The 288,358-nt window shown below is 43.8% G+C and overlaps 3 protein-coding genes and 1 long non-coding RNA gene across 8 annotated transcripts; 2 read left to right on the forward strand and 2 right to left on the reverse strand.

Moving 5' to 3' along the window:
- Window positions 1-25,813: 25,813 nt before the first annotated feature.
- Mppe1 (metallophosphoesterase 1) lies at window positions 25,814-45,720 on the forward strand. Of its 3 annotated transcripts, none has more exons than XM_021659164.2 (11): window positions 25,814-26,421; window positions 27,788-27,871; window positions 33,115-33,491; window positions 36,629-36,737; window positions 40,048-40,151; window positions 40,858-40,932; window positions 42,701-42,809; window positions 42,961-43,029; window positions 43,110-43,232; window positions 43,903-43,989; window positions 44,858-45,720. In XM_021659164.2, exons 3-11 carry the CDS (start codon window positions 33,220-33,222, stop codon window positions 45,038-45,040), a joined length of 1,131 nt encoding a protein of 376 aa, XP_021514839.1. In that variant the 5' UTR covers window positions 25,814-26,421; window positions 27,788-27,871; window positions 33,115-33,219; the 3' UTR covers window positions 45,041-45,720. The 3 variants fall into 3 exon arrangements, with proteins under 3 accessions (XP_021514839.1, XP_021514837.1, XP_021514838.1); XM_021659162.2 differs by having other exon boundaries at window positions 25,834-26,421; window positions 43,903-44,043; XM_021659163.2 differs by having other exon boundaries at window positions 25,840-26,421; window positions 42,964-43,029; window positions 43,903-44,043.
- A 12-nt stretch (window positions 45,721-45,732) lies between these two features.
- On the reverse strand, window positions 45,733-173,988 carry Gnal (G protein subunit alpha L). 2 transcript variants are annotated; one of them, XM_060377141.1, is made up of 12 exons: window positions 173,418-173,988; window positions 132,926-132,998; window positions 131,979-132,033; window positions 131,720-131,839; window positions 82,996-83,093; window positions 61,306-61,360; window positions 60,049-60,122; window positions 59,225-59,283; window positions 58,754-58,874; window positions 56,182-56,312; window positions 51,200-51,267; window positions 45,733-48,755 (listed from the first exon to the last, which is right to left on the reverse strand). In XM_060377141.1, the coding sequence occupies exons 1-12, from the start codon at window positions 173,770-173,772 to the stop codon at window positions 48,609-48,611; spliced, it is 1,356 nt and encodes a 451-aa protein (XP_060233124.1). In that variant the 5' UTR covers window positions 173,773-173,988; the 3' UTR covers window positions 45,733-48,608. The 2 variants fall into 2 exon arrangements, with proteins under 2 accessions (XP_060233124.1, XP_060233125.1); XM_060377142.1 differs by lacking the exon at window positions 173,418-173,988 and adding an exon at window positions 133,236-134,113.
- Chmp1b (charged multivesicular body protein 1B) lies at window positions 64,257-66,899 on the reverse strand. Its single transcript, XM_060377143.1, has one exon. The coding sequence runs from the start codon at window positions 66,729-66,731 to the stop codon at window positions 66,132-66,134; it is 600 nt and encodes a 199-aa protein (XP_060233126.1). The 5' UTR covers window positions 66,732-66,899; the 3' UTR covers window positions 64,257-66,131.
- LOC132652282 (uncharacterized) lies at window positions 66,967-82,507 on the forward strand. 2 transcript variants are annotated; one of them, XR_009589762.1, is made up of 3 exons: window positions 66,967-67,514; window positions 77,361-77,608; window positions 81,853-82,507. It is a non-coding gene; the product is annotated as an uncharacterized LOC132652282 (long non-coding RNA). The 2 variants fall into 2 exon arrangements; XR_009589763.1 differs by lacking the exon at window positions 66,967-67,514 and adding an exon at window positions 73,695-74,945.
- Window positions 173,989-288,358: the final 114,370 nt, after the last annotated feature.

Consider the following 288,358-nt stretch of genomic DNA (forward strand, 5'->3'; position numbering starts at 1 on the left):
GAAACATATATATGTTATATGTATCGAAAAGAACTTTAAGCTGGGCACAGTGGTACACATCTATAATCCCAGCACTCAGGGAGGCAGAGGCAAGCAGACCTCTGTGAGTTCAAGGCTAGCTTGGTGTACAAAGGCAGTCTAGGACAGCCAAGGCTCTTCAGAGAAACCCTGTCTCAAAAGCCAAACCAAACCAAACCAAAGCAAAAACCAAAATCCAAACCAAAACAAACAACCCCCCAAACAACCCCACAAAAGACACCCCAAATAAATAACTTTAAGTTTGTATTGATATACAATAATCTAAACCAATGTAAACCTTTTTAAGATTATACAATTAAAATTTTTAAGATTATACAAAAATCTCTACTAATGTAAGCAAAAATAACATTTTTTGTATCAATATTCAAAATCTATACCAATATTAGATTATTGACTTATAAATTTTCTTTGGTTTAAGAGTAGATTCAATAATCTACCCTTTTAACCCATTATTCTTATATGATATTCCTATATTTTCCCCTTTTCTTTTTAACCCCTTTCCTCTTCCTAAGAAAGGTCAAAAAAAAAAAAATGAGAAAAATCCCTGAGTCCAAATTCCTATAACTAGTTTCCTCCCTGATCAAGACCAATTAATAACTTGTAACCAACCCTTTTTTAACAAAGCATCTATCATCCAATAGAATGACCAAAAACTATCCACCTCTGTTGTGGAAGTTTTGGTTCATGATATGTAAACATGTTTTTTTGTTTTGTTTTGTTTTTTGTTTTTTTGTTTTTTTTTAACTGAACCTTAGAAAGTTTTTATTGTACTGGTAGCCGGGAAGGGATAGGGATGACATGGAACATGTTTTTGCTTTAATCCCAGGTGTGGGATGTGGGACTGATTCAGATTGCCCACAGCAGCAGACTATTTGCCTCATGCGGGCTCTGAGAAGGGCTGTTTGCCAGCTGCAGATGGTTTAATTCTGGGGACTCTGAGAGGGAATAAATGTTAGACTCTAGAGAGAGAAAGAGAGCTCCAAGGAAGAAGGCTGCTGGTCCCACCTCTCCCCCAACCTCCCCACTGCTCCTGGTTGCTCCCCCCCCAACCTTCCCCCCAACCTCTCCACTGCTCCTGGTTGCTCCCCCCCCAACCTCCCCACTGCTCCTGGTTGCTGTTGATGCCATTTGACAAGAAGAATTTGGAGATATCCTGAAATGAGGATCAGACTTGCCCCAAGAAACCCTAACCAGGAGAAAGTAGCTAAGGAAAGCTATATGCTCCCTCTCCCCACTAACCTTTCTCTCCTACCTGGTATTGGGGTTTATGGAGTGGATTGCGGTGGCAAAGGGGAAAAGAGGCATAAGAAATGTAAATAAAATAATTTTAAAAAGTATGCCTTTACACCTTACCTTAAGGGAATTCTCTTAGAATTGCTTCCTCCTAGCCAGGCCCAGTGGGACAAACCTGTAATCCCAGCATGAGGAGAAGCGGAGACAGGCAAGTAGATCTCTGTGAGTTCAAGGCCAGCCTCAAGTCCAGAAGAGCCAGGGCTACACAAAGAAATTCTGTCTTGAAAAACAAAATGGAACAAGACAAAACAAAAGAATTGCTTCCTTCTGTTTTGGAGCACTCCCCTTTTGGGGGGAGGGCTTAAGAAAATTGGGAAAATGGTTAAGAAAACTAGATGTAATATTTGTTGTCCAGTCTCTAAGCATTGTGTAAATGCAGGCTTAAATGAAGTCTTGTTTGGAACGGTCTGAAAGGCTGGACCAGTTGGGATCAGCAGCTTTCTTTGAAGCTATCCTGGAAGCAAGCTTTGATGAAACAGCAACTGAAGCAGCCTGAATCTGGATCAAGAACGGTTCGGGAATAAACATGTTTCAGCGTCTCAGCATCCTGAAGGATGAGTCTTGTCAAGGCCGTCTCCATTCTGTTGGCGTTTGGTCCTCTTGTTTTGTAAACATATAAATCCTGACAAGTAATATGCAGTTCTGTAATAACATACTATTTTAAGTGTAATGTGCAGAGATCAATGAAAGATGATTCTCTGTTTTTTATTTGAGCAGGTAAAAGATGTGTCTTTCTTAATAAGCCAATTTGGACCAAAGTGCAATATGAGTCTCCATCCACACCATATGAAAGGATGGCATGTACTAAAAGTCATGAGGACTCAGTAGCCAACAAAATCTCTTGGCTAGGCAAAGGACATTTATGTCTCAGCCAGTCTCAGAGCTGTTCCCATGTAGAGGGATCAGCATATACCTACCTGGCTTGGTCTTTTCGATTTCCTTCTCCCTGTCGGCAGCCAAGATCTTCCGGGGGTGGGGTGGGGGGAGACCTCCTCTCTCAAATCTGATTTCTAACAGTTTGGATGGAAGACAAAGCTTTTCTTTTCCTCTTGGAACAGATGCAAAATCTCCTCTCCAATGCAATATACCTCATCTCTTCCATTCGGAGGTTATCGCAGGTATATGTAGATCTAATTGGTCAGTCCTTTCTAAATTCCAGTGCTTTTTAACAGCTCTGCTACTTGTCTCATTATCTTCCCCCACAGGGTTTCTCTGCGTAGCTTTGGCTGTCTCAGGCTAGCTTTGTAGACCAGGCTGGTCTTGAATTCACAGCGATCCACCCACCTCTTCCTCCCTGAGTGCTGTGATTAAAAGTGGTCATTGACTTTAAAAAAAATTCAAAGTCAACAAAGCACCATTTAATCTATCCCCAGGATATTCCTTATCCCCCCTTTGTTCTATTAGTACCTCTTTAAATTCTCGTTAGATCTCTCCACAATTGCTTGACCTGTAGGATTGTAAGTTATGTCTGTAATATTTTCTCTATGCCATAATGTTCGAGAAACTATTGTACTCCAGTGAATAAATCTGTTGAAGCACCATCAGGCCCAATCTGCAAAGGCATCTCCAAGACAGTTACCATCTCTAACAAATGTAGAATTTCAAAATTATCTTTTTCAGAATTCAAGGTAGAGGCCCCTTGGAATTCAGAACAAACATCAATAATATGTCGATATGTGTGCATATCTTAATTTCCCAAGCTCTACAGAATGAAAAAGATAATCTATTGTATAACATTGTTCTATTGTAGCATCAAATATGATCTGTACTCTCAATAGAATACAAACCTTCACCTAGTAATTGATCCTTGACTGCATAGATATAATATCCAATCTGACTATTTTGGGCTATAATGGAAGCCTTTTTATCTAACATCTCTATGGGCTACCATTTTAATTTTTTGAGCCTTTGTAGATTTCTCTCATCTGGAACTATCTCTTTTGGTGTTATTGTAAGTCCCACATTGGATTCCTCTGAAGGTTTCCTATTTTGATTCAAATAATCTTCTAACCTCTGTTCCGTAGTCTCCAATCTAGCATCTAATTTCTGTTTCTACTTTCTTCAAGTCTGTCTCATTCTGATCTCTCTCAAAGAGGATATACAAAACTACAATCATCACTGAAAAAAAATTATTTCTATGCTAAGAAAAACAAGCTCAAATGGAATCCAGATGCCTCGTGTCATTGTGTCCTCTTACATTTTATAACACAGAAATTATTATTTTTTTCCCCAACTTTCTCCTTTAGGACTTTATTTTTCTATTTTCAACCCAATTTTTTTCTCTGATTTTTTTTATACCCAGTTTTCCTTCTCTTTTTTTTGTTTTCTGAACTCCATACCTTACCAGTTAAGATACTTGGGGCTTCTCATTTTGTGTCTAGTGCTGTTGTTAGACCCAGCCCAGCCATTCAGCCAGCTCAGGGCTCCTGGCTCCACCTTCTGCTGGCCCTGGCTAAGTCTTTCCAACTTTTAGGCCTTTACTTGCTTGGACCTGAACTGGGCTTCTGTTTTCCTAGCACAGTTTTATTTATTTATTTTTAATAAGCAGTCCCCCCCCCCAAAAAAAAAAAAAAAAAAAAAGCCATGCACCATTCTGCCTGTGGTTTCCTGCTCCTTTTTGGCTCTTTAGCTAGAAAAATGTCCTTTCTAGCCTCTTTGTCTGGACTCATTTTGCTCTGCTGTTCTGGAAAGCTTTTTGCCTTCAGGCAGTGCCTGATGCTCTGTTCTGCTTTTGCTTTCTTTTGAAGAAACCAGGCCTGATTTCTCCATAGCAAATTGTGTCAGGCTCCAGTTCCCAGTTCCACTGCTTACCAGTCTCTGTTCAAGTGTTTGGCCTGCCACCATGGTTCTTAAAGGGGCCTTGCCTGGCTTTTTGGTACAGCTCCTGTGTCTGAAACTCTTGGCTTAATTCCTGAATCTTGGGTCTTAATCCTGAATGCTTAGTGGCACTGTTTGAAAGGATTAGAAGGTGTGGCCTTGCTGGAGGAAGTGTGCCACTGGGGGAAGGCTTTGAAGTCTCCAGTGCTCAAGCCAGGTCCAGTGAATCTCTCTCTCCTCCTGCTGCTTGCTGATCCTGATGTAGATCTCTTAGCAACCTCTCCAGCGGATGTATTGAAGACCCAGTTATAATACCCACAAATACGTGATTTTTGACAAAGAAGTCAAAAATACACACTGAAGAAAAGACAGTGTCTTTGACAAATGGTGCTGGTCAAAATATGGTGCAAGAGCACAATGTCCTGCAGACAACTCACCTTCTCACGGATGAATAGCCTGAAGCCAAGACCAGATACTCTGGATCTTAGAGAAGAGAAAGTTTGAACTCACCGGTACAGGAAAGGACTTTCAGAGAAAATAACAATAGTACAGCTATCAAGACCAATAATTAATAAATAGGACCTTGTGAAATTGAATGTTATTCAGCTGTACTGAAAATGAAATTATAATGTTTGCACATAAGTGGGTGGAGCTAGAAACAATCATCTTGATTGAGATAACCCTAACTGCCAAAGACAAATATTGTTATGTTTTCTCTTACTCGTGGATGTTAGCTCTTAAGCTTCCAATAAATGCATTTCGATCAGATAACCATAGCGGTTAAGTAGCTGGTAAGGTAAGGGTCTGGGGTGGAAGAGGGAATCTTTCAAGGAAGGGGAAATAGACTATAGTGTTAAAAAAGATAATGGAGAATGCCTTTAATTTCAGCACTCAGGGAGGCAGATGGATCTCTGAGTTTGAGGCCAGCCTGGTCTACAGAGTGAGTTCCAGGAGAGCCGAGGCTACACAGAGAAACTCTGTCAAACAAGCAAGCAAACAAACAAAAAAAATGGAGAATCTAGAATAGGTTGATTAAATGGGAGAAGGGCAAAGGAAGGACTATAAGGAGGGACCACTAATTCTAAAGGGTCATTTGGAAATCAACTACTGGAAGCCTACTACTGGAGAAGCTCCCTAAAACACCTTTATGAAAGGGATCTAAGTAGAGTCGCCAATAACAGGGAAGACAATGCCACCAAGTAAAACCTCCAGTGCCTAGGATAGGTTTACATCTTGTTGGATCATTATCCGAAGGGGCCTCATGAAACGCCCAAACATCACAGGCCATTGCCAAGGATATTGGTCACCCTCAATAACCTAACAGCAAGGCCCTATTGCCTTTTTTGGGAAAAACAAACAAACAAACAAACAACTTATTTAATGCCATCCAACACAGAGAAATTGAGCTTGTGATTAACTAGAAGCTTCGCCCCCTACTGACTAGCGTTCATGCTGCTGGAGGTATCTGAACACTAATCAGCAATATCACCCAGCTACGAACCCTGTGATGCGCCACACTGACCTACCTGCAGGAGATACTGGTACAGTAGTGACATCACTATCATGAGAGTAACCGCCCACTTTTTGAATGGACTTAAGGCCTACTTCATGAGAGAGAGACTATAGCTGCTAAAGTCGTCACTAACCTGAGACTAGGTAGGTCACAGGTCTGGAGGGTGGGCCAGAAACCTACTATTATTATTCTGCTAAAGGAGCATAGCAATACAATTACTCCTGACAACATACCTCTATACCCACAGAGCAATACCTCGTTCAACCCACATCACAAAACCTTCTTCTTTCATCAGGCAGGAACTAATCCTGAGACCCATAGCTGGACAATGTAGAGAGTGAGGGACTTTGGATCACTCATGCCTAAATGGGATGTTTTAATCTCAGGGAGCTACGCAGAAGAGGAGGCTGAATGTTTGTAAGAGCCAGAGTGATGGGACTCTCCAAAGAAAACAGTGTTTTCCAGATACAACAAGACCACACGGTACACACGTCTGAACTCACAGGTATTTGTGGAAGGTCCTGCACAGGTTCAAGTCAACTGCACAACACTGAGAGGGTTAAGCACAGGATTCCATTTCTAACCAAAAGGCCAGCTGCAGCTGATACTTCCTGGCAAAGGGAAAATTGGTTTTCTTTAATGCATCATTGAGGAAATCAGCCACAGTTGAAGGCAGGCTCCAAGCCAGGTGTAATTGGATAACACAAAACAAACTCAATAGTATTTTGTGGACTTTGTTTTATTTTGCTTTGTTTTGGCCTTTTTTGTTTGTTTTGTCCTTATTGGTCTCTTGCTTTTTTTTTTAATTTTCATTTTTTTGGAAGGGTGTTTTGAGTGAGAAAAAGAACATAAAATTTGGTGAGTAGGATCTCAGAAGAATTGAGGGAGAGTAAAACATGATCAAGAAATATTGCATAATTTTTTTCCCCAAAAACCCCCCTAAAAATATAAACGAATTCTCCGCGTCTTCTGACAGCAGAAGCAGTTTGCGCGCCACCTAGTGGAGACCTTACTCGTCTCCTGCATTTTCCTTCATTGAGCAGACAGCTGTGGGAACCTCTACCCTTGCCTGAAAAGCACCCTGTCCAGCTTCCTGGATTGGGATTCCTTCGATCCTACGTTTTGATGGACACCCATCCGTGTGCTGCTGGGTTAGGGCTTCTTGTGAGTTGAGTTCCTTGTCCCTAACTGCCTCTGCCTGATCGTGACTGGAGCCAGCCTGCAGTTAGACCCTTGCTTTCCCTTGGAGGTCACAGTAGTCTGTATTATGACAACAGTGAATTTCTCTGGCAGAGATTTGCACAAATTGCTTCATTTAATATGAACCGGAAAGCCCAGGACCTAATTCCAGAAGCCGGCGAATCTACAGAAAGATTTCTAATGATCTGTTGGAAATAAGGAGGGTGAATCCAGGCAGGGGAAGGACACCTGTGCTGTGTGCTTGCAGAGCAGTCTGGAAGCTCTATTCCAGCTTCCTCCCGTTACCAAGCATGGGGGTGGGGTAGGGTGAGCCTGGTGCCCTAGGCCTGCCAAGTGCTAGAGCTCATTCCGATCTGGACATCACGGTATAAAAAGTAGTCTTTGTCTTATCATTCTTTGCTGAAGTTATGACAACCTGAAATGGTTTCACTGGAGGTAATCGTCTGCAGGAGAAATTGCTCTATGTTCTCAAAGGCTCTGGCTTCGTTCTTCACCCTGCTGTGCTGCGAGCCAAGTGCTGCGATATCCAGTTCTGCTTGTACATGTGAGGACATGTGTGAATGCATGTGTGGATGTGCCTGCTAGTGTGTGTGCATTTCCTTATCCGAGATGCAGAGTCCAAGACCACAGACCACTCTACATTTTATAATGACCGTAGCAAAGTAAATAACGGGACTGGGGAGGGAGCAGTCACTCTGTTAGAGTCTGTGCTTAGTGGAGGAAAGGCTGAGCACAACCCAAGGCAAACCTTAGGAACCTTGGGAGCCAGTGATGGGCGTGGTAAAGGAACCGATAGGCCTGAAGAAGGAAACGGTGGTGTGGTGAAGGAAGTGAAGACACCTAGAAGCTTACAGGTTTAGGATTTCAGAGGTTGACATTTTACATCATATACATTGTAGCAAGGCTTGAATAAATTGCATTTTAGTGAAACATAAGGAGTCCCAGCTGTCACTGTGTGACCTTGGGAAAGCTACATGCCCTTCTCAACTTTAGTTCCATTTTGTTGTAAAATACTGAAGGTAGTGACTTCCTTTCATTAGTTGTTTGTTTTCCTTATTAAAATATATAATTGTCCTCCCTTCCTTCTTCCTTCTTTTTCCTTCCTTCCTTCCTTTCTTTTTCTTTTCTTTCTTTCTTTCTTTCTTTCTTTCTTTCTTTCTTTCTTCCTACCTTCCTTTCTCTCTCTCTCTCTCTCTCTCTCTCTCTCTCTCTCTCTTTCTTTCTTTCTTTCTTTCTTTCGACTGGAGTTCATACTGTAGCCCTGGTTGGCCTGGAGCTCAACTATGTAGTCCAGACTAGCCTAGAACTTACCATATTCCTCCCGTCTCAGCCTCCTAAGTGTCGGGAATATGGTTGTGAGCCACCGTGCTTGGCTTTTACTTAATTACCTTAAATGAGTTGTTGCTATGGAGTAAGGGACATAGCATGGCGGTTAATTTTATTTGATTAAGGACTGTCTAGCGCATCAGTTAGGCCCAGCTTTTGCTGTGACTAAGAGGATGTTTCTACAGAGAATTAATTGAGGAGAATACCTGTCCTGGATGTAGGTGGCATCACTCCATGGACTGGGACTCCAGACTGAGAGGGGGAAAAGGGGAAAGAAGGTTAGCTCCATTCTCTGCTTTCTGCCTCCTGGTCCTCACGTCCTGACAACCTCTCTGAACCCCCAAACTGTGAGATAGAATAAACCTGTCCTTTCTTTAAAATTTTTTTTATTAATTACACTTTATTTACTTTGTATCCCCTCTCCAGTTCCCTCCCTCCTCCCCTCCAAAACCTGTCCTTTCTTAAGTTGTTTATTTTTTTTTCAGTCTTAAAAAAAAGATTTATTTATTTATATTTTATGTGCATTGGTGTTTTGTTTGCATGTATGTCTGTATGAGGGTGTCAGATTCCCTGGAATTGGAATTGTGAACTTCTAGGTAGGTGCCAGGAATTGAACTTGAATCTTCTGGAAGAACAGCCAGTGTTTCTAACCATTGAGCCTTCTTTCCAGCTGCCTCGAGCTACTTCTTATCAGGTATTTAGTCAGAGAAATGAGAAAAGTAACTAATACAAAAGGTATATTGTAAGTGCTCAAGAGATGTCACCTAAAATTAGAAGAAAATTAGTTTTACTTCTGTGATGTGTTCTGTGGAAACAAGCCTCTCTATACCCATAGCCAAGTCCCTAGCCTCCTACACAACTGTCTTTGGGATCAGTATGATGTACGGAGTCATGAAATGTCATTTCTGAGATTAGGTTGTAAGAGGCTGTGACTTCTGGCTTCTTAGTTTTCTCACACTGGGGGGAGATATTCAGGATGCCAATGAGAAGGTAATCTTTGCAAGCCATCAGTTCTGGCTAACAGCCAGAACAAGCCTGGTTGATGGCTTTGATGCAACCTTCTAAGACATCCAGGTCACGTCTTTCAGATAAGCACACTGAAATTTCTCAGCTGAGAAGCTGTGAGAAGATGGGGCATTGCAAAGTGTCAACCTTTTGCTGTGAAGTTCTGTATTGTTTGTTGTGAACCAAACCATTAACCAGCAACTTGGGTGTTAACACCTTGCCCCCCCTATACCCTAGGAAAATAGTACTTCTGTTTTCAACGGCAGGTAGTAAGAAATTATTCCAACCATCCTAAGACCTACACTGAAGTGCATCTTATATAATAGCATGTGCCACAGTTTCCCTCATCTTCCCTCCCTCCCTCCCTCCCTCCCTCCCTCCCCCCTTTCCTCTTCTAGGGATCAAACTCAGGGCTGTAGTCAAGAGCTACAGGCCACCCCTTTTTTCTTCATTATGTACCTAAAATAGTTCTGTATCTTACACAGTCTCAGATATGAGGGAATATTGTTTTCCTAAATGACCACACAGTTACATGATCAATATTTTCTCCATGGTGAAGATTTTAATTTTGGAGCAAGTGACTGAAGAGCCAAAGCAAAGCTGCAAAGATCTGTTTGCTATTAGGAACGATCCCAGCATTTATTGGCCTCCTGTGAAAGAAAAGGATCTTCACATGACTTTCAAGTCCGAGGAGTGAGCGCTAAAGATACGAAAGGTGTTGAGAGTGGCACTGGCTGCTCTTCCGGAGGACTCGGGTTTAATTCCCAGCATCCACATGGCAGCTTGCTACCATCTGTCACTGCCCACGCTCAGGGTGCACAGCCATCCAGGCAGGCAAAACACCCATACACATAAAACAATAAAATAAAAAATGATACTGAGAGTAGCTCAGAGGGGCTGACAACTCAGAAGACTATAATTTTGACTATATTATATAAATGATATATATTACATATAACAGATATGGAATCTATAACACATTATATATCATATTCTATGTTACATATTATGAATACATTATATGTATTTGAGTAAATTGATGATGTTAGAGACCTGAAAACTGGCTGGTGAGATGGCTTAGCTGGTGAGGTGATCATCACCAAGCCTTAAGACTCGAGTTTGAATCCACATGCTGAAAGGAGAAGACCGACTCTTGCAAGTTGTCCCCTGACTTCTGCATTTGTGCTATGGGACACATCCCACCTCAAACAATGAATAAATACATATCATTTTCAAAAAGACATGTAAATAGCCAGGACTATGAATGGTCAACATCAGTAATCATCCATTAGAAAACTAATATATTATGTACAATATGTGTATATGTATGTATGTATGTGTGATGGTACATACTTACAGTCATAACACTGGGAGGCAAGAGGATTAGAAGTTCAAGGTCAATCTCAGCCACAAAGTATGTTCATGATCAGCCTTGGCTTCAGGAAACACCCACAACCTCACCCCAGTGTTATAGTTAGTTTTTCCAGACAAAAGCTGTTTCTTAAAAGTCACCTGGGGGATGGGGACTTTACTCTGACAGCATCTGCATCCCCTGGTGGGGATTTAACAAGCAATTAAAATCACAGGATCAGGTGGGGCTTGTGAGAACGTCTGTCTCTGTACCCATCCCCCACCTCCCACGCACCTGTCAGCCAGTGTCAGAGTCCTATAAGGCGAGAGAGGGGAGGAGGAAAGGAATAGGGATGAGGTGCTCCTGATCTCTCCATGGCAACGGAACGAAACTTCTGCAGGCAGGCGGGGAAACCGAGTTCTCTAGGTTAGACTGTATGTTTCTGGGAGACTGACAGAGGTCATGCATATTCTTGTGATGTTTCTCCAGGAATCCTGGAGAATTAGGGTATAACCTGTAGGATATGGGCCAGCGCAGTGGTCCTCAGCCTTCCTAATGCTGCAACCGTTCAATACAATTCCTCATGCTGTGGTGACCCACGAGCATAAAATTATCGTCATTGCTACTTCGCATCTGTAATTTTGCTACTGTTAGGAACTGTAAGGTAAATATATGTGTTTTCCTCTGTGAAAGAGTCATTTGACCTGCCCAAAGGGGTCGTGACCCACAGGTTGAGAAACACTGGTCTAGCAGCCAAGCACACGCTCGATGCTTTTTCTCATAGCTGTTATTTCCTCTTCCCTCTTTCCCTTCCTCTTTTCTTCTGCCCCACTTCCCTCATTTTCTACTGTGTGAGACAGCAGTGACAGGCCAATGCTAGAAAATAATCCACTGTGGTAGAAAAAGGCAAGCACAATTTATTAGATCCACGATGGATGAGAAGCAGTGGGGAGGGCAGCAGAGAGAAACTATCTGCACAGAAGCTTTTGTGGCTGGGGAATCCCTACATGAGCAGCCAGGCCGTGTTTCAATGTCACGCTAGCCTGGGACACTTAAAGCTGTGGCTTGCTTTGATTAACTAACTCTCCAACAGTGGCCTCACTTTGAGCCCAGTATATATATGGAGATGACCTGGATGTCAGGATAGAATGTAAGCTGAGTTCTGGGCAGACTCTTCTTGCTTAAGGGGGGAGGGAAGCTCCTCCAGCTACTGGAAGGAACCCAGACCTAGGGTGATTTTTATTTTTAGCCCAGCGAGACCATGCAGGGCTTTTGACTTTTGACAAAATTGGAAGGCATATTTGTGTTTTTCAGAATACCATCTGCACAATAATTGGCTACAGCAGCAATAGAAACCCACAGAGGTCCTGCTTTAATCTCCTTCTTACCCGCTGGTCTATTTTTGATGTTGGGGATCTATTTCATGTACCCTGTACATGTCAAGCAATTATTCTACCATTGGGCTGCATCCACACCTACTGGTCTTATTTTTGTCGGATGATGCCCACCCAGCTCCTCAGCCCCCTCACCTTATCCAAAGCCCTATCTAATTACCTTAACATTACATTGGTCTGTGCGTTTTGCTCTTTCCTTTCTAGTTAAAATGAACATGTCTTATACATATGTAAGTACAGTGAATTTCATTATTTGTGGATTTGGTGTTGGTGAATTTGCTTGCTCACTAAGGCTCATCTGTAGCCGCAAAAGCCACCCATGTAATGCCTTTGAGATAATTCACAGACACCTGCAAACATCGATAGGTTGGGTTTACCAGTATTCACATTCCTAGCTGAGGAGACTGTGACTTAACTTCAGCTCCTCTGGTCAACATGTGACCTTTGCACAGGCTATTTGAATAGTGCTGTGCCCCTTCAAATTCTGGTACTTTTGGGGTTATAGCTCCATTATCTTGAAAGGTGCAGGAGAGCTGCAGTGTGCCTGATAAAGAGAACGGGTACGCCAGACAGGTTTCCCTGAAGCGAGGCTTTCAGTGCTGGGAGATGTTCAATGATAAGAAATCACCTATGCACTGTAAGAAGAAGCATCTCTGATCAGGTCTGAGCAATGCACTGATCTGCGGGTATAGAAATATTTTATTTATTTATTTATTTATTATTATTATATTTTATTTTATTAATTACACTTTATTCACTCTGTATCCCACCTGTAGCTCCCTCTCTCTTCCCCTCCCAATCCCACCCTCACTCACCTCTTCTCCACCCATGCCCCTCCCCCAGTCCACTTGATAGGGGAGGTCCTCCTCCCCTTCCATCTGATCCTAGTCCATCAGGTCTCATCAGGAGCGGCTGCATTGTCTTCCTCTGTGGCCTGCTAAGGCTGCACCCCCCTGAGGGGGAGGTGATCAAAGAGCAGGCCAATCAGTTTGTCAGAGACAGACCCTGTTCCCATTACTAGGGAACCCACATTTGCTCAACCATGTTTGTAGCAGCTTTATTTGTAATAGCCAGAAGCTGGAAACAACCCAGATGCCCCTCAGTTGAGGAATGAATACAGAAAATGTGGTACATTTACACAGTGGAATATTACTCAGCGATAATAAAACAAGGAAATCATGAAATTTGCAGGCAAATGGTGGAACCTAGAAAATATCATCCTGAGTGAGGTATCCCAGAAGCAGAAAGACACACAGGATATATACTCACTCATAAGTGGATATTGGATATATAATATAGGATAAACATACTAAAATCTGTACACCTAAAGAAGCGAATCAAGAAGGAGGACACTGGGTAAGATGATCAATCCTCATTCTGAAAGGCAAAGAGGATGGACAACAGAAGAGGGAGAAAATGAGGAACAGAACAGGAGCCTATCACAGAGCCTCTGAAAGACTCTACCCTGCAGAGTAGTATCAAAGCAGATGCTGAGACTCATAGCCAAACTTTGGGCAGAGTGCAGGGAATCTTATGAAAGAAGGGGGAGATAGAAAGAGCTGGAGGGGACAAGGAGAGCAACAGAACCAAAAAAATAAGGACACAGGGTTGTTTCCTGAGACTGATACTCCAACCATGGACCATTCATGGAGATAACCTAGAACCCCTGCTCAGATGTAGCCCATGGCAACTCAGTGTCCAAGTAGAAATATTTTATAAGGAATCATTTTGCTGCCATGTTCCTTTAGCAGAATAATAACAGGTTTTCAACTAGGACCCATGACCTGTTTAGTCTTAGGTTATAGCCACTTTAGCAGTGTTAGACAGGAGTTCCATGGAGTGGGCCTTAAGTCCAATCAAACAGTAGTTGGTTACTCTGGTAACATCTGTGCCACTATTGCACCATGTAGGTCTTGCAGGAAGGTAGCTAGATGACATTGATGTTACTGTTCTCCTCTAGTAGTATACAAAGTGCTTTCTACAGCATGAACTCTAGTCAGAAAAAAAAAGAGGGAAACAGAGATACAGAACTTGTGGTGAAGTTAGGCAGCCGGTGTCCTGTGGTTTACATGGTCTGGAATGACTTTTTTTTCAATTTTAATTTTATTTTATTTTAATTACACTTTCTTTACTGGAATGACTTTTATTGGCATCATGTAAATAACCTTTCAGCTCTGGTTCTTCTGACACTGAGTGGAATGCTTCCAGATGTGTGCTGTTTCCCTGGTAACCATGTAGTTCCTGCCAACTGTGTAGGAATAAAATTAGACTCTGTGTTTAAAAAAAAGGGGGGGGGTGCTCAACTTCCTTAATTTGGATGGAAAGAGGCTTTCTCCCTCATCAAGCTCAGAAGTCTTGACAAAAATTATTAGCCAGGAACTGGTGGTGCATGCCATTAATCCCAGAACTCAGGAAGCAGAGGCAGGTGGATCTCTGAGTTTGAAACCAGCTTCGTCTACAAAGTGAGCTCCAGGACAGCCAGGACTACACAGAGGAAACCTTGTTCTAGAAAACAAACAAAATTATTAAAAAATTTTATATAATATATTCTAATCATATTCTTTTTCCTTTCCCTACTCCTCCCATATTCTTTTCACTTCCCTACCTACCTAACTTCATGTTTTTTTCCTTTCTCTCTCTCTCTCAAAAAAAAACACGCACACAAAACAAAACAAGAAAAACAACAAAACTCCCATAAAATGAAAATCAAATTAGACAAGCAAACAAATGAACCTAAAAAGAAGGAAGAAAGGAAAGAAATCAACTAAAGGAAAATACCAAAACAGAATAAAAAGCACCCGCAAACAAACACAGAGTTTGCTTAGTGTTGGCTGACTACTCCTGGGTATGGAGCCTGCTGGGGAGTGTGGTTGATCTACTCAGTGACATTGGAGAAAACCAATATTCCCTTTCCCAGCAAGCATCAAATGCAACTAGCATCTTGCCTAGGGGTAGTGATTTGTGGTCACTTCCCCTTCTCAGTGCTGAGATTTTTCTGTTTTGAGCCTGTGTAGATCTTGCATGTGGTGTTACAGTCTCTGTGGGTTCATGTGTGCATCGGTCCTGCTGTGTCTAGAAGACAGTGTTTTCTTGGAGTCATCCATCACCTCTGGCTCCTAGAATCTTTCTGCCTCCTCTTGCACATGGATCCCCAAGCCTTGAGAGAAGGACTTTGATGAAGACATCTCATTTAGGATGGAGTGCTCCAAAGTCTCTCACTCTCTGCACATTGTCGGGTCATGGAGCTCTGTGCTAATTTCCATCTACTCCAAGGAGATCTGATAGAGGTTGCCACCTCAGTGATCTTAAAATGTTCACTTAGTCAACTTTAAAGGGATGCTGCAAAACCATGTATCTGAGGTGGAACTGAGTCCCAGGGCAAGAATGTATGCTTAGCATATGGAAGGGCTTTGGTTTGACTCCTGAGCCTATAAACACAACAACAAAACTATGTAGCACCTCACTCACTTTAAGTTGCCTCTGAACTGTTCTTCATGAGTTTACATGGTTATAGTGGGTGTAATGGTGAGCGCATTATAACTGTTAGCACATTGAAATTAAACAATAAGGCCAGTTGTGATGGTGCATATGTGTAATTCCAGTACCTGGAAGCTAGAGGCTGGAGAATCAAGAATTTAAGGTCAAGGACCATGCATGGAGAGGACCTAGACCCCCTGTTCAGATGTAGCTGATTGGCAGCTCAGTCTCCATGTGGGTGCCTGAGTAAGGGGAGCAGGGGCTGCCTCTGTCATGAAGTCGGTTGCCTGCTCTGTGATTACTTGCCCCTGGTGAGTCGGCCTTGCCAGGCCGTGAAGGAAGAGGATCCAAGCAGTCCTGATGAGACTTGATAAGCTATGGGCAGATGGCAGAGGAGGAGAACTCCCCCTCTCAGTGGACTAGGGGAAGGGGATAGGGCAAAGAGGAAGGGTGGGACTGGGAGCAATTGAAGGAGGGGGCTTCAATAGGGATATATAATAAATAAATTGTGAAAATAAAATAATAAAAAAAGAGTTTAAGGCCAGCTTTGGCTACGTAGTGAGTTCTAGGCCAGTCAAAAAAATTTCATTTATAACTAAGCAGTCACATCTACATTCTTAAAAAGTTCAAGGGAAATACAAATCCTCACCTTCACACATCAAAGAATAACACATGAGGCCTGGAAAGATGGCTCAGTGGTTAAGAGTACCTGCTGCCCTTTGCAGCTTGGGTTCCTTTCTCAGCACCTACATGAGGGAACCATCTGTATCTCCAGTTCTAGGGGATCCAACACCCTCATCTGACCTCTGCGGGTACTAGGCATGCATCTGATGTATATATCTTTCCAAGTCTTCCTTCCTTCCCTTTCTTTTTGCATTCTGAGGAATTGAACTTAGACCCTCACACATGCTAGGAAAGTGTCTTAACACTGGGCTGTATCATCCTATCATCCAGGCGGTGGTGCTGCACATCTTTGACCCCAGCATGCAGAAGGCAGAGGCAGGCAGGTCTCTGAATTTGAGGCCAGCCTGGTTTACAGAGCAAGTTCCAGGACAGCCATGGCTGCACAGAAAAAAACAACAACACAACACCCTGTTTTGATAGAAACCAGCCAACCAACCAACTAAACAAACAAACAAAAAAACCCCAAACCAAAACTAAAACAAAACAAAACAAAAAAGCCAAAGCTGGGCTATATCCTTAACCCAAACAAGCTTAATAATAAAAATATCTGTTGGATGTGATTGTGTACTCCTTTAATCCCCAAGTACAAAGGAAGAGGCAGGTGACGTCTGAATTCAAGGCCAGCCTGTTCTAGCTAAGTCAAGGCTACATAGTGAGACCCTGTCTCAATAACCAAATAAATAAGTAAATAATAAATAAATAAATGAAATCAAGTTTGGGAGTGGTTAGAGGGCTTGTGTAGCAAGTGTGAGGCCTTGGATTCAACCTCATCACTGAAAAATATAGTAGAAAACTTACGCTTTTTCTTTTAGTCTTGAATCATAATTCCATTACATATGTTCATGCTAAAAAGTATTTTGTTCATTTCTACAGTGAAGATGTGCATACAAATAAGAATCAAGAATTCAGAAAGACAAAGCTGTAGTAGGTGTTTAAGAGTTTCCTTTTCAATAGCCCAGAGCAAGGCTGGGGAGAGGATGGATGGCTTCTCTCCTTAAGGAGAACATTCCTTCTTCAGCAAACTCTGGAGGGCTGTCTACGGAAGTGAACCCACAAGTTTTTAAATGAGAGCAGCTGTAGGAGCTGCATCTCTGCTCTTGTAGACACTGATGGGGAAAAAAAAAACACCCTCAAGTTCCCATCAAAATTAACTTTTTTTCATACAACATCTAAGTCCATTTACCTGTCAATCAGTTATGTTCTATTTAAGGGACTGGGCTGTGCATTTCAGATGTGGTAGTGAATAAAGAATTTAACAATGCTAGGCATGGTGATGCATTTCTGTGATCCCAGCGCCTGGGCGAGGCGGGCTCAAGCGTCCAGAATTCAAGGCCTGTCTCGGCTACATGATTCAGTTCAGTTTCTCTCTCTCTCTCCTTTTTCTTTCTCTCTGTCCCTCTCTCTCTCACACACATATACAAACAGTAACTAACCAACCAATGAACCAAAAAGTCCTCCAATAAACAGAAATTCCACCGTGTTCTTTTTCTCCTGGACTCCTTAGACAGAGTCTCACTCTGCTTCTGAAGTGCTGGGATTGTATGTGGTTGCCACCATGATGGGCTTGACAGGCATACTTTTTTGTTAAATTAAAAAATGTAGGTTTCAGTTATGGACCAAAAAAAACAAAAACAAGCAACAAAGTTAAAACCAAGTGGAGTTTAAGAAATCTGTTTTTAACGTTTTTGTAAGTATATACTATTGTATACTGATGACACCACCTCACGACCTCTGCTCCCCTTTTCTTCCTCCCCCTCCCACTTGTTCCCTAAATGGTTTTACTTTCACTTTCAGGTCACATATATGTATGTGATTTTGTGTATCTATATAAAAATCTAGGAACCACAAAGGAGGGAAGACATATGATATTTGTTTGAGACTGGCTTAATTCAACTCCATTTAATCACCTCTTGCTGCATTCAGTTTCCAGCTTTGCTCTTATTAATAGCTGAGAAATCCATTCTTATGTGAACACATCTTCCTTACCTGTTTCTCTCCTGTTGGATACCGAGGTTGAGTCCATAAATGATCTATTGTGGACAGTGCTCAGAGAAGCAGTTTTGAATGAGTGGCACCAAGTGGCCGAATGAGTTTTATTAGCCTCATCCATTTGTTCTTCAGGTCAGTCAACACCACTGTACGCAAACACTCGGTACAGCGCCAGCAGATACTTCTGAGAAGCCCAAAGAGGCCATTTGTTATCTTTGTTCAGCTGGGATCTCTCTCTCCCTCTCCTGTGTGTTGCTGCAGACAGGGACTAAGCCTAACAACTGGAGCTTTTCACTCACAGTCCCTTCCTTCTGGGTGTTTCTAAGAAATGTCCATAGAGGCGGGTGCGGTTCCCAGCACTCAGGGAGGCAGAGGCAGGGGATTCTTTGTGAGTTTGTGGACAGCCTGGTCTACAGCCAAGGCTACCCAGAGAAACACTGTCTTGAAACAACAACAACAAATAAAATAAAATAAAAAAACAACCAAAGAAATGTGTACAGTTTTTTGGACTTTGAACTAGCCATATGTCTAAAAATTTTTGTTTTATCCTTAAAATTGTGTGTGTGTGTGTGTGTGTGTCTGTGTGTGTCTGTTTTTGTGTATAGGGGCTGGAGGAATCCAGAAAGCATCAGGTTCCCCTGGAGCTGGAGCTGCGGGAGGCTGTGAGCCAGCAGACATGGGTGCGAGAAACCAAGCCTGGATCTGTGCATATGTTTAACTGCAGAGCCATCTCTAGTTTATGGTGTGTGTGTGCGTGCATGTGTGGGTGTGTACACACATGTGAATGTAGGTAACTGTGGCAGCTTGAGGTGGCAGATCCCTCTGGATCTGGAGTTATGGTGGTTGCTGATGTAAATGCTGGGAATCTGACTCAGGTCCTCTGCAAAAACGGTGAGAATTTCTTTCTTAATTGAAAATACTTTTTAGCCAGGCGTGATGGCCATATCTTTAATCCCAGCACTTGGGAGGCAGAGGCAGGTGGATCTCTGTGATTTTGAGGCCAGCCTCATCTACAGACTGAGTTCCAGAACACTCAGAGCTACACACAGGGAAACATTGTCTCAAAAAAAAAAAAAAAAAAAAAAAAAAAAAACAAAAGAAAGAAAAAGAAAATTATTTTTTTCATATGTATTCTGATTCCAGTTTTTCTTCCCTCATCTTCTTCCAGATCCTCCCCAATCCATCCAATTTCATGCCTCCTTTTTTCAAAACAAAAACAACAGAACAAAACTAAGCAAATAAACTAAAAAAACAAAAACAAAAAAACCTAAACAAAGTCCAAAGAAAAAAAGCATGAAAACACATATATACCCAGAGACACATACAAATTTGCACACACACACAAACCCCATAAAAACACAAAGTAAGGAACCAGAATAAGATAAGCAAAAAACAAGTAAGGTGAAAGAAAGAAAGAAAGAAAGAAAGAAAGAAAGAAAGAAAGAAAGAAAAGTAAAGCAAAATCTCAAACAAAGCATTATGAGACAAAACATCCCCCAAACGTTAGCTGCTGGGTATGGGGCCTTCCCTAAGTTGGTTTGTATACTTGGTGAGGTACTGTTGAAGAAAACTAATTTTTCCTTTGCCAGCAGTTGACCATTTGAGATAGCTTCTGGGTTAGGGATGGGGTTGGTATCTGGTTCCCCTCTCAGTGCTGAGACCCCCTCTGGCTTGCAGCAGCACGTGCTGTCAGACCCTGAGTTCAGGAGTGCATTGGTCCTGTTGTGTCTGCATGGCACTGCTTCCCTGTTGTCTTCCACCATCTATGGCTCTTACAATCTTTCCATCTCCTCGTCTGCAGAGTTCCCTGGGCCCTGCTTCCCGACCCGGTGTGGTCACAGGCTGAATTCCTAACTGCTCAGCCATCTCTCCAGCTCCAAGGCCACCTCCACTCTTTACAAACATTTAAGGACCATCTGTTTTTTCCTAGCGATGGGGGTTGAGATAGAAATGTGCTCAGAAAGAGATTATAAATAGAGGAGCAGGAAATTCTGTCTTTAGAAACTAAAGGGTGACAGAGTAGAACATTGAATGTCCTCTTCTGTCCTTCGCGTGCCACAGCTGCCCCACACATCTATACCATATTCAAATATATCTAAACATAAAATAAAAAAGAAGATGGCAGTACTGAAATGAGGAATGATTTTTCTGTTGAATCACTTACTGGGTTGATGTGGATGATAGTTTAGGACTGTGGTCATGGTTGAGTCTACTGCTTCAGGGCCAGTCTGTTGATGACCATGATAAGCCCTGATTGAAATACTTTGAAGGCACTGTGGCATTAAAACAGCCTGTCCGTGCTTTTTGAAACACCTCCCAAAGTGCAGCCCTGAAGAATGCTCTGCAAACAGTTTCTCTGTCCTGCCTGTTGTGGCTGAACGTTTAATAAACCTTCTATCTCTGCCTTTTTCTGATAGGTGGTTTCTTTCAACACCCTTATCGCTGGACTCTTACTGCCTTCCTAGATGGTAGTTGAAATACATTCTTTTCTTCTCTGAAACTCTGATGGCGTATACACATGGAGAATATCCAGACCTTGACATGGCCTATGTCATTTGGACTACTCCAGATTGCCAGATATTATTTTGACTTTTTGAGACAGGGTCTTGGGTAGCCACACAGGCCTTGAACTTGGTGATGTTCTTGACTCACTCTCCTGATTGTTGGGATTCTAGGTTTGTGCCACCAAACCCAGGGTTTCCCTTTTGAGAATCACCAGTCGTGGTTTCTCTGGCCTCTGCTGTCTACTTGACCTCTGCGCCTCTGTGTCAATGCCACAGCCTTCATCATGGCAGCTGCGTTTAGTCTTAATGCCTGACATTAATATCCCTTCAAGTTAGCCATGTTGACAATTGTAATTCATCTGTGTTTCTGGGCTTGTTTGGAGTCTCTTGTCTACAGAAACCACATCTTAAGTCGGGGAGATAGCTCAGTCAGTAAAGAACCTTCTACAAAAAAATGAGGGCCTGAGTTTGGCTCTCTGGTACCCACGTAAAAGATAGGCATGGTCAATCATTTCTGTAACCACAGCCCTGGTGATAGGGAGGTGAACGAACTTGGATCCCCGGCGCTGGTTGCCAATCAGAGAGCTCTGGGTTCGTTGAGAGAGCCCATCTCTTAAAACTGAGGTGGAGAGTGAGAGAGGAAGACTCCAGGTGTCAGCATCTCAGTCACCCCCACATATACACCATACACACACCCAGAGAAAAAGGAACTGAGACGTGAATGTGAAACTCTAGAGGCTAAGTTGTGTTTTTTGGTATCTGCAAACCAGAGACAATTAAGAACAAACTATTGGGAAAGTGCTATTAAAGTTAGAAAGGGTGTTAATGGACACGAGGGCCATTTCTCTGATTTCCTTTATTTTCCCCTCTCCAGGTCCAGAAAGCTTTTCTGGGCTCTGTGCTAATGGAGGAAACCCTTTCTCCTGAGCAGGGCCTCCTACTCTCTGCCTGACCTCATCTGGAGAGTGTCTCTGGGTGCAGATGCCTCTAACCATATCTGGAGTATAACCTTTGACACAGTTCCCCACTGCTGCCCACAGGATAATTAGGTACTGGGTTCCCATTCATATGATAGGACTGTGCTGCCAAATGCCAATAAATCCTCCCTGGCACTTCAAGCCCCAGCCAATAGTGCACATCTACCCTGGAAACCCTCCACCCACTCCCCAAAAACTATATAGCCTTTGCTCACCTCAAATAAAGTTCACCATCTGGCATCATTGGTTTCCTTGGCTTTCTGTACGTTAAACCTGGTCTTTCTAACCATACAGTGTTTATTTTATACCGGGAATGTTTATTGTGGGTACGATGCCTTGTGGAGGTCAGAGAGCAACTTGTAAACTTGATCTCAGTGTGGGCCCTGGGGAACAACTCTGGTCTTCAGAGGTTTGGTGGCAAGTGCTGTTTCCTGCTGAATGAACCATCGTCTTAACACTTTTCTTCCCAGGGTGTCAGCAAGCGAGAAGCCTGTCTTAAAGCAGTTTCTAAAGGAAAGTCTGAAGAAATTGCAGGAAATCTTCCAGTGGAGAACTTTAAAGTTGTCATGACTCTGTGTCTTTAATTCATGGACAAATAAAAGAAAAAAGAACTGACAATACAACTAGATGAAGCATCTTTCTATAAAGCCTTAAAGACACAACAGAAAACTATTTTACCTTTACATATTTTGAGAGACTTTACATTTTTTTTAAATTATTTTTTTATCTTTATAGGGATGCATGTGCCCCGGGCTGGCCTTGAGCTTGCTATGTAGCTGAGGATTGCTATGTGGCTCTGGTAGTTCCAGGATGGCCTGGAACTTCTGATCCTTCTCCTTCCACCTTCTGAGTGCTGGGATTACAGACTTGTAGCAAACACACATGGCTTTATGTGGTACCAGGGGTTGAACCCAGGGTAGATACTAGACAGAATTCGACCAAGTGAGCTCTAGCTGAAGCATGGAGTTAATTTTCTTTTAAATTTTCTATAAATTTGTTTAATTGTCTAATCTACTTCTTCAAATATATATATGCGCTAACAGGAAGAGAATTTTTGTAAATGTTGGCAGTCATTGAAAACTTTATTATATCATTATAAATTAATTAATTAGTTAATTAATCAATTTGAGTCAGTTGTTTCTTTCTACTAATGTGACGTTGGGGATCAAACCATCTGACCAGTCCATGCTGGTGAGATTTTAAATTTTTATTACTTTATATATATGGGTATCTTGCTTGCATGTGTGTGATATAGATATCATAACACAAACCAGAAATCAGAAGAGGGCACCGGGTTCTCCGGAACTGGAGTCACAATTGGTTGTGAGCTGCCATGTGGGTGCTGGGATTTGAACCTGGGTCCTCTGCAAGAATAAGTGCTCTAAACCACTGAGCTATATCTTCAGCCCTGGATTAGCATTCTTGAAGGTGTAGTAGGAAGATTTTTGACAGAAACCAGCCTAGATAAGACATCTTTAAAGTACAGTACACTATGTTTTTAAATGTTTGCAGTTTTGAAAACAAATGTTACTTTATTACTTATACTTTCTTTTACAAAAGTATCATGGCATAAAATTCCCTTTCAAGTTAGATGTATCATATCCCATGCTAGGTGAACCTACCCTTCTGGGGAAAAAAAAAAAAAAGAAACATTTTGGAAAATGTATTTCTTAGGTTGTTACAAAACAACAACAACAATAACAACAAACAAACAAACCCCTTACATATATATGAAGGTAAAAATACAACGTCTTCCTTTTCTGCTTTAGGTAAGAAGGACTGCAGTGGTTTGAAGGAGAAATGTCCCTCATAGGCCTCAGGTATTTGAAGATTTGTTCCCAGTTGGCGGCACAGTGTGTGGGGTTCTGGAAGTGAGCCCTTGCTGGAAGAAGTGTGTCACTGGGGGTGGGCTGTGAGTGTATATACCCTCCCCGTGCTTTCAGTTCTCTCTCTCCTTACTCTTTCTCTCAGTTGAGAAGGATGTGAACTCCTAGCTTCCTCCTCCTTTGCCATTCCTGTCTACCATATCAAACTCTTATCCACCCTGGAACCGTAGCCAAAACAAACATTTTCTTCCATAGAGTTAGTCATCTTGTTTTTAAATTTTTATTTATTTTTATCACAGAACGGAACAGAAAGGGAGCTAGGACAATGACCAATGCAATGACTCTAAACCATACAGCTGTGTACAATGAATGAATTGTTCTGTGTATATTGATTGACACAGGAAGTGATTACAGCAGCAGTTTTCCTCAACCATCTAGTGCCTCAGTGACTGGCACAGAGAGACTGTGATTCATTATTAAGCTGTAGGCGCTACGCTGGGCGGACTGTGAGCCCCTCCAATCCCACCACCCTTAAAACCCACACAAAAGCCAGTTACTTGCCAATCTGATGGCTGCCAGGCAGCTTCTGCTCCATCAGTCCGTCCTTACGGTGCACTTCCTTGATCTTGTGCTCCTAGACCATTCCACACACTTGCAGAACTACGTCCTTCCCCTCTGCCCTTACTTCCTCCTCCTCTTGGTTTCTCGGAGACTCCAAGCCTGGGAAGCGAAGCCTCACCTACCTCTCTTCTGCCCAGTCACACGCTTCAGCATCTTCATTAACCAATCAGGGATAACTGGGGAACCTTCTTTACATCACGTGGATTCGGGAGATCCTTCAACGTTCATAACAATGCCTGTGGCAGAGAAGTTACCAGATCTCTGGGTACTGAAACCAACATCTGAAACCACAGTGCACAATACTCTTTTCCTGAGAGGACTCAATTCTAAAGAACCAGACAGTCCCAATCAAGGTCACATAGCAGCAGGAGGAATTCCCCTTTCTGGCTTTAAAAGGAGCCTTCAAGCTCCCCTGGAGGTCGGCGGCTGTTTTGTGAAGGTGATAACCGGCCCCCACCCCCCATGCTGGAATTCTCCGTAGAATAAACGCTCATTGTTTTTGCATGCCATCTGAGTCTGGGGTCTTTCTTCAGTGATTCACGGGACCCTAACATTCCAACACAGCTTTTCTTTCTTCCTCCCCTCCTCCTCAAAATTAGAGAGCAATTAAACCCAGGGTTCTGCCCATCGCCTTAAATGTCCTACTCTAAATAACACAAATCAGCCATCTTACAGTTGGTTAGATACAGTTCTGTAGGGTAGGAGTCCACTACGGGTACCACAGAGCTAAAACTGGATGTAGATCATGTAGGGGTTCTGAGATTCTTTATTTCCTTGCGTTTTCCAGCTTTGAGGGGCTTTGCCTGTGCACTCCCGACCCTGTAGCTTGTATTAGTTACTGTTCTGTTGCTGTGATAGAAAACTGACAATAAGAAACTTAGGGGAGAAAAGGGCTTTTGTGGGGGTGGGGGGTGGGGGGAGTCAGAGCTTATGGTTCCAGAGGGGATACAGGCCATCACTCGGAGGGGAAGGCGTGGCCAGCCTGGTACTCTGAAAGCAGAGAGGTCACACAATTTATCAGCATACAGGAAGCGGGGAGAATCCACCGGAAGCGGGGATAGGCACTAAAACCTCAAACCCTCTTCCAGTGATAGACTTCCCCATCAAGGCTCCATCTCCTAAAAGCTCTGCAACCTTCTCAAATAGCAGCTCTTACTGGGGACCCAGTATTCAAACTATGGTTCCTATCCTACCCTAATCTTGACTGGCTGGCTGCGTTCAAGCCTCACCCTAATCTTGTTACCTATGAGCACAGGATGTTGGAAGGCTTTAAGTCTCTCCTCTGGTGGTTGACTGAGACCAGTTGGGCCAGTTGCCAGAGTGATTAGATCCTAAAGCATGTCTTGAAATACCAAAAAGAAAAATATTTAAAAAAAAAAAAAAAGAAGATCGAGACAGGAATGCTATATAATGAAGGCGATGGTCGATGGGGATCTGGAGTGTTCCACCATGCCCAGCGGCCTGACTTTTACTTTTGAATAAAGATGGTTTCCAGTCCGCAGGAGCTCTGCTTCCTGGTTCTGGCTGGTGGCTCCCGGGGGTGTTATCCAGCGTGCTCGCTGGGCTCCGCTATTTCCTCCCCCACCTGATCTTCGAGCATTACATCACCGTGGATACGCCTTACTCTGGTGTTGTTAAAAGTTGCTCGCCCGGACGGAGTTTAAAAGACCACAGTCTTTTTTTTTTTTCCCCCAGTAGCTAGCGACCATTTACGGCTTAAGGCATTCCGGGCGTTGTGTTCTGACTTTCCACCCCGCGGTTTGCTCTACAAACCGTACTGGGATCTGCAGAGCTGGACCGGCTGTGCAGTTTCTCAAGCCCACGCTTCATGCACTTCTTCAAGCACGGGTTAATGACCTCGATGCTTTCCTTTTCTTTTCTGTCCCCCTTCCGGGCTTATTCTAAGAATTATCTAAAACACCGGATGAGCGGGTGCCCAAAGTTGAACATGCTACGCTTTAAATCACTGAAAAGAAAACGAAACCCCGCAACGAGCCTCTGTCAGGCTCATCCACACAGGAGTATTTTTTTCCAAAAGCTACTTGGCCAGGCTCGGGAGGCGACAAAAGAAGACACAATCGCCCCTGGCGGCAGGCCGGAAGGACTCCCGCAGCTTCCTGAGTCGATTCCCGAGAAGGTGTCACCGCGGGCAGGGACTTTGGCCGCAGGTCGTGCGGCGGCCGGCGCCACAGCAGCCACTGTGCGGCACGCAGGCCTCGAGGTCCCCGGGGCGCGCGCGGCTCGGTGCCCAACCGGCCCGTCCTCCATCGCGCATCCCCACCCGCTCCCGGCGGCTCCTCCCTGCCGCCGCCCCGCTCAGCGACTCCGCCGCCGCCCCGTCCCAGGCTGGAGGAGGCGCAGGCGCTCCCCGGAGCGTGGCACCCGAGGCCGGCGCAGCCCTGCGCGTAGGTTTCCATCTTTATTTCCATCTGCTTTCCCCGAAGCCCAGCCCCGGCCCCGGAGCCTCCCGCTGCTGGCGTTCCACTACGCGGGCGCCGGCTTTGGAGGACCCCGGCTTTCCGGGGTGACTGACACCAGCCCCGCGCTGGGGCCGCAGCCCCGGCCGGGGTCCTTGTCCCACCGCCGTGGCCGAGGTCCCAGGGCGGGTGATGGCATCCCGGGGCTTCCTGGGGCTTTGCGTGCGTGGCTTCGCTCCCTGCCTAGCGCAGGGATCAAGCAAGGCGAAAAAGTGGGTTCTGTGGCCCTGCCACCTTTACGCTTCAAGGTCAACTGCTGTTTCTTATTCAGTGTTTGGAACTTCATGGCCCCTGTGCCACACCCGTGAAAGCTCTGAAAAAAATAGCTTTCTGGAAAGATTATTTACTCGTCGAGAGAGGTGTTGACTTGTAGGGCTATCTCAGTTACTTCTCAGATTGAAAAAAAAAATCATCATTTATGGGAAATTGCACATGCAAATGGCGATTTTTGAGATCGTGTTAATAATATATTTAAGATTATAAACAACCAGGAGGGGTGCATTTAAGTATTATTTTTTATGTTCTTTTTGAAGGAGGATTTATATATTTGATGATAGCTTTGAAATTAAGAATCAGTCAGCAAAGAAAAAATATTTTGCTTTCAGTTGTAGGTTGTGGCAATCTGTTATGTGTTGGGCAGCATAGAACAATGCTCTATATGTCTTAGATTATTCGAAAGACTTGAGTGCTGGTTGTTTTCTGTCAACTTGGCACAAACGTAGACATTTGGAGGGAGGAAATCCCTACTGAAGAATTGCCCCGGTCAGATTAGTCTGTAGGCAAGTCTGTGGGCATTTTCTTGATTAATGACTGATGTGGTAGGGCCCTGACCCCTGAGGCAACTTTGGGCAGATAGGGTGGTCCTGCAGTATATAAAAAAGCAAAGCGAACAAGCCAAGGGCGAAAGTCAGTGTTCCTCCGTGGTCCCTGCTTCACTTCCTGTCTCAAGATTGCCTCGAGTCCCTGCCTTGTTTTCCCTCAGGGGACTTTATTTAACCTATGGTATGTAACCAAATAAGTCCTTTCCTACCAAGCTGCTTATGGCTACGGTGTTTACATGAAATCAAACTAAGACAACTTGATTGCGATGTGGGGACTCAAAAGTCTTCTCCATCGTTGATGCACATTCCCAGCCTTAGAAAGAATAGTCTTCGACAACATAATGCCAGTTATTAAAACAAAAACAAAAGAAACCATTTTTTGTTTTTTTTACTTTTATGGTCAGGTTGCTTGTTGATACTTCACTAAGTGAAATCTAATTGAGCATCAGAACATATTTTCTGCTTTATTTCAGGTGACTATAGTCTGATTTTGGAAAGTAGATGCCAGCCTGGAGCCTTGGCACCCAACTCAGCCCGGAAGTAGTGTTCTTTAAAAGGTGAGGTGACTCTCTGGGCAAGCTGGGCTCACAAAGTTCTCTATCTCAGTTGCTTTAAAAAAAAGCATAAAGTATTGTAGTACTGTGTTATGGGTGTGGTAGAGTGTTTGGCTAGCATTTTGAGGTCCTGAATTTCATCTACACACACACACACACACACACACACACACACACACACACACACACTAGAACCAATTCCTCAGACATTTTTAGTTTGAATGATGACTTCCCCCATGCTTGGATCAACCGAGTGGATGGGTGAACCAAGACATTACTTCAGTCTTCTGTTTATTTCTCCCTGAAAGCTTTTTCCGAAGAGGCTTAAGGGAGGCTTGTCATTACTTCCTCATAATGGTGAGTGAGCCTGAGATTTCCTCTGAAGAGTGACTTACTGGATGAAAAAATTGTTCTGTGTTCTTACTTACCAGTCTTTAAACCTTTTTGTCAAAGCCAAACAAGAGGAACTTCTGTCTTTCTACTTGTTGCTATAATTGTACTTCCATTTTTTAAAGTCCTTAGTGTCAGGTAATTTTGTAAGGTGGGGGAGGGAGGGTATATCACATACACACACACACACACACACACACACACACACACACACCCTAGATTTAAGATTGGGTCCCTACCTGGTAGATACTAGGCACATACCCTACTACTGAAGTAAACCCCAAGGCCTTTACACATTTTGAGTCAGAGTTTGACCAAATTGCTAGGACTGACCTTGAACTTGTGGTTCCCTCAGCTTCCTGAGTAGGGCTGGGATTATGGACATTTCTATTTCCAGCTCTTGTACTGTTCTGAATGGCATGGTGGCTTTGGTGATGCCCTCCCATTATCTCCACATGACTGAGAAGCAGGGACATATTTTGCCTGTAACACTGTAGACAACATTGGAAATAGGAGCTCAGGAGGTTTTGAATAGAGGAAGAAAAGAAATTTAGTTCAGGAATCTAGTGTCTGAAGCTTTCCAAGTATATGTTCTTCTGTATCCTAGCTGGCTTCACTGTGTAGTGCAGGCTGGCCTTGGAGCAATCCAGAGTACTAGAATTATAGACACCAAGCACAGCCCCCCCCCACCCCAATGATCATGTTATATTGGAGAGCTGATTTACATGGCACTAAAGTTTTCCTCATGAGAACATGAAGTAGCCCTAGCCTGCTGGCTTGCCCTCTGGTCCTTTTATGTTTCCTATTTTTCTGTCCCTCTTTTCTTTCCTTGCTTTTAAGCCTCCTCACCAGATGTTTTTTTTTTTTTTTTTTTTTTTGCTATGTGGAAAGAAGGTAGGCATCTGAAGAGAGGGATGGAATTTTTTCTTCTGTGTTGTGCGTCCCTCCACAGCTGAGGGCTCACGGGTTAGGTTGCGGCAGTGCATTAACTGGACAGCTGTGTCTGGGCCTTCGCTCTGCTTCTGACATAGCTCCTTAGACACAACTGCCCAAACAGGGTTCGCAGGTGAAAAGGAAGTGGGTGTAGGAGACTAATTATCAAGCCACCATTGTGGGATTTCATCATCTTGGGAAACCTGGAAGCTTTTTGATGACTGTCAGCCAGATGAGACTCCACAGGAGGGCCACACAGGTGATGCTATATTGGTACCCTTGGTCTTAAGTGTGATGCAGGCCAGAGGGATGGCGACAGATGGAGCCTTCTGCTTTCTCATTGTGGACATCCACTCAGCACTAGCACTGCTGGGGGAGGGGATGGGGAGGGAGGTAGGTGCAGTGTGGTTGCTCATCCTGTTGCCTAGGCCAGCCTTGGTTTACTGAAGTTCCCAGGAGGGAGAACAACAACAACAAGGCCACCCCTACATTAAACATTCTACAGGTCTGATCAGTAATTGTGGAGAACAGGAATATGGCGGACCTAGGGCAAGTGGACCTATCTCATTGCAGATCTACTTAGTCCCCTAAGTAGACATTTGGCTGACTCTATATTTGACCTCATGTTAAATATAGAGTCAGTCAGGCAGGTCCACTAGCCTAGCAACCTCTTATGTCATCACCTGCTACCACCACCAGGTGTGTGCACAATAAAAGGACCCCATCTCTCTCAGTCTCTTTCTCTCAGCCTTTTTATCTCTCTGTTCTTCCTCTGTCCCCTCGCTCTTTTTCTTTCTTTCTCCCTCTGACATGGGCTTCCTCCTCTCTCTCTTTCCCTGTCCTCTTTCCCCCTCCACCTTTCCCACAATAAACTTCCTTATACTGGATATGCTACGTGGCTTTAATCATTGTCATAACATTGGTGCTGTGACTTGGATAAAAGAGGAATTGCTTTCCATTTCATCCATTACTCTTAGTGTTCCTGAATAATATTAAAAACTTCATTAGAAAGGCAAAAAAAAAAATTAAAGCCCTTCAGGTTGGGTTTTAGGTATAGAAGCTGGAGGCTTCCCAAAGGGGAATGAGAAAATCTGAAGACATCCCAGTTCTGTGGATGAGAAAGGAGAAGGAGGAATGACACAAGCCAGTCAGTCCTCATGCACTCAACAGGGTCAGAGCTAAGCCTGGCTAAGCCCGGAGAGACTCAGTGCCTGGTACTTAGTAACAGGACTTTTGTAGAAGCCAGAAGGCAAGGGGGAAAAAATGAGTTTTCTCATTAGAGGATGTCATCTATGGGAAAAGATTGAGGAACAGAGTCGGGAAAGCCATGAGGGCCTAGGGGAGCTGTGGATTTACAGGCAGCTTCTGGGTGGAGGTGATGGAGGAGCAGGAAGGAGAGCAGGCACACAGTAGCACAGTAGGGCCTAGAATAAAATGCAGGGTTGCAGGGACAGGTGACACTTACCTGACTATCAGTGGTGGATGGAGTGGTGAGCGATTGGTGGGCCGGAAGGCAGATTTGTTGCAGGTGGTGGCAAGTTGGATACACGGTCTCAGGGTGTAGCTTAGGCCCACAAGAAGCACCAGGAGAGAAAGCAAATCTGTTTTAGGTGGGTGTAGAAGGGATCCTGGTGTGCCAAGACAATGGGAGAGCCCATTGAGTTTCACAGCACCAATGTTATAATAATGGTTAAGACCACACAACATATCTGGTATAAGGAATTTTGTTGTGGGAAAGGGGCACCAATGTTATAATAATGATTAAGCCACGGTAACCTATCTGGTGCAAGGAGGCTTATTGTTGGAAAGGGGAATGGGGGAGAGAGAAGGCAGGGAAGGGAAGAGAAATTAGGGCCTCCAGGAGGAGGGATAGAGGTGGGTGATTGGGCATATAGATAGAGCCATGAAGGGACAGAGCCTTGAAGGCAGAGGATGGAGAGTCCAAGACAGAGAGAGAGAGAGAGAAGGAGAGGGAGTAGGAGAAGGAGAGGGCGAGAGAGAGCACTCTGGTGGCAGCCTTTTGTCCCGCACACACCTCGCAGTGGTGGCAGGCGATGACATAGGTTGCTAGGACCCTGAAAGGCAGGCTAGGGGGACCACCTGCACACTAACACCTAACACCCTTGTCACTCTTACCTAAGTAAATCCCTCTGTAGTGTACGGTAGTTTGAATGAGAATGGTACCCATAGCTCATATATTTGAATTCTTGGTCCCCATTTAGTGGAACTATTTGGGAAGGATTAAGAAGGGTGGCCTTGTTGGGGTAAATTGTGACCTTGTTGGAGGAGGTGTGTCTCTGGGGGTGGGATTTGAGGCTTCAAAAGGCTTCAGTTTTCTCCCTCCTCAGCAGGTTTTTTGGAAGTAGCTGATGAGGCCACAGGTGCCTTGGCATCAGCAGTGGGAGGCTATGTGCAGGCTCTGGCCAGTGTGGGTGTGGTGGCTGTACTGGCCATGGGCACTCCTTCACCACAGGGCTTCACTGTAGCTTTGGCTTGAGACCACTGCTCCATCCACCAGCAGCTGCAGGGGCTAGTGGACCCAGCTGGGGAGGTGAGCAAGCTGCAGGTGGCCAAGTCTGTCTTTTATAAGCATTGCCACCTGGGCATGATGGCACACTCCTTTAATCCCATCACTCAGGAGGCAGAGGCAGGTGCATCTCTGTGAGTTCGAGGCCAGCCTGGTCTACAAAGGGAGTCTAGGACAGCCAGAGCTACACAGAGAAACCGTGTCTCAAAGAAACAAAACAGAAAAAGTTGTCTTGGTCATGGTGTCTTTTCACAGCAATAGAACACTAACTAAAACAGAGTATAAGAACAGACATCCTGGCTCCTACTAAGAATGTATTGAGAGGCTTTTGGAGTCCTGCTTGGGGTTTAATAATAAAGATGAGGAGACAGCTGTATAGCGTAAGGATGTTGGCCTTTTTGCTGGAGCAGTCTCTCAGCTACCTTCTAATTTAACCAGACTTCTCCCACCATTGCGTCTATGTGGTTCTCATTGCCTACTTCTGTCTGGTTTCCCTTCTGTCTTCCCCCTGCAGCTATCTGCTCTCTCTCTTCTCATTCTGCTGGATCTTTCTGCTCCAGCCCCATTGGCCAGCTATTTATTTAACAAAAGCCCTATTGCATTCACACACACAAAAAGCGAATAGCATAGTGGGAGAAGTTCCACAGCTTACTCATTCTGAGCCCAGTTCACGTTTTTTGTGTTGCCTTTTGGTCAAATCTCATTTTCCTCTTTTTGGGCAGGTGAGGATGTGACAAACTTTTACATACAGAAAGCGGGTATTGCTGTGAAAATGACAATATCCTGACAGCACCTGTGCTGCAAGTAATGCCTGAAAACCCAGGGGCATACCTCCGTAGCCATTTGATACAATATGTGTGGGTATAGGTCATCCCAGCAAGAATGTCATCGGATGACATCGGAGACCGAGAGCAGGGGTTTCCTGGCTTTTCTGTAACCCACCTACTTGATGTTTCCACCAGTGTATTTTTAAAGTGTCTTTGTTCCTTTCCTTTCTCTGTTGGCTTCACTGGGACCTGTGGTCACTGTTGCCCCTGGCCTCTCCTCCTCTCGTGGCTTCTCTGATGCCCAGACTCTCTGTGGCCTGTGGGCCATTGCCCTTCTCACATTCTCACCTTCACATGCTGGGGAATTCTGTCGTAGCCAGAACAAAGCTCGTAGCATATCTCAGGGCATCTTTTGACCAACTGTGCTATGCAGATGTCTCAGAAACCTGCTTCCTTCATAGGAAAAGTCAGCCAAGACTCAGGATGAGCACGGAAACGTTCTAAGCCTCCTTCAGAAAAGCCCCAGCCCATCAGGGTCATGGGAAAGAAATAATTCGCAGGGCAAACCCAACTCTGTGGAAACATATGCAATCAAGTTTCAGGGATTTTTCTTTCCTGTTTTCCTGTAGGTACAGCCCGGGGCAGGACCCCATCTCCACCACCCCTCTTAGGCTTCCAGAGTGGGTTCTTGATGAACTTGGTTCTCTTCTGCTGGTGACTCCTCGGCAGGAGACATGGCTCTGGTCCGCTGGGGACTGAAAAGACAGAACTTCCACCCATTGAAGAGGAGGAGAGCGCTGCTGCTGAAACTCACAGTCGTTGTCATCTCCGTGCTTCTGTTTTGTGAATATTTCATCTATTACCTGGTCATCTTTCGGTGCCGTTGGCCTGAGGTGAAGACCCTAGCCCATGGCAGTAGACAGGAGCCTGTGTTGAAAACCATGTTTCTGGCTGACACTCATTTACTTGGGGAGATAAGAGGCCACTGGCTGGACAAATTAAGAAGGTAAGGGGGGGAAACTGGGAATCCTTCTGGAATTTCTCCCCACAGGTCGGCTGAGAAGCTTCAGGTTACAGCCACATTCCCTTCTCAGGACATTCAGGGTTTTGAATTTTTTCCTACTAATTATTAAGCAGTTCTTATATGCACAGCCCTGTAATTAGGGCATGGTCTGGGCTGCTGAGTAGTTCTGGGAGTTTGGCGAAGTCTGTGAATCCTGCCTCCTGTCAGTCATTGGGCTAGTATAGGAAACATCACAGCTGTGAATGTTTGGGATGTGGGAGTGGTCCCTGGGCAGAGGAATTCAGATCTGCATTGCTGGTTCTTTTTCATCTTGGTGGTGTGTGGATTTGAGCACATTGGGTTTTTTGGCTCCTCTGGACAGCCAGAGGCATGAGGCAGGTACATGCCTGTCCTCCCTGAGGATGGGCGGAGTCTTTTCAACTCAGACCTGCCCCAGCTTAGTCTGTTTTCTCACCAGCAAGCTTTTCTTGTTCTCTATTTTGGACCGATGTAAGATGCGTCACACATACTGCCATCTGTTTTTACACAGACTCACGGTGGCATTTGTACTTTCAAATCGCTGTGCGGTGGTCACCACCATCCTCCTCTAGATGTTTTCCTTTTGAACTGCAACTGTATGCACGAAGCACCAGTTTCTCACTTTCCTCTCTCCCCTTGTCCCCGGAAGCCACCATCATGTCTTGTCTCTGTGAACCTGGCTGCTGCAGACATCACCTATAAGAGGAACCACAGAGCGTTTCTTTCCATGACTGGTTTATGTCACTTAGCATATTGTCCTTCAGGGCTCACCCGTGTTGAAGGATATGGCAGGATTTCATTCCTTAGAAAAACTGAACCGCAATGCCTTGTATGAACCTCATATTTTTGTTTGTGTTTTGAGACAGAGATTTACTGTGTAGTCCAGGCTGGCCATAAACTCTCTGTGAAGCTCAGGCTGGCCTTGCTTTTGTGGCAATGCTATCAGCCATTCGAAGGCTGAGGTTACAGGTCCAGTTCAAACCATGTTTTGAAAATGTTTTCAACTGGGCAGACACTGGGTTCCAAGACAGAGGTATTGGCAGGGCTCTTAACCAGCATCTGGTAATGATGCAACTGCTCCTTGTCTTAGTTTTTCATCACTGAGACAAAACACCTGGTGCAAGTTAAGAGAAGAAAAGTTTATTATGGCTAAGAGTTGCAGGGGCTCAGATTGCAGAGCTTTGCTTTCTTGTTTCTGGCCTCCAAGTGAGGCAGAGTGCTACGGTGGAGGAGTTTGCAGAGCAGAGCCGCTCAGTTCATTGTGGACAGGAAGCAGAAAGAGGGACAGGAAGAAGCCAAGAACAAGATCCCTATTGACTTGTTCCTTCCAGCTAGGTCACACTTCCCAATAATTTTGTCATACTATGAGTCCGCTCTGGACTTGGCTGTATTGGTGATGTTCAGACCCTTAGGAACTAACCATTTCCAAAATTCATCCAACAGTGGGCAAACGAACCTGTCATGTATGAGCCTTCAGGGGGCCTTGCACATCCAACTGTAATTCTCCTCCCCATGGCATAGTTGTTTTCTGAAGTGTGAGCATTCTTTCAAGAGGAGGATGCTGCAGGTGACCTGAGGTTGGCAGGGTGGGCAGGATGTGTGAAAGAGTCAAGAGGAAAGAAGGAGGGTGAGGGGCTGCCAGGTCCTATGAGGAGGTCTGGCCACTGGAGACATGTGCTAGAGAAGTCCAGAGTCAGGCTACAGACACTGACTGGGGCTTGCAAGTTCAGCCCCTCTGGCCATGTTCCCATTCCTTTTGCCACTGCTTTTGTGCTTATGTTCTCCAGATCTGGCTCTGGAATGACAAACCTTTGGGGTCTTAAAAAAAAAAAAAAAGCTTCTCTGGTTAAAAAAAAAAAATGGAAAAAAAAGCAACTCTCTGTTATTTCTTTATGGTAGGGTGAAACATTCCTCTTTGGAGAAGAAGCATCTGGAGCAGCTGTAAAGATGAGGGAGGGGATCCCTTCAAAAGTGACTTTAGCTGGAGTTGGTGAGGGAAAAGGAAGGCCTGTGCTGTGTTGTCACTGTGAAAGTACCTTCTAATTTAGTCTTACCACTATCCTTCGAAAGTGGGTGCTTTCCATCTGTTATAAAGAAATTATCATTATTATTTTTTTTTGGGGGGAAACAATCTTTCTATGCAGTTCATCTTAGCCTTGAACTCATGCTCTTCCTGCCTTTTCTTCCCAGTAGAACTGGGGTGACAGGAGTGGACCACTATGCTGACAACAATGTTGTTTCTTTTTTTTTCTCTCTCTCTTTTTAAAGGAAGAAACTGGGAATTAGAGTAGGAATATTCTCCAGGTTCTGCTTAACAACAGATGGAGCTGGGCTTTTAAAGCCACTGTCAGAGTAAACACCCTCAATGCTTTTCCACGTACTTGTGAACTCACCTTCGGGTGATCACTTATATCTGCATTGACTGGATTTACTGTTGGCTATTTCTTTCCTTGTTTCCCTGTAACTCTGAAGTGGAGGTTCTTTTAAGAAGGGGAGTTTGAGCTGGGAAGGGAAGGCTTGTAGCTTCATAGAGCCTGCATGCCTAACATCACAAAACAACAACGACAACAACAACAACAAAGCAGAGAAAGACTCTCAGGCTGTAGAGCCATCTTCTCGGTGTGATGGAAACCTGCTGGACCTCTCTGGAAGCTGTGTTAGGTTCTTTCGAACCCATGGGTTCTCTGGTTGGACTGAGGGCTTCAGGGCATTTGAGGGTAAGGCAGGATAGCCTAAAAATTCCTAAATTAGGTCAGATGCAAATCTATTGGTTGTTCCAAAGCAGAAGGTTGAAAATCAAAATTAGAGCCAAGGGAGGCAGAGAATGGAACCATTTCACTTTCTTTTTATTCGACTTTAATATTTAACTAGTTAATCAACGTACTTATTTGTAGCAGGCTCTCACTATGTAGTCATGGCTGTCCTGGATCTTACTATGTAGACTAGGCTGACTCTAAACTTACAGAGATCTGCTTGCCTCTTCCTTCCAAGCACTGGGATTAAAGTTATACATGCTACCACACAAGGCTAATTCACCTTCTAATTGGCCAAAGTAGCTTTCTTCACCCAAGAAACAAACTGATGCTTTAATTTTTCTCAAGGGAGTGGCAAATGGAAAGAGCCTTTCAGACAGCTGTGTGGCTGCTGCAACCGGAAGTCGTCTTCATTTTGGGAGACATCTTTGATGAAGGGAAGTGGAGCACCGCCCAGGTAGGACCTGGGTTCTTATTCTGCCTCCAGGCTTTTACTTTGGCAGCCCAGACAGCCTGTGAAATCCTGGTGGCTTGAGCTATGAGCTTTTCTTAGTTCTTACAATGGGAATGCATAGTCCTATGGCCAGGAATGTCGCTCACCAGTGGAGTGGGTACTAAGGCTCTTAGTTCCGTCCTACTTCTAAGTGTGTGAGGTTCTCAGTTCAGTCCTTACACCTTAAATATGGTCTATCCTGAAGGTCCTTAGGGTTCCTGGTCAATGCTAGTCTTGCGTCTGGTCGGCTAATCTTTTATTTATCTATGAAGGAAATAATGTGGCTAGACTGACATTATTTATGTAATTAGAATACAGTCCTACAATCAGCCTCCTGGGGAAAGGGACAAATAGGCAAGACGGTGCTATTTCACCTGTAACCAGAATTGCAGAGTACATGTTGAGATGGACATTTAGCTTCATACACTTCTCTTCTTCCTTTGTAAGTGTATTGAAGGACCCTAGGTGCTTATTCCTTAGGTTATACTGTATTTAAAAATTTAAGAATAAAGTTTATTATTATCTAATGACTATTTTTTGCCTACCTAATGTTATTTGTTCAGCTGACACTTTAGGTGTATCATAGTGAGAACTGTGCTTACGTAACTCTAGATCTTTTAATAGTGAACACAGATGTCAGCATAGTCTTGACATATTTATTGTGATAGATGTTGTCTTAGTTAGGATTTCTATCACTGTAAAGAGACACCATGATCATAACAACTCTTATAAAGGAAAACATTTAATTGGGGCTGGCTTACAGTTCAGAGGCTTAGTCCATTATCAACATGGCAAAAAGCATGGTGGTATACAGACAGACATGGTGCTGAAGAAAGAGCCAACTGTTCTACAGGCAGCACACACACACACACACACAGAGAGAGAGAGAGAGAGAGAGAGAGAGAGAGAGAGAGAGAGAAAGAGAGAGAGAGAGAGCCTGGCTTGAGCACCTGACACCTCAAAGCTTCCCAGTGACACACTTTCTCCAATAAGGTCACACCTTCTCCAACAAGGCCACACCTCCTAATAATGCCATTCCCTAGAGGCCTTTGGGAGCCATTTTCCTTAGTCTTCATGGGTCTTGAAATAAAATACTTGGGGGATTACAGGCAAAATGCTTTAAGTATCACATGAAAAGTATTGAAGGAAAGAAGAATAGAAAGAGAGAGGAAATTGATCCCTGAAACCCATGGTAGAAGAAAGTTGTCTCCTGACCGCCACATGTGTGCCATGGCATGTGTGTACTTTGCACGACACACTTACACACATACATACACACCACACCACATCACACAAAATAAATATGAAAAAAGAAAGGCAGGAGAATTAAGAAGAACTGCCAAGGGAATGAAACCCCACTGTAGTATCTATTAGATTCTTCTTTTCCTTCCTTCTTCCTTCCCTCCTTCCTTCCTTCCTTCCTTCCTTCCTTCCTTCCTTCCTTCCTTCCTTCCTCCTAGATTTTATGTGTGTGTGTCTTTGCCTGCACCATGTGTATGCAGTGCCCTTGGAGGCTAGGGGTGGTGTTAGATCCCCCAGAGCTGTATATCCAGACAATTAGAAGCTGCTATGGGGGTTCTGGGAATCAAACCCAGGTCTTCTGCAAGAGCAGCAGAGTCATTTCCCCAGTAACCTCTTGTGGACTGAGAGTCAAAAATATAAATGCTGACAAGATCAGGGAAGATTGTCAAAGAGATAAGACTTGTTTTCCTTGGAGCTTTCAAGTGAGAGTGTTAAACCAGCAAAGATCATCCTTGCTTAGGGTCAGAATGTTTTTGACATTTGCTAGTAACCCCCTAGTGCTGGTTAGGTTTTGCTGCCTTGATACAAACTAAAGAGAGATGTGGGAAGGGGCAGTCTCAATTAAGAAATTATCTCCATTAGATTGGTCCTTGGAACATTTTTTCTTGATTGCTAATTGATGGAGGGGAGCCTAGTTCACTGAGGGGAGAGCCATCCCCTCGGCAGGTGATCCCAGGTTGTGTATGAGCTTGTGCTTGGAGGCAAGCCAGTGTAATCATTGTTCTTCTGTGGTCATCCCTTCAGTTTCTGCCTTCGGGTTGCTGGTTTAAGTTCCTGTCTTAGTTTCCCTTGATGAATGACTATAACCTGTAAATTAAAATAAGCCCTTCTCTTTCCCAAGTTGCTTTTGGTTTGTTTTTCATCAGAGAAGAAACAAATGAGGACACCTAACAACACTTTCCTCTAGTCACTAGACTTGAACAGAAGTCTTCATAATCTCCCTCATAATTTCATTCACACACACAAAAAATTGTTTTTATTTTTGTTTTTGAGATAGGGTCTAGCCCTGGTTGCTCTGAAACTCACTGTATAGACCAGGTTGGCTTAAAACTTTAACAGGTGATCCTCTTGAGTCTGCCTCTGAGATGTTGAAATTACAGTAGTGTTGCAGGATATTTGATCCTATTGTGAACCCCAAGATTGTGAACTGTAAAAATCTGTTTCTAGCTGTGGAGTGGCTCAGCCCTAGCACACACCTTTAATTCAAGATCTTTCTGTACACAGGAATAAATAAAGTTAACCTTAGGTCAAGAGATGGAGCAAGTAACCAGATGACAGGATTAAACAGAAAGGAGGGGCACTGAGAGAGGAGCATTTAAGACAGTGTGGAGAAAAAGAGGGAGTTTTGGGCTTTTAGCTTTTTGGCTTTTTCCATCTGGGATGTGAGCTGAGCTGAACAGGACGGTCAGCTGGGTGCTTTCTCTGCCTCTCTGAACTAGCAAGTTTTTACCCCAGCATTTGGCTCCTGATTCTTCATTGGTACAACTGAACAATTTGGGATTTTCTATTTTTATAACACAAAAGGTCCATGCCTGACATTGGAAGTTCTTCAATATGAGGAATACAGAAACTAGCTCATGTTTATTTTACCCAATTTTAAAACTCAATCTTTGGACCTGTTGCAAATTACATCCTTTGAACAATGTGACGTCAAAAGCCACTTGCTCATCATGAATATTTTTCATGTTCACGGTAACTCCTCTCTTACATCTGTGATGTGGACACTTAATAAACCTAACTGCTTCCTATGGCTCTTCCCAAAATTATTTTCTGTGTCCTAAGCCATGATCCTGGCTCTCCTGAGTGTGATGCCCCCAAGTGGAAAATTCCTCATCTTACTGTGGCAAATTCTACTGCATTTACCACATCTGCTAACGGGTGTCTTAGAAAAAGAATTAAAACTTTGTCTTGGAGGTAGGGAGAGGTTTGCCTTCTCCAATCTGGCTCTCAGCTGTGGCTCTGGTTCCCTCAGGCCTGGGCAGACGATGTGCAGAGGTTTCAGAAGATGTTCAGGCACGGCAGCCACATGCAGCTGAAGGTGGTCATTGGCAATCATGACATTGGCTTCCACTACCAGTAAGTAGTATGTGGAAGAAGCATGCCTCGAGAATGTTCTTAAAGTTGGGGAAAACCTTTTTGTGCTTTACAGAAGAAACCTGCTTTCCTTCAAAGGTGTGGGTTCTGAAATGGGGGCTCCTTAGGGAATTAAGAGAATCTTGGCCTATTTACACTCTTAACAAATATCTGGCATGAATGAGTTGTATGTGTCATGAGAAGTCTCTAACTTAAAATGTAATCATTTTTGAGACAGGGTCTTACTGGGTAGCTCAGGCTATGTAGAGCAGGCTGACCCCAAACTCTGCCTGCCCCTGTGGCACCACACCTGGCTACTTTTGTTTTTGTCATTTGAGTCTCAGTTTCACTATGTAGCCCTCAAACTTGCAATCCTCCTGCCTTCAACTTCTTCGATATTAAAGTGTGCATTTAATGTCGAGCTGCTTTAGAAGTCAGACAAGTCCACATATCCTTTGCTTGCTCACACTGTGTCTGCTAGGATGCCATGTGCCAGTCATTGTAAGTCCTTTCCGTGCGTTAACTCCTATCTTTTACATGTCTTTCTACTGAAGTCCCAGGAAGCTAAGTAACTTGCCTCCCCTTCATGATAAACAGCAGACCTGACCTCCTGCGGCCAGTTAATAATGCCAGATTATGGGAGTTATTTTTCATGTTCACGGTAACTCCACAGTGCTAAGATAGTGTTTCTTTTTGTAATTGGATACAGGATGAGTAAACACAGAATAAAGCGATTTGAGAAAGTGTTCAGCTCCGAAAGGCTGTTCTCTCTAAAAGGAGTGAAGTGAGTATTATCTGAATTCTTATGAAACTTTTTTTTTTAAATGAGGTGCTGGGGGTGGAGCCCAGAGCCTAGGATCCTCCCACTGAACTGTGCCCTCAGTTTAAATCCATCATTATTCAAAAGTGGTTACAGGGGCAGGGTGGAGATGAGGGAGGAAGGGTGGGATTAGGAGGGAATGAGGGAGCGGGATACAGCTGGGATATAGAGTTAATAACATGTAACTGATAAGAAAAAAATAAAATTAAAAAAAAGTGGTTACCATACGGTCAGACCTTTGTTCTCTGTCCCCTCGTACCTTGCTTGCTAATGGTCACTGTGGGAATTGACAGATGGGAAACTTAGAACCGCCCACAACGAACCACTCAGCCTGTGACTCCACCCACTCTGTGTGGGCGCGGCATTCTAACTGCACGGTCCCGGGTCCCGGGTCCCGGGTGTTGTACATTCAGGGGTCAACTCTATAAAGGTGCCTTTGTGAGGGGCTCTTTTTGTTTTGTTTTGCAGACAGGGTCTTACTGTGTTGTCCTTGCTGTGGCAAACTCCTGAGCTGGGACTGTAGGCACATTCTGCTGGGTACATCCTGAGGCCCCTTTTCATTTGATCCAAATGTATTTGTACCATTTTACAAAGGCCTGTCTGCTAGGTACGCTATCCTGGCATTTGGTGCCAAGTGTATCCAGGTGTTTCAGTAACTCTCTCTGCCTTTCTAGTTCATCGGCCTTGACCTTAGTCTGGTCCTCGGATGGCCCCACCTCGAAAGGCCATAAGCAGGGCCACCCTGGACCTTTTCTGCCTTGTGTCGGCAGAACAGCCTCTGAGACCGTGTGCCCTGCCCTGCGCTGGTCCATACCTGATTGTGCTGTAGGGAGACCGTCACTGTCAAGAGCTGGTAGTGGAAGTCTCGTGGGTGTTTCCTTTTTCATAACCCTGCTGGGAGCAGAGGGCAGTCTCTCCAGCAGTATCGTCCTTTCCCATACAGCCATGGGGACTGATGTCACTGAATCACTCCTGCCTAACTGCCAAGCTTGAGAATCCACACATGCTCACCAGATTTCAGGGCACGTCGGCTCTTTATACCCAAAACTGTTTACGTCGTAAGAGGTCTGCTGACAGGTGCCTAAGAGGTCTGCTGACAGGTGTCTTTCTTGTGCCTAGGTGGTGCGTGCACAGGAAATGAAAGCATGCTTTCCTGGGCGTCCATAAAAATGTAACAATGGTAGAGGTTAGGGATTATGCAAGCCCACTTCTGGCACCCATCCACACTTAGTCCTGAGCCTTCCTTGCTGAGTGTGTGTGTCCCTGGGTTAGCTTTAGTGTTTGCTGTTCTGAGCACCTGTTATATTTTCATTAACCCTTCAGCACCAGTGGATGCCGTAGGCTTCCTGGTCGTCCTCATACCTGCACAGGTGAGACACAGGCTCAGGAGCTGGCCCCAGGACACACTTCTAACTGGATGCTGGATTGAGGGCTAGTCAGACCCCATCCCTGCTGTCCTGTAGGATTCTCTACAAGTTACAAGTTGATCCCGATCTCATCTTTCATTTGGAGTAACAGAAACAAGCACACCTCATCCGACCTTGGATGTAACGCTGTTTTTGTTTCTCCAATATTAACTCATAATTAATTAGTTTAAGCTGGGATTAAGCTGCTCCAGGGCTTCTTTCCTCACACTATGGATGCATAATGTTGTTTCCACGGAGACAACGGGAAAAGAGGCTCCCGTGTGTCCAGTGGCCTGACCTTCTCTGCCTGCTCCTGTCTGCCTCAGTTTTGTGATGGTCAACAGCGTCGCAATGGAAGGGGATGGTTGTAGCATATGCTCTGAAGCGGAAGCCGAACTCAGAGAGATCTCTCGTAAACTGAATTGCTCCCGAGAGGTAGGAGACCACCGGCACAGCTTAGGCCTCTGTGCTCGTGTCCTCCAAAGGTTCCAGGGTCGGTGCACTGGCTGTTAGTCACCCAGCTACCCTTCCCTCTCCCAGCAGTAAGCCCTGGGCTTGCGGGGTTAACAGGGTGACTTCCGACCAGCAGGTGCGGGGATCAAGCCAGTGTGAGGACGAGCAGCGGCTGCCCTCGTCCGCCCCCGTGTTGCTGCAGGTGAGATGGGGAGGGCGGGTAGCTAAAGCCGCCAGCCACGCATCTGACAGTATCACTGACGCCGCCTCCACTCCCCACAGCACTACCCGCTCTATCGGGCCAGCGATGCTAACTGTTCTGGGGAAGACGCGGCTCCTCCAGAGGAAAGGAACATCCCCTTCAAGGAGAAATACGATGTCCTTTCTCAGGAGGCCTCAAGAAAGGTGTGTGGTCATATGACCTCATGCCAGTGGCACGTGGGGACAGTGAGCAAACACACGGGGCCTTTGTGGTTTCCAGCTGCAGGAAGGGGAGGGCTTTGACATCATCTCCGATTTCTGCTCCACCTTCGTTCCTTCTCCCTTCTTCGGTAGATCCACTATTTCTTAACCTCAGTGAAAATTACATTCTTGGCTAATCTTTACAGTAAAAAAATTTAAAACCAACTTAAATGGATTGGGTGTAATTGAAACTTTAGAGTCTAATTTCGGGGGATTTAATTAGAAAGGTACTTTCTCAAATATGTGTATTTAAAAAATATACACATATTATATAACATTTATGGATTATAATATAATATAGAAGTATGTTAAATTCAAATATATAAATATTAAATGTAAATTTATATTTTATATATAAATATTTTTTGTGGAAAATATTTAGGACACAATTTTATAACAATAAAATAATATGTAGAAACCTGTGATGCAAAGCGTGGCTTCTAAGGTCTCCTGGAGCAGGAAATCTGAGGGAAACAAGCCCACTCTACTTATTAGGGATGAGTGTTTATTTGCATGGAATGAGAGGCACAGCCAGTTGGCCTGGCAGATCATGGGGTGGGGATCACTGCCAGTCTGAGCACTAACTGAATGCCTGCATCTCCTCATCTGCCAGCTGCTGTGGTGGTTCCGGCCTCGCCTGGTTCTGAGCGGCCACACGCACAGTGCCTGCGAGGTGCTCCATCCGGGAGGAGCTCCTGAGGTGAGCGTCCCGTCCTTCAGTTGGAGGAACAGAAACAACCCCAGCTTCATCATGGTAACGTCAACCTTTATTTTTCATCTGAAAGCTTTCTTGAGTATCGAAATCAACACAGTAATCAACTATTGAATGGCTGCAATCTATTCAAAAACACATACAAAAACCAGAAATAAATCGCCCTCTTTGCGTTCTTAGTTAGATACATTGCCTGTCCGTCTCTAGTCACCTGTCTGGGGACAAATAGGCAGACTGTGGTTTCAGGGCAGGGACTTTGAGGAGCAGCTGCCAGAATTTCATCTCGCAAGCAGAGGTGGAGTCCAGCAAGTGCCAGTCTGTTTCCAAGGAAACAGTTGTCTGATCCTTAGCAGACTTAGCCATCTCTCATTTTCTACGTTTTGCCAAGCACTTGGTACTACAGAATTTCCATGTTGGGGCAACATCTTCTTGTTAACCGTGGGTTCTTATACTGGTCTTATGCTTCTGTTCTACAGTCCTATCTATAAAAAAAGTGGGGGCCCTTTGTGTTTTCAAGTTCAAGTAGGTAAAAACATTTGCTACCTTGATCTCATGCTGCAAACTGCCTACTATGAAAAGCCTATGGAGAGGCAGGGGCAATTCTGGGTGACAGGGCGACTACTCTGCTATCAAACAACAGGGACACTCTTGTTCTCTTGTTCCTCTGTGACCGATGTCTCTTGGCATCCCTCTGGGGCTGCCCTACTGTGTGAGAGACACGTTTTAATGGAGGGGTCAGCATACCAGAGACCTTCTTCCCTCCCCGGGCCACCTGAGGGAACCTAGAAGATAGCTTCTAAGCCAGATTTGTGCCTGGGACTCTCCCTGCAGCATAAATGTTCTCTTTCTTCCCCAGGGCAGCCTGACATCTAGAGAATATGCTCTGTCCAAGTGCTACCTCCCGTTTGAGGACACGGTGCTGACCATGTACGGTGCAGCAGCCGGCTTCCTCGTGGTCCTCACCTTAGCTCACTTTGAGCATTTGCACTCATCTTTTCTGTTTGGTTGGAAACTGTGCAGGATGCACAAGAGAAGATGAAGAGCCAGTGATTGTTGCACGTGGTAATATAAAACCAAAGCCAAAGACATGGGACTTCCAGCGGGGCTCCAGTGAGTCACGGAGGAGAGCAACCATTGGTTGTCCTTATGTACAAGATGGGAATTCCGAATCATCAGCGCCAATGACTGCAGAATAAACAGTTGACTGTTCTGTTCTCATGCTATAAAAAAATGGAACGTGTACTCTACAACAAATTCACCTTCTCGTTTTATCAAAGATATGTATGATTAGAGGTTACATCTGTACAGCATGTAAATGTTATAGACACTGTCACTTGCATGCACGACACAGCCCTTGCTTCCCCAGGAAGGACCCAGCAGCTTTGGTGTACACTTGAGGCTACGTGTACACCTAAAAAGCTGAGTTTTCTCTGCCCTTCTGTGAAGTGGCTCTCAGTTCCTTATAGATCATGAAGTTGTATGATCACAAGTACAGATCCCATGTGCAGAATTAAAGGCTTTTGTGTTTCTGTGCTAATGGAATCAGATTTTTAGGTAAGTATAATTTTCCCTCCAGGAGACCATGTTGTCACATCTGAACTCAATGCCTGTTGGTGATTAAAACTTGAAGACATGAAGGAGGACATGGATGTTTGAATTTAAAAATAAATGGTGTAATAATTTTGTAAAAAAAAAAAAAAGCATATTTTTTTTCCTAAAGGAGTCTGGATCTTTCTTTTTTCTTTTTTTTTTTCCTTTCTTCCTTTCTCTCTCCTTTTCTTTCTTTCTTTTTTTTCTTTTTCTTTTTTTTTAATATTTACGTATTTACTATGTATACAGATCTCATTCTAGATGGTTGTGAGCCACTATGTGGTTGCTGGGAACTAAACTCATGACCTCTGGAAGAACAGCCAGTGCTCTTAACCTCTGAGCCATCTCTCCAGCTCCCACTTTTTGGTGTTTTGGAGACATGGTTTCCCTGTGTAGCCTTGGTTGTCCTCAACTCACTTTGTAGACAGGGCTGGCCTTGAACTCGCAGTCAGATCTGCCTGCTTTTACCTCTCAGATTACTGGAATTACAAGTGAGCACCACTGCGCCCAGCTGTCAGATCTTTCTTAATGATCCAATTTTATTTATATTTCTTTTATTTTGATTGAGTTCAGGTCTTATGCATGCTAAGCATGTAATCTATCAGAGTTATGCATTCAGCCCCAACACAACTTTACAATAAACCTTTAGTTAGCAGGGAACTCTTATGTAATAATACACACAGTAGTATAAAACTTCACTTTTTGTGTGTGTGCAAATTTTTCTTCTTGCTTTGCTTTGGGGTGGAACTGAAAATCACTTTCGTTTCATGTGTGGATTCATATGGAAGTTTTGTTTGTTTTTTGAGGCAGGGTTTCTCTGTGTAGCCCTAGCTGTCCTAGAACTCACTATGTGGTCCAGGTTGGCCTCAACCTCAGAGATCTGCCTGCCTCTGCCTCTCGAGTGCTAGGATTAAAGGTGTGCGCCACCATCGCCCAGCTTCAGATGGAAGTTTTGTGCAGTGGTGGAAAACAGCACAAGATGGCAGTGAGGATGGCCCAAGGAATGCACTGTACCTTTCATGGAAGAGCGTCTCAAACAGGATAGGTTTGTAAAGCTTCATACAGTGCCGACTTTAAACAACAGTAAGGAGATGAATAAGTAATGCAGGCTGTCGCACCTTTGTATCCATATCATTGAAAACTTAAGTTTGGGCTTTTTTACAGATAACTTTCAGCCTAAGAGAACCATCCCCGAAGCCTCAGCCATACACAGGGTAAGCAGTGCATGGCTGCAGCAACTGTTACTTTCTAGGTGTCCTACTTTAACCCTTGCATTTGCAGGTCTTGCACATATGAGCAACAGCCATTTCTTTTATCTTTATATTTTAAATAAAAGGTTTTTGTGGGGCTGGAGTTAGGGCTGGGGACACTTATTAGCAGTAGGGTGCTTGCCTAGCATGCACCAGGTGCTAAGCTCATCCCTAGCAGTGCAGATAGAGAGATAGATAATAAGTAGGTAGCTTTGTGGTATCTCAGAAGATGCCGCCCTTATTGTTCTCAGTCATGTACTGCATCGGCACTCCTAGGCTTTTTCTCTGACCAGTGGTTTCTTGTTTCATGGGACTGTGTGCAGAAGTTTTTTTAAAAGATTTATTTATTTATTTATTATGTATACGATGTGTGTTTGCATGTACACCTGAGCGCCAGAAAGGGCACTAGATTTCATTTTAGATGGTTGTGAGCCACCATGTGGTCACTGGCCATTGAACTCATGACCTCTGGAAGCCAGTGCCCTAACCTCTGAGCCATCTCTCCAGCCCCTGTGTGCAGAACTTAACTAAGGGACGGTTAGCCTGCTCTTGCCCAAGGAACCTGAAAAAGTCATCAGAAACATTTTATCTTGGGAGGGGGAAAAAAACCTTGGTACCCTGAAAAAGAATAGGTTATCATTTATGTCTCAGAATTGGGTTATCCCAGTGTTTGCAGCAGCTGAGGTTCAGAGCAGTAGAAGCAGGGAGTTGCAACAGTTTCAGAGTCGGGATGCTGCTGCTGGTAATGTGGGTGATTCTAAGATCAATGAGTCTTCCAAAAGTACCGACCTGCTAAGAACATCCTAAGATGAACAGATACTCCTGATTCCCTACTGTGAAGCAGCGGGCCGTGTGGTCTGCTAGCAGCTTGGCACAGCTGGGACTTACGTAACCCCTTACAGGTGTGGCCGCCACCAAGGCACGGAGCTCTCCAAGGAGGTTTCTTTAGTAGTCATACAAAAGAGTAGTACATCTTGTGGTCTGCACAGTCTAGTAAAGCAACAACAGAAAGATGGGAAAGACCATGCCCAGCTATCATGAAGGTGTAGAGGACACCTTGTTTGTAGACAGGACAGGATTTGCTGTAGTGAACGTGGCAGGTTTTCTTCCTAAATGTAAAAGGCTCCAAGAAGCGCTTTAACCCGAATGCTGGAGGCTTATAGCCATTAAAACTGTGGCTGAAAAAAGTTCCTCTTGCTCTTTTGCTGGCGTGGGTCTACTCTAAGCCTTGGGCTAATGCAGATCAGAAAGGGCAGACACCTGCTAGGCTGATGTTTTATAAATGGAAAACCAGAAAGAGCCACAGGGCGTGGCCCTGTTCGGACAGTTTTGTGATCATGCTTGTTATCTTGAAAATAACGTATTTCCCCTATTTACCAAGCCGGCTCTGATGGTTCAGTCCATCAACCAATCAATCTAATGAATAGATAGATTCCCACCCTGAGAAACTTCACTGCAGTAGAACCCACGTGAGAGTTGATGGCTTCGCAGTGATTCTAATTGGTGGTGGGAGGCTTTTTAGTCCAGTGAAAACAAAAGCTACGGAACCAAACCTGGGTGGGGGACAGAGGTAGCCAGAGGCTTGGTGGTCACGTGTGGGCATACCTAGGACAGGACAGATGGCAGCCCAGCAACACTAGACACTCACTACGTCCTACCATGGCTCGGGGTGGACAGACACGCAGGCTAGGGAGATACACTGCCTCGTGGGGTGGCCGAGAGGGAGGAGAGGCGGCGGTGAGGAGGAGGGGGAGGGGCAGGCGGCCCTCACAAGAGTTCGTACTGCTTGAGGTGCATCCTCTGGATGATGTCACGGCAGTCGTTGAACACTCTGCGGATGTTCTCTGTGTCCACGGCGCAGGTGAAGTGAGGGTAGCAGTAATGTTTGCCATCGCCCGTGGCCGTGCTGATCCTCTGTGAAAAAGAATGCTGAGCTCAGGTGACGGGGGTCCAAGGCAATCACATGGAGGGACAGCTTAGGGGACACTTTATATAGAGTCGAGAGAGGACATAAGGCTGACTGGCGGCTGCCTTGACAAACTATTTAGATACCAAGCACATGCCAGGGCAGACAAGCTTATCTCTGCCACAGGCCTTGGGTCTGAACTGAAACAGTACAGGTTTTGGAGAGGGCAAGGCAGGCTAAGATGTCCAGAGCTGTCTACATTGCTCTGGTGGACAGAACTTTGCTAGTGGTAATATATTCTGCCCGTATATGTTACCTGCTGCAACTAACGCCTGCCATTGGGGTATGGGGGGAAGGAGCTGATCTCTAACTTAGTTTTAATTCATTTATATTTCTTTTGAGGTACGATCTTGCTATATTGCCCACATCAACCTTGACCTCCAGTGTGGATGGTAACTTCCCCTGTGTTGCTGCGGATGGAACCCGGAGCCTCAAACATTGCAAGGCAGGCAAAGTATTCTGCCACTGAGCTACAACCCTGGCCCAGTTTTTCATTTTTAAGCTCAAGGACATAGAAATGAATGTCTTTCTAGGGTGAATGTCTTTCCAGTAGGGTTTTTGGCCATTATGTGTGGAGCAAGTATGTATAGGTTCACCTTCTTCCCCCTTCCGAAGAAAGTCCATTCCCTCCACACACACCTGTTTCCATGTCTTTCCTTTAGCCTCCTTGAGGCTTGAATCACCAAGGTCATCATTTCACACCTGACCAGTTTCCGCACACATGGAGCAGGCACTGACCCCCCAGCCTTGGTGTCTGAAGCTGCGAGTTCTGACTCTGAACTTCTTAGGGCTCTGGCAGCCATAGACCAAGTCAAGATGGGCCTTATCACTTCTGAACCCTTATGGCTCCTGGCTGGCAAACTGAATCCAAGCTAGGTTTTGTTCTCTGTCAGGGAAGAAAAGGGTTGTCCAACGCTTGAATGTGCATTGGTGGGGGCAAAGCTCTTTTTAAATCAGTCAGTTTTAAATGCCCAACATATGCATGGTTAGTTAACTTTTAATTCATGTTATAATAGCGTTTTATGATTTTTTTAAAATGTGTTTTTATTTTATGACCTTACAAGTTTTTTTTTTTTTTTAAAGAACCTGTTGATGTACTATAAAATATATTCTCTCACTGAAATAATTTCCAACCTGCATAGGGCTGTTCTTTTAGCTGCTTGGCAGGCTAAATGAGGAGGACCAAAGGTTCAAGATGAGATGGGGCAATTTAGTGTGACCCTGTCTCAAAATTAAAAATCGGGATGTATCTCAATGGTACAGTGTTTGCCTAGCATGCACGAGGCTGTAAACAGGCTTTAGCACAACAAAGGCTCTGAGAATCCAATCACGGAGGAATGGCTCACTATTTAACTTTGCAGGCCTCCAACTCAGTAGAAGCTCTCCCATACTGTCCTTTACATCTTGGGAGACTGTTGTTCCTCTCCAGGGATGTGATTGGAGCACAGGCCTCTGTGTATGCTGTGTTGAGTGCTGTGTTGCCGAGCTACACCCTAGACATGGAACCTGGTCTCTCTATGTAGTTATTTTCCAACTCACCATGGAGTTTTGGAGAGGGAACTCATCTTAGGGCCATGGTGGTAAGGGGACAAAGGGAGGCATATGGGATGGGTTGTGGACCATCTCTGCACCAACTGAGCCAAGATTCTGACTTACCCAGAAGTGGACAGCTGTCAGCATCTGGACTGCGCATAGGGTCTTAATAGGAACAGACCCTTGGGAATGCCTTGGCACTTCCCAGTTTTAAACTAGTAAAATGTTCAAAGCCAGGTATACAGTTAGGTTTCAAAACAACAACTACAACAAATGTACACGGCATGCTGACATGTACCTGTAATCCCAGAGGTAGGGGTAAGAGGAATGTAAGTTAGAGGCCAGCCTTTGCTGTACAGTGATGTTAAGGCCAGCCTGAGCTACGTATACTCTGTCTCAAAAAATCAAGGACTGGGATGCAGCTCAATGGCATAATGCTTGCCTAGCACATATGCTGAAAAAAAAAACAAACCAATAAATCAAAACAAACAAACAAACAAACAAACAAAAAAAGCATACAGTAAATGTGGCAAGTTGAGAAAGGGAGGGAGCCAGAATTTGGGCAAGTTCCTTCTCATGTCATCCTGCTGGTGCTTTTGGATGGAGGAAGCAAGGTTTGAATGTGTGCACTCTCTTCGGTTTGGAAGATGCATGTGAAGAGTGTAGCCCTGTTTCCTGCTGGTCCCTTGGCACTGGATGGGAGAACTAACGTCTTTGAAGGCAGTGTGCTTTGGCAGGGGAGGATAACTGCTTCTCTCTTGGCTCACGGTTTCAGGAAACGGTAAGAGCACGAACAGATGATTGAAAAGAACGAGATAGCCATGCCTCCAGACAACAAAAGGGCAACAAAATCGCTTACCAAAAACAGATCCCGGATAAAGAACTTCGCTCTCGTAACTTTGGGGTCTTCTCCTGCATCTGGTGTTGCTGTCAAAATTAAAAAATGAAATTTTATTTAATCGATAGGAACCAAAGATACAGAAGTCCATGTCCATGAAGAGAGAGACTCCAAATCTGCTGCTCCCTAGCTGCTGGATTTCTCAGCCTCCAGAAAACTTGTGTTGTTTATAAATCACCCTGCCCAAGGAACTTTGTTATAGCAACCCAGACAGGTTAGGGCAAGTAACCTGTTAGAACAAGTACAGGCTCAAGAAAGCATCTGACTGAATTCTGACAAGCTGAGCTCCTCTTTCTTCCACTTCCTCTTCCAAGCTAGGGTAGAGAGGAAGGTTGTGCTGTCTGGGATGCATGCAACTTAAAAAAAAAAATCAGTCTTGCTCTTAGGAAGAGTCTCTTCCAGCTACTGCATAGGTTCATGTTGGGCCCCTGGGACGTCCACAGCAGCAGACCCTCTGGCTATAGATCCAAGCATGTCCTGGAATCTCAGGGTCGGGTGATGTCTCCTCTCTGGCCATTCATCCGCTGGGAACCAAGCACTGGTTACACGGAAAGATGCCTTACAGATCCTAAACTTACATATTTCCAATGTTCACATTGATACCTTCTGACAAGTATCACGGCTTTTCAAATTATTGAGAGACCAAAAGATTAAAAATCGGTGGCTATTACTAATGGTTAAGGCCTGAACCAGCTGGGTGGAGAGGTCCAGTCATGCCCTGAGGGGAAGAACTCGCCTTACTGCATTCTTTCCCCACTCACTAGAGATACAGTTGCTGGGAAACTGGCCCATCCCCCCCTAGGGAGGGACACCAGATCATTAATGGTTTGGGGACCTTCCTATAGCCAATCGACTCAAAATACAATATCCCTTTTGCCTTCCAACCCTATAGATGCTGGCCAGGCAGGAATCGCCCTTGCCTTGGGCATGCTAGGAGGGACCAGAATCTTTAAATCACCCAACTAACCTGAGCACAGGGCTCTCGGCTCTCACCACTTCGGCGGTGGGGATGTGTGAGCCCAAGCTGCAGCTTGTAATGATTTATAATAAAAAGATCCTCACATTTTTTGCAACGGACTCGGCTCCTGGTGGTGGTCTTTTGGGGTATGCGATTCAGCCACAACATTATCACTATGATCAACGTGAGTGACCAAAATAACCATATGTCCAGCACCCTCAGAAGCTCACCCACCTTCCTCTGCAGCCCTTTCTTCTCATTCCCAATCAAGCAAGTATGATTCTGGCACTACAGACTCTACATTTTCTAGTTACTTTTTTTTTTTTGGTCTTTTTGTTATTTTGTCTTTTTTTTTTTTTTTTCTCCAGAGCTGAGGACCGAACCCAGGGCCTTGCGCTTGCTAGGCAAGTGCTCTACCACTGAGCTAAATCCCCAACCCCAACTCTACATTTTCTACACTTTACAGAGCTCGAAGTCCTCCTGGCTCAAGTTTGTTCATTCTGTGTAATTACTGTGCATTTCAGCCATGCTGCAGGACCCTCACTTTCTTGCTTTTTTTTTTTTTTTTTTTTTTTTTTGTCAGGTTAGAGTTGAGAATCACCAATCTGGATGATGAGTCCAGACTACCAGCAGTCACTACCTATGCCAGGATAGGAGTTTGTGCCTTAGAAATATGGCTGTGAGAGAGAGATAGTGCGTGCCAGAAATCCAAGGATGCTCTGGTAAGACAAGTAAACACACATGCAGGCACACGTGCAAGTTTTAGGCCCATGTTAATTAAAGCCTCTTAGTGCTTCTCCAGAGAACCGAGGAATGTAAAAGTTCCTGACATTAGCCATCTGTGAGGGCAGAGATAAGGAAGAGAACAAGCAGAGATCTATACTAAATGAAGAAAAAAATCACCGGCTGGCGCCGGTGAGATGGCTTTGTTTGGAAACTAGGCCAAATGGCCCCAATCCTTCTCCTGACCTTTGATCCAAAGCCTGTAACCCCCATTCCTCAGAACAGACATGGGATGAGTTAATCACCCCCCCACATTTAACTGTGGATGGCAGGAAATTCCAAACTGACTTGACGATCAGATATTTACGACAGGGCTGACTAGACCTAAGGGTGACCAGAACTAACCAATTATTTTAAAAGTTAGACACTTCATCCAATCCTAACTTGCCAAGAAGTCAACCCCAGGAGATTCCCACCTTGTGTCTTTTAAAAACCTAAGCTCTTTGTCTCCCGGGGCCACTCCTAGCTGATCAGCAGGGGTGACCCCATTGCAATAGTTAAGAAGAGTAAGTCTCTTGTGTTTTTGCATCCATGGATGATTAGTTTCCTGAGTTCTCTTCATACCTTCTTATATTTAGGCTCTTGCTGGGCCTAACAAGGTCAGGACCACGTCTGGAGACGTGATGTCAGTAAGAGCCTCCTCAGAACTCAGCTTTTGTCTGCACTAGGATTCAGTGAGAGACAGGTGGTTATCTGGTGAGAGGGCAAGATGATGCCCTGGGAGGATGGAGAAGCCAGCCACAGCAATTGCAGCCCATGCCTGGGCAGCTTTTCCCGGAGCCCTGGATCAGCCTGGGGCAGCACGTGGCCAGAATGAGGTGAGATCTGAGTAAACTAACTCCAAAAAAGCCTATAGCTGGGTGTAGTGATGCACTCCTTTAATGCCTGGGGAGGCAGCAGTGGCAAGAGTGTGTATGTGTGTGTTTATGAGTTCAAAGCCAGACTGGTTTGCATAATGAATTCCAGACCAGCCAGAGTTACAAGGTAAGGCATTGTCTCCAAAAACAAAACAAGAACTGCGGAGAGCCGCTCCTTAAGCTGCATTGCTATATTTTCATCTTGGCCTTTACCTCGACAAAGAAAGGAGGAAGTTCCGCCAAATTCCTTAAAGGCATGTTCTAAATTCCTTAAACGCTTGTCTGTGTGACCTTGGACCATAACTGCTTTAGGAAAGTAGTTTTAGCCGCTATAGGAAGATAGTTTTTGAAATCTAAGTTGGGCATTTCCAATGAACCTTTTCTTTTTGAATTGATGTGACTTGTCTTTGTTTTATGTATAAAAAATGAACCCTGGAATAAACCCATGCTGCTGTTGCTGTGTCAGTCATACTGACAGACAGCCCTCTCAAGCCGTCCTATGTATAGTGGGTTTTCTTTTAATTATTTTAAATCCTCACTCCCCCCTCAGGTACTGTTTGACTCCGCCAGTGGGCTCCTGCAAAGAACAAACCTCCAGACAAACCAAGGAACCACACAAAACAGAAGCAAAGTGGCTGCAGTCAGGGCTGGTGCTAAAGGGTAGATGCTCTTGCCCACCCAAGCTGCTGGCAGTTTGCTACAAAGGAGAGGCTGTACCCTGTCAGATAGAACTCTACCCCAGGCCCTTCCTGCAGCACCTGCTGATTCCCACAGGGAACTAACCCACAGCCAGGGCTGTTGTAAATGGTCCTATGTCACTCAGGATTTTTTCTAGGAATGCAGGAGAGCTGGGGCTCTGGTAAGGACAAGTGGAAGGGATGAAAAAGAACCTAAGGAGCAAAGAAGCTTCATGCTAGCCTGAGGTCTCTCCACCCTCGCTAGTTCTTAAGGACATGGGGTCCCAACTCCAGCTCTAGAAACACCCCGTCTGTTTGGCTTCATCTAGCTCACAGGCTCACGTTTAGAAATGGTCAGACTTTCCCTTTAGCAAATCACTCTCAGAAACTCCTAGGGGCTCAACAGGCACTAAACGAAAGCACAGGCAGGACATGGGAGACAAGCTCTTTGGTTTACATTCTTGGTCTTTTTTTCCTCTTTTTGGTTTTTTGAGACAGGGTTTCTCTGTGTAGCCCTGGCTGTCCTGGAACTCACTCTGTAGACCAGGCTGGCCTCGAAATCAGAGATCTGCCTGCCTCTACCTCCTGAGTTCTGGGATTTAAAGGGTGTGCCCAGCTACATTCCTTGCCTTTGCCCTGGACCCTCCATCTCAGGAGGCTGATGTAGTTGGTCACCCAGTGCGACCACCAGTAATGTCACCAAGGGCCATGGGAGTCACAGCACAGGCTCGGGACACCAGGTGATGGAGGCCCGTCTTACCTTCACAACTTTATCTATGTGGCCTAGACAAGGCTCCATTACCTCTCTTGTTCTAAGGCAGTTGTTTTCAACCTTCCTAGCGCTGTGACCTATTAATAGCGCCCCTCATGTTGCCGTGGCCTCCAATTATAAAATTATTTTCATTGCTACTTCATAACTGTAATTTTGATACTGTTGTGAATCCTAATGTAGATATCTGATATGAGACCCCCAAAGCGGTCATGATCCACAGGTTGAGAACCACTGCTCTATGGGAATAATAACAGAAATTAATACTTAGGGTTACTAGTTGGGTTTTGAATGATGTTCCTGGTCTCAAAAGATCTAGCTGGTGCTATGAGAAAACTTAGGTGGTCTGACACAGTCAGACTAGCCCTTCCTGTAGGGCACGGCTTTAATGGGCAAGCTCTAAGCCATTTACAAGTAAAATCCCAAGTAGGACATTTGAATACTGACCAATCATCCCTATACTGAACACATAAAATCTCAAATATTCCACATCTGGTAACTTTTCATGTGCTGACGTCATACTATAAATAGAAACTCCCACACCTGGCTCCATGCCACGGTCCAGTCAAAACCCTCACACTGTGTATATGAGGTGCACACAAACACGTTTCAACATTCAATAAATTTTGGGCTTAATTAAATATGAGTCGCATCTCCCAGATAAAACACTGCAACATTCAAAAAATCCTAAACTCCCTGACACTTCCCATCCCAGGCATTTTGGATAAGGCTGCTCTCACCCTGTATCTGGCGCTTTAGGAGGGGGCAGCAGAGCGGGTGGTTTAATCTGAGGCAAGCTCTGAGATTCGTCAGACATCTCTGATTCACAGTTGCAGGACTCTGAGGAAGGAACAGTTAGGTCCCTCAGCTGTACGTGAGACTGTGCTTTGAAACCTTACCATCTTCCGGGACGGTGTAGTTGGCATACTCTGGGAAATAGTCTTCAATTTTTGACTTCCCCGCCAAGACTTTCTCTGCCAGCATATCTTGTTTGTTCAAGAACAAGATGATGGAGATGGTCCGTAACCACCTAGGAAGAACAGAAATCCACACCAGTTTCACCGTACTAGCTTGTGGAAGTGCTGGTCACTCGATGTCGTCACAGTAATAGGGACTTTCAGGTGATGTGATTTAGGGGCAGGAGCTTGCCCAGTCTAAGGCCCCGAGTTCAACCCCAGCCCCAGCTCTGTGAGACAGGCAAACAAAGAGGTGGTGGGGAAGCGGGCATTTGATATACTATTATTCACACTCTGCACTAGCAATCACCAAGCCCCGCTCGCCCCCCCCCTGACTTAGCACTTAGCAGCTCCTTTCTCGATGAGCCTGTTAATTGGTAACAATGAATACACTTGGGCTTCTGTGATGTAATTTTGGGGTTTGATGGGCTAGAAGACTCCAATGGGAGAAGTTAAAATGTTACTAGAGTACCAAATGACCCATTAGGCAGTCACAAGGATCTTAATTAGTAGTCAGTATGGGTCTTCCTTTGTCTCATCTCCTCTTAGCATATGGGAGGAGGGGCGGTATCTGAGAAGCTAAAGGGATGAGGCCCAGGAACAGAGGTGGTAAGCTAGCCAATGGGAACTTAAGTTGTCAAATAAACAAAGCCCTCTGAAATCCCAGGAGGCTAAGAGATCAGTCCATAGGAACCTGACAACAAATGTAAATGCAACTCACTTCCCCCTCAGATTCACTAGTTTTGTTTTTTCTTCCACTTATGTAATTTTTGTAGATGCTATACAAAGAAGCTTAAGTTAAAGAAAAATATACATATGATCAAATACATTATATCAAATGATAATTACCATTAAAATTTTATAACTTTATACCTAGATTTTTTATTCTCATGCATACTTTAAGACAAGATTATATATAATATATAATATATAATATATAATATATAATATATAATATATAATATGTAATGTATAATATATAATATATAATATAATGTATAATATATAATATAATGTATAATGTATAATATATAATATATAATATATATAATCTCTCTCTCTATATATATAATCTCTGTCTGTCTTTGAGGAAGTTTTGTAGCAAGGCAGTTCTGCCTTCCTGAGTGCTGGGCTTAGAACAGGCAATCTTCTTTCCATACTGCAACAATGTCGGTATTTTGCTGTGTGTATTCATGGAAACTGCTCCAGAGCATGTTTCCACATACCTGGTGCTTCCTGATGCTATTTCTTTCCCCTTTACTTGGATACCATAAAGGAGGAGAGTAGCGGAGCAATTGACAGACACTACAAACCCTAAATTTTTAGAAGAATGTTTAATGTTTATGAAAGTCTTGTCTGCATGTATATGAGTGTACCGTGTGCATGCCTTTGTGCCAGCAGAGGCCAGCAGAGGCTGTCAGATCTCCAGGGACTAGAGTTACAATTTTCAGAATTACCATTGCTAGTTATCATGTGGGTCCAGAGAATCTTCCTGAGTCTTCCGGAAGAGCAGCTAGTGCTCTCTTACCTATGTAGCCAGCACTCCAGGCTCATACAGGTCAATTTTTATTTTTCTTGATCATGTATGAGAGCCTGGTTTTGAAGGGCATGAGTCTGCAGTAGAGTGTATGTTGGACACTTGTTTCTGACATCATCACTTCTGCTGCCCTTATGGGAGTCTGGGAATATCAAAGGTATGGCTTTGAGCTGTAGGGATCCTAGAGACCATCTAGTCCTCACTGAGCATTCTAAATTGGGTTCTTAAAACAAACAAATAAACAAACAAACCAGGCATGGTGGCACATACCTGCAACCCCAGTAACTCTGGAGGCTGAGGCTAGAGAACTGAGAGTTTAAATGTGGAAGATGCCAGGACAAAGCAAGGAAATGGAACTAATTTTGAACTCCAGATATAACAGACAGAAACAGTCCTAAGCGAAGGGCCTATAAGAGCTCCATCAAAGAATATTCCCTATGTTAAGTATGTCTGCCTGATGGGACTTACATGTATATGTGCACATGTGTTTGCAGGAAACAGTGGAAGCCAGAGACCGATATCCAGATTTTCCAAAATCATTCTCTATTTAGCTTTGAGACAAGGTCTTTTCCTTGACTTGGAGTTTGCAATTTTGGCGAGGCTGGTTGGCCAGGGAGCCCCAGGGATCTGCCTGTCTCTGCTTCCCTGTTTTTGGGTTCCAGGTGCTCATGGGGATGTTCAGTATTTAAATTTTTTTTGAGGGTGCTGGGGATTCAAGTCTTCATGCTTACATGGCATGCGGGTTACCCACTGAGCCATATGCTCAGCTTCATGTTTTTGTTCACAGGGTCTAGCTACGTAGCCCAGGCTGGCTTTGAACTCTGATCCTCTTGATTTAGCCTTCCTAATATTACAGGTATGTGCTGACATACTTGGCTAAACCCAGCAGTTTTGATAACAACAATGACAACATCTGTAGTCTTCTGAATGTATTTTTAAGGCCTGCGATGCAGTGTTGAGCCTGAATTTATTTGTCACCTGTTGTTCCAGATGCTTTCAAACAAGTCCAGTGATTCCCTCAGTCTGTTGGTGTTGTTGTCTTCCCGGATCACCATGTTGTAGCTGCTGCAGGCTGCCACATAAATGATGGCAGTCACATCTAAGTTGGGGCAAAGAGAGAAAGGGAAGCACTTTAGAGGGACAATGTCAGCTTTTCTGGGATTATGGCTGCTCAGGTCCCAGACACTGTCAGTTGGGGACTGTCTCTACCATGACTTGAATGTAGGCTGTCTGCTGCACTTGACCAGGGGTCTATCCAAGAAGGTAACTGGAAATGTGAGATGTTTAAATATAAAGAACATGGTTATGTATAACAATTATATTTGTTTATAATTATATATATAATTATAACTATAATTATTTGCACATAGATTAGAGTTTCTCTGATCAAAACACAGCTAGACAGTGGTAGGAACCAGCGTCTAGCCCTCTACGGAGCATGCAAATCACCATTAAAGCACTGGATCCATTTTCTTCTCTCATCCCTCTGGCCACCGACATCAAACATGCTACGGAAGAGAAACAGAGAGACACCAGTTATCCGTGGAAACTGGGGTAGAGGGCATGTTTTCACCCTTCTCCTCTATTGTAGAATGACCAGCTGCTCACGAGGCACTTCATGTGTCTTAGCCCTGGATCTTGAGCTACAAGTCATGCAGCCTAGCCCAGCTTCATTCAGTTCCTCCTCTTTTGTTCTATGTTGTGGTTGTAGGAGCCAAGAGCATGGCAGAGAAACAGCTGTCGCAGTGTCTAGAGACATATAATAGGTGTCTAATAGATATGGCACTTCCTGGTTTATGTTACATCTCATACTAAGTACATGTGAAGTCTACGCTCGGGCAGATAGTTCTGCTAACTTGTGTCAGCTTCAGAAGACAGTCTTGCCCTGGGGAAGTGGGAGGGGCTTCTGACCCAGCTACACCCATAGCCCTCTTATCACCAGGCGCTTCTGTCCAGTGACTGGCAGGAGGGCTCTGTCACCAGCATTCTGGCAGATGAGGTTCTCCATCTGTTTGGCTCAAGTACCCATGCACAGTTTCCTTGCTGTCCCTGCAGCTCATCAGGTGGGCCCTGGCCTTTCTTCTCATGTCCTCCTGCTCCTGGAGCTATGTCTTCCTGTGGATGAGCTTCTCAGTGCCCTTGCTGGAGCCTGCCCTGCATCCCAGTCCCAAGCCCTTCAGCCTTGTGGGTCCCATTCTTCCCAGAGGCTGGCAGCAGGCTGGGCCTTATACCCCCATCCCAGCCACGGACTACACCCTTAGCAATGCACTCACTGAAAGTTCACTTTGTCCACTTGGAATCTCGTCTCAAAAATTCCTGATGTCAGCACTCTGCATCTGAGGAGGTCCTGGGGCAAGAAGAGAAAAGTAAAGTGTGTACAGGTGTAAGTTTGGTAACTGAGAAATGACAATGTCTATCATAAAAAAAGGGAGTAATTAAAACACAGACAAACGCTCCGTTTTAGAAACTTCCCACAGTTAATCAGTTTGGCCCTTTACACAGTAACTGTGCTTTCCTGCCTCGAAGGATGTTTTGGCAGTGACTCACGCCAACCTCAGGGCAGAGGGTTCAGGACAAAGTCTTGGCCTGTGACGCCATGGCTGCACCTGGGAGTCTACTGGGAAGGGTCGGGTGGAAGCTGAACTCTCATTCATAAGTCAGGGATCTCAGGGCTAGAAGCTACTTCACTTTAGTGGGTTTCTTGTAACTTCCTTACATAGTTCTGCTCTCTGTAAGATCAAAGATGGTGTGGTCTTGAGGGCATGGAAAAGCTAGGCAGCTTCACAAAGCTGACATCTCCATGTCCCAGGAAGGTGTCATTGTGCTATTTATGTCTCTACCTTCCCTAGGAACCACTGACTTCCCAGGAATCCTTGAGAACCTCACCCTAAAGGGTCATTCTAAGCTCTTTGAGTCAGCCATAGGGACAGAGACCCCAGAGAAGAAAGAGAAAAACTTTGATCTCCAGGGGACACAGAGGAGAGAGGGCCTTCAGGAGATTCAAGGCCTAGGCCTCCAGAGCTTGCAAATGCTTGATGTTAGGAAGGCGAGTTTAAAAGAACACCCTCTTATGTTGTGGTTCACTAGCTCATTTTTCTCCTTTTGCTTTCTTTTCTTTCCCTTCCCTTCTTCTGTCTGGCTTGACCCAAGGGACACACTTGTGGCATATCTGGATATGTGCTATGGTGCTTGGGGCTCAAGTATGGGGTTCAAAGCTGAATAAACCAAGTGTACAAAACAGGGAAGTAAAGACTTGGCTTTCTCAATGATGGTCCTAGGAAGCCCGGGAATCACAGATGTCTAGTCCACGTGGGATCTTCATTCCATACCAGCAAGGGCTTGACTAGGCTTCATAGTACAAGATGGGGAGTGAAGGCTCAGGCCTTGGTGGCAGGACCAACACGGGGTGCACCATGGCAAGGAGCAAGCAGCAGTGATTATGAATATATTTTTCTTCCATCTTCTAAATTATAATGGAACGCTCTTGGCAGTCTATCTCAGAAGCTTCTGATGGCTCTACTTTCACATACCTGATCTGTGGGAGTGTAGTCAACCAGACTGACACTGTCAATCCTTTCCAGGAAGCTGCAAGGGAAGCCAGTGCAAGGTTAGACCTGTTCTCTGGTCACTTTATCCCAGGGCTTGGGGCTACATTAATAGGACATTTGCAAAGTCAACACATGGACAGGCCTAGGTGCTGATACATATCTGTCCCCAGGGGAGGCTAAACCCTGCATTCTGTTTGACTTTGCTATTCTGTCCTTTCACCTCTGCTTTCCTTCCTCCTTCCCTCTTCCCCAGTCCTGGAAAGTTGTTAGTGATGGCTGCTTTGAAACGGAGAGGGAGGATGAATCCCTCTTTTCAAGGCCAACCTAGTAGGAAAAGGAGTTACAATGTTACTACAAAACAGAAAGCAATGCTTCTAGTGAGGACAAAAAACAATGTGGGTGTGAAAGTTTGAGTGTGCATGAAGTTGACAGTATGCTGTAATTACAGTTTGCATTTGTTTGTGAGAATACGAGTGTGTGAATGTGAGGGCACGGAAGGATGAGCATGAGTGTGTGAGGTGAGAAAGTGTCTGCAGATTTCTTCAGTACACTCAGCAGCAACTCTCAATGTAAGTCAGTTCAAGGGCAGGGCATGTAGGGTGTGGCAGATGAATCAATATGCTGCCATCTTTCAAGCCCTTCCTGTTCCTAGTAGCAGGCCACTTCCTCCTCCTGCTCTTGCAGGCAAAAGCCAGTTTCACATGGGAGCCGTTGTCTCCAAGAGGCCTGGCTTCCCAGGTCCTGGGAGGGACCTAGAGCTCAGGACTTTGTCTTGGGGACTCCGAGGTCCCCAACACTTAGTGAAGTGCCCAGTTGTCAGGAAATAGCCACGGAAGGAACAGACATTCACTCTTCCTTCAACTGAGAGGAGGAACAATGAGCAAGGGCCTTGACAAGAAGGGCTGGAAGGAGCTAAAGATTAACTATGAATCCGGTGGCTAGAGTCAGAGTTAGCTTAGGAAGCAACCAATTTAAAACAGGGTGCACCCAAGGTGGAGGCAGGTGGGTGAAGATAATATATTTGGGTGATAATTATTACAAGGAGAAAGGGTGAAAAACGGTTGACAAAGAGTACATCTGAGGTTCTTGAGGTAATTAAACACTGCCTTCCAGAGGAAGTGGTGGGAGGGGAGTGGTGGGAACCTTCCTGAAGCCTGGTAAAGTTTCGAGACTGAGATGCCAAAATGAAAAGGCAAAGAGGCCTCAGTCTTCCCCTCTCTTCTTTCCAAGCTTCTGTCCAGCTGACCCTTGGCCTAGGTCCAAGCAGCCCGCAGAAGTGCTTCTTCAAGTTGAGGCTTGTACCTAACTGGACAGAGATTTTAGAAAGTTCAAGAGTTGTAAGTCTCCTTTATTGGGATGTTACATGTGAAGCAGAGAACACTGGGCCATCTAGGGATGTCTCCTGCAAACGTCTCTTTGGGGTTCAGAACCCTACACAGAGCTGCAAAACCGAAGAAAACTTCAACCATAAACTAACTAACTAGTTTATGGATGGGAAGTAGGAATAAGCCCGGTGCTGTAGGTTTGTAATCTGAGGCTATGGCAGAGGAATTCAAGGTTTTCAAGGAATTCAAGGAGTTCAAGGTTTGCCTGAGCTACAAAGTTGATTAAGACCAACTTGGAACCTTAATGAGATTCTGTCTCAAGATAAAAAGCAGGGGGAAGAAGACTGGGAATACAGCTCAGTGGCAAATGCTCATGTGGTATGAATGAGGATCTGGGTTAAACACCCAGCACATCAAACAATGCCTCCTCCCCCCACCTTTTAATTTTTTATTATTTTTATTAATTTTTTATATATTTTATTATTTATAATTTTAAATTATTTGTTTAAAAAAAAGCGCAAGCTGTAACTGTTTGGAGACCCTAAGGAATTTTCCTCTGAATCATGATACTTACCTGCAAGATATAAAAGCACTGATAAATAAAAATATCTACATAGTGAGAAAGGACCACGGCTCTGGCCTGTGCTCACTGTACTGGCCTTACCTGTCTGCCTGTGGTCAGCAGGGAACTCTGGGCACTGCCACAAGCACTACGCAAGGCTTGACTCTCTGAGACATTGCCAGGAGCCTACTGTATGACTGGATTCTGTCTGAGTCTGCTCCCTATGGGACTGACAATGTAATTGTAGAAAATGAACTTGGGGAAAGCCAGCAGATAGCTTACTAGACTCAGTAGTGGAAGGAAGGAAAGAATAGGCCCTTTCATCAGTTTGCTTACTGTTCCCTGCTTTGTTGGTTTTGTTGGTAGTTTTGAGCTACGTTTTGACAGCAAATGGCCCCAGAAGGATATCGTTATGTATTGCAGTGAAATCATTCACTAGTGATTACATATAGACTGGGTTAATAGGTTCATCAGAGTTGACTGGTACTCCCCTTCTCCCCTCGCCTCCTCCAATCAAAGGCAGTAAGTAGGAGGAACAGTTCTGGTAAGAATGTTCTATGTTAATAACACACCTCTGGGGCCCTGCACTAAAATAAACTAATATAGGAAAGTTGAGTTTGCACATCAATCTGTCTGTTTTCCCCTCCTGTTAATTCTAAAACCCAGCTTAGAAAAAAAAATTATGTTCATGAAGAAACATTCAGAGTAAGAATATCAAGGTTCCCCAAAATACAGAAGAAAATCCAGATGAGAATTCAGGATTGAAGGCAAGTTTGGAAAAACAGCATGCTTAGAACCAAATATACTTCTGAGTTCTCCTTAAGTTTTTCTCCCCTCCACCCCTTTTTGTGTGTGTGTGTGTGTGTGTGTGTGGTGCTGGAAATCTAGCTCAGGTTCTCATGGATGCTAAGCATTCATTCTATGCTGAGATCCATACTCATCTGTAATAATACACCATTAAAAAATACATTTATCCAGTTTTCATGTTTTAAAATTCAAAACTGCATCCATTCCAAAAGCAAGGAAATAACTCATGGGGCCTGTAGTACTTTTGAAAATAATGTTTATGATTCATAAAAATGTACATTTATATGGTAAGTATGAAATGAACATATTTTTTAAAATTTTATTTTATAGGCTTTAAAGCACTAGAGCTGGGCAGATACCAACCCTGTAAGCTATTGTGCTACTTCCCAGCTATATACCCCATGTTAATTGGAAATGAACATATTTTAAGATTTTATGCATATATAGTATTCTTCAATCTCACAAAATACATTTTGATGGAAATACTTGCAATATAAAAGGGTCTTCAATTTAACAAGGAGTCAATACTAAGCTATTTTTAAAAGTTGTAACTGACCAAGATTTTCCAATATAAAGGATTAAGACACATGCTGTATTCACACACACCTGACTCAGCACAACTGTTTATATAAGATGACACATTGTCTGCAAAAGGAACTTTGAGAGAGGATGCTGGGTAGTTAAGAGTTGTTCCATAAAGCAGACTTGTGAAAAAAAAATGCGTATATATGAACACATACACCTTAACTAAGTGCCAGTACTCATCTGTGTATACTTTTTTCATTAAACACTCATTTACATGAAAAACCACACTACAATACATTTTTTTAAAGAGATTTTCAGGGGCTCTATCTTGTCTGAAACATTGGATTTCTGTTAACGGAAAAAAAGAAAACCTCAGGAAAATGTGAAATTAAATAAAGCAAACTCTGTATGTACTTAACTTAGGTTAATACACGTGACAAGCAAATACAAATTGTTCTCTGAGTTGTGAGGACAGAAGAAAGTGGGGGTTGCTTTGCTTTCCACGGAAGGCTATAAAGGAAGGCAGCTGGTAGTGGAGGCTTCTAGCCTCTATTTCCATCTAATCCCAATTCCTTTGTCCTAGACTTCTACCTAGTTAAAAGTACATTTACGTTTTGTATATCTATAGCATTAACTTGGGCTTTTTGCGGTTTTAAAAGAGTTGCTGCTTTAAGATAAAATAATACAAATAGAACTTTAAAATGCTGTTCTAATTTTATTTATATTTCTGGTTATTAAATAAAACCAAAACCTATAATTACACAGTTCCAGGGTTTACCTGGACCAAATCAGCAGTTCTTTGGCAATTTTAGGCATGTAATAGGACTGCCATATTGATAAACATTATTTTGATCAAGAGTCTATAAAGGGTGGACTTTCATTAGAAAACAACTAGAAATTATCAAATGTTAAGCCTCCTGAGTCTTAAGAACTATTGGTAAATAAAATATAAATGAACAAATTTAATTTTTAATGAGGCATTTTCCCCCAGTTACACAAACTCCATTATTACATGAATTAACAGAATGTAGAAAGTATTTTGCAAAAATCTTCTAAGGTAATTTCAGTATAAGTTACGAGAATATATTCATAGTCAATTACAGTCTTTCTTTGATGGCAAAAACAAAGAAAACCAAATGATAAACACAAAGAATATTTTCCAAGAGTAAGTTGAACAAAGTGTTTACATATGTTACTAAACTATGTACCCATTCCTCCTTCTTTTTAATGCACCGTTTGTCAGTCTATGTACCATCAACCACACTAAAAATAAAACTTCAATCTGATAATTCTAAGTGAAAACGGAATACACGAGGACTAGAGTTCTGCCGATTTTTTTTCTAGATTTATATACAGCAAAATAACCAGTTCTGTTAAAAGGCAGCTATAAAAATACACATCACCATAAGCCATGAAGAGCTTTAAAATCCAGTTAGGAGTGGAGAAAAACTGGAATTTCTTAACGTATCTGGAGAGCGCTGTAAACCCAAAGGTTCTTAGCAGAGTGTTCGGGAGTCTGGCACAATTCTAGAGCCTCTCTCTAAAGCAGACAGAGCGCGTCAAAAGGAAACCTCAGACTGGTTCGGCCGTCACACTTGATCCCGAAGGCGGGCCAGCCTCTGGGACAGTTCATCCTGCTCGGCCGAAGCCACGCTCGTCCCCACGGAACCGGTCTGGCCCTGCGGCAGCTCCATGTTGAGGTCGAGGCCCGCCTCGTCTGCCATTTCCTGGAGCAGCATATCCACTTGGTTCTGGGGAGTGGTCAGCGTCGTCGTGCTGCTCATCGTGTCCTCCATTTGCTGCGTCTGGACGTCCAGGGTCTCAAACTGGTGCTCGAATTTGTCCATTAGGGCAGAGATCTTCTCCAGATTCATGGTCTTCAGTGTCGCATCCATCGACTTCACCACACCGGCCATGGACTTGGTCACTTTGCCCATCGTCACCGCGGTCTGGACTCTGGCAGCCACCGCATCCACCCGGGCGCTCATTCTCAAGAAATTCACCGCCTGATTCTTCTGGCGGATGGCGTTTTCGGCGTGTATCCTCGCAACTTCCATGTTGCCCTTCTGAATGGCCTTTTTAATTTTGGCCTTCTCGGCCTTTTCCTCCTTGTCGCATTTTTTGGCACTCCTGTTCAGTTCTTTGGCCGCGAACTTCAGGTTGAACAGGTGTTTCTCCATGTTGGACATGGTGGTGAGGCTTCTGTGGGGTGGGCCGGGGCGAAGCAGCAGGAACACCGGCGAAACAAGGTCCGCGCCCGGCCGGAGATCCTTTGTTTTGGTCCCACTTCCTGTATCTATGGTGCGCGGCGCAGATAGTGACGTCAAACTAGGCGCCGGGGCGGGGCCCGCTGGAGACCGACCAGACCCTTGGGAGGGCGGCGCGGGAGTGAGGTGCCGGAGTGACGGACAGCGCTGGCTCCTCCCACCTAGGCGCCTGCCCCTCCCACCTAGGCGCCTGCCCCTTCCCTGCGGGAGTTAACCTGGCGCTGGGTCCCACGCTGTTCCGCCTGGTTTGCAAGGCAGCTGAACTGGGAGCGAGTTCGCAAAACCAGCGCCCACAGGCACTTCTGTTTGGGATTGTAAGCTACGGAAAAAGATGGGGGATGTGTCCAGACCTGCACCTAAAAAAATATCCAGGCCCCGAACTTGACCAGCTAGGGCTTGGAGTTTGGGCGCTGCGCTAAAATGCTGCAAGATAGCAAGCCTTTCCCCCTCCACCCCCACTCCGCCCGACTAAAGCTCTCTTTATGCGCGAGGGTAACCTCCGCCTTCTCAGGGCACCCAAATCCAATCCTGGAAGACAGAAGCTGCCCAGGGCCTGCGTCTTGCAATCTCTGCAGGAGCTCAGATGTCTCCTTCCTGGCCTACCTCCACGCCCTGGCTGGTAGCTCAGTTTACAGGAGAGCTGGCTGGCCGTTGCCATCCCAGACCTCCCTGCTTCTGAGCAACAAAAGGACCCACCTTTTGCTGGTAGGAATTTTATCTTTCTAGTGTCTTATAAATATCCAAGGAGCTTTGTTCGCCTTGGATTCTGACAGGTTATCTGCCATTTTAGATTCTGCAGGAGCGAATGGTGAGTTGCAGAGACCCACACATTGGCATACATCAAGCCTGTCACTGCCTGTTAGATACTTTAAAAATAAATGCAGGCTTTCCATGGCAGCAATGTGTGCTGTCACTTCCTTTACAAACATCCCGCCCCCACAGCAGTAACAAGATGGCCCACTGCCCTCAGGAGTTAGCAGAAGATACTGAATATGTGAGCAAATTCTGTTTAGAGATTATTTTAATCCTGGGTCCTACATCACTCATGTGATAGCTTGTCAATCATTAGAGTGAGCTGGTGCCACAGGCTCTGACTTACATCGTTGTTCTCCGCGGCAAGGCACACAGGCTACCCTCCAGAGTTCCTGTTCCTGTGCCAGTCCAACCGGACTGAAGAATGGAAATTGTTTAGGATTTGTGTCACCTGACCAAAGTACAGATGGAGGAGAAGGGACCCCTTCCTCCATTGCCTGCACCAACTGCCGTCCCCTTCTCCCATGGAGCCTTCCCAGGCCCCCTACTGTGGTGCAGCTGAATTCTGTAAGGACACATGCCTGGCTCACATCTGGTATGACATTAACTACCAGACAGGAGGGAGCACTATTCTGCTGTACCACTGGGCAAATGGGTGCTGGCAGGGGTGTGGCTGAGGGGCTGGGACATTATCCTAAGCAGTAAGCTTAGTGCTCACCTCCCAGCAAAGCTCTTCCTCCAAGGGAAGCCTTTCTAGAAATGTCGTGTATAAAAGGTGAGAATAGACGGTATTTTGAGCTTTCCTGCTCACCCTCAGCCTCCCCTTCTCCCCCCCTTTTGCCAGACCTCTGGCCTTTCTTGCAGTTCACAAACAAGTCCCTTGTCAATGATCCCTACCTCCCTCATCCGCCCTTTTACTTTTTCTTCCCTTCCTCCTTGCTTTTTCATGGTCCTGGGGATGAAATGTAGGGCTTCGTGCATACTAGACAAACTCTATACTGAGCTGCATCCTACCCCTGTAGCTTTCTTCATAACAGATTCTAACTTGGTGGGATGGTCTGGGATACAATCATGACAAACTCTGACAGGTGGAGCTAATAATGACTACCACTGCTTACTAAATGCTAAACTGCTAGGCATTGTTCAGCACATCCCATAAATGAGCTCATTTTACCCTCACATGGGGGTAGGTAGACACTATTAATAGCTCCAGTTTTCAGGCAAGGAACCTTAGCATGTGGAGCTAAGTGACTTGGCAGAGACTACACCTCTTGGTTAAGTGTTGACATCAGATTTCACGGACACCCCCAGAAGCAGTAAGAAATCAATCCAGTGCAGAACAAAGAAATCTCAGGGACGAGGACATCGATCAGTTGTGACCATGATTGCCCATCATCCACAAGGCCCTAGGTTCCATCCCCAGCATCACACACCTGTCCTGCCAGCACCTGGGAAGGCGGAGGCAGGAAGGTGCAAAGTTCCAGGCTAGCCTGGGCTCCTCAGTGAGACTTGGTCTCAAAGACCCAAATACAACAGCAACAAAACAAGCGATAATCACTTATCCTAGAAAAATAAATCGACCACGCTGCTGTCCCCTCGAGAAGACTGGGTAGGTACCAGTTGCAAGGTTGATTAGGTGTGGAACAGGCATTTGATGAAGCTATACTTGGAACCACAGCCGGGCTACACATAGGGACCTTGTCCCTGGCAGCTGTTCTCTGAGTAATGAAAGTGGTACCCCAGGTGCTGCTGCTTTTCTTCCACAAACGCCCCATAACCTAACATGATCCACAGCTAATAACTCCTAGGCACACTCTTTGGCAGCAAGTCTTTACTCTGTTCCTGAGACTCCTGGCTCCTTGGATAATTTGTGAGGTAAGACCACTAGGCAAATCTTTAGAGAGGCTGACCTCTGTCCTCATCCCTAGTTACATGCACCTCTGTCCACCTAGATGCTTTGGTCAAGAGTCTCAGGAGTTATCTCTGAGGTTGCTTCTATCTACATCTGTATTCAGCACATCCATTCTTTACAATCTGCACTTACATCTGGTCTTCAGGCTGACATGTGTTCTTTCCTATATATCTAGCTGTGTGTGTGTGTGTGTGTGTGTGTGTATGGGCAGTTAAAAAATATAATGTGTGCCTTCTTATGCTGATCAGCAGAGTTGTGCTGGAATCTTCTAGTCCATGCCTATATTCCACAAGTATTTACTGAGCTCCGGGGACAAGGACAGTTGACAAACCCTGAGCAATTTATAGTATCTTATTAGGTAGAGTATTTTATTTTCCTTGGAGTTTCTTTTCATGGAAGGGCTCAGGGATGCTGGCCAAGCATTCTCAAGGAACTTGGTGAGGGAGGCAGATTGGTCATTTCTCTCTGGAAACCGCCAGGAAGAGCTCAGGGAAGTGTTCTGAGTAAATAAATAAATCCCAGGTCCCAGCTGGTAAGGGGGGTGGAGCTCAGTGTAGGGTTGCCTAGCATAAACAAAGCCCAGAAAAAAAAAAAGCAAGCAAGACCACCCCACTCCAGCCCACACCAATGTTAGTGGAAAGCAACATTCACTAGTTCTGTTCCATACTTTTTGTTAGCAGCCCAGGACTGTATCTATTACAGTTTCATTTCCTAAAAGCTCCAGTCTGCTGGAAGAGTTCCCAGGATTCTGAGAAGTGTGTACTTCCGGAAGGAGATGGAGATGGTCATCTTTATCTGCAAGTTCTCCACGTGTGCTCTAGCCAACTGTGCAGTGACAGAAAAAGAAACGGAGTCTGTGCTGCACATGCGCAGGCTTCTCCCTTGTCCTCATTGCCCAACGGCCCAGTGTAACCTGCACTCACACTACGTGGACCTCACAAGTCACCTGGGGGTGATTTAGTGCACAGGAGGAAGTGCAAACACGTCTCTCATTTTGTGAATACACAAGGAACTTCAGTAGCCACAGAGTTTGACATCTGAGGGACCCAGAACCAGCTGCCTGAGCGCATAAGGGATAGCCACATTGGTTCAGGTCACAGCACATCTTAGAAAGGGCCAGAGTGGGAAGCTGACCTTGTAGTCGATGTTAACATCACACTAATTTCTTAAGAGATCTGAAGCATCATTAAATATATTCAGTTGAAAACAATACAGAATTACCTTTTTTGGCAAAATGATCTCTCAGATCTTTTCTATCTTAGAAGATATATTTAGTCATTGCTCACATCTTACTAGAAAGTCTCAGCAAAGCAGTTAGCAGTTACTGCCTGTGAGACGCAGCCAGATTAGGGATCTTACATTTATTAGTCCCAGAAATAATGCTTAGCCCTAAATTTTTATTAATATCAAATAGAATGTGAAATAAGGGCATTTCCTATGAACAGTGCAGTCCATAAGCAATTGGAAACTGTGTTTAGATTTCATTATATCATTTTGTTATCATAATAGAACAATACTTGTTTCTTAAATGTTAACCATGGATATGAGGGACCCTAGTTATTATGTGATCCATGGAATTTTCCATAATAAAGTTATTTCATTCTAATAACTGGCGCATGTTCCAGCCTAGGGAACTGCTTTGTTCAATGTGAAATTTTCAAAGAGTGGCTTCCTTACATGCTAAAAGCCTTTCTAAAAGCTCTAATTGCATTACTGGAAGGAGGGAAAGTACTTACATAAGGCATCATTACAGCTTTCTATTGTCCCTGAGGCCGTAAGTACTTCTATTGGAAAGAAGGCTATGTAGAATAATCTTAGTCTTTATTTTGTGGTCCTGAGGATTAGACCCGAGCCTCATCCGTGCTAAGTTCACTCTCTACACCTAGCTACACTAGCCACCTCTCCTCCAAGGCCATACAACTCAGATGACCTCATTCTTTTTATTCCTGAATAAATATTTCATTCTATGAACATATATTTTGTTTAATCATTCCCCAGTTGATGAATGCCGGGGGTTTTATTTAGTTTTTGAAGAGCTATGAATGATTCTGTAAGCAGACATTGTGGCTTTAACTAGGTTAGCTTTATAGAAACACCACTTTTTGTATACATGAACATGGGAGATTAAGATAGTGGGGAAAGCAGAGAAAGCCTACCTATGATACATTCAGTTAACATTTTATAGAGTGCCCAGGACATGCTAGGTTATGTTCTAGCTGTGGTGAAACAGCAGGGCAACCCTAATTAGACTCAATTTGTGTTAAAAAAAATTAAAGTGGAGAACCAAAATTTGGGAGGGAGATGGCTGAGTGGTTTAGGAGAGTCTGAAGGGGAGGGGAATAGATGGGATCACCATACATTGTATATATGTATGAGATTTTCAAAGAATGACTAAAAACATTGTCCCTCCCCCCCAGTAATTCCAAATGAGCAGTTAACACGTGTAGGCGGTACTCCATCTGTGAGGTAAAGAGCCTATAAAACTTAGGTAGGCTTACTCATTCATCTATTCATTACGCCAAAGGGAGGGAGGAGCTGCATGCCACAGGCAGCTAACAAGAGGCGAGGCCATTGTGTAACAGCGTGGAGAACAGTTGCAAATCCTAGGGAAGGAAGTTATGAGTGATTACTTACCAGCATCTTTTAGAGATCTTAAGTCATGTTTTCATGTGAGACTTACATTTTGAATTTGCATTTTTACTCTGGTATGACTATGGTGTGATTAATGCCACTAACCAGGAGCAGGGAGTGGGAGGGGTTTATTTCATCTATAGCTCACAGCCCCTCATGAAGGGAAGTCAGGGCAGGAGGTCAGGGAGGAACATGGAGGCGGTACTCAAGCAGAGACCTTGGTGGACCGCTGATTACTGGCTTGTCCCTCATGGCTTACAGGATATCTCTTTGCAGGGGTGACACCATCCACAGTAAGATGAGCCCCCATCCCTCCATCTATCTATCTATCTATCTATCTATCTATCTATCTATCTATCTATCTATCTATCTAGAAAATGCCCCACAGATCTGCCTACAGGCCAATCTGATGGAGGCAATTCCCTAACTGATGTTCTCTCTTGGCAAATGATTCTAGCTTGTGTCAAGCTGACAGAAAGCTGACAATAATAAATAGATAAAAGAATGACAAAATAAACACAGACAAACATGACATGTTGTGGGTCTCACAAAGATGGAACCGTTCAGAGAGTGAGGGTTACTCTAGTGTCCACTCAGTGGTCTGCTGCTGCCTTCAAATGGAGTCTCTTGTTTTCTTGATATTAACTAGGAAGGTCCCCCAAACAGGCAGACTCAAATGATCAGAAGTCTTTAATCTTCAAGTTAAAGATTTAATAAACCAGTCCAACAGTACATGCTAATTTGTTATTCTTTTCTTGGAGACAGGATTTTACTATGTGGCTCTGGCTGGCTTGGAACTCTATGTAGACCAGGCTGGCCTGGAACTCTTACATGGCCCTGGCTTGCCTGAAATTCTGTGTAAACCAGGCTGGTCTTGAGTTCACAGATATCTATCTGCCGGCCTCTGGTGGGAATAAAGGCACACCACAGCACACACTCCCTAATTTTCTTTTGAAACTTGGTCTTGTTAAACTGTCCAGTTTGCAATTGTTGGGCTAAAGTGACTCTCTGTGCCTCAGCCTCTTGCTTAGTTGAGCCTTCAGGTGCCTGTCATCTCACTGGCTGGGAGTCTCACTTCAAAGTGCATTTAAAACCCATTATTAATGGATTTGTGTGTGTGTGTGTGTGTGTGTGTGTGTGTGTGTATCCAGGGTTTGCATAACTATCTTCACAATCTCTCAGAACATTTTTTACCATTAAAAATAGAGAACCATATACCCCCTAAAGCTACTTAACTCCAAGCTCACCTCGGCCCTATGTATGCTTAATCTATTTTGTCTCAATAGACGCAGCTGTCCTGGATATTTCATGTACGAGAAATTATACAGTATGTGGCCTTTTATGTCTGGCTTCACTGATGTAAAATAATGTGTTCAGGGTTCATCTGTGTTGCAGTATGCAAAGAGACATCATTCTTTTATATAGCTATAATTAGCTTTGCATTGTGTGGCCATAAAACATTTTGTTTATAGCTCCATCAGGGCGTTTGGGTTGTTTCTGCATTTTGGTTGTTATGGGCATTCCTGCTGGAAAATTTCGTGTGAATGTACACTTTCAATTCCTCTGGCTACATACACAGCAATGGGGCTACTGGGTCTTATAATGACTACGATTAATTTTCTGTGGAACTTTTGTCAGAGAGAAAGCCTCAATTTAGAAAATGCCTCTATAAGACTGGGCTGTCCGCAAGCTCCTGGGGCATTTTCTTAATTAGGGATTAGTGGTGGAGGCCCAGTCCACTGTGGGTGGTGGCATTCCCAGTCCACTGTGGGTGGTGCTGAGCTCTATAAGAAGCAGGCTGAGCAAGCCAGTAAGCAGCACCCCTCCATGACCCCTGCCTCCAGGTTTCTGCCCTGTGTGAGTTCCTGTTCTGGCTTCCTTCAATAGTAATATTAATAGTGATATGGAAGTGTTGCTACAGACTACTTGGAATTAAAGTTGGAGGAAAGTTGGACTGTTTTCCTTCTTATATTTCAGCGTACTTCTACATTTAATCACATATTTCACGTGATTAAAAGGCAAGTGTAAACATATATTTGCTACCATTTGTAGCCAGTTGTGTACATGTGCCAGACTTTCTGCACAGCCCCTCCCCTAGTAGGAACCAATACCGAACCCAGGGGTGGTGCTGGGGAGTCACAGAGACCTCCTGGCTTACTTGCAGCGATTAAAGCCTGCAAATGTAAACATCCACAGTAGATGCAGCTCTAATAAAATCCTATTTTACTTTGTACCATTTGTTTTCATAAGTCACCACCTTGCTTTGGCACTTGGTGTCAGCCGGGTTCCTTCTCTCTCACGCATCTTGAAGACCAGTACTGCTTTTGAATCGTGAACTGCAGCCAACAGAGGGACACCAGGCAGCCCAGGCGGGCGGAGGGTGGAGCCCCATCACCTGGGTCTGCGCCTGGGTCTGTGTGACAAAGGCTCCATTTCTAAGGAATACTAAACAACACAGCTCTAAGCTATGAAAAAGACAATCTTTTGTTTTATTTTATTGTGTGTAATTTGAAGGTTCTAATATTTGACACCCTCACCATGAAAATCCAGCAGTGCAAAGCAAATGGCAAAGAGCATTAGGACCTTGTTGATATGCTGGGAAGAGACTGAGTGACCACACTGTCCTGCCATCCTGCCTTTTATACAAAGAAGGAATATCAAATGGTGTGACAAGCGATGGTCCACTGGAGTTCTTCATGCAAGGGAATCATTATTTTGAGACTTCTCAAAACACTTTCTATGCGGGGTGGTGGTGTTGCACGCCTTTAATCCCAGCACTCAGGAGGATCTCAAGGTGGAGTTCAAGGCCAGGCTGATCTCTACAATGAGTTCCAGGACAGGTAAGGCTACACATTGAACCTCTGTCTCAAAAACAAAACAAACAAAACAAACAAAACAAACAAAAATCTGATGGGGAAAGGATAGGAGCTCCACAAGGACCAAATATATCTGGGCACAGGGTCTTTTCTGAGACTGACATTCAACCAAGGACCATGTATGGATATAACCTAGAACCTCTGCTCAGATGTAGCCTGTGGTAGCTCAGTAACCAATTGGTTACCCAAAGTGAGGGGAACAGGGACTATTTCTAACAGGAACTCAATGACTGGCTCTTTGGTCTCCCCACCCCCGAAGGGAGGAGCAGTCCTGTTAGGCCACAGAGGAGGGCTTTGCAGCCAGTCCTGAAGATACCTGATAAAACAGGATCAGATGAATGGGGAGGAGGTCCCCCCTATCAGTGGACTTGGAAAGGGGCATGGTGGAGATGAGGGAGGGAGGGAGGGACTGGGAGGGAATGAGGGATCGGGACACAGAGTTAATAAAATGTAACTGATAAAAAAAAAAGAAAAAAAAAGAAAAAAAAAACAAACAAAAAACAAAAGCAAACAAAACCACTTTCTACCCAAAGTCCTGTGGGTAACCCACAGCAAGAATTTCTGTGGCCTGGGGTAATAGCTCAGAGGGCAAGGCCTTGTCATGCAATCGTGAGGCTGGAGTTTTGGTCTTTGGAACTGACAGAAAGCCGGCACGGTAGTGGGGTAGTGGGCGTACCTGTGTGTAATTCTGGTGACTGCACTTGGAGATGGGAGAAGGGATGGAAGCTCCTGGAATTGCCAGCTTGGCATACACAGTGGGGAAAGCAAAAGAGGCCTCGTCTCAAGTAAGGTGGAGAGTAAGAATGGACACCCAAGACTGCCTTCTGACCACACACGTCATGGCACAGGCGTGCCCACACTTACACGTATGATGGATGTGAGCACACTTGGACATGCTGCGTATATGCTCAAGTAAAGCTAAAAAATCAATCAATTAAAAATTCTTTTGTACACCATAAGGCAGATATTTCCAAACAATGATGGAAGAGATGAAGGACTGAGGGAGGGGAAGCTGAGAGACTTTTGCTCAGGTTTCTATTCATTTGTATTATGTCCACCACTCTATCATCTTCCACAGAAAGAAGAGGAAAGAAAGAAAGAAAGAAAGAAAGAAAGAAAGAAAGAAAGAAAGGAAAAGAACTGGTCACAAGTGGGGATAATTCTAGTTTTTCAGATCTAGAAAATAAATCTGAAAATACATCCAACAATAAAGGTGAAAGGGATAGTTAAGAATAATCTATTTATATATCTTGGTGACAGTTATATTTTTGATGAATTCAAACATATGTCTTAAATTCTATTTTCTTTTGTTATAAAATTACCTGCAAAAGACCAATTTTGAAATGCAAAGTCCACAAGTGCCAATAATTTCTAAGTTATTCTAAAAGTTTGGAATTCCCATACAGTTGATGTCAGTGTTAGAGAGGTGGATGAGGTTGGGAAAACTGCCGGCAGTTGAGGAGAGACAGATCTGGGACTGGAGGACAAGAATTGCCTGGCCTTTCCCTCTGAGCATTCTTTCCTCTTTTTCTTTGATGTTCTAAGAGTCTCCCCAAGACAGCTGTTGAAATGGATGTCCTCCTAAATGAGCTCATGTGTTGGTACAGAGCAGGGGAGCCCACGCTGGGTGGTGAAAGTTACATTAAGTGAAGTCTGATTTTTATAGAGATCTTCTAAAGACCCAATTTTCTCTCTCCTAAAATAGCCGTTTCCATGGTTACCTAATCACTTATTATGAGGCCTTAGAGGAAATGCTTTTAAGGGGGGAGATAATTCAGTAGACTGTATTTAAATTTTCATAGCAGGAAACTAGGCAACTTGGGATAAAAGATAATCTCTGAAAACTTGCAGCTTGCTTGGTGCTAAAAAGACATTTGTAGCCAAGTGGGGAGTTTCAGTTTCAGTGGTAACTGGTGATTCCCACGCTACCCCCCTTCTCCACGTACGCATGTCTTGTTACTGGAAGCAGTAGTTATGGCTCAGCACCACAGAAGCGGCTATGGGTTCCAGTAACTGCCTAGAGAGGGCACATATATGGTAGCCTGGGCTGCACATTGCCTATCTCTCCACTCCATCTGGAATCTTCTCTGCAAAGAAGATGGAAGGGATGAAAATAGGAAGAAAGCTACTTAAGAGCAGCCAGCATACCCGGTATCCCAGAGAAACCACCCACCCAGGGCCTTCCCCAACGTGCTGCGGATTCAAAACTAGCTCAAAGGCAGTTTTGGAGAAATTCTACTTTTTCCTAGAAGTATCCTGAGGAAGTTTCTACCCCTTGTGTGTCAAACTGCAGAGAGCAGATCTTGGCAGTCTCCAAATATCTGCTTTACCGGTGTGCTATATTTCAGAGGTCCCTCCTGTACCTGTATTCCTTTTCAGGCTGCTTCCGGGGCACAATGATGTCGGTTGGCTGACTATGAGGATGCAGGCCTTGCAAACGCATGTGCAGTCTCTACCACGTCATTATTGACTGCTGACTCGTCAAGGACCGAAGGAGCAGGCTGCAGTTCTGTCGTCACCAGGCCCGCGTGATGACTGCCCACACACAGCCAGCCCCGTGACATTGCGTTTATTTTCTGCTCTGCACTCTTCCGTCCTCGCGTCATCTTTCTTTTCCAGCTGAACATGTATGTATATGTATGTGATGTGTATGTATAGAGCATAAATGTCACAGCTTTGAAGTAGAGGATTCCATGGTTTTAGTATATCCATAAGGTTGTATGACTAGCACACTAGCCCGTTCTGGAACATTAACCCATCATCCTGATGGTTAATCCTCATTGTCAACTTGACTGTATTCAGAATCACTTAGGAGATTCGTGAAGAATCTAACACTTCTGGGTGTTTCTAGAGAGAATAAACCAAGGGGGTGAAGATCCACCCTAAAAGCAGGTAGCACCTAACTCACAGGCTGAGGTCTGTGCAGAATAGAAGAGAGATCCAATAGAATACTGGTATTTCTCTCTGCTCCTGGCCTGACATGATGTGAATGAGCTGCTTCAGTGTGCCCTGCTGGCCATGGTGACTGAACTCCCTGAAACCATGAGCCAAAACAAATTATTTTTTCTTTAAGTTGCTTCTGTCAGGGATTTTTATCATAAAAACATGGACATAACCAACATATACATCATCCCTGAAAGAATCCTGGTTACTGAACTCCCTGAAACCATGAGCCAAAACAAATTATTTTTTCTTTAAGTTGCTTCTGTCAGGGATTTTTATCATAAAAACATGGACGTAACCAACATATACATCATCCCTGAAAGAATCCATTCACCCTAATTTTCTCCTCCTCACCCCCACTTGCCTTTAAGGGCTTGCCATTCATGGACATTTTATGTGTGGACCATTTATTTGTGGCCCTTTGGGCTTGTCTTCCATCACTTGGCATGTCTTCCAGAACTGTCCGTTTTCTACTTGTGCAACAGTACTGCCTTTCTCAGCTGTGGCTGAATACATCCCATTGCAAGGACATTGCACATCTATCTGTCCATGGGCACTTGGGTTGCATCTGATTTTGTCTCTTATGGGTAAAGTTGCTACCAATACTTGTTTGTATGGATGTATGTTTGTAATTATATATATATATATATATATATATAATTTCATTTATTTGAGTGCTCTATCTCATCCCAGAAGAGAAGAGAGCATCAGATGCCAGTATAGATGGCTGTGAGCCACCATGTGGTTGCTGGAACTTGAACTCAGGACCTCTGGAAGAGCAGACAGTGCTCTTAACCACTGAGCCATCCCTCCAGCCCCCTGCTTGTAATTCTTTTGGGCAAATATCTAAGAGTGAATAGCTGGCTCTATAGGCCGAGCCTTTTGTGCACTGCTAGTCTTATGATGTCACTTTTTTTTTCTCCTGGTACTGAAAGTTAAACCAAGAGCCTTTTGCATGCCAGGCAGCCATTCAACTAAAGCCAGAGCCCTCGTTATAGTTTTGTTTTGAGCTAGGTTTTCATTAAGCTGACCAGGCTGACCTCAAGATCACCGTATAGGTGAGAAAAGGCTTTGAACTTGCTATTTTATTTCAAACTCCTGAATAGCTGGGATTGCCAGCTGGTACCAGCAGCCCTAGCGTCTTAGGTCTTAGTGGGCAATTCAGTCTCCTGAGGCCCTAGCAGAACTTCAGGGGCAACAAAGAACTCTTCCCCAAACAGTTCTGAGAATTATGCACAGGCAGACGGCTCCTAAGTAAGCACCAGGGTTCAAAGTGCAGAGCTGCTGAGCAGCACAGTGCAGTGACTCAGTCACCCGAGAGGTCAGTCAGATCTTCCCGCAATTCAGATGAGGCAAAAAGGAAACCACGTCAAGATCCTGGGGACCGGCAAGAGTAAGCCGCAGTCACGAGAATCTAGGGTGTGGTGGGGACTTGTGAAGGAGTCAGGGTCAGTGTCTCCAGTCAGTGGTACGCTGAATCCGGAGCTCTTGCTCTGTCAACCCAGTTACAACCCCGTGCCACACCTGAAACTTCAGTAGTCTCTGAACTGAGTATGCGATGGTGGTCTCTAAGACTGTGTGGGGTGGAACAGATCTGTTTCCCAGGCCTCCCAGCCATTGGAATGAGGCACAGTGTAGTTCCAAGCTTCTGCAGGGACGCAGCCATGAACCACCCACTTGGCTGCTGGCCAGACAGAAGATCAGCAGACGGGTCACGTGTAGCGCATCGTTCTTGATGGGGCAAGGAAATGACTGTGCAGTATTTAACATACCAGACTTTCTACGGCTATTTCAGAGTATGTTCCTCCTACGTGTGGGGAAAAAGTGGACGGTAAACCAGCATGCTGAGTTTTGACAGTAGCTGCCTCACATGTCTGGTGTCTACCTTGTCTCTTTAAACAAAACAAAACAAAACAAATTTTTTTTTGTGTGTATATGTGTGTGTGTGTACCATACATGTGTAGGTGCCTTCTGAGGCCAATAGAAGGCATTGGATACCCTGGATCTGTAGTTACAGGTAGCTGTGGACCACCTGGGTGCTGGGGCCTGCAATCCTGTCCTCTGGAAGAGCAGGAAGCACTCTTGACCTCTGAGCCATCTTCCAGTCCCTACTTTGTCTCTTGATTGCATTATTTCTTGTCTTCTGTGCTTGACTTAATCTTGAGTTGTTTTATTCATCAAAGTCCTAGGAGCAGTATGATAGTACACATTTATATGTGTCTGTATCTGTCTACCTGGTGGCCTGGGTAGGAGCTGTGCAATCCAGGTCTGTATAAACGTGTATGCTCTATGGAGTTTGTATAGTAATGGAACTATGAAATGACATGCTTCTCAGAGATCATCAGCAATATTTGACTCACGTCATCAGCAATATTTGACTCTGACACATATACAACTGGCAAAGGCTACCTTCCCAGAGCAATGCCCAACTGAGAAATGGTTTCACGAATATGAATGGGACCCATTCCCCAGAGAAGGTTAAAGCCTTATGAGTGGACAAATAGCATAGCACCATGGTCACATCCCTCTGGCAATGTGATGCTTGTGCGTCCTTTCTTTTAGGTAGCAACAGTGATGGGAGATAGTCAGAGCTTCCAGTTTTCTTACGTTTACTTAGCAACTTAATGCACTCTGGGTTCTCCATCCCCCAGTCCCAGAACTTGAGCATAGAAGTGAAACAAGATCACTGATAGGAGACAATGGTTTTGAGTCGATATGACTCTCAAACATTAAGATTGATAAAGTGGTGATGGGAGGAGAGTTATGAAGAGTCACAAGTCTCCGAGGTGACTTCTTGTGATTTTGAGGTTTGAGGTTATGAAAACTGGGCTTTATCCCTAACAAGCCTGAAAGGGGCATCTCAGTCTGAGGTCGGGATCCTCGTTTACGAGGTACTTTTTATTCATGGCTCTCTGTAGTTTGCAAGGATAGAAGTGAAAGAAAGCAGAAATCTCTTGTGGTGGTGTCTGTTACGGGGAAACCGATTCTAGGCTGCCTCAGTCTGCTGCTCTGGCCTCAGGGTATCAGTCACAGATTAGCTCAACAGTATGCCAGGTACTATTCTATGGGCTTTGAATATCTAAATTATTTGTCCTATCACAACTCTATGGGACTAGGTGCCACTGTTTTTTTTTTTTCTTTTTCTTTTTTTCCCCAAGTCTCAGGCAGCAGGTGATGGCAGAGCTGTTACCTCATCCGATTCTTGGTCTGCCCACTGCCAAACTCATGCCACTATAAAAAAAGATTTATTTTTTGCACATTCCACTTGAAACTAAATTATTCACTCTTCATTCCACCAACACAAAAGAGAAGTTTTCATTTTTTTTTGTTGTTGTTTAAGAAAAGAAATTCCTCATGTGACTATGATGGGTAACACCGTGTCTACAAGGATGGTGAAACACATGCTGCACGCCAACTTCCCGTGCAAACACGTGTGAATTTCATCGTCATTGTGACCTATGCTAGAGAGTCCAGCTGCTGCCATTTTCTGCTTTGGCACGTAGGTTAATAGATGTTATATAATGCTGGCAGACCTCAGACTCATGATCCTCCTGCCTCAGCTTTGTAATAAGCATAAGGAGGGCCACATGCTCTTAGTCAGGCCTTGGTCACACTTCTGAAAACAATTATTTTATTTTATTCTCATACAACAAGAGCTTTATTGTGAGCTTGACTCTCACAGAGAAAGTTCCAGTGCACTTAGAATTAACTAATTACATCATGACATTATAGAGCTGTATTATTCCACATCCCAGAGGTCATTGAAACAGGTTACTGATGTCATTGGTCATGACATGAACAGAACAACAGTGTGGTTGAACCTGGGGCCCAGGCTAGCATGCACCACTTGCTTCTGTATTGAAGGGAACAAAGGGGTCTTAACACAGGGATTATTAATTCACTTTTTTTTTTTTTTTTACTTTGCAAGGAAACAGACAGCTGTTGTCCTAGTACTTGAGAGCCACCACTGAAGGCACTCACATCGTACTCATTTATTCCAAAAGGCTCCAGAGAAGAAAGTTGAAGCCTCTCCACAAGGCAAACCACCTGCGGGTGAGATCCAACACTGGCCTGTACTTGATCTCAGACAATATGAAAACATCATTTTCCTGGGACATAAATTCATCCCAGAGGAGACAAAACAATAAGAAAAGCCATCACTGATGCTCTGCACCCTGGCTACAGGACAGTTGCACGACCAGGAGTCCACTCTCACTTCTGTGTCATAATCAAAGAGTCTGCTTTCATTTTCACTCTCAGCCAATCACCAGAACACACTGAAGCTGCTGCTGGTTCAAGTCCAGAAGCATCCCAAAAACAGCAGAGAAAGGAGAAAGAACCTGCCTGAGACCAGTGGAAACTTCATTATGCCGAACTCCAGTGTGCAGCAGGGAAACAATAGGAAACAGGCCTTATTTTATTTTAAACAAGGTATATGTGTGTGTATATCACTGTGCATTCGAGTGCAGGTTCCTGAGGGGGTCAGTAGAGGGCACCAACTCCACTGGAGCTGAAGTTTTAGGCAGCTGTGAACTGCCATATGAATACTGGATATTGAACTCTTAGACACTAAACCATCTCTCCAGTCCTATAAATTTGATATTAAAAATTAATTTGGGAAGCCTTACTTCAAAATTAAAATATAATAATGAATATTTAGGTACATTATGATTCACAAATATGCCTTTAACAGTGCAGGAAGGAAAAAAAAATGCTTAGAGCTGAAAACCATCAAAATAAAGTGAATGAAGCCTAGTCTGTTTTTTCTGAGAAACAGTGTTAGCGAACACGGCTTTTTTAGTGAGACAATGTTCCCAATGCACCAGCTTCAGTGAAACAATATTACTAAGCACACCTTTAGCAAAACAATGTTACCAAACATACTTTTAGTGAAACAATGTTGCCAAGCACAACTTCTTCAGTGAAACAATGTTACCGAACGCGCCTCCTTTAGAAAATTAACTTTGGGAATGAAAGCTACACTTGTTCCCTACTTTAGGAAACCCCGGAGGGAGAGCACAGCCAAGAAAGCAATTACTCTTCAGGAGGCCTGGCCAGGGAAGCAACTTACTATTGTGCACAGTCGATCAGCTGGTACTCGTTGGATCTCTCAAAGCAGGCCTTCACCCCCTCATCATCCCACAGCTTCTTCACATGATCAAAGAACTCCTAAGGTTGGAAAGAGTGACAAGAAAGCGCACGTCAGGACATTCTACAAATCAGAAAGCAAAAGGAAACGGCAAGACAGGAGTTGCGAGGAGGGCAAGGATTCTTTTAGTGTGGAAGTCCAAACTAAGAGACACTGTACACTGTGTACTGTGTACGGATGTAAAAAACGTCCGTACACTGTCGTGTGCACGGATGGTTCGGCACGATACAGGCAGGCATCTGACAAGTTCAGCTCTCACTACTCATGCAAGCTACAGAACCTTCCTACTGTTCACAAAGCTCACCAGAACAAAACCTGTGAGTCAAAAATAAGTATTAGTCATTAATTATAAAGCAAGAGCACAATTGTAAGGTTCTTAGCTTCAGTACTTTTGAGAGCTAAGCAACTGCCTCAGCAATGGAAGACATGGAGAGTCTAAGGTTTGTCTTAGCAGCTGTCTTTTGGTTTTTCTACGTGAGGCAAGATCAGAATGGAAGGCCGGAGAGATGGCTCAAGAGTTAAGAGTACTTGCTGTTCTTGCAAAGGACCCTGGGTTTGATTCTCAGCTTCCATATGGTACTTCACAAACCATCTGTAATTCTAGTCCAAGGGGATCCAATGCCCTCTTTGACCTCTTTGGGCACCAACACACACACACACACACACACACACACACACACACACACGTTGTTCACATGAAGCAAAACACCCATACACATAAAAAATTAAAAATGGACAAACCAAAGTAGATGGATTAAATTGGCTCCTTAACATAAAAGAAATCTGCCATAGGGTCTCAGGGAGTCCAGCCTGGCCCCAAATTTATGATCTTCCTGCTTCAGCCTCAGTACTATTACTGAGCTTGCTGCTCAGTGATGGATAGCTTACTATGAAGATTTTAGTTTTTATGTTTAAAGCAAACCATGGGTTAAATAGGAACAGTGAGTTTCGATTCACTGAAGAGCCGTAATGCTTACCCATTATGGCATCAGGGGCCTCTGAAAGAACTTCCCTTGTCACTAGCTCTGGGGCACTTGATTCTTCTCCAAGTGATAGACTTTATGTAAGATGGATGCAGCTGGATTTGAATATAGGAACTATCGATACTATATCCGTATAGTCTCCATTGGCAGTTTAAAAAGTGCCCAGGATGAGCCTAAACCTGGCTAATAAGCAGGATGAGCGGTGGGCTCTTTATCTGGTTTCTTGGTTTCAGAAAGGCCAGCACAAACTAAGGAGAAAATGCCAACAGGTGCAGGCTTCTTGCCTATCTCTGGCGGCTCCCTCAAACTTTTCTGGCCCATGTTAGAGCCAGGACAGCTGCCCCCATGTGGAGCAGGCTCTTGTGGTTGTCACTCACAGTGGCCAGTCACAATAGAAACCACACACGGGTCAGACCCTGAACTAATTGGGATGAGGCTAGGGGCCAGACACAGCAAGAGATCAGACCCTCAGGAGACCAAGCCACAGAAAGGCTTGGTCTGTCACAGGGATTGGATCCAAGGGAAGTGTAGAGGTGCCGTGGGGCCAAGCAGAACCCTCTGGCAGGTGGCAGCGGAGAGGTAGGCACTCAGATTGGAACTCATTGCTATCCTGTCCCTGACAGCAGGTGCTTGCTGGGTGGGGCAGAAGTAGAAGGACAGGTCATGGAGTGCTTCATCACCCAGGCCCCCAGCTCTCAAGATCCCTGTGGGATCCACTGGGCTCCCTCCTGCATCAACGTCTATGCCGCAGCTCTCCAGCTCCGCTGGAGATTCCATTCAGAAATGGAAAACCAAGGAGAGGTGTGACTGTGTGACATTTATTTCTTATATTGTTTTCATATTACTGGATGAGAAGCACCATCAGATCTTTGTATGTTTAAGCAATCAAAATGCATGGATACTCTGACTCTTTTCAAAGGGACTGAGTGGCATTATCTAAGGTAAACATTGCGCCACAGGTAAAGCTACTTTGCAAGACAATGTTCTGAAATTTCAAAAGCATGATTTTGGATTTTTTTTTGCATGCAAATAAATGTATGTGTGCTAGGTGCATGTGTGTGTGTGTGTAGCTCATATCTGCACATGTAGGCATCTGTGTGTTCATGATCACGCATGGAGACATTTGATGCCGACAATGGGAGCTTTCCTCGGTTGCTCTTGACCTTATGTGTTGAAGCAGAGTCTCTCAAAGGAACCAAGCTCACAGAGATGGAGACTCTAGCTAAGCAGCTTTCTCCATCTAGCAACACTGCCTCCTGAATTCTGAGTGTGACAGGGAAGCTGCCATGCCCACCTGGCCTTCATGTTGGTGGAGGGGATCTGAAGTCAGATCCCCACACATGCCCAGCTGTTATCCTGTGAGCCATCTCCCAAGGGACCATAATTTTAAGTAAAATTTAAAGGTTAAAAAAAAGTTAAATACCTAACCACTGCCCATTGTTCTGACAACCTTAGTCTTCCCCTTCCTGGTATAGATAGTATATTAGAAAATAGCCTGAAATTCTCAGATAATGACCAGGGTTTTTTTTTTTTTCTTCTTCTGCTATTGGGTTTTTCATAACTTTTTTTTTTTAAGAAAACAAATACACGACAAGAAACATAAGGGTACTATTTCCCATATAATTTCTATATTAACATATACAAATCACTTCTGAATTATACACACTTGGGACAGGTTTCCCATTTTGAAATGGAGATCAAAAGCGTTCCTCTAGTTTCTTGAGATGTGGGATGTGCAATTGGCCTTGCGCACTGCAGTGTGTGGCTGCCCAGCTCTTCCCGGGGGCAGCAGTCCCAGCCAGCCCTGCTCCCTGGGCTTGTGAAACTTGTCACTGGGCTGTGAGAAAATATTACTCCTTAGGTTTACTGCATGACATATTTTAATATATGTGTGCTCTATCTGCCCGTACATCTGCATACCAGAAGAGGGCATCCGATTCCAGTATAGATGGTTGTGAGCCATCATGTGGCTGCTGGGAATTGAACTCAGGACCTCTGGAAGAGCAGACAGAGCTCTTATCTGTTGATCCATCTCTCTAGCCCATGATAGTCTTTCAAAGATGACATACAGAAAATACCTCATTGTGGTATTAGTTTTCATTTCTTTAAAGACAAATAATGTGGAATGTGGGGGATCATTGTCTGTTAGTGTCAGGGACTCCCTTGCAAAAACAGGTTATTTATGTCTATCATGTATTTTTAATCTTACAGACCCTGACTTTGATGACAGTAATGATTCTCCCTCTTCTTCTTGAGACAAGATCTCATGTAGCCCAGGGTAGCCTTGAATTTGCTACACGACAGGGGCTGACGTGGGACTTGTGCTTCTCAGTCTTGCCTCCAATCCTGAGTGCTGGAATTACAGGTATGTACCATCATGCCTGGTTTGTGCAGTTCTGAAGACTGGAGGCAAGGTTTCATGCATGCTGGGAAAGCCTTCTGCCAACTGAGCTACATCTTCCAACCCCCTCTAGGCGATGTATAAAATTAGCATCATGTAAGAACCATGTAAATAGTTGCTACACTGTATCCTTAGGGAGTAAGGACAGGAAAAAAGTTTGTGGATATTTAGAACTATTGAAGATTTACCCTCAAATATTTGTGATTAATTGGTTGACTTCTCAGATCTAGAAACTACCAACTGTAAGTCTAAAATTCTACTTAGGAACAGCTTTCAGAAACGATGCTAGGATAAACCCAACCTGAGGTCAGTGGTCTTAACACCTTGCCTTCACTAGCATGAAGTATGCCTGCCAAAGACTACCCAGTAAAAGGAGGTCATATCCCACACTCACGAGATGCCCTTTGTGCTCCAGGCAACATGCTGGGGGTCTTGGATATGACGTCCTTTCTGTGTCTCAAATAATCCATGAAATAGGTGATTTAGTTTCATATTTTAGATGCTAGAGTGAGAACCACTGAGTACACTTGGTCTCTTCACATTGACCTGACTGGAAAACGGCCAGGTGTGGACTCAAAGCATTCTCAGAGTCCACCTCGCTTGTTTCTCTCTGGCCCATGGGAGCTCCTGGGACCCAGGAGAGCAGTGAGGTCATGGGGGAGAGCAAGTACACCCTTGTCTTAATTTTGCCTGTAGGGCTTAGCCTGCTAACTACCCCCAACATCATTTGAGAACAACTTTTGGGCTGTATTTGGTAAACTTCACCCTTCTCTCCCACCATGCCGCCACCAAGAGTCAGGTAGGAACACACTATCACCTCAGAAAACATTCACCCTTCTTTTGGGTTCAAGTCCTACCACTACCCCAGGATTAAATGAGTGCTGACTTACTCTGTCACTGTAGTTTTGCCTTTTCTCAAAACTTTTTACATATGAAATCATACAATCTTTTGTGTTTAGCTTCTTTCTCACTTAGCACAATACATTTTAGATTCATTTGCTTCATTATGCATATTGCCAATATGCTTCATTGATTATTATTATTATTATTATTATTATTATGATTTTGCTTGTGACAGAACCCAGACCTTACATATGCTAATCTATTGGCCTGCCACCAAGCTATGTTCTCCACCTTTGTTTTTAAATTGCTGAATTCTGCCCATGGTATAATTGCATTAGGTTTCGTTCATTCACACACCAGCTGATACATTTGGTTGTCTTTAGTTTTTTAACTTTAATATTATTATTATTTCTCTGTGTGTGAGTGTGGGCGTGAGCATGTTATGTAGACATCAGATGACAGCTTTTGGGGATTGTATCTCTCCCTTCACTGTGGGTTCTGGGGTGTCACACTCAGGTTATTTGGCTTCTGTGGCAAGCGCTTTTACCCACCGAGCCACCTCCTGGGCCATTTTTTCCAGCTTTGAGCAAATATAAAGAATGCTGTGTTGGTTTTTATATGACCTCTGGTTTTCATTTCTTCTAGGCAGGACGTTTTGCTGGATTACATAGTGAATGGATGTGTGGCTGTTAAAAACTGCCAATTTGCTTTGCACAGTGGTTATTCGAAGTCCCACCTTGTACTTGTGGGGGCAAAGTTTAGGGTTTCCAGCTCCCCACATTCTTACTAATACTTATTTGATTAGTTTTCTTCTTTTTTTATTTTTACTTTTCTGAGACAGGGTTTCTTTGTGTAGACGAGGCTGGCCTTGTACTCAGAGATTGCCTGCCTCTACCTCAAAGTGCTGGTTTTAAAGGCGTGCACCACCACTGCCTGGCTCAGTTTTCTTCCTAATTAAGACCTCATTGTGGTCTTAGTTTTCATTTCCTTAAAGACAAATAATGTGGGGGGTCATTGTCTGTGACATTCCCTCCTCTCCCTTTCTCCCTCCTTCAGCCTCAGGATGGCCTGGAACTTGCCATATAGCCCCAAACTGGCCTTGAATTTCTTAACCCCCTTGTCTCAGCGTCCCAGGTGCTTGGATTACAGGTGTGCTGGCACACCTGGATTCTTGCATGTCTTCTGATTACTGATTATTTATTTGTTTATTTATTTACTTATTTGTTTATTATTTTTCTTTTGAGACAGGATTTTTCTGTGTAGCCTTGGCTGTCCTGGACTTGCTTTGTAGGTCAGGCTGACCTTGAACTCACAGCAATCCACTTGCATATTAATCCAGTGAATTACTTTTGGCATGGTGAAAAAAAAAAAAAAAGGCCCAATGCTTCTTTCCCCACAGGAATATCCACATTTTGTGTGGATATCTGGAGAAAAGTCTGTTTTCTCGATTGAATTACCATGATTCCTTTGTTGAAACTGACCAGTGTAGTTGGATCTATTTCTGGAGCTTTGCTTCCAACCAATTGACTTGATATCTCTGTCATCTTTACATCTACATTAGACTGTCTTGATCATTGTGGATATCTAGGGACCTTAAAAGAGTTTCTTTCTTTTCTTTTTGGTTCTGGAGTTGAATCTATATTTTTTTGTCTCATGAAATCTAACACCAGCTCCAGCACTGTTAGAACATTATTAGGGTTATCCTAAGATTTGAGTTTCGTTGTAGCATTTCAGGATTATCTTGGTTGAGCTGTCATTGGTATTATATAGTCTTTAGGTCACTAACGGAAGAATGGTTTCTTAATCATGAGTCTTCCATGAACATCATATGCCATTATGAATTATTTAATAGTGTCTTATAGTTTTCAATGTTCACACATTTTTGCATCCTTTGTTAAATGTCTTCCTAAGTAATAAGTCAAAAAGCAAGCTTGCAATAGATAAAACTAAAGTAGACACCAATCTTTATTCTACTCGGAACGTCAAAATGAAAAATTTGCCAAAGTTTTAGACAGGGACAGAATTGGAATTTTATGTAGATAGAAAACACAGGAGGACTGAATCATGGGACCTCTGCAGCCTCTATGTTCACCTTCATGGTTTTGGTTCTTTTATATGTGTGTGTGTGTTCATGCACACATGGAGGTTTCTCTGTGTAGCGTTGGTTGTCCTGGACTCACTTTGTAGATCATGCTGGCCTCGAACTTACAGAATCTACCTGCCTCTGCCTCCCAGGAGTGTGCCGCTGTACCCAACTAATAATAATTATTTTAAAAAGATATATAAAATTCCAGCTCTTATTTCCAAATTGTATCTCACTTAACAACTGTGTCAAGCGTAGAAGTTTAATAATCAGATCTATGGCCTATAGATCTACCCTTTGGTGATGGGAACATAACTTCCCCTAATTACCACCCTACAAAAAATTGTTTTTTTAGCTTTTGAGATTTTTCATGGTACTCCCACTCCTAAGCTTAAGCTGTATAAATTCAAGTCTCTGAGGAACCTGTAAGTGCCGCATGCCTTCAGAACAGAAACTTATTTGTGTGGGATTAGAGATAAAATAATTAAATATTTTCACCGGGAAAAAGAGACTCCAAGAATCACGACTTTAAGCCTTTGCTCTCAGACAATGCACTGTTACTTGACAAGAATTCTCCTCAGAAAAATCAAGCTCAAATTATGTAATTATTCTTGTCCTTGTCCTTCTGAGTCACTCAAGTTTTTCTGTCTGCTGGGGCAGCACAGAGAAAGGAGCCCTTCTTTGGAGGAATCCAGCTGAATTAAAGCAAATGCCTAAAGGTAAGTCCTTGCAGTCCAACCGACAAGGATGGTAGAATCTGATACACGTTTCTTTGGGAAAACTGTAGTGAAAGACATGCTGAGTCCTGCAAAGGCCCATTGGATAATATCCTCGGTGGTTGCGCTCGGATTTTAGTACCTGAGTTCTTGGGTTCGAACCCAGAGTGGTGGATTATTAGTTCTGACAACTGAAACTCAGTTTCCTCAACTGTCTCCTCAGGGAATAGCTCAGTGAATATAGTATTTCTGGGCCAAGTGTGGCGCCATAGCCAGGACTGCGTAGAGACAGCCTGGAGGTCTTGAGTATGTGGGATGAGAAATAGAAACAAGTAGGTGAGTCTGATAATCAAACTCTGGAAGGCTGGTGAGGGCGGGGAATTAACCATCAGACTCACCTGCTTAAATTTCGTCTTTTGCCTCTTTTCTACCTGATTCACCTAGTAATTACTTATCAAGGTCCTGGAATGGAACAAACTTGGGGGCAGGTGGGCAAACAAGGAAGTTTGCTAGATAAAGAAGCAGGCATTTCTTTGTCCAGCAGGCATTGATGAAGGCCACCGTGACTCTCTGATTGTTGAGTTCAGTGGCTGCTTCTTGGCCCTGATCTTACCTGACTCACAGCGCTCCCCACGGCTGATCACTCTTTGCTCCACAGAGCATTGTCTCCTTGGTTTTAATGATGCCATAGCCACCGTTACTCAGCCCTTTGCTGAAATCTCCTGTTCCAAGCCTCTGAAACCTGGACATTTTCAGGGCTCATTCTGCTGTCTGAGCTTATTTATTTCCTTTGTAATCATTTCCATTCTGTGCCTTAAATACCGTGGATATTCTCTTAAATATTTTCACTCCATCTTAGACCTTCCTGTAATTCTGGATGAGCACAACCAAATGACCTCACCACTTGAGTTCTTATGAGAGCTCAGTAAATCCAAAACGGCCTTCTTAGTTTTCCTCCTCAACCTGTTATATCTGAGGTATTTCTTTCTGCGGTGGTATAGCCTATGGTAAGTTGTCCAAACTCTAATAAATACTAACATATTGACTAAACTCAGTGGGTCATGATATAAAAGATGTAAGAGTGGGTAGGGATTCGGTGAGAAGAATGAAATGTCCAGAGGAAGTGAAGGGGAATACGAGAGGGTAAATGCGACATGCATGCATTGTCAAAGAGTACATTTAAAAAATTAAAAAAGGCATGAGCTACATTGGCTAAATGATTATTCAGGGTCTGAGCAGTCTGCCCAGTATGACTCATGGCTAATGCCCGGTGGTAGCTCCAACAGCCGCCAATGAGATGGCAGTAACAATGGTGGCTGTAGTTCCAAGATCCCTTTTCTGTCTGAAGAGAGTCATAGCGTGAGGGGCATCAACGGGCATAGGCACCCAGTGAGGCATGCGAGTAACCAGGGCATACCTAACTTTACTAGCATTCCAGCATTGGGCAAAAAAGCAAGTATCATTACCACAATTACTTGGCTCTATCTGGCTAATAATGAATAAAAATGGGGGATATAAACAAACAGGTGTGGGCTTATAGGAAATATTATGAGAAGCCTTAACCCCCTCGTTGGAACATCCTGCATCAGTTCTAGAACTAGCAGTGGTGGTGTCCGAGGTCTGAGTAGGTTCAGGAGACCATTGCCCCCAGGGGCGAGATGTGCTCCATGCCAATTGACTAACTCCATGTTTTCCTCTTAGTTGTACAAAAAGGAATTAATGCTCAACTAAAAGGAAGCTTGATGGTGTTCAATCAGAGGATTGACCTTGTGCAGGAGCAAATTGATACCCTATGGCAAATCGCTCAACTTGGCTGTCAATGAAAATATGCTGGACTTTAAGTCATTAGCATATAACATGAGAATTTTTCCTGTGCTGCAAATCTGTCTAAACAATTGTAGAGCTATATTTTAGGTAATTGGACTGGAGAATTCGATACTACGATGGAGCAGCTGAGAGTGGCCATTGTCACAGTAAATTCTACCAGAGTGGATGCAGGACTAGCCACAGGATTATCATCATGGATTGCTGCAGCCATGAATCATCTGAAGGAATGGGCGGGCATGGGAGCATTAGCAGGCCTTCTGGTGTTGGTCTCCTTGGTTTGCCTGTGGTGTATATGCAAGATTAGAGTCTCACAACAGCGTAATGCAGCCATGAGCATTCAGGCCTTTACAGCCATTGAAGCAGGACAGTCTCCCCAAGCATGGTTGGATACCATAAAAAGCTAAAATGTTACGCTCAGGATGCGAGGCTAAGCACTGCACTCAGGGTCAGCCGCTTTGGACCCAGAGAAGAGCATGTCTGATTGCATGCGGGTTGATGCCCCAGGTCCCGCCTCTGAGAAAAAGGTATCGGTCGGGTCTAATGCTCTTTGGGTGGATGACACCTAAATGAACATCAGTACAAAGTCCCAATTTATTTCTAATATCAGAGATCAGACCTCTACTCTTGCCTTGCGTCTAAAACAAAAAGGGGGAACTGTAGAGAGCTGCGGAATGCTATGCCTTAAAGATGGAGCTGGTTTCCACCTTCCACCTTCCCGATGGTGAGTGCTCTCTGTCACGAACAACTCCACATTTGGCTAAGGCTGAGGATCTGGCTTGCTTCCATGTATGTGGACCTATCTGCATTGCCCACATGGCACGCTGGGGTTGGCTACCCAGAGGCTATTTAAGCTGTGGGCTGGCTTTCCCCAGGGTCAGATGATTGTTCAAGGTTCCTGAATAAACTGCATTGAAAAAAAAAATTAAAAAAGGAAAGTGTTCTAACCACAGTCAGAAGTTCTTATATTTCTTATGGCTCTCTATGGATCCTGCTCCTCTCTGATTATTCGTGATGCTCAACTCACTTCCTTCCTTGTTTATGCCTCATAAGGAGTGTTGTGACCACAGTGCCTAGAATTCATTCAAGAACTGTTAATGGGAAAGGGGCCGGCAACTTAAGGTTCTACTGAAGCAAATTCTGAGCTCTGCTCCAAGCTCTCAGGCCGAGTGAGAAAAAGGATGGGCTCAGAAGGAAGACAGCGTCTGAGGAGCACTTGATGAGGAGAACTTCAAAAGGGATGGTGTATCAAAGCTATGTGTGCTGTGCTCTGGGTGGGACTTATTGAATAAGCTGACTTATTCAATCTGGCCTCTCTTTTGGCCCTGGAATTGCTCTGCTTGGCCTTAACTAACTCAAGAAATCTGCTCCAATCTTCTAGTTCCTTGTCATTCTCTGGGTCATTCTGTTTTTACTAGTGTCTAACTTCTCTCTGTAAAACTCTCCCAGTAAAACTGCCTCCTCTCTCTCTCCCTCTCTGTATTGCCCTTTAAGTAGATTCCCTTTTTTTTCTCTCTTCTCATGAGAATTGGGTATATCCTATTCTGTCAAGTCTTTCTCTGATTAAACATCACTTTCAAACATGGGTGCTTTCTTCTACAAACTATCTTTACCTTCATTGTTTGGAATTAAAGGCATGTACCACCATGCCTGGACCTAATCTTTTCTTTACCTTAAACTTGCTCTATTCCAGGCGGCCCTTGAACTCAGATCTGTTTGCCTGTCTCCTAGTTTTAAAGGTGGGTTTGTATTTCAGCCAGATCACACAGACCTAGAAGGTCTTTGGATGTGATCCCTTGCCAAAGCAGCCATGTTCTAAATTAAAATTCCTCTACAGGGAAAGATCTGTGGAGGCTAGGGATTCACATTCTAATGCCAAATACACCAGGGAGAGAAAGAGAGAAGAAAATAATAAAAACAATGGGCTATTCCAGAGCATCTGAATTTGGAAGAAGAGGAGAGGAGTGTTAAACGAAGAAACAAACATGTAGTATGAGGTGAAATGCAGCAAGGACATGCCCGGGGCAGAGCACATACAGCCACATTACAGTTTGGATATGGTGTCTCCCCTTACAGGGTCATGCACTGATAGTGCCATCTTCAGTTGGTTGTGCTGTTGAGAGGTTGTTGGATCAGAGCACTAACTTCATCAATGAGTTGAGTTTATACTGAATGTGCAATTAGAAGGGGTAGCCTGGTTTGTGGTCATTGTGGACAAGCCTCTGAAAAGTGTGTCTTCCTTGCTCCTTCCTCCTCAACCCTCGCCTCTGCTTTCTGGCTGCTGCACAGTGAACAGCTTTGTTCTGCTCTGCCTTTCTGTCATCAAGATGTTCTACCTCACCGCAGGTCTTGTACTACTTACTTCTTGTCAACTTGACACAAGCTAGGGTCATCTGGGGGCAGAGAACCTGAGAACATGCTTCCATCAGACTATCCTGTAGGCAAGTCTGTGGGGGCATTTTCCTCATTAATAATAAATGTGGGAGGACCCAGCCAACTGTGGGTAGTGCCACCCTTGGACAGGTGGTTCTGGGTTGTATAACGAAGCAAGCCGAGCAAGCCACAGAGATTAAGCCAGCAGCATCTTCACTTCATGGTTTCTGCCTCTGCCCCTGCTTGGTCCCTTTTCTGGCTTTCTTCAGTGATGGACTGTGGTTGGGATATGAAAGCCAAAAAATTCTTTCTTTTGGTCAAGGTATTTATCACAGTAAGGGAAAGTGAATTAGGACGGGCTTGTAGCAATGTATCTAGCTATGCATGGGCTGAAATGTCTGAAACTGTGAGCCCAAATAAATCTCCCTTCTCCGCACCTTTCAGCAAAAGATGACTGGCTCAAGATGGAATTCAGCCATATCACAAAGAATAAAGCAAAGCACCATGGGTAATGAGCGAGACACGTAACTTTCTTCATATGGTTCGGGTATTATGAGAACAATGTAAAAGACTCCCCAGGGCGCAGCATCGCTAAAGAAGCTCTGTAAGTCGATGTCTGGTTATTATTTGCTTGTCAGTCTACCAAGAGCAAACAAGTGAAGGTATCTGAAGAGCTGCAGGAAGCAGAATTATTTATCTTGTCATATTTATCTGAAGTTATGTGCTTTTATAACAAGGAAAATGTCCTTGACTTTCCAGGGAAACCCATAATCAAATTTATATTTGAAAAAAAAATACAAGTCTGTACAACACTGTGAAATGCATTGATCACTGCCCAGGATCATTTTGGTCTGGGTATCCATTCCTCACTTGAGAACTATCGTCTAACTGTCTCATCCCAAAGCACCTTCCTCGGAGAGCCTGATCCTCACTGATGGGGAGAAACAGTCATGCCAAGCTTACTTGGACATCCGATGGATGCCACACTCTATCTGCTCCAGGCTGAATTGATGAGTTGCACCTGCTCTGCTTGAGGTCTTGCACCTCAGCGCACATTTTTCCCCCCAGTGGCTCACACTGAACCATGAAGGCATCCCAGGCATTTTCTTTCATGACACATTAGACTCATCTGTGTACAGCTCATTTGAAACTATCCAATTTTGAGTGTCTCACCCCTCATGGTCCCAACCCCCATCGTCTCCTAGCTGGATGGTCACATTTGCCTCTTGGTCGCTTTACCTTTATTCTGGCCTGTTCAGAGCATCCTCTGCCACAGTAGCTAGGCCGAGGCTTTTATGGCACCATTCAGCTCAGGCCATTCCTTGCCTCCAAGTTCTCCCAGGGGCCTTATTCACTCAGGGTTCCCAGTCTCCTCAAGACTCTCCTTCTACCTGCTCCACCGCTTCTTTTATACCATCTTCGTTCTGCTTTGCTTTAGCCAACTAACGCCATGTTCCCTGAGCCCGTCTCCACTCTTGGGGCTCCCCTCAGGGCTAGGATTGCAGCACTCTCTTCCCTGGGGACCCCTGACTTGCTTGCTGCTTCTCCTCCTCCATTACCTGTTATGGTTGGTTTTAATGTCAACTTGTCAAAAAATTAGAATCACCTCAGAAGGGAGCCTCAGCTGAAGGATTGTCCTGACCACTTTGATGGGCGAAGAACCACTCTGACTTTGGGTCGAACCTTCTGGTAGCCATCCAGGCACAAGGGGTGTGGCAGAAGGAAGATTACTTCCATTTAGCTCCTTGGCTTTCCCTCTTGTGGATGAGTTAAGAGGCCTCGTTCATGCTGCTGATCCCTGTGCTGACAGCAGAGCCAGCATTTCCAAGATTTCATGGTGGACTAGGAGCAGCAGCTCTCTAGGAAGCTTTCGGCTTCTGGCATTAGATAGGGGCTGTCGAGGCACCCAGCCCTGTGCAGCGAGCAACAGCTGGCTGTCATGCTGCCCCCACAGTGAGAGGTAGCCATTGTGGAACTGCTTACCAGCTCTCAGCCCTCAGGCGTGGTTCTGCTGGTTTTAGCATTTTAGAGCTGAGTTGGTATGTTATTAAGGGTATGCATATAGGTACATGGCATGTATGTATATGTATGTATGTGTGTGTGTATGTATGTGTGTACATACATATACATATATGTGTGTGTATGTATGTGTCTATGTGTGTACATACATATATACACATACATACACACATGTATACGTACACACATACATACATACACACATCATACATACACACATACACATTCATGCATTGGTTCTGCTCCTCTAGAGAACCCTAACTAACACGCCATCACCTTTACAGAACTCCTCACTGAACCCTTCCCTGATCACCCTCTCACACAGGGCACCCTGACGCTCTGACATCTCCGGGCCTCTCTAATCTCTCTAGAGCATGTTAGTCTCTAAAGTCCCTGTACTTCCTTCCTTATTTTTTTTTCTCCGCATCTCTGTAACAGGGAATCCTTCTGGTTCACTTGCTGACCTGTGTCCAGCAGTTAACATCATCATGGACACCGTCACTGTCTCCGTGAGTGGATGAATGAGCTTTGTCGGAAGTGCCATCTCTAACTGACATACTTCATGTACACTTTTACCACCCCCCCAAAACCCTCTGTACAATCAAGCTAAAATACCACATAGATTACTTGTTAAAAATTGTGAATTGGGGGTTGGAGAGATGGCTCAGCAGTTAAAAGCACTAACTTCTCTTCCAGAGGACCAGGGTTCAAGTCCCAGCGCCCATGTGGCAGCTCACAACCATCTGTAATTCGGTCTCAGGGGAACCGACACCCCCACACAGACATGCATGCAGGCAAAACACCAATGCACACAAAATAAATACAAAACCTGGGAAATGATGGAAAGCTGGCTTGGGTCTACAGGTGTTTGGGTTTGACCCTTGGCAGGCACGTTCATGCTAGTCTCAATGAATAACTTTTCTGAAGTCCAAGTTGCTAACTTGTAGGTGGAGTGTGGGCCTGCTGAGCGCTGAGCAGCAGGTGGGGGGAGCTGCGTATCCCATGAGAAAGAAGCTGCTTCAGACCATTCACCTTCCCCACAGACTGTCCTGCTTCTTCTGTTCCATGAGCCAAGGCGTGTGTGCTGCTGCTGGGAGGTCCCAGCTGAAGAGTTAGGCCCTGGCTAGGTGGTTTGGCAAAGAACAAATTCAACCCACTCGCGTCGCCTGAGGGACACTGTACTGAGGAAGTGGCCTCCTCCTCTCTTTTGGCCTCAGCTAGGATTTATGCCTCTCCTGTCAGGAAATGATGGTTCAACACAGTGTCAAAATTGCCTTCTGGCACTCATATACCTCCCCCGGAGAAATCTATCATGAACTGTTGCTTGCGCTTGTCAGTCTTAGTTCTGACCAGCAATGGAGTGGCGTGCCGTGCACACATTCAGCCATGTTCTTAATTTACATTTCCGTGAACTCTGTAACATGACCCATAGGAGACCTTTGGATAATTGCCTCATTGCAGGAGTTAGCTAGACACTTCCTGCTTGTTTCTTAACCTCTGTTTCCTTTCCTTTTCTCTTTCACCATTATATCTATCTATCCATGAACCTACCCACAAAGCCATCAGCTGTACAACATATGTGCATACACACACACACACACACACACACACATATTTCTGGTACAATTATATATCTACGATTCAGCTAGCTTCAGAGAAGAAAATGACCATATTCATAGCGAATATATAGAGTGTTTTGGCCATGATTTCTTGAATACTATAGTGTATGTACATAGATCACAACATGTGATGTTAGATCCAGTTCAGCAGGCCAAATATTAAATAGTGACAACCAATAATGGCATTTTAGCCTCAGCCTGTACAGAATAGGGAAATAGGGTCCCACAGAGAGATGGAAAATAGTGTCAAATAATTAGTGAGGAAATAGGAGAGAGGAAGAGAGGCAAAGAGAAGGCACACTGAAGGACAGAGGCATATTTGCTTGCTGACTGGGAAAAAGTAGGGCATTTTGAACATGTCAAGAGTCTACAGCAAAGTAAAACAAAACAAATTAAAAACCAAAAACCAAAATGACTTTTGCCCCTGAGATGGGGGTTTTACTATGTAGCGCAGGAAGATCTTGAACTCAGTCTTTCAGGCTTAGCCTCCCGAGTGTTGGGATTACACGGAAGTGCCAGCATATTCAGATTAAACACATTAGTTTAAAACAAATTATTTTCACTTGTTCTCTTTTTTTAATGGTACTGGAGACTGAAAAACTTTAAAAACTATATGGAAAACAGTAGTAACTATGGGTCTTATTTGATAACACACTACAGATTACAGCTTTCTTGGGGCAAGCAGTAACCCTACATTACCACCGTATCATTGCAAAAAGCCAAACAGTGATCCCGTTTCTCATCGCAGAAATAAGACTATACTCATGTTTAAGATAGGCCATGTTTGCCACCCTACTGCTTGGGACACTGGGGAAGACACTGTGACCAACCTGGGTCACAGCATGAGTTTTAGGCCAGTTTGGACAACTGTGCTGCTGAGGTTGGAAGTGCTGTCTGCGCTTAAAAGTGGCTTCAGGGGGCCTGAACCTTACACAAAGAACTACAGGCAACGAATGCTGAGAGCAGGAGAAATAGGCTTCTCCATGGAAGAGTGCATGTAATAATAATTAATACAAAAGGAGGTCATGAATTTGAAAGAAAGCAAGGAGAATATGGAAAGGCTTAGATCGAAGAAAGGGAAAGGAGAAATGTAATTATATTATAATCTTCAAAAACAAAAACCCTGTGCTTGGAAAAAAAAAAAGGAGATGAAGCAGTCTCATGGGAACAGATGAATTCTCTGTCTGGGGAACCAGGATTGGGACCTTGGGACTCATTAGTTTGAGGTTTAATTTCCAAAGGCATTGTTAAGAAAGTATATTCATTTAAAACAGTTAGGCAACTTAAATGCTTGAAGCTTATGATTTTCCATCTGTATTCGTCTGTAAATATTCTAGATAAAACACTGATAAAGGAGAGAAAAGTGTCTCTCCTATCCACCGAAGCATTCAGTAACTTTCACAATGACATCTCACGTGACGCTGTCCCCCACGTGACAGATGTCAGCACTGTCCATTATCTATGTTTATGTCCATTATCTATGGTTATGTCAGCAACCATTATCTATGTTTATGCTGTAGATGGGAACATGGCTCCTGCATCTTTTAAGGGCTGGATGGGGGTGAGTGGGATTTTACCCAGGGTCCTGTGCATGTTAGGTAAGTTCTCTGCTGGGAATCACTCACCCCAGCCTAAGGATTTGTCTTTTAAGGATAAAAGAAGAGTGGAATCTGTTCTATAGTGATTTGTCTAAAGGCGTGGGGCAGGGGAGCACTGGAGCAATGGCTGGGCAGTTAAGGACATTTGCTTCTCTCATGGAGAACACAGGTTTTGTTCCCATCTCCCACAAGGTGGCTCGCAAACATCTCTAACTCCAGTTCCAGGCGGACTCCCAGGCCTTCTTCTGGCCTCTGTGGGAACCAGGCAAGCAAGTGCTGCATAGAGATACCTGTCGGCACAGCATCCATACACATAAAACCAAAATTAAAACAACGAAAAGGTTAAAAGGAACAGAGAATAAAGAGAACTGCCTGGGTAGAGGGAAGATCCTCTTTGACTAAGTCTATGCTAGCCCCTTTTGCCACCATAAAATGGAACCTCTGCATGATGTGCTCAATGAGGAGGGCACTGCCTCTTGCAAAGGACCGTTAGGGATTTGCCGTTAGGGATTTGCCGTTTGCAGCACTAGGCAAAGATCATGACTGTTACGAGGATATTTGTCATGCTAGCTGCCAGCTGGCGAAGACTGCTCAGTCATGTATGTTATAGGTAGTTGCTTGTTTGAATATGTTTGTTGAAAAGAAACAGTTCGCTCATGTAAGCCGTAGTGCGGGCAGCAGCCTGGTGTGAAGAGCGAGGTAGGGGTTCTGTTTCTCCACAACTATATTGTTTTGTTATTGAGACGGGGTTTCTCTGTAACATAGCCCACACTGTCCTGAGGCTCACTATGTAGACTAGGCTGACCGCGACGTCACACCTTTCCTCTACCCCTTGAGTGCTTCTATTGAAGCCACCACACCAGGCTCTCCCCAACACCAGGTTGCTGGCATCTAAAATGACTATGAATGTTTTAGCCTTTCTCTCTGTGGTTCTGTGTGAAACATAAACTCATGCTGGATTCTGGGAGATTCATTCCTCTCCTTTTGTGGTACTGAAAATAGAAACTAGGGTCTCACACCCCAAACAAGGGCAGAGATGATCCTCCAAGGAGCTCCATCCCTGGCCCCAGGTTCGCTTAGAAACTCAACAGGGAGATGTTTCTTTGCCAAAAAGAAAATAAAAGAATATGAAGAAATTAAGTTTGGTCATGTGTCACAGAAGTGGCAGTCCACCATTTTGTCAATGGTGGACTGATACGCAATGGTTAGCACCATAAAGCTAACATTGCTAGCGACATTGGGCCTACATCTTGGTTTGTGTAAGTACATTCTATGATGTTCACATGACAAAGAAAACACTTAGTGACCACTTCCTTGGGACTGTATCTTCATCCCCAAGTGACACAGGATTAGAAGTTAGGAGGTTAAATTGTGTGCAAAAAATACAACAGTAATTTTTTTCCCCTGAACACAAAGAGTCAGTCTAAAAACATAACATAAAAAAGTATATATTAACAGCTGGACATGGTGGCGCACACCTGTAATCTCAGAACTTCAGGAGGCGGGGGCAGGCCAATCTCTGTGAGTTTGAGGCCAGCCTGACCTACAAAGTGGTCCAGGATAGCCAAAGCTACATAGAGAAACTCTGTCTCAAAAACCTCTCTCTCTTTTTGTCTTTGTCTCTGTCTCATCTATCTATTATCTATCTATCTATCTATCTATCTATCTATCTATCTATCTATCTATCTAGTATCTATCTATCTATCTAGTATCTATCTAGTATCGTGGTACAAGCCTTTAATCTTAGCACTTAGGCAGAGACAGGATGGCTGAGCCTTCCAGGCCAGCTTGTTCTATATAGCAAATTCCAGGCCAGCCAGGGCTACATAGAATCTTTTCTCAAAACAAAACAAAACCCAACTACAAACAACAACAACAACAAAATAAACTGAAACCCAGTATAACAATATAAAGTCATCTTGCATCTATGCTGTGGCCAAGGGTGGAGATAAGAGAACAGGCCAATCTCAGCCTCAGTGGCCACCCTGCAGCTCTCTGAATTCAACAAGTTTATCCTTTGCAGAGTATGTGTCCATCAACGAGACGGCGTGCTCCGGAGATGGGACACGAGAAGAAATCATAGCTGCGTTCTCAAGAAGTTAACCATTTAGAGGAAAGCCCATGGCTAAGATGGAGCAAACAAGCAGGAAATGCTCTATGACGTCGAGCGGCATCAGGACAAGCTAAGCCACGCTGCCAGCAAAGCCAACGGAAGCCGCATTAAAGGGATTTAGGAAAGACTGGGGATATCACCAAAGGAGATGGCTAACCCCAGAGAAACAGGGAATGAAAATGTTCACAGTCATTATAAAAGTGATACTAGCCACTGGAAAAAACCTAGCTTCCCAGGGCAGGGCAAACGCATACTCCTAAGAAAATATGTACTCCACGAGGGCTGAGGTTAGTGGCTGAGCCAGGCAGGAGGCCCTGATAATTTTCTGTATTCTTGGAAAAGGAAGTTGATTCCAATGGAACAGAGATCTTGGCAAGTGTATGTGTTTGTAGCTCTCTAGTTCAGGTGATGTCCCCAGGCTAACCTTGATACCCTCCAACACTAACTCTTATCTGAGTGTATTGTATATGAGGTGATTTTTTTTTGTTTATTATTTCTATCGACCTTAGTATCATATTTAGATATTTTAGGGTTGATTATAGGGCTTGTCTTCATTTTATTTCTGAAAGTATTTATGATGTTTTACCAGGAAAAACACCCAGGAGAGAAATCAGCTCGTTTGTTTCAAACAAACAAGCATAATCTCTTGGTAATCAACCTTCTGTTGAGAAGGCAAATAGTGTCCCCTGTGGCTTCTCTGACCTCAGCCATGGGCCTAAGTGTCTGCGTGGTCCCGTGGGAGCCTGCTGTGCTGTAGCTACTGAAAAACACCAGTGGGCCCTGCCTCTGTGGCTGTTAACACTTGCAGGAGCACATGCAGGAGACTGAGAAGTAACTGTGGCCAGTAGGTCTCTTCAGGGCCTCCACATCCCATGGGAACCTTCACTAGGACCCAGCAAAGGTGCAAGGACCCACTTGGTCACCGTTCTCACCATGTCAGAGGTGGCACCGTGCAAAGTCTTTTGGTCTTTCCTCTACAGCTATGAGAGAAAAACCATTCTAGGAACTAGTAAGTTCTCTTTCCTCCAGTCTCCATATTTGTATCTGGAAACCTGATTGGTAGTTTTATTCATTTATCTTTTTAGTTAAGTATGGAGATAGTTTTGATAGGAAAACCTCAGGTTTTACCTGAAGTGTCAAAGGAAATTCTGGAGGCAAAGATCAAGCACAGTAGCAGTGCCCCCTCCCCCTTCCAGTGACAGCTCCCACCCTGAGCCCCTCTGGAGTACTAAGAATTCTGAATTAAAATAAGAGGTAAGGTTTTCCAATTAAAAAAGATAAAAAACAAGGGCCAGGTGAATCCATATTTAATATAGTCTATCTTAGCGTGAATGCTGTGCAATCGTCAACAGCACATCCCCGAGGGCTCAGTGATGCCAGTGAACAAAGCTGGGGGACTGGTGACAAGGTGACAAAGGCCTTGGAGAACGTGTCTGTTGCAACACTGGCATGTATGTTTCCAGGGAAGCTTGTGGCCCACAGGGCCGTGTGCTCAAAGGACACGGCACTTCCCTCTGCTTTGGAAGATTGGCCAGAGCAGCTGACCTCCACCACAGTGGTCCCACCTCCTACTGTAAATGCTCTCCCTGCAAAGAGCCCCTTCCCCAACCCTGTAAACGTCTGAGGGAGTCCTTGTTCTCATCAGTGACCAGGGTCTTTTTTTCTTCAAGTAGCTCCCTGTTACAAGTCAGATCTGTGACTTATTCTACTTCAAATAAAAATGTGCTTGCATATGAGATTTCTGTGAAGCACAATCCAACGACCGTGTTTTGGGTCGTGTCTGGATGCAGTGAGTGACATCAGTGGCACAGACTTGAGTGCACCTGTCCCCGCTCTGAAAGCCGGAGGAAAATGACCAGCTGAAGCCCATAGGCTGCTGCCCAGCTGGGGGAATCAAGCCAGAGAAGACACCTGTGGTGCTATGTCTTCACTTTAACCAGTGTTTACGTTCGTCACACACATTCCCCTTGGAGGGAAAATCAACACCAACTTCTACATAAACCAAGATGTGCTCTAATTGGAAGTGTAGAAAGTGCTATAGGAAACACTGTGTGTAGCATGATTGTGGGGCTACAGAGATGGCAGGGAGCAAGGGGGCTCACGATCATGGTGGAGGCATCAGCTCATATCCCTTCATGGAGGAACTAGGAAGTGGTGAGGTTCCTCCTAAATTCCTGACCACATCCTAACTTTGGCTAATGCTGGCAGCCCCAGGAGTTGTTGTCATTAGTGTCAAACTTGATGGCAGTTTATGAACCCGTGGGGAGATTTTCAAATAGATTTCACCCAATAATTCTTGAACCAAAGTCTTGGAGGATGCGCTTAAAGACCCCCCAGTGGTGTGGTCTAAAGCTCAGCTAACCCTGGGAACGAAACACATTCCACAGCTGAGCTTGTGTTCTTGAAAGCCTGATTGATGGTGCTAGCAGCTCCAGGAGGAAAGAACACAGGAGAGTGTGTGGAAGGACGTGGAAGCTGACGATTCAGTGTAGGCTTGTCCTGCTAGGCAGACAGTCCACAAAGGACATGGAACTTCCCAAGGTAAAGTTACAGAAGCAGGTAGACCATCGGGTGTCAAATCATCATTTGGTTTCAAAACCCAGTCTGAGATGTTGTTTATTTATACTGTACATCACGGCTGCAGAAAGTCACTGAGTGATAGCATTCCCATAACACTGCAAATGTTGAGTGCCAAATCGACCCTCATAACCCACAATTACATTGTGACTTCCAGGCATAAGAGCTGTTGCCATAAAAGAGCTGTTCTATTAGCAGAGACCACAATTTAAACAGTTTAAACATGCAAATCGCATCGTCCTGAAGCAGGTGATTGGCCACAGTGAGATCCTTGCTTTCCTTTGTGTTTGCCTGGGGCTAAGCCCTGTAGTTGACTTCACAAGTGTTGGTCTTACCTTCCTTAGCTAAAAAACCCCAGCACGGGGATTACTTAACAAATCTATTCATCCCCACCGGGGTCCAGCCCCTCCTGCGTCTGTCCCAGCACCCAGGGCCTTGCTATGGAACTAAACACAGGTTGAGCCAATAGTCTCAATCTCTTGGGGTGTGGAAAGATGCTTTGAATTAAATAGACATGATGAAACAATGCTCCTAAAATATGAAACGACTAGAGTGGGAATTTGTGAAAATCTGTCCCACGACACACTTCTTTAGCCACATGAGACAACAATCGATGCCTCGTGCTATTTCCCATTCCGATCTGACACCCCTCTCAGAGTAGATTCAATTTCAATACAAGCCCTGCTCCAACGCGATAACATTTCACATTTTCGCTTATGTGCTAGTAACTTCGGGGTCTTTGAAGAAAGTCGCTTTGTAAGGACTTAATCCTACTGACCATAAGTCCTGGGCAGTGTGGGTTAGAGCAAAGGCTGTGCGGCAAACTGGGTGATAACCCCCCACCCGGGGCGCCAGGGGGATAACTTCCCCTCATTTTGGTTTTGAGAGTCAGAATCCCTCTCCCTGTCTCTGACAATACCCTTCACAGGTAAGAAAGAAGAAAGGAGGGGCAGGCCCCGCTCCCCTTCTCTCTCCTTTTTAGAACAGGGAACAGTCATTTTCTTTCATTTTAATAATTTCCTCCCTTGCTAGAGGAATTCAAATGTCTTTCACTTGCCAGGAGAGTGGGAGGCAGTGGGTGGCAGTCTTTAAAGACCTTCAATAACAGCTTGACACCAGCTGAGCTGGGATCTGGGGCTTAACCCTTTCAGAGCCCCACTCAGCAGAAGAGGGAGAGTAAAAATAGGCTTCAGATCAAAATGGCCCTTTCTGCCTTTTCATGTACCAACAGGACCCACACTGTGAAAGGCATATTACACACACACACACACACACACACACACACACACACCACAATTCCACAGCACTGATTCCTTTAGCCTAAGATATCGCATTGAATGCTAGAGAAAGAGAAGCAGAAACTCATGCTAGGGGTAGATAGGGTGTTCATTAGGGCCTCTTGTCTCAGAAGATGGTGGTGGTAGGTACCACACATGAGTTTGGAGAACAGCTCTCTGAACAGTGGTGTTGGCGAGGCCCGGCACTGCCTGCCATCCTGGTTACTCCTCGCTGCCATAGTCTCTGATGTTTATACAGAACCATCTCTGTGTTTATGGGAATGATTAAAATATAAAGACAGATGCAAGTGGATTCTATGCAATGCGATGCCATTTTACATAAAGGACTTGAACATTTCAGAATTTGGTAATTCAGGGGTTCACTGAAACCAACCTTCTGTGGGCACCAACTCCCAATGTCCCACTCACTGGAGGCTTCTAGGTACACTGGCTTAGTTTAGCTCATGCCTTAACTGTCTGCTCTGTAGACATCCATTCCACATTTGTGGAACCCCAAGACTGGCTTCATGGGAACAATTAGAACCTGACTCTTAGCTACCTCAACTTTCTCGTACTTCTTGCCAAACCCCCCTGGGGTGAATTCTGGTGCAAAATTGTTTGAAAGAACTTTGCTACAATGAAGCAGAGAAAAGCCTCAGTTTCGTTGGCCACAGAGGATGGACACAGTGTGGATGACAAAAGCATGAATCAGTAACTCCAGACTCGGGGGAAACTGAAAACATGGCATTATCTGGGACTTTCTTTGAAGGTCCATGAGCTAGCTGTCTTTCTAGTTTTAAATAGTAGTGACTGAGTAACTCCTCTTGTTTATTCCCCCTTTCTAAACTTTCTCCGTACAATGTGAATCATATATTTCCTCCTACATTTCTGATTTCTTATGTACAGTGTAACCAGGTCTGTGGAGATTTCCCAGAATCCAACAGGCTATGCAAAGCAGATTTCTATAAGACAGAACTCAACTAACCCCCAAGTTCCACAAAGGCTACAAGGATCTATCTTCACGCATCTTGCTGAGATTCATAGTGCAGCACTTTTTAACACACGCAATCAGGCCAAAGTTGCTTTCTTGGCTTACATCGACAATGTTAATTTGTATTTTGAGTGAATTACTAAGTGCCCTAAAAAGTGCATGCATAAAATAAAAGAACAAGATCACGCAATCTGTCACTGCCTGAGTGGCTCATAACCAAATGGCTCTTTTGGGAAAGGCATCAAGAATATTTTTACAGACTGTGGATGTGACTCAGATACAAAATATTTTCCCAGTTTGCTCAAGGACCTGGGTTTGAACTCCACTACTGAAGAAGAGATGAAAACGCACAGCATTAGGCTTTGGAGAGAACTGGGACGTCACAAGGGAGGCTAAGTGTATCAGTTTCTTTCCTTGTTGCTATGGCAAAGCCCCTCACCAAAGCAGCTTAAGAAAGGAAGAGTTGATTCTGGCTCTCAGCTTGAGGGGAAGTTCACAGGGGCAGAAGCAGAAGTCTGCTGGTTACGTTGTTGACAGTCAGAAGGTATCCTGCAGGGAGGTTGATGCCCCCCCCCTTCATACAGTCCAGGACCCCCACCAGGGAAACTGTGCCACACACATTTAGGATGGGCCTTTCTGTCTCAGTTGGATTGTAGCTGCAATCCACAGGCAATGGATTGAGGGTAAGGACGATTTCCCATACACTGCAGGCATGGAAAAGGACCATGTGGCTAGACCCAGCGTTTATGGTGAAGCCCTGGCGTTGATAAAGGAGACAGAGTGTCCAGCTGGTGGGAGTCATGACCAATCAGTGAGGTGTACACCTCACTTGCTAATAAGACACAAGAAAGTGTTCTATAAAAGTCCCTAAGAGCAGCTGGGAAACGATAGTGCACACCACTAATTCCAGCATCCAAGAGGCAGAGGGGCCAAGCCTCTGCTGGGCCCCGTGGACAGGAGGATGCTGCAGGGACCAGTGGGGCTGTCACTCTACAGTCTGACAGGACAGTGATGACAGCAGATGGAGCGTTCTCTCTCTTAAACCATGAACACGGAGGCTGATAAAGGAAATCATTACGGTCACCCCTTGGTGTTGGAGGGGACTGGTTCAAGGACTCTTCCCACGTCTGAGAATTTGCTGTTCAAGTCCCTGACGTAAAGCGGGCATTGTGTTTTCGGAGCACCTGCACGCATTCTCCAGCAGGCTTCAAATCACCCCTGACGACTTGTAACACCCAATACTATGCAAAGTGCCTCATAGAGAGTCGTGGTGGTTACATTGCTTAAAGAATAATGATAACACAAAGAGTGTTCCTAGCCAGCAGAGAAGCCCCTTCTGCAAATGTTTCCTGTGTCTGGGTCACCACAAGGAGGTGGCGATTGAGGAGACAGAAGGCAGGCCATCTCCTCCCTCTAGTCCCGCTGTTTGGACTTGCTGTGATTTTTGTCGCTTCTAGCAACAAGTTGGCCCCTGAGCGCCTGCAATGTGAGATTCTTAAATTGAGAGGTGCCGGGTGTGTAAAACACACACGAGGCTAAACGATATGTAATGAAAAAGAGCATCAAACCACTCATTAGTCATTTTTAACAAATAATATTTTGGACATGTTGTGTTAAGTAAAACACGCTCTTTTTAATATTTACATTATTTTTACTTTGGAAACATGGTTGTTAGAAAATGTAAAATTACAAATGTGGCTTTACACTAATGTCTCATGCTAGTTTTCCAGGTTTGTGCTCATTTGGTCTGAATCAGTCAAGAGAATAATGCTCACGGAATCAAGTCTGATCACAGTCTCTGACACTAGAACCCTTGCAAACACCAAAGCTCTTTTTTTCACTCATCGCTGTATATGCAAACTGTGAGCTTAACCTTCTAGTCCTCACAGAGGCTCTGCAAGGCAAGTGCTACCATCTTGCCCATCTCAGGAGTGAGTGCCTCTCTTGGAAGAGAGACAGACCGTTGCTGGAGTCAGGGTCTAGTTCACTGCAAAAAACGGCAGCTGGAAATTTGTGGAATGACAGCACGTAGCCTTTGCAAATGTTGGCTTAAGTTTTGTTTTTTTGTTTTTTCCTTGACATAGGCTCTACTTGTAGACTAGGCTAGCCTTGAAATCATAGTCCTTTCTCCGGCCTCAGAAGGCTAGAATCACACCTGTACACCTGAACAGCACAGCTAGCTTGGATGATCTTCTAGCATTCTTCTTACATACCTTTCTTAGAGAGGTGTCCATTCACCTTGCCAACTCAGCAGCACCAATTCTTAAAGCACTTCACCCAGCACACAATAAATACAAACCTAAACCATTCTTCTTAGTGTATGTTTATATATATATATGTGTGTGTGTGTGTGTCTATGTACATATGTATGCACATATGTACACATATGTACATACACATATATGTATACATATATACACATATATGCACATATATGTACATATACATATATATACATGCATATGTATATATATAGGAGTGTGGGAGTACCTGGGCACATGGGTGCATGAGTGAACATGTGTGTGGAGGGACACGGGTAGAAGTAATTGCTGTTCACTTTATTTTTTTTAATTTTTTATTTATTTTTATTTTATGTGCATTGGTGTTTTGCCTGCAAGTGTGTCTGTGTGAGGATGTCAGATCTTGGAGTTACAGACAGATGTGAGCTGCCATGTGGGTCCTGGGCATTGAACCCTGGTCCTGTGGAAGAACAGTCATGCTCTTAACCGCTGAGCCATCTCCCCAGCCCCACACTTTATTTTTTGAGACGGTATCTTTTCAAAGATTCTGAAGCTTCCCGATTGCAGCTAGCTGGCCAGCCCCAGGGATCTTCTAGTATCAGCCTCTTTAGTACTGAGATTTCAGACACATTCCACAGCACCTAGTTTACTACGTGGATCTGAACTCAGGTCCCTAAAATTTGTGCCACAAGCACTTTCCCAAGTGAGTCATCGCTCCAGCCTCAAGGACAATCCTTGAGATTCAGGAGTCTCCTGACTGCATGTTATATTCACATAACCCATTCAACAGCAACTATATAAACATTTTCTTTAAAAGAAGACACCACAAAACATGAATGTCTCCAAATTAAAAGAAGCTTAGAGAACAGCTCGGTACAGCCTTTGTCTGGCATGTGCAAAGCTCTGGATTTGGTCCCCTGTACGGTAAAAAAAAAAAAAAAAAAAAAAAGAAAGAAAGAAAAGAAAAATAAAGATAAAAGAAATAAAAGAAATGCTCCAGAAAAAGGGAAGACAATTCTAGTTCCTTTTCAATGTGTAATGTGGAGGAGAGGTGAACTAGTCAATCATACATGGTCATCATTGGTCCTTCAGGGTCTTCTTTATATCAATTTAACAATACAGTGGCCACCTCTGAGCTCTCCTGCTCCCAGAATGAATAGGCTCAGTAATAGACATTAGCTGTATGTTTTTCCTAGACCCCTCTTCAGCCTCTGCCTCCTCTCTGTTAACTTGAACATTAAGCCACAGTACTTTACTTAAAAAAAAATCACAAGAGACATGCATAAACAATATGGTAGTTTGTCTTAGTTGCTTTCGAGCTTTAGAAAGGAGCATTGCACTGCAAATAACCTTAAAACATGGGAGTTTCTGTTCTGTTCTGTTTTGAGAAAGAAGCTCAGTCTTAGGCTAACACCCAGTTAGTCAATATTAAGAACCTGAGTCCAGTTAGGGGGACTTAATGTCCACGCTGGGGGGTGGTCGACCAAGGGCAAGAGCAACAGCCTATGGTGTTTTAAGAAGTCTCTTGAACACCCTGACCAAAACCTCAGAAGAGGGTGTCTCATGTCTGCTTGTTAATGTTTTTGTTAGATGTTTTTTGGCTCTTGCAGGAAGCATTGTCAGCCCAGATGGATAATTTTTCTTTAAATTATGTATTTATATTTGTATACAGACTTATGCATATTGATATTTTTAGGTAGACAGTTAATAGTATGACTCCTTATAACTTTAAATTTTTTTTAAATTTTTTTTTGTTTGTTTGAGAAGGGCTTCTCTGTGAAGCCCTGATTGTCTTGGAACTTACTCTGTAGACAAGGCTGGCCTTGAACTCAGAGATCCACCCACCTCTGCCTCCTGAGTGTTGGGATTAAAGGTGTGTGGCCCTATGCCTGGCAATTTATGACTGCTTTCAGTAACCTTACTGTCATTTTACCCTCCTCTTTCCTTCTATATTTATGCCCCTCTCTTCCCCTAATTAGAGCTCCCCTTTCCCATCCATTCTCCTGACCAGATCACCTGTACCCTGCAATCCCCACTCTCTACTGCACCCCACTCCAGGAGCAATGGTTCCTGGTTTCTGCAGTTACTCCAGGTGATAAGAAGATTTGGAGCTAGAAGAGTCAGATGAGAGAGAACATGTGATGTTTGTCTTTCTGGGTCTGGATAATCAGTCAATATGATCCTTTCTAGTTCCATACATACAGAGAGTTTGCTGTGAGATTGTGTCTTCTAGCAATATCAAAAGCTACACCAATGAGATATCACCAACATGACTGCCTCAACATGAACGGAACAAGGAAAACAACAATAAACATCCTAACAGGGATGGAGAAAAGGCCAGGGCCCTCAACCCTACACAAAGAACTACAGGCAACTAAGGAATGCCCAAAGCCTGACACGTATTATTCCCCAGGGAAGAGCACACCAATTGCTTTTCCAACGTCAAATGATCAGCCCTGACATACAAGTAACAATGTAGACCGAGCATGCTGTATTTATTCATTTAGGAATATGCATGTGTATAACAACAACTAATGAAAAGAGGGGGCCACAAGGAGAGAATAAGGAGGGGTCTGTGGGAGGATTCAGAGTGAGAAAAAAGGGGCAGAGAAATGATGTAATTATTGCAAACTCAAAGAATAAAAGAAATAAGAATAATAGACCTGAGTCTAGGTAGGCATGGTGGCTCATGCTTGGAATCTTAGACTTGAGAGGCAGAGTCAGGGAATCTTGAGTTTGAGGCCAGCAGGGTCAACACAGTGAAACTCTTAAAATTTTAAAAACAAACAAATAAATAAGAAAGAAAGAAAAAGAGAAAAGGAAGAAGACAGGACAACTCCCCAGGTTGCCGCTGTGACAGCTCATCCACTTCTACAGATGGCTGAATCTTCCACGTGTCAGGCAGCCATCGTTCCATTGTCAGGCATTTTAGAAGTTTCTGCTTCTTTCTCTCTTTCCTCCTTATGGGAACATTCCCGCAATGAGTGTTGTAGAGCAGGTTTCCTGTGATACGCTCTTCATCACAATCCTTATGATGTAGAAATCCAGGGCAACTCTGACCTCCCCGGAAGCCCCGGCCTCTAAGCTTTCCTGAGAAGTGCGGAGTAAACAGGTTTGGTAGCTTGGGCACTCTGCTGAGAAGCTTCCAGCTTTCTCTCTTTCTGGCTTAGCTCCCTTACTCAGCGCGGCTTGCATTCCTCACTAAAGGAAAGGGGTGGTGCCTTCAGAGAACTCAGGCTCCTGCTAATTCACACCTCATGCTAAATGATTTTTTTGAAAAATAATTATGCAATGACAAGAAAATGTCTACAACTGGTTTTTTTTTTAAAAGCAATATGATATTTAATTTCTATAAAATGCTATATTTTCTCCATTCTTGATGTAGCACTGTTTTAATAATAGATTTTTGGCAGTGTGGGTGTAGGGGAGGAGAAATCAATCACAATTAAATCTACACATCTATTATAAGATGCAGAAGCCCCACGCTGCAGAAGGTGTACACTGAGGCTTTCTCAACGCAAGTTTATTCTTCTAGGCTTAGGTAAACCCAAGGACCATTCAGGTCTTTCAGACATGTAAGTTAATAACTAGGCATCCTGAAGATTAATTTTTATTTGTATTTTATTTATTTTTATCTGAGGAATGCTACATTTGCAGTTACCACACATACTACATGTGTGATAGGGTTGAAAGAAGCATGGAAGAGTTAAAGTATGTAAGGAAAACATGAAGCAAATGCCTTACAGTTGAAGTCTTAGTTCCAAACTGCAATAAAATCTACATGTTTTCATCATTACTCTCCTCACTTGCTGGTTGACAATGTTTCCCTTTTTTCAAGATTCTTCTTTTTTTAATTTTAATTTTATTTATTCATTTTGCATCCTGGTCTTAACACCCTCCCTCCTCTCTTCCTGATCCTACTCTCCCTGTTTCCCCTACTCCTTAGAGAAAGGGAGCCCCCTCTACATGCCCACCCCAGCATATCAAGTTGCTTGAGGACTGAGTGCATCTTTGTCTCCTGTGGCCTGGTGACATAGCCCCAACAGGAGAAAGTGATCAAAAGGCAGGCATCAAAGTCCACATCAGAGTCAGCCCTCATTCCTCTTACTGGGATACCCATCTGAGGACTGAGCTGCTCATTGGATACATCTATGTAAGGGGGTCCTAGTTTTTGTTGTTGTTTTGTTTGTTTTTTGTTTTTTTTTTTAGTTTTTTTTTTTTGAGACAGGGTTTCTCTGTGTAGTCTTGGCTGTCCTACAACTTTCACTGTCAACCAGGCTAACCTTGAACTACCTGCCTCTGCCTACCAAGTGCTGAGATTAAAAGCGTGCACCACCACTGCCCAGCAACAATTTTTTCTTGTAAAATATCTTTTAATTTAAAGCTCTTATTAAAGATATATCTGATACAGTAACAGGTAACATAATCTCTTCTCGGCCTTTTATGCCTTAGTGTGACGTAGGCCATGCCTTACGATTGATTTCTAGGAATGGAACTTCCAGCAACATTACATCAAAGCCCTCTCTCTGTGTGGATAATTTCCAACAAAATTCTTGTCCCATTCTGGTCTAGTATTTGAAACTGGCAAAAAAAAAAAAAAAAAAGGAAATAATAATTCACATTTAATTTAATTTTTTTCAACCTTATCAAGCTGTGGTCCAACCATTACTCACTGTAGCTCTTTAGCATTTGTGTTCACAACCCCACCTATGGCGGGGGGACTCAAACAGGAGAAACTGCAATTGGAATTGGTTGTGAGCTGACTCGATTCTCTCCAGTCTTGGCTCATCCCACCACGAGGACTGACTAGTCCCCTTATGACTCAAATATTTTTGTTTGAAGCACCAAAGATGTTCTCAGTACAATACTACAAACACTTATTTTGTTTTGAAGACCTTAAACTAAGGCTCAGAATTGGCATGCTTCAAATTAAACAGAAATCTATCTTTTTTTTATATAAAAAAAGCGGGGTTGTCCTACAACTTGCTCTGTAGACCAGGCTGACCTTGAACTCAGAGATCCATCTGCCTCTGCCTACCAAGTGCTGAGATTAAAGGCATGTGCCACCATGTGCCTTTAGAATCAAAATACCAGCTATTGCTCAGAAGGAAGGCTGTGTGTTAGGGATGGAGCCTGGAAGTCCCCCACACAGGATGAGTTCCTGTGCAAGACAGCAGGGGTGTGACTGTGTAGAGACAGAGGCTGGTCTCAACTCCCTTCCTACGGGATCATCTTAGGTTACAGCACATAGAAAGAGGTGAAGGAACAAAAAGATATAAATATGGTTTGGCAGGTATGTTTGTATTACAGCTGAGAAATCTAACATAAACCACCAGGGAGCCAACGGCAGAGTCAGTGTGTAAAACCCAGAGCTGCGGCCAGGACCAGCCGAGCTGCTGATCCGACTTCAGTGGCAACAACACTTAACTAATGGCTCTTTTCTGGTGAGTGGAAAAAAACCGGCCAGGTTGTTATTTTCTATCCCCATATTTGTTAGCGACGGCATCGTGTATAGCGTGATGCAAGCACACGAACGGAACCTACAAGAGTACTCAAGGGAAAATGGCCGACTTTCACCATTTGGTTGATGAATGTGCTCTTCCGGTCAGGGGCTGCATCTCGGTTGCTAAGATAGCCTAGAGGTCAGATGGCCACTAGCACGAGGCATTCAAGAAAACCACCAGTATGAATGAGCTAGTAACTTCTAAAAATGTGCTCCCATCTATTTGCAACCTTGCTGTCCTCTAGGAATGGTTCCTATGGCTAACTTAGCAGAACAGCGAAGAATCTCCTGGAAAACACCAGAAAGAGGAATACCAGCCCTGGGTATTGCTACCTTTCAGGCTGCTCTGTGAACTCTCACCCTGCCACACAGGTTCCTGTCAGCAAGTCCTTGTTTCTAAGAAAGCCTGTCCTTCAACCTCACAGCAGATTATCAAAGGAATTGCTGACTGGTTTCCTCCATCAATGTCAATACACCTGTGTGCTAGTTAGTTTTTTGTTTGTTTGTTTTTATCAGCTTGTTACAAGTGAGGGTCTTCTAGGGAGAGGGAGCCTCAATTAAGAAAAATGCCTCCACCAGGTTACCTGTAGACAAGTCTGTAGGGCATTTTCTTGATTGATGATTGACTGATGTGGAAGGGCCCAGCACACTGTGAGCTGTACCATCCCTGGGTAGGTAGTCCTTGGGTACGTAAGAAAGCAAAATGAGCAAGCCAAGGGAAGCAAGTCAGTGGGCAGCACTCCTCCTTAGCTTCTGCTTCAGTTCCTACCTTGGCTTCTTTCAGTGGTCTGTGACCCTGCATAGATAAGCCAAATAAACCCTTTCCTTCCCAAGTTGCTTTTGTCATGGTGTTTTTATCACAGCAGCCGACACCTGGATTAAGATAACAAGTGACTTGTAGTTGTGGATAATAACGCACAAATGCATATTTGCGAAGCGGCTTCTGTTGCAAACGATTGCTTGTAACCACTTGCTTTCCACTTTTCAATATGTCCTCCAAATTGCAGCGTTTTCCTCTGCTTCTTGAATGCGATTGTTAGTGGAATAGAAGGAGTTGGCGTCAGCCCCCATGATGGAAACTGGAGGAAGAGATTTCATCTATTCATGGGTCCATCCATGTGCTCACTGCCTGAAGCAGACATCTGTCATGGCTCCCCTGGCCTCACTTCTTGCTGCAGGCCTCCTAGGATCATCTCCCCAACACTCACTTTATTTATTTATTTATCTGTTTATTTATTTATTTATTTTTGAGACAAGGTTTTTCTGTGTAACAGAGCCCTGGCTGTCCTAGACTCACTTTGTAGACCAGGCTGGCCTTGAACTCACGGAGATCTGCCTGCCTCTGCCTTCCAAGTGCTGGAATTAAAGATGTGTGCCGCCGAGAAACACTTAAAGAAATGCTCAACATCCTTAGTCATTCGGGAAATGCAAATCAAAATGACCCCGAGATTTCACCTTACACCCATCAGAATGGCGAAGATAAAAAACTCAAGGGATGATGCATGCTGGCGAGGATGTGGAGAAAGGGGAACCCTCCTCCATTGCTGGTGGGAATGTAACCTTGTACAACCACGTTGGAAATCAGTCTGTTGCTTTCTTAGAAAATCAGGAACAGTGCTACCTCAAAATCCAGTTATACCACTCCTAGGCATATACCCAAAAGATGCCCCACCATTCAATAAGGACATTTGCTCAACCATGTTTGTAACAGCTCTATTCACAATAGCCAGAATCTGGAAACAGCCTAGATGTCCCTCAATGGAGGAATGGATACAGAAATTGTGGTACAGTTACACAATGGAATACTATTCAGCTATTAAAAACAAGGAAATCATGAAATTTGCAGGCAAATGGTGGGAACTAGAAAAGATCATCCTGAGTGAGGTAACCCAGAAGCAGAAAGACACAAGTGATATACTGACTTATAAGTGGATATTAGCCATATAATATAGGGTAAACATTCTAAAATCTATAGCCCTAAAGAAGCTAAACAACAAGGAGGACCCTAGGGAAGATGCTTAATCCTCATTCAGAAGGGCAAACAGCATAGACATTGGAAGTAGGAGAAGACATGGAACAGGACAGGAGCCTTCCACAGAGGACCTCTGAAAGACTATCCACCAGGGTATCAAAGGAGATACTGAGACTCATAGCTAAACTTTGCGCAGAGTGCCAGAATCCTTATGGAAGAAGAAGGAGGTAGAAAGACCTGGACAGGAACTCCATAAGGAGAACAACAGAGCCAAAATACCTGGGCCCAGGGGGGCCTGCAGAGACCAATACTTTAACTAAGGACCATGCATGGAGAGGACCTAGACCCTTTGTTCAAAGGAAGCCCATTGGCTGCTCAGTTTCCAAGTGAGTTCCCTAGTAAGGGGTTCAGGGACTGTCTCTGATATGAATTCAGTGGCTGGCTCTTTGATCACCTCTCCCTGGGGAGTACAGCCTTGCCAGGCCACAGAGGAAGATGGTGCAGCCAGCTTTGATGAGACCTGATAAGTTAAGGTCAGATAGGAGGGGAGGAGGACTTCCCCTATCAGGGTACTAGGGAAAAGGCATAGGGAGGGAAGAGGAAAGGGAAGGTGGGACTGGCAGGGCTACAGCTGGGATACAAAGTGAATAAATTGTAATAAATAAATATGTTATATGTAATAAATAAGTATGTTTATTACACTCACTGTTTTCTTTTTAAAGATATCATTACCCATTAAAGGCTTTCCTCAGATCTCCCGTGATCCTCCTGCCCCAGCCTGGCAAGTGCTTGGACTTCAGATATATGCTACTGTGTCTGGCCTGGAATTTACTTTCTCAGAGAATACAACTAAATCCCCAGATACTGAGCGACACTTCCCAAAGTTTCATGGTTAACACATATCGGGGGAAGTCTGGAGGGAATGCTCAGTGATTAAGAGAACTTATAGCTCTTAGAGGACCCAGATTTGAATCCTAGAACCCACGTGATGGCTCGCAACCATCCGTGACTCCAGTTTTGGAGAATCTAGTGCCCACTTCTGACTTCCAGGAGCTGTGCCACCAGGCTGAAGATTTCCAAGATTTTTTTTTTGAGTTCTGATGTACATCTCTTATTATTGCAAAGTCATGTTCAGCATAAGGGCAAATGAATCAACAATGACCATGTGTATGATGGTGGCTCCATGAGACTACAATGGAGGGCTAGGATAGAGCTCAGTTGGCAGAGCGCTTACCTAGCATGTGCAAAGCTCTGGCTTTCGTCCTCAGCAAAGCGTGAACCGGCTGTGGTGGCACACATCTGTCATCCTAAGCACTTGGGAGATGGAGGCAGGAGGACCAAACGTTCAAGGTCATCTTTGGCTGCACTGGTGAGTTGGAGGCCAGCCTGGGCTACATGGGATCCTGTCTCAACAACCAACAAATGAACACGTGGCTACGATGGGCCTAGTCAATCACTTAGTGCTGGAGCCACCTGACAGTGTTACGCTGCATGCTGCTGTGTTCATGGTGGCGCTGCTCTAGACAAGCAGCTGCACTGTCAGCCACAGAGCAGTGCAGTGCGTGACCCTGTGGACAGTCACTGGTGATGCTACTGGCTGCTTCCTCCGTACAGAGTTCACTTTGGAGGCTGGCCTGCACGGCCTCGTTTTCGTAAGCTCAATTCTGTGATGTTGGCCCCCCCCCCGAAAAAAAAAAAACAGCTTAGCAATGCTGTCCTTCAGTGATGCACAAATGTGTTCTTCTTCACTGGTCTTCATTTTCTAATGTGGCACAGGAGTAGAGTGTGGGTATAGCCTTTGACATCATTATAGCCTAAGGGAAGGCTTTGGTGCCAGTGAAGCTGGCAGCAGCTCTGTAATAAGAGGGCAGGCAGGACTCCTGGTCTTTCTCATCTGTTTTTGTAGGGATTGTCGGGGGCTGCTCCATAGGGCCGTGTATGCCCTCATAGGTGTAACTAGGTAACCCATATAAGGCCTCCGAGCAGTAGGTACTGCACAGCTAACTGCTACCCACTCAGCCACTACTCAAACCTGTAGTGTAGAAATATTCTCTTAAGTGAAAGCTTGTATGTTCACCGGCAAGGGGTGGGGCCTGGGGCTTAACTCGATGGGCCAACCCTCTCTTTCTCTCCTCCCTTCATCTTGTAAATTGAATTTCTCCTGGGGGGGGTCATCGGTGCCCAGAATAAAGTGCCCCCTTAGAATTGCTGATTAAAGGTAAGGGTTTGCCTTGTCTAAGTCAAAAGCCACAGCGGGTCAAGGAGGCCTCTGGGCTCCACTGAGGCACAGCCACTGCGCCTTTCAACTGCAGGGAGCTCAAGGCTTGGCGAGCCCCGCTCACTTCACCACGCTGCTCCTGAGGTGAGATTAAGGACCACATTCATAGATGAGTTGATCACAAGAAATGAGAAATACCCACCAACCTAGGCTCTGAAGATAAAATCGCAACAAGGGCTAGTGAGGTGAGTCGGACAAGCTTCCACTTGGCTGGGGTACCACACAGATCTGGGGAGGCTGCATGGCAGTCCACAGGCAGGCAAGACCACCTGGGCTCTCTGACTGAGGTCAGGCTGCCTGGATTGACATTCTGGACAACCTCCTACCCAGCTCCGAGACCTGGCGTGGCCAACGACATCCTGTGTGTTGTTTGCCTCGTGCGGGTTGTGTGGGTCTTCTCCTCAGGACAGGTCTCTGGGTACAGTGCTATGTGAGCACCCACCCTTATTGCCAACATCAGGCCATTTTACCAACATCAGTAACCCGCCCCAAACTGGAGGAGCCAGCTCTGTTTCTCTTTATATTCTCATTGAAACGATATAATTTATTTCAGACTAGATGGTTTTCTGCCAGGTAGAGCATTTTGGCTATTTTCATGTCACACCAAGCCTTGAAATGCCACCAAAGGTAAAGAGTCCCCTGAAAACCTCATAGACTGACAATGTATTCAGGGCAAACCTTATTCTTGGGCTGTGTCAAGAAGTATGTATCACACTGGGTGCCTGTTTGTGGCTTCTAGCCGCCTCTTGGTGGAGGTATTTGATCCAGGCTGTTATCCGGTTTTCATGGAGGCCACAGTACTCCTGCTTTGGGGAATCTAGAGGGAATATAAGAGGTTCCTTGATTCTCTAATGAGAGAGGGCCCACAGGCCTCCAGGAAGCTCTTTCCATGTCCCTGACAGAGAACACTTGAGAGCAAAACTCCTGAATGGGGTGTCCAAAGCTTAGCTACATCTTGAAAGCCAGCATACACACATCAGCAATACTGTTCTAAGGGATGGGTAGGAGGAACTTGATCTACACTGATGTCTACAGTGTGCCAGGCACAGCCAAGGACTTCAGGAGCATTAGTGTATTTGGTTCCAAGAAAGCTTCATGTGAGAGGCATTACGCTTAGCCATTTTCCAGTTTGCAGATGGGAATGCTGAGTCAAGAGATGCCAGGGACCAGGTTTACAGAGATGGGAGGAAGTAGAGATGAGGTGAGCTATGAAGCTGCACTCCTGACTGATGCTATCAAAAGTACTCAGGTACAATTTTAATAGATCTACATATGCAATTATTATTAGTTGTGGGGGCATGATAAGTATTCATTTTAAAAGACACCCAAGAAGCAAAAGCAAGATGTTTTGTGAGAGACTGGCTGCTCAGAGTGCCATCTTGTCTCCTGACAGCCCTAGCACACAGTGGAGATCTGTCAGGGTGATTTTACACCAAGTCCTATGGTCAGAACATAAAGGTCTAGTTGCTACAATTGTTGATAAGTGAGTATGTACTTAGCCGCCAAAATGGTATTTAGGGGGTGGGGAATGGAGATGTGGCATGCAGGACCAGTTGAGGGGTACCCTGGCTGGCCATTGTAGGGTGACTGTGTGTAGTCAGTTATGGCCTTTGGCGGATTTTCCCATGTCACCTCAGGAGTAGACTATGATCCCAGCAGGGACAGGCTTGGAAATCAGGATGAAGGACAGTGATTGAAAGCACTGAAGCAGAAAGGTGGGGCAGGGATGAGGCCAGGGAGCAGGCCTGTCCCTCATGGCAAGGTCACTTCGAAGAGTAAGGGGACGTGGGGGGTAATGGCCTGGAACTATCTAATGCGCGGTTTCCCTCAGCACGATGAAGGCTGCAGCTGATATATTTAAGAAAGCAATGGTGAAGTGTGGCTGATAAAATTGTTCTGTGTTTTCGTAACTGAGTACTCCGGCATTTTGTCTCAGCCTCCAGACAGTGTCTATACAATTCACCTCCGTGTCAAATTTTGTTGAAAAACACTCTCTTGGTAATTCAGGCTAGGCAATTTTTATACTAGGAAGGTTAATTGCAATTTGTGTCTGCATTTTATTAACAGGTTCTCCTATAAGGCAGAAGTGTGTTAAGAGTTGAGGGCTCACCTCCCCCTGAGGTGGGAGCAGCCTTACCAGGCCACAGAAGATGACAATGCAGCCATTCATGATGTGATCTGATAGACTAAGATCAGAAGGAAGGAGAGGAGGTCCTCCCTTATCAGTGGACTTGGGGAGGGGCATGCGTGAAGAAGGGGGAAGGAGGGTGGGGTCAGGAGGGGAGGAGAGAGGGGCTTATGGGGGGATACAAAGTGAATAAAGTGTAATTAATGAAATAAAATACAATTTAAAAAAAAGTTGAGGGTGGTACAACTAAGGAGGCTAATCAGGAAGGAGGACTCTGGCTAGGATGCTTAATCCCCATTCAGAAAAGCAAAGAGGATGGACATCGGAGGAGGGAGAAAACAGGGAACAGGACAGGAGCCTACCACAGAGGGCCTCTGAAAGGCTTTACCCTGCAGGGTATGTTGATGGTATATAGGCAGATGCTGAGACTCATAGCCAAACTTTGGGGAGAGTGCAGGGAATCTTATGAAAGAAATGGGAGATAGTAAGACCTGGAGAGGACAGGAGCTCCACAAGGACAGTGGCAGACCCTAAAAGTCTGGGCACAGGGGTCTTTTCTGAAACCGATACTCCAGCCAAGGACCACTCATGGGGATGGCCTGGAACCCCTGCATAGAGGTAGCCCATGGCAGTTCAGTATCCAAGTGGTCTCCATTGTAATGGGAACAGGGACTGTCTCTGACATGAACTCAGTGGCTGGCTCTTTGATCATCTCCTCCTGAGGGGACAGCAGCCTTAGCAGGCCACAGAAGAAGACAATGCAGCCACTCCTGATGAGACCTGATAGACTAGGGTCAGAGGGAAGGGGAGGAGGACCTCCCTTTTCAGTGGACTGGGAGAGGGACATGGGTGGTGAAGAGGGAGGGTGAGATTGGGAGGGGAGGAGGGTGGGAGGTACAGGGGGATACAAAGTGAATAAACTGTAATTAATAAAAATAAAAATAAAAAATTATTTAAAAAATTATAAAAAAAAGTTGAGGGTGCAGCTTAGAGGTAGAATTTTTTTTAGCGTCCTGTGCTCAAAACCCTGGTTTAAATCCAGCATGAGGAAAAAAAAAATGTCTGTTAAGAGGCTTGCTTCCCAGACTCTTGGTTGGTGTTGAACTGACTGCTGTATTGATTGACAGGTCACATGGTACATATAGGTCGGGGGGATCTGGAAGGATGCCCCACACAGGCATGAGAGAATGTTTCATACTCTTAAATATTTCAGATTTTATTTCATATAAGAACTATATCTTAAATAAGCAAACAAAAATTTAAAAGCAAAACTTCTTTGTGTGGCGAGAATATCATGCAGAAAGTTGCATTAATTCAACCCACATGCCACAGCATAATAACAGTACAAAATTATTTTAAAAGATGAAGAAAAAAAAACAACAACACCACATCCTGATAGATGACATTCCTAGGGGTGCTGCTTAGTTTTTTTGTCAACGTGACACTAACTATAGTCATTCGAGAAAAGGAAACTTCAATTGAGGAATTGTCTCAATAACACTCAATCACACAGGCATTCTTTTGTATAATGACGAGGAGGGAGGGCCATGCCCACTGTGGGTGGGGCTACCCCTGGGAAGGTGGTCTTGGGTTTTATAAGAGAGCAGGGTGAGCAAGCCATGGGGACAAGACAGTAAGCAGTATTCTTCCATGGGTTCTGCCCTCAGTACCCGCCTCCAGATTCTTGCCTTGACCTCCTGGGATAATGAACTGTGAAAGCTGTACACCAAATTAACCCTTTGCTCCCCCAGTGGCTTTTGGTCAGTGTTTTATCACAGCTTATCACAGAGAAGCGAATCAGGACATGGCGCAAAACCAAAAGCAATTTTTGAAAAGTCACAGTGCTTGAAGAATCCTCTTAGGAACGTTCCCATTATTCTGCCTCATCAAACCTTGGTGTGCATTTCTCACAAGCCACAAGTGTTGACTCATTTAAGGCTTAATTTGGCATAAGAATAGCCTACTTACTGTTCCTTCTGCCATTCCCCAAAGAGACGGCTGAAAAGGTCAAAATACTTCCTCTCAGTTACATAAAGCTAGCAATGACAAGGACTGAGTATCATGGGCGCCAAGGTGCTGGCTCCTAGGGCTTTGCTCCCTCTGCCAAGCCCAGCAGCTAGTTTCCAGGACACGCCAACCAGAGGCAGGCTCCATATTAGAAGAATCTTTAGTTCAAGTCCTTCCACAGAACTTGAGATTTCAATGACATCCTAGCCAAGGAATTAAGAAATTGTTGCCTTACTTTTTTTTGCTTAAAATTCATTTTCTCTAAACACAGATTCTTTACATAAAAGTCACATGGCTCAACTTTTAGGGTGTTTTTGTTGTTGTTTTGTTTTTTGTTTTTGGTGCAGTCTGGAGGTCAAAATTCTGGCATGTTACTTAGGAAAGGTAGATGGGGGCTACTTTCAAAACCTTCTTCATCCCCTTAGTAATGTGCAAGTTAAATCTAGGGTGCTCCTGGAGCTGCATGAATATTCTGTCCCTCATTCCCTCCTTCCTTTCCTCCTTCCCTCTCTCCTTCCTTCCTTCTTTTTTCTTTTGGAGAGAAGCTCTTACCATATAGCCATGGCTGGCCTGGAAATCACTGTGTAGACCAGGCTAGCCTCGAACTCACATAGAGATATGCCTGCCTCTGCTGTCTGCACCACCATGCCCAGCTTTCATGTCTTACACAAACATTCCCATGATAGTTTCAGGATACTAGTCCATCTGAGCCACAGTGAGCAGCAGCTTTCACTCTGAGATGCATACAACAGTGTGCATTACCACGTGTGTGGCAGAATGGTCTCCATTCTTTCTTACTTTCTTCACAGTATTTATTTTATTCAAGATGTTACAGAACAGATCCAAGGCCTTCCTCATGCTAAACAGGGCTTTTACTACGGAGCTATATGTTCCCAGCTCTTTGTAGGATTTATAAGAGTCTAAAGAATCCAGCAAATTTCCCCCTTTAGTATTTATTGTGGTTCAAGCATACCATTGTGCTAAAACTAGCAAGAGAACATTTTGGTAAGGATAGAGACATGTGTGCAGACACACAAGAGAGCATACACACACACATTCAGTCCTAGGAGACATTTCTAAAACTTATGAAACACCGAAATTCCTTAGTATTTGATACAAGCCGTCTGAAGCCCAGGAGGAGTTTTCTGGTATGATAAATGCCCTTTGCCCCATGCCAGCCCCTCAGAACACCTTTCCACTGAAAGTGCATTGAATTCCAGAGTCATTTTTCCAAAAAGAACAAACACTTCTCTTTGGATGAGAACCACTGTGAAGCGTGAGGGGGAACATCCCATAGTTGGTACAACTAGCCTGTCCTTGCCCTCTTCTCAGGTGTGGTTAATGCCCTCAGCCTCAGTCACAAGGAGCCACTCTCTGCCTCTGCTCTGTCCACAGCAGTGAGGAGATTCCAGGTGGGAGAGATCTCTCCTTAGAGCAGGAGGAAGACAATCTCCCAACACCTGTGAACCCTCCTATGCTTGTCTCATTCCAGCATCTGAGACTGAGAGGGTTCATCTCTGCACCCCCAGACACTTCCTGGCTCTGCTAAAGCACCAGTGGAGAAGCAAGCTCAGCTGTGCGACCCCTTCTTTCACTTTTCCACCTAGTGTCTGGGGTGGAGCCATGGGGCCAACACTCCCTCCCACCTGCTAGCCAAGTGGACGTCTTCTACATTGGTCAGGTGCCACACAATTCCCAGATGGCTAGGGAAGCTAAAATCACGTGCCAGGGGTTCTCTCTTCAGTCCCTGCATTCTTTGGCTCTGCTCTCTCTCTTCTAGTTGGAGCTGTCAAATGTCTCTAAGGCCTCACTCTCAACAGACGCCACTGTTTTCGTTTTCAAGTATGTTATTCTGTATGAAATCAGATCTAAGGAGTGGTTGCCACTCATCAAACCCCAGAAATAAGAAAAACAAAACAAAACAAAGCAAAACCAGAGGTGCACATTTAGAGAATGAGATAGTGTCTAGATTGGCCTCAAACGAAAGAGCCCTTTGCTTCTGCCCTCAGAGTCCCTCTTCATTTTAGAAGGATTTTTTTCCAGAAATTAAACAAAACAAAACAAAAAAAACATGAAAACCAAAAAAACAGAGACTATACCCTAGGGCAGTCAAAGTATTTTTTTACAAAAATTCCAAATGCTGACAGCTTGATTAACAAAGAACCCGTCTCTCCAAATGTGAGGTACTGAGCAGGGTAATCTTCCAACTCAGGCCATACTTGTCTCAGGAGGCCCTTCCCCCTTTGGCTGGACATATGGGGGGTCCTAGGATGAGTTAGCCAGGACTTGTGAAATCTTGTGTGAAAACATGGACAGACATTTTCACCTCACGAAACAAATTATTTTAAGTAAAATATTTAACTAAGATATTATAAATATTTTAATCAAAAATAAGGTTAAACAACAGCAACAAAATCCGCACCAGATCCAGCGAGGCCTGGTCAGTCCCAGGCAGCTTGAGGAAGCCACAGGGTCAGACAGCTTGATAAAGGTGGATGGAAATAGGTAAGGGGTGACAGCGTCGGTTTGCGAAGACCTAAGTGAAGAGCCTGAGGCCGAGCTCAGTTGGTAGGCTGCTTGCTTGGTGTGCATGGGGTTCTGGTCACAAACCCTACATTCCATAAACAGCATGGCAGCACCACCCACAGTCCCCAAACTCCGGAGGTGGAAGCAGGAAATCAGAAGTTCAAGGTCGTCCTTGGCTACATATTGAGTTTGAGGCCAGCTTGGGCTCTATGTGACTATCTCAAACAAAAGAAAAGATAAGAAAACAAACAAACAAACAAACAAATCCTTTCCCCACACAAAAAAAAATTAAGAAAAATAAAAAATGTGAAAATAATGTGGCAGAATGGTGGCAGAGACAGAGATGAAGCCAATTAACCATGGTACCTGGAACATTCTCCTTATGAAATCTGTTTTCCCAGCTGGCCAGAGGTCAGAGATCACAGGTCAGAGTTTCTTAGCTTGTCTCCATTGTGATACAAGGTGAGTTCCCTTAGGAGTGTTGTGAGGTTTAGGGTACCCTGGCTCTTGGCATGGGACAAAAGAGACTGCTCGTGAATGCTGCCTAAGGGAGGGTGGGACAGCTCTGGGGTCTGTTAGTTCTGTGGATTGAAGGAGTCATCGTCAGTGAGTGAGTAGCTACTTAGACCACCAGGACGTCCAGGCTGGATGACATGGCCGGAGGATGAGAGCCACAGCCTGAGCTGGAATCAGAGGACACTGTACACCTGGCTCCACCTCCTGTCTCTCTCACAGAGCAAGGTCACTCATTGTAAAGATCTATCTCTCTCAGGAGGCAGCTGCCTCATAGGCATCACTATATTTAATTCTGTCACAGCTGAGTAGAGTAGTTGGCATGATCCCCTCTGATGCACTGTTGAGAAATGACAGGCAGCAATGAAGGAATGGACTCATAGGCACACAGAAAGTACTTGGTCAGCCTGGGCTGTGAGCACAGTCAGCCAGGTGCGATGCCCCCTGGACATTGTGCTCCTTCTACTGCTTCCTTCCTTCCCAGTGAGAATGCAGAGATGGTCCTTGCTGACCATGCTTCAATCTCCTTGACAGCATGGAGGCAACTCAGGCCCATAGTCCTTCACTGTTGTGGCTCCTTCAAGGCAGCCATTCCCTCCCACCCCACCAGCACAGGAGCAGCCAGTCCCTAAGAGTGAAGAATGGGGGTAGCTACTTCGAAAACGGATAACCATTGCTTTGAATTAAAGTGTGGGCTGCCATTTTGTTGTCTGCACTAGAATGTTTCCATATTATGGTATCCTGATCAGCCTGTCCACTGGCATCTCACACTCAATGTCCTAAATAACATCGACACAAGAGATTCTGTTGGACTCTGGATGAACAGGCATTTTGTGACATTATCAGTGTATACAACCCATGACTGAACTTAGTTTCGAGTCTGGGAGGGGCACGGTGGGAGGGAGGGTACTTCCTCAGCTGTGTTTCAGAGATTACAAACAGGGTTGATCGACTTGAGGCTAGGATAACGAGGTTGGCAATCTGAGTATAACTAGCTTGGGCTGTCCTGAAAGAACTTACTGTCGCTGGCTTACACAGCAGGCTTCAGACTGATTGATCACAGCTCCCTGGCCACCCGCCCCATCAAACCCTCTTCCTGCTCCACAGAAAACATAAAGGGGGGTGGGGTGGGCTGGGCTGGGCTCAGTGGTAAAGTGCCAAGCTAGCATTTGTGAGGTCTTGGGTTGGATTGAAGTGCCCTGTCCTCTGCCCTGTCCTGCTCCTGAGACAGGGTTTCTCTGTGTAGTCTTGGCTGTCCTGGATCAGAGTGGCCTCATGCACTTTCATGTCCGGCCCTAGAGCCTCTTTTTAAAAAGTGTAGTTTAAGCCTGATATAGTAGCTCAGGCCTGTAATCTTGGTACAGGGGAGGAGGATACCTTATTTGAGGCTAGCCTGAACTGCAAAGTGGTTTGAGGCTAGCCAGGGCTGCACACACCTACTGTCTCAAAAGCAGAAGACAAATTACACAGGGAGGTGCAGCTAAGACCCAACATGTTGCCCTGGGATCCCAGCTCTACTCCAGATTTAATGTGGACACACTGAGGGGACCCAGTGGGGAAACCGTACTAACCGAGGTCACACGGTTAAGGTAACAGCAGGGAAAGTCTACCTCCTGGCTCCTTGTCCAGTCCTTGGGGCTGACCAAGTGCACAATAGCTGTGGGGACTTCACTGACCTCTCCCTGGGGGAGCGGAAGCTGTACCTTCTGCTCCCTGGGTTTCTGTTGGTAACAGAATTGTGGTGGACTTGCTGTCTTTGGAACTATCGGGTGGTGGTGACAAAGCATTGACTGACGGGTCAGACTGCTTCTGTTCAGCCTGCCTGCCTTCTCCTCTTCTTTTCATTTTTTGAGTGAGAATCTCAACAGTTCTGGAACTTGCTATGTAGGCCAGCCTGCCCTGGAGCTTACAATCTTCCTGCCTCAGCCCCCACCCCTGAATGCTGGGACAGCAGGTGTACCCCACCACCCTATACCAGCTCTGCTTTTGCATTCTTGTAAGCCCTTGTCTTGAACCTTCTTTGTCTTTTTAAAATGATAAAGCACATTTTAAAGAGAGCTAGCACAATGTTTGTATTTGAAGAAAAATAAATCAAGCCAATAGGGAATTTACCTCAACAGTGACTTTGCCTACTGTTGAAGGATTTTGGGGGTGAGGAGCAACCATTAACAGTTGCCTATTTAGTGAATGATCAACCAGTTTAAGCTGTTTTGCTTAACTATTTGTTGAGACTTTTTTTTTTTTTCCTTTGTAGATGTGTTGGATGCTATATAAAATTTGATTTCAGGTACACAGTGCCAGCTAATGAAAGGATTCTTGTAATCCTTTCAAACCAGGATGACCTAAACTCAAGATGTACTCATGAAAAACAAAACCTGTAGCTATGCAACTGTTAATTAATTATTTGCCCTTAAAGGCCACACTTTTTCCGTCCACTTTTTTTTTTTTTGTGGAGAGAATCTTTGCACTTGTTTCATTTGATGTTAACATTTAGCATACGGTGATCGCCTTGTCTCCCAGAACTTCATGTTATAGGCAGCAAACAGCTCATCAGGTAGCTGTGAGGATAAGTAGAATTATTTGCTCTTGACAACTGGAATGAAATCTCCTTTTCCACTTTTGGCTAGTAAAAGTGGGTTCAAGGGCACAATAGCTTTATCCCCTCCATTAATAATACCACAAACAACAGATGGGGCAGTTTGTGGAAATTCCCAAACGAGACAAATTTTACTTAATGGACATTTGCTACTTTCCTTTAACAGTTTGTTTTAAAAGGCCTTTGCAAGCCAGCCTTCCTTCCTTTTCCTGTCCCAAATCTACCATCTTACCCGGTCTATTTCTGTCTTTTGCCTTTCCTCATACTCAAGCACAGTCTCTTTGAGTTTTCCATCCCATCTTGTTACACTTTATGAAAGACCAGGCCCTGTCAATAGCCTCATTTCCTTGTCATTCCCCTCCCCCCCTTGCCAAAGAGCACAGGTTACGTGTGTTGAGATGTGATTCTGTATCTTTTATTCTCTGGGAACTGACTACACGCAATCATTCTCTGACCTTCCCTTGTGCATCATGGCATGCACACTCCCCAATGTCTCTCTGTCTCTCTCACACACATATAAATAAAATAAAGCTTTTTTTTTGAAACTCTCTAAGCCTTTCCTGCCCCCTTGGGTCCTTGCTTCCTGGATTTTCTTAGAGGCAGAGCCTGCAGCAAGTCCAGGATGCTCTTGCTGTCTCCATTTTCTCTTGTCAGCATTCTCCGAGCTGATCTTTGCCAAGGTCACTGCTGACCTTTAGGCTACAAAAGCCATGTTCCTCGAAATGCCTACTTAGATCCACTTTCTTCACTCTGCCTGTGGTGACATTCTCTTTCAATCTTGAATAGTTCTTCTGGGGCCCCCTCACTCCTGCTCTGTTTTCCCTGGCTTCATGGTGTCCTGCCATGGTATCCTAGACAGCCACTTAGCTACCTGGAACCTGGGCATCTCCTTAGTGTTACTCCAGAGCCTTTTTAACTGCCTGCCCTGCTCCACAATCCCTGGGCAGAAGACCTCCACCTTTCACCCTCCTCACTGCACACCTGCACACCATGACATGCCCACACCTGGCGCTCTCCAGTTTCTCAGGGAAACGTCACTTCTCATTCCTCCCTCTCCTCAACCTGCTTCTCTTTTGTGTGCAGAAATCCGGGCTCATTACCCACACACAAAAATCAGATCATATGAATGACTCCACATCCAAAACATATCCCAACGTAGGACCCTTTCATTGTCCCAGTGAAAGACACTCCACACCGGATCACCCACCATCTCATGTCTAGATAATTTTAGTCAGCTCCACAATGACCATCTAACCTTGCCTCCCACAATCCTACAATCCGTTCTTCACACCTAGCTGGCACCCTGTATAAAACACAATGCCACTGAGCGCCCTCCACATTCTTGCGTACCAAATAAGTAGTTTGAATGTTTCCAAGCACTACAGAATAAAGTCTCTGAAGAGCGAGTGCATATTAAACAAGAGGTAGCATTTTCAGAAACAATGTTATCTATTAATATGAAGTTCTTATTTATGTAAGTCTAGGTTTTTAAAATGATAAATAAAACACTCTCATTTCATGTGAGCATGGACATAAAAAACCCACATAATGCTAGGGCAGAAAAATAACAATGAACAAACAAACAACAGAACAACACCTAAAAGAGTTTTGCCTCCACACTGCATTTTAATTTCATTTGTATTTGTTTTCATCGAATCCTTTTCTACTTAACGGATAGTGAAATGTGGTTTATGGTGATAATTTTATGAAACTATATGCACATGTAGTAAGCAGTTCCTCAAGTTTTATGTTTTCATTAAACTACATAAGATTTAACCCAAAAGGCACATCCACAATTTATGAGGATGCCCAAGACAGCACGGTAGAGGCATGGGTCTCTGATTTTAAGAAGGAAAGAGTCATCTGTGAGTGCTCATGAATAGACAGAAAATGCTGCAGAACCAAATGATCAGTCTTAACCTCTCATACACTAGCAATGACATCTTAAAGGAAGCTGCTCGGGCATATGTAAGGTTTTTAATAAATGACTTTAGAAAACTATGACAGGACAGTCCACGTCTGAGGCTGAATGAGAATGGCAGTCTTGGTTTCAACCAGGGCTATAATTTTGGGCGATTTCCCCAGGGTACAAAATGCTGCAGAGAATGGAGTGGACGCTCTGCCCCAGCTCCAACCAGGAGGCTTCCGGCTGTGGCAGAAGCATCCCGCTACCGTTCACCCACCTGACCATCTCCTTACCCCATTCCAACCATCCATGCGTAAAGACATAGCTCAGAGCCCATGTGCCTCACGACAGATGCCAGACTTCTGTTACTCATGCTGTCACTCTTAACTGCATTTCAGAAATTGCTCAGATAGTTCTGGCTATGTTTTGATACTTATCAGAAGCAGAAAAAAACATACTAAAGGATGAAAATATAAGCTCTTTAAGAGGACATTGTGAACCAGGTGTGCACTGGGGGTGCACTGCCTCCCAGCACTCAGGAGGCAGAGGCAGGCAGATCTCCGTGAGTTTGAGGCAAGCCTGGTCTACATAGTAAGTTCCAAGACAGCCAGGGCTATGTAGAGACCCTGTCTCAAAACAAAACAAAACAAAACAAAACAAAACAGAACAAGTTATCCATTAACTGGATATGGAGCCCAAAGGAAGGCTCTTTAAGAGGAGGGGAGGAGAGGGAGCAGCAGGTGCAGCAGGCCTTTAAGCCAGAGCAGGGCAAGGCCTTTGTTTACACAGTGGAGTCTGTGAAATGGGTACTTGGAGGAGCGGTATCTGCAAACCACCTGCCAGGCAGTGAAAACTCTGAAATAGAGCGCTGACAGATACATGGGTGTACTATGCACACACCAAGATGCTCTTTTGCTACAACGGAGGCAAAAATGACTGTCTCAGACACTTCGTCGACAGTTGGAGTCCAGTCTGCTACGTCACACCACCAGGCACGCGCAAATCAAACAAGGAACAACTTGCACTGCTCGGCCTCACTCTGGCACAAGTGATGCCGGCCCAGGAATGACGGGCAGCAGCCGTCAGCAAGGCACATGTAAACCTCACTGTCTCCTGCTTGATACACACAGACGCTGGCCTGGGCTGCTTAGAGCATGCTCCTGTGATCGGATGGACACAAAGCCTAAGAAAATACACTTTTTTTTTCTCTTATTTTTTTTTCCTGTTATTTCCACAGAGGCAGTTATACCCGTAAGCTTTTCTCTCTGCTCATGTAATTTTTTTTTTTTTTGTAGTATGTGGAAATGCTTTAAAAACATACGGGGAAAAGCACCACCGCCATTTCTGAAAGACAAGCTGCCTCCCTGATGATCAGCTACCAGTTATCCATAAGGAGATTTCTCACAATCCTCTTGTTTTTACTCTTTTTGACAAGCACAAAAGAAGCACCCGTAAGGGCTGAATTTTACAGAGTTTGTCCAGAGGTTGTCCAGGAAGCAACCTCCTTAGAAATGGGCCCACCTCTTGTCACTTAAAGTATTTCAGGACAGGGTTTCTTACCTGGGAGTATTCGAAGTCGGTGATAGGGGCTATGCTCTTGATATAATCTGACCGAAACTGGTTTTCAGGGTTGGCCAGTGGGACTGGAGGTATTATAGTACTCATTGCCGAAACGATCGTCTAAAATAGGATGAGGGAGAAAAACAGAAGAGAGAGATATAACACCTAAGGGTCCCATGGATGGTAATCAGAAATCTCTACTTCGGGTTACCCCGCCTACTCCACACTCCAGGTGAACAAACACTGAGGGGACCCTTACCACGATAGCATCTTTGACATTTTTCCTGATGTCCAGAATTTTCTGCTTCTTCTCCCTGCATCGAAGGAGAGAGTTGCTATTAATTTCATTCTCCTCTCACTGAGGGCAGCATCACGCAGCTCGATTCGCCAGAGGTCAGTACCAACCTCCAAGGCATCTGCCAAGTTTTTACCCCCGAATGAAACCCCCACCCCCACACCCTTCCAATTTGTGCTCTCAACAAATGGAATGTATCTGCTTTAAAAACCTACAGTTCAAACACCCATCGGGGCCCCGGAATGACAATTGTTATGGATATCACATACAAACCTGACTTTACAGTTATACTCAATCCCGGTCCCTTGTGTTCACAGTTAGAAGCCGGAGCAGATAACTTAGGCTTACTGTAGGCAGTTCTACGTTGGTGGATTGGGAAAAAAACACCGAAACCACGTTTGGCAAGAACTGTGCCCGCCCTGAATGTGTACTGACAGCTTTCCTTGTGACTAGTTCCTTAACCATCCAACACGATGCAGCCACAGCTTTCATCAGCCCGTCGCACCAGGTACTGTGACTCGACTAGAGGCGAGCCGAAGTAAACTGAAGGATGCTCATAGATGGTATCCAGCTAACACGCCATTTTAGGCAACAGATTTCAATATCCTTGGATATTGAATATCCAAGGGGCCTCCGCCTTAGATACTAATGAGTAAACAAACAATCAATGTATTGACAGAGGGTTCAGCGCCAAACAGTGTTAGAGAGCAGGTTCCCCCCTCCCCCAAGAATTCCCAACAAATCATATTTTGGCAAGCAGTTTACTTCTTAAAACCAGACATTGCCGAAGAAGGGTTTGCCTAAACGGAGCAAGTTCAACGCTAGCTATACCTCCCCGTCGCCCAGATACACCACACCATCAAGAGGACCGCTGGGACAAAGCGGCGGACACAGGATTTGGATCTCCTTACTCGGGATTGAAGCCGTTGACATGCAGGATCCTCATCTGTTTGACGATGGTGCTCTTCCCGGACTCGCCGGCCCCTGTGAGCAAACAGAAAGTCATCCGGTCATCCGCGTCCTTCTAACGGCTCATCCTGTTGCCACCCAAAGTGCTCTTCCCCTGACGCGGGCGCTTCCGCACGAGTTCGCCCGGGCCGGGCTCCGGGGCCCGGCGGTGCCCAGTGTGGGTCCGCACAGCCCGTGCCGGATGACACCGAGCCCCGGACCGCGAAGCCGGGGACCCCGGGGGCCGGAGCCGCCGCACACCCCCGGCCTTACCCAGGAGCAGCAGGCGGTGGGTCGCCTTGTAAGCCAGGCGCTCCTTCTGCAGCTGCTTCTCGATCTTCTTGTTGGCCTCGCGGCGCTCCTTCTCGTCCACGCCCTGGTCCTCCGCCGTCTTGCTGCTGTTGCCCAGGCACCCCATGCCTGCCGGCTGGCACTCCCGCCAGGCGCGGGGAAACACGCACCGGAGCCGGCGAGCCCCCGAGCGAGGCGTGCGCTCCCGCGACGGCCTCTCCGCTGCCCGGCGCTCAGAGCGCTGTCCCGGTCCCCGCGGGCTCCTCCCTGCTGCCCTGCCCGCCGAGCCCTGCCGGCCCGCGGTGCCCGGAGGCTGGCTGAGCCCGGGGAACCGCTTCTTAGAGGCGGGTCGTCCTAGGGAGCTGCCGGGGAGACGGCGCGGGGCTCTGCCGGAGGCGGCTCAGTGGCACTGGGGCTCAGCCGGCGCCTGGCTCAGCACCGCCCCACGGGTAGCTCGAGGGGGTGGTGGTGGCGGTGAGCAACCGAGAACGGGGTCCTGCCCTCGGAGCGGCTAAGCGCGGCGCCGAGGGCCACAGCTCGCACCAAAGGCTCCCCGCTGGGCCCCTCTGGCCGCTTGCTAGGCCGGCCTGCTTCTTGGCAGTCTGGCGTGCCCTTCTCCAGCGGGTCCCGCTCCGCTGAAGGAGACGGGGGCTCGGGTGGGAGTTGGCTTAGGGGGTCGGAGGAGCGTCTCCCCTAACCTGATGGGTCAGAGGAGAGAGGAGGGGCGCTGGCTTACACGCCGGCCCGCGTGGGCTCCCTCGCAGCCCGCGCCCCAGTGCGTCTGGGCACGGGCTCCTCGCTCTGCTCCGACGCCTCCTTGCTCCCAGGTGAGCGGGGACTCGGGATCATGCATATTCTATCGGGGGGAGGATCGCTAGGAGGCTCACCAGTCACAGCGCGCGCGCGTGCTCCCTTCTCTTCTCGACGATTCCAGCTCGCCCCCGCTACCACCTTTCCAGCCCGTCTTTGCCAAACTCCAGCCCCTGTTTTCCTTTGCAGTTCTGGAGAACGGTTTCACAGCTTTTCCAGAACACACTGTGGTTTTGAACTTGACCTTAAGGCCGAGGAATGGATGGGGTCAGGAGACTGGCACCTGCTGATCCTTTATCAGAGAGCGGGAGCCATTAGTTCGCTCTGCTGAGCTCTGCGCTTTGTTCACAGTGCAAGAGCAGGGGATGAGGAGGACGAAGGTGACTGGGCCCAGGTGTTGGACTCTAACACTGAGACATGGAGGCAGAAAGAGTCCTAAAGACCACAAGAAGTCGATGGTCCCCTTTGTCCAGCTTTCTCCAGACCCCACTCTCCCTTGCTATCAGCAGGACCCCTGGCCTGTGTCTCAGACAGCAGACGCTAACTGGGTCTCTTTATCCCTCTGTCAACCAAGCCCTCTTGGTCCCTCCCCTTCTGTCTGTCTCATCACTTCTCGTTTTTGGACACTTTCTTCAATCTCTCTTTCTCTCTCTCAACTCAGACCTTCTGTCTCTCCTCTCATTGGTTCCACCAATCTTCTTCCTCTTGGGGCTCCTGTCCTGATCGTCTCTCTTGCCTCTTGAAACTTCAAATTCAGGTCGCCTGGCAGTGGCCTGAGCTGAGAATACGTCAGAATCACCAGTAGCTTTAGGGGCCTCCAGACTCTGTCCTCTCAGTGAGACCAGTCTCCTGGAATCTTGGCCTCTCACTGCCACACCCCACTTGTTGAATCTTATGCATCTCCTCCACCAAAGGATGAGCTCCTTTCTCCCCAGATGGCCATTGGGCCACCTCCAACCTGCTCCTTCCCCCTACTTTCTCTGGATTTTTCTAAACTGTGTGGAATGGGAGTGATTCTGTTTTGTTTTGTTTTCTTGCAAACACAAAAATGTTTCTGTGCCCCGTTGGGTGTTTCCTGAATACACATCCTGTCTTCTCCCACCACTATGGTATTTGGCCACTCTTTCTAAGCACAGTTGTGGTAGCCTGTTTCCAATGCCTCCAGCCTTAATCAAATGCAGTCCAAGAGGTGTTGCCTTCACATTGCTGGTCGGACTATAACGCTGTCCCCGCCTGCAAACTCCTTCCGTGGTTCTTCTAGACCCTCCAGCTCCAAGTTCCGCTTCTCCACCCTCCCTCATGCCTCCCTCCTAACCAGGTAGGTTCAGGTGTCTTGCTGCTCTTCTCTTGGAGGTACCCATGGCCCCTTCTCTGGGCCAACTTCTAGTTATGCTCCTTGGCTTCACTGTCCCCTTCACTGTCTACACTGGCCCGTGTGGAGGAACAGAACAGACGCCATGAATGCATGCTAAAGAGGACTGATTAGATTGACTTACATGATGTGGTCTGGGTAGTTTGACAATGTGGGCTGACACTGAGGGGCTGAGAATCTTAGTTGCTCAGTCCTCAAGCCTGAATGTCCCAATCAGCAGTCCCAGTCACCTGCTGGCAACCTGGCCGATCCCTGGAGAGCTTCTGGTCTTCAGTTTATTTTAGAAGATTTAAAAAGCTTCTTCTAATGTCAGCAAAGGAAAGCTTCAAGAATAGGATAAATGAGCTTGTCGGTGAGAGTGAAGGCAAAGCTTCTCTCTTCCACGTCCTTTTATCTGAGCTGCCAGCTGACGGGGTGCCCACGTTTGGGGTGGGTCTTCCTGCTTCACACAATCTGACTAAGAAAGCCCCTCACAGGAGTGCACAATGGCTTGCTGTTTTAGGTGATTCCAGATCCAGTGAAATTGACAACCACGTTAGCCATCACGCACACCTAGAACCCCTTTTCCACGTCTCATAGGGCCCATGCTTCTCCTTCATCTCTTCTATCATGTTGCACGAAATGGTTTGCTTCCTGTTACATCGTAACTCCATTAGACTGTGGGTGCCTTCGAGGTCAGGCTGGGCACTTCCTGCACCCAGACCCACTGCCGTGTCTCAGCCAGAGACTCACTGGGAATAGTTGTTGAAGGCAAGGAGAAATCCGGAGACGGTTCTTAGTCGAAGCATGGGCGGTGGTGACAGGAATTCCATGGCCACATTTTAAATGCATTAACTATTTCTCCAGGGTAGCATTATATTGAGAATAGAAATAACTGTTCTAAAAACAAAAGCAGCAGCTTCTCAACATATGTAAACATAGAGTACCATATTCCATTCTGAACTACATTGAAAGGTCTGGCTTTGTAGAAAATTGTTTAGCACAGTTGCCACATTTGTGAGTGTGTCCTCACATGTGTCAACCCAGCAGATGCCATAACTGTTAGGGCAGGTAGAAAGTGAGGGTGAAACATAGAAGCATAGCATAGCATAGCATAGCGGGTAGCTTTGTAAGGATTTGTCAATTTTTAAGTGCCAAGACATCTATAAATTATTTAGAAAGAGATGGGAACAAAACAGATTTCACAAAAAGTTACAAAGGGGTAATTAGATGAGAAACCTCCAAACACACACATTTAAGATAGTGTATCACTCAGATACTCTAAAAGAATAGCAAAAGATTATGGTTTTTATCAGATATGGAAATTAGGGTTATAAAATTTTAAGATCAAATACATTGACTCAGTGAAAAAGAAACCATACCATACAGAGGAAGTGAGTAGATAATCAATATAATGATATCACACAAACTAGAAAAGCAGCTTTCGCCTATGGAGTGATGGTGGGTACTGGCCTAGGTGCTGTATCTAGGAAATTCTTTAGTGCAATATATAGGAATTCTTACCACCATCATTTTAAGTGAGTTTAAGGTGACTTAGGAGGGTGACTGCCCAATACGACCTACTGTGCGTCCATCAGCGTACTGTGCCAACTTTCAGGCTCTAGTCTAAATCGTGACGAAGCCTGATTTGTTCAGCGACTCAGTGAAAAATGTGAAAAATGCAGAGTCAATATCAACCTGTTAGTAAACAGGAGCTCAAGGAAGCCCCTTCCTTCCTCCCTCCCTCCTTCCTTCCTTTCTTCCTCCCTCCATTCTTCCTCCCTCCCTTCCTCCTCCCACCCCTTCTCCTCCTCCTCTTTTGTTTTCAGAACCAAGTCCAGAGACTTGTGTAAGCAAGTGCTCTACTACTGACTTGCATCCTTGGCCCTCAACCTTTAAAAACATTTACATCCAATTATCTGCTCTTTTGCTCTTACAGCCTGGAGAATTGATCCTCATTCCTGTTTCCAAATTTTGAATCAGAACCCAGAACACTCCCTGGCTCATACGGAGCCACAGCACAGAGCTGTAGGGTTACTCAGAAAAGTGACTTGTTGCCAGGGGAAGGAAAGCATCTGTTGCTAGGCAACCTGAACAGGGCAGCACGGGGGAGGCTCCCTGGGCAGGTACACAAACTGCAGGGTCTAAGCGTAGCCCCATGAACCTTACCAGCAGAGGGCGCCAGCGGATGCGATCAGGGAAAAGACCAAGGGAGGAAGGCTCTGGAATGTGAAAGGAATGGCTTTTGAGGTCCAAAGACAAAGGTAACAAAACGGTGCTTCTGTCACTGTTGAGCATAAAGGCAGGTAGAGTGTTTCAAATGACTGATTTAAACCTCTTACATTTTCGTTTTGCGAATTTAAAATAATGACTTAAAAGTTTCTGTTCCCTTCAATCTCTCTGACTGAAGATGGCGAACTCTGAAGAGAATGACAGCCTTTTTTTAATCCTGAGCTGGAAACAAAGTCGAGGATAACAAACAAGAAGGGATTGTACCTCCCATTATGAGCAGTTCGCTGAAAAAAATTAATTAGCAAGTAGATTAAAAAAAAACATTCAGGGCAGTTGTGTCAATTAGAGACAGCCCTAGATTCAGGAAGCGAGAGCAAATCTGAAAAACGAGCCAAGTAATGTATCACAAGCGATGCCAGGCGCTAAATGCGAACGAAAATAATTTAGCTCGTTGCTCTGTTGTGTTGGTGCTTTTGATGATATTGAAGACTAAAACTGCAGTAGGACCTTTGGTGTGGGCTCGTCAGACGTTCTAATAACAGAATATTTGGGGGAAGCTAAGGAGTCACTAACTCAGCAAGGACAGTGCCTGGAGGCGCTCACAGCTGCAGCCAGAAGCAGCAGCTCACAAAGCATGCTGTAGCACAGGGTGTCCAGTGCAGGCATCTGTGCAAGACAAATTGTATACCACCTAGTGTCATGGTGGAAATAGGCTGTCACTCACTTTTAGCAGCCAAGATCCCCGTATGACCTAATTATAACACACATGGAAAGTATTATGGTACATTTAAACAATTTTTTTTTAGCTGAAAAGCGGAGAAATAGCTTCAAGTTTCCTTTTCTGTACATATTCTGAGATCAAATATTTTAAAATTTACCGAGATGATGTGTCTCCTTTTTTCTTACTCCTACCACGGAAGTAATATGGAGCAGCTGTGAAAGGTGTGATCCATAAAGGATTAGCAACTGGCAGCTGTAAACATCAACAGAGCAGCACATCAGTCAGGAGGCCAACATGGTAAACGTCACTGACTCCTCCCTGTGTCCAAAACTCAGGATTACAGTGTCCCTGTTAGAATATTCTCTGTCACACGGAGTTTAACAGCTGTGTGGGACACGAGGTAAGAGACCACCAAATACATTGAAAGACAAACTTAACTCAACACAACTCAATGCCATCAAAGTGGATTTGCAAGCAGAATGGAACCATCCATGTTTTCAGTCCAGAAACCCCATGAAAGGCACCAAACTCGACCAGGCTCTGTCACGCATGACTAACTGTTTTCCAAAAGCCTGTGTGTTAATAAGAGCTTGATCTCCAGGCTACGGCAGTAGTGAAAAGTGGCAGGACTTTCAAGTAGCGGAGCCTAGTGGGGAGGGAGTGTGTCTTCTGGTCACTAAAAAGAAGCCCTCAAAGGGATAGTGAGACCCTAGCCTTTTTCTCTTTCACATGTTGGCCAAGGTGTGTGTGTGTATCTGTGTGTGTGTCTGTCTGTGTGTCTGGAATGAGACACTGGTAGCCTGAAACATTCACAGCTGTGGGACAGCTAAAGCTGTGGCCCCAGAATCTGTTTCTGTATCAGATTCTGACAAACACCAACTCTGAGGCAGAGGTGGTTGTCAGAGGCCCTTCTAGGGACTACAGCATTTTAGAAAAACTACATGTATCACAATGACACTTGAAATATATTTTACAAGCCACATATAAAACTAAAGGGCTCGGCGATGTAGCAGGAGGCCCCATCAGAACACTGTCAGTCATCACCCTAACGGTTTTGTCCTGTTCTTCAACCTTAAGAACCCTAGCAGACTTTTGAACTCCAGCAGATATCCAAATGTTAAGTTGTTTAATGAACATATAGGAACCCTAATGTGAAGTTAAAAATAACCCCAGTCTATCAAGCCTGACAGATACTCTTTCTTCACTAATTAACCATGGCCAGATGAAATAAAACATAAACACTTTGCAAACAAGTCTAAGCTGCATGAACAAAGCATACCTTTTAAAGAATATTCTATGATTAAAAAAAATAGCTTCAGCATTTAGAGATGGTTCTAGTTCAAGTAATTCTATTTCCAAACCAACCTTCTTTCTTATAGAGTGAATGCAATTCCACAAAGTCTCCTTACCGGGTCAGGGTTGGGGGGGGTGGGAAGACAGAGGAGTAGAGGAATATGCATTCTGCATTTTAAATGCTGGATACTGTTCTCGTGTTGATGACAGTTCATGTGAGACCTAGAACTGTGAGAGATGTTGTGGCGCAGACCCCAGCAGTAACATACCGGTTCTGGGCTGTGTCCCTGGGTACATCTGTTCTTGTGTATTGGCAAATCACATGACAATAGACTGTGAGGAAAGCTGGCTGACAGAATCCCAATTCCTGTCTGCGCAATAGAGGCTCGTATAATTGAACACGTTTAGTCTCCCCCACTTGCCATCATGTGCTGAGAACAAGCCAGGCATGGTGATTCATGAGATCTGCAATCTCAGTACGTAGAAGGCTGAGGCAGGAGGATTGACATCAGTTTCAGATTAGTGTGGGCTGTCCTAGGCTAGCCTGAGCTTCAGAGTGACCTTTATTTTTGCCTCAAAAATATGAATGAATGAATGAATAAATAAATGAAAAATAAAACCATATGATACGTTTCTTATGCTCGTGAACAGGCAATGTAAGACGAGCTATAGGTGAAGTACCTCTAATTCACAATTCCAGACCTAAAATCTACGAAACCTTAAGGTTTTCTGGGTGCTGACATGTTAACTCAGTGGAAAATTCCACCCCTGACCTCAAGTGACAGGTTGAGCTTGATACACAGGTGCACTAAAAATACAACCTAAAGTTAATGTCAGGCTATGTACATAAGGTGTACATGAAAGGAGTTAATTTTGTATTGCGATTTGAGACTTATCTCAAAGACATTAATATTCATGATGTTTATGTATTTGTCCTGGTTGGCATTAGTTGTCAACCCGACACAGTCCTTATCACCTGAGAAGAGTCTCAATTGAGTAATCATCTTTATTAGGTTGGCCTGAGTAATCATCTTTATTAGGTTGGCCTGAGTAATCATCTTTATTAGGTTGGCCTGTCAACATGTTTGTGAAGGGTTGTATGGATTGCATTATGTAGCAGGCCTAGCCCACCATGGGAGGCACCATTTTCTGGGCAGGTGGTCCTAGGCTGTAAAAGAAAGGTATTTTAGCATGGGTCTGTGAGTGAGCCAGTGAACAGCATTCCTCCATGGGTTTTTGCTTCGGGTTCTTGCTTGAATTCGTGCTTTGACTTTCCTCAATGATGGATTGTGATCTGGAGGTGTAAGCTATCTACACCCCTTTCTTCCCCAGTTGTTTTTCAAGTGTTTTATCACCGAAACGGAAAGGAAGTCAGAACAGTATACAAATATTCCAAAATCTAAAAACATCTGAAGTCTGGAAAGTATTTTGAGCAGGGAATATGCAACATTTCTACCCCAGGCAATCAGGAAGCCAAGTGTGACAGTGTATATGCACCAAAAGATGAATGGTGCTGGGTGCTGGGGGGTGGGGAGGAGGAAGCAGGGTTTAATGAAGACAGAGTTCAGTTTGGGAGAATGACAAAGTTCTAAACATGGCTTGTGGGGACAGTTTGCAACAATGTAAATATGCTTAGTGTCACTGAATGGGACAATTACGAGTGGTTAAAATGCTACATCATGTAAGTATTTTATTAGAATAAAAAAAGGACAAGCAGAATCTTCAGCACGATATCAGTGCAAGAGAGATTCTTCTGGAGAGAGAACAGAGCTTTATAGTTTCAGAAAGGTTTTCTCCCAACTAAACTGCTCCCTCCCCTGCCAGGCCACCCCCCTCCCCCCCCAAAAAAAGCAAACAACTAGTGACTACTCTATAGCACAGACTGACCTCAAAATCATGGTTCTGTTGTTGTAAAGAAAGAAAATCCAATCATTCGATTTTTACCAATGAAGACTCAGGACTTAGATGCTGGGGTGAGAGCCTTGTAGCTCAGAGAGGCAGAGAAAGCCCCAGCTGACCTTCCTACTCAGTTGACATCCCAGAAGGAAAAAGCCCTTTCTCCTCCACACTGTCTTAAACACCCTCAGTTCCATGTCCCTCCTTTTTGTTTACTTATTTCACTCCCTTTTGACTGGCTGCTTGACTTATGGTTGACTTTATTTAGCTCTTAGATTAAAGCTGTGTGCTAGTGCTGAGCCATACTATAAGTACTTATTTACAGTAAACAGAAAGCTCTTGGGTTAAAGCTGTGTGTTAGGGCTGAGCCATACCACAACAAGAAACAGGTTTTTCCAGCACACAATCTAGGCGGTCACAATGTGATCAAATATCAGGCCATGGGGCCCTTCCTCCTGCTTTAGCCTTTTGAGTAGTTCGTTACCACCTCCTGCAGTTCTGACTTCTAAACAGCTTCCTTCTCATTAGGCACATTTACTTCGATTTTAGTTTCTCACTAGAGGGTTGCAGTGTATAGAAGAAAGGGTAGCCATAGGCCATGCATGTGCATTCTTTAAAGTGTAGCATTTTCATCATCCATTTGTCACAAAGTAATTTTTAAAATTAGATTTTATTTCTACAGTGCTGATGATCAAACCTAGGATCATTCCCTGATAGGAAATTGTTTTACCGCTGAGCTGCACCCATAGTCCTATGAAAGCATGTACAAAATATATATTCTAGGCCCTTGGTGCATTGCACAACCTTAAGATTATGAGTGTGGATAATTGTTTATCCCTGACTTCAGATGTCATAATAGTCTAGTCAAGGAGAATAGACCTGGCACCAGGTTCTGTGAATTCTATCCAGGTTCCAGTGGGAACACAGAGATATGTGTGCCCAATTCTAAACGTGTAGAGAACAAGATCCTTGCTTTCCTAGAGAAACTTCTAGTAACATGTGTGAGCTAGTGCTCCCTCCAGGTTTAAAAGGACAGGGAAATGGGGCTGACTTCCTGCACCTTTACTTGGTCCTCACATGATGTACATTGTTGCCCACAGTTCTGTCTGAAGGTAACACGAGGACTGGGCAGCTAGGAGAGTCTCAGTCCCAGGAGGACCTGGAACCAGGGTCCTTACAGACTGCAGGCAACCACACCATTTTCTTTTTCCCACTGTTGCAGAATGAACACTGAACAAGCCTACCTTCATTCCCACTCATTAGGGAGGTTAATCTGCATATAATGACTGTTGAATTAATTATCTCTCTGCCCAGTTGCCTTAGCAACTGGTTTCTTTTAGAATTTGGTTTAGTTACAGAGTTTAAAGCCACCAAATTGCTCATGATAGAGTGTCAGGTTGAATATGAAATTAAACAGAACACAAACTCATTCTATCCCAGGCGCCAACCATGCCCTTTTCTCAGAAAACTCGCTATCCTCAAACTTGCAGGGCAATTGGTGGAGAATGAGTGGGAGGCCTTGATACCCATCTGTGCACAGTAGCGTTCCTCAACTGATGCTTTACAGGCTGAGCTTTGCAATTCTTTCCAAGAGTTTAAACTACAGCTAGGGCTGGGATGCCTGTGGCTCAGAGAAAGAAGGCTTGCTGGTACGAGGCTGGAGGTTCAGTCCCCTGCACCAGAAAAAATAAAAAGGAAGAAAATAAAAGAAGAAAGAGAAACCACAGAGGCTGACATCCAAGAGGATGTATAGTAAAGATTAGTAAGGTGCAGGAAGCTGGTTCCCTTTTCCCCATCATTTTAAACCTGAGGTAAACTGTGGCTCACACAGGTTACTGGAAGTCTCTCTAGGAAAGCAGGGATCTTGTTCTCTACACATTTAGAACCAGGCACACATACCTCTATGTGTTCCCACTGGAATCTGGATAGAATTCACAGAACCTGGTGCCAGGTCTATTCTCTTTGACTGGACTATTATGATAGCTGAAGTCACGGATAACATTTATCCACGCTCACAACCTCAGGGCCCGGCAATGCACCAATGGTGTAGTATATATTTTTCTCATTCCAGAAAAATCCTAACCAAAGGTAGGTAAGCCATAGGATGTTGACCCTGTGACTGGCAGAAAGAAGCAGTGTATAAATATGATCCTGGAGGAGTGAAAACAAAACAGAACAAAACTCCCCCAAACGATAACAAAGCCCAGGCACTGATTGGGATCATTGGAACTGTAGGCGGCCATGCTCATGGCTAGGTTGGCTCAGGCCTCTGCAAGCCTGTGCTGTGTGCCTATGTGTGTTTGTGTGTTTGTGTGTGTGCATGTGCATGTGTGTATGTGTGTGTATGCAATTGCTGGCTGCTGAGAAAGACAGGAAGTTAAGAGTTCCCTGTAGTTGCAGGCTTGCTCATATGGAAGAGGGAAACCTCTTTGGAGTGACAGCTCAGATTTGTGGTTTTGGGAGAGTCTTTCCTTTTGTGCAGGATCTCATGGGTGGGGAGGGAGGGACAAATGGGCATCTCATGCAGCTGTGTCCATGCTGCAGCACTGACTTGGCAGTATAGGCTGGAACTTCCCAGTAGCTAGGGGTGCAGAAAATCTGCAAGCTGCAGGGAGATTTGAATTTCCAGGCTGAGAGGCAGGCAGCTTCTCTGCCCTGAGCAGGCTCTGGAGGTCCTGTCTTCTCTGCATCTCTGGGGGTTTGCCCCTTTGTCCTAGGAGGCTTTCCCCAACTCCCTGTCCTGGCTCCTGGGGCACTTTCTCAAAGCCATTCCTGATCAATGTGGCATGGAGGAGCTGCTGCTGCCCCTCACAGATCCTTGCCACAACACCTTTGTAGATTATCCTGCACTAAACTGTTTTACATAGTTTGTTACTTTCCTCTAGGACTCCCATCAAACAGCACCTTCCTCTAGGCAAGGCTTGTGAAAAGGATTCCCTGTCCCCAATCCTAATTTGTCAGTCCCTTTGTTTAGTTGCAAACCTGTACAACTATATAGATAGTCCTGGCACATTTTCAGGCTCTGTGGTCTCAAAAGGAAGATGAACCAGTAGCCTGAAAGGTGCAAAGCCTACGGCAGAGAGCCTGAGGTCCAAAGGGGTTGTGAAGGGAACACAATCCAAAAGAAGAGTGAGGGGTCAGTCGGTTGGGGAGGAGGGCTCCCGCTTTCTGAGGACTAGGGGAAGAGGATAGGGGAAAGAGAGAGGGAGGGTGGGATGGGGGACTGGGGAGGTGAGGGAGGGATAAAGTGAATCAATTAAAAAATAAATTAAAAAATGCTATCTATTGAATATAGTAAAAGAAAATTGGAATTGAATGTCCTTACCAGTTCCCAGAATCCTGACCTAGCCACCTCCCACAGGAACTCACTCATTTCTTTGTTAGTGTTATTAATAAAATATCATCTTGTATATAGAAAGAATAGTGGTGGGAGAAACATTTTGGCAAAGTTGCAAGACTTTGTTGTTGGTAAGTCAGAGACAAGGAGTTAAAAAATGTCTCAAGATTATGAGAAACTGACCCCAAACAAATGTGCCCAGTTTAAAGCATGCCCATGTCGTTATTGTTTGGAAGAAAGCTGTTTTCCTCATCTGTAGAGATGGTTAAATCACACACAGTGGGTATAAATAGGAGACCCCAGGCGACTGGTTAGCACCAAACACAAACGCATTTTAAATGTGAAGTCATGTCAAGCTTACAGGGACGCTGCAGGAGGGTTCACGGCCTTCCTCCACACTCGGCATCCTCATCTCTGGCTGTTAGCAATTTGAAGCGCTCTATTTGTCTGTTTTCATAATTGCTGGCTTTTCCCTTGAACTATTTGAGAGGAGGCTGTGACATTCTGCCTTCTCAATGTCTACCTGCTAAGGACGTGAGTCTCTTATGTAGCCATAGGGGTCAACACTCATCTAGTCTAAGTGATGTGTGCAGCCAGGCAAGGATGTTCTCCTTATAGACACGGTCTAGATATGTCCCCCACAAAGGCTCATGGTCTGTGGTGTGTGTGTGAGAGGGGCCTCAGGGCAGCGGAGGGTCATTGGCGGCATGATCTTAGGAAGGGTATGGAGCAGTTTTTGTGGGGTGCCAGTTAGTTCTACTGGACTGAAGAACTAGAAAAGGTATTCCCTGCCTCCTCCTGGTCCTGGCAGCTTCCTTTCTCATCGTGAATACATCTTTCCCCTCCTCACATTCTTTCATCACAGTGCCAGCTGCCACAATGTCCTCATTATTGGTGGGCTTCATGCTGTTTGGACTTTCAGCCTTCAAAACTGTGAACTAAATGAAACTTAAAGAAAAAAGAAAAAAGTTACCTGGCTTCAAGTATTCTGTTCCAGTGTTGAAACTTAGAGTACTCCATGTCTTAGAGTAATTGTTGCTGTTCTTCTTCTAAGAGTTAACCCAGCATCAGAGGATGTGTAGTTTTTAAGTTTCTCTTTTAGTATAGCTTGGAAATCCACACTCTCTATGTATTTCCAGAAAGTGGAAATCCACTTTCTGTTGACAAGAAAAAAAAAATGCCATGAAGAGTGTTTTTCACGTTTGATAGGTAGCTTCTAGATGCACAGCAGGAAGGGCCTCCAAGAGTCCATCATGATTCATGAAATGACTGCTTTCATCCGAGCTGCCTACCCTTTTCCAGGCTCTAGAGTTCAAGTGTAAACTTGTGTTGTTTTGCCTTAATGAAACCAACAGATAACTCTCAAGAAAACAACCTGTTCCTCATATTTGCCCTTTCTGTTTGACCAGATCACTATTGGCACTACTTGTTAATATCTTGTAAAATACTTGCCAACCTGCACGCTCGCCAGCCTTTCCCCCATGTCTTTCTTGGTTCACCTTCCTCCTGTTTTCCCACACCTGGAATCTTGGTTTGCCTGGTCACTGTTCCATTGCTGTAAAAAGACATCATGACCAGGACAAGCTATTATAAAAGAAAGCATTTCATCAAGGCTTGCACATAGCTTCTGAGGTTTAGTCCATTATCATCATGGTAGGAAGCTTGGTGGCACACAGGCAGACATGGTAGCCGAGAGTTCTACATCTGGATTCACAGACAGCAGAAAGAGAGGAAGAGGTAATGCTTGGGCTCTTTAGATCTTGAAGCCCACCCCAAGTGACACACTTTAGCCAACAAGGTCACACTTACTCCAAAAGGCCACAGCTTATGGCCCTTTTCAAGTAGCACCAACCTTGATGATTAAGCACTCAAATATATGAGCCTATGGGGGCAATTCTTATTCAAACCACTTCACAGGTCTACATCCCTCTTCTCCTTCCTCCCTTATTGCTGTGGTACCTTTGAAGGCCTGATCTTCCTCCTGGAATGAATCCCTCTTCCACGTTTGCCTCTTAGGAGCCTTTCAGACCCCTGATAGTTGCAAGTGAACAAGAAGTCCGGAGCAACTTTCCTTCAGAGTTAGGTGTGCTCCCTTTGGAACCCAAATCTTACCTACTGAGCATCCCACAGGATCGGAAGTGTCCTCAGCCAGCCTGCAGGGTCCCGTGCCACACAGGGTGCACGCCATTCTAACTTCCCCCAGCGCGAACTGCTCTTTGAGAGGAACTCACATGGGCCAGGCCCCCCAGCTCAGGCTCTGGGCCTCAGACCCAGAGCACCTGGATTGATATAACGCATACTCCATAATTTGACCCATTCATTCAGGGACACGACTGTTTCTTTTTCCTAAGTCACTTGCACCAGGAGACCACAGAGCTTCTAGGAAGATACATGTCCTTTGAACAAATGCTTGAGGATGCTGAGGTCACTTTCTTCCCCGTTATTATATGGGGCTGAGAGCCTCTTTTAGAACAGACGTGTTTGTATGGTGGATTAGAAGTCCAGGGATATATAGAGAAAGAAAGAAAGCACAGCAATGAGAGGGTGGACAGCTGCTCAGCAACTAGCCTTTCTCTTGCCCAGCTCAGGGTGCCCTCTGAGTAGCTTAACCACCTGGCTTGGCATTGTCAAATGGAGCACTTGCGTGACAGTGCTGTTGAGGTTACCCTTGTTATGGTTTGACTAAGAAATGTCCCATGGACCCCTGGGTGTAAAGGCTTAGTCCCTAGCTGAAGGCGTTATTTCTGTGGGTACTAGAAACTTCAGGATATGGGAGGTAGCTGGAGGAAGTGGGTCATCAGGCTCATGCTCCCAAAGGGTATTTGTCCCTGAGCCTTCCTGTCTTTCTGAGTCTTTTGCTTGTGGTTGTCATGAGGCCTCTGCTCCACCCACCCACCTGTCACTATGCTCTCTTCATCGAAGGTTGGAAAATCAGCCACTCAATTGCAGACCTAAGCACTTTTATGGACCAAAATAAACCCTTTGTCCCTTAAGTTGATTTTCTCAGGTATTTGTCACAATGAGAGGCACCTGGGACCCACTCAGACAGAGCATGAACTTGGATGGGCAGCCATCTCACAGGCTTGCACCACACAAAGGCACTTGGTAGATTGTTAACGTTCTGTCTAGCCGGGAGGTGAATGAGAGGGTTGTTCTCTGTGCAACAGCACCACCTTGAGGACACTTCGAGGGATAACCCACTTGTTAGCACAGACTCTGAGTGTCTTTGTGGGGCACAAGGTAGAGCAGAGGGAAGAGGAGGCACCTCCAGGTCTCCTTTTCAGCAGACCCTCTTTCCCCCTGCCTCCTGCCATTTCTTCTAAATACTTAATTATTAATCAATTTATTCTTTGAAAATTTCATGTATGTTTATAATACTCTCTTGTCACACCTCCTCACCTTTATTAGTGCTCTTCCATCTCCACCAGTTCTTCTCCTCCCGGGGAATTCCCATCTCACCTGTGTCTTGCTTTTGCTTTGTGACCCACTGGATTTAACCAAGGCCCCTTATTTGGGCATGGGTTTGAAGCTATCGAGGGGAGTGGATATCACTAGTGGATATCACTTCACTAAAGACAAAGACTTCCTTTCCCCCAGCAGCCCTCAACTGCCATTAGTTCCCTTAGGCATGACCCACGGACCCTTCCTCATCTATGATTGCATGCTTGTGGGCTCGGTCTCATGCAGGCTGTATGCAGGCAAACACAGCTGTTGTGAGCTCAAGAGTGACACAGCCATGTCATGCCCATAAGAGCATTTCATGGACCTTCTCGTCCTCTCTGCTGCAATGTTCCCCAAGGAGGGGACACAGCTGTCTTTCTTAGGGCTGAGTACCAAGCAGTCACTTGTTCTTAGCACCTTAGCCAGCTCTCTCTAGAAACCCTCATTTTCTGCAAAGGGAAGTTCCTCTGATCAAGGCTGAGGACAGCTAGTCTGTAGGCATAAATATAAACATTTAGGAGATAGTTTGACAACTTGTCATTTTAACAAAACAAAGCGATAGGCTCACCCCTAGTGTTATGACCCCCAAGTCATGGGCCCTTGACCAGGTCCACAGCACTGACACTGAACTCTCATCTCTGGAGCAGACCTTGAATTTAATAAAAAAAAAATCAGCTGGTTCACAGCTAGAATATTTACAGGAAATATTTTCCTGTGCTTGATCTAGACAGCCCCTTTTCTATCCAGCACTGAGAGATACAGGTTTCTCTTCATTTTACAAAGCAGGAAACAGGATCAGATAAAGTCTGTTCCTTAAGGGCATGCCAGTAGAACACAGCTGAGTATAGATTCAAACCTCATTCTTCTGGTTCTTATATGCTGTCATTACCAGCATGCCACATGCCTTTAATGACTGTCACTTTGGGGATTGGATTGGATTTGCTGGCTGCTTTTGGTAGGGTGGCCATTTTCACAACATTAACTCTTCTGATCTGTGAGCATAGGATGTAGAGGAATTTTAATCCTGCAACATGGCAGCTCTGGCACGGGATCATATCTAAAGAACTTCTAGATCTGTGTGATCTGGCTAAAATGCAGACATGCTCTGAGTTAAAGTTTGATTTGGCTAGTTACAGACATGCCCTCAGTATACACCTTTAATCCCAAACAATGAAGGTAAGATTAGTTTACAGAAGAAAGCATCCATGTTTAAAAGTAATGTCTAATTGAGGGGCAGACAAATGAATCAGAGATAGATTTTACAGAGTGAGTCGGAGATTGGATATGCTCAACCTCATGAGAGCAGGACAGGAAAGAGAGGCTCCTTAAGAGCAGTGCAGGAAAAAGGAGAGCTATAAAAAGAAGTCTTTACCAAGAGTTTCTTACCTGGACAGTTTTACAGAGACAGGTCGCAAAGAGAACAAGCTAGCCACAGGTTAAGACACAATAAGCCAGAGAATGAGAAGGAGCCAGAAGACTAAAGCATAATGCCCAAATTAGTTTGAGGCCAGGTAGAGGAATCAGTCAGAAGCCAAGAGCAGCCAGTTTGAATTAGTTAGTTTGGAGAGTGTTTTAGGCTATAACAGGCTGAGTTGAACCTGTCAGTGAGGGTTCAGAAAGAGCTAGAAAGGTCTGGGAATGGCTCATATCAATCCCCTCATCTGAGGACATAAAAACCTTTACAGTGGGAGGTCTTTTCATCTTCCTCACTTTCTTCAGTGTCTCAAAGTTTTCTCTGTAGAGGTCTTTTATTTCCTTGGTTTGGCTTATCTCTAGATATCTTATCTATTTATTTATTAAATTTATTATTGTGACAATGGTGAATGGGCTTTCTTTTTTAATATGTCTGTCTCTGGTTAATAGGAAGGTAGTGAATTTTTTTTGCATGTTTATTTTGTACTTTGCCACTTTGTTGAAAGCTAAGAGTTCTAAGAGCTCTAAGAATTCTTTTTGCATCATCTTTAGAGTCTTCTATATATGGAATTATATTATATACAAAAAGAGGTATTGAACTTCTTTTTTGATCTGTATTCATTTTCTTTTCTTCTTTTTTCCTATTGCTCTCAATAAGCATTGTATTCAACAGGAATAGGAGAATGAACACCTTTGTTCTCTTGGTATTAGGGTAATGCTGTGAAATTTTCTCCATTACTCATGATGCTGGATCTAGATTTGTCATATAGAACATTTTTATGTTGATGTATACCCCCTCTATGCTTAGCCTCTCTGTGACTTTCATCATGAAGGGATGCTAGATTCTGTCTGTAAGCAGAAATGAAAGGAAGCCATTTTGAATAAAACTTTCATTTAGAATAGGGGCCAAATAATGTTTAAGTTCTGAAGACCTCTCTGGGTCTTGACATCCTGCTTGGCAGAGAGAGACATGTACATGAGTGACTGACATCCTAGTTGGTAAGGTGAGACACAAATGCTAGGGAAGTCACCCCATCATATTTGAATTCTGTACCCAACCAATGGGCACAGAATAAGTGTACCACAGAGACATGTTTCCAATCAGGATCTTTGGATAGATCCTTGATTGGTGGGAAAAATGCAACTTTAACTTGGCACAGATATTTATGGTTTTCAAGCTTGAAAGCTCTATCACATTCTGGCTTGGGTTGGGGGTGGGGTGGGAGTGTCACAGTTCAGCTTGAGAGTCTGCTCTGCATCCCCGATTGATTAGTAGTGGCTTGATTACAATGAGTTTTTGTCATATGCATTGACCTGGTGTTTGAGTCATGTTTTGATCTAAGCAGACCCCCTGACATGTCAATGGCCTTTCTATGTCTATGGACATGATCATATGATTTTTGTTTTGAGTCATTTATGTGACAAATATGTTTATTGACTTACTTATGTGAACCATCCCTTGCATCTATGAAATGAAGTCAACTTGGTTCTGATGAATAATGTCTTTAATGTTAACTGAACTTGGCTTGTCTTTTAAGACAGTAGCTATGACTGGCCTGGAACTTGTTGCAGGATATTTAATCACACCGGGAACCCAGTGATTGTGTTTACTGGAAAAACCTCTTCCTAGTTGTGGTGTGGTTCAGCCCTAGCACACAATTTCAATCTAAGAGTTTTCTGCTTGAATTAAATAAAGTCAACCATAGGTCATAAGGTGGGGTAAACAACTTGATGGAGAGTGACCAGAGAAAAAAAGCCATAGAGAGTAAGAGGAAGTCAGGAGGATGGATAGAGAGATGCATAGGAAGTAGGAGGGAGGAACATTCAGTTTGGGGCTTTCTGAGATGGTATGGAGAAGGAACAGTCCTTCCTTTTGGGGTATCAGCTGAGGTGGAAGGTCAGCTAGTTCAAAGCGGTTCTCTGCCTCGCTGAGCTAGCAGGCTTTCACTCAAGAAATAGGCTCCTGAGTCTTCATTGGTAAAATCTAATGATTGAGATTTTGTTAAAAACAACATTTGGCCCTCCAACATGTGGCATGACCACAAAGGCAGAGAAATCACCCATGGTGTACAAACTGAGAAGCCTTCAGGTAAGTCACCTGGGAAGTCCTCAAGAAGAGAGTTAAGGATGGGAAATACCACAATAGAAGGCGTTAGGGTCCTGTATAGCACTATTTTAGATGGATTGAAAATAGAGCAGAAAATAAAAGCTAAATGACTTAACTGAAATTGGCTCAATGCCGATTATTATTATTGTTTTGGTACTTGATATTTTATCCTTAGTAGCCACAGTGGCTCTCTGAACCCTCTCAATGAAAGAAGAAAAATAAAAATATGAAAAGTGGATTAATAAGATACATGCCTTAGAATAAAAATTAGAGAGTATTATAAAATGAGAAAAATACTTAGACATAGACAGAGAAATTTTAACAAGAACCTATCATGCCACTCATTGCATGATGTAACTGAAGAGGGGAAGCCCAAGGTTGTTAGAAAACCAACCTTAGTTTATCCTGTTACTTTATAAGACCTGCAGGGGATGCTAGGCACCCCTAAAGTTATGAAGAAGTTAAATAGAATCATATAAAGATATTAGATTTGGGGAGATTTAAGATCATTTTATATGGTATGCATTTACCCTGTGTGAAGCAGATGTTAAATTCGTGGGCAACTCAGAACAGAATTATTCACCCAAGACTGGAAAGATTTGGCAACAGCAACACTGGGAGCTAGCTGGTCCTCAGTTACAATGGTGTTCATGGTGGAAAGAGGAAGCTTAGGGACTTAGAACAAAACAATGAAACCGGGCTAGAGGTGTTAATATTTCCCAGGATCAGTTGCTAGATAAAGGTCAATATGCTGAGTTACAAAGGCATCTTGAATTTGGTAATCATACCTTGGCACTATGTTGTTTAGCAGCTTTACTTGCTTGGGACAAGGTTAAAGAATCAAGGAAAAGGTCTGAATCATTTACTAAAATGCCTTCACTGTGAGAGACCAAAGGATAAAGTAGCAGCGAGTAGCAGCGATCGTTAAGACGGTAGAGTAGGTGCGGTAAAGTAGTTAGTAAATGCCCTGAGAGGGAGAGCTACCTCGCTGCGTTCTTTCCCCACCCACTAGAGATACAGTTGCTAGGAAACTGGACCCTCCCCCTAGGGAGAGACACCTGGTCATTAATGGTCTGGGAACCTTCCTATAGCCAATCGATTCAAAATGTAGCATCTTGACCAATAGATGCTTGCCAGGCAGGAATTGCCTCTGCCTTGGGCATGCTGGGAGGGACCAGAATCTATATATCACCCACATAACCGCTTCGGCGGTGGGGCTGTGTATGCCCAAGCTGCAGCTTGTAATTTACAATAAAAAGACCCTCATGTGTTTTGCAATGGAGTCGATTCCTGGAGATCTTTTGGGGGTTCTCGAACTGGGTATAACAACTGATTTTTTGCAAAGATTGACTTCAGCTATAAATGGAATAGTATTAGATTCAGAAGTCAGACCAATACTAATCGAATCTTTGGCTTTTGAAAATGCTGTTTTGCTGGAAGGACCCTGCTGTTTGAGGTTGCAGTCCTCCCAGTCCAGATAGCCATTTTGAGCTCGTTGTTAAGTGCAGGACTCCCTCTCTCCAGCAGGGCCTCCTACTCTCTGACTTCATCTGGAGAGTGTCTTTAGACATAGATCTCCTAACCACATTTGATATATGACCTTTGACACAGCTCCCTGCTAGCTCTTCTCTCCCTGCACCTATAGGATAATTAGGCTCTGTGTTCCTGTTTATATGATAGGAGTGTGCTGTTTAGTGTGGCAAGCCGCGACTATTAAGCTGCCGCGCCTAAAAGATGGCGCCCGCCGGATGTACTGACTGCTGATGAACAAGTCCATGTTTGGTCAAGGCGAGCGTGGCACTGGCCCATTGGCTGCCTGCTGCAGGTCTGATGAGTGAGCGTGGTTGGCTGTGATTGGCTGATGTGGTTGCCTATATAATTGGGAAGGGCCCGGGTCCGGGGGGGAGAAGAAGCTTGCAAATGCCTGAATAAACTGCTTGAGGAAGAGCTGGTGGTTGCGTCTTTCTTGCTGGACGAGACAGGCGGGACAGTTTAGTGCAAATCAAGCATCTTGGAAGTGACTAGTTCCAATTATGCACACCCATCCTGAGAGCTCCCGCCATTCCCCAAAGGGTATATAACCGTTGTTATCCTGAATTAAAGTTGCACTATCTCCCTGAAGTGGTTCCTGTTGTACTCATGGCCTTCCACGCCCTGTGTCTCAACTTCCGCTCTTCCTGCCTTTGTGGGGCTGGTGGCCAACAGTCTCCCAGAGAGGATGAGAATCACGCTAATTCATAATGCAAATGCGTGATTACGCCTTTAAAGGCAAGATCAGTACCAATAGAATATGGCAAATATTGGATCTCGCATGTATGATGCTATTCTGACAGAAGTAATTTCTAAAAGTTTTAAGAAAAATCAAAATGTCAGATATTTTAATTGTGGAAAACCAGGTTAATTGAAAATAGATTGTAGGCAAGGAGTTCCTAAAAATAATTTTTTTTTTTTTCCTAGAGATAATCCAAAAAGAAGGCCCCAGCCTGTGGAGTATGCAGGAGGCGTGGCAGAGGCTGGCATTGCACTAATAAGTGCAGCTCAACAAGGGACGGGCAAGCGAACCCTTTGCCATTGGGAAATGCTCTAGGTGCTCCCCACAGGTCTCAATATCAAATTTAATTCAGTTGTTCCCTGTCAGTGTCAGAGAAACTCATCCACGGAGCAATTAAAAGATTTGATGCTTATTGTTAAAAACAACATTGCTCTGAATGTAACCAAGGTCAGAATAGCTTCAGTAGATTAAAAGATTTTTTTTTTCAGGAGAGTCTAGAAGACAAGTATTTTGGCAAACTGCTATAAATGATCAGAGACCTAAAAATACAAATAAATGGCATTGGAATTGAAGGTTTAGTAGACATAGAAGCAGATGTAACAATAGTCTCAGTCTCACCAAAATCTTGGTAGCCATCTTGGCCTCTTCAGGAGGTAAACATCCAGTTTCTAGGGCTTGGAACTTTATCTCAGGTAAAACAAAATGCAAGATAGATCAAGTGCGTAGGGCCAGAGGAACAAATTTGGAAATTAAAGCCATATGTGGCTAATATAGCCACGAATTTATGGGGATAAGATTTGTTGCAGCAGTGGAAAACAGATTAATATTCCTCCAATCTCAGAAACAAACCATAAAATAAAGAATGCTTCTGAGAAAAATACTAATACTAAAAGGTATTATGAAGAACAGTCATAATACTGTTCAGGTTGTACACAAAGCAGAACACCACAGTTATTGGTCTCTCAATGTATCAACTTCCCTAGCTTTAAAATGGTTAATTGACAAACCTGTGAGGGTAGGACAATGGAATATGGCAAAAGAAAAATTATAGGTACTAGAACATCTGCTACAGGAGCCGCTAAATATTCAACACATCCAAGAATCTACCAGCTCATGGAATCCCCGAGTTTATTTTGAAAAAGAAATCAGAAAATGGAGGATGCTAACAGATTTAAGAGCCACAATAAGATGATTCAGCCAATGGCCTCTTTATAAACTGAAGCCTCATTGCCTTTTTTATTAACTAAGTCATGGCCTTTGGTAGTAATTGATTTAAAAGATTGCTTTTTCACAATCTCTTTGCATGATCATGATAGGGAAAGGTTTGCTTTCTGATACCTACTTATAATAATAGTCATCCAATAAAGAGATATTATTGGAAAGTCTTACCACAACGGCTGTTACCTTGTGCCAATATTTTGTATAACTGTGCTAGAAATAATTTGTGAACAGTTTCCTCAACCCCAAATTTATTATTATATGGATGGTATCTTACTGCTGCTTCAGATGCAGATAACAGAAAAAATATTTGATGAAGTATAATAATTTTGCTTTGCTGGGGATTACAAATTGCTCCTGAAAAAAATACAATGAGGAGATTCTTTCAATTATAAGATAGGTTTACAAAAATTTTGACCACAGAAAGTATAAATCAGGAGAGATCAATTACAAACTCTTAATGATTTTCAAAAACTGCTGGAAGATACTAACTGGCTACAGCCCACAATTGGATTAATTACTCAAGAGTAATGTATTTAAAACCTTACAAGGATGATTAGGACTCAAATGTCCAAGAAGATTATCAGCTGAGGTTGAAAGAGAATTGGCTCTGGTAGAAAAGAAATTACAGAATGCACATGTGGATCACTTGGATTCAAAGCTTGACTGTATTTTAGTTATTTTGCCTTCTACTCATTCTCCCGTAGGAATTCTTATACAGAGAGAAGATAGTATCTTAGAATGGATATTTTAAGCACACAAATAGAGTAAAAAAAAAAATTAAGGACTTATGTAGAAAGATTTCTGAATTTATTCTGAAAAGAAAAATGAGACTTCTCCAATTTGCAGGAATATACCTGGCAGAAATTGTGATACCTTTCACTATGTCAAAATTAGCCTCATTATGAGAAGAAAATGAACATTGGAAAAGAGCTTGCAATAATTATTTTGGGAAAGGTTAATAACAAATATCCCCAAAGCAAGAGACTTTGGTTTACAAAAAGAACTAATTTCATTCTCCCTCATATGATAAAAAGGGACACCAATTTCTGGAGCCCCTAATTCTATACTGATGCAAAAAGTCAGGGAAGGCGGGTTATAAATCAGAATTAACTTAGCTGTTTATTCAACTACAAGTAATTACAAATAGAAATCATCTATCATATATAACACATTTAAGATCCCATATAGGTCTACCAGGCGTTCTAGCATAAGGTAACAATGAAATTGATCAGCTACTAACAGGAAATGTGCCAGAAGCCTCAGAATTTCATAAGAAACACCATGTTAGCAGCAATGTTTTGAAGAAAGATTTTTCTATCACTTGGTGGTAATAAGCCAAGGCAATTATAAGGCAATGTCTTTATATATTATAAGGCAATGTTCTTTATATAATCAAACTCTATTACCTGTAGGAAGTAACCCAAAAGGTATCCAAAGAAATAAGATTTGGCAAATGGATGTGCTTCATTATGCAGAGTTTAGAAAAATTAAAGTATGTACACCGTATATTCAAGATTTCAATGGGCAACTGCTTCAAGTTCTGAAAAGGCTAAAATGAAACAGGGTTTTTTTTTGCATATTACAACATAAAGCATATTATGGGTATACTATACAATCTTACAGGACAAGCAGTTATAGAAAGATCTAATTATAATTTAAAATATATGCTTAATAAACAGAAAGGAGTAGTAAAACACTCCTGAGACCAATTACATAGTGCTTTATTAACTTTAAATTTTTAATGATAATGAAAAAAAGAACAGCAGCTGCAGAGAGATGGTGGATAGTAGAAAAAAACCTGCTGAATTAAATCAACCTATATATTTGAAAGATGTGTTGACCTCAGAATGGAAGCTGGAATATATGTTATACTGAGGAAGAGGGTTTTTTTTTCTTCTTTGTTTCTATGGGAGAAGAAGAGCTGTGGATACCATCTAAATTGATAAAGATTAGATTTGAACAGTAGGGATCTCCTGAATAAGGAAAGGCAATAGACAGTTCATTTGACAGCTTGGTCATTCCATCCAAACTAATTTATAAAGACTAACAAATGCCTTTCATTTGATCAGGCATGAAAAAAAAAATATTTCTGAATGATAATTTACCAAAGGCACACTTGCCTTACTGGCATTAAAAAAAAAAAAAGGGGGTCTTCTTAAACCATGTGTCTTAATCCCATGTAAGAATGTTAGAGTGTAGATTGCTACACCGCCCATGCTATCTTAGACATCAGCTTTTGATTCTTAAATAAAAAGAATATTTTCTTGTTTATTATTAAGAACAGTTAAAAGATGAAAAATGGTTTAAGTAAATTAAAATGATTATTAAGTTTAAGCTTGTTTTCTAAATCTCTAAGAGTTGGAGTTATTTGGAAATAAGATAAACTATTTGAACAGAGCAGGCCTTTAATCTCAGCAGGGACAGGTGGATCTTTATAAGTTAGTTGTTTTCTAAATTCTAGAGTTACAATGAACAGGTTGGTGGTGGCACATGCCTTTAATCCCATTGCCCAGGGACAAAATTCAGATACAGCTCTTAACTGGTATGTTTGCACATACAGGAATCACATACTATATTTATAGATTATTATAAAAACCCTCTGCAGGGTTACGAGAAAGGAAGTTAAGTTCCAATGGAGACAGAGCAGCTTTTGCAACTGCCAGTAAGCTCATGTGCATGGAACCCTGACCAACATTGAACCAGATGGTACCTTAATTATGGATATCATATTTATTTGTGAATTGGCAACTGAGGCTTCTTCATAAAGCAAAAGGGAGTCCACCAACATTTGGCTTTTGGCTTCTGTTGCAGATGCTTTTCATATGTGGAGGATAAATATTCTCTCTTTGTGAAATAAATGTGGACATTTTAGGAGGCATGGCGAACATTATACTCAGTCATTGCCAACTACCCCATGGTTCACCAGGGCGCCTCTCATAACAGTTGATTGCATCCAGCTGATGCAAAGTCCTCCGTAGGCTTAGCAAGGAAAGGCAATGCTGTATAACTGGTACCTGGCTGAATTCCTTTGTGACTAGGATGTGGTAGCAACGGGGTCTGTGTCTTCCTGCACTGAGGTAATAGTGCTTTGCCTATAATCCCCACCAATAAACCGCTCACTCCTCCCCCAAAAGAGGCACCTATTGAACTGTGGGGACCAACAGAATGGTCGCAACATTTGGCTAATGCATGGTTTACTGATGGTTCATCAACTACTGGTGGAACCAAAACTAACGGAAAGCAGTGGCCTATAGGCCGGGGGAGGGGATGGAATCACCAACACTGAGGAAGGAGCCACAAACTCAGTGCAGCGCTATTGGCTGTAAGACAAACAACTAGGAAAGCAAAAGGAAAATCTCCGTCTTCTCCAATTCATGGTGCGTGTGCAATGATACAACTATGCGGTCATCAAAATGGAAAACCACTAGCTGGCAGATAAATGGTGAAGATATCTGGTCATGGGAGGCATACGTGGAAATGACAAAACCTAGCAAACTTAGCCAAGACATCAAATTTTATGTAGCTCTACAGGCAAGACAGACAAAACGTCTGAAAATAATGAAATAGTGGACAAATTGGCATCATATTTGATTAAGACTAGAATATTAAAATTTGCCAGGGAACAAATTCAGAATAAACTAGCAAGAATAATAAATTACACATTTGAAAAACTTGGAAGTTTACCCCTAATACTAAAAAATAAGGGGAAATGGAGAACCAAATTAAACCAGGACAAACCTATGAGAATAACTAGTATAAGAAATCCATAGCCAGGTGGTAATTCACACCTTTAATCCCAGCAATTGGGAGGCAAAGGCAGGCATGTAAGAATTACAGTGATTTAAAGTTAAAAGCCTCTTGCAAAAGGCATGCTGAAACTCAAAGCGAATGTCTTTTGTAATCTAAAAATAAATACACTTAAACCTTGACTTTATATATAAAGAAAAAGGAGAACATATTTATATTTATCCACACATACTGAGGTAAATTTAGTTTCAAATTTCAAAAGATTAAAAAATTTCAATTGAAAGATAATACTTTTTCTGTTGCCAAAAACCATTTTGCCCTAGAAAAGATATAAACTGCCAAAAAAAGAACTGTTCCAGAGTTAGGTTTGGGACAGGGGTTTGCTTTTATCTTTCCAGGAGAATAAAAGTACCCAACAAAGGAATTTGGAGACTACTGGACAAGTGAAACATGAAGAAAGAGGATGGACCATCAAGAGAAAAATGTTGAAAAAAAAAAAAAAGGGAAATTGGCCAAGTGTTATTACCCACCTCCAGAGTGTCTCTCCTACCCTCTCCAGACAAAAGCAGCAAATGGCCTTTATGTGATCCCAATTCAATTAAAAATTGAAGCTGGCTTTGGGGTTGGAAAATGGCTTTTTCTTCTCTAAACGCATGCATGTTTGTAAAAGGAAAACCCAAAATCTCTGTCTCATATCAGAAGAACCTCCTGGTATGGGATGGAGGAGAACAAAAAATAAGGGACAGTTCTATTGCCACTAATCTCATAATCTTTTGGTTTTTATTTGACTCTTTAAAACTTTTCTTAAGTTATAAATATTACCTCAAAATATAGGATTATTATTCATGTATAAAATTTCTGTACTTACAATAACAGTCATATAGAGTACTAACTAATTCTAGAAATAAGCTTCGTCTGGTTTCCTGTATGTTTTCAGGTTTGAGTCTGAGGCAGGTAACTAGGAACAAAGATTGTGGTCTTCAAACTTTGTGGAGATCTCTCGAATACGGCATTTAACATGTTTAAGTTTTCTATAATAAACCGTGGAACAGACCATTCCTAACAGTAACCTTTGAGGTCTCCAAGAAGGTTACCCGCAGCGATGAATCCACCTGGGTTGTGATAACGCTAACCGCTGGGTAAAACTGCCCCATGCCTCTTCTGCTGACAGGTTCTGTGCAAACAGTGGACACCTTTGGCTTGACTCTTGTGTTCTACCTGACCAGCACTGCCACTAAGCTGACAGCCACCACCCAAAGAGCAGCTTTGGACTACAAACTGCTCAGGACGTTCAAATTGCTGAGTTCATAGGAGACTGACAGGAATATTTTACAGAGCTTTGAACTAAGAAATATTTAACCCTAGGACTGCCAAATACAACCACGCTGGACACTGTGGAAAGTCTGGCAGAAATAGCTTCATTATACTGTGTTAGAGTTAAAATCCTTCCTTTTTATTTAGACAAAAAGGGAGAAATGTAGATCACACTGTGAACCCTGAGATTGTGTTCTCAGGGTTGTTGGAAAAAAAAAAATCTGTTTCTTGTTGTGGTGTGGCTCATCTCTAGCACACACCTTTAATCCAAGATGGGCTTAAATAAAATCAACCATAGGTCAAGAGGCAAGCAAGTAGTTGAACATAGGGGTGTGTGTGGGGGGACATTTTGAGTAGGAGGAAGTCAGGAGGATGGATAGAAAACGATGCACAGGAAGTAGAAGGGAGGGACCTTAAGTCTGAGGGCTTTTTTGAGATGCTATGAGGAAGGAGCCTTCTTTCCTCTTTTTTTTTTTTTTTTTTTCCTTTTGGATATCGGCTGAGGAGGAAGTTCAGCTGGGCACTATCTCTGCCTCTTTGAGCTAGCAGGCTTTCACCCTAGCATTTGGCTCCTGGCTCTTTATTGGTAAAATTGAACATTTGAGATTTTGTTAAAAACAACATGGGCTTGTGACTACTGGTTTCTAATAACGGCTGGTCAACAGTGAGTAGATCAGAGCATAGCTCCAGTATTTGTCTCAGTACACATACTGTCCCACACATCAAATGGCTGATTGATTTGTGACAGCCACTTAGTCTTTAGGGCTATCCTGGTTTTGGCTGTATCCCAGGCTTCCTTTTCAGGATAAGTGTAAGAGCTTGTGGTTTGTCTCCTCTGGCCTCTGAGGGGCAGGAGAGGGTAAGGTCTAGTCGATGCTTGTGCTCTGTGGATCCCACTCAGCCTGGCAGCACTGCTCTGTCTGCTGTATGTGCTGACAAGACTCACACTCACACATTTCTGCAGGTCGCTTCCTGGGAGCTCTCTCTTCAAAAGAGGAAGGACTGTGGGGTCTTGGTAAAGTGAGCTTCAGGGCACAGATTCTAACCTCTGCTTCTCTTGCTGCCTTTCAGTGGAGACTCTGAAACACATCATTTACTCCTAGAAGGGCCTATAGAATGCATCTTCTTTAGTACCTGCCCACCTTTCTTAAGATGATTCCCTTCCAGCTGCAAGAGATAAGCAGAACTTTATTGTGGTGGTGTCTTATGTGCTGCTTGCTGATCAAGGAAGAATCAGCTGCTGCCTGCACCCCCAGATTAGCTAGCCCTGTCCCCAACCTATGTCAAAGGTTTCAAAGGCAAGTAACAGCTCCTGAGTTTCTCAATGCATTTCTTTCCTTTTGAGAAATGTCATGATTTAATAGATGACATAAGTACTTCAATATGTGTTGTGGGTACTTAGTACCCATAGAAAATGAGAAAATAAGGGGCTGTGATGACTAATATTGTCTGTCGACTTCACTGGATCGGGAATCATCTAGGATGCCTGCCACTGGGCACTGCTGCAAGGGATTTCCTTGATCAGATTATTTGAAGCAGGAAGACACACTCTAAATGTGGCAAGCACCTTCTGGTGGCTGCATAGATCAAAGGACATGGAAGAGGGGAGCTTTGCATTCGGTCTGCTTGCTCTCCTTCCTGCTGGCAAGTTCAGCCTTCCTGTTTCTATGACATCCCTTCACTGGCATCAGAACCAGTTCTTCAGGATTCCAACACAGTTGGAGGACCAGCAGCTCTGGCGATGGGCAGTAAATGTGTCATCCTTGCTCGACACCATAGCAAGCTCATGCTGTCTTGGCTTTCTTAGAGTATTAAGTGACATAAATGAGTATGAGCATCAGGCACAGGAGCCACGGGCACTGGTGGGTTCTTCCAGTGGCTGCCAGTGCAGAGGCACAGAAGGCTCAGGGCTTCTTCAGAGAGTTTGCAACCAGGGCAACAGCAGCACTGTGCATTCATCTTCCAGCACCCAAATTAGTGTGGCGATTGTTTCTACACTTCCTGTGTTCCCCACTAACCCCAGGGAAGGGGGATTTTATGATTATTTTATCTTTGTGCTACTGAAAACTGAGCCTAGTGGGGCCTTGTGCACACTAGCTGCTTTACCACAAGTACTAAATCTCAGCTTTAAACATTTGTTTGAGGTTTTGAGATTAAAGTATAATTATACAACTTCCCTACCTTCTCTTTGTTCCCTCCAGCCATCCCCATGCTCTCTCTCAAATTCATGGTCTGTATCTCTTTTCTCTCCGATACACATTCACACACGCATATCTATATCTATCTCTAAATATACAAATACAACCTTTCCGTCCACATAACGGCACTTGTATGTACATGGTTGCAGGGCTGAGTACTTGGTATTGGATTTCCAATCGAGGGTCTCTTCCCCGGGGACAACTATTTCTCCCGCTCTCAGCATTTATCTGCCTGACACTTTCTTGCTAGGGTGGAAGACCCATGAGATCTCTCTGTTTGGTGTTTGATGTTGGCATGTCTATTGGTGTTGTTCAGGTTTAGGCAGGCATGTTGATGCAGGCTCATGGGTACATCATCTCTGACATTTCTCCAAGATACAGAAACCTTCCTGGTCCTCTGGCTCTTACAGTCCTTTTGTACCCTCTTCTGCTTTGATGCCTGGGTACAGGAACTTTGTTGTAGATGTATCAGCTGGCCTGGGCAGCTGTCTTAGTTTCTCTATTACTATGATAAGATGCCATAACCAAGGCAACTTAGAAAAGGAAGACTTTATTGGTGGGTAATTTCAGAGGGTAAGACAAGACTCACCGTGGTGGGGAGCATGGCAGCAGGCAGGCATGGCGCTGCAGCAGTAACTGAGACCTTGAGTCTTGAGACACAACCATCAGGCAGAGAGAGGGAAACGGGGAAGGGCATGGGCTTCCGAAACCTTAAAGCTTGCCCCAAGTGACACAAGTCCTCTAATAAGGCCACACCTCCTAATCCTTCCTAAACAGTTCCACTAAGCGGGGACCAAGTGTTCAAATATACGGGCCCATGAGGAGACATTCTCATTCAAACCACCACAGACTCACATAGTCACGTGTTCTCTGCATGTTGACCAGTTGTGGTTTTCTGTAATTGTGTCTGTGTCAAAGGGGTGGAACCTGTTCTGCTTTGTGGATATAAGGATATTTAGAATGTGTGTGTGTGTGTGTGTGTCTTGTGCAGTGCCCATGCTGCCCAGAAGAGGGCACAGGATCCCCTGGAACTGGAGTTACACCTGGCTGTTACCTGCCGTATAGGTGCTGGGAACTATGCAAGAATAGTCAGTGCTCTTAACTACTGAGCCATCTCTCTAGTCCAGGAAAGCTCTATAGATGATTAAAAAAAAAATTCATAAGCCACAACTTTCAACAGCAGGACACAGTCTCTCTTGGCTTGGTTTAAATTTACTTAACTAGCCTCTGAGATGGGCTTTTCAGAATAACTTGTACCTCCCTGCTCTGGTCATCTGTTTCCTCTTCCTTCTCACTAGATACTTTGTTCGGGATCCCAAGCTAAGGGCAGACTATCTGTCTGTTTGTCTGTCTGTCTATTCATCCATTCATCCATCCATCCATCCATCCACCCACCCACCCACACACCCACCTACCTACCTACCTACCTACCTGGCAGATTTCACCTCTTAGAGCCGCTCTTGTTCAGAGCAAAGCTGAGCAGATGGTACAGAGGTTTTCTGTCTGTCCCTTGCCCTCCACATTCACACACAGCCTTCCTCATCGCCTTTCCCCAGAGAGATGCATCTGTCATCATCTGAAGCAGCCAGATACATCACTCTTACCGAGTCCGCAGTGGGAGTCCCCTGTTTGGCTGTCACTCGGTGCTTTTGGGTGAAGGGGCAACAGCACACGTCCTCCCTGGCTGCACTGGCTAGGTCAGCTTTCCTGCCCTAAAGATACCCTGGGTCTTCCTAGACTTGCTAAGGGAACATGAAATGCTGGGCAGTTTCACTGGCCTCTAAATACATGCAGTCACTGCCTCAGTGGATAGGATCTCATTTCCAGGTTTTTCAGAGGCTTCAGCTTGAGACCACCCTTTATTCTCCAGATTCTGTTAGTACTCAGATTCTGTCAGTGCTCCAGGTACTGTTAGTGCTCAGATTCTGTCAGTGCTCCAGGTACTGTTAGTGCTCAGATTCTGTCAGTGCTCCAGGTACTGTTAGTGCTAAGTGTGCTGGGAAGTAAATAACAGTCCTTGTGTTTTTTTTTTTCCTTTTTAAAAGATTTTTAAATACTTACTTATTGTTCATTTTAAGTGCATGAGTGTAAGTTTTCATGTATGTATGTACACCGTATTCATGCCGAGTGGCCGCAGTGGTCAGAAGAGGGTGTCAGGTCCCTGGAACTGGAGTTACCTATTGTTGAGAGTTACCAAGTTTGTGCTGAGAACTGGATCCTGGCCTCCTGCAAGAGCAAGTGTTCTTTTTTGGGGAAGGTGTGTGATAAAATATGTTTATTACTTGTTTTGTAGGGAGAATATGCCTAGTACACTAGAGATACAAAATTGGAAACACGATTTGGAAATCTGACCTAGATCTCACTCTTCAGCAAGCCATTCACCAGGGGGCAGGTAGGACAGGGTAAATGTTATGTGCTTATTCCATTTCTACTTTCGTTAAAACTCTTTGCTTCTTTGTGAATTTCACACCATGTACCCTAACCCCCTCATCTCCCTATCCCCTTGTACCTGCCCTTGCAACCTCCCCATCAAGAGAAAAAAAAAAAATCTCATTGTGGAAGCTGTAGTCTGTCCCAGAGCACACCCTTTTGTCTGCACTGCCCCAGAACTGGCTCTCCAGGTCTCCCTATGCCGGGTGCTGGGGACTGACCTGAGGGCCTCCAGCAGGCCGTGGAGCCACACGATGAGCTCCTGCAGCAGGGCACGGTCATTTCCAGTGCCCCCGTCTGCTGCCAGGCCTCGCCCTCAGGCCTCTTTGAAGACATAAGCGTTTGGAAACTTTTCATAAATGGAGTTGGCTGGAGTGATCTTCCTGTCTGGCTCGCTCCTAAATCAGTTTTGCTCTAAGCTGCCAGCCTGTCAGATGGTGCCAGCAGCCGAGTTGCCTGAGGTAGGGGGATGGAGGCTGAAGGCATGCACCTCCGTGCTCACTCAGTGACTGCAGAACCATTGTCCAGGCAGACAGATGGACTCCTGTGTCCACTAGTGTGATATGGTGATTTCTCCCAACCCCTGGCCCTTTGTTGCCCATTTCATCTGTGCTTTCCCAAACTTCCTTCTTGACAGCACAGCAGGGGAGGAGTGGTACTGAACTTTTTGGCCTCGTTTGGGGCTAATGTTTCCGTGTTCCTTTCAGTCTTCCAGTGGTTACCAAGCCTGGGAACTGTCTTCTTTTCATCCCTCATCATCCTTGAACTTATTTTCCAAACTCTTTCTCTTCTCAGTGAGGCAAGGAGCCAAACTGCTGCCATACTACTGCCACCCACAGTAATTCCTGTTCTTTCCTCTCTATCATTCATACGCCGTCTGTGTTCGCCTTGTACCTCTTGGCTGAAATATATTCATGGTCAGCAGCTGGCCATGCTGCCATCTTCCTGGGTTGTGTAGTGGTACAGATAGCTGGGCTGGACTGCTTGCTCTGTCACATGGCAGCTGCATGAACACGGGACCACAGAGGACATTCTAGGATGTGTGATGCTGCTCACCCAAATTCAAAATCAAAGATTTAATCACCATACTAAATGAAACCCAAACAAATCAAACCAGAGCAGATATGCACTGTCTTAGTTAGGGTTCCTACTGCTGTGATAAAACACAATGATCATAAGCAACTCAAAGAGGAAAGAGTTTATTTCACCTTATATCTTGTAGTAAATCATCCAAGGAAGTCAGGGCAGGAACCTGGAGGCAGGAACTGATCCAGAGGCCATGGAGGAAGCTGCTTCACTGGCTTGATCCCCATGGCTTGCTCAGACTGCTTTTTGTTCTTCTCTCTCTCTCTCTCTCTCTCTCTCTCTCTCTCTCTCTCTCTCTCTCTGAGACAGGGTTTATTTTTGTAGCCCTGGCTGTACTAGAACTTGCTTTGTAGAACAGGCTGGCTTCAAACTGAGATCTGCTGAGTGCTGGGATCAAAAGCCATGCACTGCCACTGCCTGGCCAGCCTGATTTCTTATACAACCCAGGACCACATGCCCAGGGCTGGCACTGCCCACAGTGTGCTGGGCCCTCTCACAGCAACCATCAATCCAGAAATGCCCTACAGACTAGCATATAGGCCAGTTCTACAGAGGAATGTTCTTGATTAAGATTCCTTCTTCCCAGATGGTCTCAGTTTATGTCAAGTTGACATAAAACTAGCCAGCACAATTGACTCCTTGTCAGCTTGACATACAAACACATCACTTACTAAGCCATAATATTATTTGTTGTCCCCAAGATGCCATGTTAATATAACAATATAAAACATCCCAACTTTTAAAAGTACCACAGCTTTTAAACATTTCAACACTTTAAAAAGTTCAGTTTCTTTAAAATTGCAAAGTTTCTCTAAAATTTCATCTCTTTAAAAGTTCAAACTGTGGGTGCTTGTTAAATAAAAAAAAACTAGTTAAATACATTCTTACTCTAAGAAGGAAGAACCAGGGTGCAGTTATAATCAAATTAAACCAAATTAAAGTTCAACATTATAAAATGTTCGGTGCTTGACATCTGTGCCTCACAACCCTCTGGGCTCCAACAGCTCCATTTTTCTAGTTCTGCCATCCACAGGATACACAATTTGTCTCATAGGCTCAGGCTGGCTCCACCCTACATCGGCTGCTGTCCTTGGCACCCCTTCCTTGATACTGCATCTCCAAAATGCTGGGGTCTCTGCAACTGGGCTATGTCTTCACCAATACCCTTCTTCAGGGCTGTCTCCAGGGACTCTGACGCTGTCACATGGTGCCAAGCCTCAATGTCCCTCCATGACCTTTTCAAAAGATGGAATTCTGCTGCAACTGAAGGTTCGCCTTCACCAAAGGCCTCTCCCGGCCTCTCTTCAGGGATGCCAGCCAAGCCACATAGCATCAAGCTCCAGCAGCTCACCATGACCTACCTCTTCATGCTTTCAGAACCAGTACCATCTAGAAAGCTCTTACACATTGCTGCATTCAGCTGCCGGCACAAGGCACAGCCTTGGCGGGCCCCCTCTGGACCACAGCTTCCGTGTGCTGAGGAAACACTTTCCAGAAGATTTTGCCTTAGTGATGCTGGTGTCTTTGTAATCATAGCTGATTCTCAGCCCCAGCTGAGCAGCATTGATTGTCCCAACAAAGAAAATGGTTCACTTTAGTGGTTCTGTCTCTTGTTAATTACTGCTGACCAAAACCACAGATTCTTAATACAAAATAGCAAATGGCTTGGATAATCTTTAAAGAGCTCCCAACCTTCCCTGTGAAGCCTCACAATCCACGTCTCTATATACCGCATGCCTCTCGATTCTCTTACTTTTGAAGCTCCTGGAGAACAGCCCACTGAGCTCTGAGCACTTAACAGCTTTCCCAGCCTACAGTTCCAAGCTCCTTCCTAAATCCTCCCCCCTACAGGTCTGTCACAGCAATACCACATGACCTGGCATCCATTTCTGTTTGAGAGGTTTTATTGCTGGAAGAAAACACCATGGCCAAAAGCATCCTGGAGAGGAAAGGAGTTCATCTTACAGTTTACAGCCCATCATCCAGGGAAGTCAGAACAAGGGCCTGGAGGCAGGAGTTGATGCAGAGGCCATGGAGGAATGCTGCCTACTGGCCTGATCCTCATGGCTTGTTCAGCCTGCTTTCTTATACCAATCAGGACCACCTGCTCAGGGATGGTACCACCCGAAACGAGCTGGGCCTGCTCACATCAATCATCAATCAAAAAAATACCCCACAGACTTGCCTTCAGGCCAGTCCTATACAGGTTTTTCTCAATTAAGATTCCCTCTTTCCAGATGATCCTAGCTTGTCTCAAGTTCTCTTAAGATTGTCTCATAAAAACTAGCCAGTACAAACATACAAATCAAAAATAGGTTTGAAAAAAAAAAAGTCATCAATTCCACAGGGTGGTGAAAAATTCTTGTGTAACTTTACCCTGTGCTTCTAGAGGAGCTAAAGACATGTGCTAAAGTCATGCCAGGATTCTGGTAAAAGAACACTAGTGACGGTCCCAAAAAGATTGCTCTTCATGAAAGAGGTATGGCTTGAATATGTCATATTTTTTCAACATTTTGCCTCTTCCACCTTCCTTTTTTTTTCTTTCCTTCTCTCCTCTTTCTTTTTTCTTTTTCTTCTCTCTCTCTCTTTCTCTTTCTTTCACAAGATCTTAATATTTAGTTCTGGCTGGCCTGGAATTTTCTTTATCGCCCAGGATGGCCTCAAACTCATGGTAATCCTACCTCAGCATCTGCAAAAGCTGGTATTATGTGCGCCACCAAGCACAGCTCTTGAGTTTTTACCTTAAGCTTCTTATGTTCAATTTAATTGAAAATTTGAAGTATTAAGAGAGTAGACATTTAATACAAATCTAATGTCTGTTGGTAGGGACTGTAGGTGCTGTTCTTCTAAACAGCTAGATGAGGTCCTTAGGGTGGATTTCCATGATTGAATAACCAAGAGCTTTATAAGAGGAGGGAGAGAGACCAGGATTATCTGCTCTGCTCTCTTTTCTCTCCTCTTTTTTCCCTTCCTTCCCTCCCTCCCCTCTTGAATGTCAAGACTGAACCACTTTAAGATCAAGAGATCACCAATATCCTCTATTCCTGGGAGATGCTCCCCTAAAAGTAAAAACAGGGCCACAAACCTCCCATCAAGGGTCCTCACTGTTCCAGGGATGCCTAGATGTTTGTGATGTTGCTGGGGAACCTTGCTGAGTGCTATATGGGAGAGAGTCGAGCTACCTGATTCACCTCAGATAGGGCTGGACCTTGGGATGATATTCTGGCCTAAGCAGTCATTGTAGGCGGGGATGAGAGCATCCTCAACACAGAGCGCCAGTACAGAGGGGCACGGAAGCAAGAATGCCTTCCCTGTGTCTGTGAACTCTACCCCAGTGCTGGGCTCTCAGTCTAGGACTGATAAAGGAGTGAGTGGTCAAGCCAAAGTACATCGCTAGCAAACAAAGGAGCAACAACAGAAGCAGACATCTGAGATCAAGGGCCTACAAGACTTCTCATCAAGTTCATTCCAAAATGCAACAAGCCAGGTGCAGTGGCACACGCCTGTAATCTCAGCACTTGGAGAGGCAGAGGCAGGAGGATCTCTGTGAGTTCAACGACAGCATGGTCTACAAAGCAAGTCCAGAGTCCAGGATAGCTAAGACGACACAGAGAAACCCTGTCTCAAAAACCAAAAACCAAAACCAAGCAAACAAAAAAGGTAACAAATGCCAACAACCTTTCTGCATTTAACTCAAATCTACTGAGAACGTATAAACCACTTCAGCCTGATGTAATACATTGGCTGTTTTTTTTTTTTTTTTTAACTATTATTGCTGGGATTTTATTTTATTTTATTTTTTTCAAGACTGGTACTGGGAACCCAGGGCCAGTACCTGCTCCCACTGAACTGATCTTAGACTCAGGTTTTCCTGTTGATAACCTTGGGTGGAAGATACAATGTACTCCACAAAATGAGTCATTTGAGCTAATGCCACTCACACTAGATCTTATACAAACTGTATTAGGCTATGAGGTAATATAAATGTCCTTAATAAAAAGAATGACCATTAAAAATTTGCTAAAGAAATTTATGCGTTAGAGCCCACTGGAGTACTCTTCAGAGGCGACGGCCCACTTCTCTTTTTACAGAGGCATCCTTCATAGCTTACGGCATGTTTTCTGTGTCATATATCTCTGATGGTGGTGCTTCTGGCATTGAGCCCAAACACTAAGCCCCACGTCTATCATTTTTGGGAGTTATGCTTCGCTGAAAAATCTTATGTTAGGGGCTCGAGCTTAAGAGCATTTGGTGTGCCTCTAGTGGACCTGAGCTTGATTCCCAGCACCCACATGGGAGTCCAGAGCTGCCTGTGATTCCAGCCCTAAGCTATCTGACGCCATCTTCTTTCCTCCCAGGGCACTGGGTGCACATGGTGCAGTCATACATGCAGACAAACCTCCGTACATAAAAGAAAAAAACAACCACCTCGTTAATCACAACTCATGGCCTTACCTTATTGACCTGTTCCTTGACAGCATAATTCTCCTCCTTCTGAGCTTTTCAGATATGGTCAACTGAGCAAACTGAAAGTGTGTGTGAACTCTGAGTTCTTGTTACCTCAAACGTGAGGTAACAAGCTGTGTCAGGCGATGAGACCAGGTCTCATCATGGTACAGTCATCTGAATTTTGTTACAAGCGGCTGAAACTTACTCTCCCTTCCAAAAATGTACGTAATGCGCAATGCCCAGGCTCCACCCCCCAACTATGGTTCAAAATAGGCATGAAAGCCTAGAAATAAAATTTTGTATCTTCAGGCCTCTTGAAGCATTTGCTTTGTCATGTTCTAGAGGTTGGCACTAGAGAGCAGAACTCTGATGCTTTTGGCTCTCCTCTTTTGAGGCAACTGTTGTATTTGTTTTTGGTATATGGCAGTTGAACTCTTTATCTGCAGTTTGGTGTTTGCCTACAGTTTTAGTTACCCACGGTGAACAGTGGCTAGGAAACATTAAATGAAAAGTTTCAGAAATAAACTATGTGTAAGTTTTAAATGACCCAATTAACACAATGAAATGTTGGACTGACTCCTCCCTCCCTCCTGCCTAGGAGGTGAGTCATTCCTTTGCAGAGTATCCACACTGTATATACTACTTGCCTGTTGGTCACCTAGTAAGTTTTGATCCACTTTGATGATTTCAAGTAATTCTTATAATAGTATGTTAGTGATAGTGGGTATAGAGATGGGCTCCGGTACTTTCTGTATTCTGTAACATGGGAAGGAATCTGCACACATGCTCTATCAATGATCTGTTTGTTTTAAGGAGTGCAAAGAGCTGACATTTGCAGACTTTAACCAGAGCCAGGGGTCCAAGAAGTGCCTCCCTCCCAGGTGTTCATAAAGATCATAAAGAAAAGCAGAGAAAAGGGTGATACCGAAGGAGGCATGCTCATCACGAGCATCGATACTAAAGTCTAGGAATTCTTGTTTTTTTTTTTTTTCCTCTGTAACAGCTGTTGGCTGGGGTTGAAACGCCCAGACAGTTTCTTTAGTTGCTAACTTGTCAGTGACCTTCTCAGATCACCTGTCCTCTGGATGAAGGGCAATGTGACCATTCGTGTGTCAGCTTATGCAGCTTTGCAGAGACGCACAGCACATGGGATGTTCCAGCCTTCCAGATACACAGCAACTCCAGGGTCAGTCACCTTTATTCCCTCACTGATCACTCTGTATCAGCTCGTGGCATCATAAGAAGGGGCGGTGTAGAACAGTAAGATTTGGAGAGAAGCCACACTCATAGGATGTTTATTACAGGTTGTTGTTCATAAGCATCCTATCAGTTGTTAGTCTAAATTATGCTAATTTACATATCAAACTCCACCATAGGGATGCATACACGGGCGAAGTATAGTACGTAGAGGGGTCTGTCCATTACCCATCATCCCTGGAAGTCTGGAAATGGATCTTCCCGAGAAAAGGGAGGATTCTCATGTTTACATTTTCTTTGCTTCAAAAGAAAATTCTCTTTGTTTTGGAATTCAGATATTTCACCACGATACAGCAGCTGGCTTTGTTCTTAAATTATTCGTTTTTAAAAGTGGGTGAGTCTGATGAAACTCAGCATTCGTTCTCGAGGTTTTAAGAGCTGCATCCGTTTGTGAACCGGTTTTTACTTCAACTGGCATAGCCCCCTACACAGAGCTGAGCCCAGATGACGGCCATTCCACCTGATAGCTCACGAAGTTTCTCCCCTGGAGTTCGCCACTCGGGGCCAGTACTCCCTGGGCCTGATAGCCTAAGTTCCCTCACCGGGACCCACAAGTTGCTAGGCGAGAACAGAGTCGCAGTAAGTTGTCTTCTGACCTCCACATGCACGAGCCAGTGCATACAAATAAACGCAACAAAACCATGAAACGGAACCCTTTATGGTTTAGAGGATGGAGAGGTGGCCCGCGCATGAGGACCTGCTTTTGGATTCCAGCGTCGGGGAAGCCTCGAAAACCCAGTTCTTGGTGGCTTACTGACCTAGGTCCAGGTTCAAAGAGAAACTTCATCTCAAAGGAACAAGGAGGGTGATGGGGCAGGACTCCCAGTGTCCTCCGCCCTCCTCACGTGCAGATTACACCAAGGACAGAGACGCAGAGGAATTCGTGACTTAGTTCTCCTTTCGTTGCACACTTGGCTGCACAGAAAATGTTTTCTAGTTGTTAATAAGAGCACACTTCTGCTAAACTCTGAAAAAATACCAGAGAACCTCCAAGTGCTGGTAGGTTTATGTCCATTTTTATTTTTTATTTATTATTATTATTTTTTTTTTACAGTTGGTGAGGGAATATTGAGGCTGAGGGCGGGGCACAGGGCGGGAACAGACAGGACCGGACACTGACAAGAGCAAACACTACCACAGCACCGGGTACAGCTTAGAACTCCAAGGGCAGTGACTGCTCTTTCTCCACAGCCCGCACCCTGCACCTCTCCCATCTCTGCCCTAAGGCTGTGTTTACAATAAAAGCTTTGCGGTCTAGCTAAAAGGCTCTCGACGTCTCCTTTTATTGGCGTTCTTAGAGCCAACCGAGCTGCCTGGACTGTGGCAGGAAACGGGGGGGCTGGGAGGAGACGTCCCGGTGGAGCTCACGCCGCGGAAATTTCCCCGAGAGGGCCCATCAATTAGTAATCGGCGAGCCCCTGGCCTCGGTCACAGGGCGAGGAAGAGAGCGAGACCACCCGGGAGCGTGCCGGAGGCGAAGCCACTTCAACGTCAGCCACCCCGTCCGGCCGCGTCCATCCACCCCGGATCCCCCGCCCCAGGGTCCCGCCCGAAGCCCCGGCCCCCGAGGCCGCGGCCGCGGAACCTACCGAGCAGCAGGAGCCGGTGCGTCTGCTGCAGGTCGCGCCTCTGCTCGCGCAGCATGCGGTCGATGCCGCGGCTCACTCTCCTCGCCTCCCTCGCCGCCTCGCGCTCCTCGGCGCGCAGCTGCTCCTGCCGCCGCCGGCCCTGCGGCTCCCCGGGCGGCTGCACGCTCGCGGGGCTCCGGCCGCCGCCGCCTCCGCCTCGCCTGAGCGGGGCCCCCGCCGCGGCCCGAGCCGGAGCCGGGACGGGGACCGGGGCAGCGCACGGCTCGCCGTCCTCGGCGCGCGCGTCCGGGGACGCCCCGCGGGGATCCCCCGAGTCCCCGAAGAGCAGCGGCCGCAGGCTGTAGCACAGGCCCATAGGGGCGCGGGGTCCCCGGGAGGGGGGGGTGTCACACCGGGACTCCCACCGACGCCGCCCGCTGCCCGGCGTGTGCGCGCTGGGCCCGGCCCGGGGGCCGCTGGCCCTCACCGCCCCGACGGGCCATTGGGCATCCTCCGACCGTCCGCGGGCGCGCGAGCTCGCACCTGAGAGCGCCGCGAGCTGGCGGAGCTGACCCAGCGGCCCGGCCCTGGCCAGCCCACCCCGTTACCGTAAATGCCGCCGCGCAGTTGCTCCCGTTACCGTAAATACTGCCTCCTAGTACAAGGCTCGCTACCCTGGCCGGCCACTCACTGCTCCGTGGCAGGAGCGGTTAGATTACCGCTAGCCGGGGCTGAGACAGAGACTAGGCGGCCCACGGTGCTGGGGCAGGGTGGAGCATTGTTAAACGCTGTTGATAAAGAAATAAAGTGTTCGGCGGAACTTTCTAGGAATGAGCAAAACTCCCAAGAACGGGTTGGAGAGACCCGGTAGAGGGTATCCGGTCGACTTTTCCTTTAAGCCTGGCAGCGAAGAACTGGGAAGATAGCCAGCCTGTTCTTTACACATGAAAGCCCTGCGACAAATGCCATCTGAACCGATAAAGGCAACTGAAGCAAGACCTTGATCCAGAAGGCCGTGCTCCAGTCATGGCCACTGTAGACAACTCTTGTCAGCTGTGATGACCGTTAGATGACCCGGTAGCTCTTCTCAGTTAAGACAGGCGGGGGAAGCAGTAAACTGCAGGCTGGGATTGGTGCAAATACCGTTCTTCATTCACACGGCACGTCCTTACCATGTGCTTCTCCGGGCTATATAAATAGATGGTTCAGCTGGTTTTCATGTTGACCCCGTGGTGTTGAACATTAGGTCTAATAAGAAGGGTACCCCAAATGGTCTTTTCTGGCCGACTTGTGATCTTTATCACGAGCGCAACCAACTTAGCTGGAAACGGTTATGGCATCGACCAGCTGTGGAGAGAAGACAGTTGAAGGGTTAGGAAAGAGCAACCACCACCAGCTCCTGGGTGGCAGGGTTGGGGGGGGGGTGTTCAGTGGCACGTCATATGAGAAAGGGCAGAGGTGGAAAGCCAAGACTGGAAAGAGGGAGGGTGTGAAAAGTGAAAAACAGAGGCCCCGAGGGGCTGTGGTCCCTGCAGCTGCCCAGCTCTCTGGGCTGAGAATCCTGGTACTCCAGGCCTGCTTGAGAGCCTTAATGCCAATTTCCTGGTCGCTGTATGGTGGGAGAGTCTCAACAGGTAGTTCTGGAAGGCCCTGATTCTAGCTGGCACTAATTGCTGTTGACTGTTGCTATTGCTGTTACTTAGGAGCAGGGTGCCAGGCTGCAGCTAGCACACCTGGGGCCCAAAGTCTCTGGCTTCAAAGGCCTGGAGCCATAAGTCAAATTTAGAAGAAGGCTAGAGGCACTGTCAAGGGTGAAGGCTTTGTTTTAATGGGGAGAGAGGATTACTTTTCTTAAAAATCATGTTTTGAGATTATATGATTACATCATTTCCACCTTCTCTTTCTTCCCTTCAAACCCAACCATGGATCTTCTCATGTTCTCATTCATATTCATGGCATCATTTTGTTTTACACACATGCCCCTAAATATAACTTCCTTAGTCCATATAGTATTACTTGTATTTTCTGGGAAAGTGCTCTTTTCTCCTCCAGTAGGATGTTTTGCACCCTCCAACGAAAGCTAGCCAATAGAGATGGAGCGTCCCAGTCAGTATCCATTCAATTTCTTCATGTCCTATGACTCAAGTAGGTAGTGTCTTCAGTAATAGGGTCTTACCATCAAGTCTGGAGAGTAACCAGGAACACTGATGATAGCTTGTGAGTCTGGGGTGTCTTTGGGACTTCACTGGTTAGCAACTCCAAAAGTAGTAATGCATTCTTGGCATTAGGCTTTCTGTTAGTCTACTACTAGCCTACCAGATATATAACTAATAACAGATTGCTGGATCATATTGTAGTTCTTTATAAATACATTAACAAACCTTTTGTGTATGTGTGAGTATGCATTCGTGTGCCTCCTTGCTATGCCATGCCATGCAATATACAATGTACATTACATTGTACCCTTAAATATGCGTTGTCAGTTACAAAGAATTTGAATGCAACTAATTTAATTTTTAACTATAAAGGCACTTCTATTGCTTTTCTATTGCAGTGATAAAAACACCATGGCCAAGGCAACTTACAGGAGAGAGATGATAGGCTTACATTTCCAGATGGTTAAAGTCTGTGGTGGCAAGTGAAGGCAGGGGAGCAAGGCAGCTCAGAGCTCACACCTAGAGCCACAAGTACGATGCAGAGAGAGTGCACTGGGGGCAACTGAAGGCTTTTGATTCTCAAGCCTGTTGTCAGTTTAGTTTCAAAAGACTTAATTTCAAGCCAGTTTTACTCCTTGCTTGTGGTTTGAGACGCGAGCTCTCAGCTGCCCCTGCTATCATGCCTTCGCTCCACCATCGTGGACTCTAACCCGTCGAAACGGTAAGCCCAGGTGAGCCCTTTCTTCTTGAAGTTGTGTTGGTCATGGGGTTTTGTCACAGCGACAGAAAAGCAACCAATCCAGTGTGACACTTGGCATTATCACCCACATTTGGGGCAGACAACACAAAACAGTCAGCTGACATTAAAAATTTCCTAATTAAAACAAAGTTATTTTATTGTTAGGGCTGGAGAGATGGCTCAGCAGTTTAGAGCAGACCTGGGTTCCCTGGCCCCAAATTGCAGCTCAACCATTGTAACTCCAGTTCCAGGGGCTCCGATTTCCTCTTCTGGCTTCTGCAGGTACTGGTATGCATGTGGCACACACACACACACACACACACACACACACAATGTTTGTACACATAAAGGAAAAATAAATCTTTAAAACAAGAGAGTTGATTGAAAATATTTGAGCGTGTATACATGTACCTGTGTGTGGGTTTATGCATCTGAGTGCAGGTGCCTGCGGCCATCATGTCCTCTGGCACTGGCGTTGCAGGCAGTTATAAGCTACCTATGGTGGGTGCTGGCAATCAGACTTGGGTCCTCTCCAAGAATGGTTCACGTGCCTCACCTCTGGGTCGTCTCCCCAAATACTCAGCTTTTATTGATGCGTTTGACATTTTCACTGCTAATGAATTTTGTATGGAATCTGCCTGCCTCTGGTGTTTACAGGATCATGTCCTGCTCCCCGAGCATCGATATTTCCTACTGTGGGCCCGGATGTGAGTGTGATGCTAGCCGTCCCGCTAAGCATTTCTTATTTTCCCATTTTTAGGCTTCACCCTCTCGTTTCCCACAGTGTAGAAATAGGTTTTGGTGCCAGCGAAGATACTGAGATTCCTAAATAAGCCCTGCGTCTGCTTGCTCTTTCTTACTTAATCACTGGTTTTGGAGGTCACATGGCTGACCATGCATTATCGGTTTCTTCATGGTTTTTTTGATGACAACACCTCCCCCTCCGTGACCAGAATATTGGAATTTATAATACTCGTCACCACAAATGCCAAGGAGCAGAGACACGGATGGAAAAGCTGCATTTCTTCTGAGGGCTGGTGACCCAAGAAGGCAGCGGGTTAACACCTTAAGAGAACTTAGGTCTCATGTCCAGACAGCAAGAGGGCTGGTGGCAGTCAGCCACTCCATCCTCCGGCTGGATGGACCACCTGATCCCTGAGGTCTGCGATGCTGGTGCCTCTTTCCTTACCTCCAGCAGACTTTCCCTCCTGGCTGCATTGTGTCCCGAGCTAACAGTTGTTACAGGTCACAGGTTTCTCGGCAGTTTGCAGTAGGCTGTAGTTTTGTGGGCCTTGCCGCTTGCCAAGAGGAAGACAGACAACATGGATGAAAATGGACTGGTCTATTTGGCTACAAGGAAACGACATGTCTGTCTTTGTTTCTAGCTGCTGGAGGAGGAGCAAAGCAAGAGCTGCCTCAAGGTGTACTGTGAAGGCCTGCTCCTCACACATTGCCTTGGGTGGCAGAAGTCAGAAGGATGTGATACACTTTTCGTACACACAGTTGCCTTCATTTCGCTTAAGTGGTATCCCCGAAGGACAGAGGACTAAACAAGCATCTCTGTCTTCACAGAGCAGTAGTTCTCAACCTGGGCTTTGAGAACCCCTGTGGGGTTGAACAGCCCTTTCACAGGGAGCGTCTAAGACCCTCAGAAAGCACACATTTTTGATGACTTTGAGATGAACTGAGGCTTTGCTCCTGTATCATCTCCAGGCAAGTCTGCCCACATGCAGATATGCCCACAGGCAGATACGCCTCACACAAACACGCCTCCACGCAAACACGCCCCCCAAGCAGATATGCCCACAAACAGAACCTAGAGCTGTATTAAAGGGTTGCAACATTTGGAAGGTTGAGGACCCCTGTCATGGTGACAGCTTTAAATCCCATTTGGATATCCACTGATCTTTTTTACCCCAGCGTAGAGCATCTGAGGCTGATCTGTAGCAAGCCTTGAAGCTATTGGCACCCCCAGGGCATGGCCCTTGGGCCCATGTATGCCTTGTCTCTTCCAGTGATCCTGTTTTGCAGGTTTTTAGCTGAAGGTTGTGTTCCAACTGGAAGAAATTCACAGGCATGCTGGGGGCAAAAATCCCTAACACACACATAAGTTTCAGCTTATGGCGGAAAATCTGCCCTAGCTTGCACACACATAGTCCTTATTTTAAACTGGTCTCTAAGAATGTGATCCATATTAAGTATTGTCTGGAGTGGTTCCACCATTAAAAGTATAAACAGTGGCCCTAGAAAAACATTTTCTTCTTTTGTTTCTCCTGTGTATTTTCCCGCTGTGATGGAACTAGGAGAGTGATCAAAACTTCCGCTTCCCCACCGTGGCCACCAAGGAAGACTCCCCCCTGCCCCCTCCCCTGCCACTCTTCTCTCTTGGACATTGCATTTTCTGTGAGATGAGCTTTCAGATCTGGGTTTACTAGTAAAAACAGGTGTTCCGGTCAGTGAGTGGTAGGTTTTCCTTTTTTCATTTTTTTTCAAATGGACACAAGCAAGGAGCATCTGTGAAAAGGAAATCTCTGTTGAGAAAACACCTTTAGCATACTGGCCTGTGGTGGTTTCTGTTTTTTATTTTCCTTGGTTAATGATGGATCCCACTGTAGACAGTAACACCTTTGGGCAGGTGGTCCTCGGATGATATATAGGGAAGCAGGTTGACTAACCCGTGGAGAGTAAGCAGTAAGCAGCGTTCCCCTGTACTCTGATTTAGTTCCTGCCTTGAGCTTCTGCCCTGCCTTTCTGCAGCAATGAGCTACGTAACCTGTAAGAGGAAATAAACCCTTTCTTCTCTGTGCTTTTGGTCATGGACTTTATCACAGCAGTAGAAAGCAAACAAGAACAACAGAGGGGGAATAAATGAACGTTTTACTCTCAAGATCGCCCTTCATTGTAAAAAACAAAAACAAAACCCAACCTATTCTAAGGTCTTGTTTTGTTTCTCCTCAGGCAACTAGAATCAACAAGAACAGAAGTGTCATTTTCTCAGGGCCAAATATACCTGTTCATTTTCTTCTATGTTGTCTTGGCAGGTGGCAGGCACTTCTTCTATTAAAAGCCAGTCCTTCTGTTCAGGGCACGTGTCTCTTGTCTTTCACCCCTCTGCTGTTGTCACAGCTCTTCATTTCTACTGAATCACTCCCAGCAGGAATTCAAGTCCTACTGGCTCGTCGTCGTCCTCTTTTCCTTCAGTAGCACTTTTTAGGTCATGACCATCATAGACCCTCCCAGTTGTTTGAAGCCAGGGAGTGGATACTTCTGGAACATTAATCAAGCTCAGCTCCATTTGGTCAGTTCTTGGGACTTGTCTTTGTAATGTTCTTTGGGAATGCTCTCTCCTGGATCTTTTCTTCTCATGGTCCTTCCTGGTCCCCTGGATGGTTTGTTTTTGTCACTTTATTTTGGAGTGAATCCCAAAGCTTAGCTCTGAGCTCTGTTTCCAAGCTGTAGTTAAGCCGTTGGTAGGGAGGAATTCTACCCATGTCATCCTTACCTTGTCCTCTGAGTTCTAGATGTCTATAACTAATGGTTTGACATCTCCCCTGGACATGTAGTGATCACTTCATTTTCATACCTGCAAAGTCAAATTCATGCTCCCTTCGCACAGCTTCTTTCCCCCTCTACGGAAGCTCAGACAGGGACAGCTGCACACTGGAAGCTTCAGCTTCCTTAGCTTCCTCAGCTTCTGCTTCTCATGCTATGTCAGATGAGCCTCCACATCACTTTACTCATGGCCTATGTTTCAAGTGCTTCTGCCTCCACTGTTTTAGCAGTAACTTAAATGATTACCTTCTTGTACTTGTAAGGAGCCCAAGCTAAGGATTTTGCTGCTTCCACTATGATGTGGTTTTATAAACATTAAAAGAAGAACACCCAGATGTGTCACTCGGTTGCTTACATAGCAATGTTTTCCTTTTACAGTCGAGTAAACCCCATCTCCGAAGGGGGCCTGGCAGGTCTTGCACTTCTCTCTCATTCCCTCTGCCTTGCTGAAAAGCCTTAGGTTACATTCCTAAAGCTAGGCACCAAGGTTCATTCCCTATTTGGCCGCTTCTCCCCCTGCCAGGCTGACTTCTAAGGACCAGCTATCAAAATACTGAAGTCCAGCAACCAAAATCCCCATTTGGCTCACCTAATTGCTATGCCCAATTAAAATTAAACACCTCATCCTAACACAGAGCTTCTCATTTCACCTTTATAAAGCACCATTTCCCATGGTCGCATCCGTCTCCTCTCTATCTAGAGGCAGTCCTTTGTCCCATTCCCGGAAAAATATGCCCGATCCCTCTCCCTTGTTCTCTTCCCCCTCTCTCTTTTCCTCTATTACCTGCCTTTGTTTCTTATTCTCTGCTCTCTGTCCCTCTGGGGCAAAATCTCCTTTGTGCTGAGAACTCGGTCTTGGGGTGTCCAGAGCTGATGCCTCTTTCTTTCAATGTCTGGTTAGATGCTCTGTCTGACCTAGATCCTGCCTCCTTTGCTGGCTCCTGCGCCTATCCCATCACCTGTTGGTCACACTCACAGACTTTTCTTCTAGTCCCTCGATACTGTATTCCTTTCTGACTTTGGGGCCTTTGAAATTTTCCCTTCCTTGGCCTGGAAACTTTTTAAAGTAGCCTCCAGAACAAGGAAGTGGAATAGCTTCAAGCATAGCAAACAGCTATCGGAAAGAAAGTGGATTCTAGGGTAAACTCCGTGGAAAGAAAAGTGTTATTTCTCCAGTTCTCTGTGCTCTTACGTGTCTGAGTGCATGAATAAATGGAAAGTCTTTTAGCCATGGTATCCTTAAGAAAGAGGAGGTTGGAGAAAATGACCAGAAGGCTGAGCAGGATCCAGAAAGAAAGGACAGTGCTTCCACCACACTTTCTGTGCCAAGGGTAGAGTCTCCAAGGTTGAGGAAGAAGAGAAGATTAATCTTATGTGCTTTTTGATTCCAGGTTGAGAAACCAACATTGCACCAAGACCTAGAGGTAGAACAATAAGGAAGTGAAGATGGGGGTGTTAAAGTAGGCTCTTGAACTAAGAAAAGGGGCAGGTAGGTCATCAGATCAAGGGAGCCCACAACAGTGCATGTAAAAATTCTCTGCAGATAGGTGACTCAAGGATGGATACCCACCGCACATAAAGCCACTCAACTTATATCTCAGTTAATGTGGATAAAACCCCAAGGAATGGGCTGGGAATGGAAGGGGCATACCATTGCTGGCTCCCTGAATTGTCAATTACACACATTCTATGTTTCCCTGTCACATACCTTGCTCAATGATATCATAGTGGTGGCTATGGTGGGGATATATATACTAGAGAAATTAGCAAATGCTACAAATCATGGCCTTTTTTTTTCTCTTCTTTCAGTTCTCAGAGATCCTCACTTACCAGCACACAAGTGGCAACAGACCTGTAACTTGCTAAACAATTTGGATAAAGTCTCCAAATAAAATGTAATTGACTAATAGGAAGTCCATCTTACTTTCTTATGATCTATCCCTTCTCCCCTGTTGAGGGTTTCTTCAGGTCAAGATCAATGCTTAGTGTGATACAGGGACATGAGTCAAGGTGACAGGCTTACTCACAGTGCTTGTGGGGCACTGGTATTGTAAGTCAGGTTCTAGCTAGAAGGACACTTCTCTCAACGGGGCTTTGAGATTAGAAGCAACGTTCAGCCTCTGCTTCCTAAGAACACAAGCCATGCACCAGCTTCAAACCTTGACCTCAGCTAACTCCAGGGACTGGGCCACCTGCACCAGAATTAGAGTTGTCGGAATCTTGGCAGCTGTCAGGGGCAGGGCTTCCATCCTACGTTAATAGTAGTCCTTGGCATGTGCATGCTGCCTGCGGAAGTCAGGTCTGGCTGTGGTCAGCATTACAGCCACTCTTTACGGTAGCGGTACCCTTTACTTCAGGAACTAGCTGTAGGAAAACAGTATTAGGAAGAGCCTGGAAGAACTTCCAAGTGATGGGGACAACAACTCCACCAGATGAGCAACTAATTAAACAAACAAACAAAAGTATGAAGCAGATACCAGGGAGGAGGCCAGGGTGGGAAGGAGGTGGGCGGGCTAGCCCTGAACAGGGCAGGTACATAGAACATTTTTTGGGCCAGTGTTGCCCAGGAATAAGAGGAATTAAGTGGGTTGGGTCTTTCTAATCAGTGCATAGATAGGACAGAATGCTCAGTGAATAAAAACAGATTCAGTTCAAAACCTACACAGGGCAACAGTCTTTATCTTCCTCTGTGTTTGAACCCAGTCCGTTGGATTCGGGAATCAGGGGTTACAGCATTTTGGAAGGGCTGTGCTATGACTGGCACTTCTGTGCTCTAGTACCACGATGCTGGCCCTGATGAACTGGGTATGGATATATGGCATCCAAGTGCACAGTAGAGTAGCCAGGAGAATGGGAATCATTTGCAGCCATGAAAAAATGAAATATCTGCTCAGAAGGATAGAGGAAAAAGATTGGAGAGTGCCTGGGGCCTTTTAGCCACTTTCTTGGCTTTGAAATCTTATAGTGTAGGTCCCGAGACCATCCTTTTGGTCTTTTCTGTTGTTTTTACTTCAGTACTTCATCTTAATTCTTCTGTTGTGTCGAGAGGCCTCTGCTGTCCTCTCAGGAGATTAGTTAGCTTCATCTCCTCCTTCAGACTTTAGATGTTCGGAAGGGGCCATGTCTGAATGTCTCCACAGTCCTGTTGAAAATGTCAGGAGCTCAGGCAGAGTTGTAAGACACATTGCTCAATAGAGCAAGCAGTCCTGGTTCATACCCCAAGAGTGATGAAAGTTTGTTATAACTCTCAACAGCAGTTCCCTGGTGTCTTGCATATGGTTGATTTGGGTCACACAATGGCTGCAGAAAGTGTAATGACATGGATTTAAGAGTGGCAAGATGGGGCTGGACAGATGGCTCATTGGTTAAGAACACTGGCTGCTCCTCCAGAGGACCTAAGTTCAATTCCCAGGGCCCACACAACAGCTCATAACTGTCTGTAACTCCAGTACCGGAGGATATGATAACCTCACACAGATTTGCATGCAGGAAAAACATCTCTCAATGCTAATAAAATAAAAACAAAAAAGAAATAGTGGTGAGAAGGAGGCGAGGAGGAGGAGGAAAGTAGTGAGCAAAACTTTCAAGAAACTTGGTTGTGAAAAAGAAAATGTGCAATGATTCAGTTGAAATGATCCATAGCCTGACCAAAGGGCCCAGGCCAGGAGAACATTTATACTTCTTGGTGTGATCAGGGGTAAGGCTTGGCCATAGAAGCTCAGTTCTGACCATGAACAAATTTAAACCATAGACTTCTGGACCTTGAATCCAAGTACTCAAAGCACTTTGGTGCTGAGGAAGAGGTGGGCACACAAGCTCAAGACTAGACTTTCCTGTGGTTAGACCCATAAGCTGAAGCAGGGATGAGCATCAGAGTGTTTTCTCTCTTTCTTATAATAATAATTATTGTTTTAGAAATAGCTATGTGATCTCCAGCTGCTTTAGACAAATATTCTTATGCAGGCCCACAAAAGGCCTGTGTGTTAATGTCCTTTAGGGTAGCAGTCACTAGACCCCAGCTCCACGGAAATAAATAGGAAATGGTGTTCGAATTAAAAAAAAAAAAAAAAGAAAAAGGAGGATATGACAGCTCCTAAGGGGTAGATGTGTTTATTATAGATATAACAGAGAAACCAGGCAGAGGCAGAGGCAGAGACTCCTGTAAGGGTCTAGAGTGAACGTGGCCAGACTGAAAGGAGCCATGTGAGGAGAGAAGAGGGGAGACAGCAAGAGAGGGTGGGCTGACTCACAGGAGTAGCCTGGGCCAACAGACTGGCCCTGAGACTGGCATAGCCAGAATGACTGAGTTATATTCTTGCCAGAGAAGCTGGGGAGAGGGAAGCCCAGCCCAGTTTCTGGGCTGGAGAAGTTTGGGGTAGGGGACAGGAGGACCAGCCAGGAGGACCCTGTAACAGATAGGGACTGAGGGATGCTGGGAGAACCTGGTAGCCAGTGCCAGTTTTGATATGCTAATGAGCATCATGTCCAGTCCTGGAGTGAGCACTGAAGTGAACACAAGAAACGCTGAGGAGGGGAGGAGGCATGTGGTGCTGTGTGACTTGAAGCCCCACAGTAGGACCGAGTGGCAGTTGCTTGGGGGCAGTTGATGGACAGCAGTTAGAATCTGAGGCAGTTAGGATAGGTGGTTCCATGCAACAGCTGGGAATGATCCCAGCAACTAGGACTTTTATGATCTGGCAGGCGCTCTGGGCCACAGGCCAGGGCTGAGGGAGGGTCACAGCACTTGTCCAGGGTGTTAAGGAGCACATACCTTTTTATGCACTTACAGTGTCTTATCATTGAGTTCAGGATCAAGTCCTCCTGTGAATGGGAACAGCTGGAAGAGGGAGCAAAGGAAGAGCGATGGGGTACGGCAGGGAGGGCTTGGTAAAGGGTCTGGCCTCAGAGGACAAGTTGTGTTCTTCGGCTGCCTCTATGGACAAGGCTGCTTGTGTGTATTCAGAGCCTAAATCAGAGCTTGATGGCCAGGCTGTCACCTGGTGTTGCCAATAAGCCAAGAAGCAAGTGGGAAAACTTAGCCACTTCTAGAGCAGTACTTAACAGGGTAAGCGCTTCTGGCCACGTGCGTTGGACTTGACAATTATTGTGGATCCTATTCCCCAAAGGTTTACTGAAATGAGTAGAGAAGGACCACACCTTCCCAAGACTTGGTGTCTCCAGTGGGCATCAGCCATATCGCCTTCCCGGTGGTTTGCCTAACTCCAAGCTACTCTCCATAAGGCATCTAGAGTTGGTCCCTTGGCTGTCCTCTGAGTCCCCTCTGACCTTCAGGCCAGTTCTTTCTTCTAGCACTGCTATCACCTCTCAACTGCTACCCTGAGTCACCCTCCTGCCCCCGACATGCCTCAGTCGGCTCCTCTTCTTGGGGGCTTTCCTCACCTCACTTGAAGGCTTCTCTAGGACTCGACATAAGTACCACGTATTAGGTCCCTGAGATCCCAGGGCCTCCCTACCGCACACCGTCCCTGCTTCCTGTCACTTTGTTCATAGTCTTTATCACAAGGTCGAGTACTTCTCTAGGTAGGAGTGGCTCTCCACAGCAGGTTTACTTGGCAGAGCCTTCATTCTGCACAACATGGAGCATACACACACTTGTCTATACGCGGCCGATGAATGACACCTGCTGAGCTTCTCTCCTTTACAACTGTCTTCTGCCAGGAGGGGGAGCCCACAGGGTGTCAGCTGCTTTGATACTTTTAGCCTCAAACTGCAGAGCCAGATTTTGTTAGACTCCAAGAAACTTTCACAACACTGGCCAAGTGGTTACTCAAAATAGCCAGCTCTTGCCTGCAAAGTGTTCTTTGGTCTTCTCTTTACCACACTGGGCACGCTGCTCTCCCTTCGCTTGACAAGACAGTGGCGTCCTCATTATCGCCCTCTAATCTCTCTTCCTCTTAAGCAATTGGAATGATTTGTTTTGTGATTAAACTTTTGCCGCTCGATTGATCATCGAGGTGTTTCTTAAACCATTTTAAAAATCTTTTATGCGTGACTTTTTCCTCACTACTTGCGTTTTTAAGGGGGCAAACATTGTGTATTTTGTGCTTTTCCACAGTGTCTTGCAAACCTACAAAACAACACTTCAATGAAATTGTAGTAGAGTGGCAGACAGAGAAAAATAAAATTTTGATTCTTTAGAATGTGAGGTCATGGATTGCATGTGGCCATGCTTTTAAAAAAAACTATTTTTATTACTCTTGTGTCTTTAAATCCTTGAGACACAAGGACTGTTAGTAGAGAGTGAGTGGATTAATCTTTTAAGACAGTAGAGTAAACATAAGCTAATCTTTATTAATCCATGGCATGTTTAGACGTTTCAGTAAATAACAAAACAACATGGAAGCAAAAATGAATAGGACTTGAATTTTTTGGCTGGCTTTTCCATCATTGAACTCAACCAATGGACGGATTTGCCACTTGACCACAGATTTAATGGGGAAAAACAGTTTGGAGTATAGATACTTACATCACAGTCAAGCCTTTCATTTCAGGATGTTAGGTCTCAAGCCTGGGACAAACGGCTAACTGAGGTGTTTATATTAACATTTTCAAAGCAGACACAGTCTGTGAGGTTCTCTCAGCATCCCTCAGTCTTTATCTGTAGGGTCCTCCTGGCTGGCATACCCGTACCTCTACCCTCAACTTCTGAAGGCTAGGGGCTGGGCTGGGCTGCCCTTCCCCCAGCTCTCTTGCTTATATAACCTAGTCAGTTTTGCTATGCTGGTTCTTTTGGCCTTTTGGCCTCTGGCCCTCTTGGTCTTCTGGCTCCTGCTTCCCCTCTCCTTATCTTCTCTGCCCTCTCTCCTTACAAGGCCCTGCTCAGTCTGCTGGTCATGTTCACTCTGGACTCTTCCACATGTCCCCTCTCCTCTGTGTGCTCTTCCTCATATCTACAATAAACCACCTCCTCCACCATACCTAGGCGCAGTCGTGTCCTCCTTTTGTTTATTTATCTTTCACTGGATATGGTTCTGAGGCATAGTGGCATCTATGCAAACTAATTTGCAACAAGAGAAGTGCAAAACAGAAGAAGGAGCTTGTTCCCGAGTCCTGCTGTCAACCAGAGGACTGACTTTGGACCAGGAACATCCCCAGGCCTTTGCTTGCCTCACCTATAAACAGAGGTTTCTTCTAGTTTCAGTACTAGTAGATTTACTTTCTGATCATGGAAGTTCCCTGAAGGTCACTGTGATAAAGTGGGAAATGACCTGGTGAAAGATCATCGGCTTTGGGGGTGGTGGCAGGGAGTGCAGGAAAACACATAATGGGAAACTGCAGTGTAAGCTCAGACATTTACAAGTCTCATGCACAGATAAAAACAGTGTGTTAACCTTAACTGTAACAAGGCCTTTGGAGCTGAGGGCCAGAGGGCCTTGAGATCTGTGATTGTGTGCAGAAAGATTTAGTGTCCATGGATTTGGGGGAGATGATATACTTAAAGAAATGACTATATAGTTAAAACCATCTTCAAAAACAGGTGGTAGGAATACGAAGGAGATAAGGTCCCTTAAGTTCATTTTTAATACAGTGATAATTTCACCGCTAGCTTTATAGCATTGGGCTAGATACTTGCCAAAGAGACTGAGGCAGGACATTTCTGGTTCTCACTTTCTATAAAACAATAGAGTTGAAATAGATGGTCCTTGACTCCCTTTCAGCTTTGGCAATATGTGATTTAATTTTGTATCCCCGAATAATACATTCCTGACATGATCCTCTCTCCTCTTGAGTCTACTGACTTTTTCTCTGGGGGCGAGGAGGGCCTAAGGCTAGAATTGCTCCATCCCACATCAACATCTAAGAAATGCCGCGCAAATGACTTTGTCATTTCTCCAGCTAGGGACTGCCAATGCTGATGGGTCCAAAGAGAAAACTTCACAGGATTTGAGTACTAACTGCTGGTTACCAGTTAGTAACCTTCCTGGAAGGTTTCTCAAGATGTTTGCTCTTCAAGCCTCGTACTCACAACGGCACATTTCCCCATTAGTCACTGTCATTTCAAATGAGAAAAAAAAAAAAAAAAAAAAAAGCCTTCTACCTGGGTTGTTTCCTCCCTTTCCTGAGCTGAAAGAGTGTCCAGTAGAGTGGCATTTGTGTTTGGATGGCCTAGAAGTTTAAAGTTTGAGACATGCTTTTGTCAGTCATTCTCCCTAATTTTGACCACTGAAAGATTTCTTTTAGAACACCATAACTAATAATGCTCAGTATCAGTGATAATGACTTTAACGTATAAAGGGCTCTCAGACATGCTCTACCCACACATCTCGGTGAGGTTGTTGAGAGTAAATTTAATAGCAAGAGGCAGCTCACAATTGTATTGACTCGTTTCATGTTGTTTCTGATCACTGCTCATCTTTGTCAAGATTTGTGGTTGCAAGCAACAGAAACCCAAGTCCAACTTGTTTAAGCAAAACTAGAAATTTGATTAGATAATTCAGAAGCCTTGAGGTGTAACAGCTTCGAAGCTGATTATACCCAGGGGTTTAAGTATGATCAAGACTTGCTTAAGTTTTGAGCCTTTCTGTCTCTCGGCGTTGGCACTGTTTCTGAGTAAGATTGCCACGCACAGTAGGCAAATGCAGCTCATCCCATAGTTCTCTGAGCCTCAGGGAAAAGCCTTTTAACCTCCTAAATCCAGCAAAAGTTCTGGTAAGAGGTCTGCCTGGGCAGACGTGGGCAGACAAGTTTTCTTTTGCTGCAGTCACTACATGCAGTAAAGCCGTGGAGAAGAAACCCTGGAGGGCCTGGCCAGAGTTATTTCCAAGCATAAGTACTATGCGCGGGGAGGGAGGCGGGTGCTACACAGGTGCCGGCTGACTCAACAGTTCCTCACATAGTTGCGGGCACATTTCCAGGAGAACCCGAGTGGCCCTTAGAACACATTGCTGTAAAGTTTCCCATACAATTGCTCGATGCCATGTGTTTCCTACTCAGTTTCCACAAGGGGCTGGCTTTGTTGAGTCACTTCCTAAAGTGTTTTTTTGCTGCGATATGGTGACCCATAGAGCAAGAAAATCTTTGCCACTGGGAGTTATTGCTTTTTTTTTTTTTTTTTTTTTTGGACATATTTAAGCATAGATCTGGTGTGACATCTGGCATTCAAAGATTTCCAGGCAAAACGAGGATAGTCTAGACTCTCAAGTCAGAGGTCCTGGATCAAAATTTAAACCCATATTCTGAGTTATGGCCAGGGCATAGCCATCTTACCCCACCCAGTTTTCCTGATTGGCACAAAAATCATCAGGTTTTTTTTTTGTTTTACTAATTGTAGAGGGCTTGGGGGGAAGGGGTGGTGGTACATCTTTGTGAAAGAGATGATGCACGGAGGATGCTTCTGCAGAATCCAAGAAGTATCTAGAACAAAGGTCACGAGTTGTATACTTTAATATTCCAGGTATTTGACTGGGCATGCTTTAAATATGCTACCCATTCATTAAAGTTCCTGTCTCCGTTCAGTCAAGATAGAGCTACCTGTCTTTGGTTCCACTAAGTTTTATAGCATCTTCGTGATTCTGTGCGAGGTCCCCAGTGAGAGACAGAGCCAACTTTATTTCATGGACACTAGGTGTCCTGCTATCTTCCTTTATCCAGCACATTATGTTAGAAGGCAGCATGGTCCTAGGTACCCATGTGATGTAAAATACATGCATGTTGGATGGTAGTGTGTCCATGGGCTGTGATCCTCATGTGCCCCCAGGCGCTCTGAGAGAATGCTGCTGCCATTTGAATACAAATGTGATTGTGTACGTTTTAAAGGATTGTTTTAAAAAGATGATTTCTACAGGCAAAGCAAGTTTGGGGCTCGAGTTCCCTATACAGTTTGGCCTAGGGTAGGGATGACACGGTGCTAGGATGCAGTCTCAGGACTGAGCTGGTTAGAAGCCCAGAGCTATGGGATCTGGAATAAACGGAGGACAACTGCCACTCTTTATCTTACTTACATTATGGGGTTCCTAAAGTTTGAACTATAATTTGGAAACAAAGTGTATCTCCCTTGTCACCTACCTTCTGTAAAAAGCCAAGCTCTTAATCTTTTAAAGGGAAACAGTAAGTAAAATATCCTGTGTGATAATCAAGTAGACAGCTTGTTTAAGAAAGTCCCCTAGTGTCCCCTAAGACACTAGGCTAATGTCCAGGCTAATGACTGGATTCCAGTGTAAACACATCATGAGGCTCCAGCTCTGCCCTTGCTCCCCTTAGGGCTGTGGGTGTGGGGGCACCAGCCAATCTAAACCGTTGGGCAGTTGTGAGGCCTGTGGCCTGGGGCACAGATCACAAATGAACAACACCCCTGTAGGTCTAAGCCAACCAGCAGAGTGTGTCATGTGAGCCACACAATGTTTTAGGAAAAGGTCAAATTGACTGTAGACATTAAGAAACCTGGGACTTTCTGAGTGCTGGAACTTGCTTTTCTGGATTCTCTTGAGCCCCCCCCCCCCCCCCCCCGATAAGATAACCTAGAAGACCAGGCATATGGTGACAACTGTCCGGTCAAACCCCAGTTCTTGTCGCTTCTGACTGAGGGCTTTGCATCTTTGGGGGATTTGGCTGCCCTTGTAGTTACTATGAACAAGAGGAGGGCAATAGACTAACTACATCAGGTAACAAGAGGAAGGAGTTTTAGATACTGAATCCTCCCGGATAACAGAAACAGCCCGGAAGTCAGACATTAATGTTTGTGAAGCCAGAAACCTGCACTTGGCAAACCTGCCTTTGTCCTGTGGCTTTCTTACTGGAGATTTTTAGGGAAGTAGCAGCCTTTCAAAGCAGGCTGAGGCCCCTAATACTAGCACAGTTTGCTGGCCGTGGCCATCATTTCAGCTTCCCAGGGAGGATCCAGGGCATGGGCGGCAGAGTGCCACCCCTACCCTGGTGTCCCGGTGTGGAAAGAAGAGAATTTGTTTGTTTACTCTGTTGTGCGTTTGTTAGAAAAGTTGGTTGACTGAGCTGGAGCTGAGAAGGGGATAAAAGTAAGAAAACTCTAAGGAGGAAGTAAAAACTGAGGAGACTGGAGACAGGGAGCTGTCTTTTTTCTTAGAGGAAATTTTGTTTTTGTTTTCTTGCTTTTAAATGGGGACGAAGCCTATCAAAGGCTCACGCATGGGAAGAGGATTGGCAATCTGGTTTAGGAATTCACTTCTCACACATCTGGTCACAGTCCCATGGCTCAGGGGGAGGCTCTGAGATAAAGTCATAGGTTAAATGGTTGAAAGTGGGCTTAGCTCTGAGTGGGCAGTTAGGGAGGACTCTCGCATTGTAATGCGGCCACAGAATAAAGGCAAATGTTACCTTCTGCTTTGCCCTGCTTTCTCCAGGCAAACAAACGGCAGCTAGGAGCGCTGTCGGGGGCGCTTCTGCACCACAACACCCAGTTTCTCTGCCAGCTTCCTGTCTGCCCTTCCTTCAGGCAGACCTGGTATGCTTCCTTCCAACAATTGCTCAGACTGAATTCTGATATGACTAAAGTCATGCTGAAATTCAGAGGGGAAATGAAGAATGAGACTCTCCCCTCGGGCCACTCCCCTCGCCCCCCACTTTTTGTCACTTCTTTCGTCTTCTATGTCAAACCCACTAGTTTTTCTTTCTGTTTCACTTTTCAAAGTCTCCATTGTGGAATGGCAGATAAAAGTTTTGTCAAATGATGTTCATCATGGGCTCTCACCAACAAAAGCCTTAAAGTCACTTGATTTTGAGCCTCTAAGTCTCTGTCTCTTCTCTCTCTCTCTCTGGGACACACACCAACGAGATAGACTTAAAACCCAAACCTTGCTCTCTGGGTATAATCAGATACAAAAGCAAAATAATTTAAGAAATATAAAGCACCTAATTTGTCATGTGTGAAGACAGATGTATAGTTACTTGCTATGGGAGGACAGAAGGACCAGTCCTGTTTTGAAAAGGGACATGATGTAGAAACGGGAAGGCTGAGTTGTTCTGTCTTTGGGCTGGTAGAAAGGGAGAAGATTGGAGACACCAGCCTGACTGCTGAGGGTCAGACAAGGTGGGGAGAGGCATGGGCAGGCCATTTTCTCCCAAAGAGGATGCACCGGGAAGGAGCTCCAGATGAAGGGCCCGTGGATGCCCAGGTTTCCTGGTGACTGGTATTCTATTCCATGTTACTGGGGCATAAGCTGGAAAGTCCACATTCTCGACAACGGCTTCTGTGAAAGTTCGTTGTTTGTTTGGTTTTTTTTTTCTTTCTTTTTTTTTTTTTGTGTTTGGGGGGTGGTTTGACAAGAAGGTTATTTTTCATGGCTCCAAGGATGTAGAAGTGATGGGAACAGGGTGGGAGGCCTGGGGTGGAACTGAGGGAACCATAAAGTGCCGTCAGGCACACACACACAAATGCTGGGGTACCCTTATTTTCTCCTGGCTTTCAGGGGGCAGGGGTAGGTGGCAGGGCTCAAGATGCTTCTGTGTGGTCCATTTCTCAGAGCCCAGTTGGGCAGGACTTTGCAGGGACACTATTAAGCTTGCTATTGATTTGCAACGATTAGGAGGAAAAAAAAAAAAAAAAAAAGAAAAGCTGAGGGGTGGTTAATGAAGATCCCGAAATGGATAGCTAAAGAGAGTGAGGAGGCTCTGGAGGAAGGCGCTGGTGCCTCCTCAGGATATCCTGAGATCCATTTGCTTTCCAGTCTTGCCCCATATTTTAAAAGGGCAGTGTATCTATGGATCTTTTTTATAAAAATTTGGTGGGAGGGCTATGAATGCACCCTAGCTCTCAGGATAGTTACCCAAAACAGGGTGACGGCACCTGCAAACAGTCTCCTGCAGAGCTCCGCATTCTGTCCTTCTTTCCTGTGTCTGTGAACTGGAGGTAATAACAGCCTCTGTCTACTCTGCAGGACAGGAGGGGCGTGTAGTGATAGGGGCACCACGTCCTCAGTCCTGAAGCTCCCCTCACCCTAGTGTGTGGTTGTTTTACTTTGATTGGCTCTGTCAGGGACCCACACCTGTTCTGTGGAGTGCCCCTCTGACACTTTTTCTCCTTAGCTAGGGTCTCCTGATTTTACTCTGAATCATAGCTTCCTTCCCAGTGGAAACCCACTTCATCCACAGGAGACAGTGAGAACTCGAATGTTGCTTGGTAGCCTAGTGTCCTGCTGGGCCTCTCCGTCCTCCCAGCCCTCCTGGTCCTCCCTGCTATCCCCTGCTCTGTCTCTCTGAGCTAGCCCAGGCTTTCTACTCTGCAGCCCTGTTACTCCCCAAGAGCAGCACAGGGCCCCTCCCCTAGGGTGTGTTGCACACATTCTTCCCGGGGCTTGGAGGACTTTCCTTCTTCTCAGGCGAGCCACATCTTTCGAGTCCTGCTACCTCCAGCAGGAACGTTAAGGTTCTCCAACCCCACATAGCTGTTAAATGCGAGCAAGTGACCTTGGGACACAAGCTTGTCTTTCCTTTAAGGACAGTGATAAGCAAATGTATGACCAGCCCACCTCCAAAGGTGACAGACAGGCTTTCAGCATTGGCAGGTGTTTCCCTGTGGTGCCTCGCTGGTCATGCCACCCCACTGTAGTTGTACAGCACAGGAGAGATAGATGAGTTGGCACTGTCCCATGCAGTCCTGCTTTCTGGCCCTCTTTGCCACATTTGTGCATCCCAATGGACGTGGCACTCTCACTCCTCACTGTGGAGAGATGACTTCTGTATTTCCCTAGCTTTGGGACAGCTGTCCTAGTGATGGCACTGCCTCTCATCCCTCTTAGGACGAAATGAAAATCCCTCATCTTGCTCCTGTGTAATTAATTCCCTTGTACAACTCCTGGATTCTTTTTCACTCTTTTTTTCCTCCTGGATTGCCTACTCCTTTGGCCCTAGGTCTGTGTAGGGGCTACCCCACTCCTTGCTCCAGGAAAGCTCTTGTCTTTGCAGAGTAATTTCTTCGGAGACACAGCTCAACAATGACACTTCCGAGAAGACAGGGTTCAGCCCCTCTCCCCTGACTCCCCTTATCTTTTTTCTTCCTGGCTTTGATGACCTGCTCCTGCACTCTTCATTTATCTGTCTGCTTTGGTGCTGTTTTCCCTGCTGGGGTTGTAGAGTGACAGCTGGGGCTGCTCTGCATAGCTTCCTGCTTCACTGACACCCACAGTGGTGCCTGGCATGCAGTTGCTCAGTGATGCTGTGGATAAATGCCTTGCTTTTTGGTATGGCTTGTGCATTCTCTAAGACCAGGCGAACAACTGTCTCAGTTTTACTTTTGTTTGGTCTTTAAAGTACCTGGTATACAGGAAGTACTGGGCAAATGCCTGTTGGCAAGTGTTTGAATGCAATTGTAGAGGAAGACACACGGAATAATGGCTCCTGCGCAGTGCCAGGAGGGGTCTTCTTTTACGAGCTGTGTAAAACTTGAGGGTATGTGATGGCGAGCACTTTGATTTGGATTTCCCCATCTACCACCACTGTGGGCTCCTAGGACAGGGAGCCTTCCAGAGGAGCCAGTCACTTAACTCCCATAGTTCTTGTTTCTCACACCTCCGAATGCAAGAAGTAGACCAGGGCTCTCCCACCTCTAAATTCCAGACCCAGGTCCTTTGGGGCTAGCACCTGCGCTGTGTCATTTCCATTTGGCTTCTTTAATGGGTGGGAAGGTACACTGGCCGTGTGAGCCCAGAGTGATGCTGTAAGAAGCATCAGAGTTTCCCCAAGGGGGAAGGGACACAGGTGAGCAAAGCGGGGGCAGCCTCAGTGACAAGCTGAGAGATGTAGAAAAGAGAAGGGCTGCAGCCGGAGAGCAGGAGTTCTATGCTGCATGGTGCCCAGCGGTCTCTGTCAGGGTTCATTGGGCACTGGAATGCCCAAGGGCCCAGCGCAGAGCTCATGTGTGAAGGGATCCGAGTGACACTTGTAGACGGAAGAGAGGAGGGCTTGTGCCCAGGTCCAAGTCTGCAACAGCCTCAGCACATTCCACACTTTCCATGTAGTCCCACAGAGGATGACTTGCTGCTTGAGGAAATGGGCATAGCTCCAGCTGATGCTGAACAGTTCCTGTGCCATGGAGAAAGATGGCTTCAGGGCCCTTGAGAAGTTGGACTCTCTGGGTGAACTGAGGAAGTTTTCCAGCCTTGAACAGTAAAGTGCATACATGAGTGAAAGCTGCAATTCAAGGGCACACCAATTATCACGGTTATCAACGTCCAATGGCCTTTCTGTTGCTTCTGAGTATTGCCTTCTACTCTGTTCCCTGGCAAGCAAGCTTTAAGGCCATGAATTACAGCAGCCCCAGCTTATAGCTGGCCAGGGCTACATTTGGAGTCATGATTTTTCTACTTGGCATGACAGGGACCTGTGAACCTGCTGAAGGTGTGGAGACACTCGTCTATTCTTCTTTTCTTATTGCCAGTTCTGTTGTTCTGCTTTGCCTGAGTGGGATTCTGCCTCAGTTTCTTCATCTAGTATTCCCTCCAAGCCTTGCTGCTATCAGCCTGAGTGCAGAGAACACTGAACCCCCTTAGTGATTCCCTGCTCCTTTCAACAGAAGTATGTTCACTCTCCCTGAAGGTTCTGGAAACAGCTCTGCCACCAGGAGGACTCCACAAAGTTGTGTCTTAGATGTATCATTTCAACTCCCCTATAGCACAACAATCCATTCTCAGTACCAAAAAGCCCAGGGTGCCATACCCTGGCACCAGAGGGTGGTCCTGGGGTAGATGGGACCCTTTGTACAGTACCACACCAAGGATCACACGAAGTGACACAGAGATTTCAGCAGTATTCTCATGAGCGGCTGCTGAGTGGACAATGTAGGTGCTTTTGGGAGTCTCACACAGCAGAAGTCATGGTTAATTGGGCTTAGAGTGAAGGGAGTAGAGATGAAAGTGGAGTTGATGTATATTTAGAAGACAGGGTTGGTACAACTTGGCCCTTGTTGGATTGGATGGGGGCAGGAGGTAAGGAAGAAGGGAGGGATGAGTTCATGCCTTTGGTGACATGCCACTTGGTAAGAGACTACCTCAAGAAGGAGTATCTGCTTCAGTGGGGAGAGTCTTGTGTCAGGAGGAAGGACCGTGTGCCCTGATGAGGCAGAGTCTGGTTGGTTCTCGGTCCTGCTGAGAACCTGTAGAGATATGGAGTGGGGTAGGAATGATGAGCAGAGCTGCAGTCTTGAGGTAGAAACCCGGGGAACATTATTCATGCCATAGTAGTGGGTAAGACCTTGGAAGGGAGTTTCTGGTATGAAAATTTAGACCAGTTCTTTTGTGTATGGCTGGTGATAGAGTAGGAACTTGTAAAGGAGAGCTCAAGAACGCTGACTGGAGGGTCACGAGGTGAGCAGAGATGTCAGCCTGGGCCCTGAGGGTTGGCATCCTAACGAAAAATCACTATAGTTTGCAGTGCTCAAGTCTTCTGAAAATGAGGAGAGGAGCAGGCGTGTGACTGGCCAGATTGCTGGGGACATAGAGAAGAGTCCTCTTAAGAGCACCAAGTCATGTCAAAAGGGTTGAGAAATGAGTGGAGCTGACGAGGAATGGAAGCAATGGGCAGATGGCTCAGAGGAGGATCTAGAATAGGAAGAAGGAGGGAGCCAGATGTGGCCAGGCACCTGGGAGAACCCATGAGGAGGGAGGGAGGAAGGGAGGAATGTTTGAAGTGTTGAGGTAGAGTCTTGCACAGAGAAGCTGGGGTTAGAAGGGGCTGGAAGTGGACGAATGCCTGAGAAGCTGTGTGGAGCTGGGATGAGAAGTATCTCCATAGGTCTTGCTCTGTTGAAGAGAGAGGAGATGCTTCAACAGGATGGAAGCTGAAGGAACTTTCTGGCTGCCTTTTGGATGGTGTGATGCCAGGATGTGACTGGAATCCCTGCCTCATGGCTTCCTGTTCTCTTGAAACACTTCAGATGAGCTTATAATGCCCATGGGGCACTGGAGAAGTTACAGGTTGGAGGACAGACAACCATATGCATCTGTCATGGTGGAGATGAAGGGGTGTGTGTGCCTGTGACCCCATGGTTGAAGGGGTAGTACTCACACTATCTATCAGAGCATTGTATGTTTCCATGGTTTTATTTTTATTTTTTTTTATCTTGGTGTACTAGGGTGGGGGTAAAAGATAGAGGGTGAGTGGGATGAGTATAGGGAGATTTAATCGGCACAAGGCAGCCCTGCAATGCCTGCAGCTGGAGGTGGTGATGGCCCGTATTCTTTGTGCAGGGCATTGCCATCCTTAGCTGTAGAAACAATGACCAGCTTTGCAGGAACCCACCTATATAGGCTTATGCCTGCCAGGCATCTTACTTAGAGACACACCCTGCCTGAAAAAGCCTCAGAAATAGAAAAGATTTTAGAATATGTAGTAGGCTCTGCCTACCCTGCCCCAGTTTTGATTTTTGTGTCCTGCTGAGTGTCTTCTGGAAAGTCCAAGATGGACGGATGGGAGCTGTGGGTCAGTAGCGTAGGATTTGGTGAATGACTTCCTCAGGAGCCTAGGCTTGCATCCTGAAATTAAGATTACATACTAGAGACTGAGTCACTTTCCAGAAACTTAAAGTGGCACGGGGGCCTTCCTTGCTTTCTGGTTCCGCACCCTCTGGCTGCATGCTGTTAGCTCGCTGCTCCCACAGGCCCCTCAGGAAGTTGTGATGGGCTTGGGCAGTGTTTCACTGGCAGTCAGCTTGCTCTGATGTACTAATCTTGTTTGTTAGTTTTCTTTCTTTTTTAAATGTTATTTATTTTTTTCATTCTTTTCTCATAGATTACATCTCCATCGCAGTTTCCCCTCCCTCCACTCTTCCCAGTCTTTCTTGCTCCCTTCTTCTCCACATCCACTTTTCTGTTTCCCTTCAGAAGGGAGCAGACCTCCCAGGGACAACCTCCAAATAGGACCTAACATGTTACAATAAGACTAGGCACAAAGCCTCATAAGCAAGGCTGGTCGAAGTGACCTGGTAGGAGGCAGGCAAGAGTCAGAGACAGCCCACTCTCATTGTTAGGAGTTCCACGAGAACACCAAGCGACACTGAGGTATACGCAGAGGACCTGGCCCAGACCATACAGGGTCTGTGTTTGTGGCTCCCATCTCTATGAGTTCCTACGAGCCCTGCTTAGTTGTTTCTGTGGGCCATGTTCTTGAGGTGTTTTCAGCCCCTCCGGCTCCTACAGTCTTTCCTCCTCATCTTCTGCGGGCATTCCCCTGGCTCTGCCTAGTGCTTGGGTGTGGGTCTCTGCACCTGCTTTCATCAGTTGCTGGATAGTTTTCCTCCACAACAGGTGGACTAGGCACCAATCTATGAGTATAGAAGAATATCACCAGGAATCGCTTTGTTGACTTTTATTCCTCAGCTGTGCTTGGTTCTATTCCAGGTCTTCAGGCAATCCAGCCTCTGGTTCCTGGCCATCCAGGCAGTGGGCCCTCTCTAGTTAGGTGGGCTTCCAGTTGGACCAGTCACTGGCTAGCCACCGCCACGAGTTTGGCACTGCCATTACCCCAGCACGTCGTTGAGGTGGGGCAGATTGTGGGTTGAGTGTTTTGTGGCTGGGTGGATGTCCCGGTCCGACTGCAGGGAGCCTTGCCTGGCTATAGAAGATGACCACCTCGGGCTCTGTCTCCCCCATTACTAGGAGACTTCACTAGGGTCATTCTCAGATTCCAGGGGGTTCCAACTGCACTGGGTTTCTACATTGCCTTCCAAACGCTCCCCAGTTCCAGTCCCCTCTCCCAGCACTCTCTACCTCTGTCCTTTCTCCCCTGCCTGCCCGATCCATCCTGTCTTCATCACCACCCATCGCCGGTCCACTCACAGAATCTGTTTTACCTCCCCTTCGCAGGTTGATCCGTGCATCCCCTTTGAGTCCTCCTTGTAACTTGGCCTCTCTGGGTCTGTAGATTGTATCCTTTAACTTAGCAGCTGATGTTTTTGTTAGTTTCCAACACTAGACATTGAGTTTGCTTTGCACATTCTTAAAGTGGGAACATTTTCCCCCCCTTTTTGCTGTGATATCAGAATTACATTTTCCAATCCACACCATGGGAACCTTGGCCCCTGGTTTTTTTTTTTTTCCCCTCCCTCCTATTGCCTTATTGTGCTGAACTTTGTTGTGCAGTCCCAGACATCAGTTTGCTCTTTGATCTCTCTATTAAGAAGAAGGGAGCTAAGTGCGCAAAGCATTCGAAATTGTTGGTGTTTATTGGCTAGGGAGATACTTAAAGCCTGTTTATTTATTTATTTTACCACATTAAACCCACACTGTGCTGGGAGAAAAGGGGAGCAGTGTGCCCTCTGCTGGCTTAGCTCGGAATCCCGCTGCTACAACCTGTACACTAGGGAAGAAATCATTCTGCCCACACCTAGAAATCCAGCTTCCTCAAAATCCAAAGGTGCCATTGTTCATTTTACCTCCGGGCTAGAAGTTTTGTCAGTAAATAGGGAGGGATGTTGTTTAAAAAAATTCAAGTGTTTCTAAAGATACTTAATTATTCTAATGATACTTACTATAGCCCAGGACACGGGGTATAGAGTCTTCACCACTCTGTGACCGCCACTGGGGACTCATGAGGGATAAGCTCAGGAGATCTGACTCTGGGTTCAGGCTCTTTGAACTAGAGTTTCCATGTGGTAAAGTGAGGTGTTTGACTAGCTGATTCTAGGACCCTTCCAGCTGTCTGTTGCAGAGAGCACCAACCCGCCTCACAGGCGCTTGGGATGCAGGTAGCATCTTTACCTAAGCTATTGGAGCCTATGGTGTAAAACCAGGTATTCAAGACTGGGCTGTTATACCAAGTTTCCAGGCATAAAGGCAGATTTGCTTCCTTTTTAAAAATAGGACCCGGTGGCTGGGTTTGCTCAGAAATCACACCTCCTCACACCCCCACACCCCCACTCCCCCACTCCCCCCATACCTTCAAGGCTACAGTCTTCCTAAATTCGCCTTGACCAAAGTCACCTGGGCATCCAGTACTACTTGGCATTTGTTGTGCATGTTCTGTTCTGCATCGCCTGCCATACAGCCCAGAAGTCATTCATCTCCTTGGCTTCAAGACAAAAGCTGTGTGTGTGTGTGTGTGTGTGTGTGTGTGTGTATGCACGCACACACACACACACACACACGTATGTGGTAAATGTACACAGACCGTGGGTCACTCACTGGACCGGATCTCATAAGTATTTAACTCACTCACATCTGCCCCATTCAGAAAAGGGAGCAAAGCTTCTCTTTCTGAATTGGATTTGTGATCCTCGCTTAGCAGACCATCTCTTTTCTACCCTCCCCCCCTTTTACAGCCAAGTTTCTTGAAAACAGTACTTATATCTATGGCTTTCCTTCCCTATGCCCCCCTCTCCATGCCATGCTACACTAAGCTGGCTTTCTATCTCATATGCACTCTGGAAACTGGCCTAATTCAAAGCTACCGACAACCTGAATGTGACTAAGGCCTGTGATCAGTTGGCAGCAGCTCTTGCCTTCTCCACACGAGTCTTCCCCACTTCTCCATCCTCCTGGCCTCTACACAACTTTGCCTTTGGTCATTTATGTGCAGCATTAAGGGTTTGTCTGTCTTTGTTGCTCCTTTGGACTCTGTCCTAGAAACCTTTTAAATTTGTTCTATGAAGCTCAACACAGAAGGCTCTGTGTGTGTGTGTGTGTGTGTGTGTGTGTGTGTGCATGTGTGTGTGTGTGTGTGTGTGGGAGGATGATTGCCAAATATGGGCTGGCTAACCCTGTCTCTTTGCCCCTAGAAATTCACAGGAGGGGGGCAGGGATGAACGGAAGTGTAACATGAGTTTACATCGTGCTGATCAGCATTGGGTACGTGTTGGAAGGTGAGGTGCAGGGTGGACCCTCGTGTGTGAGAGCTTGTTCCCAAAGCTGTCAAGTGCACATGTTCGCTACCTGGCTCAGGGGTGGGGTGAGCATTTCTCTGTACCAGGGAGACCTTCAGCTGGCTCTCAGCTCCAGCAGGAGCTAGGGAAACACTGTTAGCAAGGGCAGGTGACGGAGCTCTTCGGGAGGAACTACCATAGAGGAGCTTGTAGGGGTGGGATCAGAGCACTTCATCAAGAGAATCAGCCTATGTGTGTCCAAGAGCTGATCCAGCATGGAGACTGGGGAGGTTGGTTGGCCTGTCATGCCACGGGGGCCTTGAACCCCTTACCCCACCCCCGAGGTGAACAGAGGAGTTAGAGGAAGCAGATGTTGTTCACTTCTGGAAATTCATCCAAAAGATCTCACTTAATAGGGTGAGACCTGTAGCAAGGTGACATGTCCTGTTCAAACTTTACCCCTCAACTACTCCGGGAGGAGTAGGCACAAAAAACAAACAAACAAACAAACAAACAAACAAAAACCAAAACCAAAACGTTCAAGTAGCCATAGGGGATAAAACTTCACATTTTCTTTGTCCTTCTGATTTTAAGTTTTCTAAGAAACCTGCAGATTGTCGATGATGTGTGATAGAGACATTAAAAAAACTCCAGTCGTATGTAATAGCAAATGAACACAGAATGAAACGTGTGAGCGAACAATGGAGAAGAACAGGAGGTGAAGTTAGCAGTGTCACTGTGGTTGGATAGACACAGGTATAGGAAAAACAGAATGTTTTCAACTGATGTGGCCAGTGTTCAGGTGTTTAGGGCAGCCCTATTGTTGAGATTCCACTGGTGTTATTTCCCTGTACTGTCTAGAAGACACAGTCTCATAGCAAAACTTCCTAGTCCTCTGGCTCTTTCTTATAGATCCTTCTTGGTGCTCCCTAAGCCTTGGGGTAGGGGATTGTGTTGTAGATGAAGCTGGGGCTGGACAACCAAGATCAGCTGTTCTCTGCATTTTGACCAGTTGTGGCTTTCTGAAATGGACTCTGTCTGCTATAGGCGATTGACAACTGCTGGGAGAGGAGAAATCAGCGTTCCTTGGGGATAAACCTCTAATTGATTATTAAAAATGGTAAGCGGTTAGCTCTAAAAACATATACATACAAACAACATTAAATTGACTCAGCAGGTTGTACTTACATATTTATTCATTTATATATATGTATGTATATATATAAATAAGTATAGAATAAGAAGCAATGAATTTGAGAGGGAGCAGGGAACACAGGAAGGGTTGGAAAGAGAATAATGCAATTATTAATTTATTATTAACAATTATTAATTACTATTAAATTATTAATTAATAATTTTAATTAAAAAGTTTTAAAACCTTTTCACTTTCACTGTTACTAAAATGGAATTATAAATAAATCCATTTTATTGCAGTGTACATGATAAAGTATGGAGTAATATTTTCATTTTCCCTCCATGTGGCTATATCTGCTTTATAGTTTCCACCTCACCAAAAGTAATGCTTTTCTTTGGGAACCACACATAAAAATTTCACTAGCAACCCTTGAAAATGATCTTTCTTAAAAAAAAAAAAGTGAAAAGGATTTACTTTTGCTCCAAAAAGCTGTGAAAACTTTAACTTTAAAACAAGATTTTTTGAGTGGGAATTCATTGTGACCTCACTTATGTCAAATGATCTGCTAGCTCAAAAGCCAACATTGCCTCTTGGCTACAAATACCTTAGTACTTTCTTCCCAGCCTATGCTTCATGATGCTTCCTTCTTCTGAAAAAGATCTGTAATGAAATGTGTCCAGGTCTCACGGTTGTTAAAAAAGCTTTATACCTGTTTGGAGGTGGGAGTGGAGATGGGGGTGGAGGTGTGTAGGGACGACATCTTGGCTTCTACCTGGTGTCAGATCTACAGCATCTCCCATATTAGCTTTTTGTTTTTGGTGAACCCTGTTCCACATTGTAAGCCGTATCGCACATCTGTCACAGCACTATAAACTCCACATATATTTAGGGGATGATTAAAACAAGGTCAAAATGTCTCATGTGTTTGGAAAATTGAAACCAGCCTCTATTGGCCAGAGCCCCTGCTAACTGTCTTTGCTAACATGGGTCATAAGAAATTGTTGGCATGTTTCAGTTTTTGGAGAATGGGTAATCCAAGAAAGCATGAGAGTAGGTGAAATGTCTTTTGCCCACTGCCATGCTGTGGAAGAAGCCCACAGGGTCTGAATACTAGGAAACCAGGAAAATTGGGGGATCTGGTACCCTAACTCGCCTTCTAGTCCCTAGTGCTTTCCATGGGCCAAATAGTATTTTCCCTTCAAGGCCCCCCTCCTCCATGAGTTTCATCTTACAAAAATCCTCACCCAGGCAACTCCAGGATGATATCATGTCATTAGGGCTACTGGAGTCCAGTTCTTCACATCTCTGTGTTTGTGGAGGACAGCAGCGGGTAACTGCAACAGGCCCTTTCTGCCCACACTGAGGCAGTCCCAAGGCCCCCATGGGCACCTTTTTAAAGGTGTCTTGAGGAAGACTTCTCTTGGCTTTTCCGGTCTCTTTCTCTGCGCTTGCTGACAGTTTCTGTCTTTGCATGATTCTGATTGGTGGCTGGTGTTTGCCCATCACATGGTTTTCCAGGTTTCTTGTCTGAAGATATTTGAAAGTTCAGAGGCCACTTTTCATTTGGTATTTGCTCTGTCTCTTGTAGCCCTAGCAGCTGGATGGGGAGGGCTCTCCTATCAAATTCCCTTCCTCCTGCTTAAATGGGCTAGTTCTGGAGAGACGGCTCAGAGGTTAAGAGCACTCACTGGCTGCTCTTCCAGAGGTCATGAGTTCAACTCCCGGCAACCACATGGTGGCTCACAACCATCTATAGTGAGATCTGGCGCACACGTGGACATGCAGACACAACACTGTGTACATAAATAAACAAATCTTTAAAAGTTAGTAAAAATGAGCTAGTTCTGCAGGACAAATGTCATAGTTACAGGTTCTTTAAAATAAGCCTCTCCTCACTCCAGACTACCGCTGAGGCTGGTGGAGGGCCGTGCCTTTGCATCCTAGAGTTTCCTGCGGCTTGCCGCACAGTCCTCAGAGATACTGGGAGAGGGGTTAGTGGGTGCAATCTGGGAGTCATCAGAGCCGCATCTCTTCGGGCTCTGGGAAGATCTTTGCTCACAAACCATTTCACAATTTCCTTTGCAAATCTGGAAAGGCTGGAGATGTTTTTCAAACGCAACTGTCTCTGAATCTTTCGACAGCTCCTCAGTTTGTCTACCCCGCCAGGTAGGGATCAGTGATTCTGATGTCAAAATCCAGCTGGCTAGCTTAGTTCATTGGGTGCCTTTTGTGCTTTCTTCATTCTGGATATGGCAATGTCGTTAAGCTTTCTGCCATTACACAGCCTCCTAAATAGTCGCCCTTCTGCACCCACGTGCTCTTATAGGCAACTTTTTGAAGGTCACCAAGGTTTTGTGGACAATCCCCTCAAAGCCCGGGAGTGACAACCCTCGAGGTCTGCCTCTGCTTCTGCCCACTGTTAGACCCACAGGGTAGGGGTGTGGTCAGCTTTCTGACACTGGGACAAAACCCCTGAGATACTAGATTTGTAAGGTGGAAAGCTTTATTTTGGCTCAGAGTTTCAGACGCTTCAGTCTGTGGTTGGCTGGCTCCATCGTTTGTGGGCCTGTGGCAATGCAGAAAACATGGCAAGTCGCTTGGGGCAGAGGCAAGCTGATGGTGGCTAAGAGGCAGAAGAGAAGGAGTTATGTCTGTGTTTCAGTACACCTTTCAGTGGTATGCTTCTCAGTGATCTGACTTCCTTCCACCAGGCTGCACCTTCAGCCTGTGTGTTTCCCATAGTGCGATCCTTTGTTGACTAAGCCCTTGGAATATGGAGACTCTTAAGTCCACATCAGAGCACATACTTTAGGTTCTTTTTCTTGGCAGTAGCACCCCACTTCTGAAATGTATTTATTTCGACAACAGTTACCTAAAGCTCAGTGCTCCCGGGAAGAAGAGCGGCTTATTGCCTCGCTGGTCCTCGGTGGGTCAGGAAATAGAGACTTCTGGGCCTGTGTGGTACGGTCTGTCTGTGGACACTTGAAGTTTAAGGCCTCACCAGCCACGGCAGTGATGTGGGAAACACAGGTCCGTTTTCCAGATACCTCACTCTCACATCTGGAAACCGGCCCTAGTTATTCCTGGAAGCCTTACTTCCTTGACCCATGGATCTCTCCAGGGTGCTGCTCAGAGCACCTCACAACACGGCAGCAAGAATTTACTTTGTATGCCCCCTGACTCTGCATGGAAACCATACCCTGTTATTTCTGAGGCCACAGCCTGTCCTTTATTGAAGCTGAGACGACACAGTGACACGAATGGCAGAGCACAGGAACATTTGGGCTGTATTGTGTGTGCGTGCACACACACATGAGGACGGCCGAGGGGCTTGGGGGAACTCATTCTCAAACACGAATGAAGACAGAAAGTTGCCCAAAACTTCAACAGCTTAAGCCTTTGCTTGTTGTTCATTTTTAAAATGGGTAGGGATTGAATTTTGTGGTTATATTCCTTCAACCTTTGTTATGGTTTTGTTTCCTTTTGTTTTGAGGGTTAATATTCAAAATATTTAACAACTGGTGTGACATGGGCACCAATCTAGCAGATGTGACAAGGCCACCAGAGGTAGCTAATATCACAGCTGGCTTTTCCATTTGTGCTTGATTTTCTCAATAATATATTGCTTAGTTTTGAGTGTTAATTTTTTTTTTCATGAATACTCTTGAGATTTCACATTTATGCCAGTGGCCACTGCTTATTGTTACTGCTATATATGTTCTGTGACAATATTTTGCTTACAAATCTTTCTGTCTACAACAGACAATATCTTCTTTCCATTATTTTTGCTATTAAATATTTTGCCAGGAAAATACACATGCCTTTTTCTTTGTGCGCTTGTGCAAGAAATATGACAGTAGAGAAATTCTTAAGTCTCAGAGCATATAGGTTTTCAATTTTAGATAGAAATGTGAATTATTTTTCATTTCATTTCACACAACTTATATTTCCTACCATTTAAAATAATTTTCATTGAGCAATATCAATTTAACTTTTTCCTTAGTAGATAGAACATGGCTTCTTATATTTTATTTTTTGATTTTATTTATTTATTTATTTTTTTTAGTGAGGATGATAATTTTTATGTATTTGGCTTTGGTCATTGTCACTCCTCTTTCTTCCTTTTTGAATGCCGGTTCAAGTCTTTTTATCTAGTTTTTTATTGTTCTTCTTCCATCCTGCCCTCAAGCTTGTGTATGCTTTATTGGCCCAGATAACTAACTTTCAAAACCCCTTGACTGACATCCGTACTCACATGTTTGTTTCCTTGTGATTTCAAATCCTAAGAGACAGACAAGGTTTACCATCACAGCCGTTTCCCCTCTTACTTGTTCCAACAACCCCTGACAATCAGTTGGGTGTTTAGACTATTTACATCTAAAGTGATGATGTTTTTAGGTATGTCATTTTCTTTTTGTCTAATCTAGACAAGCTACCCTGCAACTCTTACAGACTTCCTTTCTCCCACTCCATACAGTAAGGCTTTACTAAGAACAAATGTTTTGAGAAGTAATTTGAGGTCAGTGAGGGTGGGGCCACTAGGATTGGGTTAGTGTCCCTGTAAAAGAAGACACCACCGGAGAGCTTGCTTGCTCCCTACTCTACAGCTATACCCAGGAGAAGCCACGGGGTTTTTGTACAGGGAGAGGTTTGCTGCCTGCCAGCCAGGAAGGGGCCCTCAGCAGAGTCCCAACCTCATGCTCTGACTGTTGACCTCTAGCTGTTGACCCCTAGCCTCCATACTTTTGAAAAAACCAGTCTCTGTTGTTTAAATTCACACTGTAGACATTACGACTACACACTGACACTTTTTTGTCTTCAGTTTTTGTGCCATTATGGTAGGTTTGGTATTTAGACATGCTTTAGCTTTACAGTGAGTACCTTTTATTTTTTTTCTTTGAATACTCAGTTATTTTCCAGGAAGCTGAAAAACCTGAGAAATCATGCTAAGCACCAGATTTACAATGTATTGTGGTCTTCACTGCTTCTGTGTAGAGCCAGAATCCTACACCATGCCATTTGCCCTTCTGACTGGAGGCTTTCTGCTTCCTGTAAGATTGCCCTGGGATCAACTCCTTCAGCTATTTTTTTTGTTTGTTTCTTTAAGCTGTTGTATGACTGAGAGTGGGTCTCCTAGCCTTTGCTTTTGAAAGATACTTGCTGTGGATGGAGAGGGGTGCACTGCGTTTCCGCCCTCTCCCTGGATCCAGCTGCTCTGTGGTCTCTCCTAACGTGTTGCCAGGCACTTGGGTTTTCATGAGTCTGGTTGCTTTTACAGTTGTCTGTTACTGGCTTTGAGAAATTTGAGTGTGATGCGGTGTTGGAGATGTGGGTTCATTGAGCTTCTTAGATCTGTGAGTTGAGTGTCTTTCATGAAATTGGAAAACATTTTGGCCATTATTTCCTCATTATTTTTGTTCTCACAGAAGTCTTTGTGTGTGTGTGTGTGTGTGTGTGTGTGTGTGTGCGCGCGCGCGCACGCGCGCGCGCGTGCAGGGGGACTCCCATGACATTCTTATTAGGCAGTCTGATGCTGACTTACTGGCACTTTGCTTAACTTTTTAGCCTATTTCATTTTGCGTCCTGCATAGCATTTGTTGTTAAAGCTCACTGATGCTGTCTGTAGTAATGCCTCATTGGCTGTCTACATAGTTGAACGTGTTTGGTGATTACAGATCCACACGGTGCTGTGGATCAATCCTGATTATTCCCATACTTTGCTCACCAATGACAAGGTCTTAGTAGGTAATAGTCTGGAACCCCGAACTAGGACACTGACACGGACACAGCCTCTCGTGTCCTTCAGAGACCCCACCTCCCCCAATTGCTGCTTGTGCACTCTTATCTTTCCTATGTGGCTTCACATCTCCCAATTCCAAGCCTTGTAAAACATTATTTTGGAATTCTGTCATTTCAGAATGTTTTACTCATTCAGCCAACACATTCACACCATGGTACTTGGAGACTGGCCATTGCACTCAGTGTAACTGCCAGGAAAGTCTCCTGGGCTAATTGCAACTCAGGGTTTTTTGTTTTTGTTTTCTTTTGAGAGAGGGTTTCATGCATTCTAGCCTGACTTCAGTCCTGCTCTGTAGCTGAGGATGACCTTGAACTTCCGATCCTTCTGCCTCTACCTCTCAAGTGCTGAGATTACTGGCATGTACCACCATGCCTTGTTTCTGTAGTACTAGAGATTTGTGCATGCTGGCCAAACACTCTACCAACTGAGCTACATCCCCACCTCCTACCCAGGATGTTTTAACTTCAGATATTATGAATTTTCAGTTATAGAAGTTTTGTGTGAATCTTATAAAAATATTTTTTTTAACTCTTTTAAGCTTCTTTTTTTTTGAACCCTCTTCTTTAATTCTGGTCAATTACTGATTGACTTTATAATTAAAAGTCCAAATTTATGGCAATAAGAGGAACAGAAGTTAAGGAGACATAATTATTTACTCCCAGTGCTTGCACGGGTTAAGCAAATATAAGTGTTAAGAATTGGTGGGGATGTGCAAAGAGTGGCTGGAGAGGGGATGCTAGGTCTTTTAGGATGGTAGCAATTAGGGAGTGTTCCCTGTGACTCACTTCAACAGCTTTTGAATGTTCTTGTTAAGAAGTGAATTGAGACAGTTTCCCGAAGCGCTATTGTAGGAGCGGGGTGTGGGTGGTGGTGGTGGTGTTTGAGGCCAGCTGGTATCTGCTTGGCATAGTGGGTGGGTGTTGTGAATTGCTGAACCACTGTCATGCTGTTATGAAGCCCTTAGATGGAAATTACAGGGGCATAAGAGTATTAGAATGCACAGAAAAAGACAGAGAAAATGGGATACATCACATAATATCCCCTGATGCGTCCTAAGACAAAGACATACACATAAAAAGGGCACCAGTTACTTGTCAAAGAATTTGGTTGACTTGGTCTCCACTGAAGAACCTGAGCTAGAACACAAGACCCAGAGGCCTAACTTGTTAGATAGCACATCCTGCAGGAGTCTGTGGGAACCCGACTCTCCCTGAGCCAGGAGGCTATAATGCAGGCATTCTGGAGTGATCTCCCCACAGGAGATTTCTGCCATGGCTATCCACACTCTGTTCAGGTGGCATTTGTGGGAATGTTTACTTTCTTCCCCTTTTTTTGGTCCTGATACCTTTTCCTTCCTTTACCTTGCCTGTTCTATCTTCCTTCTTTATCATTTAGGTGGACAAACTGTGCTTGATTCTCCAAACAGGCATTTTCAGTCTAATCTACTATGAGCAAAGAGAGTAAAAGTGATGAGACTTCAGAGAGTTCTCTTCCTGGTGTACTTCATTTCTCTGAAGCATATTTTATAATAGTTTCATCAAAAAGTATGTGGAACAGTTAACTGAGGCTTTCATAGTTGAATTCATGTATATTCTAGAGTAGTATTCTCAGTTGGAAGGATAAAAATTTCGGACACATTGTAACACTGACTTCCAGCAGTTAATGTTGTTGAAAGGGTTATATTTAGTTACCTTGTTTAAAGAAAAAAAAAAAAAAGAGCTTTGGAAGAATCTTAGGCTTACATAAATGTTTGAAAGAACCCATAGAGTTTCAACATATCCTTCATCCAGTTGTCTCAAGTGTTAACATTTTACACTCCTGTGGCACATTTCTCCGAGTTTAGATTCTGACCTGAGTATCTTGGTGCTCATCACAAGCTTTGTTTTTAGATGTCACCAGGGTGTTTTGTTAATGTCCCTTTTCTGTTTCAGTAGCCCACCCATGGCACTACAATATGTTTCTTGTCCTAGCTCTTGGAGCCCTGCAAATGTAGGCACTGTTATTTCTTTTAACCTTTTAGTTTTAAGGACATTGTCAGTCTTGAAGAGCACTGGCCCAAGCTTCTTGTGGACTGCCATCCACTCTTGGCTTTGTTCATAACCCAGACTGAAGTTATGGGTATTTGGAAAGGATGCAACAGGGATGAAGTGTCACAGCCCAAGGTTAGTGCTGTCCATGTATGCTTTTCCAGTGAGATGAAATATTTTCATTTTTTTCCCCAAGTCCTTCTCTAGAGATGAGGCCTGTGGGTCCTCCAGAAGGTGTGTCGTGCATTCTGAGGGACCGCCGAGCTGTTTTCTTGCATTCCCACCACGAACGTGTACAGGTTTCCGTTTTTCTACAGTTTGCTTGGTGCTCACCTCAGTTTGATTCTAGCCATCCCAGTGGGTGTGCAGAGGCCACCACGCTAGGATTTTGCTTTTATCTCCTGTAGTTAAAGGTGCTGACCACTGTTTAGTGTGTTCATTGGTCATTTTAGATCTTAGGAAGATCTGCTCATCTAGGAACTGGCTACTTAAAAACTGGCTTGTTAATAAGTTGTATGAACTCTTAATAGTCTAGACACAAATACCTTATTAGATAAATGCTTGTTCTGTTTCTGTCCCTCAATTGCACTTTCATATTTTAAGCTTGGATTTTTGTGTACTGACAAAATCCAGTGTTCTTTTTTCTTTTTTTTTTTTTTTTATCTTTATTTTCCCTCTGTCATGTGTGCTTTGGATACTGTACCAGAAGTCACCAAGTTTCGCTGCTGGGCTGGCTTCTAGTGGCTTCCTGTTTAGCTCTTCCCTTTAAATGGGTATTTGGAAAAGATTTAGTGTCCCATTGGTGTTGATTTTTGCATATTGTGTGAAACTGGGGTCCGAGTTCATCTTTCTGAATGCGATGTGCGGTTGGGTGCTTTCCTTGCACACGGGCACTGTCCTTGTGCAGTGAGTTGCAGCCTCTTGAACTTTGCCCCTGTGGAGCTCTGGATTTCCTGCTGTGCATACTCTGCTCCTGCCTGCTCAGCGGGGACCTAGGGCAGTGGAGGCGGCTGTTTGGACTCTCCTTTTGGAATTTCTTGTCTTCCTCATGTACTTCATTGGCCACTCGGGTGCAGTGTGAAATTTCGTCTTCTAATATTTGGAGCCCCCAGGACTGTGGCTTTCTGCTTGGGGTTCAGCTTGGTGTGGCACGGCCGTGTGCACCTGGGGAACAAATCATGTAAATACAGATCTTACCTTGCTTGTTTGGCTTCCTTCAGAGACCAAGCCATCTCTATATTTTGCTTTCTTTTTTGGTTCTTATTCTATGTTTTACTTTTGAAATGCTTTATTTTTTTAAATAGGGTGTGGAGTCTATAATCTTCGCTCCAGCAGTTGTGAAATACACATCACCAGCATTAGAAGAAACGTTGCCACCCCCACACGACTTTATTTTACAATGCTAATTTTCTCAGTGTGTGGTTTTTTTTTTTAAAGAGTAAATTGCCTCAGCTTCCGTTTGTGTTTCAATGTGTCCATAATAACTTTGTGCCTCGAAATGCTAGTATAAAACTGTTGCAAACCTCTCTGTGCAGGATGAACACACCTGGTTGTCTTTCCCTCCACTCCTTCCCACCGCCATGGGCCTTACGCTCTCCATCTTGATTTGAAATGAACACATATTTTCCTTGGCCAGCTGGACAGTCAGTATTCATTCTTAGCTTTGGAATTTCTGTCACATTTCTCATGTGTTCATGCCCTGTTCACTGATGATTTGAACCTGTCTTTCTTTTGCCTTTCTTCTTCAGATGTACAAAGAAAAACCTGTTCCATAGTTTCATGACAATTGGTTCACAGTAGGCAAAGTATTTGAGAAGTTGCACATATCTTTGAAAGATGCCCTTTCTTTTTTTGGATTGGTAGTTTGGACAGCTAGAAAGTTCACAAAATTTAGGACTGCAATCCTGAGGGTTTTGTTCACTTTGCCTTGTAGAATCTGGTGGGTTTTGTTTTGTTTAGGATTTGGATAAATGATTATTCCTGATTATTTTTTCCCCTTGAGAAAACCTCAGATTTGTGTGTGTGTGAAATTCTGAAATCCTGTGATTTTTCTTGTTTTCACAGGAGTCAATTAAAACCATTTTTTTTTTTCTGGGTACTTTCATTGTTCTTAGAGTCAATGCTGTCTAGCCACGGTGTTCAATTCTTTTTTGTGCTGTCATTTTGATGGGGCTAACTTATTATTATTATTTTTTTCCCTCACAGCCTGTCGATTTTCTTTGAGCAGACATTCTTGTGCTCCCTTAGTGTGGTGTTTTGTGACCCCGGGGCCGTTTGCCAGCCTTCTCTGGAGTGGAGGCAGGCGGTTCTAGGTCTCTGGGATTTACTATGCACGGGGCATTGCCCAGAACACTTAAGAGCTTCCTTGTTTAGTTCTGACCTTCTTATCCGGCATGTAATAAACAGATACTGCTGGCTTTTCTTGTATGAATGATGGTTTTGCTTGTTCTGCTCAGCAAGCTCCTCCTCCCCAGTCGGCCCTGCCGCTCTCGGTGCGGCTTTCTCTGGATTGGTACCCCCTGGGCTCGTCCTCGGCTTCTTTCAGGTGGTTTGTTGTTCTGTACTTGTGGTTGGCTGTTTCATGTTTCTGGTTGCTTGTTCTGCTGCCAGTGTGTTGTGTATGAGAAATACTTCTATTTTCCATTTCTTGGCTGTCTGGGTGTTAGGTAATGATGGATTCCCACTTTGAGTTCAAAAGGAGTCCTTTTGCTTCTATTTGCTGAAGGAATTATGGAAAATTGGTGTAATTTCTTCCTTACATTTTTGGAAGAACTCACCAGTGGGTATCGGTGCTTTCTGTTTTACAGGGCCTATTAATTATTGGTTCTACTTATTTAATTGATAAGGGACCTATTTTTTTTTTTTCATTCGTGAATATCTCTAGATTGTGCTTTTCAAGGAATTAGTCTATTTCTCTTGGGCATAGACTTGCTCATTCCTTTATTCACCTTTTTTTTTTTTTCTCTTTGTGGTGCTGGAGATTGAATCCAGCAGGGCCTCCCACATAAAAACTGAGCACTCCATCTTTTAGCTACAATTCCGGTCCTTTATTATCCTCTTAATGTTTATGGGATCAGTATTGATGACTCCTCATTCATTTCTGACATCAGTAATTTATGTCTTAAGCTACCTTGAGAAAGGTTTATCAGTTTCATTGATTTCTTCAAAAACCGCGGCTTTTTGTGTGGTTGCCTCTTTGGGTACTCTTGATCTCCAGCTTCATTAGTTTCTGCTCTAACTTGGATTTCCCTTGCTGGGTTTGGAAGAAGGAAACTACTGGTTTTTGTTCTTCTTATTTACAGCATACACATTGAATGTATTCATGGCTCCATGGCCCTCTATAATTTTAGAAATTGTACTTTCAGCTTGTTAAAAATATGAAACTTTCTTTTGGGACTTCCTTTTTAACCCATGTTATTTAGTTTATTTCCATGTGTATAGTCCTGGGAACTGGACCCAGAGCCCTACACATGCTAGACAGGCAATCTACCACTGAGCCACATCTCAGCCCTGTGTCATGTATTATTCAGACATTCATCTTCCAATACTTTTGGATCCTCCAGATACATTTCTGTTCTTGATCATTATAGCAACTCTCCTGTCTGAGGGCAGACATGCATATGATTTATGACTTTTAACTTTGTCAAGGATTTTTTTTTAATAGTTCAGAAAGTGGCTTAGCTTGGTGAGTGTTCCTTCTGAGTTTAAAAGTACTGTGTCCTCTGCTGATGGATAAGGGTTTCTGTAGATGTCAATTGGATGCCGTTGATTGAAAATACCATTTAATTCCACTGAATCCTCATCTACTCCTCGATTACTATGCTCATTTAGTAGTGTGAAGGCTGCTGGTGTCTCCCAGTGAAAGAGTGGGTTCATCCATGTCTTTTGGTATACCTACTTTTTATTTATTTATTTATTTATTTTGAGACAGGGTCTTGCTATGTAGCCCAGGCTAACCTGGAACTCACTATGTAGCCTAGGCTGGCCTCAAACTCAAGATCCTCCTCCTTCAACCTTCCTGCCCGCTGGGATTACAGGTGTGTACCATAATGTCCGACAGCTTTCTATCTGTTTTAACCTTCTGTATCCTGATGCTCTGTCACTATGCTGAAGAGTACTAAAGACTGCCTATGTCTTGCTGGAGAACTACATCTTTTATTATCAGACAGTGCCTCATGTTGCCCCTGACAACTTTTCTAGCTTTGAAGCCAGCTCTGGGCTAATTTAGTTAATTTGGCTACTCACTACTCCAGCCTTCCTTGAGTATTGTAATTGCAGTAGATCTCTTTGTTTTAGCTTTAACATATTTATGTCCTTGAAGAAGTAGTTTTCGTGTGTGTGTGTGTGTGTGTGTGTGATGTGTGTGTGTGTAGGCCAGAAGTTGACACTGAGTGTCTTTCTCAATTGTTCTCCACCTTATTATTTTTTTTAAAGATAAAGTCTCTCACTAAAACTGGAGCTCCCTGATTCAGTTAGGCTGGCACCAGCAAGTGCCTGTAATCTTTGAGTGTCAGCCTTCCCAGTGCTGGGATGGTAAGGTTGCCCTTAATGCCTGGATTTTTACATAGGTGTGGGGATCCACACACAGGTCCTCATGCTTATGTACTCTTTGCTGGCTGAGCCACCTTCCAAGCATCTTGTGTGTGTGTGTGTGTGTGTGTGTGTGTGTGTGTGTGTGTGAAACCAGAGTTGAATTTATTAAAAGACTTTTATAGATTTAAGTACAGGTGTTAAGGGAGAGAGAGAAAGGTGCTTAGGAAAAGGGTAATACATGCATGGCTGTGGGCTTCTCAGAAGAGCGAGCCTCCTAAAGTGGATTGTTTTGGGTAATATGTTATTGAATCTTTTTTAAAAATCCACTTTGACAGTAAATATCTTTTACTTAAAAGTCTTTTACTTGGCATATTTAGATCATTGGCATTTAAATTAGTCATATTATAATTAAAACAGACTTTTGTTTTTCTAACTTATTTCAGTTCTTTTTTTTCCCTTTTCTGCCCACTTCTTCTTTTATTTGGCCTAAGGTGAACTTTTCTATAATTGCTATAGAAAAATTTGAAAATTTTTAATTTTAAAAAATTAAAAAACATTTTTTAATAATGTATCAACTATACTTTATGTTCTAAAGTTAGTTGTCCTACTGTTTGCAGCCTGCATCTCTCCCTAATTCAAGGCTACATTCAAGGAAGGCTGCACCACTTTTTAGGTAGCAATAGAATCCTGCAAATTAGTCCCCCCCCTTTTTCTTTATCTTAGAAAAATCTTGAACTTGAGTGGCTCATTTCACACTTTATTTTCCTTTCAATATCCTTGGCTGTACTCGATTTCCTCAGTGCCCGATACTGATCTGAATCCTTTACACGGACTTCTGCTGCGTAAACTTTACAGGGCACATATAAGGGAGAAAAAAAAAAGAACTTTGTAGAGGTAAACAACACACCAACAATCACACAACCAGTTTGGGGGAATAGCCTCAACTAGACCCCAGACACTTGGCTCAGCACACAGCCCCTGTGACCTGTATTGCTCCATTCCTGCAAGGAACTGACATCACACATAGCTAATTCTAGAATAAAATAAAAACAGAATTTGCTGCAAAAACTCTGGCTTTTTGCTTTTGTTATCTTTGATTAGTATATGCACTATTCATTTTCAAATCCACGATTCCTTGTGTTTGCTTTGTTGCCCTTGTTTATTTCTTGGAATTAGCTATGATGCTTCTAATTTTGATAACTGTGTGATTTTTGAATCAATATAGTGATGCAGAAAACTAGAGATACCACATGCAACATTTGTTTGGAGGTAGAAGGTTGTTCAGAGGACAGCAAAACATGTGCTCGAGGTTGTTGTGGGTTTTTTTTTTGTGTGTGTGTGTGTGTGTGTGTGTGAGGGGGTTAATTGGTTTCTTGTTTTAATTTTTTTTTCTTATTTGACATATACCTTCTGTGTTATGGCCCATGCCAACTTGCATCTTAATTGCAAACAGCGGATGGACCACAAAGAGGTTAGAAAATCCAGGGGCCCTCTTCTTTTTGTAAAGGAAGTGGGAGCAGAGCTGTCTGGAACATCTGATGTAATGCTTAGGCTTGAACAATGAAGGTTTCCTTATTTAAATAAAAGCTTGAGCCCACTGTAGCTCTCTGTGTCAAAAAAAGAAAAATCTTCCAAGTGCCTGTGAGGCAGAAGCATCCTTGTTCTCTCCAGTGACCTTATGGTCTCAGCTGCTAACGGCTTTTGTACTAGAGTTTGACTCCCTTTAAGTGTATTTTCTTAAGTTGGGGAATATTTTTTTCTTCTGCCTCTTCCTCCTTCACCCCAAGGCCTACATTTCAGCATATTCAAACACATGGTTAGATCAACAACACAGCAGCTGGTAAGCCCCTAGGGAGAGAGCTGCAGTTCTAAAATGTCTGGGAAACTAACTCCTATCTTTATTGGTCAGGATGCTCTAGTTTAATCACAGGACTGAAGTCAAGGAAATTGAGTTCCTGTTGTAGGCTTTAAAACCTTTCATGTGTTTCTGAACCCGGGAAAGAGTAAGAGTGGGCCCCCTGCTTCACAGAGCTCATAGCACACAACCTAGTGTTAAAACAGGAATGCTATGGACATTGACCTGCAAATCCCCCCCAAGTACCAGGTTCTCCTTTTTCTTGATGATTAATTCAAGGTTTCCAGGGTTTGACCAAACTCTTTCCTTGTAGCTGGCCAGGGCCTCCGAGGATTCCGTGTGCAGATCCATAAGAACACTGGTGCTATGCTCGTAGGTGGCGTGCGACCTGAGAACAGATCGCATCACACCTACAGATCACACAGTGGCTATCACTGGCCTCTGGATCCTTCAGGCATATCTTTGGCTTTAACTCTTTTAGTCTTTTTTGGGAGAACAAGAGGGATCTTCCTGAAGGTCTTTCCTACTGACGGAGTAAGTAAGCACTCCTCTAGTTAAAAAACAGAACCCCAAAAAGCAAAGCTATCCAGAGGAAACCACGTAGGTCCAGGTGTAGTTAGGAGACACGGGAAAGATTTCCTGTAGGATGCAAAATGCACACCCCAGCATCGTCACCAAACAGACAAATACAATTTCCTTTGAGTAGGATGGCAGGAAAGGGAAAAACCCAGGGCACAAGTTAGAAGGTGTGCTGACGGTAAGGAAGGCCATCGACTCAGTACATGCCTTAGAAGCAGAGGTAAAAAAATACGATGGTCTTCAGAGCGCATGCGTGGGTGGACCTAGGCCCTCTGCGCGAATCTAACAGTTGTTGCAGCTGGGTCTTCCTGTGGGACTCCTAAAGCGGAAGCAGGGCCTGTCTGTGACTACATTGCCTGCGTTTGGATCTCTTCCCCCTAACTGGGCTGCCTTGTCTAGCCTCAGGAGAAGATGCGCCAAGGCTGGTTGATATCTATGGGAGGTCTTTCCTTTTCTGAGGAGAAGAGAAGGAAGGGGGATGGGGAGGAGGGGCAGGAAGAGAAAGGGACCGGGAGGAAAGAAGGAGGAAGCTGCGATAGGAATGTAAAGTAAATAATTTTAATAAAAAGGGGTGGGAGGGTGGAGGATGGCTTTAATTCGAAATGTGTCCATGCTGGAACAGTGCCTTATCCCCGGACTCTTGGCCTCATTTGAAGCCATTTTCCTTATGCTATGCGGCCATTCAGTGTTCCTGCGAGCACGACTTCGCTTGCACTAAGGCTTTCTTCTCCAGTGTCCGTCGCTGCTGCCCGAGCATCCTTCCTCACCCTCTCCGCTCCATTGCCTTCTTAAATTTCTGAGAGGAGATTTGAGAGAGGGTTTCACCAGGGCGGACAAGACTCTTCCTGGTTGCCCCATGAGCGACTTCGGCAGACACAGGCTGCTGGGGACCCGTCTTGACCCCGCCCTCCCTGCAGCAGATGCTGATAAAGGTGATTGGAACCATTGGAAGGCCGCACTGTCGCCGTGGCTGAGGAGGTCAGCAAGCTTCTTTTCCACATACAAGAAGGGCTGTTGTATCCGAGGCCTGGGAGAGGGCCTTCCACAGCCTCGCCTTTGCCAATGCTGCCACAGAGTGAACTTTGAACCTGTGGGGTTATCAGCTGGAGGATAACACTAAGGCTTTATCAGAAATATTTTCTTTGGGTAATTTACTGGAGCGGTTGAGGAGGAAAAAGGAATGACCTAGGTCACTAAACCCTTTGCGTGAGCCAGTCTCTGACTCGACATTGAAGTGACAGTTCATTCAGCCCTGTTTCCACATGCTTAGCGCCTTGACCTATTTGTAAGGCTGGTGGGGCTGGTGAATGACAGGGGTTTTTGCCTCAGTAAAACCTCATTTAATGTTTGTGTCTCATTTTACTCCAGTCCGGAATTCATGTCTGGCTTGAGCTAGACACACTGGGGGACAGGAAGCAGTCTTTTATTTATTTTTTATGTATTTTGTAATTCAGTTTCTCCTTGGTCGGCTGTAGTCAGAGGACCCACAGAAGACAGGCAGAAATAAATGCTGTGATTGGAAAAGCAAGGTGGATCATAAGGATCTGAGACTGATACTCCAACCAACAGCCATGCATGTAGATAACCCAGAACCCCTGCACAGATGTAGCCCATGGCAGCTCAGGGTCCAAGTGGGCTCCCTAGTAAGGGGAACAGGGACTGTCTCTGACATGAACTCAGTGGCTGGCTCTTTCTTCACCTCCCCCTAATGGGGGAGCAGCCCTACCAGTCCACAGAGGAGGACAATGCAGCCAGTCCTGATGAGAACTGATAAGACTAGGGTCAGATGGAAGTGAGGAGGACCTTCCCTATTGGTGGACTAGGGGAAGGCGTATGGAGAAAAGGGAGAGAGGGTGGGATTGGGAGGGGCTGAGGGAGGGCGGTACAGCTGGGATACAAAGTGAATAAACTATAATGAATAAAAAATAAATTTCATAATAAAAAATATTGCCAAACGAGGGCTGCTAAACAATGAATGCGGGTTCTTACACACTTGGGTGGCTTTCTCTTTTGATCAGTTTGGCAAGGCGGTTTTAAGTGGGAGATGGTAAGCAGGGCTTGCCTGGGATTGGTGGCTTAGAGACCAGGGAAGCTTACGGATTTTGTTTGTGAAATAGATCTAGGGCTGGAGCTATCTGTGGTGGGTTTCTCTAATCTATATTGGCTCCAGTTCCCACTGCTTTGACTAAATACTCAATAAGCCATTTAAGCAAGGTATGGTTTGCTTCAATTTGTAGCCTGCTGTGTATCAAGGTAGTGAGCGCATAGCTCAGGAGCAGCTTTTAGTTGCTGTGGTAGGAGTACCAGGCTAATCCTACCTAAGAAGAGGAGATGAGGTGGGGGGTGGGGTTAAAAGCCTCAATTCCTGCCCTTCTCCACTACCCACCTCTAGTAAGGCCCTACCTTATAAAGGTTCTAACATCTCCCCAAAACAGCACTGCCAGCTGGGGACCAATTTGTTCAAACATGTGTGGGATATTTTTACATCCAAAACATAACTCACTCCAAGCCAGATGTTGCTGAAGTAGATCGAGATTAAGGGACTCTCGTTTGAAGGTGTGATTTGTGCATAGTTCATGTCTTTTGCAAGGTATGGTTTCCATACAGTTTCTTTGGCATGTTTCAGCTTCACTCCTCAGCCTCAACTTAAGGGTGTACTTAAGACTATACAATAATCTCTGTGACTGCGGTTCCTGTTTTACACTGCTGGCCAAAGGCTCTGTGGTTATTTCTCCTCCCATCTTTGGGGTTGACATTTGGAGTTCCCCAGCGAGATCAAGACCTCAACCCAAAATCAGAAATTCAGAAGCCAGACTCTTCCCTCCTGCCCTCAGGGACTGAAAAGCTGCTCCCTAATCAGTGAGCCACCTTGGAGATAGTCCAAGGCACCAAAGTACGCCTTCAGTTCTCAGACTGCTTGATGGGGGGAAATAAAAGGAAAAAAAGCCAACACCTTTTTTCCTTTTTCATGGAGGCCTCCTCTACTAAATCATAAGTAAATCATAGAAGCTTTTTAAAGTGTTTTTTTTTTTTTTCACATCTGGTTTCTGGTTCTGTCCTGGTTCTGTGGGATCCTGATCTGGGGATGTACGGGGTTCTGATGAGGCCTGGAGTTCCTTCATTCATGGCAAAGGGAGATGTCCTATGGACCACTGGTCATTTTTGGTTAGTTGGAAACTGGTCTAGAGCCACCAGTTCTTTTTCTGACCTTCCCTGGGACACTGAGTTTAACCTGGTAATAGTGAGAGCTGAGAAATTCAAAGAGGCCTGATGCCTGAACACCCACTGGCAGGGTTTCAATGTCTAGGCTGCGTTAACAGAGCTGAGGAACCAAAAGGATGTTTCACTACACTGGGGACCAAGCCAAGGGTTTGGAGAGTCCTGGCATAAGATGTCAGGCATACTGGGAGCCAAGGAGAACTCTGATAGGCCCAGCATAACTTTGTTGGGTAAAAAACTTTGTTTGTGACACTTAGAAAGCCTCTGGTTGGTTCCTAGCATCTAGGTTGTATAGGGGAGGCAACTGAAAAAAGCCTCTTATTAAAAAGAAAAAAATCTTTGGTCAAACTAGTGAGTCTCTGAAGGACCCCAAATGTCTTCACCTGTTATTTTGCTCTGTGTCTTGTGTTTTGCTTGTCTTTGTGTGGGCCACCTGGGGTGAGCTCTATTATTGGTTTTGTTTCCACTCTGCCTCTAGATGTGTGTGTTTCTGTGCCAGTTATAGGAGGTCTTGGGAGCCAGACCAAGCTCTAGCTGCTGACACTCCCACACTGCCAAGCCAAGCTGGGGCAATTCGGGCACCCCCTCCACCCTCAGCATGCCACCCAGTCGGCATCTGCTGTGTACTCTCCCCTCCCAGGCCCAAATCCACTGCTTCTACTTGCCAGAACTGCCTTGATAGTCAAGGCTCAGAATTCCTCATCTTTGAGAGTTCTGGTCACTGGATTAAGCTTAGCAGGAGTTCAAATGTCTTTTGGATATGGGTCATGTTGAAGGCTAGTAGTTTAACTGCCTAACATTTCTGTGAAGACATAAAGCATATATCTGTAAAGCTATTATATGAACTTTCTGCACTTCAGAATTTATAAGTTTGTTAGATATAGTTAGAACTCTGTAGAATCTGTAACAAAGGTTAAAACTTATAAGGTTAATAATCAGAAGGCTATACAGGTAATCTTAAAACAAAGATCTAATTCATCAAAATCAGTAGTTCTGGGCAAATATTCAAATGTGCCAATCTTGCTTTTAACCTCTGAAGCTCTGCTTCTAACTGTTCTTGTTAACTGAAACATGTCAACCCAAAACATGGTTTTCACGCTTAAAGCCTTACTCTGAAAAAGGTTCAAGGCTACACTGGAATCCCAAATAACCAGCATGGTTGCTGGCCAACTAAAATACGACCACAACCATTAAACACCAGAAACTGGGATATCCCTGTCTTATGATACAGCAAGACAATGACCTTAGCAGTTTGGCAAAGAGCCTGTAAAATGTCTCTACTTACCTAAGGTATCTTCAGGCTAACGGAGACTGACTTCAGAATGTATGTCTAGCCTCCTTGTCTTTCCTAGCTTTGTTAAGCTTTAGTTATTTTGATAAACTGAGTCATAAAAAAAAACAAACCTGTGATATTCTGCAAGATGGTGCACCATGAAAGGTCCAGGAAAGGAAAAGTTGCCAGTCTCCCATGGAGTATAGTTAAGGTTTAAAGTTTTATTCTGATATTAAAAAAGCTTCAATTCAAGAACTGTAATTTTTTAAGGCTAAATTTAACAGGGATAAAACTATAGAATCCTAATCTTATAAAAGCTATAAGATTAATTTGCTGCAAACTGTTAAAAATAATTAAGACAGGCTGATTAATAGTCACTGTACAAATGATCATTTTTTTAAAAAAATGTAATTCACATTCACAACAAACTATTTAACCTCTTACATATGTTTTCAAGGTTAAACCTAGAACAAGTAGCTAAAAACAATTATTTAAAATCGGGTGAGTTAACAGACAGCCTTCAGAACTTTCCAGAGCTCTGCTTAACACGGCATTTTGAGTGTTTAATAACAATAAAAAAGCTAACTCTGACAGCTCCTAGCTGCAATCCTAAGGTCCCTGAGGAAGACAGATGAGGCACAATGACTCCACCTGGACTGAGGTTACGCCAACCACTGGGAAAAACTGCCCTCTGCCTCACCTGCCATCAGGACTGTGCACAAACTGTGGACACTGTGGGGCTGACTACTCTACTCTGCCTCGTCAAAGTAAGGTCATTCTCCCAGGCTCCTCCTCCACAGGAAAATCTCTCAGACCTGGGTCTGGCAGCCAAAGCCCAGTGCTGCCCTGTATAACAGTTGAAGATCTGCCACACTGTCCCCAATGAAGCCACCACAGGAGTCGAGGGCAACTGGTTAGGTAATGGGTATATTTCTGTCATTTTAATTGGCTTCAGGCCATTTCAATCACACTTATTGCTATAATCTATTTTTTTTTTTCAGATCTCTGATGGTATTGATGGCTAACTATAACTTCATCAATTTAGCCTGGTCAATGCATTTCACATATAAAAACCAGGCCTTACTTTTCTAGAGCTATTAGGACACCTGAAGAAAAAGGCGAAGTCAAAGATAGCTTTGCCTTATTAACAGGCTTGGTATTCAAGGACAAACAGGTTTCTGATGTGACATTTACTATTTAAAGAAAATTGCTTTGCAAGGACTGCTTTTAGTGATCAGCCACGTAAATTATTCATCTAATGGTGAATAATTGAATATGAAAGTTTAAAGTTTATATAAATTACAAAGGTTTAAAATAATTTGAATTATAAACATCTGAGGATATAAAGTCTTAAGTTATGAGGATCTAAAATGGCTTAATGTATGTAAATATATATTACTCTATATTATTATTATACTAAGATGTCAAAAAGTCAAAGTCTTAACATTAATCAATGGAGTTCTGATATACCGGTAAAGCACTCACTGCTATTTTCAGTCACAAGCTCAAGATTTTAAGCTAGGCTTCAGGCAGTCGGAAAAACAAACAAAACAAAACAAACAAACAAACAAAAACCCAAACCGAACAAAAACGTAAGCCTTAGGCCCACCTCTCATAGGTCAAATGGACTCCAGATAAGTACCTCTATCGACCAACAGCTTAAGCTTCCCTGCCTGTTTCCTGTTCCTGAGGGCGCAGCTCCGAATGTAAAGGTTTCTTGTAAGTTCTTTAACTGCTTCTGCCTGTATCTGACTTGGGAGAGTTTCACTAACCTGGTAGACACCATCCGGAAATCATCTGCTGACTGCAAACTGCTCCAAAGGTAATCTACGCCATGCCAGCCCCATGTAGTCCTACGAAATTAGAAAGCCCCGGACTATCTGAAAGCGGATACAAACCAGTCCAGATGTGATTGCTCCCCGTCTCTTCAGGGGGCTCAGCAAACCGGATGCTTTTGATGAACATGACGACCACTACCTTGACCATCTATGACTACCTTGCTATGACCACCAATTGTGACTACCTTTTTGCCCACCTTGCCACCATGTCTTTGTTTCAGGAAGGGGCTAACTTGTTATGCTTATGTTCTTTCTGTTTCTTGTAACCCTGCCTATTTTGGCCGCCAAATCCTCCATTTGGAAGCCACCTACCCCTGAGCTATAAGAGCCTGTCTTCCTCGTATCCAATGTTCACCTCCTGAGCCCCACCTTAGGGGAGGCAGCCCCATGTACATGAATACATAAAAAAAAAATTGCTTTAGTTAATTACTTGCTTTAGATTAATTTGGCCGTGATGATTTGGATTGGTGGTCTTTCTCCTGCCATTTTTGAGATTAATGGTTATATTGGAAATTACTTGAGTTTCAACGCACACAAGGTTTTTCTTTTAAAATTTGTAGCTTTTGCTGAATTGTCAGTTGTTGGAGAGGCAGTGAGTAAGTGGCTCTGTTTTAGTCCTGGGGTATTGTAGTATTTTGAGTGAGAATACCCCTTATAGGCTCAAAGACTAGGTGGGCAGCAGGCATTGTTCGGGGGAGGTTTAGGTGGTGTGGCCTTGACGAAGGAAGTATGTCACTAGGGTCAGGCCTTGAGAGTTTAAGTCTCATACCACTTCCTTGCTTCCTGCTTGTTGGTGAGTTCTCAAACCCAGGGCAAATGGCGGAGGTGTCTTTAAACAAGTCAAAGCTGACTCTGGCTGCCAGTTCTTCCACCTTCCCTCAATTGCTACCTGACACAGGGTCCCCCTGGCTGGCATACCCCGTCCTGTATCCTAAAAGCCTCCAGCCCAGAAATTGGACTGGGCTTTGCCCTTCTCTTAGCTTTTATGATTCCTATACAACCAAACCAGTTTGACTACACCAGTCTTTTTGCACCCCCCTCCTTTTTTTTTTTTTTTTTTGCCTTTTGGCCTCTTGGCTGTTGCTCCAGTTTCCCCTATCTCCCTTCTCCCTTGTCCCCTCCCATCCCTCCTCACATGGCCCAGCTCAGACTGCTGATCATGTCCACTCTGGACTTTCCCAGATGCCTATGTTTCTGCCTCTGTCTGTTTTCTCTCTGATAGCTATAATAAAATCCTCAACTCCTAAGGAGCAGTAATATCCTCCTCTTATTTATTTTTTATTCACTGTTTACACTCCGCTTCATGTTCACCTTCGAAGATAAAAGCTTTTGGCTTCCTGCTGCTGTCACCATGTTTGCTGCTTGCTACTGTGCCCCTGCCCTGCTAAGATGGACTCCTATCCCTCTGGAACTGTAAGCCCAAATAAACGATACCTTCAGGAAGTTGCTTCCGGCCATGATGTTTTCTCAGAGTAACAGAAAACTAACTAACATAGGTTTACACATTAGAACACCGCAAAGCTTGTCGACACAAAGGATCCTGATCACATGTAGCCACATTTCAAGCCAGGATCTAAGACTATAATCAAACCAGAGAACACACCTCATCAGGAGAGCTTTGAAGAATATCAGCCAAATTGCTTAGTTTTACATTTTCCTTATTTCCCAGTGTTAATCCCAAAGACTCGAGGAGAAAGACCACTGACCTGTTGTAGGAGGATGTTAAATTCTTGAGGGGCTTCTCTACACCAGCTAGTTTCCAAATAATTGAAACAGAGACCTCTTGCATTTATAAAAGCTTTAAGGTACAATAACTGGGCAGGTATCAATAAGCTATTTTGCTGTTTCTCAGGTACACACCCTAAGCCACTTACCATAATAGTTCCTGCCTGGGCTCCTCCTGTTCCATCAGTCAGCCCTCAGGGCAAACTTCCCTTGACCTGGTGCTCCTAGTCCATCCAGTAGCTGAGCTCCTTTCTACTTCATCTTCTCTCTCCCCATTCTACTTGTGGTCCCTATGAGACCCCAAGCCTGGGAACCTAAGCCCGACCCACCTCTCTTCTGTCCAGTCACAGGCTCAGCACCTTTATTAACTAACTTTGAATTAGGTAGAGCAAAGCTTACACAACAAAGACAGGTGTATGTGAGAATGTGCTCCTCTGGGCAGCAATCAGATCTTGGGGGCCAATAATTAGCACTAGCATGGAGTGGTCCTAAAACCCCTGCTCAGATGTAGCCCATAGGCTCAGTCTCCAAATGAGTTCCATAGTAAGGGGCCAAGTAACATATAAAGGTAGACCTATCAGAATCACACCAGACTTCTCATCAGAAACTATGAAAGCTAGAAGGACCTGGGCAGATGTCATGCAGACTTTAAGAGACCACAGATGCCAACCCAGACTACCATACCCTGAAAAACTTTCAATCAACATAGATGGAGAAAACAAAATATTCCATGACAAAACCAAATTTAAGCAATATCTACATAGCAAACCAGCCCTACAGAAGATACTAGAAGGAAAACTCCAATCCAATGAAAACAACTATACCCAAGAAAATATAGGATACAGATAATTTCCCAAGAAAAATTAAAAGAAAATAAGCAATGAATCACAGTAAGACCACTAACTCCACAATAAAAGGAACTAATGTTCATTGGTCACTATTATCTATCAACATCAATGGACTCAACTCTTCAATAAAAAGACACAGACTAACAGAATGGGTGTGGAAACAGGATCCAACATTCTGAGGCATCCAAGAAACACACCTCTGCAACAAAGACTTTCAACCAAAATTAATCAAAAAAGATGAGGAGGGGCACTACATTCTCATCAAAGGAAAACTCCACCAAGAGGACATCACAATTCTGAACATCTATGCCCCAAATAAAAGAGTGCCTACATTCATAAATGAAACATTATTAAAGCTGAAATCACACATTGATCCCAACACCTTAATAGTGGGAGACTTCAACACCCCACTCTCACCAAGGGACAGATCATCTAGATAGAAGCCAAATAGGGAAATAAAGGCACTTACAGAGGCCCTAATTCAAATTGACCTAATAGATGTCTATAGAACTTTTCACCCAAACTCAAAAGAGTTTACCTTCTTTTCAGCACCTCATGGAACCTTCTCTAAAACAGACCATATGGTTGGTCACAAAACAAGCCTCAACAGATACAAGAAGATTGAAATAATCCCCTGTATTCTATCTGACCACCATGGACTAAAGCTGGACCTCAACAACAATGGAAATAGCAAAAGTCTACATGCACATGGAAACTGAATGACTTGCTACTCAATGATAGCTGGGTTAAGGAAGAAATAAAGAAAGAAATTAAAGACTTCTTAGAATTCAATGAAAACGAAGGCACAACATACCCAAATTTAATGGGACACAATGAAAGCAGTGCTCAGAGGAAAATTCATAGCACTAAGTGCCTTCAAGAAGAAATTTGAAAGCCCCAACTGAAAGCCCCCCCCCCAAAAGAAGAAGGAGGAGGAGGAGGAGGAGGAGGAGAAGGAGAAGCAAGTACACCCAAGAGGAGCAGACAGCTGGAAATAATCAAACTCAGGGCTGAAATCAATAAATTAGAATCAAATAAAACTATTCAAAGAATCAGTGAAACCAAGATCTGGTTTCTTGAGAAAATCAACAAGATAGACAAACCCTTAGCCAAACTAACTAAAAGTCAGAGAGAAACTATCCAAATCAGCAAAATCAGAACTGAAAAGGGGGACATAACTACAGACACTGAGGAAATCCAAGCATTAGGATTTGGATTAGGTCGTATATATATATACCACAAAAGCATATATACCACAAAATTTGAAAATCTAAAAGAAACGGACAATTTTCTTGATAGTTTCAATCTACCAAAATTAAGTCAAGATCGGGCAGAAAGATTAAATAGTCCTATATCCCCCAAGGAAATTGAAGCAGTCATCAACAGTCTCCCTTCCAAAAAAAGCCCTGGGCCAGATGGCGTCAGCGCAGAATTCTACCAGACCTTCAAAGAAGTGCTAACTCCAATTCTCTTCAAACTATTCCACGAAATAGAAACAGACGGAACATTACCAAATTCATTTTATGAAGCTATGGTCACCTTGATACCACACAAAGACCCAACAAAAAAGAGAACTTCAAACCATCTCTCTAATGAACATTGATGCAAAAATACTCAACAAAATACTTTCAAACTGAATCCAAGAACACATAAAAGATATCATCCACCATGACCAAGTAAGCTTCATCCCAGGCATGCAAGGGTGGTTCAATATACAGAAATCCATCAATGTAATCCACCATATAAACAAACTGAAGGAGAAAATCCACATGATCATCTCCTTAGATGCTGAAAAAGCATTTGATAAAATCCAACACCCATTCATCTTGAAAGTCTTGGAGAGATCAGGGATACAAGGCACATACCTAAACATAGTAAAGGCAATATACAGCAAGCCTATAGTCAACATCAAACTCAATGGAGAGAAACTTAAATCAATTAGAGACATGGCAAGGCTGTCCACTCTCTCCATATCTCTTCAACATAGTACCTGAAGTCCTAGCTAAAGCAATAAGACAACTAAAGGAGATCAAGGGGATACAAATCGGAAAGAAGAAGTCAAAATTTCATTATTTGCAAATGATATGATAGTATAATGAGTGACCCCCAAAATTCAACCAGAGAACTCCTTCAGCTGATGAACACCTTCAGCAAAGTGGCTGGATACAAAATTAACTAAAAAAAATCAGAAGCCCTCCTGTATACCAAAGACAAATGGGCTGAGAAAGTAATCAGGGAAACAACACCCTTCACAATAGCTACTAATAAGATAAAGCAACTTGGTGTGACTCTAACCAAGCAAGTGAAAGACCTATTTGAAAACAAACTTCAAGTCTCTGAAGAAAGAAATTGAAGAAGAAATCAGAAGATGGACAGATCTCCCGTGCTCATGGATCAGTAGGATTAACATAGTGAAAATGGCCATTCTGCCAAAAGCAATCTACAGATTCAATGCAATTCCCATCAAAATACCAACACAATTCTTTATAGACCTTGAAAGAAAAATTCTCAACTTCATGTGGAGAAAGAAAACACCCAAAATGATCCTGTACAACAACAGATCATCTGGAGGTATCTCCATCCCTGATCTCAAGCTGTACAACAGAGCAATAGTAATAAAAACTGCATGGTACTGGCATAGAAACAGTAAGGTAGATCAATGGAACCAAACAGAAGACCCAGAAATAAACTCACCCACCTATGGATACTTGATTTTTGACAAAGAAGCCAAAACCATACTATGGAAAAAAGACAGCATCTTCAACAAATGGTGCTGGTCTAACTGGATGTCTACATGCAGAAAAATAAAAATATCACCCTGAAGGAAACTGAAGTCCAAGTGGATCAAAGATCTCAACATAAAACTAGACACACTAAATCGGTTAGAAGAAAAAGTGGGGAAGAGTCTAGAACTCATTGGCACAGGAGACAACTTCTTGAACAGAACACCAACAGCACAGGCTCTAAGAGCAACAATCAATAAATGGGACCTCACGAAACTGAAAAGCTTCCATTAAGCAAAAGACACTGTCATCAGAACAAAACAACAGCCTACTGACTGGGAAAGGATCTTCACCAACCCTATATCTGACAGAGGGCTGATAGCCAGAATATATAAAGAACTAAAAAAGTTAAAAAGCAATAAATCAAGTGATCCAATTAAAAAATGGGGTACAGAGCTAAACAGAGAATTCTTTGTAGAGGAATATAGAATGGCAGAGAAACACTTGAAGAAATGCTCAATGTCCTTAGCCATCAGAGAGATGAAAATCAAAACAACCCCGAGATTTCACCTTATACCCATCAGAATGACTAAGATCAAAAACTCAAGTAACAACACATGCTGGAGAGGTTGTGGAGAAAGGGGAACCCTCCTTCATTGCTGGTGGGAATGTAAACTTGTACAACTACTTTGGAAATCAATCTGGCGCTTTCTCAGACAACTAGGAATAGTGCTTCTTCAAGATCCAGCTATACCACTCCTAGGCATATATCCAAAAGATGCTCAAGTACACAACATGGACATTTGTTCAACCATGCTTGTAGCAGCTTTATTCATAATTGCCAGAACCTGGAAACAGTCCAGATGTCCATCAAAGGAAGAATGAATACAGAAATTGTGGTAATTTTACACAGTGGAATACTACTCAGCAATTAAAAACAAATTTGTAGGCAGATGGGGAGCAGTTTCACAACTTTCTGAGGAATGGCTGGCTTTTATCTAAGTGCCAGAAATCCTCTCCTCCAGCCAGAGCTTATTTCTGTATATCTGGGCAGCCCAAGACTTAGGATATGTCCCTATGAGTTCCTGATCAGGAAGTTCCTAAATGTTCTCTGAACAATACAAACCATCGCCATTGCTTTTGGTTGCTCACATGAAGTAGGTAGTAAGACTCTTTTGATGAAGGCCTCATATACTTTCAGAAAATAGGGAAATCAAGCCAGACTGGACCCGACACCCTTCTTGTTTGCTAGCATTCACAATACCAGAAGGTGCTATGCAGGCTGCTGGGAGAGAAATGCCATTAATGCTCTTTCCCAGCAGTGGACTCTGCAGGCTACAATACTGACCTACAAGGCAAGATTTTCCCATGAGTTCAAGTATGCTATGGGCAACCAGCCTTTTTTTTTTAAGATGGAAAGGGAGGTGTGAAGGAACTAGGAAGAGTAGAGAGAGGGAAATGTATATATATATATATATATATATATATATATATATATGTATATATTCTGATTCGGATGATATATATATATATAATGTAAAAAAAATCTAATTTCAATAAAAGGAAAAAAAAAACATGTTTATACCCATAGGTCAGGGTTGCTCTTAATCTTTGTGGCACTGGGCAGGAGTTGATACAAAGACTCACCAGGTCAAAGTGTTAGGAATAAGTGACTTTTGAGAGCTCAGTCTTTAAGTAGGACAGCTTTATCACCCACCCTCCCCAACCCTAGCCTCAGCCAATATCTTGAAAGACAGAGTTAAAAGGATATAAGAACCAGAACATGGGGAAGATGCTTCTAAAGAACTGTCTTCTGGACATGACGTAGCCATTGGGCTCATGAAATCACAGCATCTACTTCCCTGCAAACTACATATATTTGTTCTTTGTTAGTGAGAAACATTCCATTGCACATATATGCTACAATTCCTTTATCCACTCTTCTCTTGTTGGACACATATGTTTGAATGCTTGGTAGTGACACTACTTGACAGGGACTAGGAGGCGTGTCCTTATTGGAGTAGGTATGGCATTCTTGGAGGAAGTGTGCCTCCAGAGTTGAGCTTTGGGGTTTCAATAGCTCAACCCCAAACCAGTATCTCTTTCTTCCTACTGCCTTTGGATCTGGTTGTAGAACCTCAGCTATCATGCCTGCCTCTTTGCCACTATGCTACCTGCCATGCAGATAATGGACTAAACCTCTGAAATGGTAAGCAAGTCCCAGTTAAATGTTTTCCTTTATAAGAGTTGCTAAGGCCATAGTGTCTCTTCACAGCAATAGAACATTGATTAACAGAGACACCTAGGTTTGCTCCATAAATTTGACTATTGTGAATAGTGCTGCAATATACATCAGTGTGCAATTTCCTGTGTGATGTGTCAACTTGAATTCATTTGGGTAAATATCTATGGGTCATAGGACATATGTATTTTTAAATTTATTCTTTGACATCTTCAAGTATGAGTGTGTTTTGACTACACACCTCCTGTTCTCCTCTCTTATTCACCTTCTATTTTTTTCTTCGCACCTTGTCTTCCTAACATCTCTTCCTTCTACTTTATTTTTATTTTTTATAATCCACTAAGTTTAATGATGCTTGCATGTGCATCATTGTAGGGTTATTTACTAGATTATGGCTTCCTGAGCAACCATTCAACTGCCATCCATGCTGGAATGTCGGCAGGCTCCTTAGGCAGGTCCTATAAACCAAGAATGACATATCTAACTCCAACAAGGCCACACCTCCTAATCCCCGTCAAGTACTGTCACTTTCTAATGACCAAGCATTCCAATATATGTGTTCAACAACAGAAGAATGGGTAAAGCAATTGTGGTACATGTATGCAGTGAAATGTTTCTCACTAATAAAGAAGAAATTTATCTAGTTTGCAGGGAAGCAGACAAAACTGTAGAACATCTTAAGTGAATCAAGCTAACCTCAGAAAGACACATGTTTATCTGTGGGTCCCATATTTTGTATAGATACATAAAACCATACAAGTGCGTATATGACCTGAAAGTAGAATTTGAAACTGTCTGGGAGATCAGAGAGAACTAATGAGAGTGGGACAGATGATAATGAAAGGTAAGTGATAAGGAGAGAGTATGCTCAAGGTACATGGTAAATGGGCACATAAAAGTCTTTATGAGATGCATCACTCTGTGCAGTGAATATAGTCCAATAAATAAAAACAAAAGAGTGCCCTTGAGCGACATTAGGCACTGCCCTACAAAGTATGGCTAACAGGACAAAGACTGGACCCCGGTCCAGAAACCAGATCGTTTGACTTTAATATCTTTATTGTTCTAAGATGGACGGATGCATGATTCGTTGCTTCCCACCTAAAGACTTCCTAAATAGACCCTAAGTAGTCAAGCCAATATTATAAATTGTTCTTGGGCACTATGTGGTTTTAACACAAACATGAACTACTAACAAAGCAATGATAATTATTTAATTTCAATCCTAGTAGTTTCAAATTAGCTGGGTTAAATTAGAAGTTTCTGGGGTGTTTCCAGGTTCTCGCAATTATGAATAAAGCTGCTACAAACATAGTTGAGCAAATGTCCTTGTGTGTACTTGAGCCTCTTTTGGGTATATGCCTAGGAGTGGTATGGGTGGATCTTGAGGAAGCCACTATTCCTAATTGTCTGAGAAAGCGTCAGATTGATTTCCAACGTGGTTGTACAAGTTTACATTCCCACCAGCAATGGAGGAAGGTTTCGCTTTCTCCACAACCTCTCCAGCATGTGTTGTCACTTGAGTTTTTGATCCTAGCCATTCTGGTGGGTGTTAGGTGAAATCTCAGGGTCGTTTTGATTTGCATCTCTCTGATGGCTAAGGACGTTGAGCATCTCTTTAAGTGTTTCTCTGCCATTCTGTATTCCTCTACAAAGAATTCTCTGTTTAGCTTTGTACCCCATTTTTTAATCGGATTGCTTGATTTGCTGCTTTTTAACTTCTTGAGTTCTTTATATATTTTGGATATCAGCCCTCTGTCAGATGTAGGGTTGGTGAAGAGCCTTTCCCAGTCTGTAGGCTGTCGTTTTGTTTTGATGACTGTGTCCTTTGCTTTACAGAAGCTTTTAAGCTTCATAAGGTCCCATTTATCGATTGTTGCTCTTAGAGGACATTTGTTCAACCATGTTTGTAGCAGCTTTATTCATAATTGCCAGAACCTGGAAACAACCCAGATGTCCCTCAGTTGAGGAGTGGATACAGAAGTTGTGTTACTTTTACACAATAGAATACTACTCAGCAATTAAAAATGAGGAAATCATGAAATTTGCAGGCAAATGGTGGGACCTAGAAACAATCATCCTTAGTGATGTATCCCAAAATCAGAAAGACACATATGGTATATACTCACTTATATAGACCTATAAGATAGAATAAATATACTGAAATCTATCCACCTAAAGAAGATAAACAAGAAAGAGGACCCAGGGTATGATGATCAATACTCACTTAGAAAGACAAATGAGATGGACATTGGATGTAGGAGCAAACAAGTAACAGGACAGGAGCCTACCACAGAGGGCCTCTGAAAGACTCTACCTAGCAGTGTATCAAAACAGATATTAAGACTCATAACCAAACCTCCGGCAGAATGCAGAGAACAACAAAAACAAAACAAAACAAAACAAAACAAAACAAAACAAAAAAAGGGTGGGTGGGGGGGGAGGGGAGTTAATACGACCTGGAGAGGACAGAGTTCACAAGGACCAAATATATCTGGGCACAGGGGTCTTTTATGAGACTGTTTCTCCAAACAAGGATCATGTATCGATGCAACCTAGAGCCCCTGCTCAGATGTAGCCCTTGGTAGCTCAGTATCCAAGTGGGTACCCTAATAAGGGGAACAGGGACTGTTTCTGACATGAACTCGATGGAGGGCTCTTTAACCCCCCCCCCCCCACCCACCCGCCCAGGGAGAAGCAGCCTTGCTAGGTCACAGAGGAGGACTTTGCAGCCAGTCCTGAAGACACCTGATAAACCAGTATCAGATGTAAGGGGAGGAGGTTCTCCCTTGTCAGTGGACTTGGAAAGGGGCAGGGAGGAGATGAGGGTGGGAGGGAAAGAGCAAGTGGGATACAGCAGGGATACAAAGTTAACAAACTGTAACTAATATTAAAAAAATAAAAATTAAAAAAAAGAGGTTTCTGAATGGCTCGCATACCACGGAACTACGTTGTCATCCATATTTGTCTTCAAGTGCTGATACATATAATTTTCATTTCTTATCTCAAACATCTCATCTTTTCTGAAGCCCACAATGTAAATATTATTTAAAAATATGAATTAGCAGGAAATGATCATTCCAAGTTGAATTCCATAGTTTCAATGGAACCTTATATGGGTAAATTATAAAGCATATGTGCGAACTGACAGGTAGCAGTCCAGGAAATCAAAGTCAATCTGAAATGTCAGTCATGTGAAAGTCAAGAGTTATGATGAAGAACAATACATTTTCCTCCTATTACAGAAAGAGCTTCAGGAAAAAAAGAAACAAGCCTAGGCGAGTCTTTGTTTTTTTAAGAAGCAGCTAACCCAACACCGGGCATGCATGCTGTTTGTGGGAAACCAGGATCAAGAGTAACTTCTGAAGACATGCTCCTCTTTTGGGACACCGACACAAGAATGGTGACCTAGGGAGACTCTAAACTGCAGAATGTGGCCAGGGTTCAAATGCACCCAGTGGAAGGACAGAACCAGACCACAAATTTTCCTCTGACCTCCACCTATGAGCCATGCTACAGGCACCCAGGCACACACGTCATCCATGTGCGCATACACATTAACAAGAGATCATATGAAATTTAAGTGACATTGAGTAGTTAGTCACAGACTGACTTGACTAGATGATGAAGAGAAAAATAATCAAATCCTGATGGAGTTAACATGTAATATATCACTTGTTTTGCATCCAGTTGGCTTATGCATATTGCAGCTTCTGTGTCGATAAAATCAAGAAAACAAAAAGCTCGTTGACATTTCAAATTTGACATTTGAAATTTGAAATTTGACATTTGAAATTTGACATTTGAAATTTGAAATTTGACATTTCAAATTTCATTCTGAAAATGACAATTTCATTTCTATATGTAACAAGGAAAGACAATCTACTGAATTCTTGGCCATTTCCAATAATGTGTTCTGACCCAAATTTTCTTCAGGTAGATACTTAACCAAGCAACACACTTTGAAACCCACTAGCTACAGAGGAAGACAGGAGAATCTATATGATTTCTACTGAACCTAGACTACTAAAAAAACACTACCAAGCAATAATTACCAAAATATAAAATGCAGCTATCCTAATTTTATTTTGTTTTTAGAAAATAGAACATTCATAAAACTATGAATTGTTATTTATAAAATTGTTATTTATAAAATTGTTATTTTATAGCATGCTTATGAATGTAATTTTAATCAATCATTCATTTTAATGTTTTAGCAGTTTTAATTTATAATGTTTCTAATACAGCACATAAAGAAAAATTATTTCTTTAGTAAGTTTTAATAATGTCAGTGGATCCTAAGAACAAAAATTTAAAAGACAATTGCATTAAAAATTGCTGCCTCCATATAACTGGTCTTATAGATGTAAAATTATTCTAAGGTAGAAAATAAGAATCCCAGGGGAACTGTCTTATTTTAAAGATTAAATATTTTTTTTCCAGGGAGCCTCATGGCTAATTTTTAATAACACACAGGCGTAACAATTATGCTTGGTGTTTGTATTTGAATCTCAGATATATATCACAGAATACAAAAAAGAGAAAAATGACATCTGGATGTTATAATATAAACCAATAACATAAATTGGACCATGAATATTTAATTTGCACACAAATATACCTACAGCTTAACAAGGCTTGCAAAACAAAGGAGTCCATCCATAAATATTCCCTGGCTTGTTATCTATTTGGTCTTTTGTAGATGGCAGTAAATGTATTATGGAAAAAAATGCTGCGCAAATAAATGAGACTTAGATAGCTTTTAAAGTGCTTTTCATTATAACCATTGGCTACTGCTATGCTAATAAAAGTGAAGAGATAAAATAAGGTTTACACAGCTGGGCTCTCTTTGAAATGAGAAATTAGCTTGTATCTTGTCTACACAATGAGAAGCTTTGAAACTATCAGAGATGCTGATTAATCAGGGAAGAACAGAAGGTAGCCTCTTTATTTGGTCTTTCTAGCTTCTGGGAGGGAGAATGGAGTTGTAGTCGCTCATCAACATTTATTCAGTTAGATTCCTATGTGAGGCACATGTACAAGAGTTTTGTCCTGTTGCTATGATAAATACTACAACCAAAAGCAATTTAGAGGAGGAAGGAGTTTATTTCAGCTTACAGGTTGTAGTCTATTACTGAAGGAAGTCAAGGAAGGGACTCAAGCAGGAACCTGAAGCAGAAACCATGCTGGTTCTCTTACAGCCCAGGACGTGCCCACGATGGGCAGGCCCTCCTATGTCAGTTAATAAGATACTCCCTCCCAACCCCCAACATGCCCAAAGGCCAGCCTCACCAGGCCATTCTTCGCTAAAGGCTTCTCCTCTCAAATGATACCCAACTGCGACAAGTTGACAGTGAAAGATAACCGGGACACCCTTGCTTATATTTCTTCCTTTGTGAAACTTTGAGTAACTTGATATTTTAAGGGCTTAGTTTCTTTATTTTGACACTTACTCAGTTGTGCATGAAGTTTTCCATTAGCAGCTGAAGGTTGCACTGCTTCTGTGGGAATGACAAGTAGGTTCCTCTCCAAACAGCGGCAAAGTAAGTTGTTTCCATACAACACACAGCTTTCGCCTCAAAGGGTATAAGGAAAGTTTGCTCTTTTACTAACTGTTAGCAGTTATGGCCAGGAACAGTTTTGGGCAGCCCTGGTAACATGTTTAAACCTGGAGATGCTATCATGCATTTTTCTAGTTTCAGAACATAACAAAGGCATAGATTACAGAAATTTTCAGAGACATTGGTGGAAAGGTTAGAGGCAGTGAGCGTGAAGTGGTGTATCTCTGCTGTAGGTTTCGGATGCTGTCTGACGACATTCTTAGCTTTTGAATTTCTGTAAACCAGTGGCTTGTTTGTTCAGTTTTACACACTCCAAAAGGATCTACCTGATGGTTGACAGGAAGTTAAGCCAAGACAGAGAAGGGCAGTAAACATCTATTAAGGGGACAAAGAGAGCCCCAGAGAATGTAGCCATGGATCAGCAACATTCCAAGCCTCCACCGTCAGGGGGTTCTAACAAGTCAGTACTGTAGAGTTGCTGACATAAATGTGGCCCTCATCTCTTTATTTCAGTGCATGGTTGCACATTGTCAAAGTGAAACACAGGACTGAACGAATTCAGCTGGGACAAACACTTTACTCTGGTTATTTGCTCTAATGGTGCAATAAGGCCCGAACTTGGCTCTAAGCTCAGAAAGTTTAATGCTGAGGAAAAGGTTGGGAGCAGATTACAGGCCTCTGTTTAAAACTGGCTGATCCACAGCAAAGCGTTCTCGTTTCCTTTAGATGAGATCATAGCTTGGAGCAAGAAGCCCACCAGAGCTCGCCTTGTCCTTCCAGAGTGTGCTCCAAACAGTTGGTTCCCTCATCCTCTTAGGAGAGATCCCTGTGCTGTGGAGCTGGCAGGCAACATTCTACTAAAGGATTTATATCTCAAAGAGCAGAGAAGGAAACATTGGACCCGAGAGGGTAGTTGGGACCTCAGATTATGAAGAAGCCTGACCAGTGCTCACCAGGCTGAACACACACACACACACACACACACACACACACACACACACACACATACACACACACAAGCTCAGAAGTCACAGGAGCTGAACTGATTTTGGTGACTATGTTAGGGAACTATTTATCTCCTTTTGACTGATATTGCTGGAAAGATGCATTCATTTACCTTGAGCTTCATGGTGTCACACATGTGGAGGGTGAATGCTTGGATGTGATGTGATTCCACCTGGAGCTTTCACTGAAGCATCAAGAGATTTACATAGCTTAAAAGGTATTTGTCCTTATTCACTTTTTTTTTTTTTTTTTTTTTTTTTTTAGGTACAGAAGATCAGCTACTTCAAAGAACTTTGCTCTGTTTACAATATGATGAAAACCTATGCCTGTGCTCTATGACAATAATTGGGAATATACTTCAATCTGACGGGCTAATGGTACATGAAATTAATTTACTGTTCACTCAAGTGTAATTTGAGCTATCTAAGTTTCTTTTTTGGTAAAATTTGACAGATGAAAGGGGTAGTAGAGTGCCTTCTAGTTGGGCTATATAATTAGCACCATTATTATCTAATTATGATTAACTGTCTGTTTTGAAATTTTGTCTTCAGAAAAGGGAACTATTTTTTTAAATGAAGAATATAACTGAGTACATTTAAAATTAACTGAGATACTTCTGTGAATTTAGCAGTTTTTCACCTTAAAATTTGTGGCAACTTTTTTTTTAGTATAAGTATGTTTATAACACATTTCTTGCTAAGAAATCAAATTTAGAGCCTGGAGAGATGGCGAGGCCATTAAAAGTGCTCACTGTCCTTCCAGAAGTTGAGTTTGGTTCCCAGCACCCTGGGGACTGACAACTGCCTATTCTTCTATGAAATCCAATGCCTTTTTCTGGCACACAAGTGGCATATACTTATACAGATGTACACGAATACACATAAATGAAAATAAATCCAGAAAATAGGACTCAAATTTCACTCATTTATTGTTGGGGGATTGTCTTGTGCACTGTGTGTATTCAGATGCTGATTTCTGTGCCCTCAGATCTGGTTGCAGTATGGACATGAGCATTGCCATTTTCCTGAACAGTCTCCCCTGTCAGTGCTATACAAAAGTTGTTCTCCACCATCTCTGACTGGTTGATAAAGAGGTGATCAGCCTGTAGCTGTGCAGAGAGGACAGGAGGCAGGACTTCTGATCTTAGGGGCTCTCAGGTAGAGAGCAGAAAGACTGAGGAAGAAGGTCAGAGAGAGGAGGAGGTCCTTATGAGGGAGACACCATGAGGACAAAGATGGAGCAGAAACAGCCAGGAGAGACTAAGATGCCAAGCAACATGGGGCACATGGCTGGGAAGTAGCCAGGGTAGTCTGGACAGCTTAGAATACATCAATATCTGCCCAGCTGTAGTGCTGTAAAGTTTCCTAGTCAATCTAATAGGTGTCTGTGTCATTATTTGGGAGCTAGAACAGATATAGAAAAAAAAAACATGTTATTTTACAAATTATACCACCAAAGAAAGGACATCTTTCATAAAGGTATCGGTGTCAAATGACAGAAAATCATTTTTGTGTGTATGTGTGGAGCAGAGTCTATGTTGCCCTGGCTGGCCTAGAACTCATGATATAGTCCAGGCTGGCCTCAACCTCACAGGTCCATCTGCCTCTGCTTCCTGAGTGCTGGGATTAAACAGTTGTTTCCGTATGCCTGGCATTATCATCATTCAATAATGATTTTATGTGTGTGTGTGTGTGTGTGTGTGTGTGTGTGTGTGTGTATGATGTGGTGGGGAGCAAACTTACCATTGGGGGACTGAAAAGGCACAGAGGACAATTTTGATTCCCTTCTTCCATCTTTGTGTGGTTTCCAAGGATGGAACTCATGTGCCAGGGTTGTGTACAAGTGATTTACAGCTGAACCCTTTCCCCAGCCCAGGTCCACCATTATAAACAACAACAACAACACAACAACAACAAACCCCACAGATTCTGCTTTCTCTGTGTTCATGTCCAAATACCTGCATCATCGCTGTACAGAAGAAAACACTGATAAAATTTAGCTTTGGATCTTTCAATCTGTCCATAATAGCTTGCAGTTACAATTTTCTTATTGGCGTCCAAATATAGAATAAATTAGTTTTTAAATTGAAGATTGTAATTTGATTTTTAAAGTCCTTTATTTCCTACACATATTAAAAAATGCCAGCCTGTAATTTGGACTCAACTTAAGTTAGAAGGTAAAGCCGGGATATTTTCATTGTAATTGTAGGTTTGTGTTTGTAAACAGCCATTTTCCTTTACTTAAAAGCCTTACTGACTCAAACAGTATAATTGTAGAAAATTGATTGGGACTTCCTTACAGCCTTTTCATGGAGGATAGGTGGTTGCTAGCAGACAGTTTCAACTTGTTTCTAATAATTAATTTTGAAAATAAGAGGGGTTTGAAGCTAAGTGTAAATGCCAAGTAGTTAAATGAATAACTAATGCAAATTTCTCTTTACTAATCTTCTACAGACTTCTCAATCTAATCAAGCTGACAAGATTAACCACAATAGCACACAAGAATGTAAATGTATCTTTCATTCCACAGATGTCATTGTCATGTCATATGCTTACTGCTGAAGAAACTCACCCTTTCTAGTTCTTTCTAAACTCTGGCTGGCTGGTTCAACTCAGCTGTTCTGGTTCAAACTCCTCTCCAAGCTGACTGATTCAATCTGGCTTCTCACTGAATTGCTCTGCTTGGCATCAAACTACTAACTCTGGCAATCTGCTTTAATCTTCTGGCTCCTTCTCGTTCTCTGCCTCATTGTGTCTTCACCTATGGCTCTCTTGTTCTATATCTGCAACCCGTTTTTGTACAACTGTCCTTGTTAAACTGCCACACACACTCCTTTCCCTCCCTGCACTGATCTCTTGAGTAGGCTTCCCCCAACCCCCACGCTGTTCTTGTGAGAGTTGGGCAGATCCTGTCTCTTACTCATTCTGCCAAATCCTTCTCTGATTCATAACTTTGTTCCTCAATTAGATGCCTTCTTCAACCACGGCTGCTTCCTTCTACAAACTAATTTTACCTTCATGGTTAGGGATTAAAGGTGTGTGTCAAGGGCGTGTCTGTATTCCAGCCAGAGGGATTAAAGGTGTGTGGTGGGTCTTCACTTCAGTCAGATCATACAGTTTTAGAAGGTCTTTGGAGTGATCCTTTGCCAGAGCAACCACGTTGCTGGATTAAAATTCCTCTACACAAGAATATCATTTATTTTGTGGAAAAATACTGTATTGCTCCACTTTGCCAGTAGGCTGTTTTTCATGCATTTCTCATGGTGTTTTGTGACCACAACATGTAATGTGGATATAGACATTTAGACATTTCATTCCTCTTTATTTCTTAACTTTTTTTTGCAAAGACTAGGAATTATAGAGCAGTGTTGAATAGTAACAGTAAGACCAAGCCATTCTTGCCCTGGTAGACTGAGTAACTTGCCCTCAGCAACACATACAGGCTAACCCCAAAATGGCTGGCAGTGTTACCTTATAGTTATAAGGGAAATGTGAACTAAGTGACTAATTTTAATTGTAATGAATCCAACAGTGGAAGTCAACTATTACACAGATGTGTGATTTCCATTTTTTACTTGGGACAAAAAGCCTGGCTTTGGCAAAGTAAAGGAGGTAAGTAGGTCTCGGCTCAGGTTCAGGGTCAAAGGGATGCAATCCACCATAACAGGCTAGGCATGAAGGCCATCTGGGAAGATCAGGATGCAGAGAAAGGCAGATGTCAATACAACTAGCATTCTCCTTTTTTTCCAGCTTTATTCTCTCTGGAACCCCAGGACAAGGGATGATGTGGCCCACATTTAAAGCTGGATTTCTCCACTTGATTAATCTCTGGGACAGTCCTCATAGACTCACCCAAAAGTGTCCTAAATCTGAGTTCCTTAATTCAATCAAGTTAATAATTAAATTTAATCTTGACGGCAGGTGTGATATGTTAAGGATCCTATGGTAGGGAATGTGGGCTGGATTACCCAGAAGAACCCCGTTTATTATCACACTCCTTGTAATAGGGTCAGGATGTCAGAGGAAAGGAAAGACGCTGTGCTGGTGTCTTGATGGAGGAAGGAGAGAGGCACCCTTTGGCTCTCACATCGTTAGGGCTGCCCTGAAATGGATGCCCTGACTTCCCGCTGTAGGATAATAGCATCGTGGGAAATTACAGCAGTGGCACTTAGCTTTGCTTCTTAAGGGGAAAGAATTCTCATGCTCTCTGTCTTTCCATAGCTTGTTTACAATTATTAGAATTAATGTCCATTGAAGTTTTGAGGGTTTTTTTGGTTGGTGTTTGGGAGTTGATGCGGGGGGGGGGGGGGGAGGGACGAAGCCTTGCTATGTGCATTGGATTTTGTCAAAATAATTTTTATTTTCAAACAGATTTGAACTGCGATCAAATGCATATTAAAATGTCCACATGGATTTCTGTCTTTATCTGCTCAGATGGTGAATTATAGCTGTAAAATAAAAATCAGAGCTTCTAAAGATAGCATCCCTGAGCATCACATCTGCTGAGGTGATGCTGCCATTCTTTTCCGTGGTCTGTGGGAAACGTATCTTTGTTGTTCTCTCTCCGCTCCTCTCCAGAACTGGTCGCAACATGTGACGACCCTGTTCCTCCCCCCTCCTTCCCAGCTCTTGTGCAGGCTTTTGTTGAACTCCTAGTGGGCATTTATTAATCCACTTGAGAGCCTTCCAGTCATTATTTCTTCAAATCTATTATCTGCCTTGCCATCTTTTCTCCTTTCAGTCCAATCACATTTTTTTTGTCAGAGTATTTAAGATGGCTCCATTTTAAGCCTCCCCCCTCTGTGTTTGTTTGTTTTTTAGACATGCTGACCTTTCCCCAGCTTCTGCTCGCTGCTCTTCTGCTCAATAAAGATGTCACTCACTCTATCACATTTCCCAATCCTAAAAGCTCTATTGACAAATAGGCTTGAGAAGAAAGGGGAGGGGTCATGACCATGACCATGCTTCTGGTCATGGGATGAACAGCTGTGTCCAGGTCCCACCAGGAGATGCTGAAAGTGACCTCTACTGATATACCCTGTCACGAGCAAAAGATTTGTGATCGATCTGTTTTCCAGGCTTACAGCATAGGCTCATCTCTTTGCAAGAAAGTACGGCCACGATGCTCCCGTCAACTTGAATGCAGAGAGAACCTTGGGTGATCCTTGGCTCAGGCCCCTCACCCCACAGGCCCCGAACTCCTGAACCGCACTTCCCCTCCATTAATCATAAACCTCATGTTGTGGTTTCAAAGATGGACATGAGGGAGGAAGTGTTAACGGACCTTGCTTCTTCTCAATGTGACCACACTAACTAAATCTCTGTCCCCTGATTTCCTTCAGTTGGCCTATTGGAGACAGGTGGAGGAGCCTCGCTTGTTTCTAGGACCCAGGCTCTGTCCTTATTAGGTCAATGTGTTTCCGCTTGAGCTTTTGTCTCAGCTTCAGGCCGGGCTTTCCTGTTTCCTAGAGTGTGCAGGAATAATAGGATCCTAGATGTCATGAGTGTTACACTTCTGTTCTCTTTGCCGGCTTGGTGTTTTCAAAGAGTCACTGTACCCCTGTGCTTCTTGAGCCCTTGGAGGCCTGTGTGAGAGGCTTCCCTAATGTGTTTATACAGGAGACTCCTTTCCATGTGCAAGCAGGTAGAGAACTCCACAGTTTCTCCAACGCAACTGCGGTTTTGGGTATATCACAATTACATTTTAATACACTGTGCTAGCCTTACATCTTTTTCTACGATCCTGCTCTTGATATCTATTAGAATATCAAAAGATGTAGTCAATTAAAAGTTAAAAAACAGCCAGGTGAGGTAGCACACACCCTTCATTTCAGCACTGGGGAGGCAGAGGCAGGCACGTCTCTGGGGTACAAAGCGAGTTCCAGGACAGCCAGGCCTGTCACACAGAGAAGGCCTGTCCTGAAAAACAAAACAAAACAAACAAAAAGTAAAAAAAAAAAAAAAAACCAAAAAAAAAAAACCAGAATTAAGTATTTGAGATGAAAAGATGACAGGATAAAATTTTCTTGATTAAATAATTCTTTAATTAGATCATTCCATGATTAAATAATTCTTACTTAATTAAAAACATAGTTTATGTGTTGGAGAAGAGTTTGCTTTCCTTTGAAACACAGCTTCACCACGCAGAGTGAGGGCTAGAGGGCAGTGTTGTACTTGGAAAATGAGGCAGGGAGAATTCGTAGCAGGTAAAGTCTAAATATTCACCCAGCGGTTTCCTTTTCTCTGTGTTTACTAGAGAAGAAAAATTAATGCACCATTTTGTACTTGAACTGGTGCTTTTTCCTCTTACAGCATATTAAAGATTGACACTTACCGTATTGCAAAATGTGATGAAATGAATGTATTTTTCACAGAGGGATGTTTTCAAGAACACAGTGAAATTACTAATATAATTCTTCTGTTGCGATCAAACTCAACGTGTTTTCAGCAAGTTGGGAGCAGACCATACATTGCTATTCGTGCAGCAGCTGTACTGTATGACATGTCTTTTCACTGTCTAATTAAAACTTGGACCCTTAGACAAACATATATTCCTCTCTCCCTCCGTTCACCAGCTTTTAGGAATGAGTTCGCCTTTGAAGGTGAACGCTAATAAGAATTATGAGAAAATGCTCATATTAATTAACTTGGGTTATCTGACTGTGTACACACATGTTAAACCACCACTGCATGTAAATCTACTCACACCCATGAAGTAATCTGGCACCCACTGTCCATTCTTGTTCCCTCTTCAAACTATACAATTTGTTTCTATAGTGTGCTGTCAGCTTTACATTGCTGTGATAAAGCAACTGAGAAAATAATTGTTTTTGCTTTTGTTTGGTTTTGGAGACAGGGTTTCTCTGGGTAGCACCGACTGTCCTAGACTCACTTTGTAGACCAGGCTGGCCTTGAACTCACAGAGATCCGCCTGCCTCTTCAGATCCGAGTGCTGGGATGGATTACAGACATGTGCCAGCAAGCCCTGCTGAGAAAAATCATCTTGAAGAAGTAAGAACTGGTTTTGAATCATGGTTCCCTAGGCTTCAGCTCAAGCTTGCTTGGCTCTCTTGCTTCTGGACCTGTGAAGGGGCAGAGCGTAAAATGGCGGGGAGTGTGATGAATGCAAAGTTTCTCACCTTTTGCTAGTTTGGAAGTATAATCAGGGAGACAACAGGGTGCCAGAGCTTAAATGTATTCTGAAAGAATGCTTGCAGCCTCCCACTAGATGCTGCCACTAAAGTTTCCCCCTCCTGCCAGTAGCCCACTGATTTTTGACTAACCCATCCATGAATTCAGAGCCCCTGTAATCCAATCTCACCTTTTCTGAACACTTCTACACCGGCGACCATGATTTCCATGTGTGGTTTTTACGGAGATCCCTTATATTCAAACCATAACATCGAGTCAAACAGATTTTTTTTTCTCCCAAATCGTTGTCCATCTGCACAGTTTTCAGAGAACAGAATACTTGATCTAAGTCCTCACATCATACAAAATTAAAGAAAATTTGTAGTCTATAGATCAGTTTCTGTTCATATTCCCAAAGCGTAGATTGTCTTTGCTCCCGTGAGTTCCTAGTTTTGTCTTTTAAATTAAAAATGTAAATAGACACATAAAAACGTGAAAACTGGCCCAGTGTGTGGGTGTTATGGGCTGTTTCAGCACATGTACTCTTTGCATAATTTGTAATTAAGGCAAACCAACCTGCCCCCTTCCATCATTTAGCATCTCTTTGTGCTGAAGCCATTGGAAATACTTTCTGGTCTCCAAAGTCTGCAGTGCACTCTTCTTGTTTCCAGTCATCTTTTCTCTGTCACACAAGAGGACCTCTCACTCCTATCCACTGCAACGTGGCCCACATATGCCAACCCCATGTTGCCTCCGATCTTCCCAGCTGTGTTAATCACCCTTCTGTTCTCCACCTTTACCGGATCAGCTTTTTCAATTTCATCGGTGGGACCCTGCTACGTGTGTCTTTCTGGCTCTAACCCATTTCTCTTGTTCTGGTCTTTTATTCCCTTCACGTTGTCACAAGGGACAACAGGATTCTTTCTTTTTGTGAGGAAACACTGTCCCATTGTGTATATGTAGCACCCTTTTTTTTTTAACATGTCAGTACACACACAGGAACTCAGAATGCCAAAGAAGCTACCTCTAGAGAGAGATAACTTCTTGTTCAAAATGAGTGGCTCTCAGCAACTCAAGAGGTCAATCAGAGGGCATGCTGCAGCCTGTACCCCACCAGAGGCCCTAACAATCCCAGCTTCCCAGAGACAGGTGGACACACAGACAGTACTCTGGGACCAGGTGGACTGAGCTCTCAGCAGGAGAAACTGCAGCACCACAGAAGTGTATTTACTGTGTAGAGTTGAGCAGAGAGGTCAAGGATGCAGGGATGTTACATTTAGATAAACAAGAAGGCAGGGCTTATGGTGTACAGTTGGACCAAAGACATAGGTTTAGCTAATTTAGTAGCACCTCTGCAGGGGAACAGTCTCAGGCCATAAACACCCTGGGAGAAAAAAAAAAAAATCTATGGTGAACATTTCTGCACTCATTGTCAACTCCTCAATCTGAGGAATGGTTTTGCCCTTTTCTACAGGAAGATATGAGATCCTTGACATGCTGTGCCTATGTTAACAATATACATTCCCTTGGGACTTTACTCACTGAAGGGTTTATCTGCTCTCTACAATAATACAACCTACTCCAATGATGATCATGAAGATTAAGTGCTTAGAAGTATTTGAAGTATTCGGTACAGTGTCTGATACATTGCAAGAGGTCTAGAATTGTTAGTCATTGTCATCAGTAGACAAGAAGTGAGCAAGAAAAACCTGCCAAGGGGAGGAGCCTTGCACCATCGCTTGAATGATTGGTGGTAACTTTTATTTGTGGTAAAATGAGCTTTATTGTAGACCCTGTGTGCATCATTGGTACTTAATACCGCATTGAAAAGACAAATATTAATTTCATTTCGCACACTGTAAAGTCAAACTTGGAAAAGTGCAAGACTAGTGGGGCGATGTTGCCCCTATTGATATACTCGGAGGGACATAAAGGAAGTCAAGCTGACGATAGCTTTGGATGACGAAACCCTATAAAGCAGGAAGGGAAACTATGGTGAGAAACCACCCAGGTAAGGATTAATTGTCACTGTAGAAGTGGTGGCCTGGCTGCAGTGTGCTTTAATTGAACACTAAAGAAAATGAACATTAAAGGCACTAATACTGAAGGCACTGAACCCTTTTTTAATTAATTATTTTTATTAATTACAGTTTATTCACTTTGTATCCCCCCTGTACCTCCCTCCCTCCACCCCTCCCAATCCCACCCTCCTTCTTCTCCACCCGTGTCCCTCTCCCAGTCCTTTGAAAAGGGAGGTCTTCCTCCCCTTCCCTCTGATCCTAGTCTATTAGGTCTCATCAGGAGTGGCTGCATTGTCATCTTCTGTGGCCTGGTATGGTTGCTCCCCCCTCAGGGGGAGGTGATCAAAGAATAGGCCAATCAGTTCCTGTCAGAGACAGTCCCTGTTCCCATTACTATGGACACCACTTGGACACTGAGCTGCCATAAGCTACCTCTGTGCAGGGGTTCCAGGCCATCTTCATGAGTGGTCCTTGGCTGGATTATCAGTTTCAGAAAAGACCCGTGCCCAGACTTTTTGGATCTGTTGCTGTCCTGTTGGAGCTCCAGGTCTTTCTATCCTCCCACTGGAACTGAATACTTTGAGCAAGTGAAAGAGCTAATAAAAATTTTGTCTTATGATAACCTTTTCAGACTCACAGATAATAGGAGTTTTTATAAGTAAAATAATTTGATGATAATCTCAACTAGGAACAAAACTTCACATTATTTTGTTTTGATTTGTTCTTCAAATTTCTGTGATACATGAAAAACTTTTGTGGGCCTGACAAGCATTTGTTTCTTCTTCTTCTTCTTCTTCTTTCATTTTATTTATTTTATTTTATTTTTACTGGAACAAAAACACTTAACAATGCTGATAAATCGTGTGAGCTCTTCCGTGACTGCTAGTAATACACAGCCTACCTCACTCCCCAGCCCAGCCCTGGCACAGTTAAAATTTTGTTGTATGGCAAAATTATTCCGTGGGTTTCTAGAGATACTTAGTTTTTGCTTTTCCAGGTTTTCACTTAGCTTCTTTGACATCACATGAAAAGTCTTCTGTTTGGAAATGTAAAACAACTTTTTCTAAAGAGAATAAATGGTTTCATGCCTTTGTCATTTTCTATTAGATGAGCCATGTGTGAAAAGAGTGCACATGCTTGCTTTGCATCGCATATAAAGTGTGAACAGCAGAACAATTCCTGACCTAATGCAGTTGTCTGAAAATAGACAGGCTTGAAAGCTGCATAAGCAAATCAAATGTATTTAATGGAATAACACCTTGAGAGTCAAAATGAGTTTGAGAGAGACTTTGGTCCCCACTGATGTGCTTAGATTATATCCCAGGTGCATACACACCATACAGAGAAGTCTAGTCCCAGGAATCAACAGCTAACAGAAGCCAGGTTACCTTGATCCTTTTATTTTTGCTGAGAAGAGAGAATAGAAGCCAGAAAGGGGTGAGGATTCTTCCAAATGGAAAAGCCCCTTTGTCTTAGTCACTGCTCCGTTGCTGTGAAGAGACACCGTGATCATAGCAACTCTTATAAAGGAAACAATTAACTGGAGCCTTGCTTACAGTTTCAGAGGTTTAGTCCATTATCATCATTGCAGGAAGTGTGGCCACATACAGGTAGATGAGGTGCTGGAGAAGTAGCTGAGAGCTACATCCTGATTGATAGGCAGAAAAGGACTCTGGGCTTGGCACTGGCTTTTGAATCCTCAAAGCCCACCCCTCAGTGACACATTTCCTCCAACATCGCCACACCCCATAATCCGTTTAATGTTTTTCAAATAGTACAACTCCCTGGTGACTAAGCATTCAAGTGTCTGATCCTATGGGAGCCATTCCAATTTAAACCACTACATACTTCCACCACTGATATATAGGAAACAAGTAGGAAAACCCACATCCGAGACCTTTAGAAATTTGAGAGTCTCTACCAAGTAGGAGAATAGCCACCTCAGGCATGTCTCACATCTCATGCAGCAACCCCTGTTCCCTGTGGATGGGGCCTCTGTCTCTACTTTGGAAGACCTAGTTAAGAAGTAACTGTGAACCAAGTTTACTGCGGATTCCTACAAAGTGATAAACTTCATAAACCTCGTGGAGATTTAGTGCCTTCCTCAAAGACCACTGTGAGCAACAAATGAAACTGTCTCACCCATCTGTCTTCACCCAGTAGGGGTGAAGGCTCTAGGTAAGTACCATCTTGGCTTCTCCAGGTTCACTGAGTTGCTTTCAGAAATATGACCTTACTGTCTGCTTGTGGAGAGCAGCCAATAGTTTTGGCAATGGTCGGGGTTGTTTTGGGATAGATCCCATGGGGTCTATCTGGCCAACAACTTGATTAGATGTACTGGAAGCTTCATTTGGTGATGACAGTTGCGGCTGTCCCCTCCGTTAATTGGTGATTTCATTTAGGTCGCCTTCATATATGCATATATTATAAGAAGTGTCAACTAAATCAGGTGTTTTTTTTTTTTTTTAATTTTAAGACAGGGTTTCTCTGTATACCTTTGGCTGTCCTGGACTCGCTTTGTAGACCAGGCTGGCTTCAAACTCATAGAGATCTGCCTGCTTCTACCTCCCTGAGTGCTGGGATTATAGGTGTGTGCCACCACACCTGGCTTAAATTAAGTTTTTATATGACCCCTTAGTTTGAACTGACTCTTCCTTGCCTGCTTCTTTCCTTCCCCTCCTTGTTTGTTCCTCCTGTTCCAGCCTCCTGCCTAGTCCATACATGGCTATATAGTCTACTGTCACTTTCTAGGGAGAGTCATCCCTCCCCTCTAGTTCCTTCCTCTACACCTAACCTCTGTGGTTCTACCCATTGTGGTTTGCTTATCAATTATTTAATAGCTAACATGCAACACTTAACTGAATACATAGTATATTTGTCCTTTTGGGTTTCAGAATGATTTTTTTCTAGTTCTATTTACTTACCTTTAAATTTGATTTTTTATGGCCGAGTAATACTCTATTGTTTAAATGTATCACATTTTCTTTGTCTATTCATCCATTGATAGATATCTAGGCTGCTTCCATTTTTCCCCCCCTGGCTATTATGAATAGAACAGCCATTGGCTGAGCAAGTATCTCTGTAGTAGGATGAAGTGTCCTTTGGGTATATGCCCAAGAGCGGGATAGCTGCATCTCAAGATAGATCTAGTCACAGCTTCTTGAGTAATTACCACACTGATTTCCACAGTGGTTATGAAAGTTCACACTTCCCCCAGCAATGGATGAATGCTCACCTTAGTTCTCATTCTAGCCAGCACGAACTTTTATTATTTGTTTTATTGATTGTAGCCATTCTGGCAGGTGTAAGATGAAATCTCAAAGTAGTTTTGACTTACATTTCAATGATGACTAAGCCTGTTGAACGTGTCTTTAAGTTTTTCTCAGCCATTTGAGTTTCCTCTTTTGGGGATTCTCTGTTTAGGTCTGCACACCATTTTTAATTGGATTTTTTTGTTTTCTTAATATCCAGTTTCTTGACTCTTTATATGCTTTAGATATTAGCATTCCATTGGCCAGGTAGCTGGCAAGAATCTCCCATTTAGTAGCCCGCTGCTTTGCTCAGTGTTCTCCTTTGTTGGAAAGCTTTTCAGTTTTATGAGGTCTCATTTATTCATTGCTGATCTTAGTGCCTGTGCTATCACTGTTCTGTTCAGAAAGTCTTTACATGTGCCAATGAGTTCAAGACTATTTCTCACTTTGTGTCTATCAGATTCAGGGTATCTGGTCTTTGATTCTTTTGGAGTTGAGTTTTTGTATAGGGTGATAAATATGGATCTATTTGCATTCTTCTATATGTAGCCATCCAGTTTAACAACACCATTTGTTCAAGATGCTATCTTTTTTGAAGTATGTATTTCTGGCTTTTTAAATTTAAAAACTCAGGTATTCATAGGTGTATGGACTTGTGTTTGGTCCTTCATTTCAGTTTCATTGATCAACATGTCTGTTTTTATGCCAATACCATGCTGTTTTTATTACTATATTTCTGTAGTATATTTTGAGATTGAAGATGGTAATATTTCCAGCAGTTCTTCAAGATTGTTTTAGGCTGGTTTTGGTTTTATTTTGCTTTGTTTTTTGTTTCCATATGAAGCTGAAAATTAATCTTTCAATATCTGTGAAGAATTGTGTTAGAACTCTGATAAAGATTGCATTGAATCTGTAGATTGCTTTTGGTAGGATGATCATTTTTTTACTATATTAATCCTACCGATCTAAGACCATGGGAGATCTTCCCATCTTCTGATATTGTTAGTTTCTTTCTTCAGTGTCGTAAGGTTTTTATTATACAAGTTTTTTCACTTGCTTGGATAGAGTTACCCTAAGATTTTTTAAAAGACTACTTTTTTAAAAGACTACTTTTAAAAGACTACTTTTAAAAGCTACTTTTCTGAAAGTGCTTATCAGCTGTGGGAGTCTCTTGTGGAATTTTTAGGGTCATTTAGGAGTACAATCATACCATCTGCAAATAAAGATATATTGACCTCATCACTTTCTTTTTGTATTCCCTTCAACCTTCTTCAGTTGTCTTATTACCCTAGCTAAGATTTCTAGTACTATATTGAATATGTATGGAGAGAGCTGACTATCCTATCTTGTTCCTGATTTTAATGGACTTTCTTTGAGTTTTTCCCTGATTTTGGCTATGGATTTGCTGTAAGCTGCTTTTATTATGCTGAGGTGTGTCATCTGTATGCCTGATATCTTCAGGACTATTATCGTGAAGGGGTGTTGGATTTTGTCAAAGGCCTTTTTCTGCATATATTGAGATGATCATGTTTTTGACCTTCAATTTGTTTATATGGTAATTTTATTTATCAATTTATATATATTGAACCATCCCTGAAACTCCAGGATGAAGCCTACTTGATGATGATGGATGATCTTTTTGCTGTGTTCTTAGATATGGTTTGCAAGTATTTTACTGAGAATTTTTGTATCTGTGTTTGTAAGGATGAAGTGGTCTATAATTCTTGTTCTTTGTTTCGTGGGCTTTTATGTACCTTGAGTACCAGAGTAGCTGTGGTCTCTTAGTTGGGTAATGTTTCTTCTGTTCCTATTTTGTGGAGTAATTTGAGGAGTATTGGTGTTAATTCTTCTTTAAAAATCTAGTAGAATTCTGTGCTAAAACCATCTGGCCCTAGGCTCTTTATTTTTGATTGGGAGAATTGTAATGACTGCTTCTAGTTCACTAGAAGTTATAGGTCTGTTTAAATTGCTTATCTGATCTTAATTTAACTTTGGTTAAGTGGTATGTGTTGAGAAAATCATGCAATTCTTTTAGATTTTTCCAACTTGGTGAAGTACAAGTTCTTAGATTCTCTGTATTGCCTCAGTGTCTGTTGTTATGTCTCCTTTCATTTCTAACTTTGTTATTTTGGTTCTTCTCTTTCTACCTTTTAGTTAATTTGGATAAAGGTTTGTCAACCTTACTAATTTTCTCAAAAAAACCTTAACTCATTCTTTCATTGATTCTTTGTATTTCTCTTTCATTTTGATTTTATTGGTTTCTGCTCTGAGTTTGGTTATTACTTGCCCTCTAAATCCTTTGGGTGTGATTTCTTTTCTTTTTACTTTCTTTTTGTTCTAGAGTATTCAAGTGTGCTATTATGTATCTACCATGAGATTGCTCCATTTTTTTTTTAGGTAGGCATTCAGTGCTATAAACTTGTCTCTTAGAACTGTTTTTATTGTGTCCCATGAGTTAAGTTGTGTTATCATTTTCTTTCAATTCTAGAAAGCTTATTTTTCTTAATTTCCATCTTGACCCATTTTTCATTCATTTGTGAGTTTTTCAGTTTTCACAATTTTGTAAGCTTTCTCTTGTTTCTATTTTTGTTGATATTTAACTTTAATCTATGGTGGTCAGACAAGATTTAGTGTGTTATTTTATTTTTTCAATTTTCTTGACTCTGTTGAGACTTACTGTGTGTCTGAGTATTGATAAATTTGGAGGAAAGTTCAATGAGATTCTGAGAAGTCATTGCATGTGTGTGTGTGTCTGAGGGAAAAGTTATGCAAATATTTGTTAGGTCCTTTCGAATTATAACTTCAGTTAGCTTCAGTTATATGTTACTCAGTCTTTTTCATTTGCAGCTTTTTATAATCTCTGTTGTTGTTGATGCTCTGTGCATTTAATGTTTTGACTACTATGTGCTTTAGGGCATTTCTTTTCTGGTCCAGTCTATTTGGTATCCTCTATGCTTCTTGTATCATGATAGGCATCTTGATAGGGAAATTTTCTTCTATGATTTTGCTGAAAATATTTTCTTTGACTTTGACCTGAATTTCTTCTTCCTCTCTGTTTTAGTTAATGATAGATTTGGTCTTTTCACAGTGTCCCAGATTTCCTGGATGTTTTGTGCTTGGCTTTTTTTTTTAATTAACATTTTTTTGACTGAGGTATTCATTTCTTCTATTTTGTCTTCATTAGCTGAGATTCTCTTTTCGATCTCTTGTATTCTGCTGGTGAGACTTGCCTCCAAGGTTTCCCGTTTGATTTTTTATTTCCAGATTTCCCTCTGTTTGGTTTTCTTTACTGATTCTATTTCTACTTTCAGTTCTTGAATGGTTTTATTCATTTTCTTCCACTGCTTGTTTGTGTTTATATAGATTTCCTTAATGAATTTACTAATTTCCTTTTTAGGAAATGCATAATATTAATAAAGGCTGTGTTAATGCTCTTGTCTTGTGCTTTAGTTCTGTTACACACATCAGGAGCTACTGTGGTAGGACTGTGAGACATATTTGCCTGGCTGTTATTGCCCCTTGTCTTTATTGAGCGGGTGTTTTGTTCCTTGGTTTCTGCCATCTTTAATGGTTCATAGGAAAGTGTGATGGCTCTTGTTTCCCTAGTAGGAAATTATTTTTTTGTAAAGATTTATATAGTATTCTGTCTGTATGTGTACCTGCATGCCAGAAGAAGGTACCAGATCTCACTTTAGATGGATGTGGTTGCTGGGAATTGAACCCATGACCTTTGAAAGAACAGCCACTGCTCTTAACCTCTGAGCCATCTCTCCAGATCCAAGGAAATTCTTGTAGGATCCTGATAAATGTGGCCACTGAGTGTTCTGGGTAGAATGTGTTTCTAGTTAATGGGAGCTGACACTTAGGAATGGGGATGGAATAGAAGGGGAAAGGTTGAGGGGTCCACAGGAGGTGGAATGTTCCACCAGGATCCACTTATTCCCCTGGGGATGGGGGCAGAGAGCGAGGAGAGGTCCATAACATAGTGTGCTACAAAGCTTGAGTGAGACTGGATTTGGGGGACTGGATTTAAAGGAAAGGGAAAAGAGGTATTTGTAGCTGGGTTTCCTGATTCCCTGTCCAGTGGGGCTGGTCGAGCTGTTTATCACCCTAATGTGGTAAGACAGAAAAGTACAAGGTTGAATTGCAGTGGCATCATGTGTTGACAGTTCCCAAACAACATTCATGATGACAAATCCACGGCAGTCACACAATTCCCAAAACTAGCATGCATGAGTTAATAGCGCATAGCATTGGGGTAATTTTCCAAAATCTATACAAGGCTGACCTCAGACTGACATTTTAATCTAGGACTTAGAGCCTGTATAGCTGAATTATGTACGATTGAGAACATAATCTTTCTTGTATACTTCATTTGTCAATCATAGTTCCTTGATGTCTATCTATTTGTAAAAAAGTGGTCCTTATTTGACCTCAACTGAAGAGTCTTCCAGAATACAAAATGCTTTTCCCCCCTTAAATTGTAAGAATCTTCAGTCCCATCAATGGATGATCTCAGAAGATTGGAAGGAGTGAGATGGATGCTCCCCTCTTGAGAGAGGTCTGTGCCCTTTGATAAACTGCTTCCTGTGAGTCATGCTTCTGGCTTTCAACAATCTGGTCTGATGTAACAACAGATGAGTGTGATTCTCGATAATACTGTCATTTTCTACTGCTGCTTTAGTTAAATGGGAATCAATAGCAACAAATCAATCATGGTTCTAAGAACCACCTGTTTCTAATGAGCAATGACAATGTGCTTATTGGCTACATGGGAGAATGACCTTTTCTTCCCATATACGCCTAAGTTCTGTTTGTTTGATCAGGATGTGAAATTTGTGGAATCCAGAATGAGACAGAGTATCACATCATGTAAGCTGAGATTTGCTATGTTCTCAAGAAATTATAACTATTCTGGAAAATCTTAGATTTATATAAAATGTATGAAAATAACATTTAGGAAATATCAATGTTTTACAATTCAATATGGGAGAAAGAGGAGAGCATGTATTTGAACAGATAGTTTACCATCATTTTCTGCACATTTGGCTGTTACATGCCCCTGATCACAAGTCTGAGGGTTTTATTAATTAATTTCGTGAGTAAAATCAAACCCTTTTCTTCCAGCTTGTTTCTACTATTGTTAATAATGTTTTTTACAGATAGAGTGTTGATAATGCTCAGGGCTCAGACTTGGAAAATTCTGAACTGTCATACAGGTTATGAAAATACTGAAATACTGCCCCACTAGAAAATAGCATTTACTATTAATACTAAATACTACAGGAAAGGACTGGTGAGGCCCCTCACTGCATAGGTTCCTGCTACTGCTAGAGATTTGGGAATTTGGGATTGAGAATATTAAAAATCAAAAACTGAGTTTCTTGCCAACTGAGAAGACTGAATTTTAAGAATTACTTCATCTTGTAATGACCATTGTCCTGCTCTGGTCATTTTGTGTATAACTTTAGAAGTCTGTGGTTAATATCAACACAAACCTAGCTCTCACCTCCAAGGGCATAGGGTAGAGTTTATTCTTGAGCCAAATGGGAATGACCATGGCTTGGATTCAGGTTGACTCCAAAGCTACATTGGAGTCAACCACTGTGGGAGTGGCTATGTATGGTCACATTATCCCAGAGCAAAGAAAGTCATAAATCAGGGCACTGACCAAATATACTAGTGGAGGGGTGGTGGGGTGGAGGGGTGGAGGGGTGGAGGGGTGGAGGGGTGGGGGGTGGAGAGGTGGAGGGGTGGAGGGGTGGAGGGGTGTAGGGGTTGAGAGGTCGAGAGGTGTGGGCCACGGCAAAGTTGGGAAAGTTCTGTTAGAGGATTCAGATGTGATATGATGACATTTAAGCCTTTGGCTTGGTGAAAATTGGTGGTCTGCTGCGAATCTATTTTAATGGTTGTGAAAGACACAGGGGAAGGCAATGGGTGACTTTCAAAGGGACCAAAAGTAGTACAAAAACTATTTAGATCTAGATCCGTAGTGGAAGTTTCTGTTATGTTGTGTGGATATGGTTTTTGTTGTAGTTCCAAGTGTGAGATGCCGGAATGCTTTGTCTATAGCAGCCTCGTGAGACATGACCGTTGTCAGCTGATAAACAGCCTTGTGAGAGAGCGTGCGATTCTTGTCAGTGGGGAAACTGCCTCATGAAGGGGGTGTGGTTTTTGGCCTGCTGAAAAACATCCTTGTACAGACTTTAGGTAGGTGTAAATAGGAGCCCACAGACAGAGAGAACGCTATGCTTTGCTTCACTTTGCTTCACTCCTAGAGATAATCGCCTGGGAGAACTCTTTGGGCAGCTTCTGCTGAACTGCTGCCGGTTTGTGCTGCTGTTTGCTGTTTGTTGTTTGCTGGAGAGTTGGAATCCTGACTATGAAAAGAGGAATCACCCCAAGGAACTAATTTTAAAAAGGTCAACATCCCCCATCCCTAATGACCGTCTTTCCCTCCTAACTAAGATCAAGAATTTGAAGGGAAGGTAGAGGTGTTTAAGAACCCTAAATAAAGTAGGTTTTACAAAATCAAAGCCTACAGAGAACTGCAACATTTTCTGCCTTTTATCTGTAAAATGGGTTCTTGTGAAGATCATACAGGCCTCTGCACACTGCATAGCAAGCCTCAGGCGTTAGCTGCTGAACTAGCCCATGCAGATACATTATTTTAGCTTGTTTTTGTTTTCCTTTTAAAGGCAAAGTCTCACTGTGTAGTCCTGGATGGTCTGGGACTTGCCGTGTAGACAATGCTGGTCTCAAACTCACAGAGATCTGCCTGCCAGTGCCCCGAGAGCATGAGCTCTGACAGTAGGAGGAAGGACTCCTTTCAACTCTTTCCTCCCCTGAACACGGCTTCCCAGTTCCCACCGTGCAGCTGGGTTATAAATTCTAATAATAAAGTATTTCAAAATCAGAGTTAGGAAGCCAGGCATGCTATTGGCAGCTCCGTCTCCATGTGGCTCTCCCAGTGAGGGGAGCAGGAGCTGCCTCTATCAGGAACTCCGTTGACTGCTCTTTGATCACTCGCCCCTGATGATGTGCAGCCTTACCAGGCCATGGAGGAAGAGGATCCAGGCAGTCCTGATGAGTCTTAACAAGCTATGGGCAGACGGCAATAGTGGAGAACTCCCCCTTTCAGTGGACTAGGGGAAGGGGATTGGGGTGTGTGTGTGAAGATTCACCGCAAGTCTTGCTCTCAGATTTTCAAAAGGTTTTTATTTTATCTCAGTTTCATATGGTACAGAAGTCTTAGGGGCCCGGATGTTTCTCATAAGTAGGTTCATTCAGCTCTGCAGGGCAATCTTCCTTCAGAGGCAAATAAACAAGAACAAATCTTATTACAGAGTACATATGTAGAAAATTTGTTCCAGTAAATAACTCCCCACCTTTGCTCATGTAAGCAATCTTAGTTGCTTCAGGGATCACCAAAAAAAAAAAAAAAAAAAAAAAAAGGAGTCACTTGACAACATGAGAGGAAGAGCCACATAGACAGCAGATGGTCCTAGCATTGATGGAGAAAAACCCCAAATCCTCTGGGAGTCTCTCTCTCTCCCTCTCTCTCCTTTCCCTCTCTCCTTTCTTTCTCCTCTTGTAAATTTAAGCTTGGCTGGTCCTTTCTTATTTGGTTATTTAAAAAAAAAACATTTTTCTTTTTATTTTTATTGTAATCTCTGAAGTTCTCTTTCTCTTACAAAAAAAATATCCCATTTCTTAGCAACACACTTAGCTTCTAGCTATTGGTGTTTGACCCCTCCCCCACCTGTGTGTGTGTGTGTGTGTGTGTGTGTGTGTGTGTGTGTGGTGTATGTGTGAAGGTATGCAAACGATGAGCAGGACCCTGACCTGCACGCAGAGGACAGAGGAAGGCCTGGGTACCATTGCTCTGTTACTCTCCAACTTACTCGGTTCAGACCTGGTCGCGCTGCTCCTGTAGCCAGGCTGGCAAGCCAGCATTCTATGGTCATTCTCCAGACTCTACTGCCCACCATGCTGTGCTTTTGTTTTGATTTGGTGCTGGGCTGCAAAGCAGGCCCTCCTGCCTGTGCAGCAAGCGCCACCTCTCCACACCTGCCAGTGTGCTTTTTTTTTTTTTTTTAAGTTAATCATTATTATTTTGTTGTTGTTTTCTTTTATTTTGGCTTTGTGTCTTGCGTTTGTGTTCGCTATGTTCTGAGAGGAACGGATGGGGCACAGGCTGCTTTTCCATTGGGGCCCTTTGGTCTTACACTCCAGCTGACTGTAGGGGTTGCCTGTGTACCCCAGTACTGCCCGTCCGTGCACTGGGTTAACTGGGAGATTTGGGTCGCCTTTTCCTTTCAATTTTGCTGAACATTTAGTGTTCTTGGTAATTCCAAGCCTCGCGGCTGAAATTTCTACGCTTGCCTTTCCACCTATAGACCGCCAGATGGCAGCACTGAAACCTCCACCGGTCTTTCCAAACTTTTCCCCTTGAAAATGCGTATTAAAACACTTACCAAGATTGTGTCTTGAATTTCTGTGAACCTAATTTCTAGTATATGTTGTCCTTTCAGGAAATCGATGGATGGAAATCTGTTTCTCTTTTGTTGTTGCAACAATATGGACACAGAAAAAGAGTCCCACTTTTTTTCCCTAGTGACCCAACCATATTTTCTAGGGACGTTGAACACTCTATGTAAACAAGGTGGCTTCAAACAGAGGAGTCTTTCCCCGTGGTTCTGGAAACTGAAGTCTTGGCTACTGGTGGGCTGTGCTCTTTTGCTGTTCTATCACGTGAAATTGTCCAACTGTGCAAGTGGCCACCTTCATGAGATCTTTTGATTACAAGGATGCCTGTAGACGGCTTTGTTTGTTTGTTTGTTTTTAAGGTAGAGTCTCATTATGTGTCTCTGACTGTCCTGGAACTCACTATGTACACCAGGCAGGCCTTGAACTCACAGAGATCTACCTGCCTCTTCTTCCCAAATGCTGAGATTAAGGCCTATACCAGCCACTTTGAAGACAGAATGCTTGCATCTTCAAAGATTCCATTTCCAAATCAGGGGACATTCAACATGTTGGGGTGGAAGACACAATGCAGGCAGGAGGGGTGTGTCATTTGGTTTGGAAATCAGTGTTATGGTTCAATGGAAAAAACAAACAAAACTGCAGCATCCACTGTAGAAGCTAAAGCTATTTAAGATCTGAATAAATCCACCTTACGACTTTGCAAGGTCAGCCTTCAGAGTGTTTGGCTTGAAGCGCACCACGGGAGTTCTTTTCACCCCCTGAGTCTATCTTGGTCATTTGGGCTCTCCATCTCCAAAGAGAACCTCTTTCATCAAATGTCCCCATTGACATTTGGGGATTATGGTAGAGACCCACGTTTTGCATCATCTCTTGTCTAACAGCTCTTGCATATGCACTGTGTCTCTCCTCATTAGCTCTCTGAGGAACCCTCAGTACAAAGCACCAGCAAGTCCATTTCATAATGCGCCCTGTCCTGTGGTCGGCTTTGTCCTCTTTTGTTGAATATTTTCTTGTATATTTATTCTAACCTAATGGTAGTATTAGGTTAGTTAATTTGAAGTTAATTTCTATTGGCTATTTAAACTGCTCAAGTATTCTGCTGTTGGTGTTACCGATCTTTCTGACTTCAACTTTAGGTATTTTTACATATATAATGAGGTTTTTTGAATAAAAATGGCCCCCATAGGCTCATATATTTGAATGTTTGGTTCACAGAGGGTGGACTGTTTAGGTAGACTAGGGGGCGTGGTCTTCTGGAGGAAGTGTGTCCCTGGGGCTGTCTTTGAAGTTTTAACAGCTCAGGCTATTCTCAGTTCCCTCTGCTTCCTCCTTATGGATCAGACAGTAAGCTCTCAGCTATTGCTCCAATAGCATGCCTGCCTGCCTGCTGCCCCCGTCCCCAACGTCCTCACCGTCCCCACTGTGATGGTCCTGGACTAACCCTCTGAAACTGTAAGCCTCCAGTTAAATGCTTGATTTTATTAGTTGCCTTGGTTGTGGTGCCTTTTCACAGCAATAGGGAAGTAACTAAGACACGTACATACATACATACATACATACATACATACATACATGTATGGATGCAACATTTAAATTTTTGTGCGGTTCTTAAATGTCTACAGGTTAGCCTGTCATCAGTTTAATAAATTCTTTTGTGAACCTTAATTACAGTTTTCAATACATTTTTTTTTAATTTTCAAAGACCAATATATTTATTTTATATCCCTGAAAAGAAAAACAACAACAAAAAAACAAAACAAAACAGCATTTGCCTATTAAAATAACACCTAGCATTAATTCTATGTGTACAGTAGTTTCTGCGTTGTGTCTTTTATATGGTTCATATTAGAGCTGTAGTTACTGATTTTGACTGATGGTTCATTCATGTGGTTAATGGATGTGCTAATCCTGAAATTCATGAGAGAAAAAGAGAAAAAGAAAATTATTGTTTTCACAACTTTGAGCCAAATTTGAAGGAAGCTTTAAATACTTGCCAGGGTAATGGACTCTGGCCAGGCCCATCCCTGGGTTCCCAGGAAATGGTTACAAGTTACAGTTCCCAGACACTTCAAAAGGCAAAACCACCTGACCACACCCCATCAGGTCCAATCAGAGGCAAGCATACATCTTGGTGTATTTCCTGCCTGTGTACCTCCCTCCCACGTCCAATCAAGCACAGTGCAGACAAACTTGGTTAGGGGATCAAACACGTGTGGCTAGTTATTTCCCAAGAACCCCAGCGCCCAGCATTCCAGGAAGTAATCTGTCCTTGGGCAAGTACAGCTGACAGGCTAGCTTTGATTCTGCCATGGGATGCTCTCCACTCCCTGGCAAGTCAGCTGGGACTGTTTACCAGTGCGCCTGCACCTGACATGTCTATGCAGTTTACACTTCATTTTCTCACCTTTTCTCTGGTTTCTTAAATGAAGTATCCTAACAGTAAACATCCCAAAAGGCACAGGCAAAGGCCGCCATGTTTTTCTTTTCTTTCTTTAAATTTTTTAAAAATATGTTTTTTTTCTTTAATTTTTTAATGTTTTAAAAGAAGGCAGATCTTTTTTCTCAAAATGTTGAATCGTAGATGAATCATAGACGTAAATGTGACATTCTTTATTATAACCCAAAGAAACTTATATAGGCTCTGAAATGCTAAGATATTCACAGAAGTTTCAGTAATTTTTTTTTATTTTTTTTATTTTAGCATTATGCCTTGTCAGTGTTATTCTCCAGTTCTTGTCTGGTTGGTAGGTGATCTGCTCTCAATTTGTCCAATCTGCAAATGCCAGCACGATCACCTCTCAATTAAGATAACATGGATCAAAACAAGCTTCTTGAAATCCGCATGGTAGAATAGACAATCTAAATGTTAAAATCAGCAATTTTTTTTTTTTAATTGAAGGGCTCCAGCAGGCTGGACCATGGCAAGCACAGGCCTGGGCATGGCAAACATGGCGCTGGTAGGTTTGGCTTTTTGCTTGCTTTTCTTTCCCTTGCTAAACTTTTAAATTACATTCCTAAAGCAAGCCACCAAGGACTGTCCCCTTATTTGGCCACTGACTCACTTCTGGGACTGATTACCAAGGTCCAATTATCAAAACACCAAGGTCCAGCAATCAAAAGTCATTATTTCGACTAGCCCAATTAAAATACCCAATCAGAGCTTACCAACCCGTCCTAGCTCATTCCAACACAGACCTCCCCCTTTCCTTTTAAAATTAACACCTGCAAAGCTGGTTGCGGCTGTTTCTACCTGACTCAGATTCAGCCTTGCCTCCTGGCCTTGCTTAATATAAAATCTCTTTGTGTCTGGCTTGTGCTTGGAAATTGGTGTTTGGGTGCAGTCTGTGCCTAACCTGGGGTCCAGAGGGGAGCACCCTGCAATATGGAGGTCCCTTCACTTCTCAGCCACAGTTTCCCCTTCCTCCTCACCTTCCAGCTCTCTGCTCCCCTCTCCCCCAATCCATCCCCCCCCTTATTTCTTCTTCAGAAAAGAGCAGGCCTCCAAGATATGACACCCAACGAAAATCAAAGCTACTTTGAGATTCCACCTTACACCTATCAATACGGTATCTGTCAAATTATTTCCTACCTCCGTCAGGAAGTTGTACTTGCTCGCATGTACAGGAAAACAGGGAGTGTTAAATCAGAAACCCAAAACAGAGTTAATATCCTGTTGCAATAATTTTCTATTTCTCTTCTTTTAGCACGTTTATGCAATGCTGTTTTCTTTTTGGACACAAAACCATTTTTTTTTTTTGCTAGAATACTGTATATCACTTCATAAAATAAGTTACTTATATATGATGAAAGAAGGTGCTTACCGTAGTCTTCCTGATTATAGTCATCAATAAGCACCAGAAGCATTAAAGAGAAACCACAGGGTTATAAAAATAAAAATGATGTTGCTTCGGTTTTCTCTCTGTCAGTCACTGATGTTGGCATCTTAATGAATACCCTTCAAACTGCCACTGCCAGGAAAGGCTGCTGCCAGGTGCTTCCTCACAGCATTGCTCAGATGCTGCGAGGTTCGGAGAACTTCCCTAACGAACAATGTGCTCTATTGCGCAATGAATGACTCTACGTGTGTACAGAGGGTCGTGAAAATCTATATGTTAAAACGGGCAACTATTTCAAAGTGTATTTTATGAAACAAAGGAAGTTCCAGAGCAGTATGTAAGACAGAAGAGTGCTGTTTTCTTAATAAAATTTGAACTTGAGAGAGAGAAAAAGAGAGTTTTAGGGGGATACAGAGAATTTTATATGCTCCAAGTCTACTTCCTCCTAGTCACCAAATGTTGTATGCCTAAGTTGGAGCTTGTGCTGACTGTCTTATGCAGCATTCAGTTTGAGGACTGTCTCTGGGCAAATAGCCAAATGTCTGGAAGTCACGGTTGTTTCAGTACAGGATGTAGCAAGGTGACAGTCTGGTAATCAGAATAATTTAAAGAGTCCTGTTGTACAGCACAGTGACTACAGCAAATGACCGACCGCACATTTCACTCATTTTCTTGTCTTATGACGCTTTGATATGTCGTCATTATTCATTCCTTTAGTCTATATCATGTCAGCTTTTAAAAACGCTATCAGCTCACAGCCAAATCTTTCCCTCCTAAGTAACTGTCCTACACTAGCTTTATCTATAACTATAGCAACTTCTATATCTATGTCTGTATCTGAATCTTCTTCTCTTTACATAATCCACGAGTGTTGTATACACTCATGTGTGCAGGCTTTTCCCTTCCTGTCAGTGGAATGCATTTAAGTTTTGGGATGAGTGAAAATATCTTTCTATGGCACCACACAACTTGATGAACTGTAGATAGTGTGATTCAGAGTATGTTCCACAAAAACGTGCATTTTCACGTTTGGATATTAGGACACTAGTCTTGTGAACTGACGGTCTGAGAAAGCCTGACGACTCTTCCTTGGTTATCAGCCTGCGTTGTATATGTATGTGCATAATTGTGTATTTGTTGTTCTGGCAATTTTTACACTCTCACTACTAAAACATTTCTTCTAGATATACACAAGGGTGGGTCTCTAAATTTTCCATGCAGATGAGTATATTATGTTAAATATTTAATACAATATTAATACAATGTATTTAATACAATGTTAAATATTTCTCACTATTAAAACATTTCTTCTAGATATACACAAGGATGAGTCTCTAAATTTTCCACACAGATTATATAGACTCTTAAATGCTTCATTAGCTGGTTTTGTTATCGGATTGTTACACTTCACGTATAGCCATTATGCCAGCTAAATTCTGATTGTTGCTAATGGTACCCAACCTTGGAGTTAGCAGCTGGAAAGACAGCTGCCCACTCACAATCAAGATCTACAAAAGGGTATAATTGGTCTGACTTCCTCCCATGGGAAGTAAATAAGAGGAATGAAGTGTTAAATATGAAAGTGAGGTTCAGGGAGGAAAAAAGTGCATTTCACAGGGAAGAGGATTGTGGGCCATTAATGAGAGCCATTTGGCAGACACTACAGAGCAGAGAGCTAAGACTGCGAGTCTCAGCCCTCGGCACCTGCATTGGCTGAAATCAGGACCGAAGAACCATCCAACAGCTTGTATTCTGGAGACGGGGTTGGGTGAATTGTGGCATCAAATTAGTTTAACTCCTAACACCTGCTGAGATCTTTTTATCTGTCACAATTTTATTCTGAAATGATGAAAATGCAGAATGTGGTAGAAGGTGTCACAGTGCAGGGACGTGGAAGGGAAAGCTGCAAAAGAGTGAAGTGGGAGCATGCAGACATATGCGTGTGCACAGGCAGAGAGCAAACCTAACGGGATCCATGCTTACCACGGACCAAAGCAAAGCCATGATGTGGCTTTTTATGGCCAAAAAAGGAGAAGTGATGTTCAGTGACAAATCACTGTTGTACTTTCTGTATGTGCTGAACGCACTTGGGTTTTTATACCTGCTGTCTGCACCTAACCTGTTAGGAATGGAAGGAAAAATGGCTCAAACAAATATATACTATGAATTGATCAGATCACTTAATAGCCCTTTTAGAAATCATTGTTACTTTTCTTTGATATAACCTGAAAAATGATAGTCATCGTAGATGTCATTCGAAGTTATTAATCTGGAAGTATATTAAGGAATTTCTGTGCTGTTACATGAAAGCCCGCTGATCTACGTTGAATGAATCATTTGCCCGTGTTCGTAGCCTATATTAAGTAGTCACTCAGGAAATACTGCATCACTGAGCTATGCTTACGTTTGCATGCTCATTTAGTTCACTAAGTAACATCAAAAAATAAAATCACTTCCGTGCAAGCCACCACTGAGCTCATCATTTTTCAAGCTAAGTACACAGCTAATGGCAGGCAGCACATAAAACTTTCCAACATTTCAGTTGGAATCCTGGAATCCTGTCACTGCTGCAGTCTTTCAGATGGCTAACACACTCCGTTCATTCATAATAAAATATCTTCCAAACAATGAAGGCTAGACAGCTCCATTCTGTCCATCATTCTTTCAAGTACAGCTAGTGTTTCATGAATAGGGTTTGGTGGTTCAGGTCACAATACAAACAAGTGCCTTCCCTTTGAAGAGCCTCACTTGAGTTCCTGGCAGAAATCCGTCACATGTGATGCACTTCCCCTACCCACACACTTAAAAACATGCATGCGAAGTCCAGAGTTGGGTAGAGTAGATGCTTCCTCTGCTTTTAAACTGTGTAACTGTTTTCCTTCATGGCAGATCAACCATTTCTGTTTTTTTTTTTTTTTTTTTTTTTTTTTTTTTTTTTGACAGTGCTATACTTCTGTTACACACCTGACGTTACAGATGACATGGTATTGATGAGTCAGATGCTGTCTTCAAAAGTCTCATTACCTTGATAAGAAAGCATGTGCAAAGCACAACCATCTGCCAGGGTACCTTAACTTCCAGAACTCACTTCCCAAATTCTTGTGACTCTTGTCCTGATCTGATTCAGGTGCGTTTGTTGTTCCCGTGGAATGTGCACAGGTGTGAGTGGTCATTCCTCTGTAAGTGGATCCCAGTTCCATCATTTCCCTGTATAGGTTCTAGAGCCCTCTTGTCTCTCCTTTTTCACTGTCCTTCTCTGGTGAGTCACTAGTATAGCTCATGATTTGCTGCACTGCTTTTAGACAGGACTCGATTAATTCACATATCTGCACTCCTTCCTCCACGTGGATTCCTCTCCTCCAGAACCTGTCTCATAGATTCCTGTTGCTTCGCCAACCCTATAATCTGGCTTTGGTTAGGCTCTACATCCTACCTCCCACAATGCCACTGTGTTATGATTCTACCCAAATGGATGCATTGATTAGATCAGAGTCTTCAGAATCCATCACTTTTCAAAAGCCCATTGGCTGTCAGTGAAGCCACCAGTATATGAGTCTGTGAGGGACACTGCATAGTCACATCATTGGATTTGGAAATAGAAGAAGAGTCTCAAGTGTCTTTCTAGTTTCTCAAATAACAGCTTGATTTGTATGAGTTTAATTCTTTTTCAAAGACTGGAAAAGACCAGAAAGCATTAAAAAAAAAATCACCATGACAAAAACACCAGAAACTTTGAAGTTTTTTATTTCATGAACTATTATGAGGGAAATGATTTATTTCATTGAAAATTCATTAGGACTTACTGCTATATTAATGTAAATCTACAAAACCCAATTCATTTATTTACTAAAATAATCTCACTGCTGAAAGCAACCCTCTGAAACTTGCATTACAGGCATGTTGCACACAAGATCATTTATTTTTATTTGAACTAAGTTCATTGCCTAAGGCCATAGACCTACTTTATTTGAGGACCTTAACTAATTAATTTTTATTCACAAAAGTGACCATCTGTTTCACCTGGGATTGACTGTCGTAACCTGCTTAAAACTGTAGTTCCTCTATTAACACCTCTTTTTGTCTTTAGCATAACAGAAACCATTTTGATCATAAGGTGAAATTAAGTTCACTTTCTCAAGCTCTACCTGCCTGGGAACTTGAATAGCCTTTTACTTGCAATTCAATACTTGTTGAATGTTCTCCTTGAATTAATGATAAATGTTCTACTTAGACAAAACCACAATACCCTACTATGTTTCTTTCTCCCAGAATTACGGGGAACTGGAAAGTCTACAATCTGATATACCCTAGCCAATCAGCTTAAAATGCTTGACTAGTACCTAGATACAATGTACTTGGAACAAAATCTATTCTTCTCATATTTAGCTATTTCTATGATGCGGTGCTGCCCTCCCCTGGCTTCCTGCACCTGGCTACCTGGTTGTTACCGTGTTACTGTTATTCTTATAAATACCTGCCTTAGAAACAGATGGAGTCACTGTCTGGTTCCCAAATCCAGGCTGTGTCTCTGACTGGTCAGTTTTTGTTTAGCGCTCAATAAACTTCCATCAGTGTAAGTCTGGTGTTTGAGTGGTTAGTGTGCGGCTCTTCCTGAATCCTAACATTATTTAGAAGATAACAGCATAACTCCTGAGAGAGAGAGAAAAAAAAAAAGTAAGTGGACTTTTCAGAAAGTCAAATACACACTATTCTAATTAAGAAAAAAAATCACCCAGTAATTTTTGAGATTTAATTATTTTGAAACATTATGAGGAAGAAACTAAGCAAAAATAATAAAGACTTTCTTCTGTCCTGTTTGAGTAAGAATAAAGATTTTTAGCTGCTAGATTTATGGGCTTAACACTCAGGATATGTTAGATGCTTGAAAGCCCTTCTCTGCTTTATTATCACACATAAATTCTAGCTTGTGCTGAGGAATACAAATCTTCACTTAATCATATCATCTCTACAGCCTTTTTTTGTGTATGTCCTGAAGTTGGCGTTGCTTACACGCTCCTCCTAGTGGTCTTAGCAATTCAAAATGATGCATTGCTGCAACGTCAGTTTGCACTTATTCTGAGACGTTGCAGCTTCTCATAAACAGAAGCGTCTGTCATCTGTGTGCAACATAGATCATAAACCCTTCACACTCGTCACCACTCAAAGCTAAATTCATCTGTAAATGAACGCCTTTACTAAAAGCCTTTTTGTTGACCTAATGCATCCATTAGGTTAATTCTGTTATCAAAAATGACCAAATACATTTCCAAAATGGCAAAAATAAAAAAAAGAACAAGTTGTTTTCCCCATAATAATCGAACATTTGCTGGTCCTAAATTTTCTCCCACAGTAATCCTTTATTTATGCACTACAGCTCATTGGAAATATCTATAAATGGCACACCGAGGCTCCTTTAAGCATAACCCCTATTCAAATTATACTTTGAAATTTTATAGTTATTTCTTAGTTTTGAGGTGTTAGCCCCACAGCTAGTCATCACAGATCAACGTCATGTCAGTGTGCTGGTATCACACTGACACACACAAATTGGAGGTACTAACCCCTGCCCCAGTGGGCATCATAGGTCTATAATCACATCAGTGTGTTTCAGGGTGATTCTTGTGGTATTCTGTCCCAGCCAGTCATCACAGATCTTCGATCACCTCAGTGTGTTTTTAACAACCAAATGTTTACCTAATAATGTTAGTTAACATTTCTTTAAGAAAGCAAGTGAGTATCTCATTTCTAGAAATATTCCACACAATTACAAAAAAAATGTTTACTGAAAAGTACGTACTCACAGGGCTGTTAGGAGCACTTGCTGCTTTCCCAGAGGACCTGGGTTCAGTGCCCAGCACCCACGGCGGGTGGCTCACAACTGCCTGTCACTCTGGCTCTAGGAGATCCAGCATCTGTTCTGGCCACCCACCCACCCACAGCATAAACCCACACGTAGACACGACACACTTAGACATAAATACAGCTTCAAAAAAATTTAGTACATATGGTTAAAAAAAACCCCAGATTTTAATGCACAAGGTTCGTGTGTGAGGATCAGGTCCACAGCATGTCTAGGAGCAGATATGGATTCCTGAGACAGAGAGGAGGGAAACCAGTGGCTTCAGGCCCTGGGAATTAGGCCACATTTGGATTACAGGTTCTGAGAGAGGGTTAAAGCAAAGCTTATTTACAGCAAATGGTTGGCTTGAGGCATAGCCGTAAATGCATGTGATCTGGCACTGGAGGTGGAAGAGAAAATTACTTCAGAATAGGGTACAAGATGGTAACAGAAGCATCCGCAAGCCTTGCCTTCCCACAGCCTTCATTGTACTTGAGTAAGAGAGGTCATCAGCAAGTTGCATAAACTATGCCCAGTGAGGGCAGTCTGTGAAGTTGTGGGGAGGTGAGAAAGGTAGTTCTGGACGAGGCTATTAGACGTGGGCTGAAAATGCACAGAGGGGTAAGTCAAGGGTAATGGAGTGAGAAAGAAAATTCTAAATGAGGAAAATCCTTGAGGTGAGGGTTTGCTTGATATCTCTAACAACAAGAAGTTCCACCAAAAATGCATTATGTGTGACTATTGATACAGAAAATCTACTTTTAGCACTATTCTGCCATTGATTGTATTGTTTTTTTTTCAAAATAAATGCAACAATAAAATTTAAGAGGCAAAGAATGTATGCATGAAAGTTAATAGCAAGAGTATGAAATTTCTATGACGTTCAACCCAGACTGTAACGCTTCTATCCTAGATTTTCTGGAAAAATGTTTAAATAAAAAAAGTTATAGTGGGCTTGGGGAGATGCTCAGTGAATGAAGTTCACTGCGCAGGGATGAGGGCCTCAGTTCCGATTGCCCAACCCACGTCACACTGCACATGGCATGTGCATCTGTTCCAATGGTCAGAGAGAAGGCAGACACAGGAGAGTACCCAGAAACTCACAGGTAAGCTGGTCTGGTGCACACATGTGTGGCGAGGAGAGCCTGCTTCAGGCAGAAGGCAGGGGCTGATACCCGGTGCTGGTCTCTGATTTCCACACATGCCATGTGCTATGTTTGAGCCGGTTTTCACCAATGAGCACTCTCGTGTACACACACACATTCACACACAGAAATGTATACACACACACACGTACATATTATACACACACACACATACACATGTACATACACACGCACGCATATAAAAAAGATGTTTTTAAGTTTCTGGTATTTGCCCTGGAACAGGTGTGCTAGGAAAGCATACCTGCACCTCAGTCATGTCTCCTGGCATGTCTCGCACACCGCAGAATAAACATTCTCTACCTGCTCATACGCTCTCCATTTGGCTTACAACTCTAGTCCTCTGCCCTGGGGACACACAGAAGAGAAAAATCACCCGGAATAAACTAGAGCTGTCAATGCATTTTTTTCCTGTGTCATCACTTTAATGTGTTTTATAGAAAAGCGTTTTTCAATTCATTGCAGCGCTTTTCTCTGCATGATAACACTGAATATAAAGAACAGGCAACTTCCTCAAGTGAATCTGTCTTTCCGAACAGCAGTGTTAGAAGCTGTCTACGAGGAAACGCCTTCCGTCATGGTGTGCTCGAACTGATATGGTTGGTTGTTTTCATTGAGACTTCGCTCAGCTCATAATATCGCATTCGCCAACGAACTGTTTAGAAAAAAAACAATAACTTAAGCACACTTATACGCAACCTAGTTAATTATTAACAACATAATTGGCTCAATTATATTTTAAAAGGAAGTGAGCATTTGTATCTTTCATTTATTTTCCTGGTCCTTATAAATTCCACTTAATTATTTTATCAGAACCAAGCAGACTTACGAATCCCTAACCTCAGACTCTGCTCTTTTATAGCTCCCAGATGCTTAGAGACAGACTTTCTAAGTGAGGAGCTCAGCTGCTGGCGGGGATGAAGTCTGCTGGATCTCCTGCCTTGGCTATTGTTTCACAGCAGGCTGGGATCGTACTCATAATACCAGATAATTGGGCTCAGTTTTCCACGCACAGGAGCAGCACAGTCAGAATTTCTAAGCTAAAACCATCTTCATTATCATATATAGAGTCCTGACAAGATGCTAGACTCTCCATTTTACCTGAAATATTATACACAACATATGGTGCGCGCATATATATGTGTGTGTATGTGTGTCTTTGTTGTTCTCATCTCTCTAGAGGAACCTAGAACTCCAGATAAGTCAAACAGCCTTTTCAAAGGCACGGAGTGATAAAAGAAGGCAGAATTTATGCCCTACACTTCAGTGGCCTTGCTCCTACTGGGTGCCGCTGGGCTGGCGGTGCCTGCTGACGGCGGTGTTATGTTCTGCAGTGAGAAGCTTGGGGAAGTAAAATGCAGGAAGCCGACTTTCCAAGGCAAGACTGCAGACTATAGAGACAAGAGCTAAGTTTTCCCTCACAAACACGAGTACCATTCTTCCACCCGCTAATCTGATGGCTGACAGCAAGTGAAAAGAATCAAAGAGAGGTCTGCTGGCCGTGGGCGGGTGGGCACCAGTGTGATGAGCAAGGATGTGGTGGAGAGATGGGGGAGAAAGAGAAGTGGAGCGCTTCATGTGTTATGAAGGGAGGTGGAGATGGAGATGCAATGGTGCCAAAGGACAGCCTGATGCGCGAGGCCTGTGATGCCACCTGAGGTCATAGTGATGTCCAGACTGTGCTGTTTCTGAAGGCCATGTCTGGATCTGTGGCCCTATGGCAGCTAGGGTCTGCTGGGTTGATGTCTGTGGTCTGTGTTACCACCAAACATCATGCTGTGGTCCGGGCTACTACCAGAAGCCATGTTGATGTCACCACCCCTTACCTGTTGCCATAAGGGCAAGCTGGCCCTGTCCCCTGACTGGGATGGTGTGGGAAAACCGTCTCTGTCCCTCACCTGGGCAACATGGGAGGGCTGGCCACAGTGGTGCGAGCAAGAGAGGGCTGGTGAGCTGATCAAGTCATCTACCACCTGGGCCCAGAATTACGGTGTCGAGTTGCCCCATTCCAACATCTACCCCATCTATGAGCTTCTGCAGTAGGTGAAGGGGCCAGTCCTGTAGATCTGTAGGATCTCCATGACTTAGAGCAACAGCGGGATATCTGAGAAGAGTCTCAGTGAGGGTCCAGTATGACTGGTATAGCAGAAGCTCCAGACCAGTGATTCATTTGCAAATGAAGCTATTTGGGGAAAAGGGTATACTGTGTGACACACTGCAGTTTCCATTGCCACTGCGATGAGCCAACAGGCGACTGAGAGGTGGGAGAGATGGAGGAGCAGAATGGCACATGCACAGGGGAACTGGAAACTCAACTTCTATGATGGGTGTGAGAGAAGGCTGCGATTTATAGAAGAGCAGGTTGTTGCCCAAAGGGGTTATTTCTTTTATTTTTTATTTTCTCTTGAAGAGGAGGTCACAGGGGTAGAGGGCAGATATAGAAGGATGGAGAAATGAGTGGTATTGGAGTGCATGATGTGGGATTCACAAAGAATCAATACAAAAATTACTTTTTTTTTTTAAAGACTCAATGAGTTTAACATGGATGATGCAACCAGATTTCAATCCTTCTTTTAAAGTTTGGACAGTTATGCAAACTGTTTAGGTGTTTTGCTTGGCTCAAGGAGTTGTACTGTTAGAATAATGATCTACACTTCTAAACTTTTGGTTGCCCTTAAATATAAAAGTTTGGCTCTTTTTACTTAGTTTTAAACTTTAAAGAAAGATCCCCTAATAGAGGTCAAGGATTAATTTTCTATTGATGACAGAGGTAATGAAGATGGTAGTGATTATATCCTTTCACCATCCTTTTCCTCAATCATTATTAATTATTTAAAATGACAAAAAGTAGTCGCAATAAGCCTCATCAAGTTAAAGACATCCAATTAATACTCTCAATGTGATAATAATAGGCTAGTATTAAATCAACACATATTTAAGTCTCAAAAACACATAAAAATGGTCTTTTGAGGAATTTTTCCCCATGTAATTATGCCTAAAATGTTCTGTTTGTAGGCATCCTCTTAGATTGGAAGAGAAAAAATATTGAATTTGATTCATTTAGGCTAGGCATGATGGCACACGCATGTGTTGGGGTTTGGTCTGGTGCTATGTATTTAGATGCTAAGTACTGGCCCCTGAAATCTCATTGCTATCCAGACAAGCACGTTCTCACATACACAGAATGATGTTGTGTAAACTTTGGTCTTCAGTATTCTCTCATTGGTTAAAACCAAGAAAGGATGGAGCCTCTGGTAGCTGGGCAGAATGGAGGTAGCCAGAGCTTCAATGCCCAGGCTGGTGTACTCAGAAGGACCACAAGGCCAGAGCAGGCAGTAAAAAGAAGGGAAAAGAGGGGAAGAAGAAGGAAGTCACCATGGGGCAGTATGGACTGTGAGCAGGTGGCCAGTGGAAGCTGCGGTGTGTCACGTGGTATACCTTTTAGCCCAAACAACTTTATTTGCAAATGTTTACTACAATGAGCCATTGGTCTGGTTTAAGGCCTCTAGCTTCTGCTATACTATTCATACTGGACTCCTTTCAGATATCCTGAGTCATGGAGATCCTTTGTCTCCAAACAAGAACAAAAACATGGTTGCTTTTAAAAGCACAAAGGCCCTTGAGGCACACCTATGCCAAAGCAATAACAGGAAAGTTCAGTCTGCAGTGCCTGAAGACACTAAAGATGGACTTGGTACTAGGAGGCAGACCTATTTAGTGAATTGTTCAGGAACAGTAATTGTACAGAAAGAAAGATAATTGGTTCCTCACAATGACTGCCAGTGCCAGAGAATTTATGCAAACAGGAAATCTGTTTTATGACATTAGTCTAAATGGTATCTCATAAACTATGAATATCCTACACAGTTTTATTCCAGCTCTCCCCAGCCCTATGACCAGCAATGAGATTCAAGAAACTAAAATTATTTTCAAAGATAAAATTAGTTTCAAAGATTAGTTCCAAAGATAATGTGTTTTCCTCCCTTTCATTCCTTTCCTCACCCACATCCCTCTTTCTTTCTCCTCTGCCCCTCTCATTCTCTCCATTTCTCCCTCCTCTCTTACTTTCCTCCCCATTTCTCCTCCTTCATTCTCAATGGGAAAGCCAAGAATGCCTGTGAAAGGCAACAAGGACATCAAGGATGAAATCCAAGACAAGGGCCACATCACCACAAGAAGCAGACAAAGGAACAAACCAGGCTTACAAACTTTAAAGTTGGAGCAAACCTCACCCCTGGAAAGAAGCCTTCATACTTTGTGAACAGGAGCCATCTTTGTGCATTTATTTATTTTTAAGGATGCCTGCTATCCAGATCTCTAAGCATTCAGAGGCAGAATCTGATTACTTTAGCAAATGAAGACTCCCACTGCTAGAGAAATCAAGGAACTTGCTTTTCATAGCTACCAACATGATTCTGATGTGAGAATCCAGATCTGTGCCTTGAATACCTAATATTCTGACCACTATTACACATAAATTGAATACGGTCATTCTGAGGAAATGAGGTTTTTGCTGAGCATAAGAATAGGCCTGTCTCTGGGTTAAGGGCAATTATCTGATTAAAGCTAAGTCAACCTGAAAATGGGAAGCAACTGGCTGAGATGCCAACATATCAAAAAGGGCTCAGAAGAGAGCTGGGGATTGGTTCCTATTCTGTCTGTTTTGCTGAGATAAGATTTACATCTGTTGTCTGAGCTGCACAATTACATAATACTGAACTCCTGCCATTGCTCTTCCAGTTGAGTTTTCTATGAGGACAAAGGATGTCATAGCAATCAAAGCAAAGAACAGATACTTCTCCAAGTTCTGCAAGACCCAGACATTGCCAACTGTGCAGGAAGAAAAAGAACCCTGAAGGGCTATTTTTATTGAGAATGACTTTACCAGTGATCTAAGAAAGAACTGCTCCTGGCCCAAATGAGGGCCACATTGTACTCAATGTTCATCTGCCCTGTATGAAAAACAATAGTTAACCTTTGACATTATTTTATATCAACCTATCACACAAGTTCCAAAGCAAAGATTTGATATATCTTGTGCTTCCTTGATTTCTGGCAAAACTGGGAGGGCTTCAGATAGCCTAGTCACAAGTTCCTCTCCCAACTCTGCAATTGAACTTGATATTAATATCAACTTTATTGAAAATTAGAATATTAACGTATCCGTTAGTCTAACCCAAGGACTAGTGGATACATTAATATCCATGAGACATCCCACAGGAGCAGGACGCCAATAAATTCAAATTATTGTTTATGTCTCTGATTTGTTCAGAGAAACATGAGACACTATATAATCAGAGGTTGACATAACTCAGATTCTAGGTGAAAATCAATTTTTACTTTTTTGGGTGTGAGCCTACCTTTTAGCGTCTGAGCCACCTCTCTAGCCCCAATTTTTACTTTTTCATCTTTTGTTTTGTGTATTACATTTCATTGCCAGTAAATGAATACCAACTAGCATTGTGTTTTAGTTCACTAAGGCACAAGCAAACAAATTTGTCAAGATGTAGAAGGAAAAACAAAAATCTTACTTCTGTGGTCACAGCTGGTAGTGACAGGGTCATGATAGCATTATATTTCTTAAGCATGCTTCTAATGAGGAGAATATTAAAAAATGAAACAAAAAGGTAAAAAACCAGATGAGAAGTGCATTAGTTACTTTTCTATTGCTTTTTATTTATTACTTTTCAAAGCAACTTGCAGAAGGAAGTGTTTATTTCAGCCTAAGTTTCTAGAGCAGGGTTTCTCAACCTTCGTAAGGTTGTGATTCTTTAATGCAGGTCCTCAGCTGTGGTGACACCCAACCATAACATTATTTCATTGCTGCTTCACAGCTGTAATTTTGCTACTGTTAAGAATTGTGAAGTAAGTATTTTTTTTGGAGATAGAGGTTTGCCACTGGGGTTGCGACCCACAGGTTGAGAAATGCTGTTGATGGATGAGGGTCCGTCACCAATCACATCATGGAGGTACGGCAGCAGGCAGACTGAGAGCTCACATCTTAAACTACAAGCAGGAAGCAGAGACAGCAAACTGGGAACGGTGCCTAACTTTCGAAACCTCAAACCCCATCCACTGTGACATGGTGCCTCCAACAAGGCACACCCCCAGTGTTCCCAACTGGGGACCAAGTGTTCAAACCCTAGAGCCTTTGGGGGCGTTCTCGTTCAAGCAAGAAGCATTGTTATATGACTTACGGAATTCACCTCCATCTGAGTAAAACCTGATTGTTCTCTTAAGAGTTGCATGCAGGTTGCTGGGAATTGTGGTGCACACCTTTAGTCCCAGCATTCAGGAGGCAGAGGCAGCCTGATCTCTGAGTTCGAGGCCAGCCTGGTCTGCAGAGTGAGTTCCAGGACAGCCAAGGTTGCATAAGGAAACCCTGTCTTTAAATGCTACCAAACAAATAAGAGTAGCATGCAAAGGTGGAAAGAGGACCCTGGTTAAGAGAAATTCCTGCTCTCAAAGAGTCCTGGAGTTCGGTTCCTGCACCCATGTCTGGTGCTTCACGACTACCCTTGACTCCAGCTGCAGAGGATCTAACACTCCTGGACTCTGTGTGCACTTGCCGTCATATGCCGATAGTTCACCACAAACCCAAACTGTGAATATTATCAAAAATATTAATCTTAAAAAGAAGCAGCACCTAGGGCCCAGTTTTGGTGCATCAAGAAGGCATTAGTAAAACAAATCACACTCTTTCTACAGAACAATGCATGGAATTGTCACTCAGTGATGGTCATGCCCCTGCAGGTTAGAGACGGACAAGGTGTGAGCAGCAACACATCCAAATCCACCTCCACATACATAATTTGCAACAACATACCTTGAACAACTCTTTGCTTAAGTGTAGAGTCTGTGCTTGGCCTTCCACTAGGTCAGAATTCCCGAAGAGCGATCTTTGTATGCCGCCATGACTAGAACTCCAGGTCAATCTGTGGACCAGCTAGGTAGGTTCTGACATCTCACCTCCAAGATAACGCAGTAGTCATCTAATTCTCTCAGTCCATAATTTCCAGTTTTGTTTGCTAGTTTCTTTGGTCCTGAAATTATTTTCTAGATCACTGTGTGAGGAAACAGCACGCAAGTTGGATACAAGAACACTTACTTTCAAAAATGATCTGTGATCTGATCAGCGACTGCTGCTTTTTTCTTGCAGCTTAGTGAATTCCGTGTCCCTCCAAGATCCTTTGGGAGGATGGTCCATGGAAAACAGCAAATCCATGACACGCGATTCTGGTCAGTGCTTCAGCTACGAGTTAACAGATAGTGTCAGAAGCCAGCCCCAGCAGCATCTAAGGACTTTCCTATGTGGGTGCTAATGTTACAGCTCACCATGGGAACAGACGTTGGGGTGTCACTAATGCACTTCCAATGAAGCTGTTTAGGACGCTGTATGATGCATCACCCAGGGGACCGAAGCAAGAAATTTCCCTTATGATTTAATAATAGAAATGATGCATCTCCTGTGTAGACTTGGCTTTTTTTCTCTTGCTGGTCAATGAATATTCTGTGGGATGAGCTGGGACGACCCTCTCATGAAACTGTTTTGTGCACTGAGTCTCTAACCCCAAGCAACCCAATTAAGGGAGAGACGTACTCTAAGAAAGTCAATTTCAAGACTGCACAATAACTTTAGTGCCGGAGATATAGGAAAGTAGGTTGCCATGGAGACAAGTACATAAGTTGTATAAGTAATCACATTTTTGTTTTTGCCATAGTTACTGGAAGATAAGGGCTAAATGCTATGTTCAACTGAGGCAGCAGTGTCTGCATTTGTCAAAGCTTCATTTATATCCCCATCCTGTCTTGTTATTTTATACCTCTCAGTGCACTGTATACAGCATAAACCTTATTTCTGTTAAGAAAACCAGAGGATTTTACTAAAATAAAAGGATTCTTTAAAAAAAAAAAACCTTAGAGGATTACCCTTAAAAAAGTGCAATTTATAAAATCTCATACCAAATATCACTTGCTTCTTTAAAAACTTTTTAATTATAGGGTAAAATGGAAAACTCATGAATGTTTAATGGTGATTATTATTATTATTTTTACCCTATAAGCCAATGTTCTGAATAAAGTACTAAATTATAGAAAAACCAAAGTTGAAAACTAAACGGAAGGCCTTCCGTATAGTTTTTGTAACCCGTTTGACGGGGGAGTGACAAGGGATGTGACCTGTAAGGCACTGGGCAGCTGACAGGATGAAGAAGGCATGCCGCCGTAGTTGTGGACCCTGCCTGGTCTTCAGGAGACGCATGGAGTCTAGTTAGCAGTGGGGCCTTGGCAATCTGCACGGACATGCGTTACTCATTCACATAGTAATGCCTACAGCTGCTTAGCACTGTCGCGGCAGAGCTACTGCTCCCCTCGTGGAGAATGTTTGGGCACGCCTTCTCAGGAGACCCTCACAGGTAATATGTTTTCTTACAAGGGCATGTGCGGAGAACAAATCTGTAATCCGTGTCTCTCTATTGGGAGTGTTCTCACCAGCTTACTTCAAAACAGACTTTAGTTTTGCCTTTCTCCCCTTGGATTTTGTTCTGCAAAGCAGTGAATGATCATGTGGACATTGTTCTCTTCTTTTTCATTCGCTCTCCTCCCATTTGTTTATTATTTATCGTTTGTGTGAGGAGGTGGGGGTGGAGTGAGGACAGAGGGCAAATATTGGGTGCTGGTTCTCTCCTACATTATCAGAGCAGGTTCTCTCTGGTTGTTGCAGCCCTGATGCTGTGAACTCGAGGCTAGCTGGTCTCCAGAACTTCCAAGGAAGTTCCCTGTCCCTGCTCTCTAGCTCACCACAGGAGTGATGAGGTTACAGATGCATACCACCACATCCAGTTTTTTTTTTTTTTTAACATGGTTCCTGGGATCATGCTCAGTTCATCAGGCCTGGATGGCAAAAGCCTTTAAGTATCCTATCAGATCATCTCACAGGCCCCCTTTCTCTCTTTTAAAACAAGTTCTCAGGTAGCCCCCAGGCTAGCTTTGAATTCACTATATTGCTATATTTGGTCTTACATTCTTGAATACTTCTGCATTCATCTGCTTTGTGCTGGGGTTACAGGCATGTACCACCTCTTCTTAGTCTATAGAAACCTAGGGATTACACCTAGTGTCAAGAGCTCCAGGCAAACATCCTATCAACTGAGCCATATCTGAAGTTTTCATTATCCATTCTCTTACAGTTAGATTCATCACAAAGGTGGCTCTGTGAAGTTGTATTATAATGATTGACAGAGGTCCTTGATCTGCCACTCAGCTGCTGAGTGACCTCTCCAGCAAGATACTTAAATACTCTGTCTGTTTTCTTAGCTACAAAATGGACAATCTAATGAGAGTTATCGAAGGAACATATTGTGTGTATGTCTGTGTGTTTTAATCATGAAGTGCTTAAAGAGATGCATTCAAGGACTTAATGCTACAAATGCCAACATTTTCATTCTCACATTGCTCTGTTATGACAGCCGTTAATACCCATAAAATTGCATCAGTGATACCAGAAACTTGCCCTGGTTTGTGTGCTGATAAATGAGAAAGCCTTCTAGCTGCCACTTCAAAGACTTCCCTGTGCTGTGCGTGTGATTGTGTCAATAACATTCAGCCAAAGAATGGCTTTCTTTTATATTTTCAGTGACTCAGAGTACTTGTAAATAGTTTATAGCACTCAGAAATAAATGGCAGACTTCTTCTCTACCATAAATATTGTTTAAGTAACGCAGGGTTTATCTTGTAAATAAAATCGAATCGAGGGCTCATGGCACATGGCACTACTTCTGAACAACCTGGGAGGCAGAGGGATAAGAGCCATGGAGTCAGGGCCTCATTGTCTATGGAGTGAGTTCAAGGTCAGCCTGAACATTGTGGCAAGACTCTATCTAAAAATAAAAATAAATAAGTAAAAGAGTTCTGTGGATATAGTTCAGACATTGTGCCATTGCCAGCATGTGCAAAGCCTCAATACTAAAATAAAATAACAATAAAATGAAACAAATTGACTTTTATTGCAATTTGCATATGACATTTGTGGCTAGAAGCATATGTATTTCTCTCTCAGCTTTTCATTTTCTGCACCAACCTTGGTTCTGCTACCACTTTGGTGCCATCTGTCCTTTGACATGGTGTCTTACATTCTTTGTGGAAGAAGTTATCAACTAATAGCAACACATCCCTTCTTACCTCTATGAAGACATTAAAGACACGTCAAGCTTGTATTAAGACTGGTAGCTTATCTACAGGCTATTTTGAATTATATATTTCTCCCTGCCTTGACATTGTTGGACGCTTTGCCGAAGGTTCAAGGAATGGAGAAGAGATGAGTAGTAAGGAAAGAAATGACAGAACAAAACTTCCAATATTCAAATGCTCCAAAGTCACTTTCTGGTTGTGGGAGTTGACTGTTATTCCCTGTTAACATAGGGCAATCAAGAAGTCATTGTAAGAATTTCAAAGTGAGAAAGATTTAAAAGATTTACTTTGCTAATTGAAAAACACTGTAGCAACTGGGCCAAACATAGACGAATGGTAGATCCCTCGTCCAGCATCTGCGAAGCCCTGACTCCACCCACCCCAACTGCCCTTACACAAACACTGTATCGTAATTAAATTCTAGCTCTAAAATTAAAACTTTGTAGATCTTCTCCCCTCATTACTTCCAAATATTTGTTTCCTGCAGAGAGAGATTTTTACGAATAATTAAGCCTGCAAATATGATATACGATCAGGGCTCTTTGGAAACTCACCCCCGTGCCTGCCTCCTCAGGGAAAGAACTGAGGAAGGTGCTCCCCATGAAAGAACATGAAAGAACGCTGCTGTTCTTTCATGTGACAGTACCCCATTTTCCATCTAAATCACCAGGCAAAGTGTTTCAGATGATATTCTCAAAAACAGTCAGTGTTCCACGGACTTATTTCTATGAAACCAAGGGCAAGAGAAGGGAGAGAACTGTATTTCTAAGGCTTGTTTTTTATCAAATCCCATCCACACATCCTCTTCTGTCTCTTCACCTCCACATCTCCACAGCGATATACAGATGTAAATAGTCTTGAAGCAGCCGAAGTGTCTAGAAAGCACAAAATCACATATACACAAATCTTGGTGGACAACATTTTCCAGTGCCCAACCTCCGAGGCTGTTTCTAGACACTAAGCATAAACTTGCATGAAGAGAGGTACAAAAGTTCTTGTGAAAGTGGAGAAGACTGAATAGCCCTAGCAATGAGAGAGATGGAGCCTGAACCAGCCATTTCCTGTAATCAGGTGAGACTTCCAATGGAGGAACTGGGATACCAACCAAGTCATAAAACCTTAGACCCACAATTTGTCCTGCCCACAGGATGTGCAGTGGTGGGGGATAGAGCAGAATTTGAGAGAAGGGCCAATGACTGTCTCAGTTTGAGACCGATGCCATGAGAGGGAGCCTACCCACGGTGCTATTTATGACAGTCTCTTACACTTGCAGACAGCAGCCTGGCATAAATGTCATCAGAGAGTCTTCATCCAGCATCTGATGAAAACTGATGCAGAGACCCACAGCCAAACATTAAGTGGGATTTGGAAAATCCTGCAGAAGAGGGGAGGAAGGATTGAGGGAGCCAGAGAGGTCAAGGACACCAGAAGAAAACCTACAGAGTCAACTAACCTGGGTCTATTGGGGCTCATGAAGACTGAACTGCCAAGCAGAGAGTATGCACTGGAGGGACCCAGGCATTCTGCACATATGTGGCAGTTTTGCAGCTTGGTGTTCATGTGGGACTCCTAAAGTGGGAGCAGGGACTGTCTCTGACAATATTGCCTGCCTTTGGATCCCTTTCTCCTAACTTGGCTGCCTTGTCTAGCCTCAGGAGAAGAAGACACACCTAGACTTGTGGCTTGATATGCCAGGACTGGTTGATGATCATGGCAGGCCTCCCCTTTTCTGGGGAGAAAGAGAGGAAGGCTGGATGGCAGGGGTGGGGGGGTGGAGGTGGTGGAAGAGACTGGGAGGACAGGAAGGAGGGGAAGCTGTGAACAGAAAGTGAAGTGAATAAATATCTTGGTCAATTAAAAAAAAAGATGGTAATTACTTCCCCTGTTTGCTTAGTCTGGTATACAGTGGATCTGCCTTCCTGAGGGATGGTCCCTTAGCAGGGTGATTGACCTGCACAATTGAAATGTTAGATCTCCATCCAGGGCACCCAGATTTCATTCTCTTGACCAGAGGGGACAGTTTTCCCTTAATAGACCTTACTTCTGTAGCAATAGAAAAATAGATAACAGACAGACAGACAAATAGATAGATAGATAGATAGATAGATAGATAGATCAGTAGATAATAGAAAGAATATATCAAACAATGATGAATTCATTCAAAGTAAATAAAATATGAAAGACGATGACTCACTCAAAAAGAAAAGACTGCTGGTCATATTTGAATGGGCACTGAAGCAAATGAAAGCGTCTGACACAGTCACTTAGAGGAGGAAGCCGGAAACAGCTGCTGTAGTAAATGAAGTGTCCTGATCCAACCTGGCAGTCCTGTGGCTTTCAGAGACTAGGAAAGCCTGGGGGAAGATGAAGTTAGGAAAGCCCTGGCAGCTTAAAGGGATGCTTCTATTCCCTGTGTGAGAACATGGCAGGGAAAGATGCCCGAGAACATCCAAGAAGACAGACTGTGTGGTATCTCATGCACACCATGACGTTTTAGGACAGAACCCGTAGCTCCCTGAGTCTCAGCAGGTCAGACAGCAGCCATCTGCAGCAACATGCTGTACAAAGAAATGAGCAGTGGTAAGCTTTCGGGAGCGGTTTAATTAACATGGCCACATTGGGAAAGACAAATGGGGTTGGAGGCCTCAGGTCTGTTTTCAAGGGACTAACAAGAACTTGGTGTTTTCATAGAAAAGGGTACCAGGGGGAAATGGAATAAGTGTGTCTGACAGAGCAGGTAACTCAGTCAGACCAGTGACCTGCTTCATCCTTTTTGTTTTGCTTTGTTTTTTTTTTTTTTGGTTTTAGTTTTTTTTTTAAAATTTGTTTATTTATTATTAATTACAGTCTATTCACTTTGTATCCCAGCTATAGCTCCCTCCCTCTTCCACTCCCAATCCCACCCTCAAGTCCACTGATAGCGGAGGTTCTCCTCCCCTTCCATCTGACCCTAGTCTATCAGGTCTCATCAGGACTGGTTACATTGTCTTCCTCTGTGGCCTGATAAGGCTGCTTCTCCCTCAGGGGGAGGTGATCAAAGAGCAGCCAATCAGTTTATGTCAGAGACAGTCCCTGTTCCCATTACTAGGGAACCCCCTTGAACACTGAACTGCCGTGGACTACATCTGTGCAGGGGTTCTAGGTTATCTCTATTGAATGATCCTTGGTTGGAGTCTCAGAAAAGACCACTGTGCCCAGAGGTTTTGGTTCTGTTGCTCTCCTTGTGGAGCTCCTGTCCCCTCCAGGTCTTTCTATCTCCCCCTTCTTTCATAGGAATCCCTGCATTCTGCCCAAAATTTGGCTATGAGTCTCAGCATCTGCTTTGATACCCTGCTGGGTAGAGTCTTTCAGAGGCCCTCTGTGGTAGGCTCCTGTCCTGTTTCCTGTTTTCACCCTCTTCTAATGTCCTTCCTGTTTGCCTTTCTGAATGAGGATTGATCATCTTACCCAGGGTCCTCCTTCTTGCTTAGCTTTAGTACAGATTTTAGTATGTTTATCCTATATTATATGTCTAATATCCACTTAAAAGTGAGTATATACCATGTGTGTCTTTCTTTCTACTTCTGGGGTACCTCACTTAGGATGATTTTTTCTAGATCCCACCATTTGCCTGCAAATTTCATGATTTCCTTGTTTTTAATTGCTGAGTAGTATTCCATTGTGTAAATGCACCACAATTTCTGTATCCATTCCTCAGTTGAGGGACATCTGGGTTGTTTCCAGATTCTGCCTATTATGAATAAAGGTGCTCTGAACATGGTTCTTTCCACAGTGCCTGTTCTACAAGGAGTTCTGGAAAAGTTGCTTTCACTGTCACCACCCAGAGGAGCAGTCTGGTTCCCATGAGATGATCATTTCTACTCCCGCATGGAGCCTCATCCCTCTGGGTAATGACCCATGCTGGAGGGCAGTCTTTCCTGCTGTGTTAGCGGGTACATGGGGGTAGTTTGGGTACAATATGAAAGCCAAGTCTTAGAAGTTTTGGTAAATTAGCTGTGACATGTGACAGAGAGCCAAAAAGCTGTTTTCCTAGCAGGGGTCTAAATGGTGGGATGGCTGATCATAGACCTGAGGCTTGGGACCAGCCTTAGAGTTTAAAATGAAGATGTGAATTATGTTATAAATGTGCCAATCTTGAGATTTTTGGAATGTAGGAACTCTGAATGCAAGCGACATTATTATTATTCATTTCACAAACCGCCACCTTAATAATTTCACATTTTATAATTTGCTTTGACTGAATTTCTTGTGTTGTTCTTGTTTACTCACCAGAAACCATTGAAAAAAATCTGGAAAATTCATATTCATGTCAACAATATTTCATTTCATTCACATAGAAGGTGCTTTATATTAATTTAATTTCTCTTTCATTAAAAAATGAGAGCACTGGATGTGAAACCCAATGCTGTGCATATCTGAGCCACATGCTTTCCCACTGATGAGAACACCTATTCCAGAAAGCGTGGTTTTAAAATGAGCCTAAGCAAGTGTACCCCATGTTACAATTCTTCCCTCATCGAGAACTCCAGTTTTCCTGTATCAGACTGTCCTTTTTTTTGCCCACATCCAAGAAGATGACTTTACAAAGCCCTCCTCGGCTGAGGAAATAGCAGGAACTTTCTCTGGTAATTTCTTTTCTTTGCTTCTTCAAGCTGTAACTCTTTTGCAGTCTCTTACCCTATTATAACCAGACAGTCTTTCAGCAAAGCCTGGAAGCCATCTCTTTCAAATTGAACTTCAAGGAAGACAGATCCTGCTTCCCAGACACAGTGCAAAGTGGTGGCTCAAGTTAATAAACAGCAATTAGCAAGCACAGAGGGCCCCTGCTTTGACCATACAGCCTACTGACAGACTCCATGGCTTTTCTTCTAGCTCACCCTACTGTTCACAAGTTTTCTAATCCCTTGTTTCAGGAAACTTGAGTTCAGTTTCTCTCTTCCATTGCAACAGCCTCGAATAAAGTCCCACTTGCCTTTTTACTTCATTCTCTGTAAATTTCTTTACACCCGAAGAAACTTCTTGAAAAGTGAAATAGAATAAAATAGAATTTAAAACCCTTTATTTCTTTCCATTATTCATTTAAGAACCATAAAAACATCATCATTTTTTTTGCCCCATGTAGATTCCCGTGATAGTATTCATTTATGCCCAATGTTCTTTTTTTTCTTTTTTTTTCAGATATTAACATTTCTTTTTTTTTATTTTTTTTTATCAGTTACATTTTATTAACTCTGTATCCCAGCCGTGTCCCGATCCCTCATTCCCTCCCAGTCCCTCCCTCCCTCCCTCATCTCCAATGTTCTAAATTCAAGGGTAGAAGATGCAGCAAAGATATTTCTGGAGGCTGAGGATGTGACTCAGAAGCAAAGCACTTGCCTAACATGCCAAGGTCCCAGGTTCAAAACACACACACACACACACACACACACACACACACACACACACACAGAGAGAGAGAGAGAGAGAGAGAGAGAGAGAGAGAGAGAGAGAGAGAGAGAGATTGTTAGAACTCTGGTCTGGCTACTGTTCCAAAGGTACGCATGCACTTGGAGTGATGACTAACTATATCTGTAGGTAGATATCACATCAGCATACTGTGTTCATGTCGGGAAGCTTTTCTGTAGACCTCAGATGCTATGCGTGTATGTGTGTATATATTTGTCTGTTTGCTTTGTCATAGGCTTTTATTTCCTAATGTTCTAAATACATTGTAGGCTCCCTGTCATATAGTGATAGCACAGCTGTTACAGGGAGACCACCAGAGAAGTTTATTGCCAAATGAAAGTCTTTATTCTAGCTGGCTGAGACTACATTCAGGTATTCAGGACCAATGTGTAGCCATGAGTAGTCAGACTATTTTTTTTTTTTAAAGCAAAAAACACAATCTGGCATCTTGCTCAGCAGCTGCAAGGGGGCTTTGAGTAAGCAAGCAGTTTGACAGAAGCTAAGATAAGCAGTTAGTTGTGCAAGCTGGAAGTTTAACAGAAGCCAATAAGATAAGTTAGCTATGGCATCTTGACATTGGGCTCCTAAAATTTAGTTGAGTAATTCTCCATGAGATTCTCCAACAGGGAGATCAAATTCTAGTTAAACCTGAAATAGCCTCAGTAAGAATACAAGCTGGAGGAGCCTCTGCACTGTGTTGCCCTCTCACACAGCCACTAACTATAGGTGATATCAACACAAATAACAGCTCTCATTTTAAAGGGAATAAGTGGTAATAGAGACATTTGGAGTGACCATGCTCTAGGAACACAGATTTAGGCTACTCTAAATCCCATGTTTTACTTGAAAGAAGTTTCAAACAATTTCATAATTTTACAGAACAAAGAAAGCCATAAATCAAGGTGAGTTTAAAATACATTTAGAGAAGCAGGCAAACCAAGGCAGGAATAGCCTTTCTATAGGCCTCAGATGTCACTGGACGACATTTGTAGCTTTTGGAAACCAGTGGGTCTGTTAAGTCAATACATTCCAAAGGCTTTTCTATTATTTATAGGATGTTAGTTTCAACACAGAGATAAGGTAAACTGATGAGTCTGTAACATTCCGATCTCTCCACAGTACTGAAATTCTAATTAGCCTGTCAGTCTATGTAGACACAGGTTTGCTGCTTTTTTTCCCCAGTTTTCTATCATAGTGTTAATATGAGCTCTCAGAAGGTAAATAACTCATGCCAACTATGTGGAAGCACTTTACACCTATTACTGCCTACCCACCCTCCCCCAACAAAAAATTACACACAAGAAGTACATACTAACAGTCCTTCCAATTTTAGATGATGACAGTGAGGTAACAGGAGACAAATGTTTTACTTGGGATTAAAGCTAGGATGATCTTCCGATATCCGCCAAACAGGAAAGGCAGTAATAAGAGACCAGAAATTGAGCCAGTTTTCCTGAGGGCATACTCACAAAGTTGGCTTCAGGAATCTGCTGCTAACTGTTAGCACAGGAACTTGACAGCACAGCACTATACAGCCCAGCCCCCCAGGACCCAATGCTTTCATCAGGACTGCCCTTAATTTCATGACTTTGACTGCACAGCACACTCCTTTACACACACACACACACACACACACACACACATATATATACATATATATATATATATACACAAACAATACACAGTGCACATATACAAATGCATCTATACATTAAAAACATAGATATTTGCACATACCAATTTTTTTTCAAATATACATTCAAATTAGTTACTTTTTTCATTGCTATGACAAAAAATAACTGACAAAAGCAATTTGAGGAAGAAGGAGCTTTCTTTGGATCACAGTTACTACTTAAGAAACTGAGGTCAGGGATTGCCAGCGTGGGCTGCGTATCAAAATCCTGCCTCAAAAGAACAAAACATCAGTAGCAATTGAAGCAGCAGAAGCAGCAGCAGCAGCAGTAGCAACAGCAGGTAAAGGTACTTGCTGCCAAACTTGACATCTTGAGTTCAGTCCCAGAAGGAAAAAAACAGATGCCTACAAGTTGTCTGCCACTCCCACCCTACACACAAATAAATAAATCTAATTTTAAAACTATAATAACAAAAGAAAATCACAGATCTCCTCCTCCATTTATCACAGAGTGAATTCTACTCATGCCATTTTCCTATTTTTTAGTTTTTTTTTCTTTTGTTCAGGGTTTCATTATGTACTCTACCCTGTCCTCAAACTCTTCATCCTCCTGCCTCAGCCTTCCAGTTCCAGGATTACAATCATGCTCTACCACACCCAGCATCATTCTGTGTTCTGAGGGCTCTGGCACTTCTGGCTTCAGAAAAGGTTGCCTTTCCCAGAGCTGCAGGACATTTGGAGACAGCAAAGGCTTCAGAGAGAACAAGTTTCACAAGAGGGCAAACAAACACAAGTATATAGCCTTAGTCAAGCAAGACAACACATCTTCTCTTAATCATTGTTGGGCAGGTGCTTGGCAACTAACTGCTACCACTATAACCCAAGTCCACTGGCATTATTCAAACCAGCTAATTTCAAGCTATGCACTCAGGCTAGATCTCATCTTCCTGTGGAAATACCAGCAAAGGCTGCAAACTAGCCTTTTTTTTCACTCCTCTTGACCACACTGGCATTCTTCTTGTGATCATGTCTGGCACAGTCCTCTTGAGTGACTCCTCATGGGGCCTTTACATTAATGAGCTTTGGAAGCCTTGTGCTTGTTTATTGTACTGTACTGACTTTACTAGATCTTCTTGTGCTAGTTTGATTTCTGGTACTGTGAGAAAACATTCAAACCAACAGCAACTTGGGGAGGAAAGCGTATATATTTGGCTTAACATAAAATAGTATATAGTATAAAGGTATAATAGTCATAGTCTTTTTCTTCCTTCTCCCATGTGATTCTGGGATTGAACTCAAACTGTCAGGTTTGGCAGCAAGTGCTTTTACATACTGTTGCTGGCTGTTGTTGTTACTGCTGTTGTTGTTTTGATTTCTTTTATAATCCCAATTATGTTATGTGATCCTTCCTTCCTTCTTTCCTTCTTTCCTTCTTTCCTTCTTTTCCTTCTTTCCTTCTTTTCCTTCCTTCCTTCCTTCCTTCCTTCCTTCCTTCCTTCCTTCCTTCCTTTTTTCTTTCTCTCTCTCTCTCTCTCTCTTTCTTTCTTTCTTTCTTTCTTTCTTTCTTTCTTTCTTTCCTTTCTTTCCTTCCTTCCTTCCTTCCTTCCTTCCTTCCTTCCTTCCTTCCTTCCTTCTTTCTTTCTTTCTTTCTTTCTTTCTTTCTCTGCCTCTCTTTCTCTCTTTCTTTGAGCTAGGATTTTTGTCCTGAACTCATTTTGTAGACAAAGCTGGCGTCAAACACACAGTGATCTGCTTGTCTCTGCCTCCCAGAGTGCTGGGATTACAGGTGTGTGCCACCATGCCTGGTTTATTCTGATTTCTTAAAAAACCCAGTAATGTTATGTGACTGTGTTTTTGTTTTAATACCAGGTATGGGAGAAGAGGCTGCTTTACAGCATGTGATTATGATTTGTCTCATGAACTAGCAGGGGTGTGATCTTTGCCAGCTGCAGATAGTTTAATTCTGAATACTCCAGAGAGCCCTGAGAAGGTATGCTGGAGGTATTTGCTTTTTCTTGATTGCTGGTTTGTTGGACTGCTGGATATTGTGATGAAGAATATTGGACTTGCCCCAAGGAATCCAATACTACCCCTAATCAGCAGAAAGTAGCCTACAGAGGTTTATGTCTTTTTTCCCCTCTAACCTTCTTTCTCTCCTACCTAGAGTTGGGAGGTTGGAAGGGATTACAGTGGAATAAGGGTTGGAAGAGAGGAAAAGGTATAAGAATCCAATAAAAATAGATTAGAAAAACATGCCAACCATCTATGATTGAGGGACGCCAAGGTAGGAACTCAGGGCAGAAACTGAAGCACAGACCAACCTGCTTACTGGATTGCTACCTTGCTCTCCTTCAGCTACCTTTCTTATATGGCC

The sequence above is a fragment of the Meriones unguiculatus genome, chromosome 2 (assembly GCF_030254825.1).
Source record: "Meriones unguiculatus strain TT.TT164.6M chromosome 2, Bangor_MerUng_6.1, whole genome shotgun sequence".
NCBI lineage: Eukaryota > Metazoa > Chordata > Mammalia > Rodentia > Muridae > Meriones > Meriones unguiculatus.

What these genes read in the sequence shown, in the direction of transcription:
- Gnal (XM_060377141.1), bottom strand. Translation starts at nt 173,772, where the DNA reads ATGGGCCTGTGCTACAGCCTGCGGCCGCTGCTCTTCGGGGACTCGGGG. An exon ending in GTCAACGGCTTCAATCCCGA is followed by an intron (nt 132,034 to 132,925) that starts GTAAGGAGATCC and finishes CCTTCGATGCAG; the next exon opens with GGAGAAGAAGCAGAAAATTC. An exon ending in CTACACCGTCCCGGAAGATG is followed by an intron (nt 51,268 to 56,181) that starts GTAAGGTTTCAA and finishes TAATTTTGACAG; the next exon opens with CAACACCAGATGCAGGAGAA.
- Mppe1 (XM_021659162.2), top strand. Translation starts at nt 33,220, where the DNA reads ATGGCTCTGGTCCGCTGGGGACTGAAAAGACAGAACTTCCACCCATTG. An exon ending in GACATTGGCTTCCACTACCA is followed by an intron (nt 40,152 to 40,857) that starts GTAAGTAGTATG and finishes AATTGGATACAG; the next exon opens with GATGAGTAAACACAGAATAA. An exon ending in CCGCCCCCGTGTTGCTGCAG is followed by an intron (nt 43,030 to 43,109) that starts GTGAGATGGGGA and finishes CACTCCCCACAG; the next exon opens with CACTACCCGCTCTATCGGGC.
- Chmp1b (XM_060377143.1), bottom strand. Translation starts at nt 66,731, where the DNA reads ATGTCCAACATGGAGAAACACCTGTTCAACCTGAAGTTCGCGGCCAAA.